At 46.8% G+C, this 287,718-nt stretch overlaps 2 protein-coding genes and 1 non-coding gene across 4 annotated transcripts; all 3 read left to right on the top strand.

Moving 5' to 3' along the window:
- Positions 1 to 20,544: 20,544 nt before the first annotated feature.
- EEF1A2 (eukaryotic translation elongation factor 1 alpha 2) lies at positions 20,545 to 78,766 on the top strand. Its single transcript, XM_060230667.1, has 7 exons — positions 20,545 to 20,753; positions 44,224 to 44,403; positions 55,839 to 56,135; positions 71,122 to 71,272; positions 73,592 to 73,848; positions 76,172 to 76,406; positions 78,408 to 78,766. The coding sequence occupies exons 1-7, from the start codon at positions 20,610 to 20,612 to the stop codon at positions 78,533 to 78,535; spliced, it is 1,392 nt and encodes a 463-aa protein (XP_060086650.1). The 5' UTR covers positions 20,545 to 20,609; the 3' UTR covers positions 78,536 to 78,766.
- A 29,083-nt stretch (positions 78,767 to 107,849) lies between these two features.
- KCNQ2 (potassium voltage-gated channel subfamily Q member 2) lies at positions 107,850 to 274,058 on the top strand. 2 transcript variants are annotated; one of them, XM_060230665.1, is made up of 17 exons: positions 107,850 to 108,143; positions 167,738 to 167,828; positions 177,804 to 177,930; positions 181,460 to 181,635; positions 184,109 to 184,234; positions 190,726 to 190,836; positions 192,045 to 192,140; positions 197,080 to 197,174; positions 205,511 to 205,540; positions 214,429 to 214,497; positions 215,478 to 215,507; positions 241,476 to 241,699; positions 245,063 to 245,171; positions 247,210 to 247,341; positions 251,812 to 251,913; positions 271,152 to 271,275; positions 272,922 to 274,058. In XM_060230665.1, exons 1-17 carry the CDS (start codon positions 107,851 to 107,853, stop codon positions 273,642 to 273,644), a joined length of 2,658 nt encoding a protein of 885 aa, XP_060086648.1. In that variant the 5' UTR covers position 107,850; the 3' UTR covers positions 273,645 to 274,058. The 2 variants fall into 2 exon arrangements, with proteins under 2 accessions (XP_060086648.1, XP_060086649.1); XM_060230666.1 differs by lacking the exons at positions 205,511 to 205,540; positions 251,812 to 251,913.
- Positions 109,519 to 109,585, top strand: TRNAT-UGU (transfer RNA threonine (anticodon UGU)). The gene has a single exon. It is a non-coding gene; the product is annotated as a tRNA-Thr (tRNA).
- Positions 274,059 to 287,718: the final 13,660 nt, after the last annotated feature.

Below are 287,718 nucleotides of genomic sequence, written 5' to 3'. Positions count from 1 at the left end.
GAGAAGGGAGCACTCACTGGAGAAGACCCTGATGCTCGGAAAGACAGAAGGCAAAAGAAGAAAGGGATGGCAAAAGATGAGATGGCTGGACAGCATTTCTGATGTAACTAACACGAAGAAGAAGAAGATATTGGATTTATATCCCGCCCTCCACTCCAAATCTCAGAGTCTCAGAGCGGCTCACAATCTCTCAGCCCCACCCTGTGAGGTGGGTAGGGCTGAGAGGGCTCTCACAGCAGCTGCCCTTTCAAGGACAACCTCTGCCAGAGCTATGGCTGACCCAAGGCCATTCCAGCAGCTGCAAGTGGAGGAGCGGGGAATCACACCTGGTTCTCCCAGATAAGAGTCCACACACTTAATAACCACTACACCCAACTGGCTCTCATGAGGTCGCAAAGAGTTGGACTCGACTGTGTGACTGAACAACAACAATTCTTATCATAAGGAGGGGATTGTGGAATGGCATAGTATATCCCAATCTTGTCAGATTTTGGAAGCTAAGCAGGGTCAGTACTTGGAGGGGAGACCACCAAGGAAGACTCTGCAGAGGAAGGCAATGGCCAGCCACCTCTACTTCTCACTTGCCTCGAAAGCCCCTTGCTGGGGTGAGTTAGCTGCAACATGACAACATTTTACATACGCACTCACCACAAGCTAGGGTTGTCAGCTATGAGCTGGAAAAATACTGGAGATTTTGGGGGGTGGAGCCTGAGGAGGGCAGGGCTTGGGGAGGGGAGGGACTTCAGTGGGTATAATACCATAGAACTCACCTTCTAAAGCAGCCATTTTCTCCAGGGGGAAGAGATATCTATCGCCTGGAGATCAGTTGTAATAGTGGGAGATCTCCAGCCATTACCTGGAGGTTGGGATTCCTAAGTAGCCTGTGTCCAGGCGGGGGGGATAGCGAGCTAGTCTGAAAGGGAATTATTTGGCTTTATAGAATTGAAATATAAATGGAAAGAATATAACATACAGGGCTTTTTTGTTGTTGTTGCAGGAGCTCCTTTGCATATTAGGCCACACACCCCTGATGTAGCCAAGCCAATCCTCCTGGAGCTTACAGGGCTTTAGTACAGGGTAGGGTTGTCAAGACCCCCGTGGCCTCCAGTGGGGGACTTTTTTCGTGCACAGTAGGCGTGTGCGGTGCAATAGCATTATTCGCAAGCAACGCCATCACACCAGCCTCTCTAGGAGCTTCTGGGAAAACTCTATGGTTTCCCCAGACACTTTAGCGGTTGGGGAGGGAAAGTCTATGGTATTGGTGAGGGAAACTCTTTGGTACCATAGAGTTTCCCTCCCCAATTGCTAGAGTGTCCGGGAAAACCATAGATTTTCCCCAGAAGCTCCTAGAGCGGCCGGCACACAACTTGCGAGTGACATCATCAAGCCAGCAACATCGTGAGGGGATCCCCCCACCAGCCCAATAAGAGCTGGCGGGTTGGGAGCCTCCCGAGCAGGAGAACCCCCGCCCAGCCAGTGAGATGGGCAGCCCCAGTACAGGGTCTACTGTAAGTTCCAGGAGGACTGGCTACATCAGGGATATGTGGCCTAATATGCAAAGGAGTTCCTCCTACAAAAAAACCCTGATAATACATAAACTGGATTTGTCTCAAATGATCTGTCTACATATCATGAAGGTCTTCTTCCTTAACAAGGATACACTTGGTCTGCTGGACGAATTCTGTTAGATCTCCCTTTTCACTCAGATCAACTGTTATTGGAGGGACCTTACTTCACAGAGGTTCATTTTGCCCTCCAAGAGACCACTGTCGGTCTGAGTAGAGAATACTAACCTTGATGGACCAGTGGTCTGTTTCAGTATAAGGCAGCTTCATGTGTTTACCCTACACAGCTGCAAGAAACAACTCAGAAGCTTCAGGGAATACTAACCTTGATGGACCAGTGGTCTGTTTCAGTGTAAGGCAGCTTCATGTGTTTACCCTACACAGCTGCAAGAAACAACTCAGAAGCTCCAGGGAGAGACAGTGGCTCAGAGCAGCTGCCTGTTACCATGGTGGCCCTGTGCTACCTCCCCTGTTTGCACAAGCCAACCAATGGCACTCTTGCAGTGACCAGCTGGGGAGCCAAAGATTGCATCATGTTAGGAAGCGGAATTTGAATTTCATCTGATTGCAAGAGAGTGCTCCGGAAGAGGAGAAAGGAGAGCAGTTAAAAGGATCTTGTTTCTCTGTTTGCCCTCTGCTCCTGTTGCTTGAAAGGTTTTAAAAAGAAAAAACATCAAAACAAACAACCTGGGTGGGGGGAAACACAGCAATTTGGTTCTCTCTCCACCCCAAGTCCTAGAACAGGTGTGGCCACACTTGCTTCATGTGAGAGCCGCATAGAATAAATGTCACCTTCCAAAGATGAGATGCTTGAGAGCCGCAGGACATTAACAGATATTACACACACATCTTTATTAAAACTCCTGGTGTAGTGGTTAAGTGTGCGGGCTCTTATCTGGGAGAACCGGGTTTGATCCCCCACTCCTCCACTTGCAGCTGCTGGAATGGCCTTGGGTCAGCCATAGCTCTCACAGCAGTTGTCCTCAAAAGGGCAGCTTCTGGGAGAGCTCTCTCAGTCCCACCTACTTCACAGGGTGTCTGTTGTGGGGGAAGATGATAAAGGAGATTGAGAGCTGCTCTGAGACTCTGAGTGGAGGGAGAAATATAAATCCAATTTCTTCTTTCTTTGCAAAGAAAAATAAAATATACTTTATATCCATGTACTTTAGAACCACAAGCATGCCAAAAGGAGACTTTAAAAAAAAACAAAACCAAAAGCTGGGAATAACAGTCCCTGTAAGACCAGCATGGGGAATTATTTATTTACGTTATATTTATATCCCGCCCATTCCATACAGACTCATGGCGGCTAACAGCATAAAATTGACAGTAAACAAATACAATATTAAAACATTCAGATAAATAACAAATGGTGCTACTTCAGGCAGATCATATAATATTTTCTTTCTCCCACGCACAGATCCTGGGCAGTTAGTAATAAAAGCGCTATGGATCCAGATGTGGTGGCAGCCCTCTCCCATTAGATGTTATATGCCATCCGAAACAGTTCAGTCTTGCAGGCCCTGCAGAACTGCAATAAATCCCACAGGGCCCTGATGGCTTCTGGAAGAGTGTTGCAAAGTATTGGGGCCGCAACCAAGAAGGCTCTTGCTCTGGTGGAGTTGAGCCTAGCCTCCTTTCGCCCAGGGACAGCCAAAATATTTTGAGAACTTGATCGCAGTGCTCTCTGGGGAACATTTGGGGCAAGACAGTCCCGCAGATAGGTAGGTCCTAGGCCATATAGGGCTTTGAAGGTTAATACCAGGACCTTGAAACGGATTCGGTACGCAACAGGCAGCCAGCGCAGCGCTCTCAGCACAGGCTGAATGTGCTCCTGATGAGGAAGCCCCATTAGTAGCCTGGCTGCTGCATTCTGCAGCAGCTGCAGCTTCCGAATCTGAGTCAAGGGCAGCCCCATGTAGAGAGAGAATTATCTTGGGGCACCAGTGGGAGAAGGAAACACACATGTACCGTATAAGTCACTGACCACCGTTTGCATCATTATGCATCTCTTTTTGCCTTGACACCAAGGTTAGTAAATGCAGCTCCTCCAAGAGCTATGAAACTAAGGGGGAACCCTGTGCCGTCTTGTTAATCCAGACCTTCCTTCCAGGGGCTTTCTTGTGCTCTCTTTCTCCACTCTAGGTCTTTGTGCAACCTCTGTGGTGGTGAAGAGCCTGCCAGCCTGCCTATTTCCCCCTCCTTCCCTGCTTCGCACACAGTGGGAATAGTCACCTATCTGTGGGTCAGCGCTCAGAGGCTGGCTGAGGTCCTGATGCGAAGCATGCTTACTTGAGAATAAGGGTCGCATTGTTCCTCCTGGCCAAGTTGGTTCCCCCTGCCCCTGACAAAATGGCCAAAAAGGGTCAGATAGCTAAAAATATTTGTACTCAGGTAGTGGGACTTGCAAGGGAGCCCTGTGGCACAGTGTGGTAAAGCTGCAGTACTGCAGTCTGAGCCCTCTGCTCACAACCTGAGTTCGATCCCGGCGGAAGCTGGGTTCAGGTAGCTGGCTCCAGGTTGATTTAGACTTCCATCCTTCCGAGGTCGGTAAAATGAGTACCCAACTTGCTGGGGGGGAAAGTGTAGAGGACTGGGGAAGGCGATGGCAAACCACCCCATAAAAAAAGTCTGCCATGAAAACGTTATGATGTGACGTCACCCCAGAGCTGGAAATGAATGGTGCTTGCACTGGGGACTACCTTTACCTTTTTAGTCGGACTTGCAGACAGGGAAGGCAGCATGGTCCATACTCCAATCTTGTCAAATCTTGGAAGCAAAACACGGCAGGTACTTGGAAGGGAGACCACCAAGGAAGGCTCTGCAGAGGAAGGCAACGGCCAACCACCTCTGCTTCTCACTTGCCTGAAAGCCCCCAGGAGGGGTCACCATAAGCCGGCCAACTCGACAGCACTTAACGTACGTATATGGCAGGTCCTGACAAGAATGTCTCAAAAAGAAGACCATTCAGCATAGAATCTGGCGTGGGATTGCACCACCTTCCCTTGGAGAAAAGGCTGAAGAGTCTGGGGCTTTTCGGGTGAGAAAAGAGATGACTATGTGTGTGTATGTGGGAGGCATGATAGGAATTTATAAAATTACACTTGGGGTGGAGGGAGCTGGCAAAGAGAACTTTTTCTCCCCCCAAGATATTAGAACTCGCGGGCATTCAATGAAACTGATGTATAGTAGCCTCAGAACAGACAAAAGGAAATACTGCTTTACTCAGTGACGCGAGTGACTGAAATGTGGAATTTGCTGCCAGAGGATGTAGTGATAGTCATAGCAATAAACAGCTTTAAAAGCCCTGGTGACTGAGGGGGACCTCCATGTTCAAAGGCACTAGTTCTCTGAATCCCAGAACCAGGAGGCAACATCAGGGGAAGACCTTGGCCTCTCTGCCCTGCTGTTGGCTTTCCAGAGGAACTGGTTGGCCATTGTGTGAGACAGGATGCTAGACTAGATGGATCCTTACTGGTCTGATCCAGCAGAGCTCTTCTGATGTTCTTGTGAAGGCCTCAACCTCTGTGCCCTGCTGTTGGCCCTTCAGAGGAACTGGTTGGCTCCTGTGTGAGACTGGATGCTGATGGACCCTCACTGGTCTGATCCAACAGGGCTCTTCTGATGTTCTTATGAAGGCCTCAGCCTCTCTGCATTGATGTTGGCCCTCCAAAGGAACTGGTTGGCCACTGTGTGAGACAGGATGGTGGACTAGATGGACCACTGGTCTGATCCAGCAGGGCTCTTCTGATGTTCTTGTGAGGGCCTCAGCCTCTCTGCCCTGTTGTTGACCCTCCAGAGGAACTGGTTGACCACTGTGTGAGACAGGATGGTGGACTAGATGGACCACTGGTCTGATCCAGCAGGGCTCTTCTGATGTTCTTGTGAGAGCCTCAGCCTCTCTGCCCTGTTGTTGACCCTCCAGAGGAACTGGTTGACCACTGTGTGAGACAGGATGGTGGACTAGATGGACCACTGGTCTGATCCAGCAGGGCTCTTCTGATGTTCTTGTGAGAGCCTCAGCCTCTCTGCCCTGTTGTTGACCCTCCAGAGGAACTGGTTGACCACTGTGTGAGACAGGATGGTGGACTAGATGGACCACTGGTCTGATCCAGCAGGGCTCTTCTGATGTTCTTGTGAGAGCCTCAGCCTCTCTGCCCTGTTGTTGACCCTCCAGAGGAACTGGTTGACCACTGTGTGAGACAGGATGGTGGACTAGATGGACCACTGGTCTGATCCAGCAGGGCTCTTCTGATGTTCTTGTGAGGGCCTCAGCCTCTATGCCCTGTCGTTAGCTCTCTAGAGGAACTGGTTGGCCACTGTGTGAGACAGGATGCTGGACTAGATGGAACCTCACTGGCCTGATTCAGCAGGGCTTGTCATATCCCACAGTCTTGGCAGTGTTGGGAGCAGAGAGGACAACATCCTGTGTTGAGGGCAAGCTCTGAATGAACGTGGCATGCAGTTTTAAAGGAAACGAAAGGTCCCCTGTGCAAGCACCAGTCGTTTCCGACTCTGGGGTGACGTCGCATCACAATCTTTTCACGGCAGACTTTTTACGGGGTGGTTTGCCATTGCCTTCCCCAGTCATCTACACTTTCCCCCCAGCAAGCTGGGTACTCATTTTACTGACCTCAGAAGGTTGGAAGGCTGAGTCAACCTCGAGCCGGCTAACTAAAAACCCAGCTTCCGCTGGGGATCGAACTCAGGTCATGAGAAGAGCTTAGGACTGCAGTACTGCAGTTTTAACACTCTGTGCCATGGGGCAGTCTTCAAAAAAAACGACCTGGTCAATTTGACATGTAGGAAAGACGGGTGCTAAATTTAGCACTCAGCTGGCTTGAGTTCTCTTCCCTGCCTGCTGCACGCTGAAGTTTATTTTTAACCCCCTGACTCTAGTTTGAGGGTGTCAGCAGACCACAGAGTTGCCAGCTACTCCAACTATTCCAGAGTTCCCTTCTCTGCTCCCCCCCCCCCCGTGCGTTTCACGCCCCTGCCTTGATTTCTGAAGGCCAACAAGTGGGCCTGAATGGAAACCCAAACTAGGGGCTGGGCTAATAATCTACAGCAGCGGTCTCCTTTTTGAGCCTGCGGGCACCTTTTAAAAAGACAGTGGAGGGCACCATGACTAGGGTTGCCAGGTCCAATTCAAGAAATATCCGGGGACCTTGGGGGTGGAGCCAGGAGACTTTGGGGGTGGAGCCAGGAGACATTAGGGGTGGAGCCAAGATCAAGGCTGTGACAAGCATAATTGAACTCCAAAGGGAGTTCTGGCCATCACATTTAAAGGGACGGCACACCTTTTCAATGCCTTCCTTCCATAGGAAATAATGAAGGATAGGGGCACCTTCTTTGGGGGCTCATAGAATTGGACCACCAGATCAAATCTTTTTGAAACTTGGGGGGGTATTTTGGCGAGAGGCACTAGATGCTATACTGAAAATTTGGTGCCTCTAACCCAAAAAACAGCCCCCCCCAGAGCCCCAGATACCCGCAGATCAATTCTCCATGATTTTCTATGAAAATAAATCTCCATCGAGAATAACAGAGTTCCCAGCAGACATTTCCCTTCCCTCCCCCCGCTTTCTGACGACCCTGAAGTGGGGGGAGGGCCTCCAAACCGGGGGATTTCCTGCCCCCACCTGGGGATTGGCAACCCTAGGGGTGGAGCCTGGAGCAGGGCTTTTTTTTGTAGCAGGACCTCCTTTGCATATTAGGCCACACACCCCTGATGTAGCCAATCCTCCAAGAGCTTACAATAGGCCCTGTACTAAGAGTAAAGGAGTTACTGCTACAAAAAATAGCCCTGTCCAGGAGACTTTGGGGGTGGAGCCAGGAGCAAGGTTGTGACAAGCACAACTGAACTCCAAAGGGAGTCCTGGCCATCGCATTTAAAGGGACTGCATACCTTTTAAATGCCTTCCCTCCGTTAGAAATAATGAAGGATAGGAGCACGTCCTTTTCGGGCTCATAGAACTGGACCCCCCTGGTCCAACCTTTTTGAAACTTGGAGGGTATGTTGAGGAGAGGCCTCAAATGCTATGCTGCAAATTTGGTGCCTCTGCCTCAAAAAAGAGCCCCCTCCTAGAGCCCCAGATAACCACAGATCAATTCTCCATTATATCCTGGGAGAATTGGTCTCCATAGGGAATAATGGAGTGCCCTGCAGACATTTCCCTCCCCGCTTTCTGATGACCCTGAAGTGGGGGGAGGGCCTCCAAACCAGGTGATCCCCTGCTCCCACATGAGGCTTGATAACCCTACCGTGACCCAATGGCCATTGCATGAGGCAGAGCAAAGCACATGCCCACACATATGGAAAGAGGATGAGGAATGATACTCGAAACATAACATTCCCCCAGAAGGCTACTCAGGAGAGAGGGGGAAGGCCCTCTTCGTATGAAGGCAGCCAGTCACATGTCCTGCATTCACATTGTCCCTACCTACTTCCATGAAACTCATGGGGGGGCGCTAGAGAATGCGCTGACAGGACATTGGGTCTGGATTAGGACTGGTCAGGCAGCCGTCTTTACCTTCTCTTAGCAAAGTGCTCTTTCTGAACTTCAGCGTAGCAGTGCGGCCTAGTCTAATGGTTACCGCACTATCTCACAAATTGCACAGAGTCTTTGCTTTAAGTTAAGGAACCAATATTGGTGGATTTCTTTAAAGAAACGTAACATATAAGTGTAGTGGAGAGAAGGCGTGTCTAAACTATTCTAGCTATCTGGATGGCTTTGGATGGTAGTAGGCCATATGCTTCGTTCAGATCAGGAGGAGAGACACCGTGCTGTTCCTCCTGGTGCATGCAGGGAAGAAGAAAGAAGAGGAGGAGAAAAAGGAGGAAGGAAGTTCCCTGAGATTACATTCTACTGGTTAGAGGCTGAGTGAAAGCAGAGCAGACCGGAAGGAGACTGATATTGTCCTAGCTATCTAGCTTGCTCTATGGTGTTTGTGGTCCTGGAGGACTGAGCAAGACATCGGCAGTCTGTTCTTCCAACCTCAGGTACCTCAGCAGGGTATAATGCCTACAAATCAGCCATTTTCTCCAGGGATACTGACCTCTGTAGCTGTAATAGCGGGAGATTTCCAAGTGTCCCCTGGAAGCTGGCAGCCCTGCAAATGTGGGATCCCATCTCGAAACCACTGAAATAGTGCCTAGAACTCATGAGGCTGCTCTGGAGTAACAGCTGCAGCTTCAATCTCCTACCAGCCCCATGGAATGCTATCCCCAGGGCTTTTTTTGAGCAAGAATACACAGGAACGCAGTCCTAGCTGGCTTGGCATCAGGGGGTGTGACCTAATATGCAAATGAATCCTTGCTGAGCTTTCTCCACAACAAAGCCCTAGGTGAAATAATGGCGACATCAGGGGGTATGGCCACATGCAAATGAGTTCCTGCTGGGCTTTTTTGCTGGCTATTCCCAAATGACAGCAATAATATTGATAGCAATAATATTGTCCAGAGAGCAGCTGTGATAGCAGGAGATCTCCAGGCCCCACATGGAGGTTGGCAACCCTATGGCTACAAGATATATTTTATTTGATTTTTTAAAATAGTTTATTGGATACATAAAGGATTTTACAGGAAAAAAACCCCAAAGAAATAAGAGGGGTTTAGGAGCACAATGAGAATTCAAAATCAATATAAGTGCTAACCCAGTACAAAGGGAGCATAGAAGATATATTTTAAATGAAGAAGAAGACTGCAGATTTATACCACGCCCTTCTCTCTGAATCAGAGATTCAGAGCTGCTACACTCTCTTATATCTTCCTCCCCCACAACAGACACCCTGTGAGGCGGGTGGCGCTGAGAGGGCTCTCCCAGCAGCTGCCCTTTCAAGGGCAACTCCTGCGAAAGCTATGGCTGACCCAAGGCCATTCCAGCAGGTGCAAGTGGAGGAGTGGGGACTCAAACCCAGTTCTCCCAGATAAGAGACCACACACTTAACCACTACACCAAACTGGCTACACCAAACTGGCTTCAGGTTGATGTGAGAAACCGGTGCTCCAAGTGGAAGTTCGTGCAGTCTCTATTTGTTTATGTTCTGTTCACTCATCCCATGCCATCTATGAGAGCCATATGCGTCTTTTTTCTTTGTCCTGTTTTCTTTGCCGTCCATCATTTATTTATGGATCTTGTATATAGTTGATCAGGGTTTGGTAGTGTATTATTCATCGTGCATCAGTCAGCTGCTTCATTCATTTCAGCTAACATTTGGGATTTTGTTGTCTCCTGACTAGCAAGCTGTCCTTAGCCACCGGTGTAAATTTGTACCATAATTAACTGTTGTTAGCTGAAATAAAGCGAGTGTAGCCAGCTCTGAATCAACCAAGAGCACTTTATTGCAAGAAGAAACAGTCACAGAGGAACACAGCCAAAACTGCAACGATATACAATCTGGCCATGGCTAGCCATGCCCCTCCCCTAGCAAGCAATAGTTACCCCTACTGACTCACTCCAAAATCCATTATTTGCATCTCTTTGTTACAAGTTGTTACATGCCTAGCATCCTGATTGACCAGTATGCCCAGGCTTCAGGATCCTGGTTTGCAAGGAGTGCCCACCTCAAGCTCAGGCAACAGAACCCCAGTGAGATGCAATACATAACAGTAGCAACTAGCAATGCCACTGCCCCATGCTTTGCCGGGAATGAAAGGAATCACACCACACACATTAAGCTGCCTTATATACTGAATCAGACTAACGGTCTATAAGGTCAGCATTGTCTACCCAGTCTGGCAGTAGTTTGCCAGGGTTGCCAGTGGAGGTCTTTCACATTGGCTTATGTCTGGTCTTTTTAAACTGAAGATTCCAAGGATTGGACCTAGGACCTGGGGGACTGAACATGGGACTTTCTGCATGCCAAGCAGGTGCTCTGTCACTGAGCCATGGCTCTCCTCACTGGCAGATCTATAACCTGGTCAACGAAGGAGACCTATGAGAGCCAGTTTGGTGTAGTGGTTAAGAGCAGCGAACTCTGATCTGGAGAACCGGGTATGATTCCCCTCTCCTCCATATGCAGACCTTGGGTGACTTTGGGGGAGGGTCGGTGGCTCAGTGGTAGAGCATCTGCTTGGTAAGCAGAAGGTCCCAGGTTCAATCTCCGGCATCTCCAACTGAAAAGTTTCCAGGCAAATAGGGGTGAAAAACCTCAGCTTGAGACCCTGGAGAGCCACTGCCAGTCTGACTAGACAATACTGACTTGATGGACCGAGGATCTGATTCAGTATAAGGCAGCTTCATATGTTCATATATTCCCAGTTCTCTCAGAGATGTTCTCTCAAGAATAGTTCTCTTGGAACTCTCTCAGCCCCACCTACCTCATAGGGTGTCTGTTGACAGAAGAGGAAGGGAAGGTGATTGTAAGCTGCTCTGAGACTCCTTCGGGTAGTGAAACGTCTGGCAGAAAACCAGCTTTCCTCCTCCTCCTCCTCTATCTCTCTGAGGATATGCTTTTGCTTTTGGGGCAGGGTTTTTTTTGTAGCAGGAACTCCTACCTGATGTAGGCCACACTCCCCTGATGTAGCCAGTCCCCAAGAGCTTACAGGGCTCTTCATACAGGGCCTACTGTTAGCTCCAGGAGGATTGGCTACATCAGAGGGGATGGCCTAATATGCAAAGGAGTTCCTGCTCCAAAAAAAGCCTTGTTTTGGGGCACACAGATACTGTTTTGCAGACACCTCTGTGGGCCAGTTGGCCTGTTACATGGGAGAACCTGGTGCAGCCTCCGAATTACAGAGGTAATCAGAGCAGCGGAGAGCTGGGCACAGGGTCGACCCTGCCACTAGGCAATTGCCTAGAGTGCCAGTCTTCTGGGGGCACGAGATTGGGTGCCCCCATGTTACTCAAGGACATTTTTTTGGGGGACAGAATAGTGTTGCCAATCCACAGGTGGGGACAGGAGATCCCCTGGTTTGGAGGCCCTCCCCCTGCTTTAGGGTCATCAGAAAGCAGGAGGGGTGGGGGGAGGGAAATGTCTCCTAGGCTCTCATTTTTCCCTATGGAAACCGATTCCCATAGGGAATAATGGAAAACTGATTTGCGGGTATTTGGGGCTCTGAGGGGACTGTTTTTTGAGGAAGAGGCACCAAATTTGCAGCATAACTCTCTTCAAAAGACCCTCCACGTTTTAAAAAGATTGGACTGAGGGGTCTGATTCTATGAGCCCCGAAAGAAGGAGCCCCTATCTTTCATTATTTCCAATGGAGGAAAAGCATTTAAAAGGTGTGCGGTTCCTTTAAATGCGGTGGCAAGAACTCCCTTTGGAGTTCAATTATGCTTGTCACAACCTTTCTCCTGGCTCCACCCCCAAAGTCTCCTGGCTCCACCTCCAAAGTCCTCAGATATTTCTTGAATTGGACTTGGCAACCCTAGAACAGAAGTTGGCCATGCCTAGGGTGCCAGACGGTCTAGGGCCAGCCCTGGCTGGGCATGCACAATCCCCACCCCTGTTGGTTTAGTGGGGCAGGCCTCTGGTGGAAAGGCATGACATGCAGCTGGAATGAGCCCCGGATTAAACCTGTCCAGGGGCTGTATCCTGACCACGTCCTCTAAACTATTTATAGCAGCATTTGAGCTATCAGGCTGCGTTTCATTGTTAAAATAAGAGGCATGACGCTGTGGCTCTGATTCAGCCCCTGCTTGCTCTTTGGGACCATACTAGAGTTGCCAAGCCTGTGTTGGAAAATACCTGGAGACTTTGGGGGTGGAACTGGGAGAGGGCGGGGTTTGGAGAGGGGAGGGGCCTCAGCAGGATACAATGCCCTAGAGTCCACCCTTCAAAGCTGCCATTTTCTCCAGGGGAGCTGATCTCTGCCAGCTGGAGATCAGTTGTAAAAGCAGGAGATCTCCAGGCCCCATCTGGAGGTTGGCAACACTAGACCATGCACATGTTGCAATGGTCGCTGTGTGTTCTGACCAGTTGCCTTTCGAGAGTGTCCATCGTGTTACCATGGTGTATGCGAGTTATTCAGCAAAAGATTATGTTCAGGATACACTGGACACCACAGTGACTAGCAAAAGACTGTTGGCATTGTAACTCAAAGGACATGTCCCTTGGACATATGCTTTGGGCGTGGCCAGTGGGAAAAAGTTATTCCTATCCATTTTGTATTACAATGTTAGTTGATTTTTAAGGATGCTGGTGTTCATTTAATCTATCAGCCTTGGAAGCTAACTGATGGTCAGTTGATTGTTTACATGTATGTAGTGTAGCCAGGAGAGCCTACGATTGTCTGGCAGTCAGAAGTTCCAACTTTGTACTGTTATCCTGGGTGTATCACCAGGAGGCGAGCTAGAATTATAACAGAGCTCTCTGTACTCTCCCTAGCAGTGACTGAGTGGACAGAAAATTTCGATATCAGCATTTAGGGCAGGGGTGGGGAGCCTCCGTCCCAAGGGCTGTATGAGGCCCTTGCGGTCACTGGGTGTGGCCCTCGGGGATTGCTGGGCCGAACCGAGCCATGTGGCAGCCTCTCTGGGGCCTGGCTGGCCAGCGAGGATCGTGGAGCCCGGCTGCGCTGTGCAGCAGCCTCCCCAGGGTCAGGCAGGGATCACAAGGCCCAGATGTACTGTGCGGCAGCTTCCCTGGGGCCTGGCCGGCCGGCCAGAATTGCTGCAGGGCCTGGAAAAGTTACTGTCACAGTTCAGTTTGCGCTTGATTATCCCAGATGGTGTGGCCTAATATGCTAATGAGTGTGTGACCTAATATGCTAATATAAGGGGATGTGGTCTAATATGCTACTGAGTTCCTGCTGGGCTTTTTCTACAAAAAAGCCCTGGACCTATGCATTTGTCTAGGGTGGTGGGCCGGGTGTGTGTGCATATGCCAGATTAGGCTCTCCCCACATGACTTCAAATAGAAAAACAATTATTTGCATTAATTTAGCTGGCCTGAAACATCCTCCCTCGGCAGAGCACTGTTTTTTTTAAGTTGGTAATTTTTTAAGGCCCACGAATGATGTTATAAATATCCATATGGCCCTTGGCATAAAAAAGGTTCCACAGTCTGGGGGTTGACCAGTCTGTCTGTGTAACTGTTGTATCCAGGGGTCATTTTCTAGAAAAAGAGGTGCCAGAGCTCATTAGCACAATTTATTTGCATAACTTGTTTGCATATGCCACATGCCCCTGACATCACTGGAAGGTGTACTACATTATAGCAGCTCAGCATCTACCTTAAAATGCTTCTTGAATTATAATTGTCATAATAATACCTTATTCGCATCATACTTTTAAAATTACTTTCTCCTATGTGGTCACAGTGGCATGAGGACGATTTCAATCTGTTCATTTTATATGTTTTGGTTATTTTCCCATTTTTTTGTGGGGAAAAGTACTAGAAAGTTTGTCAAATCTTAGAGTTCAGCAAAATCCTCATGGGGGGGTTTGAACAAGGGAGCCCAGAAGCAAGTATTAGGGGGCAGGGATAAGAAAGAGCACAATAAAATTTAGAGGTTCTGGAGCTCTGCTCCTGTGAGCTTGTGCCCAAAATGTGGTCTGGTTGTATCTATTTGGTTACATATTTTATATTATTATATGCTTCCTGTGTGTAACTATGTGTAATCCCCAACTGTGTTTTCCTGGTGTGAATGAGACCATGCCAGAGATTAACAAGATCTGTTGAGAAGTGTATGCATCTGTGGGCTCTTATCCCCAGAAGAAGATGATATTGGATTTATATCCTGCCCTATACTCTGAATCTCAGAGAAGTCACCATCTTCTTTATCCTCCCCCCACAACAGACACCCCGTGAGGTAGGTGGGGCTGAGAGAGCTCTCACAGCAGCTGCCCTTTTAAGGACAACTGCTAGAAGAGCTATGGCTGACCCAAGGCCATTCCAGCAGCTGAAAGTGGAGGAGTGGGGAATCAAATCTGGTTCTCCCAGATAAGAGTCTGCGCACATAACCACTACACCAAACTGCCTCTCTACAGTTTGTTGTTCCCAGTATGCGCTGCTGGTGGTCTTGCCCTCAATTACAGAAATTTTGGCAAAAAATCATCGAGAAAACAGAGATCATGCTCTCAATAAAGATTCCTAACGTTCCAGAGACTATATTATTAAACCATTGGAATACTAAAAATATTGACAGACACAAAAAAAGAAATGGTTGTTCTATTGTTCCCAATAGCAAAAACTTTAATTGCAAAAAAAATGGAAGGAAGAACGCATATCTACACTCAACAATTGGTATGACAAAATTTGGAAACATTTTATTTATAGTAAAATTGCTTTTTGTAGTTATAACACCTCTTTGTCATCTTATGAGAAAAAGATTGTAATTCCTTGGTTCCCAATAATTACCTTTTTAGCTCAACAGGAGACTATACCAAGTAATCTTATATACCAATCATTAATATACTTTTAGGAAATATATATCTTTGTAGTTACTTTACTATTTTCCAGGAAATAGAATTTAAGCTAAGCAATTCAAAATTATTTTCACCCTACTGTTTACACAAGAATACCGCAAATTTTAATGGTTAAATTCTATACGTTAGACATGCATACTTGTTACTATAACAAATCCTCTGTTCTGTAACTTTCAAGGTTTGAAGGACTGTTGTATCATGGTTAAAGAAAGTTCAATACAAATATTAATTGAAAAAAAATACTAAATTGTTCAGGGTGGTGAGAACCAGGGAGGACTGTGAAGAACTCCAAAGGGATCTGTCAAGAGGTAATCAGTGGAAACATGCATAATAACAAATCTATCGTACAAAATAAGTGTTCAAGAATTAATTTGGATTGCAGTGCAAAGTTAAAAGTATATGTACGAAACAGATAACAAATATTAAATCACTGAGCATATCGTGGACTGACAGGTAGCTCAAAAGAATGTCGTTGAAATGAAAATGGAAGTCGCCAAAGAATAATGATTAGCTAGCTGAATATTACCATCCCGCAACCACAGATGCATATAAATTAGGAATGATAGAGAAAGAGCTAAAGTTCCAGAATTTTACAATAAAGTAAGCTGGAAGGGAGAATCAAGTCTTTAAAGCAAGAGAGGTTCTGAGGTGGTTTGCCATGGTCTGGATTCTGTAGAGTGGATTTGCTTGGTGGTCTTCCATCCAAAACACTGACCAGAGTTGACCCTACTTAGCTTCTGAGATGCAACAAGATGGCTCTTTTTCTAGCAGGAGCTCCTCTGCATATTAGGCCACGCCCCCCTGATGTAGCCAATCCTCCTGGTGCTTACAGTAGACCCTATACCAAGAGCCCTTTAAGCTCTTGGAGGATTGGCTACATCAGGGGGCGTGGCCTAATATGCAGAGGAGCTCCTGCTAGAAAAAGAGCCGAACAAATGGATAGTTTGCTATTTGCATGCCTCCACATTGCATCCCTGGACTTCCTTGGTGGTCTCCCAATCCAAACGATCTGGGGCAAACTCTGCATAGCTGATCGGAGATCTGATAAATTCAGGTCAGCCTAGGCTTTAGTAATCCTAATAATTCTAGATGGGCCTCATTTTGGGCAGGAGCTCACAGGAGCACAGCTCTGGAGCCTCTAAATTTTATTGTATTCTTTTTGTCTCAACCCTACCCCCCCCAAAAAGACTTGGTTCTTGGCTCCATTGTTCAACTCCTCTGGGAGAATTTTGCTGAACTCTTAATATTTCCCCCTCACAAAAAAAATGGCAAAAATAACCCAAACATATAAAGCAGACAGATGGAAATTTTCCTCATGCCACTGTGGCCACGTAGGAGAAAGTCGTTTAAAAAGTATGATGCGAGGAAGATTTTAGGATGACAATTCTTATCCAAGAAGCATTTGAAGGGAGACGCTGAGCAGATAGAATTCAGTCCACCTGCCGGGGTCGGTGTGTGGCAGATGCAAAGGAGCTATGCAGATGAGTTGTGCTAATGAGCTCCGGCGCCTCTTTTCCCACTAAACGACTCCTGGACCTGAGAAGGATTCCGAATCGTCCTGCTTAGGGCCGCTCCCCCATTAGTGGTGCCAATTAAAAAGTATGACAAGGTTTTATTATGACCATTCTAATCCAAGAAGCATTTGAAGGGAGACGCTGAGCTGACGGAATTTAGTCCACCTTCCGGTGATGTCAGGGGTGTGTGGCAGATGCAAACGACCCCTGAATTTCCAGATTTTAGCACAGCAACCCAAACCAAGGAGGCCAAGCCCTTCCGGGCCCTCCTGCTCCCCGGCAGCCTCTCCCCCTACCTCCCTTTTCTCTCCCTTCTCCATCCCTCCTTCCACCTGCCAGCCCCCCACTGCCTCCCTCTTTCTCTCCCTCCTCTCTCCGGCTCTGTACCGCAATGCTGTAGTGCGCAGAGGAGGAGGGAGGGGAGGGTGACTGCATTGCGCCGTCACCGTCAATAGGTGGACCCCCATCCGGGGAAATAAAGGCGCCCGAGCCGAAGCTGGCAGTCTCTGCTGTCTGAGACCACAGCTGCCGGTAAGAGCTCTCTCTCTCTCTCGTCTTGCCGCACAACACCTCCCCGTTCCCGATTTTCTCTGGGAGGGGGGTGGTCTTGTTAGATGGGGTTGCAATAGATGTGCGTCGAAAGGGAGACTGTTCTTTTTAAACCATGTTTTGCACAGGACCGAATCTACATGTTTTTGGAGAGGGGGGGGGTGGCAAAATTAAAAAATGACACCCCCTTATGGGTCCATTCTATCTTATGGGCCCAGAGAATAGAATGGAGTCCATACTCAATTTGGCGCCCCCCCCCTCCGCCAGCGCCCAGGGCAAGCACCCCCCCTTCCCCCGCCCCAGACCCGGCCCTGATTTTGCAAAAAGGGCGTTCGTGCAAAAGATAGAAGGCGTCGCGGGCTCCGCTTTGCAACTGGAATATTGTGTTGTTGGGGGGGTGGGGGTGTTTGCAACGAGGAGGGCTCATTTGCCACGACGGGGGTTGCTGTTCCGAGCGATTCCCGGCCCTAGGCGGCCGCGTGTGTGTGTGGGGGGGGGGGGGTTGTGCAATTCAACCCCCCCTCCCCTTACCGGGCAAGCGACGCAGGTGATATTTTGGAAGCCGGGGAGCCAGAGGGGGAGAATTCAGCGCGCGATCCTGCAGGCGGTTAAGCCGAGAGTTGTCAATTCGTCCGAACCGGTTCCCGGTTGATCCGAGCGCTTCTCCTTAAGCCAGGCTGTGGAGGGGGGCTTGCGAAAAACGGTTTTCCTAGCGTGAATTGGGCTCTCTTGCTACTCCTGAGTAGGTTGCATATTGCAAAGTCATCCCCCCCCCCCCCCGGCCTCGCATATCTACGGCCTCTATGACATGGAGTCCTTCCTCGCAACCTGATCTTTCGACGGTGGAGAAAAGCAATCCACGAAATCTTCCATTTTCACTGGGAACCCAATTTGACCTTGTTGCAAATAAATCGATCCGTTATAGAGCATGAAATCGGCAAGATCTGCCAGATCACCTTTACAATTTTATGATGACGCGCTGTCTCTTTTATACATCTCTTTCTTTGCATATTTTGGAGAATTTCACCCGGGAAGTCTGTCAGGGGTTTATCTGGCGTTTAACGTGTCGGGATTCTGAAAATAGGCTCGCTTGGATCATTCAGGTTTTAAAAATAGCCCATGGTGGAAGGGGTGGAGAGCGGATCATCAGATCCCCACATGCCGGTGGCGAGTGAGAGTCTTCCACTCCCCCCACCTGTGAATTTATCAAAAATCCCCTCCCCCAGCGCCTTCGCCCAATTGCAAAAATGAGTTTTGCCCCCTTTGGAATTCTGGAGAAGGATGGAGATGAAGTCATTTGCATGCATAAGAGGCTTCTGAAAGCAGATATGGCAGCATATTTATCTGAGATGCGTTTGCAATGGCGGGGTGCATGATTTGCAAACAGCTCCATCCCCCCCCCCCCTCTTTGAGGAGCGCATCCAATTATAAATATTCTCAAATTATACTGGCTCACGTGCCCCTCCACCCCCTAAGCCAGTGGGGGTAGGTTTTGGTTCCAAGCGGGGGAAGGCTGGAGAAATGGCTAGGAATTGGTCAATGGCCTTGACATCTTTCTTATTTAAACCTTGAAGATGAATCCCTTTAATGGCAGAGTGACACAATTGGTTTTCCTTACATCGCTTTTTGGCTTGACGGAGTGCTGTCCTGCAAAAAAAAAAAAAGACGAGAAAGAGATTATTTTGGCAGCTGTCGACATGGCTGTCTTGCAATGTATATTTTTGCCTATATGCCCTCTTGGGGTGGGTGGGTGGGTGGGTGTGCGGAGAGAAGTGGGGGAGGGAGAAAGCTAAGCTCCCCCCCCCCACCTCCAAGTGACTGAGGCTTCTCCATACAGACAGTTCCAGCTCCAGGGAAGCACATGGGAAAGCTATTTCTGGCACCTTCCTTTTGCGGACACCATATTGCTGCTTTCCAAGGGTGAGCTTTATCACAGCCCTTCCTAAGGTGGAGCCAAATGTTTTATGGAAAGAACTCTATGCCTGTGAAAGTATGTGCTGGGAGAAACAGACTGTGGGATAGGCTTTGCATTATTTGTTATTTGGCATGGAGGGAAGCCATTTTGTTTAATGGCATAATGCATATCATAAAAACATGAAAAATACCGTGGCACTCCCCCCAAATCCCCCCTTTCTTGTAGTGGTTACCTAGGACTGGAGCTAGGGATGCCAGTCTCCAGGTGGGACCTGGGGACCCCCCAGAATTACAGCTCATCTCCAGACTACAGAGATCAGTTCCCCTGGAGAAAATGGCTGCTTTGGAGGGTGGACTCTGGGCCGGCCCTAGAATATCTGGCAACCCAGGAAAGGCTAACTTCTGGTGTCCCCCCCCCCCCCCCCACGCGTTGATAATGTCACTGAGTCACTTTGGGGGGGGGCAATTTTGTGCCTCCCAGAAGGCCAGCACCCTAGGCTGTTGTCTAGTTTGCCTCGTGGCAGGGCCAACCCTGGGTGAACTCTGTGGCATTGAACCCTACTGAGGTCCTTGCTGTCTCCAGGCTCCATCTCCAAATCTCCAGGAATTTTCCTGCCTGGATCTGGCAACCCTACTTCCCCCACTGGTAGTGAGGTGGAGGGGGGGGGGACTGGTAACTCTGGCTGGAGAATGGGGTTTGGGTAGTGGCGGACTGGGTCTAAAAATATTGGTTGCCAGGAGACATAGGGGGCCCACCCACAACTATAAGGCTATCGTTTCATTTTTGTAAGAAATAAATAACATTTTCAAAAAACCCCACATAAGCGGTTAAAAAGGTACAATTAAAACTTTTTGCGAAATAAATATATATATTTTAGTAATTACAGTGTAGATATATTGTACATATTACTGGCAGTATACAGTAGATAATGTAAATACAGATTGCATTTTCTCCGGGGGAGCTGATCTCTGCCAGCTGGAGATCATATATAAAACGGGAGGTCTCTAGGCCCCACCTGGAGGCTGGCAACCCTAAATACAATGTCAATTTTAGTTGCATTACAGTAATAATACTGGAACTTCTGTTATATTTTCAAGCTACTAAAAGGTCATTAACATTTTTAACATATTGTCTAATGTTTAAGGGGGCCCAATTGCCATTGGGCAAGCTGACACCCTGGCTGGTCCACCACTGGGTTTGGGGCACTGCTGAGTCATATGAGGTAACTTGTTCTAAAAATGCCATCTCTGGGTGAGAAGGAGGTGTCGCACGTCTCTCTCTCTCTCTCTCTGGTTGGCAGGGAGATGGTCCACACGGATGTCAGGAGACCAAGGATGGTGTAATGCTGACAACACAGGAGCAGAGAAACCGGGGTCCTTTCCTGGGTTAGAATTAGGGCTGGTTTCTCCCTTCAGACAGGGAAAAAAAAAAGAGAAATCCTCTTTCTGTCTGGCCTCTGCCGAGCCTGCTGCTACCCAGCAGAAGAGCTAATACCAGAAGCGCAGGCTTTAATACAGTTAAGCCCAGAGGCGACGTTATTGGTAAGCGCTGCAGCTCAGCTCGCCATCGCTGTGTTGTTTTCCCCGTTGCTCTGGGTGACCCTGCTGTTCTCCTTTCTCTCCGCCGCAGCAGCCTCTGATCGCCAAGGCCCTGCTCCTCCGGTCTTCGCCAGCGCCACCCCGAGAGTGGAACGATGGGGAAAGAGAAGACCCACATCAACATCGTGGTCATCGGGCATGTGGACTCGGGCAAGTCCACCACCACCGGCCACCTCATCTACAAGTGCGGTGGCATCGACAAGCGGACCATTGAGAAATTCGAGAAGGAAGCTGCTGAGGTGAGGCGCGTGGGGCCCTTGACCTCTAATGCTTGCCCTTCTCTTTCTCTCGGGGATGGGAAGGCTGGGGTGGAAAACTGTCCTGTGCACTCATGCGCTGGTTGGGAAAGCATCCTGCCTGGAATATTCTCAGCTGATTGTTCTCGCGTCTTGTTTTCCTGTGCCTTTCTTTGTTCTCTGCCTTCCCTCATCAGCTGCTTCTCTCTCTCTCTCTTTTTATTCTTTGGCATTAAAAAGAAAATCGTCAGATCCTAGGAAGTGGGGTGGGAAGGATTGCATCAGTGCTTAGTTTTCGAGGTCCTTTGTTTCACACCCAGGGAAATGCTGAGTGCTGCTTTGAGGTCAGGAAGCAATTTTTCTTCAGGCCAGTTTGACCAGGGATCCTGGAAGGTTTTGGGTTTGGTTTTTTTTTGCCATCTTTTGGGCATGGAGTATGGGGTTATTATGAGCAATGCTCCCTCTAAGCTGTGGAATCTTGTGAGCAAAAATTCTACTTCGTGAGCTACGGGCGTTCAGTTGTGAGCTACTGCATAAATTAGTTTGCTCTGGGGCCAAAAATGTGTGAGCTGGAGGCTAAAATACTATGAGCTAGCTCACACTAACTCAGTTTAGAGGGAACACTGGTCACGGGGGTGCGTGTGGGGGGAGGTATTGGTGAATTTCCTGCATTGCGCAGGGGGTTGGATTAGATGACCCTGAAGGTCCCTTCCAACTCTAGGATTCTATGAAAAAAGGAGCAGAGGCCATATTACAGGGCTTTTTCTGTAGCAGGAATTTCTTTGCATATTAGGCCCAACCCCCTGATTTAGCCAATCCGCCAAGAGCTTACAGGGCTCTTCTTACAGGGCCTACTGTAAGCTCTTAGAGGATTGGCTACATCAGGGATGCGTGGCCTAATATGCAAACGAGTTCCTGTTACAAAAACAAAAAATGTCCGCCAATATTCAAATGGGGTGGTGAGAGCGAAGGAAAGATACCTCACCTCAGTGGAGTCATTCCCTTCCTCCCCACCTTGTCTCTCTGCCATTGTTAACCATCACTGCTTTCGTGTGTGTATTTTAGCATTGGTGCAAGTGGTGGTGGTGGTGGTGGTGGTGGTGGTGGGGTCTGTTGTGTATTGTAAGTCATTTCAGTCTCTGGGTGGCAGGTGGGCCTGTGAGGATCCTAGTCTTTTCAGGACAAGTTGTTCCATTACTCACCCACCGCTGGAAACATCTGCAGTTCTTCTGTGGTCAATGCCCTGGGTTCAGATCCTCCCTCTGGAGAGCCACAGGTTCAGAATATTTCTGTAAGCCTTTATTCAGTGTTGAGTCAGGCGGGGGCCATGGGTTGGGGGATTTGTGGAATCTCTTCCAGAGCAGCGTAGTGGTTAAAGTGTCGGACAAGGATCTGGGTAAACCCAAGTTTGAATCCCCACTCTGCCAGGAATGCTTGCTGGGTGGTCTTGTGCCTACCTCAGAGGGTTGTTGTGAGGATAAAACAGGAGGAGAATGACATAAGCCATTTAAATTTAATTTTTAGATTTGTATCCCACCCTACCCCACAAGCGGGCTCAGGATGGCTTACAACAATAAAACAACAAAGTCAAAATAATATAAAAACAGGTATTACAAAACAGGAGCAGCACAGTAAACAATCTTACAGACATAGGCGGCTGATGGCTAACAGCATAGCATAACACCATAATAGTGAAATGCTGGGGGAAGTGATGACTTTCAAGGAAGCCTGCTGGATTAATTAAAAGCCTGGCGGAAGAGCTCCGTCTTACAGGCCCTGTGAAACCTTGGTAAGTCCTGCAGGGTCCAGATCTCCAGTGGGAGCTCATTCCACCAGGTAGGGGCCCGAACCAAAAAGGCCCTGGCCCTTGTTGAAGCCAGCCAGCCTCTGGGAGAAAGTTGGGATATAAGTAAAGTAAGTGAATAAATAATAGCTTGGAGGTGGTAACAGCTTAAAGTCCCTGGGGAGCTCTTACCACCCCGAACAGACAATGGTCAGATTGAAGGCCTGGCTGTCTGACAGTGTAACACACATTCTTAGACATTTTGGATCATGTGGGGTTGAAGCATTTGCAGTCCCCCCCTCCCCATAGCATAAATTTCTCCAAATAAATACGATTGACCATGAAATCACACAACCAGAGATGAGCGGAGGTGGTCTGCCAATGCCTTCTCTTTTCGTTGATTGGTGTAGTGACAGTGTAGGGGTTAAGAGCGGCGGACTCTAACCTGGAGAACCGTGTTGGATTCCCTCCGCATGCAGCTAGCTGGGTGACCTTGGGGCAGTCACAGTTCTCTCAGAGCTGTTCTCTCAAGAGCAGTCCTCTTGGAGCTCTCTCAGCCCCACCTACCTCACAGGGTGTCTGTTGTGGGGTGAGGACGGGAAGGAGACGGTAGCTGCTCTGAGATTCTGAGCGAAGGGCGGGGTATAAATCCAACTCTTCATTCTTTCTTCTTTCGTCGTCTTACTTCTTGGTCTCCCATTCTAGTATAACTGTGGTTGATGCTGCTTAGATTCCAAACTCTGATGAGATCACACCAGGCTCACAGACTGCTTGATTTGTCTGAAGCCTTCTTATGATTTAGAGAGAATTAACTAGATGGCTAAAAATGTTTTTGGAGTCTAATGATGAAAGAGTGCCAGGCTTTGGAGAACTCAGGGTAAAATGCCCAGTCAGTCATGAAGCCCATGGAGAGACCTTTAGCCAGGGATTTTTTTGTAGCAGGAACTGCTTTGCATATTAGGCCACACCCTCCTGATGTAGCCAATCCTCTTGGAGCTTACAGGGCGCTTCTTACAGGGCCTACTGTGAGCTCTTGGAGGATTGGCTACATCAGGGCTGTGTGGCCTAATATGCAAATAAGCTCCTGCTACAAAAAAAGTCCTGCCTTTAGCCCTGTCCCTTCCACTCTGCTTAAACTATCTCATAGGGATGTTGTGAAGATCAATGTGAGAACCGAGCGTCTCCCCGGTGGAGACCCAGACCAATCTCTTCCCTTCCATTTTATCCTCACAACCCTGTGACGTAGCTTAAGCCGAGAAGGTGTGAGTGAGGGCCCTGAGTCACCCAGTGAGCTTTTGTGGCAGAACAGTGATTTGAACCTAAGATCCTCGGGGGATCTTAGTCCAGTACCGTTAACTCCTACACCACACTGGCTCTTTGCCTTGTTGCTGTCATTTGGAGCAGAGCAGTAGATCTGGAGTAGGTCTGACTCAGGTGTTTTTTTTTTTGTAGCAGGAACTCATTTGCATATTAGACCACACACTCCTGATGTAGCCAATCCTCCTGGAGCTTACAGTAGCCCCTGTACAAAAAGCCCTGTAAACTCTGTGAGGATAGGCTACATCGTGGGGGTGTGGCCTAATATGCAAAGGAGCTCCTGCTACAAAAAAGCCCTGGGATATTGTATGTGGGTTTGGAATACAGGCCATGTGAGTCAGATAATCACAGGCAAAGGGGCTGCAGGTCAGTTGTGGGAGGAACCCTTAGCGGGTCTACTTGGAAGTACCGTACGTCCCATTGTATGAAGTGGTTGTTATTGCCAGCCAAGGCTTTTTCTGAGCAGGAACGCAGTTCTGGCTAGCTTGGTGGCAGGGGGTGTGGCCTAATATGCAAGTGAGCTCCTTTTTCTGCAGGAAAAAACTCTTGTGTGAATCAAAGGTGACATCAGGGGGTGTGGCCTAATATGCAAATGAGTTCCTGCTGGGCTTTTTCTACAAAAAGCTCCGCTGCTAGCAGTTTTCTCAGGACTAGAAGACATTAGCTGGCATCATCGGTGGCTTGAATAACAGGCTGATAACATTAGCCGTGAAATCAGAGTTGTGATGTGGAAAGGCGGGGAAGTTGGCACGTCATCCGAGACTTGTGTTCAAGTCTAGCGTTTGAGCTGCACCGAATGTATGGTCTTGGAGAACCAATGCGTAGTACAGGGATTAGAGTGTCGGTCTATGAGCTGAGAGAGCCAGGTTCGAATCCCTACTTCTGCCATGGAAGCTTGCTGGGCCAGTCACTTTCTCTCAGCCTAACCTACCTCACAGGGCTGTTCTATGAATGGAACTGGAGGAAGGGACAACTGTGTACTTGGGAGGAAGGATAAGGTAAAAGGGTGAGAGGTATCATAATAGAACTTTTTTGTAGCAGGAGCTCCTTTGCATATTAGGTCATACACCCCTGATGTAGTCAAACCTCCTGGAGCTTACAGTAGGCTGTGTAAGAAGAGCCCTGTAAGCTCTTGGAGGATTGGCTACATCAGGGGTGTGTGGCCTAATAGGCAAAGGAGTTCCTGCTACAAAAAAGCCATGTTATCATAGTAACCTTGGGAAGTTGGCTAGGTAGGAGGAGAATAGCTGGTCCTGGGTCACCCTGCGAGCTTCACGAGAGAGTGGAGATTTGAACCTGGGACTCTCAGCCCTAATTCCTCAGTGTGTGTTAAGTGCCATCGAGTCACGTCCGATTTAGTCACTCCCAAACGTCCTATGTTAAGAGTCATGTAAACTGAGGGTCCTTGTGGCTTCCTTGACAGAGTCCATCCATCTTGTGTTGGGTATTCCACTTTTCCTGCCACCTTCCACTTGTCCTAGCATGATTAGGCACGTTCACTCACACGAAATAACGCACTTTCAATCCACTTGGAATGCACTTTGCAAACGGATTTTACTGTGCGAGTGCATTGAAACTGCATTCTTTAGGCATGCGTGAAAGTGCCTGTTGATTTTTTCAGTGACTCGGTTTCTCATCTTCTGACCAAAGTATGACAACCTTAGTTTAGTCATTTCAGCTTCTAGAGATAATTCTAATTCCTTTAACCACTCCATATGCTAAAGTGGGGACACTGGGAAGGGGAAAAAAAACCCTGTTCTTCTTTGACCGCTTCTTCTCCTGTTTGGATCTTTTCTTCCCCTTCTCCTGAAGGAGTAGGGTAGGAGGAAGGAACCTTGATAGCTGGTTTTCACCCCCTTTCTTGGCCTCTTTCTGTCTCTTCCAATAAGCAAGAGCCCAAGAAGGAATAGTGAGTCTTTTAGTCTTCTGCCTTCTTTCTTATCACCTGTTGGGAAATATGAGCAGAGAGGTCTTAGGTTCGAGGGATGCATTTGGTTTGAAGGAGGGGGTTGGCCGAAGGGGGGGGGCGGGTTGGTTGGTTAGTTTGAAGGAAAGTGTTGTTCATAGAAGTCAAATGATCTATCATAAGCCAGTTTACTTAACGCAAAAGCCTCCCGCAGCCTGTTGTACCACTGTTCAATAGTGGGTGCTAATTTCTCAGTCTGTTTGGATGCTGTTGGAGAGCCAGTTTGGTGTAGCATTTAAGTGCTTGGACTCTTATCTGGGAGAACTAGGTTTGATTTCCCACTCCTCTACTTGCAGCTGCTGGAACGGCCTTGGATCAGCCATAGCTCTGGCAGAGGTTGTCCTTGAAAGGGCAGCTGCTGTAAAAGCTCTTTCAGCCCCACCTACCTCACAGGCAGGCCTCAGATTCAGTGGGAGCTCACAGGAGCTCAGCTCCTGAACCTTTCTGAGAGTTCCTCCTCCTCCTTCTGAGAGTTCCACCTCCTTGTCCATTGAATAGTAGGTGCAGCTGCATAGCAATCCCTGGATGAGCTCCACCACCTATTTTTCTACAAAACAACCCCTGCTCACAGGGTGTCTGTTGTGGGGGGGGGGCAGGTAAAAGGAGATTGTAAGCCGCTCTGAGATTTTGAGATTCAGAGTATAAGGCAGGATATAAATCCAATATCTTCTTCTTCTTCTTCTTCTATTGTCAATCTAGGCTATGAGAATACCAATGAGTTCTGCTGTAGCTTTATTGGTTTTGGGGTCTTTCCAGTTATGCAGTAAGTATAACAACAAACCTTGGTCTGATCCGCAAACCATTTCTTATGTTCTTCCATAAGAGCTTCTCCTGAGGTTTGCTGAGTACAGGTTCGTTTCCCTGGGTGACCTTGGGTCAGGCGTGCTGTCTCAGTCTGGGTTACCTCGCAGGGTGGTTGTCAGGATAATAGGGGGAGGATGCCGGAAGTCGCTTTGGGTCCCTTTAGGGGAGAGAAGTGGGGAATAAATGGAGAAAATTTAATAAACGGGTGAGAGATTGACAGAGTTCACTGCTGTTTCCTTAGACATTGCCAACTCTTTGGGTGTTTTACCCCCTTTCCACCCTCCCCATCCACTCATCCTTTTTCAGGGTTTTAAACAAGCAATGTTATCTGTCAATTTGGAATTGCAATGCACAAGCAAGGGGTTAGGTGATAGGTGCAAATCTTTCTTTCTTTCTTTCTTTCTTTCTTTCTTTCTTTCTTTCTTTCTTTCTTTCTTTCTTTCTTTCTTTCTTTCTTTCTTTCTTTCTTTCTTTCTTTCTTCCTTCCTTCCTTCCTTCCTTCCTTCCTTCCTTCCTTCCTTCCTTCCTTCCTTCCTTCCTTCCTTCCTTCCTTCCTTCCTTCCCCCCCTCTCTCTCCCTTTCTCCCTTCCTCCCTTCGCTACCCTACCCTACCCTACCCTACCCTTCCCTTCCCTTCCCTTCCCTTCCCTTCCCTTCCCTTCCCTTCCCTTCCCTTCCCTTCCCTTCCCTTCCCTTCCCTTCCCTTCCCTTCCCTTCCCTTCCCTTCCTTCTGCAAAAATCAGCCGAGGAGTGTAGAGCCAGTGCCTATAAACAGGCAGACATAGGGTTGCGAGCTCTGACTTGGGAAATTCCTGGAGATTTTGGGGACACTGTGTTTGGGTAGGGGAGGATACCTCAGTGGGGTATAATACCATAGAATCTAGCTTACAAAGCAGCTGTTTTCTCCAAGAGAACATAAGAGGAGAAGAAGACGACTTGCAGATTTATACCCTGCCCTTCTCTCTGAATCAGAGATTTAGAGCGGCTTACAATCTCCTAAATCTTCTCCCCCCGCAACAGACACCCTGTGAAATGGGTGGGACTGAGAGGGCTCTCACAGCAGCTGCCCTTTCAAGGACAACCTCTGCCAGAGCTGTGGCTAACCCAAGGCCATTCCAGCAGGTGCAAGTGGAGGAGTGGGGAATCAAACCCGGTTCTCTCAGATAAGAGTCCCCACACTTAACCACTACACCAAACTGGCTCTCAAAAGAAGCCATGTTGGATCAGGCCAGTGGCCCATGCAGTCCAACACTCTATGCCACACAGTGGCCAAAAAACCCAGGTGCCATCAGGGGGTCCATCAGTGGGGCCAGGACACTAGAAGCCCTCCCACTGTTGCCCCTCCCAAGCACCAAGAATACAGAGCATCACTGTCCCACATAGAGAGTTCCAACAATATGCTGTGGCTAATAGCCGCTGATGGACCTCTGCTCCATCAGGAGAACTGATCTTTGTAGCTTGGAGATCAGATGTAATTCCAGGAACTTTCCATCCACCACTGAGGGGTTGGCAGTCCTAGAACAGGCAGGATAAATTTGCAGGCCATTCATATTCAGGGGCTGGGGTCTCAGGGCCCTGCTTGTCCACCCCCAGAATACAGCAGAGGTATGTGAAATTGGGCCCTTCGCATAATGGCAATAGTTCATGGAATTCGCCAATTCTTGATTTCTGTCTTCTGTGCAGAATATTCCTTTTGCTGTGATATGCGTGAATAGTATAGACATGCATGACAGTAGAACGAATTTCATTGCTGTTGCCTGGTGGTTGCTAGCCATGCACAGAGGAGTCCAAACAGCCCTCCCAGGCATAGAGAGGGAATGACCATTTCATAACGACGTCTGTTCAAAACCGCAGCCCAAGATCCTGACTTCTTATGTAAGGACCATAAAAGGATCAGCCAGTGCTGCTTTCTTTTTTTAATGCTCCCCCCTCTTCTCCCCTCCCCCCAAAACAACTGACTTGCAAGGAAATTTGCAAGGAAAGATTCTTATATCTGAAAAGCCACATCAGATTTGCAGATTGCGTTTGATCAACAAAGCATCGGATCTCTGCCTTAGCTTTTTGTAATTGCAAAAATCGAGGAAGGAAACGAGGCTTTTCTCTCTCTCTCTCTTTTCTCATTATCTGGAATAGCATCTTCAGGTGTTATTCCATCTGTGTGACTTTTCTTTCCTCTCTGTCCTGCTTTGCACAGTAAATTCTGTCTTTTGTTTAGGCACTAAAAGGGTCTTCTCTATTTAGCGTGTCATCATCTTCTACTTCTATGCCTATTTAGTCTACTAATCTGTTTATCATATCTCTTTAATTTTAATAACAAAGTCTGAGTCCAGTGGCACCTTTAAGACCAACAAAGTTTTATTTCTAGGTATAAGCGTGCACACAAAAGTTACACCCTGAATAAAACTTTGTTGGTCTTAAAGGTGCGACTCGACTCAAACTTTGTTCTGTTGCTTCAAACCGACACGGCTGCCCACTTGAATCTACCTTTCATTTTTATGTAATGTAGTTGGTTTAATGCCCAGGATACCTACCCAGGGATTAAATGGTCTCTTGAATAGATCCAAGCAGTCAGCCGTGTTGGTCTGAAGTAGTAGAACAAAATAGGAGCCAAGTTGCAGCTTTAGGACCAACTTAGGTTTTTTTAGAACTTAAGCTTTCGTGTGCTCTCTAAGCACACTTCGTCAGACGAGGAATCCGGTACAGTTAGCAAAGCCACACATAGCTGGTAGTCAGTGGCTCAGAATGCAAACTGGTACAAATTTAAGATCCAATGACAGTATAGTAAAATTATCTGGTAGGGTTTAGAATGCAAAATGGTACGAATTTAAGATTCAATGACAGAATAGTAAAATTAACAAAATTGAGCAAACCTTTGACCTGAGTAGCATGAGCATGCAAAAGCAATAAAACAGTAATATGTCAAAATGTGAGAATGTCTGTTAATGACTATATATTGTATTAAGCCTGGGTCAAAAGGGAGGTATTTATATCTCAGAAGATTTCCTGTGCAACTAATTTGTACCAGTTTGCATTCAGAGCCACTGACTACCAGCTATGTGTGGCTTTGCTCACTACTGGATTCCTTGTCTGATGAAGTGTGCTTAGAGAGCACACAAAAGCTTACGTTCTAAACAAAACTAACGTGGTCTTAAAGGTGCAACTTGACTCCTATTTTGCTCTCTTGAATGGTTCTGTGCATGAGGCCTATCCAAATGGCATCCTGTTAATTCATGCCTTTTGACCCCACAGTTGTTCTCAGGCATGGTCCTCCCCTCCGTTTTCTCTGCACAACAGTCTTGTAAGGGAGGTTAGGCTGGGAAGTGAGAGAGATTGCCCATGGTCGTCCAGTGAACTTCCTGGTTGGCGGGGTGGAACCATGAACTCAAACATTTCCAGATCTAGCTTGGCTGCTATACCTGACTGCCTCTAGTTTTTCTTTTTTTTGGAGGCTTTTAAAAGTTAGAACAGGGGTGTCGAACTCATTTGTTATGAGGGCTGGATCTGACATAAATGAGACCTTGTTGGGCCAGGACATGTGTTTACCTATTTAAGATTAGGTAGTAGAGATATAAACTTTAAAAGGACGCAAACAAATACAATTAAAGATTTTTTAAAACTTAAAATAAAACATACTTAAAATATTAGCACTCATTGGTCTTAAAGGTGCTTTCTTTGTATCTCTCTCATGGAATCCAGGGAACTGGGCAAAGGAAACGCTGGCTCTTTCCTTCCTTCCCCAGGGGACCAGGAGGGGGAGGAGCCTTAGCCAATAGAAGGAGGAGAGGCTTGGCTCAGTAGCTCTGCCATGCGATTGAGAGAGCCTGGCAAAGCATGCTCTCCCCCCCTTCTTCCCCAAGGGAGGAGTCTCAGCCAATGAAGAAAATAGAGGCTTTGCTCTGTAGCTCCTGTGCAATTGAGCAAGCCTTGCAAAGCAAGCTGTTGTGCAGAAGGAAGCAGATGACAGCCAGTTGTTCAGGGGCCTGATAGGAGCCCTCCGGGAGCCTGATTTGACTCTGGGCCACATGTTTTATACTCCTGAGCACATTTTCTGCATTAAATACCACTTATTTGGGTTGGCTTTAGAGGCCCAAATTAAGCCACCTGAGATCCGAAGGCGTTAGTTTTTCACTGTTCAGGTGGGATAAGCTCATATAGATGATTCATTTATTGTATATGTATTTTTAAACCTGTACTGCCCCCACATTTTCCAGTATGGTTTCGTCTATGCAATTGAATGAATAATAGAAAGATTTGCATATTTTCATTGCGATGGGATGTACTCAGCTAGAGGCATTTAGCCAACTTTTTTTGTTAGTGTACTGGTTACAATGTCGGATTAGGGAGCTTGGGAGACCCAGGTTCAAATCTCTGCTTAGCCACGGAAGATTGCTGGGAGACAATCACACATGGTCAGCCTAGCCTACCTCACAAGGTGGTTGTGAGGAGAACCTGGAGGAGAGGAGACTGATGTCAGCTGCTTTGTGTCTCTGTTGGGAGAAAGGCAGGATATGAGTAAAGTAAATAAACGTTCTGGCTGCCTCTGCCACCATGAGGATTAGATGGTTAAAAATAAAAATCAGGATTTTGCAAATGTTTTATGTGATCCTGGGTCTGTCTGTCTGTCTCTCTCTGTGATTTCTATGTCTCTTTGTCTTTCTGAGGGTTGCCAAGTGCAATCCAAGAAATATCTGCGGATTTTGGGGGTGGAGCCAGGAGCAAGGCTGTGGCAAGCATAACTGAACTCCAAAGGGGAGTTTTGGCCATCGCATTTAAAGGACTGCACGCCTTTTAAATGCCTCCTCTCCCTTGGAAATAATGAAGGATAGGGGCACCTTCTTTTGGGGCTCATAGAATTGGAACCCCTAGTCCAATCTTTTTGAAACTTGGAGGGTATTTTGAGGAGAGGCATCAGATGCTATGCTGCAGATTTGGTGTCTCTACCTCAAAAAAAAACAGCCCACCCAGAGCCCCAGATACCCACAGACCAATTCTCCATTATCCTCTATGGGAATCAGTCTCCACAGGGAATAATGGAGCTCCCGGCAGACATTTCCCTTCAACCCACTTTCTGATGACCTTGAAGTGGGTGAAGGGCCTCCAAAACCGGGGGATCCTCTGCCCCCACCAAGGGATTGGCAACCCTAGTCTTTCTCCTTCTCTCGGTATCTTTCTGTCCAGGGGTTTCTTTGTAGAAAAAGCCCAGCAGGAACTCATTTGCATATTAGGCCACACCCCCTGACACCACCATTGTTTCATATCGGGCTTTTGTAGAAAAAGCTCATCATGACCTCATTTGCATATTAGGCCACACTCCCTGGCACCAAGCCAGCCGGAACTGCGTTCCTGCTTTAAAAAAAAAGCCCTGTTTCTGTCTATGCGTAGCTTTCTTCCTCTCTCTCTGTCTGCCTACTGGCTTTCTGTCATTATTTCTGTTTCCGTTTGCCTGGTTGGCCTGCATTAGGCCTGTCAAAGCAACATGGACCCAGAGGCCCCTGCTCTCTCCTTGGAGCGAACTGTCATTTCACTCGGTCACTCCAAACCCTTTTGCCACCTTCCCCAGCAACAGCAGCAGGACGTGAGCCTGCTATTAATAGCTGATTGACTGGGCTTCTTTCTCCCGACTCCATTTTCTCAGGCAGGGCTGTGGAAGGGGAGGTATCCCTTTTCACTCCGTGGCTGGTCTCGTTAGGAAATGGAGGCCAGTTGTAGGCAGATCGGAAAGGATGCCACCTCTCTGAGGGGATCGAAGGGTTGGCCCCCAAGGGAGTTGGTTGCTTGGCTCAGAGAACAGAAGCAGCAACTGTCCGGAAGGCTTTGTGTTTTTTAAAAAATCTGTCCTTTGCGATGTGTGTGTGTCGAGACAACTGCTCCTTCGGCCCGGCTGAATCTAGCCCTGTCGGGCACCGCAACAGAGCGGGTACTGTGCTAAGCCAGAAAATACTGGCTCCCCCCCCCCCCGCCCCCAATATAGCCTTTTAGCACTTCTGAGTAACTGAATATAGCCAATTGAAAAAGGGAACGGGGAGGGGGAACTGTTGGCTAAACAAAGCAGCCTGTCTTTCCGTGCAAAGCGATGGATGGGTGAGCCGGCCAAATTCATCCTGCTTCGTTAGAAGAGAGCATTTTTTGTTGGGTGGGGGTGACCAAAGAGTGGATTGGGGGAGATGCTTCGGTATGCTTTGCCTCTTTGTGTGTAACAGTGTAGTTGTCATGCCCCCCCCCCCCTTCCTGCTTGGCCACTTTGGCATATGCCTACATCATCTAGCATCTACTTGGTCAGATGCAACTCCTGCATTAGGGTTCTTGGGTTCCTCTTAGTTGCAGGCAGGCAGTGGGGGGGGGGAAGGGTTGCCAAATCATAGAATCTTAGAGTTGAAGGAATCTCGGGTCATCTAGTCCAACCCCCTTCACAATGCAGGAAACTCACAAATACCTCCCCCCGGGGCCGGATGTAGGAGGGGCAGAGGGGGCTGCTTGCCCCGGGCACCGATGGAGGGGGCGGCGCCAAGTTGGACATGGAGTCCATTGTATTCTATGGGACCATAAGACAAAATGGCCCAAAAGGGGGCGTCATTTTTTAATTTTGCCTTCCTCCCTCAAAAAACATGTAGATCCGGTCCTTCCTCCTCCTAAATTCACAGGATCCTCATTGCAGATGGCCATCTAGCCTCTGTTTAAAAACCTCCAAGGAAGGAGAGCCCACCACCTCCTGAAGAAGCTTGTTCCACTGAGGAATCACTCTAACAGTCAGGAAGTTCTTCCTCATGTTGAGCCGGAAACTCTTTTGATTTAATTTCAACCTGTTGGTTCTGGTCCTACTTTCTGGGGCCACAGAAAACAATTCCACACCATCCTCTATATGACAGCCCTTCAAGTACTTGAAGATGGTGATCATATCACCTCTCAGCCGCCTCCTCTCCAGGCTAAACATCCCCAGCTCCTTCAACCTTTCTTCATAGGACCTGGTCTGCAGACCCCTCACCATCTTCGTCGCCCTCCTCTGGACCCGTTCCAGCTTGTCTATATCCTTCTTAAAATGTGGTGCCCAAAACTGAACACAATACTCCAGGTGAGGTCTTACCAGAGCAGAGTAAAACGATACCAACACTTCATGTGATCTGGACACTATACTTCTGTTGATACAGCCCAAAATTGCATTTGCTTTTGCAAATCCAGGTTGGGAAACTCCTTGAGATTTGGGGGTGGAGCCTGGGGAAGACAGGGACCTCAGTGGGGTACAGTGCCAGAGAGTCCACTCTCCAAAGCATCCATTTTCTCCAGGGGAACTGATCTCCATAACCTGGAGATGAGCTGTAATTCTGGGGGATCCCCAGGTCCCACCTGGAGGCTGGCATCTCTAGGGTGCGGGGAAGGGGGAGTCAGCGTGTTTCTCTGGCATAAAAATCCTACTTGGTTCTGCATTCAGATCTAGGGTTTCATCACAGTTATCTCTCGAAGACCAAGACCAAAGACATTTTCTTCCATCCCAGTGGGAAATGAGATTCTAGATTGAGGTTACATCTGCAGTAGTCAAACCAGAATCCAGCGCAGAGAGATGTGTGCTTATAGTCCAGAAGCATTTGTTGCACTGGAGAAACCCCCCCATCCCGACAAACCAAAACCAAAGTCTCCTGAAAGACTATAACAAGGTTTTATTAAAGCAGAAATGTTTATGGACCATTTTGTCAAATGCAAGTGGTCAGGCGAGGCTGTGAACTCTAGGCTGGGAAACACTTCAAGATTGTGGGTAGAATCAGGAGAGGATGGAATTTGGGGAGACGAGGAGTATAAGTCCATCAAATTGACCCTCTAAAGCAGCCATTTTCTCCAGGAGAGCTGATCTCTGTTGTCTGGAGGTCAATTAAAAATCTGGGAGATTTCCAGGCCTCACCTGGAGGAGGTTGGCACACCCTAAAGTGTTGTGCATAAACTGGTTGATTTCAGCTGGTTTAGTTTGCTTCTGATCTAAACCCTTGTAAAGGTTGACTCATCCTCTTTGGTTCCTCATCCTCTTGGAGAGGAGTGACAAGTGGAGTGCCTCAAGGATCTGTCCTGGGACCTGTTTTGTTCAACATCTTTATCAATGATTTGGATGAAGGAATAGAGGGAATGCTTATTAAATTTGCCGATGATACTAAATTTGGAGGGGTTGCAAATACAGTAGAAGACAGAAACAGGATACAAGATGACCTTGACAGGTTGGAAAACTGGGCTAAAACCAATAAAATGAATTTTAACAGAGATAAATGTAAAGTTCTGCATTTCGGTAGGAAAAATCCCATGCATAGTTATAGGATGGGGGAGACTTGCCTTAGCAGTAGTATTTGCGAAAAGGATCTAGGGGTCTTAGTGGATCATACGTTGAACATGAGTCAATAGTGTGATGCGGTGCCTAAAAAGGCAAATGCAATTTTGGGCTGTATCAACAAATGTATAGTGTCCAGATCACGTGATGTGATAGTATCGCTTTACTCTGCTCTGGTAAGACCTCACCTGGAGTATTGTGTTCAGTTTTGGGCACCACATTTTAAGAAGGATGTAGACAAGCTGGAACGGGTCCAGAGGAGGGCGACGAAGATGGTGAGGGGGTCTGGAGACCAAGTCCTATGAGGAAAGGTTGAAGGAGCTGGGGATGTTTAGCCTGGAGAGGAGGTGGCTGAGAGGAGATATGATCATCATCTTCAAGTACTTGAAGGGCTGTCATATAGAGGATGGTGTGGAATTGTTTTCTGTGGCCCCCGGAAGGTAGGACCAGAACCAATGGGTTGAAATTGAATCAAAAGAGTTTCCGGCTCAACATTAGGAAAAACTTCCTGACCGTTAGAGTGATTCTTCAGTGGAACAGACTTCCTTGGGTGGTGGTGGGCTCTCCTTCCTTGGAGGTTTTTAAACAGAGGCTAGATGGCCATCTGACAGAGATAAAGATCCTGTGAATTTAGGGGGAGGTATTTGTGGGTTTCCTGCATTGTGCAGGGGGTTGGACTAGATGACCCTGGAGGTCCCTTCCAACTCTATGATTCTATGACTTGAACGTCTGATTCACCTCAGAAAACTTAAGCTTTTATTCATTCACATGATGCCTTGGGCTGTCTGATAACAGGATAAGTAATATTGTGCTGTTGCATGCGAGGCTTAATATTAGAATGATATGGGTGTATATATTCTCAGAAAAATAAACTAATTTAGCACTGGGTACAGAATTCACTTTCTGAAGAAGCTCCGTATTAATTTTTTCAAAAAGCCACCCCACATTTCTAGTCCTCAGATTGCAATAATATATGAGTGCATATGAGCCTTTGAAGCTGTATTCTACTGACAGACTATTGGTCCATCAAGGTCAGCATTGTCCACTGTGACAGAGAGTGATTGAAATGTGGAATTTAAATGTGCCAGAGGATGTAGTAATGGCCACAGGAATAAATAGCTTTAAAAGGAGATTAGATAGATTCACGGAAGATAAGTCTGTCAGTGGCTACCAGCCCTGGTGACTGAGGGGAATACTAAGCCTCTGTATACCAGAATCAGGAGGCAACATCAAGGGAAGGCATCGACTTCTTTGTCCAGTTGTTGGCCCTCCAGAGGAACTGGTTGGCCACTGTTTGAGACAGGATGCTGGACTAGATGGACCACTGGTCTGATCCAGCAGGGCTCTTCTGATGTTCTTATGAAGGCCTCAGCCTCTATGTCCTCTTGTTGGCTCTCCAGAGGAACTGGTTGGCTCCTGTGTGAGACAGGATGCTGGACTGGATGGACCCTCACTGGTCTGATCCAGCAGGGCTCTTTTGATGTTCTTATAAAGGCCTTGGCTTCTATGCCGTGTTGTTGGTCATCCAGAGGAACTGGTTGACCAACATGTGAGACAGGATGCTGGACTAGATAGACCACGGGTCTGATCTAGCAGGGCTCTTCTGATGTTCTTATGAAGGCCTCAGCCTCTATGCCCTGTCGTTAGCTCTCTAGAGGAACTGGTTGGCCACTGTGTGAGACAGGATGGTGGGCTAGATAGACCACTGGTCTGATCCAGCAAGGTTCTTCTGATGTTCTTATGACTGGCAGAGGCTCTCTAGGGTCTCATGTGGAGGTCTTTCACATCACCTACTGCCTGGTCCTTTTAACCGGAGATGCCAGGGATCGAACCTGGGACCTTCTGCATGCCAAAACAGCTCCTCTGCCATTGAGCCATGCCTCCCTTTGTGCCTGATTTTGCTGCTTTCATCAGAATACTTGCAGCAGCTGGAGCAGAACTGAGTACCCCACACAGCTTCTTGACCCAACAGAAGACAAACAAGAATATTTATTTATTTTAGTAAATTTCTATTCCGCCTATTCCCCGTAGGGCTCAAGGCGGAGTACAACATATAATAAAACAATAAAAACATTTTAAAACAGACAACTCAACAGCACTCCGGTTACCATGACATGATGTGAGCCTAGCCATCTCACATCATGATATTTCATAGGGATGGCAGTTTTTATTCCAATTCCTAGCACAGATGATAGTTGGGAAGCCAACCAGATGAAGAATAGACGCCCGCAGCCTCAGCTAAAAGCCTGGCGGAACAGCTTCGTTTTACAGGCTCTACGGAAGGCTAATAAGCCAGGTAGGGCCCTGATCTCAATAGGGAGCTGATTGCATCAGGTTGGGGCCAGAACTGAAAAAGCCCTGGCCCTAGTTGAGGTGAGACGGGCGTCTCTTGGGCCTGGGATGGCCAACAGATGTTGGAGGCCAAACGTAACGACCTCCTGGGCATATATGGAAAGAGATGGTCCCGCAGGTATGTTGGTCCCAGGCCATGTAAGGCTTTAAATGTTAGCACTAGAACCTTGAAGCGGATCCGGTACTCGACGGGCAGCCAGTGCAGAGCGCCGTCCGAATGCCCACCCGTAAAGATGGTGTAGTCAGCAAGTGAGCCGCTGCATTCTGCACCTGCTGCTGTTTCCGGATCAGTCTCAAGGGTAAGCCAGCGTAGAGCGAGTTGCAGTAATCTAGTCTGGAAGTGACCATTGCATGGATAACTGTAGCCAGGTCCTGGGGGGAAAGATACGGTGCTAGCTGAAGATAACAAAAGGCAGACCTGAAGATCTGCTGAAGATAACAAAGGGCAGACCTGGCAACCATCGTGATCTGGGTCTCCATGGAAAGGGAGGCATCCAAGGTCACTCCCTAGCTCCTCACCTTTTGGGTTGGCACCAATGCGGCACCGTCCAAAGCCAGGAGCTCGATGCCCATATCCACCCCACCCCAACTCAGGTGCAGGACCTCCGTCTTACCTGGATTCATCTTCAGCTGGCTTTGTTGTAACCACCCAGCCACGGCTCCCAATGCCTCGGACAACTGGTGAGGCGGTGATACAACTGGTGATACCATCAGGGGTGGTGACTGACCGGCCACTCATCAACAGATAGAGCTGGGTGTCATCAGCGTACTGGTGGCAACCCATCCCAAAACCTCGGGCAATCTGGGCAAGGGGGCGCATATAGATGTTAAATAATATTGGCGAGAGAATGACTCCCTGCGGCACTCCACATATAAGTGGATGCCACAAGGAAGTCTGCTTGCCAAGCACCACCCTTTGTCCCCATCCCCAGAGAAAGGAGGAAAACCATTGTAAGGCCACCCCCCCCCCGAACTCCGGCGACGGTGGCGGTGGGTCATAAGGTCGTAATCGACCGTGTCAAATGCTGCTGACAGATCAAGAAGTATCAACAGTGCTGACCCGCCTTGATCCAGATGCCGTCTTAAGTCATCTGTGAGAGCGACTAGGACAGTCTCCGTCCCATGGCCCGGGCGAAAGCCGGACTGGAATTGGGTGCAAGGCAGATGTCTCATCCAGGAAAACCTGTAACTGCTCCGCCACCGCTTTCTCAACTACCTAACCCAGAAACGGCAAATTCAAAACTGTGCTGTAGTTGGCCAAGACCCCAGGGTCTAATGATGGTTTTTTTTCAAAAGCAGAGGAACCACTGCCTCCTTCAATTTCTCAGGGAAGGTCCCTGTTGAAAGGGACAAGTTGACAATATCACCCAGAGAATCCCTGATACCATCCCGACTGGCTTTAAGTTTCCACCTGCTGGTGGAAGACTGCAACAGAGCTTTTTGGTCTCAGGATTCCTATCCCCTAGTTGGGCATGAAGTTTTTTAGATGGCTTTAGGTAGCAGCATTACTCATTCTCCTCCTTTCAGTCTGTGGTTTGGAGTCATTCCTAGGGCAGCAGCGTGAAATCTCTGTGCCATGAGCTGGCCCTACGACTTCTTGCAAGACAGAGGTCCCCAACCTAGTGTTCCTGAGCATCATGGCACCTGTTGCCATCTTTCTTGGAGCCCACCAAACGTTCTTAGAAAGTGGACAGGGCCAGGTGGGGCTTTTGCCCAGCGAGGCTTCTAATTAGCTGCTGGAGATTTGATTGGCGCTGCAGATTTTTCAATACATCACTTTGGCAGCAGCTGCCCTTGCAGCCCAAGCATCTTCAGTGTGTGACTGAAGAGAAGCTGTGGCGGCCATTTTGTGGCGGATCTCACCACACAGTGTCAAAGGTCCAAAGGTTTTCACAGGCTCAAAATGGTTGGGCACCCCTGTTGTAAGACTTCGGTGCATGCCTACATGTAGTAACTACTGCATATGGCATTTGGAAACAGAAGACAATAATCTGGCTCTGATGAGCTACATTTTAGGATGGATGATGGATGGATGGATGGATGGTAGGTAGGTAGGTAGGTAGTAAGTAGACAGATGGTATTGAGCCCTGTGACGCAAAGTGGTAAGCTGCAGTACTGCAGTCCAAGCACTGCTCATGATCTGAGTTCGATCCTGGCAGAAGTTGGGTTCAGGTAGCCGGCTCATGGTAGACTCAGTCTTCCATCGTTCCAAGGTCGGTGAAATGTGTATCCGGCTTGCTGGGGGTAAAGTGTAGATGACTGGGGAAGGCAATGACAAACCACCCCGTGAAAAACCTGCCAAGAAAATATCATGATGTGACATCACCCCATGGATCGGTAATGACTTGGTGTTTGCACAGGTGACTGCCTTTACCTTTACCTTTTAGGCAGATGGTAGATAGATACAGGGCTTTTTTTTTGTAGCAGGAACTCATTTGCATATTAGGCCACACACTCCTGATGTAGCCAGTCTTCCAAGAGCTTACAGTAAGCCCTGTAAGCTCTTGGAGGACTGGCTACATAAGAAGGTCGTGGCCTAATATGTAAAGAAGTTCCTGCTACTAAAAAAGCCCTAGATAGAAGAAGAAGAAGAAGCTATTGGATTTATATCCCGCCCTCCACTCCGAAGAGTCTCAGAGTGGCTCACAATCTCCTTTACCTTCCTCCCCCACAACAGACACCCTGTGAGGTGGGTGGGGCTGGAGAGGGCTCTCACAGCAGCTGCCCTTTCAAGGACAACCTCTGCCAGCACTATGACTGACCCAAGGCCATGCTAGCAGGTGCAAGTGGAGGAGTGGGGAATCAAACCCAGTTCTCCCAGATAAGAGTCCGCACATTTAATCACTACACCAAACTGGAGAGATCACAAAATTTATATCTCACAAGGGCCACCAAGGTAGATAACAAATTAAAACATAAACAATAAAATCAGATTTTAACTCTCCCCCCCCCCCCAAAAAAAATCACAATGAACAACAGAGCTAAAGTTTATACAGAGGCATAAAAATAATAATGAGAGGTTGCTTAGGGATTGCCAAACCAAAAAAAGTTTCCACCTGTTGGTGGTGGAAGACTGCAACAGAAGGGGACAGATGACTCTCCCTGCTAATAATACTCCCCAATAGTACTTTTGTATTATTGAATAGTTCATTCCTTTAAAATCACACAACTGTGATGGCGTAGATTTCCAGGAACCCCACAGGACCATTCTGTCTAAACTCCTCCACTCCCTCCTCCTCTCATTCCTCTATTACAAAAACAAAATTGTTCTTTGGTGTTTTATATGTAGCAAGTTCAGGTTTAAAGGTAGTCCCAGGGGAAATGGCTTAGGCCACTGTATGAAGACTAAGGTTGCCAACTTCCAGGTGATGGCTGGCAATTTCCTGGGATTACAACTAATCTCCAGGCAACAGTGATCAATTCATCTGGAGAAAATGGATGGTGTGGAAGGTGGACTCTCTGGAATTGTACCCCATTGAAGTCCCTCCCCTACTCAAACCCCGCCCTCAAGCTCCACCCCTAAAATCTCCAGGCGACCCTAATGAGGAACTTTCTTGCTTTGGCTTATTTCCTGGAGGTTGTCAAACTGTGTTTTATCTGTCCCTAAGGATCAGTTTTTTGGAGTTACATGTTGCCACACATAGAGCCCGGTGGCGCAGAGTAGTAAAGCTGCAGTACTGCAGTGGGAGCCCTCCTCTCACAACCTGAGTTCGATCCCAGTGGAAGCTGGTTCAGGTAGCCGGCTCCAGGTTGACTCCAGCCTTCCCTCCTTCTGAGGTCAGTTAAATGAGTACCCAGCTTGCTGGGAGGAAAGTGTAGATGACTGGGGAAGGCAATGGCAAACTACCCCGTAAAATAGTCTGCCGTGAAAATGTTGTGAAAGCAGCGTCACCCCAGAGTCGAAAATGACTGGTGCTTGCACAGGGGACTACCTTTACCTTTTTATTGCCACATCCAGGGTTGGCGCTGGGGGTTTTGCTGCCCCAGGCAAGGCCCCGCCCCCCCACCCTCCAGTGGGGGAGAACCCCCAGCACCAACCCAAATTGGAGGTTTCCTCTTGACCCTTCACTTCGCCAGATCACTTGGCCCTTCACTTTCTGAGGATGCTGGGGAAGTAGCCGGGGTAGGGACAGTGGCTCAGTGGTAGAGCATCTGCTCGGTAAGCAGAAGGTCCCAGGTTCAATCCCCGGCATCTCCAAAAAAGGGTCCAGGCAAAATGGTGTGAAAAACCTCAGCTTGAGACCCTGGAGAGCCGCTGCCAGTCTGAGAAGACAATACTGACTTTGATGGACCAAGGGTCTGATTCAGTAGAAGGCAGCTTCATATGTTCCTGTCATATATATGTATATAAACACCACTTGTTCTTGGTTCTGAGGGATTGTGGGAGCTCCTCCAATCCCTCAGAGTGGAGAAAAAAATGAGCTGGAGACTCAGGGACTGCATGAGCGGGGAGGGGGCACCCGTCCCTCACCCCTGCTGGGAGCTGGGGCCCTGGGCAGTTACCTAGTTTGCCAACTCCCATGCATCGGCCCTGGCCACATCCATCCTTCAAGGCGTTCAGGGTGGTATACAGATTTCTCCCTTGCCCACTTTTTAAATTCTTTAACAGCTCTATGAGGTAGGTAAGGCTGAAAGAGAGCGACTAGCCCAGGGGTGGCCAAACTTGCTTAACACAAGAGGCACACAGAATAAATGTCAGATGTTTGAGAGCTGCAAGGAAGGGAGAGAGGGAGGGAGGAAGGGAGGGAAATAGATTGAGACAGGTGGAAAGAAAGCAAATTTAATTTTAAATGTGTTCTGGAGAAGAATCTTGAGAGTCCCTTGGACTGCAAGAAGATCTAATCAGTCAGTCCTAAGGGAAATCAACCCAGACTGTTCCTTGGAAGGTCAGATGCTGAAGCTGAAGCTCAGATACTTTGGCCACCAAATGAGAAGGGAGCACTCACTGGCGAAGCCCCTGATGCTGGGAAAGACAGAAGGCAAAAGAAGGGGACGTCAAAAGATGAGATGGCTGGACAGCGCTACTGATATGACTAACACAAATTTGAGCAGATTTCGGAGGGTGGTGGAAGACAGGAGGGCCTGGCCTGACTTGGTCCACGGGGCCGCAAAGAGTTGGACTCGACTGTGTGACTGAACAACAAGTGTTCTCCAAGCTGCTGGCTGGCTTGGCTTGGAGAGGTGATTAAAAGAAATGCCTTCTCCAATCTGGCTGATGCGGTAGCAAGGGCTTCAAGCGCCACGCAATATGTGTGATAGAGCCACATGTGTCTCCCGAGCAGCCGTTTGGCCTCCCCCGGACTGGGCCACGTGCACCATAAAATGTTATGCTGGTAGGTCACATGTAATGCCAGGTATTGGAGAGATAAACTTTTTAAAGGATGCAGAGGCAAACCCCAGAACGATATTATTTTTGACACCAAAAACTAACTTGCTTTTTAACTATTATGACGTCTGAGTCCAGTGGCACCGTTTAAGATCACCAGAGTTTAATTCCGGGTATAAGCTTTTGTGCGCTTACACATTTCATCACGTGCACACAAAATTTTATACCCAGAATTAAACTTTTTTGGTCTTAGAGGTGCCACTGGACTCAAACTTCGTTCTGTTGCTTCAGAGCAACACAGCACCCCACCCCACCCCACTTGAATCTGCTTTAAATATTAACACTCTTACAATATTTCCCACGATGCCCACCCCGCCGCTTCCACAGCCTGTTACTCATTAGCCTTGGGACAGTATACAAGGACATAAAATTGCAGCCTCTGTCATCTGACAATAAATCTAATGACTAGTTGCTTGTGGGCCGGACAAAAGCCCTGGATGGGCCAGTCCCTGGTCATTACTCCTCACTGGCATATGCGTATTCTGGCATTTATTGAAAATATGGGTTAACATGTGAGGTTGTGTCGATCGTCATAATGTTTGAACTGGGGATTTCCTGGGTAAGGTCTTCAAACTATACCGCTTCATCTCAACCGACAACTAAAAGTTCCTGCATATAGAAAACTAATGTATCAGAGGAGAACTTTGAGGAGAACCTTTTCCTTCACCCCTAGATTTCTACGTGCAGGGTCAGCTTGGTGTAGAGGTTAAGTGTGTGGACTCTTGTCTGGGAAAACTGGGTTTGATCCCCCACTCCTTCACATGCACCTGCTGATGTGACCTTGAGTCAGTCACAAGTTCTCACAGAGTTGTTCCCTCCCAGAGCAGATTCTATCAGAGCTCTCTCAGCTCTACCTAACTCACAGGGTGTCTGTTGTGAGGTGGGGAAGGGAAAGGAGATTGTAAGCCACTCTGAGACTCCTCGGAGAGCCAGTTTGGTGTAGTGGTTAAGTGTGCGGACTCTTATCTGGGAGAACCGGGTTTGATTCCCCACTCCTCCATTTGCACCTGCTAGCATGGCCTTGGGTCAGCCATAGCTCTGGCAGAGGTTGTCCTTGAAAGGGCAGCTGCTGTGAGAGCCCTCTCCAGCCCCACCCACCTCACAGGGTGTCTGTTGTGGGGGGGGAAGGGAAAGGAGATTGTGAGCTGCTCTGAGACTCTTCGGAGTGAAGGGCGGGATATAAATCCAATATCATCATCATCATCATCATCATCATCATCATCATCATCATCATCATCATCATCATCATCATCATCATCATCATCATCATCATCTTCTTCTTCTTCCTCTTCCTTCTTCCTTCTTCCTTCTTCCTTCCTCCTTTCCCCTCCTCCCTCCTTTCTCCTTCTCCTCCTTCTTCTTCCTTCCTCCTTCTTCCTTTCTCCTCCTCCCTCCTTTCTCCTTTCTCCTTCCTCCTTCTTCTGCAGTGAATGATGAGAGCTCCCACCTGCACTCCGAATGGTACACAGACTGAACACCTTGGTGAGATCTAGGCTTTGGCCTCTGAGCCACATCTGATTCATGTTTCTCTTATCCTTTTCCTTCTCTCCTTCCTGCTAGATGGGGAAGGGATCCTTCAAGTACGCCTGGGTGCTGGACAAGCTCAAAGCCGAGCGGGAGCGAGGAATCACCATCGACATCTCTCTGTGGAAGTTCGAGACCACCAAGTACTACATCACCATCATCGATGCCCCCGGCCACAGGGACTTTATCAAGAACATGATCACGGGGACCTCACAGGTGAGAAAGGGAAGGTGGACCCCTCCAGGCCTCTGCAGGTTGTAGGCTGCACACCTGGGAGGTGTCCAGGTGTACAAAGGATAGTTGTAGGACTCCAGAAGTGTAAGTTGGCTGTAGAAAGGAGGAGGGAGGACGATCTGGCTCAGAACCAAGGGGTTTTTGAAAACTGTCTTCCTGCATGGTTTCCCCACCCCCAAAATACTTTCCTTCCATAGCTAGGCTTGCCATTCTCCAGGTGGGGCCTGGAGATCTCCCAGAATTACAACTGATCTCCATACTACAGAGATGAGATCCCATAGAGGAAATGGCTGCTTTGGTGGGTGGACTTAATGACATTATACTCTGCTGAGGTGCCCCTCCCCTTCCCAAACCTTGCCTTTCCCAGCTCCCCCCCCCCAATCTCCTGGACCTGGGGGGCTTTTGGCCACTGTGTGACACAAAGTGTTGGACTGGATGGGCCATTGGCCTGATCCAACATGGCTTCTCTTCTGTTCTGGGAGGAGGCCTGATCCAACATGGCTTCTCTTCTGTTATAGAGCTGTTTTTGTTGGCAGAAGAAAAGAGGACTCACTCACAAGAATGGATCTAAGTTAAGGGTGGGAAGGTACTGGCTGGATATTTGGAAAAACCTTTTGGCAGTAAGAGTTGTTTAAGAGTGGAATCAGCTACCAAGAGAGGTGGTGAGCTCCCCTTCACTAGCAGGCTTGAAGCAGCAGCTGGACAAACACTTGTCAGGGATGCTCTAGGCCAGGGGTTGCTTAACATAAGAGCAACATAGAATAAGCGTCTGATGTGTGAGAGCTGTCAGACATGAATGTCAGATGTTTGAGAACCACAGGAGAAGGAAGGAAGGAAGGAAGGAAGGAAGGAAGGAAGGAAGGAAGGAAGGAAGGAAGGAAGGAAGGAAGGAAGGAAGGAAGGAAAATAGATGGAAAATAGATGGAAAAGGGAGGAGAAAGAGAGGTGGGAAGAAAGCAACTTTAAATGAATTCTCCAAGCCACCCAACTTGGCGACATGATTTAAAGAGACAAATGCCTTCTCCAACCTGACCAACGGGGTGGTGGGGGCTTCAAATATTTGTGAAAGAGCCCCATGTGGCTCCCGAGCCACAGTTGAACATATGAAGCTGCCTTATGCTGAATCAGACCCTCAGCCATCAAAGTCAGTATTGTCTACTCAGACTGGCAGCGGCTCTCCAGGGTCTAAAGCTGAGGTTTTTCATGCCTATTTGCCTGGGCCCTTTTTAGTTGGAGATGCCGAGGATTGAACCTGGGACCTTCTGCTTACCAAGCAGATGCTCTACCACTGAGCCATCATCCCTCCTAAGTTTGGCTACCCCCTGCTCTAGGCTGATCCTGTCTTGAGCAGGGGGTTGGACTAGATGCCCTGCATGGCCCCTTCCAACTCTGTGATTCTATGAAGATAGATCAAGATGGGTAGCTGTGTTAGTCTAGTCTGTCTGTAGCAGTAGAAAAGAGCAAGAGTCCTGGAGCCACCTTCAAGACGAACAACATTTGTTGCAGGGGAAAAGCTTGGACAACGAAGCCAGAAAAGACAGGAAAGAGGTCTGCCTACTCCAGGCTGGGAAATTTCTGGAGATAAGAAAGTGGAACCTGGGGAGGGTTGGGTGTGGGGAGGAGAGGGACCTGAATAGGTTGTAGGGTTGCCAACTACCAGGTGGTGGCGGGAGATCTCCTGGAATGACAACTGATCTCCGGACTACAGAGATTGGGTCAATGGGAGAAAATAGCTGTTTGGGTAGATGGGCTTTATGGGACTATACCTTACTGAGGTCCTTCCCCTCCCCAAAGTAGGCCCCTCCCGCCAACTCTCTGGGAATTTCCCAACCTAGAGCTGCCAACACTATTATTAGCTTCTTTGGAGGATGTTAAGTACAGGGTTCAAAGCGTGAGGATGCTCAGGAGATAGTGAATCCAGCTCTTATTCAGTGATTACAGCATAGCAAGGTAGAAGAAGAAGACTGCAGATTTATACCCTGCCCTTCTCTCTGAACCAGAGACTCAGAATGGCTTACAATCCCCTATATCTTCCTCCCCCACAACAGACACCCTGTGAGGTGGGTGGGGTTGAGAAGGCTCTCACAGTAGCTGCCCTTTCAAGGACAACCTCTGCCAGAGCTATGGCTGACCCAAGGCTATTCTAGCAGGTGCAAGTGGAGGAGGGGGGAATCAAACCCGGTTCTCCTAGATAAGAGTCCGCACACTTTACCACTAAACCAGATTGGCTCACAGTTCAGGTAGGAACTGAACAGGGGTATAAATCTGCAGTCTTCCCAGAACCAATGGGTTGAAATTAAATCAAAAGAGATTCCGGCTCAACATTAGGAAGAACTTCCTGACCATTAGAGCGATTCCTCAGGAGGCTTCCTCAGGAGGTGGTGGACTCTCCTTCCTTGGAGGTTTTTAAACAGAGGCTAGATGGCCATCTGACAGCAATGAAGATCCTGTGAATTTGAGGTAGGTATTTGTGGGTTTCCTGCATTGTGCAGGGGGTTGGACTAGATGACCCTGGAGGTCCCTTCCAGCTCTATGATTCTGTGATGCTAGGCTTGCGGGGCCAAGGGCCCTGCTTATATGGGACTATATGCCTTCTCCAACCTTATATGCATGTAAATAACCCCACACCCAAACCCAACACACATAACTATAGATGCACGGCTGTCCTAAAGTCCCCTGATTGGCCTCCTCCCAGAATCCAATTGGCCATTGTTATGGAGCCTCAAGCTAGGGTTGCCAATTCCCAGGTGGGGGCAGGGGATCCTCCGTTTTGGAGACCCTCCTCCCACTTCAGGGTCGTCAGAAAGCGGGGGGAAGGAAGGAAATGTCTGCTGGGAACTCTGTTATTTCCTATGGAGATTTATTCCCATAGAAAATCATGGAGAATTGATCTGCGGGGCTCTGGGGGGGCTGTTTTTTGGGATAGAGGCACCAGATTTTCGGTATAGCATCTAGTGCCTCTCCCCAATATACCCCCCAAGTTTCAAAAAGATTGGACCAGGGGGTCCAAGTCTATGAGCCCCAAAAGAAGGTGCCCCTATCCTTCATTATTTCCTATGGAAGGAAGGCATTGAAAAGGTGTGCCGTCCCTTTAAATGTGATGGCCAGAACTCCCCTTGGAGTTCAATTATGCTTGTCACAGCCTTGATCTTGGCTCTACTCCTAATGTCTCCTGGCTCCATCCCCAAAGCCCCCAGATATTTCTTGAATTGGACTTGGCAACCCTACCTCAAGCTCAGCCAACTCCCTGATTGACCCTAAGGGCAAGTTCTAGTTTCAGTACATAACAGAGGATGAACTCTGTGAGTTTGGGGAGGGACCTCTCTGGAGAATGAACTGTATTGTTATACGTCCCTCCCCAAACCCATAGCGTTCATCTAGGTGGGGGCAGGGGATCCCCCAGTTTGGAGGCCCTTCCCCCGCTTCAGGGGAGTCAGAAAGCGGGGGGGAGGGGAGGGAAATGTCTGCTGGGAACTCATTCCCTATGGAGATTTATTCCCAAAGAAAATAATGGAGAATTGATCTGCAATTATCTGGGACTCTGGGGGGGGGGCTGTTTTTTGAGGTAGAAGCAGCAAATTTTCAGTAGAGCATCTAGTGCCTCTCCCCAAAATATCCCCCAATTTTCAAAACGATTGGACCAGGGGGTCCAATTCTATGAGCCCCAAAAGAAGGTGCCCCTATCCTTCATTATTTCCTATGGAAGGAAGGCATTGAAAAGGTGTGCTGTGCCTTTAAATGTGATGGCCAGAACTCCCTTATGAGTTCAATTATGCTTGTCACAGCCTTGATCTTGGCTCCACCCCTAACGTCTCCTGGCTCCACCCCCAAAGTCCCCAGATATTTCTTAAATTGGACTTGGCAACCCTACATTCATCTTCCAAAGCACCCATTTCCTCCAGGGGAACCAATCTCTACATGGAGATCAGCTGTAATTTTAAAAGATCTCCAGGCTGTACCTGGAAGTTGGAAAAACAAAGAAGGGAAAGAAACTTAACCCAAAAACTGGAGTAAGAAACTGAAAGGTTAATATGCAATTAAAGGGCCAAAGATTAAAAACAAAGTGTAAAATAAATCATAAACCAGCATGCGTGTGTTTATTGTAGAAAGCTAAAATCATTTAAGGGCCCATCATTATCCTATGTACAGTCATAAAACCACAATGGGAACCCACTCAACTTGACCTGACGTGTTTCGACCTAGACGGGTCTTCTTCAGAGGTCAGAAAGGTAAGTGCACATATTGGCTCATAATACAGAATAGAATAACTCTTGGCACATAGGCTCTGACCTTACACCTATCTTGATCAATTCTGGACCATGCGCCATACAATAAGACACTGGATGCAATATGTATGCCCTTGCCATGATCCTGGGCCTAGTGAGGCCAGCAGGCCCCAGGAAAGCCTGCTTAGGAGTTACTGGGAAAAGCCTACATCTCCCAGGATCCTCTCTGTCTCTCTGATTGGGTAGCAAGGGGTTTGGAGGGAAACAGGCCCAGAGAGGGGTGGGGCCTGGGAAGAGAAAATATAAAGTGGGTGTTCTTTCCCTGGAAGACTGAGATGGAGGCAGGCTATCGCCTGGAGAGCTGGAAGCAAGGGAGAGGCCCTTACCCAAGGGAGGGGGGGGTAAGTGTAGTATTAGAGTAGGGACATATGAACATATGAAGCTGCCTTTTACTGAATCAGACCTGTGGTCCATCAAAGTCAGTATTATCTTCTCAGACTGGCAGCGGCTCTCCAGGGTCTCAAGCTGAGGTTTTTCACACCTATTTGCCTGGACCCTTTTTTGGAGATGCCAGGGATTGAACCTGGGACCTTCTGCTTCCCAAGCAGATGCTCTACCACTGAGCCACCATCCCTCCCCTAAGAGATAGATGCATTATGTAGAGATTATAGATGCGGGACAGTGGGAAGACTGATAGATGCATTATGGCTTTTGTTTATTTTCCCTTCACCCTTTTACTGTTTTATGCACCTTGGTTGTTATATTACATTGACCTTTTAATAAACTCCCCCCCCCCCCTGTTGTTAACTCTGCCTGGTCCTCACTCCCATTATTTGGCCTAAGCTAAGGGAGGCCTGGAAGGGCTTGGGAGGGAACTCTGGGCCTTCTCAAGGGAGACCCTTAACCCAGCGTGGTGGCAGCAATCGGTAAGACCCCCCCTGAGTCGTGACATGGTGGCTGCAGCGGTGGAGTGGACTAGTTTTGGACCCTGGTGAGGCAGAGTGCCATTTGGCCTTGATAGATTTTTTTGCTGCTGGCTTAAGGAAGCCACATTTTCTGAAGGTGCTGGCAAGACCAAGTAAGGTCTGGTAAAGGTGGTGAAAGGGTGTTTTGTTTGTTTTCTAGCTCTTGGGTCAACTGGATAGTGAGGCTAGATAATTAGTGTATGCTCCTCCAGTCTGGGAAAGAGAAGCCAGAGGACACGCCTGTCCCTAGAACAAAGATCCAAATGGGCTGTTGGTCTGATGTCTGAGGAGAAAACGCCAGACAGAGAGATGGTATATCCAAGTGAGGAGGCCTTGCGTCTTCAACTGCAGATTAAGCAGTTGAGAGGGCCAGGCTCAAGGTAGAATTGAAGGAGAAAGAGACTTGCAGCCAAGATAGAATTAGAGAAAGGAAGGATGGAGCTGGAAAGAGAGAAAATGAGGCTGGCTCATGAGCTTGAACTGGCAAAAATTGAAAAGGGGCTGCTTCCTCCAGATGTTGCTGTGCAGGGAGATAGACGGAAACACCCCTTATACAAGGAAGGGGAGGACATTGAAGCATTCCTGCAAAACTTTGAACAAGTTTGCATGGACTACAAGCTTCACCCAGAAGTGTATATGGAGAAGTTGAGACCCCAGCTAAGTGGAGTTCTGGCTTCAGTGTCTGGGCAGATGGAAGGTGAAGAGAGGTCAGACTACAAGCTGTTCAAACAGCGAGTGTGTGAGAGGGTGGGGCTCTCCAAAGAAGGCGCCTGCAAGAGGTTCAAGGAAGTGAAACCTGAATGCAAGGAATCCTGCCTGCAGTTGATGTATAGGCTGGGGAAGGCCTACGACCTATGGCTTGAAGTAGCCCACGTGAAAACTCTAGATGATGTAAAGGCTTTAATGTGCATTGACCGGTTCTTGACTCTTATTCCTGAGCACATTAGACACCCGCTGATTGACAAGAGTCCTTCCACCGTCAAAGATGTGGGACAGTGGGAAGACCGCTTGGCTGAGGCATACGGAGGGTGGAGACCCAGCAACAGTTGTGATTGGCACCCAAAGCTCCCTCCTGACCCTGGTGCTGAGGAGCAGTCTGAAGTGAAGGAAGAACTGTCCCAGCAACAGCCTTCTAGTTCTACAGGTGCTGGTGAGAAGCTGCCAACTGGAGATCGGAAAGTGCCTTACTGTTATTCCTGGAATGAGTTGGGGCATATCTGGAGTCAGTGCCCAAAGTCTACCACTACTGTGGTATTCCACATGATGCCAGTGGGCCCAGGTGAAGGAAGGAAGGTGCCGCCCATCAATGAAGCAGAAGGAGTTACTCTTCCATTGGCCAGGATACCCATCCAGTATGAGGGTTGGACTGGAACATGGAAGGTCGCTGTGTATGAAAGCACGATTGTGTCCATGTTTATAGGGGAGGATTTGGCGGAACATGTATTTAGAAGGCAGAAGAAAGCAACTGAATCCAAAGTGGACTGAGAAGAGGAGAGAAAAGCTGCCGATTGCAACTGTTTACAGAGACAGAATAAGAGGCCTCAAGAATATCTCTAAGCCTTTGTCACTTCATTAAATTTCCTTGTGGTCCAGCATTGTTCTGTTGTTTTAAATGGTTTTAGCTTTCTACCATAAATACATGCATGCTGGTTTATGATTTATCTTACACTTTGTTTTTAATGTTTGGACCTTTAATTGCATATTGACCTTTCAGGTTTCTTACTCTTGTGCCTGGAAGTTGACATTCCTAGCAGGTCAGCTTGCAAGATCCTGGTAGGGGCAGGGGTTAGGGAGGTTTGGGTGCATTTCCATGCAGAAAGACCTCCTGCACCCAGTGGTGGAGTCACTTTCTGGGAGGGCTTTCTACTCAGTATCTGAAGTGGAAGTCGAGGTTGCTCCCCACCTTCACTGGGTCCCCTTAGGAATGGTTGACAGCAGGGTTTTTTTGTGTGTAGCAGGAACTCCTTTGCATATTAGACAACACACCCCTGATGTAACCAATCTTCCAAGAGCTTACAGGGCTCTTAGTACTGGGCCTACTGTAAGCACCAGGAGGATTGGCTGCATCAGGGGTGTGTGGCCTAATATGCAAAGGAGTTCCTGCTCCAAAAAAAGCCCTGGTTGGCAGCAGTCACTTACAGGGAAGTGAGGAAAGGGGCACATTTTGGAAGCACCATTGGGAGTTTTCCCTGTTCCCTGTCGCCAACCAAGACCCAGAAGAAAGCCTATCTGCATAGCTCCACCTCTTCATCTGCATAGCTCCACCCTTGGGCGTGCTAGAGGAGGGAGGGGACCTGGGAAACGTATTTGAAAAAGAGCTCTGGAAACAGTTCAGGTGGTATGGCGTTTGGTCTGACCTTTTTGTTTTTTTGTTCCTCGTGAGCAAGGAGGAAGAAATCCTCCTGGGCTTAGTGGCTATTTTTAGGCGCAGATGGCTCTGTCAGGTTTTGAGTGTCAAGGCAACGGTTCCGAGAACTTGCTCGGTTTACAATATCAAGAGAGCATTAGCTAATCAGAGCCTAGTATGAGGCTGTAACGTTTCGGGAATATTTCAGATGACGGGCGGTTAAAGAGATCCGTGTGCCCCTTTTTGACATTTTCATCCCAGAAGGGGAACTGCATTAATCCTCTGCAGGAAAATTAAATGTGTTTGTTTTCTTGCTGAAGAATCTCTCCTTCTTTGGAGGTTTTTAAACAGAGGCTAGAGGGCCATCTGACAGCAATGAAGATCCTGTGAATTAAAAAAAAGTAAAAGTAATCCCCTGTGCAAGCACCAGTCGTTTCCGACTCTGGGGTGGCGTTTTCTTCACAACATTTTCACGGCAGACTTTTTATGGGGTGGTTGACTCAGCCATCCATCCTTCCGAGGTTGATAAAATGAGTCACCAGCTTGCTGGGGGGGAAGTGTAGATGACTGGGGAAGGCAATGGCAAACCACCCCATAAAAAGTCTGCCGTGAAAACGTTGTGAAAGCGACATCACCCCAGAGTCGGAAATGACTGGTGTGCGCACAGGGGACCTTTCCTTTCCTTGCCATTGCCTTCCCCAGTCATCTACACTTTCCCCCCAGCAAGCTGAGTAATTTTACCAACCTCAGAAGGATGGAAGGCTGAGCCACCCTCAGCCAGCTACCTGAAACCAGCTTCCGCCAGGATCGAACTCAGGTCACGAGCAGAGGGCTCCGACTGCAGTACTGCAGCTTTATCACTCTGCGCCACGGGGCTCTTCCTTTGAATTTAGGGGGAGGTATTTGTGAGTTCCCTGCATTGTGCAGGGGGTTGGACTAGATGAGCCTGGAGGTTCCTTCCAACTCTTTGATTCTTTTTGTGGGCTCACTGAGTCAGACCCACGTAGTAGGATTTTGCTAGGTAGATATAGAAGAGAGCAGGATTCAGGCTCAGAAGCACCTTAAAAACCAACCAGGTTAAACCAACCTTAAAAACCAACCAGCACCTTAAAAACCAACCAGGTTTTTTCCAGGGTATGCACTTTCCAGAGTCAGGTCTGGACTTTTTTACTGCTGGTTGAGCTGCCAGCTCTGGGTTGCAAAATACCTGGAGATTTGGGGGATGGAGCTTTGACAGGGCAGGTTTTGGGAAAGGGAGGAGCCACAACAGGGTATAATGCCATAGAGCCCACCTTCCAAAGCAGCCGTTTCCTTCAGAGGAACTGACCTCTGTCGTCTAGAGATCAGTGATTCAAGGGGGAGATCTCCAGGCCCCACCTGGGGGTTGGCAATGCTAACTGAAGACTAACACAGCTACCCACTGGACATTATCTAAGTAAGAGATGATGAAGGGGACCCCCCCCCCCTTCTGCGCTTCAGGGTTAAAGAGCCTTATTGCTTGGTGAGATGCAGGGTTCTTTTTTGTAGCAGGAACTCTTTTGCTTATTAGGCCACACCCTCCTGATGTAGCCAATCCTCCTGGAGCTTACAGTAGGTCCTGTGCTAAGAGCCCTGTAAGCTGCTGGAGGATTGGCTACATCAGGGGCGTGTGGCCTAATATGCAAAGGAGTTCCTGTTACAAAAAAAGCCCTGGTGAGATGTCATTATGTAAAATTCAGAAGTGATCAAGAGAAGTACGGAGATGGTTTGCAGTCATTAGGGCTGGTACTTTCCCCAGGTTTTGCTAAGATAATTTTCACCACTAGTGACTGAGGAATTACAGGTCCGCATTTGATCTTTGTGGGGAGATCATGTCTGGATGGAATCGAAATCAGCCATGAGGGAACCCTCCCCCCCCCCCTTTAGAGTGTGTACTCTATACATATTTATAACAGCAGCCATCATGTTGTCACTTTTTTATTATTGATTTTTTTTAATTATAAATTGAAATAGGGGTACAGAAAGAAAGAAGGAAAAAGGGGGATTATAAGTATTATATTTAGTACTTGTGATAAGTACTATATCATAAGGGCGAATAGCATCAAAATAAGTATAGAACGTAAGCATTTAAGATACATAATGTTTGGTAGTTTCTATATACCAGGGGTGGCCAGTGGTAGCTCTCCAGATGTTTTTTTGCCTACAACTTCCATCAGCCCCAGCCATTGGCCATGCTGGCTGGGGCTGATGAGAGTTGTAGGCAAAAAATGTCTGGAGAGCTACCATTGGCCACCCCTGCTATATACTATGTTTATTATTTAAAAGCTAATATTTATTACCATTAGGTATTGTTATTAACATTGATTATTTCATTATATCTTCTAATGCATCTTAGTGTTAGCGTAGTTATCATAATCAAATTTAAATCCGAAGGTATTTTAAGAGCATTTATAAAAATGAAAAAGGATAACCGTACAGTAGGTTCATATATATATATGTCAAAGTTAACTTTTACAATCTCAAATATGCAATCATTTCAAAGAATGTAGCACTGTTTCAAAAAAATATATATTTATGCCATTATAATATTGTCCGTAGCAACCTTAATTATATTAATGCAGTTATATTAATGCCTATGCTTTTCTTTATACTGATAACTGAAATAATAAAGAGCATTTCGATAGCTAATACAAATAATTCATTTTTCATCTTTACTACTAGTACTACTACTACTATATTGGATTTATACCCCGCCCTACACTCCAAATCTCAGAGGCCCAGAGCGGTTTACAATTCCCTTTCTCTTCCCACAACAGACACCCTGTGAGGTAGGTAGAGCTGAGAGAGCTCTCTCGGAAGCTGCCCTTTCAAGGACAGCTCTGCGAGAGCTATGGCTGACCTGAGGCCATTCCAACAGCTGCAGGTGGAGGAGTGGGGAATCAAACCCGGTTCTCCCAGATAAGAGTCTGCACATTTCACCATTGCACCAAACTGGCATAGCAATTCCTGCCTCCTTCCCTTCTTTTTTCAAATGATTTGACTGGTCTTCTGTGTATATAATTGGTTAGTATGGCCATGATGCTGTATTCTGCCATTTTACCTCTCCAGTTTTCATTATTTGGGCACTCTTCAGCTTTCCATTTGGTTGCCCATATTATTCTGGCTGCAGTCAGCATGTATCTAAACTTTCAGTTTTATCTGGTAGAATTTCCAGTATATAGTCTGGTTTCATTTCAAAATTAATACTGCTGCTTTTGAACTTGAGTAGGTTTTGAAACTCGAGCGCCAGTTGTAACAGATTTCATTCCTCTTCAGCCTCAGGTGTTTCTGTATAGATAACCCTCCTGTAAAGATTTATTTATCCACTTCATTCATATCCCACTTTTCTCTCCAATGGGGGCCCAAGGGGGCTTGCATCCTTCTCCTCTCTTCCATTTTATCCTCACAACAACCCTCTGAGGTGGGCCAGGTTGAGAGTTTGCGATGGGCCCAAGGTCACCCAGCAAGCTTCCGCAACAGAGTAGGGATTCGAACTGGGGTCTCCCAGATCATAGTTTGACACACTAATCACTACACCACACTGGCTTTCAGAATGATGCAAGATCAGGGCTTTTTTTATAGCAGAAACTCCTTTGCATATTAGGCCACACACCCCTGATGTAGCCATTCCTCCAGGAGCTTGCAGGGCTCTTCGTACAGGGCCTAGTGTAAGCTCCAGGAGGATTGGCTACATCAGGGGGTGTGGCCTAATATGCAAAGGACCTCCTGCTACAAAAACAGCCCTGTGCAAAATGATGGATCAGAATCTCAGCGTTGGCATTTGGAGCTCTGACTGTCCATACCTGATGCAAGGTCTCGTCAACCACATCTTCTCCGTTTCTCTCCCTTCTTCATGTGTAGGCTGACTGTGCCGTCTTGATCGTGGCGGCTGGGGTAGGTGAATTCGAAGCTGGCATCTCCAAGAACGGTCAGACCCGCGAACATGCCCTCCTGGCCTACACCCTGGGTGTCAAACAGCTGATTGTGGGCATCAACAAGATGGACTCCACCGAGCCCCCTTACAGCGAGAAGCGCTACGACGAGATCGTCAAGGAAGTCAGCGCTTACATCAAGAAGATCGGCTACAACCCGTCCACCGTCCCCTTTGTGCCTATTTCCGGGTGGCACGGAGACAACATGCTGGAACCTTCTCCCAATGTAAGTGGATGTGGGCCCATTCTCTTGGGGGTTTGCGGTTCCCAGATCTGAATGGATAGGCCCAATAGTTCTGTTAGGCAAATTAGAAGCAGGAGATATTGACACATACACAAAAATATACATGTATGTATTACAAAGTTGATTTAAAAACAGATATTGGCCCTGGTGATGGCCTCAATTAAGAATCAAGGTGTACAGTGATTATTGGGTAAAGCATCTAGATAGGAAGGGCCCAGGGCTCCTTGCTGACCTCTCAGTCCCCCTCAACTGCATCACAAGTTGTGGATTCGGTACCAGATCACATTTTATCACCTGCCACGATGGCTTTTTTTGTAGCAGGAACTCCTTTGCATATTAGGCCACACCCCCTGATGTAGGCAATTCTCCAAGAGCTTCCAGTAGTATGACCCCTGTAAGCTCCAGGAGGATTGGCTACATCAAGGGTGTGTGTGGCTTAATATGCAAAGGAGTTCCTGCAATAAGAAACCCCCTCTGCTTCCACTAATTTGGCCCTTCTGACAGAACTTTCTTTCTAAATGGCCATGGTGCAGTTGTCCTTATTGGGATATTTGGTTAATGTAGCCGAATTTGCCCAGTCGTAGAAACATGATACTGAATGCAGTAAATAAATCTTCCAAGAGATATATTGCAAAAAAGGTTGATCACGTTCACCTTTAGCTCGCAGCCAAAAGAAGAGAAAGAAGCTTGATCTAAAGAATACTTTCCTTATCACAAATGGCCAGCTAGTCTACAGCATGTGTATGGGCAGGGGTGGAATTCTAGCAGGAGCTCCTTTGCATATTAGGCCACACACCCCTGATGTAGCCAATCCTCCTGGAGCGTACAAGGCTCTTATTTGTAAGCTCTTGGAGGATTGGCTACATCAGGAGGTGTGGCCTAATATGCAAAGGAGTTCCTGCTAGAATTCCACCCCTGTGTGTGGGTGTTATGAGGGCATTGTTTCTACAGGAGAGGCCTTCCAGAGATACGTGTCTTCATGGAAAGCCATGTGCAGTGAGTGAGAGGACAAAGCGGAAGAAAGAGAGGAGGGGCCAGAGGGCAGCTCCCATGTTAAAACAAATGGAGCTGTTCCATTCAAGGAGATACCATCTGTACACGCTTAAGAGTGATGTAGTGCCCCTCCCTCCGGCACTGTCCAGGCATGCTAAATTGCTCACCTCAACAGTTCCGGCCAGTAGCAAGCCCCCCCCCCCCCACCAGCCGAAAGCAACCTGATGCAAAAAAGCCCTGGGTGAGTGAAGCAGGCCTCACTCACCTGGGCCTCTCCTTGGCTGTCCCCGCCCCCCCAGTCAAAAGGCCAGCAAGCCAGCCACCACCCAAAATCACATAAGAAGTGGAGAAAGAGTGGCGTGGGCTTCTCCAGGGGTTAATGAGGCCTCTGGGGGTGTGGCAGAGCTCCTGGTGACTGGCTGGCTGCCTGCTCTCCTGATCCAGGGATTGTTATGCAGCTGCACCTACTATTCAATGGACAAAGTAGGTGGGGAGGAAGAGGGGGAGCTGTCAGAAAGGTTCAGGAGCAGTGTTCCTGTGAGCTGCTGCTGAATTCAAGGTCTGGTTGGTATTCCTATTTAATGAGGCTAGCCTTAGACCCAGACTGCTGCACTGGTTCTCTGTCACAAATCAACAGGGCTTTTTTTGTAGCTGGAACTCCTTTGCATCTTAGGCCACACACCCCTGAGGTAGCCAATCCTACTGGAGTTTACAGTAGGCCCTGTAGTAAGAGCCCTGTAAGCTCCAGGAGGATTGGCTACCTCAGGGGTGTGTGGCCTAATATGCAGAGGAGCTCCTGCTACAAAAAAAAAAAAGCCCTGAACACACATGAAGCTGCCTTGTACTGAATCAGACCCTTGGTCCATCAAGGTCAGATTGTCTCCTTAGACTGGCTCATGGCCAATATTCCCTCTAAGCTGTGGAGTCTTGTGAGCAAAAATTTTACCTCACAAGTTGCTGGCATTAAGGTTGTGAATGAGGGATTTGACTGTTACAGAAATGAGTTTGCTTTGGGGCCATCTTTCCTGAGTTAAGGCAGACACGTGTGAGCTGGAGGCTTAAAAAACTGTGAGCTAGCTCGCACTGACTCAGCTTGGAGGAAACACTGGCCGTGGCTCTTAACCAAGGTTCTTTCACATCACCTACTGCCACCCAAAATCATATAAGAGATGGAGAAAGGGTGGTGTGGGCTTCTCCAGGGGTTAATGAGGGCTGCTGGGGGTGTGGCAAAGCCCCTGGTGGCTAGCTGGCTTCCACTCTCCTAATCCAGAGATTTTGTTATGCAGCTGCACCTCCTATTCAGTGGACAAGGTAGGTAGGTGGGGAGGAGGAGGGGGGCCATCAGAAAGGTTCAGGAGCTGTGCTCCTGTGAACGCCTGGTGAACTCAAGGCCTGTATTTGCATATGCCACACACCTCTGACATCACCAGAAGGTGTACTAAATTATAGCTGCTCAGCATCTACCTTCAAATGCGTCTTGAATTATAATTATCATAAAACCTCCTTCCCATCATACTTTTTAAAATTACTTTCTCCTATGTGGCCCCAGTGGCATGAGGAAGATTTCCATCGGTCTGCTTGATATGTTTTGGTTATTTCCCCATTTTTTGTGGGGAAATTTTTTTAGAAAGTTTGTCAGATCTTTAGAGTGCAGCAAGATTCTCACGGGGGTTTGAATAATGGAGCCCAGAAGCAAGAATTTGGGGGAGGAGGGGAGAAAGAAAAAACGCAATAAAAGTTAGAAGTTCTGAAGCTCTGCTGCTGTGAGCTTCTGTCTAAAATGAGGCCTGGGCCAAACTATGTTAGATTCCAGGAAATTGAGTGGATCCCTAGGTGCAGAGAACACCTTCTGGAAGTGAGGGAGGGCGTGGATGAGAGCCGTGGAGAGGAGGTGGTTTCTTCCAGTGGAAGTCTCTCCCTCCTCCAGGCTCCTTTAAGCTAAGGGGAGAAAGCGTCCTTGTCTCTTCTTTCGGATTAAGGCTGTCTGAGGAAGCTTTTTCTGATTGGAGAAATGAGATTTCTGGTTGGAGAAGAATTAACACCCCCCCTTCCCCTCAGGATGATGGTCCCCATTCACAGCTGGCCTCCTTTTGGATGCTTTCTGCCACTCAAATACACATCTGGGGATCTGAATATAGATAAGAACATAAGAGAAGCCATGTTGGATCAGGCCAAAGGCCCATCCAGTCCAACGCTCTGTGGCACATAATTGCCAAAACTCAGTTGCTATCAGGAGGTCCACTAGCAGGGCCAGAACTTCAGAAGCCCTCCCACTTCCCCCCCCCCCCCAAGCACCAAGAATACAAAGCATCACTGCCCCAGGAGTAAGAACATAAGAGAAGCCATGGATCAGGCCAGTGGCCCATCCAGTCCAACACTCGGTGTCACACAGTGGCCCAAAAAACCCAAGTGCCATCAGGAAGTCCACCAGTGGTTCCAGGACACTAGAAGCCCTCCCGCTGTGCCCCCGCAAGCACCCAGAATACAGAAATTCCCAACATTACAAACATATTTTATTCCACCATTCCTCCATAGGTAGTTCTCTTCCCCTCATTTGTCTTCACAACAACAACGCTGTAAGGCGGGTTAGACTGAGATGGAAAGGATTTGACCAGGACTTTTTTTTAAGAAAAAGCCCAGAAGGAACTCATTTGCATATTAGGCCACACCCCTGACATTGTTTCACACAGGGCTATTTTGTAGAAAAGGCCCAGCAGAAACTCATTTGCATATTAGGCCACACCCCTGACATTGTTTCACACAGGGCTATTTTGTAGAAAAGGCCCAGCAGGAACTTATTTGCATATTAGGCCACACTTCTGACATCACCATTGTTTCGCACAGGGCTATTTTGTAGAAAAGGCCCAGCAGAAACTTATTTGCATATTAGGCCACACCTCTGACATCACCATTGTTTCACACAGGGCTATTTTGTAGAAAAGGCCCAGCAGAAACTCATTTGCATATTAGGCCACACCCCTGACACCAAACCAGCCAGAACTGCATTCCTGCTAAAAAAAAAGCTGTGGTTTTGACCTGGACTGACATTTCCCTGGGCACAAGTATTCAGTGAATAGAGCACTATTTTGCCATCTTTACTTAAACACTATTTTGCCTAAAACGCCCCCCATGTCCTCTTCCTGAGAAGTGACTGGTTCCAGATCAATCTGTCAGTTTCATGGCTGAGCATGGATTTGAACCCAAGGCTCCCAGGACCGAATTGCTGCACCTCTCTGGCTTTGACCAGTTTCGCTGCAGAGGAAGGGAAGCACCCGAGTGGTACTTCTGGAGGTCCGCGTGTTGATGCTGTGGCTTGTACAGTTACTTCTCCCCAAGGAACTGCAGAGGAGGGATTGTTAAATATATGAAATGGGAGCTTTGTTTGTGCAACAAAGCTCCCCTTGTGTGCAGGTTGCAGGCTGGGTTCTTCGTTCTACTCATGGCTATTCCTACTGCTTCTGTCTCCCTGATATTTTTTTCTCCAAACCTTCCTGGGGAGGCATCAGCTGGCCTTTCAGACTTCTGAGTTTGCATCATGCCTTGACCTGGTATGTGGGGTGGGGTGGACCTGTGGGCCTCTGTAGTGAAGAAGACCACAGATTTATACCCCACCCTTCTCTCTGAATCAGAGTGGCTTACAATCTCCTTTATCTCCTTCCCCCACAACAGGCACTCTGTGAGGCGGGTGGAGCTGAGAGAACTCTCACAGAAGCTGCCCTTTCAAGGGCAACTCCTAGGAGAGCTATGGCTGGCCCAAGGCCATTCCAGCAGCTGCAAGTGGAGAAGTAGGGAATCAAACCCGGTTCTCCTAGATAAGAGTCCGCACACTTAACCACTACACCAAACTGGCTCAGTGACCGGCAGGGCTTGATATCCATAGGCCAGTTTGATATCCAGTTCCACAGCTGTTGTTGTGTCACTTGAAATGTTGTGAGGCGTTAAATGATATTTCCAAGCACTTAAGCTGCATGAACATCAAAAGAGACCTGCTGGATCAGACCAGTGACCTGCTGGATCACACAGTGGCCAACCAGTTCTTCTGGAGGGCCAACCACAAGGCATAGAGGCCGAGGCCTTCATAAGAACATCAGAAGAGCTGTGCTGGATCAGACCAGTGCGTCCATCTAGCCCAGCCTCCTGTCTCACACAGTGGCCAACCAGTTTCTCTGGAGGACCCAACAGCAGGACAGAGGCCGAGGCCTTCAGAAGAGTATCAGAAGAGCCCTGATGGATTAGAGCAGTGATCCATCGACTCCAGCATCCTGTCTCGCACCAAATTTTCAGTATAGCATCTAGTGCCTCTCCCCAATATACCCCCCAAGTTTCAAAACGATTGGACCAGGGGGTCCAAGTCTATGAGCCCCAAAAGAAGGTGCCCCTATCCTTCATTATTTCCTATGGAAGGAAGTCATTGAAAAGGTGTGCCGTTCCTTTAAATGTGATGGCCAGAACTCCCTTTGGAGTTCAATTATGCTTGTCACAGCCTTGATCTTGGCTCTGCCCCTAATGTCTCCTGGCTCCACCCCCAAAGTCTCCTGGCTCCATCCCCAAAGTCCCCAGGTATTTCTTGAATTGGACTTGGCAACTCTAGGGTGGCAGGGGCTTCTCCAGGAGTTAATGAGGGCTGCTGGGGGTGTGGCAAAGCCCCTGGTGGCCGGCTGGCTGCCCGTTCTCCTAATCCAGGGATTGTTATGCAGCTGCACCTACTATTCAATGGACAAGGTAGGTAGGTGGGGAGGAGGAAGGGGAACCCTCTGAAAGGCTCAGGAGCTGCACTCCTGTGAGCTCCTGCTGAATCTGAGGCCTGCATTTGTTAGTCTTAAAGGTGCTACTGGACTCTTTACTATTTTTCTTTTGTGTAAACTTCAACCAAGCATCAGGATATGAGTCTATTCATCTCAGCCAGAGCTGGTCTGTTCGTTGAATGGCTTTTTGTTTCTTCAGAAATGAAGACAAGAGGGCGGCTCCCATTTTGACTTATTTTCTTTGCTTCCTCCCTGTCTCTTCCCTATCCTGCTCCCGTTCCCCCCCCCCAGTCAAGCCAGGAGCCAATCAGACCTCTTTTAGGCATGTCATGTGATTGCATTAAAAAAAATGGAACAGGTCAGCCTCGGCGTCTGGGCAGAGATTAAAACTGGCGAATCCTCTTGACAGGCTTGGGCAGCTGTCTCCCCCCCCCCCCCCCAGCTGTCCGGGCCAGTGTTGAGGGTGACCTCCTTTGGGGAAAATAGGACACAGAGTGAATACACAAGGGAGATTCCCCACAGCCAGGAAGACCAGGGGATTGGATGGACCCACAGCGGGTTCAGGAGGAAGCGATACTTAACGGCCTTAGGAAATATGCAGTTGCTCTGTCTTTCTCTCGGAAATGGAGAGACACATTCCTGGTGCATGCTGGGATTTCTTAGAAGAGTCACTGCCTTTTAGAGTCACGGTGTTCAGTCAGTCAAGCTATGGACTCAGAATCTTTGGATTGACCAAAGGTTGACTCAGAATCTTTGGATTTGCCCTGATTAATTGATTAGCTTTTAAACACACATTCTTTTTAATAGAAGTCAGGGCTTTTTTTGTAGCAGGAACTCCTTTGCATATTAGACCACACACCTCTGATGTAGCCAGTCCTCTTGGAGCTTACAGGGTTCTTAGTACAGAGCCTATTGTAAGCTCTTTGAGTATTGGCTACATCAGGGATGCGTGGCCTAATATGCAAAGGAGCTCCTGTTACAAAAAAAGCCCTGATGGAAGTACTTAAAAATTCTTCATGTCAAGAGGCATCTTCTTTAAAGAGAGATTTAGGTGGGTAGTAGCCTGTGCTCCCTCTAAGCTGATGAGCTGGCTCACAGATTTTTTAGCCTCCAGCTCACGCATTTTTGTCTTCACTCAGGAAGGATGACCCCAGAGCACAATAATTTATGGAGTTGCTCATGACTTTAATGCCAGTAGCTCACAGCTTTAATATCAGTAGCTCACAAAGTAGAATTTTTGCTCACAAGACTCTGCAACGTAGAGGGAACATTGGTAGTAGCAGGCAGAGCTTACAGGGCTCTTAGTACAGGGCCTACTGGAAGCTCCAGGAAGACTGGCTACATCAGAGGTGTGTGGCCTAATATTCAAAGGAGCTCCTACTACAAAAAACCCCCTGGGTAGTAGGCTTGCCAATCCTCAGGTCCCAGTGGGTGATCCCCCAGTTTTGCAGACTCCTTCCCACCCCTAGTCAGCTCATTGGCCCCGCCCCAACAGCCACCATGTGCCTTTCCACTTTGGAAGCCTAGAAGAAGCTTGGAAAGGCTTGCTGTTTGGACAGTGCGTCTGCGCCTTTAAATCTGTAGGAGCAGTGCTGACCCTAGGGCTCACACATTTTTGTCTTAGCTCAGGATGGATGACCCCAGAGCACAGTAATTAATGCAGTAGCTCACAACTTCAATGCCACCGGCTCACAGCTTTAATACCAGTAGTTCACAAAGTAGAATTTTTGTACACAAGGCTCTTCAGCTTAGAGGGAACATTGTTCTTCCAATCCGGTCCTTTTTTTTAGCACCATAATGGCTACAGTCGGACTATTAGGATTCTATTAACATTTGCTGTTCATTAGCTTTATCTCTGCCTTACCGGCACAGCCAAGCCAAAGTAGTTTTTTTCCTGTACTAACCCGAGGGATCCTCTCAGGCAGTAGACCATACAATTTCAAGAAAGTAGGTAAACCCAGAATAGCTCCTTAATTTCACGAAGGTGAGAGAAGCGTGATTTATAGTTCTTTTTAAAAAAAATTAAAAACACAAGTTTATTTTAATAAACAGATAAACATTCTGGATCATAGTCAAAATAATAATCAAAAGTATGATTCAACAAAGTCAGCTAGTCACCTGTAAACATCCAAATGAACCGCAAGTACATACAGTGCAAAATCAAATTAAAAACAAATTAATCCCAGACCAGTATATTATGTGCAGTTGAACCAAAATTCCCACAAGAAAAATAATCCAGAAAAGGGGACCACTTAGCTAAAATAGTTGACCTTCGATGTGAAGTATGCCCCCTTCTAAATTATGTGTAATTTTGTCCAAAACAAAATACTCCCAGCATTTGCTTAACCAGGCCACCAATGGAGGAATTGAATTCTGTCTCCAGTGTAATGCAATAGCATACTTAGCCGCTTTGAGCAGCAAAGAAATCAACTCCTTTAATTCAGAAAGTCTAAAATCATCCCAAATGTTTAGGAGACAAATTTTAGGGGATAATGGAATCCTTACTCCCATAGTATAAAAAAAAATTCATAATGACTTGTGACCAAAATGAAGAAAGCAGTGGACATGTCCACCACATATGAAAGTAAACTCCTTTTTCACTACATCCCTTCCAACACAGAGAACTGAAAATATTAGGAGATGCTCCAGCTGCCTCAAAAAGGAAACACTTGGAAAGTGGTCCCTTTTCACTGGGGCGGTTCTGAGTTGGTGCCCGGCTGTCTGCAGGGCCAGAGAGCGCCTTATGTGCACCCGGGCAGCTGTGATCAGGACGCATGAGCGTTCCAGACGCTCCCCGGCCGCCCAAGACCCACCCTTTGCTCCAGCGCCGTCTGGAAGCTCCAGGGCACTCTTCTTCTGGGCGGCTGCAAGCCACCCTGAACTGGCCATCTGTTATCAGTCAATAGGTGTGAAAGAGCCACATGTGGCTTCCATCCCACAGTTTGGTCACCTCTGGCTCAAGACCTCAGCCTGAGACCCAGGAGAACTGCTACCAATCTGAGCAGAGAATACTGACCTTGACGGACCGATGGTCTGATTCAGTAGAAGGCAGCTTCATGTGTTTTAGACAGAAACAGGGCTTTTTTTTTTGTAGCAGGAATTCCTTTGCATATTAGGCCACACCTCCTCTGATGTAGCCAATCCTCCAAGAGCTTACAGGGCTCTTAGTACAGGGCCTACTGTAAGCTCCAGGAGGATTGGCTACATCGGGGTGTGTAGCCAAAGGGATTCCTGCTACAAAAAAAGCCCTGGATGGAAATGAATGCAGATTTAATATTCTAAGCGCTTGGTTGTGTGTGTGTTTTTTTAAATCGGGAGCAATTCCTAATTGGATGATAAAGTTAGAATACGTGAGCATGAAATTAGATTATATTGGTTTTGTTTTATTTATATTTGTTTTATTTCTATCTTGATCCGGATGCCCCAGGCTAGCCTGATCTCATCAGATCTGGGCTCCTAAAAGCAGCATAAACTCTGATTAATATTTGGACGGGAGACCGTCGAGCAGGGCTTTTTTTGTAGCAGGAACTGCTTTGCATATTAAGCCACCCACCCCTGATGTCGCCAATCCTCCCGGAGCTTCCAGTAGGCCCTGTAAGAAGAGCCCTGAAAGCTCTTGGAGGATTGGCTACATCAGGGGGTTGTGGGACCTTCTGCATGCCAAGCAGATGCTCTGCCACTGAGCCATAGCCCTTCCTCTCTTGGAGGGGAGTTTAAGCTCCCCTCTTTCTGCTTTTCACATTTTCCTGGAAACCTAGGGTTTCCCCTGGGTCTGCAGAAGAATATCCCCTATCAGGGCTTTGTTTTTCTGCAGCAGGAACTCCTTTGTATATTAGGCCACAACCCTCTGATGTAGCCAATCATGATGGGCTCTTCTTACAGGGCCTGCCGTAAGCTCTTGGAGGATTGGCTTCATCATGGGTGTGTGGCCTAATATGCAAAGGAGTTCCTGCCCCCTATCAGAACCCAGCCTCATTTTCTAGGTTGCTTTTTTTTTTTAATTTGCACAGGAGGGCCAGATTCAGAATTAGTTATACACTAATATGTCAATTGCTGATGATTTTAAAAGCAATCCTCCATTGGCTGTATGTCTGTGTGTGTGTCAGGTGGCTGCAGCAGGGCCATTAGAATCACAGGGGCTGATTTCGCACTGACCTTTTACTGGCGCGACCACCCTCCTCACGCCGGCGGATCTGCAGGGATTTCGCACCAGAAGCGCCGGCGCAGCCAAAAGAGCCGGCAACTTCCGTCCCGAAACCAGCTCAAACGGAAACCGCCAAGAAGCAGGAAAACGTTTGAGCGGGTTTCGCGACGGAAGTAGCCGGCTCTTTTGGCTGCGCCGGCGCTTCTGGTGCGAAATCCCTGCAGATCCGCCGGCGTGAGGAGGGTGGTCGCGCCAGTAAAAGGTCAGTGCGAAAACGCCCAGGCAGTGAAAAGATCAGTTGCCTGCATTTTTTGGAGTGTATCCATGACTCAACCCAACAATACCGATGAGGCAGCTATGGAGGCAATTAGCCACAAGGTGGTGCTTTTGCTTAAGAAATCTAAAATGCGGAACTGCTCAAGGATCTGACTGATTCAATGTCAGTCAATATTGTGAGTTTTGTATCTGGGATGCCGATGGTTTTTTCCCTTTGTAAATTGCAGCTCTCTTGGGGTCCGGTTTGCGAGCAGGGATGAGAAGAAGAGATGAATCTCAGGAGACATAAAGGCAAAGAATGTGGGGAAAGCCTCAGCCTCTCTGCCCTGTTGGTCTTACAGGGGAACTGGTTGGCCACAGTGTGAGGCAGGATGCTGGATTAGATAGACCACTGGTTGATCCAGCAGGGCTCTTCTGATGTTCTTATGCAGGCCTTGGCTTCTTTGCCCTGGCCACTGTGTGAAGCAGGATTCAGTACTAGATGGACCGCTGGTCTGATCCAGCAAGGCTCTTCTGATGTCCTTATGAAGACTTCGGCCTATGTGTCCTGTTGTCCCTCCAGAGGAACTGGTTGGCCACTGTGTGAGTCAGGTTGTTGGACTAGATGGACCACTGGTTGATCTAGCAGGGCTCTTCTGATGTTCTTATGAAGGCCTCAGCCTCTATGCCCTGTTGCTAACCCTCCAGAGGAACTGGTTGGCCACTGTGTGAGGCAGGATGTTGGACTAGATGGACCACTGGTCTGATCCAGCAGGGCTCTTCTGATGTTCTTATGAAGGCCTCAGCCTTTATGCCCTGTTGCTAACCCTCCAGAGGAACTGGTTGGCCACTGTGTGAGGCAAGATGTTGGACTAGATGGACCACTGGTCTGATCCAGCAGGGCTCTTCTGATGTTCTTATGAAGGCCTCAGCCTTTATGCCCTGTTGCTAACCCTCCAGAGGAACTGGTTGGCCACTGTGTGAGGCAAGATGTTGGACTAGATGGACCACTGGTCTGATCCAGCAGGGCTCTTCTGATGTTCTTATGAAGGCCTCAGCCTTTATGCCCTGTTGCTAACCCTCCAGAGGAACTGGTTGGCCACTGTGTGAGGCAGGATGTTGGACTAGATGGACCACTGGTCTGATCCAGCAGGGCTCTTCTGATGTTCTTATGAAGGCCTCAGCCTCTATGCCCTGTTGCTAACCCTCCAGAGGAACTGGTTGGCCACTGTGTGAGGCAGGATGTTGGTCTAGATGGACCACTGGTTGATCCAGCAGGCTCTTGTGTTCTTAACAGGGCCAGCCCCGCCACTAGGCAGACTAGGCGATTGCCTAGGGCACTGGCCTTTGGGAGTGCTGAATTGGCTGCCCCACATGTGAATTGTGAGATTATCATTTGGGAGGGGGGGAAATGGTGCCAGAAATTAGCCTTGCCTAGGGTGCTATACAGTTTAGGCTGGCCCTGCTTCTTAATGTGGAGGTAAACAGTACCTGTTTGGGGCTGGGACGGCGCATGAAAAGGCCAGTTGCCTTAACAGACATACCTGCTGCATTTGTGATCTGATTTGGGATCTGTCACAGCTGCAAGATACAAAGTAAAGCTTTGGGGGAACTCTGAATGACTCTGAAATAGGAGGGTCGAGCTGTCAAGTTAGTTATAAAAATACAAATATTTATTATGGTGTACACATTGGCATAGGTTAAAAGAAGGGGTCCAAATATCAGACTCTTAAAACTTTTTAAATACAGAGATCCTAGTTACACATGGATGTGAGAGAGCCAGTTTGGTGTAGTGGTTAAGTGTGTGGACTCTTATCTGGGAGAACCGGGTTTGATTCCCCACTCCTCCACTTACAGCTGCTGGAATGGCCTTGGGTCAGCCATAGTTATCGCAAGAGCTGTCCTTGAAAGGGCATAAGAGAAGCTGTGTTGGATTAGGCCAGTGGCCCATTCAGTCCAACACTCTGTGTCACACAGTGGCCAATATATATATGTGTGTATACACACACACACGCACACATATATATTTATATTTATATATACACACTGTGGCTAATAGCCACTGATGGACCTCTGCTCCATATTTTTAACCAATCCCTTCTTAAAGCTGGCTATGCTTGTAGCTGCCACCACCTCCTGTGGCAGTGAATTCCACATGTTAATCACCCTTTGGGTGAAGAATTATCAGTAACTGTGAGATCCCTTTCAGCCCCATCTACCTCACAGGGTATCTGTTGTGAGGGGAGGGGGAAGGTAGAGGAGATTGTGACTGCTCTGAGATTCAGAGTATAGGGCGGGATATAAATCCAGTATCATCATCACCTTGTGACCAATAGACAATACACATGTTGGGCCCTTAGGCCCTTCCCTTGTAGTCGCTATTACTATTATAAAACAACACACATCTAGGTATAAATATATGAAAAAAGATTTTTTTTAAAGCCAGATGTTGCTTTCTGAATGACACCATGTGTGGTGTTTTGCCTTTAGTTGACCTTTGAACTGAATTGACCTTTCTGGTCCTCTGGGGGTTACTCCATTCGGTATCCGTTCTCCATGGCCTCTTGAGAGGCAGTCTGGTGTAGTGGCTAGAGTGGCTGACTGAGCTCTGAGAGATCAAGTCCAGCTCCCTGCTCTACCATGAAACTCCTTGGGTGACCTTGGGCCTCTCTCTTTTTGTCAGCTTAACTTACCTCCCAGGGTTGCGGTGTGGATAAAACGGGGATGGGAGAATGGTTTATGGTATCTTTGCCCTGGAAAGGGTAGGGTAGAAGAAATAAAAATTTCTTCAAATATATTAGAAGCAGGAAACCAGCCAGGGAGGCAGTGGGTCCCTTGGATGACCAAGGGGTAAAAGGATTACTGAAGGAGGATAGGGAAATGGCTGAGAAGCTGAATGCATTTTTTGCCTCCGTCTTCACTGTGGAAGACGAGAAGTGTTTGCCCGCTCCAGAACCACTAATTTTGGAAGGGGTGTTGAAAGACCTGAGTCAGATTGAGGTGACAAGAGAGGAGATGCTACAACTGATAGATGAATTAAAAACTAATAAGTCACCAGGTCTGGATGGCATACATCCAAGAGTTCTGAAAGAACTCAAAGTTGAACTTATGGATCTCCTGACAAAAATATGTAATCTTTCATTGAAATCTGCCTCCGTTCCTGAGGACTGGAAGGTAGCAAATGTCACCCCCTTCTTTAGAAAGGGTTCCAGAGGGGATCCCGGAAATTACAGGCCAGTCAGTCTGACTTCAATACTGGGAAAGTTGGTAGAAACCATTATCAAGGACAGAATGAGTAGGCACATTGATGAACACGGGTTATTGAGGAAGACTCAGCATGGGTTCTGCAAGGGAAGATCTTGCCTCACTAACCTGTTGCTTTTCTTTGAGGGGGTGAACAAACATGTGGACAAAGGAGACCCAATAGATGTTGTTTACCTTGACTTCCAGAAAGCTTTTGATAAAGTTCCTCATCAAAGGCTCCTTAGAAAGCTTGAGAGTCATGGAGTAAAAGGACAGGTCCTCTTGTGGATCAAAAACTAGCTAGTTCATAGGAAGCAGAGAGTGAGTATAAATGGGCAGTCTTCGCAGTGGAGGACGGTAAGCAGTGGGGTGCCGCAGGGCTCGGTACTGGGTCCCATGCCCTTTTAACTTGTTCATAAATGATTTGGAGTTGGGAGTGAGCAGTGAAGTGGCCAAGTTTGCAGATGATACTAAATTGTTCAGGGTGGTGAGAACCAGAGAGGATTGTGAGGCACTCCAAAGGGATCTGTTGAGGCTGGGTGAGTGGGCGTCAGCGTGGGAGATGAGGTTCAGTGTGGCCAAGTGCAAAGTAATGCACATTGGGGCCAAGAATCCCAGCTACAAATACAAGTTGATGGGGTGTGAACTGGCAGAGACTGACCAAGAGAGAGATCTTGGGGTTGTGGTAGATAACTCACTGAAAATGTCAAGACAGTGTGCGTTTGCAATAAAAAAGGCCAACGCCATGCTGGGAATTATTAGGAAGGGAATTGAAAACAAATCAGCCAGTATCATAATGCCCCTGTATAAATCGATGGTGCGGTCTCATTTGGAGTACTGTGTGCAGTTCTGGTCGCCGCACCTCAAAAAGGATATTATAGCATTGGAAAAAGTGCAGAAAAGGGCAACTAGAATGATTACAGGTTTGGAACACTTTCCCTATGAAGAAAGGTTAAAACACTTGGGGCTCTTTAGCTTGGAGAAACGTCGACTGCGGGGTGACATGATAGAGGTTTACAAGATAATGCATGGGATGTTCCCTATGAAGAAAGGTTAAAACACTTGGGGCTCTTTAACTTGGAGAAACGTCGACTGCGGGGTGACATGATAGAGGTTTACAAGATAATGCATGGGATGGAGAAAGTAGATAAAGAAGTACTCTTCTCCCTTTCTCACAATACAAGAACTTGTGGGCATTTGATGAAATTGCTGAGCAGTCAGGTTAAAACAGATAAAAGGAAGTACTTCTTCACCCAAAGGGTGATTAACATGTGGAATTCACTGCCACGGGAGGTGGTGGCGGCCACAAGCATGGCCATCTTCAAGAGGGGGTTAGATAAAAATATGGAGCAGAGGTCTATCAGTGGCTATTAGTCACAGTGTATATATGTGTGTGTGTGTGTATATATATATATATATATATATATATTGGCCACTGTGTGAGACAGAGTATTGGACTGGATAGACCATTGGCCTTATCCAACATGGCTTCTCTTATGTTCTTATGAGTAAAAAAATACTATAGGCATAAACCTTAATTCCTCAGTGATGCCTTTCATGTTCACACGTCCACCATTTTGTCTGACAGATGCCCTGGTTCAAAGGTTGGAAAGTGGAACGCAAGGAAGGGAACGCCAGTGGAGTGTCCCTGCTGGAAGCTCTGGATACCATCTTGCCCCCCACCCGCCCCACAGATAAGCCTCTGCGCCTGCCCCTTCAGGACGTTTACAAGATTGGAGGTGAGTTGAAAACCCTGGCCTACATTTCTGCAGTTTCTGGGTGAAAATCGTCTGCTCCCCACCTTGGGGTTTATTTCATCAGACAAACTTCGAAGGATGCGTCTGCTCCCTCAGACTTCATGAACAGGCAATGCGTGGAAGAGCGCCCAACCTTTTTGAGCCTGCAGGCCCTTCTGGGATCAGGGTTCTGAGTGCCACAACAAAATGGCTGCTGCAGGGGGTGGGGCAAACCACAGAATGGTCACTCAGGAGGCGGAGCCGACCACAGCTTCTTGGTGAACAAGTTTATTTCTAAGTCTTAATAGTAACGCTTCAGTATTTCAGGGATAAAGTCTGTTTGTTTGGGCACCAATCCAAAGACCTGCTGGGCCAAAGCTCCCCCTGATCTCACCCACTTTCTAAAAAAGACTTGACAGACACCAGAATAGGTGTCGACGAGCCCCACGTACTGAGTGTGGCAATGAGTTTAGGCTAGGAGTGGAATTCTGGCAGGAACTCTTTTGCCTATTAGGCCACAACCCCTGATGTAGCCAATCCTCCAAGAGCTTACAAAAAAGAGCCTTGTAAGCTCCAGGAGGATTGGCTACATCAGGGGTGTGTGGCCTAATATGCAAAGCAGCTCCTATTAGAATTCTGTCCCTGATTCAGATGCTTCACGTTGGAAGATGTGTTTTAAAGCAACAGCATCCTACAAATATCTGTCCCCAGGTGCAGAAGAGCTTCTGCAATGTTATGGAGCATTCATAAACATTCTAACTGCGGGGTTAGTCAGCCGGAGCTCTGCTACTGCACAATTTCTCGACTGTACTAGGCAAGGTCAGGATTGGACATTTGGTACCAAATTCCACATCTTCAGTGTCTCATTTTTACAGGCAGTGTCTTAGCTGTTAAAAAGCTGAGAAGGTAGACTTGAAAGGGTGGTTGCAGCGCCGAGTAAAAGGTCAGAAGCTAGACCAGTATTTCCAGTACTCAGCCCTGCCCTAAGTCCTTGCTTCTTTCTGAAACTAGCAGAAACAAAACTACTTCATGCAAGATAAAGAACTATGCAGAGTTTTGTGTCAGACAGGCTTAGGCATCTCTGTCACTTACAGCACCTGTTTACATGGAATAACTTTTCTAATTAATTGAAATCCAGTGACTCCAATTCCTAAATTCAGGATTTCAAGATGCAAGCTCTTGGCTTCCTTCCTTCCTCCCTTCCTCCCTCCCTTCTGCCACCTTTATCCTCAGTAGGGGCCCCAAGCAGCTTACATCGTTCTACTGTCCTGTTTTACCCTCACAACAACCTTGTGAGGTAGGTTAGGCTGAGCATTTGTAGCTGGCCCAAGGTCCGCCAGCAAGCAATTGTGGCAGAGTGAGGATTTGAACCTGGTTCTCCTGCATCCTAGTCTGACTTCCCAGCTACCATACCACATTGGAATCACCTGCAGCATATGTCAGGTTGTATTGGCCCCCAGTGAACTTCTTATTTGTGACATGACTGGCTAATACTAACGATTAGATTTGAGTCTAGAAGCACCTTAGAGGCGAACAAGAATGTCAGGATAGAAGCTTTCAAAAGTCAAGGTGCCCTTTGTCAGATACCGAAGAGATGTGGGGAGCTTTGTCTGTCAAAAGCTCAACCCCTGGGGACCTTGTCGGTCTCTAAGGCATTCTGCTGCAGACCAACATGTCTGTCCTCTGAAATGAATACTAGCAGTTGTCTGTCCACCACACACCTCGCTGTGGCGGGTGCTTTGTTTATTATAGCAGTAAGCCTAAGCTGATCACAGTACAGAAAGCAAAGAGAAGGGGAACCGGTTTGGTTTAGTGGTTCAGAATGGTGGACTCTAATCTGGGAGGACTGAGGTTGATTCCTCACTACTCCACGTGCAGCCAGCTGGGTGACCTTGGGTCAATCATAACTCCCTCAGAGCTGTTCTCTCAAGAGCTCCCTCAGCCCCGCCTACCTCAAAAGATGTCTGTCGTGGGGAGAGGAAGGGAAAGAGATTGGAAGCGGCTCTGAGTGAAGGGCAGAGTATGAATCCAGTCTCTTCTTCCTCTTCCTCCTCTTCTTCTATTTCTGACCTGCTTTTTAGAGCGTAATTGTGAGAATCTGATGAGGTCCTGGATACTGAACAGAAATCCTACTTTTGCCTCAAGTATCTGATGCGGGAACCTTTGACTCCCAAAAGCTTATCCCCTGAAAATCTTGTTGCTATCCAAGTGCTACTGGACTGTCCTACAGCAAGCCAACATGGCTTCCCTCAGAAACCATCTCAAGTCTCTGGGCGTTTCTTCTGTGGCTCTGATCTCCTCCCCTCTTGCCGTCCTCCACAGGTATTGGGACTGTCCCCGTGGGCCGTGTGGAGACGGGGATCCTAAGACCCGGCATGGTGGTGACCTTTGCCCCCGTCAACATCACCACAGAGGTCAAGTCGGTGGAGATGCACCACGAGGCCCTGAGCGAGGCCCTCCCCGGGGACAATGTCGGCTTCAACGTGAAGAACGTCTCTGTGAAGGACATTCGCCGTGGCAACGTCTGCGGGGACAGCAAGTCTGACCCGCCACAAGAGGCTGCCCAGTTCACTTCTCAGGTCAGTGGGGAGTCGACTGCAGCCATTTTGAAAGCATCTTGTCTAGGGTCACGTTGGTTGTTGGAGCTGCGTCTGGGCCCTTCAGAAGGGATGACAAGTCCCTTTTGTTTGATTTGGAGGCAGGCTCGTTTTACCAGATTTTTATGCCCTTACTGAACCCAGACCCTCAAGACCCTGAACAGTCACGTTAAAAACATTTCAGGGTCGCCAACCTCCAGGTGGCACCTGGAGATCTCCCTGAATTACAACGGATCTTAGAACTAGAGAGATCAGTTCCCCTGGAGGCAATGGCTGCTTGAGAGGGTGGAGTCTGCCGCACTGTACCTTACTGAGGTCCAGGGCTTTTTTTTGTAGCAGAAACTCCTTTGCATATTAGGCCACACACCCCTGATATAGCCAATCCTTCAAGAGTTTACAGAGTCCCAGGTGAGGAAGGCCTGCTTGTGCTGGCTAGAGATCCAGCCAGCCCAAGCAGGCCTCGCTCACCTGGGGCTCTCCTTGACCAGCCCCCCAGCAAGCCACCCGCTACCCAAAATCACATGAGAAGTGGAGAAAGGGTGGTGTGGGCTTCTCCAGGGGTTAATGAGGGCTGCTGGGGGTGTGGCAAAGCTCCTGGTGGCTGGCTGGCTGCCCGCTCTCCTAATCCAGGGATTGTTATGCAGCTGCACCTACTATTCAATGGACAAGGTAGGTGAGGAGAAGGAGGGGGAACCCTCAGGTTCAGGAGCTGTGCTCCTGTGAGCTCCTGCTGAATCTGAGGCCTGGGTGTATCTCGGTCATCTCTAGTGTTTATTGGATCTCGTCATTCATTGCAATGCTGAGATCAGAATTCAAGAGAAGTTGGTAGTTCAGTTATTGCAGTATTTGCTTAAATGCAAGACTAGTTTCCCCCCCCAGCTATGAAAGGGAGGGAGGGAGGGAAGTATCTTAAATTTGCTGTGGGAGAAAAAGGGGGGGGGGAATCCCTGCATTAAAGCAGAACTCCAAAAAAAGAAAACGCTGGGAAATACTGCTTACTACTTAGCCTGAAAATTTATCACAAAAGGTTATAAGGTGTCTAATAAATCAAAGAATCAGCAGTTCATTATAAACATCCACAGAAAAGACTCATAAATCAGAGCGTGCTCATGCAAGGGAGTCCACAAAGTGACTCTAACAAAACTGGCTCTCACTGGCATTTCTTAAAGGTGCCACAAAGAAATTTTCCAGAATCCTCAAAGCAAACAAATATTTCAAAAGAGCAAAGCAGTAGACAAGTTTCACCTTTAAGACCAACTAAGCTTTATTCGGAATGTAAGCTTCCGTATGAATGTTCATTCTGAATAAAACTTAGTTGGTCTTAAAGGTGAAGCTTGTCTATTGCTTTGTTCGGTTGCTTCAGACCAACTCGACTGCCCACTTGGAAATATTTCAAAAGTCAGTCCTCCAGTGTGGCATTGATGTGTCAGAAGAAAAGTCTATTCATACAGAGCTAGTCCACGTAAAACCGGTATGATAACGCTTTGTTACCTTCCTCAAGACTTGTGGCTTAAAGTGGAACCAGTCCTTCCTGTCAGTTCCGTACAAGGCACAAGCTCATTCTTTGTCTAGACAAAGTTACAGTTATGTCCAATAATGAGGTATCCGGCTCGAGGTTGACTCAGCCTTCCATCTTTCTGAGGTCGGTAAAATGAGTACCCAGCTTGCCGGGGGGGGGGGGGGGAAGTGTAGATGACTGGGCAAGGCAATGGCAAACCACCCCGTAAAAAGTCTGTCGTGAAAACGTGAAAGCAACGTCACCCAGAGTCGAAAATGACTGGTGCATTTTACTTTAAAAAAAAAGGTTTTGTGTGTAACCTTGGGGGCGGGGCCAGCCTTGCCACCTCCCTGCCCCCCTACCCTCTCTGCCTCCCCGTGCCCCACAGAGACTGCGTGCCAGCCAGATGCCCTCCCCGCTGGCTCTCTGATGATTGGAGTAATCAGAGAGTGGGTGGGGAAGTAGTCAGGCCAGCATGAGCGGCAAAATTTGGGCATTTGCCTATGGTGCCGGGCTGGGAGGGCCCAATTTGGTGCCCTCCCCAGCCTGGCCCTCTAGGCAAATGCCTAATTTGCCTAGTGGAAGGACTGGCCCTGACTGAGAGGGTTGTTTTCGAGTTAATCCAAGATACCAGCCAGCATCTTGTTTTTGTAAAAGACGTTAGAAGCATCTGCTTTTCAGTTGACTTCCACAAGAGGGCAGTGTTCCTTACCCATATATTGCGCTACCTGGGTCAGCGACGGGAAGAATTCACTGCAGCATCCTCCGGTCCGTCTAAAGATCTTCCCTTCTCCTTTTGCTCAACAGGTGATCATCTTGAACCACCCTGGTCAGATCAGCGCCGGCTATTCGCCCGTCATCGACTGCCACACCGCCCACATCGCTTGCAAGTTTGCCGAGCTAAAAGAGAAGATCGACCGGCGTTCTGGCAAGAAGCTGGAGGATAACCCCAAATCCTTGAAATCCGGGGATGCCGCGATCGTGGAGATGATCCCGGGCAAGCCCATGTGTGTGGAGAGCTTCTCCCAGTACCCACCCCTGGGTGAGAACGGCTGCTTTATATCATGTGCCTATCAAGGCAGTGCCTGGACTTGGTCCGGGCTAGTCTGATGTTGGAAGCTGAGCAGGCTTGTCCCTGGTTAGCAGGGCTTTTTTTGTAGCAGGATCTCCTTTGCATATTAGGCCACATACCCCTGAGGTAGCCACTCCCCCTGGATCTTACAGTAGACCCTGTATTAAGAGCCCTATCAGCTTCTGGAGGATTGGCACAGTGCTGGATTAACAATTAGGCCAAGTAGGCACTGGCCTATGGATCCCCACACCTTTAAGGCCCCGGGCCGGCTCCCCCACCCCCCCAGTTTCTCTGCGCTTGCAGCCCTCCCAGCCTGCACACACAGCCAGCAACTGAGCCACTCTTTCCGTAACTTGCCTGGTGCAGCTGATGCTGGCGTTGTTGACAAGTTTGCCTCTCTATGCCTCTCCCCTGCAACTTAGTAAAAGGGGCTTTTAAGAAGGTGCCTGCAGGCTACAGTGAGAGCGATGGGGCAGGTGCTCCAACTCTGAGATAATTTGCAAGGGGGACTCCAAGATTTTGACTGCCTAGGGGCCTCCACAGGGTTTAATCTGGCACTGGATTGGCAGCATCAGGGGGTGTGGCTTAATATGCAAAGGAGTTCCTGCTACAAAAATTTCCTACTGGTTAGTATTTGGATGGAAGACCACCAGGCTTGCTGTGCAGAGGCAGGTGATAGTAAACCACCTCTTTGTCACTTACCTTAAGAATATAAGAGAAGCCATTTTGGATCAGGCCAGTGGCCCTTCCAGGCCAACACTGTGTCACGCAGTGGCTAAAACCCAGATGCCATCAGGAGGTCCTCCAGCAGGACCAGAACTCCAGAAACCCTCCCACTGTTGCCTCCCCAAGCACCAAGAAGACAGAGCATCACTGCACCAGACATAAGAGAAGCCATGTTGGATCAGGCCAATGGGCCCTCCAGTCCAACACAGTGTCACGCAGTGGCCCAAACTAGGTGCCATCAGGAGGTCCATCAGTAGGGCCAGGACCGTAGAAACCCTCCCACTGTTGCCCCCCTAAGCACCAAGAATACAGAGCATCACTGCACCAGACATAAGAGAAGCCATGTTGGATCAGGCCAATGGGCCCTCCAATCCAACACTCTGTGTCACACAATGGCCAAATCCAGGTGCCATCAGGAGGTCCATCACCAAGGCCAGAATTCCAAATGTCCCCGTCCCCCCACTGCAACAAGAATACGGGTTGGCATTGCTTTTTTTGTAGCAAGAATGCCTTTGCAAATTAGGCCACACCCCTAATTTAGCCAATCCTCCCAAGAGCTTACAGGGTTTTTAGTACAGGGTCTTCTGTAAGCTCCAGGAGGATTGGCTACATCAGGGGTGTGTGGCCTAATATTCAAAGGAGTTCCTGCTATATAAAAAAAGCCCTACTTGTTGGCAACTGTATGAGAAAGGATGCTGAACTAGATGGACCACTGGTTTGATCTAGCAGGGCTCTTCTGAGGTTCTTATGAAGGCCTCAGCCTTTCTGCTCTGTTGTTGGCCCTCCAGGGGAACTGGTTGGCCACTGTGTGGGACAGGATGCTGGACCAGATGGACCACTGGTCTGATCCACCAGGGATCTTCTTATGTTCTTTTGAAGGCCTCAGCCTCTGTGCCCTGTTGTTGGCCCTTCAGGGGAACTGGTTGGCTCCTGTGTGAGACAGGATGCTGGACTAGATGGACCTCACTGGTCTGATCCACCAGGGATCTTCTTATGTTCTTTTGAAGGCCTCCGCCTCTGTGCCCTGTTGTTGGCCCTTCAGGGGAACTGGTTGGCCACTGTGTGAGACAGGATGCTGGACTAGATGGACCGCTGGTCTGATCCAGCATGGCTCTTCCGATGTTCTTAAGGCAGATTCATTCACCCTGCAAGGCTCTAGAATAGAAGGACAGGCCGCACCTCTGCCAGCGTCGTTCTGCTGAAACCTGCCCTTCAACTCTCTCCTCCGTTATGTTCCCCCTGCAGGGCGTTTTGCCGTGCGCGACATGCGGCAGACCGTGGCGGTGGGTGTCATCAAGAACGTGGAGAAGAAGAGCGGGGGCGCCGGCAAGGTCACCAAGTCGGCCCAGAAGGCGCAGAAAGCTGGGAAATGAATCGTAGGCGGCCCGTGCCTCGCCCAGAGAACATCCCCGCGGCCGGGATGCCGCCACCTTCTCCCCGAGGCACACGTGTGCACATCCGCTTGTAAGAGTTTGTACGTCAACGACTGGATGCTCACCATTAAGGTCCAGTGGAAATTCTTTAAAAGGAAAAGCATGTCCCAGCGTTTGTGAGGCTTTGTGTAAAATTTTACCAATAAAACCGGTACCACATCCACAGTGAAAGACGTTTGGGCATCTCCTTCTCTGTGTGGCCGAGCATCAATGCCTCTGCGACGCACCCTTTCTCACTCGCCCAGAGTGCCCACCGCCTGCCTCAACCCCTCGCCCACAGGCCCAGGCTTACAGGAAGGAGAGCCAGTTTGGTGTAGTGGTTAAGTGTGCGGACTCTTATCTGGGAGAACCGGGTTTGATTCCCCACTCCTCCACTTGCACCTGCTGGAATGGCCTTGGGTCAGCCACAGCTCTTGTAGGAGTTGTCCTTGAAAGGGCAGCTGCTGTGAGAGTCCTCTCAGCCCCACCCACCTTACAGCCCCACCCACCTCTCAGCCCCACCCACCGCCCCTGTTGTGGGGGAGGAAGGTAAAGGAGATTGTGAGCCGCTCTGAGACTCTTCGGAGTGGAGGGCGGGATATAAATCCAATATCTTCATCTTTAAGCTCCGACTCCCGAGAAAAATTACTGTAACAGTGCTAATATTTCAACCCATATATTAAAAAATTACAAAGAGTTCATACAGTAGAAGACTGCAGATTTATACCCTGCCCTTCTATCTGAATCAGAGGCGCAGAGCAGCTTATAATCTCCTATCTCCCCCCACCCCACAACAGACACCCTGTGAGGTGGGTGGGGCTGAGAGGGCTCACAGCAGCCACCCTTTACAAGGACAACTCCTGCGAGAGCTATGGCTGATCCGAGGCCATTCCAGCAGGTGCAAGTGGAGGAGTGGGGAATCAAACCCGGTTCTCCCAGATACGAGTCTTCACATTTAACCACTACACCAAACTGGCATACATGCAAAAGACATAGCTACTCAAAATCCAACTCTACGTGATGTGTACAAATGTAATGGCTATGCTACACGCTGCATTAATCCACAAGTCGAAGTGCATTCAATGAAAATTCACAATAGAGTGTCGCCTTCAAAATTTGCATAAGTCACAAAAATCAAGACAAGGATTCTGGAGGGTCAGTTCTCCTTAGATGTACAGTTCACATTCAGTTCACACGAGAAATCCCGGGTATAAGCACAGCTTTTTTTATAGCAGGAACACCTTTGTATATTAGGCCACAACCCCCCTGATATAGCCAATCCTGGAGCTTACAGTAGGCCCTGTACGAAAGGCCCTGTATGGTCTTGAAGGATTGGCTTACATCAGGGGCATGTGGCCTAATATGCAAAGGAGTTCCTGCTACAAAAAAAGCCCTGGATATGTCTCGTTCCAGCAACCTTCATCAGTGAACCCACCGGTTATACAAGGTGGCAAATGACCACCAAAACTATGCAGAGTTCTGTGTTGTCAACCCACAGGGAAAAAAATCTTTATTTTCTCTCAGGCACCATCACATCTTCAGAGCTTGACTAAAGCACTGTTCCCAGCGTGGCACACAACAATCACTATCCTTCTTGCCTTGTTTAAAATGAATACCGAGCCATGACCATTTCACGGATCAGGTCCTGTTCTTCACTCGCAGAGATATCAGCAGATAGGGTAGCCCTGCCCCCTTTAGCCAGTGGTTAAGTGTGTGGACTCTTACCTGGAAGAACCAAGTTTGATTCCCCACTCCTCCACTCCTCCACTTGCAGCTGCTGGAATGGCCTTGGGTCAGCCATAGCTCTTGTAAGAGTTTTCCTTGAAAGGGCATCTGCTGTAGGAGCTCTCTCAGCCCCAACTACCTCACAGGGTGTCTGTTGTGGGAGGAGGGGGAAGTTAAAGGAGATTGTGACCGCTCTGAGACTGATATTTAGAGTATAGTTCGGGATATAAATCCAATATACTCTTCTTTAATAATTGCCCCTTACTCAAACACTGCTATTGCACAGAGCTATTGGGGTTGGGGGCTCAAATTGCTGTTTATTTGCTCGCTGCCACCATTTGTTCCTGTTAGGGAAGCGTTGCTTGTTCTAGTACAGCCCCGCTCCCCTCCGAGTCTATCTGGGGGAGAAAGAGATTTGCTCAAGGCTTTTCGCTATCAAAGCAAGCAGTTTTATTAAGAACGATCATTCTGATGCGAGGAAGATCAGATCATGTTAGCGTACAGATAAAGATTCAAAGTGCTTCCTTCATAGGATAAAACAGACAGAAGGTCAGGGTCTGGTATCTGGAAAAAGAGTCCAACCATTCTGTTCTCAGATATAATATACACTCCCCCCACCTTTCAAATTACAGCCTGCATTCCTTTTAGGAAGACAAGGAAAACATACTCTCATGGGAAATATGGCTGGAACAGACCTTTGATTTAGCTAAGGTTGCTAAGAGATCAGCAGGTCAAAGAACAGATTTTGGGTAAGGGTGGGGGATAGAAACATCCTAAAACATAACAGATCAACCGCAGGCTCACTAATCAAAATCATTTCAAGAATCTTAAAACCATAAATACACACACACACATATACTGAGATCTTGACTGGTGTGGCTTAGTTTGAACATAGCACTGAAGGAAGACAGGTAGAAGTTACTTTTCAATAATGCATTTGCACTATTTCCTAGTTCCAGTGCTTGGGATCTTTTGTTACAATTTGACTTTTTCCCATGCAGCTTTAAGCAGCTCTTCTTCACCACAGCTTCACTCAGCCGGACACTCTCTCAACTGTCCTCAGTTCCCCTCGCTGTTGTTTTCTAACTGTGTCTCTCACTAACAAAGCCACCATGTGAACAACTGCAAGACATCAGCTCCCACTGGCTGCTCAGGGAGAGTGGAAACCTGACCTGTCCATCAAAGTGTCATTTGTCTTAGATTCTTGCAATTGTTCACATGGTGGGTTTGGGGGGAAAGCCTGTGGGTCCTATAGAACCGGGATCCCCAGTGTGGTGCTCATGGCCGCCGTGGTGCCATCAATATCTTTCTTGGTGCCTACCAATGGTTTTTAGAGAGAAGGTGGGGTGAGATGGACCTTTTGCCCAGCAAGGCTTCCGATTGGCTACTGAAGATTGGATTGGCCCTGCAGATCTATGAAACCATCGTTTTTCACTACGGGATGAGATCGTCACTGTGCAGCTGAAAGAAAGCGGCAGCCATTTTATAGCTGGTTCCTGTGGCCGCCATTTTGTGACTGCCCATCATGCCGTTTCAGAATTCCAAAGGTGCCCATAGGCTCAAAAAAAAAAAAAGAGTTGGGGATCCTTGCTCCAGAATATGGGATAAGAAGGCTTCCATTGGCCTTCCATTGGCCTTCTCCTGCAAGTGTCAAGCTGCAAGGGGAGTTCAGCTTGGGGAAGGGCTGTGGCTCAGTGGGAGAGCGTCTGTTTGGCATGCAGAAGTCCCCAAGTCCAATTCCTGTGGTCTCCAGTTAAAACAAATCAGGCAGCAGATGATGTAGACGACCTCGGTCTTAAACCTCGGAGAGCGACTGCCAGTCTGAGTAGACAATACTGATCCCAATGGACCAATGGTGTTTGATTCAGTATGAGGCAGCTTCATGTTTTCCTGCAGCATGTTATGGTGCGCACATTTTCTGCAGAACAGCAGGGCTTTTTTTTGTAGCAGGAACTCCTTTGCATATCAAGCCACACACCCCTGATGTAGCCAATCCTCCTGGAGCTTACAGGGCTCTTGGTACAGGGCCTACTGTAAGCTCTAGGAGGATTGGCTACATCAGGGGTGTGTGGCCTAATATGTAAAGGAGTTCATGCTACAAAAAAAGCCCTGTAGAACAGCATCAAAGTCCAGCAAACTGGCGAGATCCCTGCAAGGTGTGACTTTTGACTGTGCTTTGGTCTGATTCATGCATGTACAAATGGGGAGTTCTTAGCAGAGGGTCTTCAACACCGCCCCTGCCCCCCATCCTCTTGGCATGCAGAAGGTCCCAGGCCCATTTTATTACCTGAAATAATCTAAAAGATTTGTGTGTCAAGTACTGCACAGTCTTCATCAATGATGACCTCCAGGGATGGAATTCTAGCAGGAGTTCATTTGCATATTAGGCCACACCCCTCTGAGGTAGCCAATCCTCCAAGAGCTTACAAAAAAGAGCCTTGTAAGCTCTTGGAGGATTGGCTACATCCGGGGTGTGTGGCCTAATATGCCAAGGCGCTCCTGTTAGAATTCCACCTCTGATGAGCTCTATGATTGCAGAATCAGAGATAGTATATTCACTGTATGAAGAAGTTACAGGTTAAGACTATGTCTTGATAGGGCTGAGGTTACAGGTACAGACAGGCAATTATATTGGCCGATCCAGACCATTATATATTTGAGCAAGAAGCGCCTTTTTTCTACCAATGAAATATTTCCCTTTCCCTCCCCCTTAGTTCATTTCCAAGCCAGCTGCAGCCAAAAGCGATAGTCTTTGAGAGTAGTTGACCTTGATACCAAAGCGTACCACACACCTCAGGGTGAGAAAGACTACTTGTAAGTTTCACAGACGTGCGTGATTAGCTAGCAAGCTATTCTAGCAGTTACAAAAGTATTACAATAGTCCGGATTCAACATGGATGTGCTCATGTTTGTCTTAACCCGGAAGCTGCCCTCTGACCTCTCCTCTCATTTTCCCTCTGTCCTCCCACTCTATTTACATGGCCTTCCATGGAGACATTGGGTGGTCAGAGAACACTCGGCAGGGCACTGTGGTACAGAGAAATAACTCAACTGCAGAACATAAAGAGCAGCAGGGGTGGAATTCTAGCAGGAGCTCCTTTGCATATTAGGCCACACCTCCCTGATGTAGCCAGTCCTTAGGGTTGCCAATCCCCAGGTGGGGACGGGATCCCCCGGTTTGGAGGCCCTCCTCCTGCTATAGGGTCGTCAGAAAGTGGGGGGAGGGGAGGGAAATGTCTGCTGGTAACTCTATTATTCCCTATGGAGACTTATTCCCATAGGAAATAATGGAGGATTGATCTGTGGGTATTTGGGGCTCTGGGGGGGCTGTTTTTTGAGGTAGAGGCATCAGATTTTCAGTATAGCATCCAGTACCTCTCCCCAAAATACTCCCAACGTTTCAAAAAGATTGGACCAGGGAGTCCAAATCTATGAGCCCCCAAAGAAGGTGCCCCTATCCTTCATTATTTCCTATGGAAGGAAGGCACTTAAAAGGTGTGCAGTCCCTTTAAATGTGATGGCCAGAACCCCCTTTGGAGTTCAATTATGCTTGTCACACCCTTGCTCCTGGCTCCACCCCCAATGTCTCCTGGCTCCACCCCCAAAGTCCCCAGATATGTCTTGAATTGGACTTGGCAACCCTACCAATCCTTCAAGAGCTTACAAGGTTCTTTTTTGTAAACTCTTGGAGGATTGGTTACATCAGGGTTGTGTGGCCTAATATGCAAAGGAGCTCCTGCTAGAATTCCACCCCTGAAAAGCTGTGTAAAAATCCTCACATCCCTTCAGTTGCTGGCAGCTTCTTAGCAGCAGTCATTTCCAGCAGCCCCCATAATGCCCCACTGCTGCTGTTTCCTCTTCCTGTTTTCATGGCCTGCTTAGGTACCTTCCTAGCATAAGCACCAGCTGGCAGACAATGCTGAGTCAGGTTCCGGTACCGGGGGAAGGGAATTGCTTCTGTGGCTCCTTGGATACCTTAAGCTCAGATAAGGTCCTCTGGCAACACAAGTCCCTACACCTCCTTAAGGGTTTCTTCCATGATGGTGCTGCAAGCCCTGACATCTCCAATTAAAGGGACAAAGGTGGTAGGTGATGGGATAGACCTTAGCCTGAGACCTTGGGGAGCTGCTGCCAGTCTGAGAAGACATAAGAACATAAGAGAAGCCGTGTTATATCAGGCCAATGGCCCATCCAGTCCAACACACTGTCACACAGTGGCCAAACAAAGCCAGGGTCCATCAGGAGGTCCACCAGTGGGACTAGAAGCCCTCCCAAAGCCAGCATATGAACATATATGAACATGTGAAGCTGCCTTATACTAAATCAGACCCTCGATCCATCAAAGTCAGTATTGTCTACTCAGACTGGCAGTGGCTCTCCAGGGTCTCAAGCTGAGGTTTTTCATGCCTATTTGCCTGGACCCTTTTTAGTTGGAGATGCCAGGGATTGAACCTGGGACCTTCTGCTTACCAAGCAGATGCTCTGCTACTGAGCTACCGTCCCTCCGACCTTGGTGAATTGAGGGTCTGAGTCAATAAGGCAGCTTCATGGAAGTGCTGGAGTGATCAACTCAACATGCCTGGACACGGGGGGGGTGGGGGAGGAGTGCTACATCATTGAACGGGATGCCTTTCTTTGTCTTCACCTGGAAGCTGCCCTCTATAAGTCAGAAGCAGCTTCACAATATGTAGCACATGCACAGTTGCCAATTTGTGCATGTCTTTGTGCAAAAGCCAGAATTGGGGGTCTGGTTGCCAGGTTTCTTTTAAGAAAAGAAGAACTGGAATGCTTCCGGCAAAACTCAGTTGTGTTATTTTCAGAGAGGCTTGCGTGCTTCAGTCGTGCAGCACGAGGAACGCCATAGAACAGGGGTGGCCAACGGTAGCGCTCCAGATGTTTTTTGCTTACAACTCCCATCAGCCCCAGACAGCATGGCCAATGGCTGGGGCTAATGGGAGTTGTAGGCAAAAAACATCTGGAGAGCTACCGTTGGCCACCCCTGCAATAGAACAGATGCATGCATCTTCTAGTAGGAGTCCCATGGCTCAGAGTGGTAAAGCTGCAGTACTGGAGTCAGAGCTCTCTGCTCATGACCTGAGTTCGATCCTGGCTGAAGCTGGGTTCAGGTAGCCGGCTCAGGGTTGACTCAGCCTTCCCTCCTTTTGAGGTCTGTAAAATGAGTACCCAGCTTGCTGGGGGGAAAGTGTAGATGACTGGGGAAGGCAAGCCACCCTGTAAAAAGTCTGCTGTGAAAATGTCATGATGGGACGTCACCCAGAGTCGGAAATGACTGGTGCTTGCACAGGGGACTACCTTTACCTTTATGCATCCTCAATAACCATTCCCACAAACCCCATTGAAGCATGGGGGGGCGGGCAAGCAGTGTGGGTATTCCGCTGTGGTGGACTGTCGTGGCTCAGCAGCCTGCAGCAGCTAACGTCGATGCCCGGCCAGATGAGCCTGTGACCACCCCGTCAATGACCTTGAGGCAGAGGAAGCAGGTCCTCGGGCAAGTTGCTAAGGACCAGGGCTTTTTTTTGTAGCAAGAACTCCTTTGCATGTTAGGCCACACCCCCTTGATGTAGCCGACCCTCCTGGAGCTGACAGTAGGCCCTGTACGAAAAGCCTTGTAAGCTGTTGAAGGATTGGCTACATCAGGGTGCGTGTGGCCTAATATGCAAAGGAGTTCCTGCTACAAAAAAAAAAAAAAGCCTGCTAAGGACAGTGTGGACCCCAGCTCCATGGGCACTGAGACCACTGAGGAGGCAACCCCGAGTGGCAGTGAGCCAACGATCTAGGATTCAGGAAGCAGGGCCTGCCCTGCCACTAGGCAAACTAGGTGATTGCCTAGGGCACCAGCCTTCTGGGGTGCCAAATTGGGTGCCCCCATGTGACTTGGTGATGTAATTAATGAGGAGGGGGAGAACCAGAAGGTAGCCAGGCCTAGGATGCCAGACAGTCTAGAGCCGGCCCTGAGGAAAGGTGGGCGCACTTGGAGTTCCTTGAGAGGAGAGGGGGTGCACGCCTCGCAGCTCGGTGTAGGCCAAGTCAGGAGGAGCAACTGGGGCTAATGAGCCCAACGGACAGCTCTCCTGCAGGTTTGAGGAGACCCAGCTGTGAGCTCCCCATAAAACACAGGACTTCAGACAGCTCAGGGATGGGAACTGCTAGCCAACATTCCAGAGATACCAAGACCACAGCTTCTGACCCTGACACCTCTTTAGGGTTGCCAATCCCCAGATGCCTAGAGAATCACAGTGAAAGTCCGAAACCAAGCATAAACTGCGAAACAATTAAAGAAAGAAAATTTGGAACGGATGAATCGTCGTGAGTTTTTAAGAAGCTGGAAATGGACGTTATTAAAGGGACTTGAATAAATGAATTAATGTAATTTTGGTAGAATTGGTAATTGTTACTTTATTGTAATTAGATTGAATTTCTGATATTTCACTTCTTGTGTTGTATATCTTTAAACTATTGTTATTTAGTTTATAAGTTTTTGTCTTTAAAATTTTGTAATTAGATTATCAAGATGTATTCTGGAAATTTTTTCCCATTAATTATTTCACAGTTTATGCTTGGTATTGCAGCGCCCGCCTCACGGCCTCACTAGATCTCTTTATATCAGTCTCTTCGGGGTATTTTACTTCATTTTCTGATGAAAATATAATTCACTTCGTAGGGGACCACAGCAGCTTAGTTAGTTTTCCCCAAAAATATAGGCTCTCGAGAACTTTAACTCAAATCACAGATTTATTATAACACAAAGTCTTTAACTTGGGGATATGGGAGATATTTACATGGGCTAACACGTTGCTCAGTTGTTTCAGGCTTTACAATAACTTTTCCTTTCTTGAGTCTCTCAGCTTCACAGTTCACAGTTTCTATATAACACACTCTCCACCTCTAGCAAGGTCTGGCCTCTTGGGAATGATGTGCCAAGTCTCACCCCTCGACTGGAGCCACTACTCCTAGTCTCAGACCCACATCCGCTCCCTCAACCACCTCACTAGATCTCCAGAGTTGTATAGAGGTGTCTGTGACCGTTTCGGTCTTGACTGACTCACACTTGTTCCTCACACAGCCCTCGTGGCTATTTTTGTTGAGCTTGCAGTCAGCTTTTCTTCTCTTGAAGACTTTCCCGCCACTGTCTCAAGCTCCTTCAAAGAATCAGCTGCCCTCTCAGCCTCTGTCAGGCACGAACTGACCCTCTCAGTCTCTGTCAGGCTCCAACTCTGACAGACTTCTGACAGGCACCAACTCTGTCAGACACCAACTCACTGAACGACTGTCTCAGCAGTTTGCTGTCACTCCCAGACTTTCCCTCCCTGAGAGTTCCGAGCACTTTGCCCCCACCCTCAGGTCACCTTCAGTTTCTGGTTAACCCCTAGCTTTCCGTCACACTTGGTTTCAAATCTCCAAGTATGGGCAGGGGATTCCTTGGTTAGGTGGCCCTTCCCTTGCTTTAGGGTCATCAGAAAGTGTGGGGGGGGGGAATGTCTGTTGGGCACTCCATTATTCCCCATGGAGACCAATTCCCATAGGATATAATGGAAAATTGATTTGTGGGTATCTGGGGGGGCTGCTTTTTGAGGCAGAGGTACTGAATTTTCAGCATAGTATCCAGTGCCTCTCCTCAAAACACCCCCCAGGTTTCTAGGATTGGACCAGGGGATCCAATTCTGTGAGCCCCTAAAGAAGGTGCCCCTATCCTTCATGATTTCCAATGGAGGGAAGGCATTTAAAAGGTGTGCGGTCCCTTTAAATGTGATGGCCAGAACTCCCTTTGGAGTTCAATGATGCTTGTCACAACCTTGCTCCTGGCCCCACCCCAAATGTCTCCTAGCCCCACCCCCACAGTCTCCTGGCTCTACTGCCAAAGTCCCCAGATATTTCTTGAATTTGCCTTGGCAACCCTGTACCTCTTGTGCTTTCTGAACTCCTGGCTATGACCCACAGACCTGCCCGCCTGTGCCTCTTGGACCTGCTCGTACCTTGATCTTCTTCATGGTCTCTGTGCTTCACACTCATGGGATAGAGCACCTGTGCCTATCTAACAACTAACTAACTAACTACACTAAGAAAATAACAAACGGGCTATATACAACAAGAAAGGCAATCCTAAGATTACTCTACTGACCAGGGACACAAAAGGAGATCCTCTCAGCGCAGCGGTCAGAAAGGAACTGGTGGGATCCTCGCGCTGGTGCCGGCGAGCGTGTGCACTGGGACGCCTGCGCATGCCCGCTGGTGCCGAGCGCGAAAAAATCCCGGGCTTTTTAGGTACCGATTCAGGGATCGGCGCAGGCGTTCTATCCCATGAGTGTGAATGCACAGATGACCACTCGAAGATCTACAGTTACAGGTAAGCAACCTGTCTTTCCCTGGATTCTCAGCTAGCCTCCCTTGCGTATGAGTTTTGGATTTCTTGGCTACATGAATTTGGTTAGAGTCCCTGCTTTGTCGCTCTTGGTTGCTGCTGCCTGAGTTTGCCCTGCTCCAGGACACAGGCTCTGCAGGTTGCCTTTACCCAGGGCTTTCTTTTTGTAGCAGGAACTCCTTTGCATCTTAGGCCACACACCCCAGATGTAGCCAATCCTCCTGGAGCTTACAAGTAGAACTGTAAGAAGAGCCCTGTAAGCTTTTGGAGGATTGGTTACATCAGAGGAGTGTGGCCTAATACCAATACCAGTGCAGGACTCTTATGCGCTTCGTTTGATGCACTTTGGGCCTCGCTCCACAGAAAGCAGGAATTAAAAGCGGTTACAGCCTTTGTGGTCTATTTATGCACTTAACAAATGTACAAAGCGAACCCAGGAAATTATTTTTCTCAGCTGGCTCAGCTTGCCGACTACTTTTCAAACATTTTTTCATAAAGAGTGGACGGAGAAATAACCACCGTTTATACAAGTTTATTTGCAAGTTTTTACTGGTGGATACATAGTAGTAAGGGCTTTTTCTTTTTTCTTTTAGCAGGAACACACAGGAACGCAGTTCTGGCTGGCTTGGCATCAGGGGGTGTGGCCTAATATGCAAATGAGTTCCTGCTGGACCTTTTTAAACAACAACCAAAAAAGCCCTGATAGTCGTTAATAGTAATTAGCAATTACCTGGGTAGTTTTCAGTGTGTGTGTGGGGGGTGGAACTCCCCCTCCAATGATTTCTCTTTAAAAATGACCTTTCTACTAACTCTCATAAATTGATTTAATAGCCATGGGTTCCTCCCCAAGGAACTCTCGGGAGCTGTAGCTTGGTGACTGTGAATATACACTCATGACAATCCCTATAAATTTCAGTGCTCTGATCAGACTACAACTCCCATGATTCCATGGGGGATCATAACAGGCACGATGGGGAGATAACTGGAGCTTTTAAATGCCAAAGATGGTGTTGTTCTTCATGGAAAAGGGGCATAGAGTAGCACATGTTAGTTAACCCCAGGGCTTTTTTGTAGCAGGATGAAGATTTATACCCCGCCCTTCTCTTTGAATCAGTCTCAGAGCAGCTTACAATCTCCTTTATCTCCTTCCCCCACAACAGACACCCTGTGAAGCAGGTGGGGCTGAGAGAGCTCTCCCAAAGGTTGCCCTTTCAAGGACAACTTTGCGAGAGCTATTACTGACCCAAGGCCATTCCAGCAGATGCAAGCAAAGCAATGGGGTATCAAACCCAGTTCTCCCAGATAAGAGTCCGCACACTTAACCACTATACCAAACTGGCTCTCCTCTACACCAAACTGGAACTCCTAAACCTATTAGGCCACACAAATCTGATGTAGCCAGTCTTCCTGGAGCTTACAGTAGGGCCTGTACTAAGAGACCTGTAAGCTGTGGTTAACCCAGAAGGGGCCCCTTGATGCTGTGGAGAGTTGAGTCTTCAAATAAGCCAAAAGGCATAATTTCCCTCTTAGTGATTGTGTAGATGACAGAAGATGGGGAGGGGAGTGATTGCTGCTGTGTAATGACATTACTTCTGGTACAAGCTGGAAGTGCCAGCATCCCTACAGGGAGACACTCTAGCACTCATCCAAAACTCTATGGAAGAGATGTCATCACTTCCAGCACTGCCCACCGATGCTATGGAAACCATCGAGTTTTGGGGTTAGTGCTAGAGCATTGCCCTGGCACAATGTCAGTGCTTCCAGATGGTGCAAGAAGTGATGTCATCATGCACCAGTGATAATCAGTGTTCCTCCACTTGGCTGGCTTGCTGCTTCCACCAATCAACCAGTTGAGTGTGGGTGGGCAGGGCCGGAAGTCATGTCATGACCCAGTGGTGAAAATCTCTATCCCTCCACCCCTATGTGGCTAGATTGCCTCCCCCCGCCAACCAGATGAGCATCGGTAGGCAGCAACCCAAGTTGCTGGGAGTTTTCCTGCTATCAGCTGGCACCTGGCAAGCCTAGCGATTGTGTGTCTTTGGAAGTGAAAAGTAGCGGGCCAGATGCTATAGCGATTCCAGCATAGCTCTTTTATTAGCGAAAACCCAACTGAAAACACAGGGGGCTAGCCTCAACTATTTACACAGAAACTTCATCCGGAACACACCTCCAGCAATAAACAACCCAACAGAAAAACAGGTGCAAGGAGCCTCTCAAACAATGGGCTTCATTCAAAAGGCTATTACCTGATTGACTGGCTCAGCAAGGGCGGCCACTCCCAGTGTAGCTGCAAGGAGCCTCTCAAACAATGGGCTTCGTTCAAATGGCTATTACCTGATTGACTGGCTTAGCAAGGGCGGCCACTCCGAGTGTAGCTGCAAGGAGCCTCTCAAACAATGGGCTTCATTCAAATGGCTATTACCTGATTGACTGACTCAGCAAGGGCAGCCACTCTGACTGTAGCTGCAAGGAGCCTCTCAAACCATGGGCTTCATTCAAATGGATATTACCTGATTGGCCGGCTCAGCAAGGGCGGCCACTCCGAGTGTAGCTGCAAGGAGCCTCTCAAACAATGTGCTTCATTCAAGTGGCTACTACCTGATTGGCTCAGCAAGGGCAGCCACAATGGGCTTCATTCAAATGGCTACTACCTGATTGGCTCAGCAAGGGCAGCCACTCCGAGTGTAGCTACAAGGAGCCTCTCAAACAATGGGCTTCATTCAAATGGCTATTACCTGATTGGCTGGCTCAGCAAGGGCAACCACTCTGACTGTAGCTGCATGAAGCCTCTCAAACCATTGGCTTCACTCAAATGGCTATTACCTGATTGGCTGGCTCAGCAAGGGTAGCCAATCTGAATGCAGCTGCAAGGAGCCTCTGCAACAAAGGACCTTCGTTTGAAGCTCCCAGTACACTACAGGAAGCATAGAGAATCCAATTGTAGCTAGGTCCAGAAAGTCACCAGCCCAGGCTGCTCTCTTTCAGTCTCCACCATTCATATTTTTTCTAACAAAGAGGATGATTAATTGAGAGTTCTTTCCTTCCTCTTCTATTTAGCAATCACCTTTGACCGATAGAGGGAAGGCAATGGCAAACCGCCCCGCAAAAAGTCTGCCAAGAAAACGTCATGAGGTTACGTCACCCCATGGGTCAGTAATGACTCAGTGCTTGCATAGGGGTCTACCGTTACCTTTTTTTGACCTATAGGAACTCACAAAGCTGCCTTATATTGAACTGAACTATTTATTTGATTTCATTTCTATCTGCCTTTCTCACTGATGCCCAAAGTGGATCACAGGATATAAAACAGAATCACAGAATCATAAAGTTTGAAGGGATCTCCAGGGTCATCTAGTCTAACCCCCTGCATAATGCAGGAAACTCAGAAACACCTCTCCCTAAATTCACAGGATCCTCATTGCTGTCAGATGGCCATCTAGCCTCTGTTTAAAAACCTCCAAGGAAGGAGAGCCCACCACCTCCCGAGGAAGCCTGTTCCACTGAGGAACTGCTCTAACAGTCAGGAAGCTCTTCCTCATGTTGAGCTGAAAACTCTTTTGATTCAATTTCAACCCATTGGTTCTGGTCCTACCTTCTGGGGCCACAGAAAGCAATTCCACACCATCCTCTCTAGGACAGCCCTTCAAGTACTTGAAGATGGTGATCATATCACCTCTCAGCCGCCTGCTCTCCAGGCCAAACATGCCCAGCTCCTTCAACCTTTCTTCATAGGACTTGGTCTCCAGACCCCTCACCATCTTCGTCGCCCTCCTCTGGACCTGTTCCAGCTTGTCTATATCCTTCTTAAAATGTGGTGCCCAAAACTGAATACAATGCTCCAGGTGAGGTCTTACCAGAGCAAAGCGATACAATCACATCACGTGATCTGGACACTATACTTCTGCTGATACAGCCCAAAAAACTGCATACGATCAGAGAACATAACACAGCTAATGAACAATGTAATAGGACTACAATTGCAGAATTAGAGCAGGTGCAAGCAACAAACATCTCTCTGGGGCCATTTTTCCTGAGCTAAGACAACAACGACAAAAAATGAACCAGAGGCTAAAGAGCTGTGAGCTAGCTCATACTCACTCAGCTTAGAGGGAACGCTGGTTGCTGGCCTCCAGGTGGGCAGAGGAAAACACAGCAAAAGCTCCCGTGAAATCCAGCCTCTGATAAATCAAAAAATCCTTTTCACTGTGATAAATACAAATGAGTTCGACACCCTTGAAGAAGCTAATGCGAAACAGGGGCACGAGTACAAACCTGTTGCCTTATGGACTGCTGGCTGCATTTGTTTATGAATTGGACTGATTGAACATCTATTATTTCCATCGGAACTTTCCCCAAAAAGTCAGAGCATTGATTTGCTGAGAGAGGAGGGACTAGTGTTCTGATTGGTTTGTTCCTTGGGCTGTATAAATGGATTGGATTTATTTATTCTGGGGAACTTGAATATATTATACATTAGTATTTATCACAATGAAAAGAATGTTTTGGTTTATTGGAGGCTGGATTTCACGGGAGCTTTCGCTTTGTTTTCCTCTGCCTTTCTTTGCCGCGATTCTCTTTTTTGGTTAGACAGCCTCCAGGCTGGAGCTGGAGATATCCCGGGATTACATCTGAGCTCCAGGCTAGAGGGAACAGCTCCCCGGGAGGAAACGGCTGCTGTTAGTAAAAATACACGTATCTGCCAATGCAGCCAAAGACTGTCATTTACACAAAAGAGATCCGGCAAGCTCGCCAGCATACCAGTCAAACCAGGCTGTTTATTATCTCTTAATTGGGCATCTGCGGCTGGCGTGGCAGCTGCCGCCTGCATGTCCCTGGCTTTCCTTGCGTCGTGCATGCATCAACAGAGATATTTCGGAAACAGGAGCGTTTCACGACGTCAGGAGGTCATCTGTGCCTCGTTTGGCATCCCGTAACTGAGCAGTGCAGGTTGCCGTGGAGTAATTAACCTTCGTGTGACTGCATACCCTTGCAGGCATTTGCTCCCTCCTGGACCTCTGTTTACATGGCGCTGTCGGCTGGCCTAGGCTCGATGACAATGAGATGTTCTGTTTTGTCATCCGCACCCTCTGCAAACTGCTGATGCCAACTGCCGCCCTAACCGAGCCCTCCTTTTCCCCAGGGTTGGAAATGCTCCCGAACATTGGGACAATGGGCCCTGTAGTGATGCTCTAGATCCAGGGTTTTCTAAGGGCAGACTAGAATGATGTTTATAATGTATAGAAGAAGAAGATGAAAATGATATTGGATTTAATAATAATAATAAATTTATTTTTGTATCCCACCCTCCCCTGCCAAAGGCAGGCTGAGGGCGCCCGCCCTCCACTCCGAAGAGTCTCAGAGCGGCTCACAAGCTCCTTTACCTTCCTCCCCCACAACAGACACCCTGTGAGGTGGGTGGGGCTGGAGAGGGCTCTCACAGCAGCTGCCCTTTCAAGGACAACGTCTGCCAGAGCTATGGCTGACCCAAGGCCATTCCAGCAGATGCGAGTGGAGGAGTGGGGAATCAAACCCAGTTCTCCCAGTTAAGAGTCCGCACACTTAACTACTACACCAAACTAGCTCTCAGATTGATGCTGATAAGTAAATTAGGTAGCCTACAACTAGGAAATGCATGTCCTTCTGTGATTTGCAAAAACCCCAATTGGCAGGGAACTTTATACCTTTTATGGCTATCTAGACCAAATGGGCAAGCCACAGTTTATCATGTGACCACAGCCAGTTTGTACTCTTAAACAACAAACTGCATGTATTTCAGCCCACAATTCCTGATTCCCTCGTCTGATGAAGAGTGCTTAGAGAGCACACAAAAGCTTACGTTCTCAATAAAACATGGTTGGTCTTAAAGGTGAAACTTGACTCCTGCTTTGTTCAACTGCTTCAGGCCAACATGGCTGCCCACTTGGATCTAGGTCCAGGGGTGTCGAACTCATTTGTTATGAGGGCCAAATCTGACATAAATGAGACTTTGTCGGGCTGGGCCGCGTTCGACCGGTCATGTGTGTACCTATTTAAAATTAGGTAGCAGCGATATAAACTTTATACAGGACACAAACACAAAGATTTTTTTAAAAAACTTAAAACATGCTTAAAACATTAGCACTCCTTGGTGTTAAAGGTGCTTTCTTTGTATTTCTCCCATGGGATTCAGGGAATTCTGCAAAGGAAGTTCTGGCTCTTTCCTTCTTTCCCCAGGAATTGAGGAGGGGGAGGAGCCTCAGCCAATAGAAGAAAGAGAGGCTTGGCTCAGTAGCTCTACTATGCGATAGAGAGAGCCTGGGAGACCAAGGGAAGAGCCTCAGCCATGAAGAAAATAGAGGTTTTGCTCTGTAGCTCCTGTGCGATTGAGCATGCCTTGCAAAACAAGCTGTTATGCAGAAGGACGCAAGAGAGAGGGAGAAGGAAGCAGATGACAGCCAGTTGCTCAGGGGCCTGATAGGAGCCCTCCAGGAGCCTGATTAATTCCTGGGGCTGCGTGTTTGACACCCCTGCTCTAGGAATTTCCCTGCATCTCTGTGGTCATTGCCATAGGGGAAATTCTTAGCGTGCCACCCAGAAGTGATGTCACATTATCCCTGAACGACACCCTCTCCAAGGCAGAGCTGGCAACTCCACGGGAAGCTATCAGGAAGCATTATGTCTTTGGTTTCAGCTTCGAAGATTGGGTCCTAGTCAGCAACTGCTCACGCTGAAGGGTCACTCAAGATGCTGGGCTCTAGGTAGCCCGGAAAGCTGGCCGCGTGGAGAGCAGCAGGCCTGAATAAAAGAAACATAGAGCTAGAAGGGACCCCAATGGGTCATCTAGTGCAGCCCCCTGCTCAATGTAGGAAATTCACAGCTATTTCCTTTCCCAATTCCTCATCACTGGTATGGGGGCATGCAGGGAACCAAGCAAGTATGGAGGAGGAATGGTGACCAGGCAAGCCTTTAGAGCCATAGCCAGGGTTTTTTGCAGCAGGAACTCCTTTACCTATTAGGCCACACCCCCTGACGTAGCCAATCCTCCTGGAGTTTACAGTAGGCCCTGTAAGCTCTTGGAGGATTGGCTACATCAGGGAGTGTGGCCTAATATGCAAAAGAGTTCCTGCTACAAAAAAAGCCCTGGCCATAGCCAGTGATTTACCTACCAGCAGCAGGTAACCCCCCCCCCCGCTCCCTGCTGCCTTTTGCCCCCATTTTCCCACCTTCAAGAATCTGAAGAGCAGGATGTGGAAAACGACCAGAAAATGATCCCCATAGGGATGCTCTAAGAGATTCCATACATCTCTATGGACCAGGGGTGGCCAGACTGTGGCTCAGGAGCCACCTGTGGCTCTTTCACACATATTGTGTGGCTCTCGAAGCCCCCACTGCCCCATCTTGGAGAAAGCATTTCTCTTTTTAAATCAGCTGGCAGCTTGGAGAATGCATTTAAAGTCAAAGTTACTTTCTCTCTGCCTCTCCCTTGCTCCTCCCATCTATTTTTCTTCCTTCCTCCCTCCCTCCCTCCCTTCCCTCCAACATCTGACATTCATGTTTTTCATCTCTCAAACACCTGACCTTTATTCGATGTGACTCTTATGTTAAGCAAGTTTGGCTACCCCTCTTCTAAGCTGAGAAGTCTTGTGAGCAAAAATTCTACTTTGTGAGCTGCTGGCATTAAAGCTGTAAGTGAGCAATTTGGCAGCTGCAGAAATTAGTTTGCCCTGGGGCCATTTTTTCCTGAGCTGAGACAAAAACGTGTGAGCCGGAGGCTAAATAAATTGTGAGCCGGCTCTCACTAACTCAGCTTAGAGCGAACATTGGTCACGCAGCCCTTCTCACTAGACAAGACAAGTCAAATTTTTTGCATTAGCCATTGGCCATAACAAGATTCGAGAACTACAAAAAAACATTACAGTAAAATAGCATAAAACTAAAACTACCATCGCATGAATAAAATGATAAAATTTGACAATAAGACAGGAACAAGATAAACTAGTCTACAATTTAACCCTTATGAGACTGCCCTGGCTCTGATCTTCTTAGCAGCAAAAGCAAAAAGAGCAACTCTATAGGATACAAATTCATCTCTATTTGATAACATAAGAACATAGAGAAGCCATGTTGGATCAGGCCAATGGTCCATCCAGTCCAACACTCTGTGTCACACAGTGGCCAACCCCCCCTCCCCAAGTGCCATCAGAAGGTTCACAAGTGGGTCTAGAAGCCCTTCCACTTTGCCCCCCAAACACCCAGAATACAGAGCATCACTGCCTCAGACAGTTCCAATAATATACTGTGGCTAATAGCCACTGATGGACCTCTGCTCCATATTTTTATCCAATCCCCTCTTGAAGCTGGCTATGCTTGTAGCCGCCACCACCTCCTGTGGCAGTGAAATAAACAAGTACATAATCTTCTCATTTTCTGAATACACACTTATAGTAAATAGAATTCCAGCCCAAAATTTATCTCTGGGTGCGTGGTACAACCAGGGCCGGGGCGTGGAAGATGGCAAAGTAGGCGGCTGTCTTGGGCACCACTTGGCCTAGGGGCACCACGAGGCGTCCCCTCCCCCCACACTCCGCTGCTGTCCTGACTTTGTGAAGGCTTCCTGAGCCTCGGGCGGCCTCCGCAAAGTTGGGAAGGGCAGCGAATGTGCTCTAGCTGCACCCGCTGACTCAGGTGACTTCCACAAAGTTGGGAAGGGCAGCGAGCATGCTCTAGCTGCACCCGCTGACTCAGGTGACCTCCGCAAAGTTGGGAAGGGCAGCGAGTGTGCTCTGGGCACACCCGCTGCCTTTGGGACTTTGCGGAGGCTGCCCGGACCTTGGGCGCCCTCCACAAAGTCAAGGTGTATGTGACAGTGACGTCATTGTGACGTCATCAGTGCACGTGCACAAACTTAATCAGTGGCGGGGGGGAGGGGAGGAGCAGCAACTGGCCTTGGGCACTGGAAACTATAGCACCAGGCTTGTGTATAACAGGCAAGATAAAATACAGTGGGGAGGGTTCTCAATGGCTTGTGAGTCGCAAATGCAACCCTTCTCTATTTCTACTCTGCTCATACCCAAGAAAGGGAGCGTTGCCTCTCAAAAGCTTATGCCCTGAAACCTTAAGTGCTACCGGACTAGAATCTAACTGCGCAATAAGGGAGGTGACTACAGCCGCTCTCGGCTTGATGTCTCCTCTGGAATATCTCCCTCTTCTCTGGCCTGCCCAACTGGGGCAAGCCTGATGTCCCTGGCCATCTCTTCCTTGTACCATCCAGAGAGAGGGAGAGCAAGCTACCTCCTCTGTGTAGCTGCAGCTTGACCTCCCATCTGGCTGTGCTCACTTAATAATTGACGACGAGGCTCGTGGATCCGCTGCTCCTGATTGGCTGACTCGGCAAGGCACTCGGGGCTTTTGCTAAAAAATTCATAAGGCTTCTGAAAGGGGGATTCTATTTGTTGCCAGTGCTGAGTCGCGGCAATTTGATCCAGGCTCTGTCCTTCCATTGGGGGAAGCAGGCTGCATGGCCCATACCCGAAACCGAGAGAGAGAGAGCAGGTGCCAATGACTGCAGCAATTCCTCGGGAAGGCCCCCTCATGCATTACTCAGAAGGGTGGTTCCGTGGGAAATGAATACGGAGAAGATTGAATTGCCAGAAATGAAAGAAAACCCCAGTGTTGTGTCTGCAAGACGGGAACCCGGTCCTGTTCGCATCCAAAAGGACAGGATTTGTTATTTTGGAGCCAGTTTTAAATTTCAAACCAAAACTGTTGAGCTTCGGGGGGAAATACATTTTCCTGGGCCTGCACAATGTGACTTTCTTTGTGCTTAGAAGCTCCATGGGTCTCACCACACTTGATTGATGCTGGACACAGATGCTGATGCAACGGTCCAGAGATTTGCAAGGTCACCACCTTTTTCCAGCTTCCAGACTAGGAAATCCCTAATCTGGCTGTGATTTACTTGTCTGGAATAAATCCATAGACAAGTAAATCACAGCTTTGACTGTCAGTTACCTGCTAGACAGTGACTCAAACCTTCTTTTTTTAATGGACATAAAGTCTGACAACATTCAAAAACCTGTGGGGGAATATTTTAATCTTCCAAGACATTCAGTTGCTGACCTAACAGCAGCAGAGCAACAAAAGAATTTCAAAGGGAGGTTAAGAGAGACTGCTGAATTGCAACTGATCAAGAAGCTCAAAACAATGTATCCTCCTGGACTGAATCAAGACATAAGTTTTCTGTCTTCATTACCAATGTTGATTTCTCCATGCCTACTACCCCTCTGCATATCACACCTAATCCAATCATGCCTGCTATTATCATTCACTTGCCAGCTAATGTCAGTCAGCTCCTGAAATCCACTTTCCAACATATAGGACAGATGGAATTACATTTTAGCCATATCTGAAATGAGCAGCGACTCATGAAAGCTCCTAGCCTGCCACAGATTTTGTTAGCTTTTAAGGTGCTACTGGACTCATGCTGTTTTCTACTGCTACAGACAAACATGGCTACCTGTCTTGATCTTTCTTTTCCCTGTTCTTTTTTTAATGTTATCCTTTTGACTTTAGAAGGGAAGCAGGCCTGAGAAACCACATTGGCAGGCATCATGATGCCCCCGATTACCCTACTGGGGATAACAGTCTTGCAGGGAACCAGCCAGAGGTGTCAAACATGCAGCCCGAGGGCTGGATCAGGCCCCCAGAGGGCTCCTATCAGGCCTGTGAGCATCTCACTGTCATCTGCTTCCTTCTCTGACTCTTGCTTCCTTCTGCATCACAGCTTGCTTTGCCAGGCTAGCTCAATCGCACAGAAGCTATGGAGCAAAGACTATTTTTTCCATTGGCTGACCAATACATGAAGCAACATGTACGAAAGCTCATGATGCCCAGCCATTTCATGTTTTCCCCTGTGTCTTAGGCTCAAAGCATGGACCACGAGATTTCTCTAATCGAATGTAGGTTTGAAACTTACACACATACCTGAACAACACCTGAACAGCATGCTCAAGATTGCTACAGCAAAGACATTGTCTCCAGATTTAGATGCAATAATTCTGAGCAAGAAGTGAGTTGTCAGAAACGGCTAAATAAACAAAATACTTCAAGAGTGCTAATCTTTTAAGCATGTTTTATTTTTAAGTTTTTTTAAAAAATGTTTAATTATGTTTGTGTCATTTATAATGTTTATATTTGTTACCTGGAATTGCATTTTATGACACACATGGCCCAGCCAGACAAGGAGAACCAGTTTGGTGTAGTGGTTAAGTGTGCGGACTCTTATCTTGGAGAACCGGGTTTGATTCCCCACTCCTCCACTTGCACCTGCTAGCATGGCCTTGGGTCAGCCATAGCTCTGGCAGAGGTTGTCCTTGAAAGGGCAGCTGCTGTGAGAGCCCTCTCCAGCCCCACCCACCTCACAGGGTGTCTGTTGTGGGGGAGGAAGGTAAAGGAGATTGTGAGCCGCTCTGAGACTCTTCGGAGTGGAGGGCAGGATATAAATCCAATATCATCTTCTTCTTCATCATCTCATTTATGTCAGATCTGGCCCTTATAACACATGAGTTTGACACCCCTGCTCTATGCATTTATGTGCAAGATCAAATTCAAATCATGTGCTCAGGTAAGCTAAATTTGGCACCTTGACGGAGGGAGGCAAAGTAAACATATCCACGTAAGGATTTAATCCAAGGGTAATTTGGTTTTAAAGTCACCTTTCAGGCTGGGTCTGCACTTAGTGAAGTGGTAAAAATCTTACAGCAAAGACTGTTGTTACCATATATGGAATGAGAATATGCTCGATGTTCAAGCTGGAATTCAGAAACGGAAGGGGCACTAGAGATCATACTGCAAACTGATGTTGGTAACTGGAGCGTACAAGAGAATTCCTGAAGAAAATCAGCTTGCGTTCATAGATTACAGCCGAGCTTTTGACTGAGTGGATATACTACTTTGAACAGAGAGTGATTAAACTGTAGAATTCTCTCCCAGAGTGTGCAATGATGGCCGCAGGAATTCACCTGCTATTGTCACCTGCCTGCGAATCTCAGTCAGCACTTGAAATCTCTCTGCTTTCTAATATATAAGACAGGTGGAGTCACATTCTAGCTGTATCTGAAGAAGTGAGCAGCGATTCATGAAAGTTGGTTTTTATACATTTTGCCAAGTGTCTACCGCCCCAACAATATCCTGAGAAGTTAGCTGTGTTAGTCTGTTGCTGTTGTGGAGGAAGGTAAAGGAGATTGTGAGCTGCTCAGAGACCCCGAGATTCAGAGTGAAGGGTGGGACATAAATCCATCATCATCATCATTATCATCACCACCACCACCACCACCACCACCTCTTCTTCTTCTTCTTCCCACCCATGAAGATGCCAGCCACTGGCAAGGTGGGTATCTGATGCTAGCGAGCTGCAAAGGCTCACAGCAGACTGCTCCTCAGGGATTGAACTGTCACACAGTAATGCAAAAAGAAGCCGGAGAGCTTGAAGCAAGACCGTGATGAATGGGGTTTGGGCTAAACGACTTGGACAGTAAACACTAAACAGTATCTATTAGAGCCCTTTGCCAGTAGGCATGTCTGCGCCGTTCTGTATTCTGGGCAGTTTCTGTTCGCCTGCTATGAGAAATCTAGAGATACCAGTCAATGGGGAGATGAACAAATGTGTATATATTTTCCTGGGCAAAAAACCTGGGGGTAAACCAGCCTGCAAGTCCAATGAGATTATAAAATCTGCAGGAAGAAGGTGGAAGTGGCGCTGGCGATGAGAAAGGGAAGGAACAGGGGATAAGCTGTTGGAACGGTGATAGAACATGGCCTTTTGCATGCAGAAGATTCCAGGTTCAATCCCTGCCATCTCCAGTTAAAGGGCCAGGCAGCAAGTGATAGGACAGACCTTATAATCAGGAGTGGAATTCTAGCAGGTCCTCCTTTGTACATTAGGCCACACCCCCTTGATGTAGCCAATCCTCCAAGAGCTTTCAAGGCTCTTTTTGGTAAGTTCTTGGAAGACTGGCTACATCATGGGGTGTGGCCTAATATGCAAAGGAGCTCCTGCTAGAATTCCACCCCTGCTTATAATGAGGATAAGATCATGGCCAGTATGGCTGAAGCTTAGCAGGACTGGCCTTGGTTAGTATTTGGATGGGAGACCTCCAAGGAAGCCCAGGGTCACTATCCGGGGGCAAATGGCAAACTGAACATCTCTTGCCTTGAAAACCCTGTGGGAGCATCAGACCAGGATCTGGGGCAGTTCCCTACGCTCTCATGGGCCAGCCACTCTGTTTAACTTACCTTACAGGGTGGCTGTGAGGATCAAATAGGGAATGGCCCAGAACAAAAGACTCTGACCAGAAACGAAAGTCGGAACAGCCCAGTCAATGGACTTTATGTGGGAGTCTGGTGTTCTAATCCCAGTTTCGCCATGCTCAAAAGACACACTTGAATACGTGAAGCTGCCTTCTACTGAATCAGACCATCGGTCCATCAAGATCGGTATTGTCTACTCGGACTGGCAGCAGCTCTAGGCAAAAGCCTTTCACATCTCACGCTTTGTTGTTATTCAGTCGCACAGTTGAATCTGACTCTTTGCAACCCCATGGGCTAAGTCACGCCAGACCCTCCTGTATTCAATTATCCACCAAAGTCCACTCAAATTCATGTTAGTTACATCAGTAATGCTGTCCAGCCATCTCATCTTTTGCTGCCCCCTTCTCCTTTTGCCTTTCCCAGCATCAGGGTCTTCTCCAGTGAGTGGTCCCTTCTCATTTGGTGGCCAAAGTATTTGAGCTTCAGCTTCAGCATCTGACCTTCCAGGGAACAGTCAGGGTTGATTTCCCTTAGGACTGACTGATTGGATCTTCTTGCAGTCCAAGGGACTCTCAAGATTCTTCTCCAGCACCACAATTTGAAAGCATCTATTCTACGTTCGGCCTCACGCAATCTGTTCTTTTAACTGGAGAGGCCAGGGATTGAACCTAAGACCATCTGAAAGCAAAAGAAATGCTTTCCCCCTGAGCCATGGTCCCTTCTTCCACAACTTGGCCTTTTGTGAAGGTGACTGCTATGGAAACTGTAGGGTAACCACAGTGCTTCATAGAAGGGACCACTCCCTTAGTCAATGGAACAGAGAAGACAGATGTCATCCGAAGGTCAGCTGATATGTTTGTCTGTCAAATGACTCAAGGAGCTAATTTTATATGGAGCCTGGAGAAGGGAAACCACAGGGGTGAACATGGTCACACTAAAAATACCATCAAGGTAACAATATAAATGAAAGAGGGAAGTTCGTTCAGGGTCCCACAGGAAGGGAAGGAAAGAAGCGGCTATTAGAAGCAAAAGAAGAAGTTTACATGTGGAATTTAAAGGGGACAAAGTCTTTAAGTGCAAAGCCCAAGAGATTCCCCCCCAGAGCTGATTCATGTTGCATAGAGGTGGATACTATAGAAGTGGATATTACAGATGTGATGTGTCTTAAGATTTAGTCTGGGAAAGATAGTTGTCCTAGGCATATGCAATTAAAAAAAAAATAAGTAAGTTTTGCACCCCAAATCTGTCTCGAGAAAATTTGTATGCTTCTGAAGAACGCATGCTACCTAAGGCTAAAGAATCCTATCTTATTAATTGACATTCACTAGGCCAAATTTGAGCAGGTACACCCCCAATATTTTGACACACACGAAGCTGCCTTATAGTGAATCAGACTATTGGTCCATCAGGGTCAATATAGAAGAAGAAGACTGCAGATTTATACCCCACCCTTCTCTCTGAATCAGAGACTCAGAGCGGCTTACAATTTCCTATATCTTCTCCCCCCATAACAGACACCCTGTGAGGTGGGAGGGGCTGAGAGGGCTCTCACAGCAGCTGCCCTTTCAAGGACAACTCCTACGAGAGCTATGGCTGACCCAAGGCCATTCCAGCAGCTGCAAGTGGAGGAGCGGGGAATCGAACCTGGTTCTCCCAGATAAGAGTCCACACACTTAACCATTACACCAAACTGGCTCTCAGACTGGCAGTGGGTCTCCAGGATCTTGGGCAGAGGCCTTTCACATCACCCGCTACTTGGCCCCTTTAGCTGGAGATGCCGGGGATTGAACCTGGGACCTTCTGTATGCCAAGCAGATGTTCTGCCACTGAGCCACAGGCAAGACTTACACGTAGGTATCCCAGTGGTGGGATTCAACCTGAGTTGGACGGCCCAGGCTAGCCTGATTTTGTCAGATCTCAGAAGCTAAGCAGGGTCAGCCCTGGTTTAGTACTTGGATGGGAGACCACCAAGGAAGTCCACTGTCAACTCTGTACATGCAATAGCAGCCACTTCTGAATGCCTCTTGCCTTGAGAACCCTACAGGGATTGTGACCCGGTGGGATTTTCTACCAGCTGGGTCATATTCAGAGGTGCCACTGAAAGCTCTTCCGTGCCCTTCTTGCAGCGTTGCTGTGCACTTTTGAAAAATGGAAAGTTGTTGCCAAACGAGCGACTTTCAGGTTTCCAGCCTGTGGAAAAAAAGCAGTTATAACCAAGGGTGGAATTCTAGCAGGAGCTCCTTTGCATATTAGGCCACACCCACCTGATACAGCCAATCCTCCAAGAAATAGCAGCTCTCCAGCAGCCCTGGCCCCACTCAATGCACAGCAGCCAAGAAGGTCAGAGCGCCTGCTCTGGCTGTAACGCCACTGAGGATGTTCTCCGCAGCTGAGAACGAAACGTCTGGAAGGAAAACTTTCTCCAGTAGAACACGGCACTTGTGCCCGAAAGATTCTACAAACCCTAATCCTCCAAGAGCTTACAAGGCTCTTCTTTTATAAGCTTTTGTAGGATTGGCTACATCAGGGGGGTGGGGTTTAATATGCAAAGGAGCTCCTGCTAGATTTCCACCCCTGGTTATAACCCTTTGTCTCTCAGATTTCTGTGCATGAAAAAACAGAAAGGCAGGCCTAAATGCCTTGCAGGAAGGTTGATTTTTAATCGCTCCCAACCTGCTTCTGCTTTACAACCAACACGAGGCTTCAAGATCATTTTCTCTGTACTGCATTTCAATGGTCAGATGGACAATGCTATGCCAACTGTTGTTAGCATATGATGGAGAGTTACTGTGGCTAATGTTGACTTGTCTTTTGTTTTTGTTTTTTAAAAAAGAGTGTGAATTAGGAACAATCTCATTTCAACTCAACTGTATACCTTCAGCCAAAAAACATAAAATAGAAAGCGTAACCGCACATTTTGCCCTCACACAATCTGCTTGAGGGTTCAGCAATTAAGTTGGAAGCTTATTCCGGTAATTGAGGAACGTTCTCATTTCCTGATGAATGCAGACTTATAACACTTCGATGTTTTACAAAAAATTAGGATGGGTGCTGATGGATGGATGTGCGGCCACTGATATTGACGATGGTCAAATCTGACAAAAGGAGGATTGTATGAAGATATTCTGAGAGCCATGGAATTTCAAATGTTAACTCTTCCATCGGCTGTGAATGCACTACGTGGGTGACATGATAGAGGTTTACAAGCTTATGCATGGGATAGAGCAGGTAGAGAAAGAAGTACTTTTCTCCCTTTCTCACAAGACAAGAACTCGTGGGCTCTCAATGAAATTGCTGAGCAGTCAGGTTAGATGGGACAAAAGGAAGTACTTCTTCACCTCTCTATCTGGGGCAGTGATGCTCTGTATTCTTGGTGCTTGTGGGGGGGGGGGACAAAAGTGGGAGGGCTTCTAGTGCCCTGGCCCCACTGATGGACCTCCTGATGGCACCTGGTTTTTTGGCCACTGTGTGACATAAGAGTGTTGGACTGGATGGGCCATTGGCCTGATCCAACATGGCTTCTCTTATGTTCTTCTGTGACACAGAGTGTTGGACTGGATGGGCCATTGGCCTGATCCAACATGGCTTCTCTTATGTTCTTATGTGACACAGAGTGTTGGACTGGATGGGCCATTGGCCTGATCCAACATGGCTTCTCTTATGTTCTTATGACTAGGTTTGCCACCTCTAGGTTGGGAGATACCTGGAGATTCTGGGAGTGGAGCCTGAAACTTTGCTTTGGAGGGAGTATCTTGAAGGACTATCTGAGATACTTTCAGGTGGGTATGATAGACATGAGAGAGGTTTACAAAATTATGCATGGGATAGAGAAGGCAGAATCATAGAATCATAGAGTTGGAAGGGATCTCCAGGGTCATCTAGTCCAACCCCCTGCATAATGCAGGAAACTCACAAATACCTCCCCCTAAATTCACAGGATCTTCATTGCTGTCAGATGGCCATCTAGCCTCTGTTTAAAAATCTCCAAGGAAAGAGAAGAACTACTTTTCTCCCTTTCTTGCATGGAGCATGGTCTGCCGCTGCATATAGAAGGAACGCTCTGTCTGGGGCACTGATACTCTGTATTCTTGGTGTTTGCAGGGGGCAACAATGGGAGGGCTTCTAGTGTCCTGGCCCCACTTATGGGCCTCCTAGCACCTGGTTTTTTGGCCACTGTGTGACACAGTGCTAAACCAGATGGGCCACTGGCCTGATCCAACTATGTTCTTATGGGTAGCCATGCTGGTCTACAGTAGAACAGGATTCAAGTTCAGATTTCACGCCCTGAAGTTGAATGTGATTCCCAGGATATAAAGTTCCAGGAGACAGAGCTCTGATTCTGAGCCAGAGCTCATAATCTGGAATACTTGTTGATCTTTTAAGTGCACCCGGACTTGAACCTGTATCAAACAAAGATGCCACAACCAGCGTTCCCTCTAAGCTGAGTTAGGGTGAGCTAGCTCACAGTTTTTTAGCCTCCAGCTCACACATTTTTATCTTGGCTCAAGAAATATGCCCCCAGAGCAAACTAATTGATGCAGTAGCTCACAACTCTAATGCCAGTAGCTCACTTGACCTTGTAGTGTACTTGACCTTTAATCTTGGTTTAGCCCTGTCCCCAAGCTGACATTCTACACTAAAATCATAGAATCATAGAGTTGGTTTCTTTGATTCTAGTGTAGAGCGTCAGCTTGGGGACAGGCCTAAACCAGGATTAAAGGCCTAGTACAGGGGTGGCCAAACTGCGGCTTGGGAGCCACACGTGGCTCTTTCACACATATTGTGTGGCTCTCGTAGCCCCCGCTGCCCCATCAGCAGGCTTGGAGAAGGCATTTGTCTCTTGAAATCACTTATCCAAGCCAAGCCAGCTAGTGGCTTGGAGAATGCATTTAAAGTTAAAGTTACTTTCTTTCCACCTCTCCCTCTCCTCCATCCATCCATTCTCTATCTATCTGCCATTTTGTAGAAAAATAACTGGTGGAGCTCATCCAGGGATTGTTATGCAGCTGCACATACTATTCAATGGACAAGGAGGTGGAACTCTCTGAAAGAGGAGCTCCCACTGAATCTGAAGCATCTATCTATCTATCTATCTATCTATCTATCTATCTATCTATCTATCTATCTATCTATCTATCTATCTATCTATCTATCTATCTATCTATCTATCTATCTATCTATCTATCTATCTATCTATCTATCTACGATGATCATTTCTTGCCGCTCTTAAAAGATCTGAACCAATTCCGCACGAGACCTTTAATCTGACATTCTACACTAGAATCAAAGGATCAGAGAAACCAACTCTAGGATTCTATGATCTTAGCGTAGAATGTCAGCTTGGAGACAGACTGACGTTTATTCGACGTGGCTCTTACGCTAAGCAAATCTGGCCCCCCGGGCTAGTGCGAAATCGGTGCAGGTCTCCTTCCAGGTCTTTCGCGGCGGGGCTTCCTGACTCCTGGGAAAGCCCGGCCGGTTAAGGCCTGCAGTTTGTCGCAGGTGCTGCAAAGCGCTTGGAGGGGAAGCGGCGCGCCACAACCCCTGAGGGGGCGGAGCTCCGGCGGCCCCGCCTCCGTCCCCCTCCCCAGGAGCGGCGAGGGAAGGGTTAAGGGGAGGAGCTGCGCCAGGAGCGGGCGGGGGCTGCCCAGATTCGCCCGGGCGCCTTTGCTTTTTTTGCACCGAGGCGGCAGCTGCAGCAGCAGCACCACCACCAGCAGCAGCACCACCCGAGGCGGCGCCTTCCCCTCTTCCTCCTCCTGCCATGCGGATCGCCCCCTCCGGGCCCGGGCAGCCCCCTCGCCCGCCTCCGCCGCCCTCGCGGCCCCTCTGATTCCCCGCGTCAGGACCTGGGGGGCCCGGGAAGAGGCGGCTGGGCGGCAGCATGGTGCAGAAGTCGCGCAACGGCGGCGTCTACCCGGGCGGGGCGGGCGAGAAGAAGCTCAAGGTGGGCTTCGTGGGGCTGGACCCCGGCGCGCCGGACTCGAGCCGCGACGGGGCGCTGCTGATCGCCGGCCCGGAGGGGGGCAGCAAGCGGGGCTCCATCCTCAGCAAGCCCCGCTCGGCCGTCTCCGGCAAGCCGCCCAAGAGGAACGCCTTCTACCGCAAGCTCCAGAATTTCCTCTACAACGTGCTCGAGAGGCCCCGCGGCTGGGCGTTCATCTACCACGCTTACGTGTGAGTCGAGGGAGGGGGATCCGGGGCCTGGGCGGGGGGCTGCTGCTCGGAAGGGGGGGCGCCTGCCCCTCTTTGCCCCCACCTCTAGGTACACCCCTAAATCCCGGGGGGGGGGGCGCCTCTGATTTCCCCTGGCCACCTCCCTCCCAATAAGATCATTGCTTTCAACCATTGCAGCACACTGTTGTTCTGCGCCTGCCCCTCTTTGCCCCTCTTTCTAGGTGCACGCCCTAAATCCCTGGGGGAGGGGTGCCTCTGATTTCCCCTGTCCACAAATCACCCCCTCCCCATAAAACCATTGCTTTCGACCATTGCAGAACATTGGTGTTCTGCTCCATCCAAATGTCTCCTGTTAGAATGCATCAGTCATCCCTGTTTCCCTTCCTCCCCTCTGTGCATCTCCTCTGTCCGCTGATCCGTTCTTCCTTGCACCTCTGCCTGTCTCCGCATCCATCCCTATAAAAAGCTGTCTTCATTGTCTCCTTCTCTTTCTCTCCCTTCCACCTTCTCCTGCATCGGGACCCATTTCCTTTCCAGCCCCTTTTCTGGCTTCCTTTGCCTTTCCCCTCTTGCCTTCCCCTTCTGGGCATTCAGCCCACTTGTGCCTGTCCGCTCCGGAGACCTCCCATTGTAAACAGGTACACCTTTCGCCAAAATCTCCCTTTTCCCAACCCCCTTTCTAGCCATCTCTCCATTGCATACGGTTCGAGATGCGGCTTTGGCAGGTATCCTAGCTGTGAGATCGAAGCCTTCAAACAGACTGTCGTTTTTTTTTCTTTTTAAAACCTCTTCCTCTCTGTAGGGTAATTCACAAAGGAGGGATATTGGCCAATTCAGTGGCTTTCTAAAAATGTGACCAGGTATTTCTCAGGGGTTTTCTGGAGTCTGCAATTGAGCTCTGTTTTCACACAATCCCATTGGTCCGTAGTTGGGTGGAAAAGGTGAGAACGGATGGGTAAGGCCAGTTGGGGCAGAATAGGAAGTGGAATTCCCAATCTAGAATACAGAAAATGGTTTACCCTTCCACAAACACAAAACTTCTTGAAAACAGTCCCTGAAAAATGATAGGCGGCTGATTGAACCAATAGGATATCAGTTAGGAGGCTACCATGTTTTTCGACTCATGCAAGATGGAGGGGAGAATTCTTTTGACTCTCTACCCCGAAGGCAGTGCCAGGAATTATGGTACCCTTGTGGGCAGCAATGGGAATGGTCCGGGTCTCTCTTGCATCAATGGAAATCCTGGAAGGATCTGACACATCGTATTTCATACAATGCATGATTCACCTGTAGAACTCATTGCCCCAGGCTATTGGGACAGCCCTTATCATAAACTGGTCACTATGATAGATCAAGATCAATCGAGGGGAGGGACGGTGGCTCAGTGGTAGAGCATCTGCTTTGTAAGCAGAAGGTCCCAGATTCAATCCCTGGCATCTCCAACTAAAAAAGGTTCAGGCAAATAAGTGTGAAAAACCTCAACTTGACCTCCTGGGGAGCTGCTGCCAGTCTGAGTAGACAATACTGACTTTGATGGACTGACGGTCTGATTCAGTATAAGGCAGCTTCATATGTTCATAAGATGGGTAGCCTTGTTAGTCTGTCTCTAGCAGCAGAAAAGACCAAGTAGTCCAGGAGCTCCCTAAAGACTAACACAATTTGTGGTAGGGGAGGAATTTTTGTGAGATAGATAGGTATCTGAGGAAGTGAGCTGTGACTCTTGAAAGCTCACTGCCTGCCACAAATGTTGTTAGTCTTGGAGGTGCTGCTGGTCTCTTGCTTCTCTCCCCCCCCCCCCGCACCCGATATTAGTGAAATGCTGAAGTCTGCAAGACTTGTGCACTTTGTGTGTGTAGGTCTATGTCCGATTACCTAGAAACAAAATCCGCTGAAATAAGCGAGAAAGTAATGAATTAATAACGAATGAAATGTATTGTAAAACGTTTGTGTCCCCCTGCTAAGTTTGTTCTAACCTCAGAACAGGAAGAAAGAAAGTTCATTAAAAATTAAGCAGTGTTTACTGCTAAAGAGCATGATGCAAAAAGAAATGCAAAGCCACGACTCATGCGTGCTGCTGTTCAGACATTGACTGAGCGCTGGAACAGCCTGGGCAGAACTTGGAGTATGGTGTCACTGTGGGGTATTATGCTTGACTATGTTGGGTATAAGCTCTGTTTCTGGATGTGAAATCCAGAAAGTGGATCAGGCTATACTGATGGATGGCTTTCCCAGCGGAAATTGGAGTTGGGTTGGCCATTGGCGAGCATGGACATTGTTATCTTATCTGTGAGCATGTTGGCCTTGCTTTCCCTCTCCATTCTGTCGCCTCTTCATTCTGTCTTCTTCCCCCTCTGGGCTCATGCACCATAAAGCTTTCTTTGCAAACACTTTGGCAGATTCCTCATGGGGCTGGGGATAGCGCTATTGTTGAATTTGGAGCAGCCTTCCAGAACTGAATTGTCTTCTGCAAACCGTCATAATCCAGTTGTGAAGGATTGTTGTAGGGTTGTGTCCAGTGTGTTGTGTATATGGCCTCTGAGGAATACACTGGCAACCCTAAACCGCCCCCCAAATCTCCGGGAATTTCTGTGACCAAGGTTGTCTGTGCTACTCCCACCTCCCTGAGGAAATAATCTCTGGAGAGCTATCTTGAATCCATATGCTATAGGGCTTCCTGAGCTATCTGTTTGCTTCCTTTTCTGAGAGTTTGGCCGCCATATTGGTTTCCCTAAAATACAAAAATACAAAATATTGTGCACAAATACTCTTAACTGGTGTAAATAAAGTTCTATTATAATGAAATGAACAGCCTACAACAGTGGGCATACATTCATACAGTATAAATAGAAATAGAAAACAACAGTCTCAAAACAATATTCCAAGGAGGACCCCACACAGTCACAGAGTTTTCAAAATGAGTACAATGACTCAAAAATAAAGTTCCACAGGAGTCCCTCCGTTGTTTGTTGACTTCTGAAGGACAAATTCTAGCCTTCACGCAAACCCCGGATTTGATTGCGTTCCGCTGCTCCTGCAGCTTCCTCGTAAGTCAACTGAAAAATCCAGCCAAGTTCTTTCTCAAACGCCCATTTTGATATCTTAATTTGCAGCAAATTAAGATATCAAAATGGGCGTTTGAGAAAGAACTTGGCTGGATTTTTCAGTTGACTTACGAGGAAGCTGCAGGAGCAGCGGAACGCAATCAAATCCGGGGTTTGCGTGAAGGCTAGAATTTGTCCTTCAGAAGTCAACAAACAACGGAGGGACTCCTGTGGAACTTTATTTTTGAGTCATTGTACTCATTTTGAAAACTCTGTGACTGTGTGGGGTCCTCCTTGGAATATTGTTTTGAGACTGTTGTTTTCTATTTCTATTTATACTGTATGAATGTATGCCCACTGTTGTAGGCTGTTCATTTCATTATAATAGAACTTTATTTACACCAGTTAAGAGTATTTGTGCACAATATTTTGTATTTTTGTATTTTTGTATTTCATATATTGTGCTGCCACTGTTCTTTTGCATTATATTGGTTTCCCTGGCAACAGGTAGCCAGGAAACCTGATGGGCTCCCATCTTCCCTGTGACTCAAAACGAGTCTTCCTGGAGCAGTTTTGATGCTCATGGTGTTGTGTTTGCACCTTTCTCATCTCACCCCAGTGGTGATCCTTTCCAGAGCCTTCGTTTCTGCCTCCCACTACACCCCTGCTTTAGGATTCCCAATCTTTTGGAATTATAACTGACCTTCAGACTACAGAGACCAATCCTCCTGAAGGATGACCCCAGAGCACACTAATTTATGCAGTGGCTCACAACTTTAATGCCCGTAGAGAGCAAGTTTGGTGTCGTGGTTAAGTGTGCGGACTCTTATCCGGGAGAACAGGGTTTGAATCCCCACTCCTCCACTTGCAGCTGCTGGAATGGCCTTGGGACAGACATAGCTCTTGCAGAGTTGTCCTTGAAAGGGCAGCTGCTTGGAGAGCCCTCTCAGCCCCACCCACCTCACAGGGTGTCTGTTGTGGGGGAGGAAGGGAAAGGAGATTGTGAGCCGCTCTGAGACTCTTTGGAGTGGAGGGCAGCATATAAATCCAATATCTTCATCTACCTCACAGGGTGTCTGTTGTGGGGGAGGAAGGGAAAGGAGATTGTGAGCCGCTCTGAGACTCTTTGGAGTGGAGGGCGGCATATAAATCCAATATCTTCATCTACCTCACAGGGTGTCTGTTGTGGGGGAGGAAGGGAAAGGAGATTGTGAGCCGCTCTGAGACTCTTTGGAGTGGAGGGCGGCATATAAATCCAATATCTTCATCTACCTCACAGGGTGTCTGTTGTGGGGGAGGAAGGGAAAGGAGATTGTGAGCCGCTCTGAGACTCTTTGGAGTGGAGGGCGGCATATAAATCCAATATCATCTTCTTCTTCTTCTAGCTCACAAAGTAGAATTCTTGCTCACAAGACTCTGCAGCTTAGAGGGAACATTGATTGTGTGCAGGCCTCAGCTGTGTGTTGAAGCTGAGATTGTCTTGATTTTTTTTTTTTTAATCCAAGGGCATCTCTGTCAAGCCCTAGTGCTTTTCTGTAACATGCAGGAAACGCTTTTTGGTCCCTTTTCCTTTGACACATCTTCCTCCCTAGGCCTGTTGGCACAGGAGGTGCTATTCTGTACCGGCTCTGCCAAAATATACGGGAGAGCCATGCTTTGCATGTCCCTGCCAGGCGTCACCATAGCAATACTGCAAACTGCGTGGCACGCAGGCCTCCCCTCCGGCTCCAAACCCATGGCTTTCTCTCCACCTCTTCTTTCCCATCTTTTCAATAGCACGCTTTCCTACATTGCCTGCTTTGATGGAGCAGGTTGGAAGGGCAGGGGAGATTCAAGAATCGGTGTTGCTTCCTCCCCCCCCCCCCCCTTCTCCTCTGCAGATGCTTCAGAGATGACTTGAGAAAGAAATGCACCCGAGAGCTTTGGTAGCCAGTGCATAGAAGTGCATGCAGGGAGAAAAGAAAGATGTTGACATTCCAGGGGTTTCTTTGTAGGAGGGACAATGGTGTTGCCTTTGTGTAGTGGGATAAGCATGTCTGTGTTGAGGTGTAAACATGGCTGACCGTTTGCCTGGGAAATCGGAAGCGTGGTCCGAAATCTTCCTCTGCTTCCCCCTGGAATTCCTCCGTTTTCTTCAGGCCGTTTCTCGTATTGTTAGGAACACCCGGGAGAGCCACCAGAGATGAATTTTGTTTAATGCGTCGTCCCTTCTGACTGATTTTTTCCAACGGCATCCGAGATCTGCTGACTCTGGCCCTTAGTCCTTTTTCTTGTGGTGAAGGCATTCGAAACAAGCCCGGGACTCTGCGTTTTGGAGCGCTGCCATTTTGCAAATGGGAACATTCCCGAGAGATGTTTTATTAAGTAATCCTAGGGAGGTTGTTATTCCGAACTGTACCGAGAATGCACGAGAAGAAGCCGAGTCCGGCTGAGAACTGCTTGTTTCTTACTAGCTGAATCTTTTGCAGGGGTTCCTTTCCCCTTTGATTTTAAGGCACCCGGTGATTCTGGAGGATAGTTTTGGGGGGTTTTGGGTTTTTTTTTTAAAATGGGGCACTGTTTCACTGGAAGTGGAGATGTTTTCCCCTGTTCATAGAGGAAGACTTGCAAAAGGGACCAAGTTTCCTCTAGGATATATTCAAATTTTGAATTGCTTGCATGAGAACTTAGTGGATTTTAAAGACTTGCTCTTGTGTGTGTAGCGGCCCCGTGGTGCAGAGTGGTTAAGCAGCAGTACTGCAGTACTGAGGTCTGAACTCTCTGCTCATGACCTGAGTTTGATTCCGGCAGAAGCTGGATTCAGGTAGCCGGACCAAGGTTGACTCAGCCTTTCATCCTTCCGAGGTTGGTAAAATGAGTACCCAGTTTGCTGGGGGGAAAGTGTAAAAGACTGGGGAAGGCAATGGCAAACCACTCCAGAGTTGAAAACGACTGGTGCTTGCACAGGGGGCCTTTCCTTTTCCTTTCCTTATGTGTGTGGTTTTTAAATTTTTAAGTATCTAAGTAGGCAGAAAGGAGAATGCTTTTGAGGAGCGGGTGTGTATGGTCTGAAATGTAAGATTGGGGGAATCCCTGCCTTCCCTTAAAGGCACCTACGTCTGCTTTCATTGGGTGTGTCTGAAAAAGGACATTGTGGAGCTGAAAAAAGTTCAGAGAAGGGCAATCAAGATGATTAGGGGGTTGGAGCACCTTTCCTGTAAGGAAAGGCTGGAGAGTCTGGGATTTCTCAGTGTAGACAACTAAGGAGGGACATGCTTTTTGTTGTTCAGTCGCACAGTCGAGTCTGACTCTTTGCGACCCTATGGACCAAGTCACGCCAGGCCCTCCTGTCTTCCACCATCCTTCTAAGTCTGCTCAAATTCATGTTTGTTACATCGGTAATGCTGCCCAGCCATCTCATCTTTTGCCGTCCCCTTCTTCTTTTGCCTTGTCTTTCTCAGCATCAGGGAAAGAGACAACTAAGGAGGGACATGATAGATAGATAGATTGATTTTATTTACAGCAAAAGCCAACATCTTAAACAAAAGGGATAACTATACATATCCATACGAACTATCTGTAAAAACATGATAAAAGTATTATAACATTATTAAAATTGAAAAAATATACAGAAATGACCATTAAAACTAATGTATTCTGGCATTTTAAGCTACTAGTAATTTTCTCGTCCTAAAGGCGAAGTAGCCAAATTTAGGTATTTTAAGAGTAACTGCAGGATATTTGCCCTCCAGGAGTTTTTTAAGTTGGCATATTTTTTGACTGCTAGTAGGGGGAGTAATCATGGAAGGCAGGAGGGATTCCCTAGGCTTACTGTACACCAGAGGTTCCCAAACTTATTTGGCCTTACGCCCCCTTTTCAGAAAAAAAATTACTCAGCGCCCCCCCTGGAAATCTACCTTCAAGGTGGACTAAAAGATGCAGTGACATATTTGCACACAGGGTAAACAAAGATGTTGTAAAGAAGACACTTTAAAGCTTGACATTCTACAATTATTTTATAAAATCAACCATAGTAACATTTGCATACACAGAGAGTTTTTGAAATTTCTTTATAATTATTATCCCACCCTCACTGCAAGCGGGCTCAAAGCAGGTAACAGCAATTGAAATATAGTATACAATGCAACACTTCCATCATACAGAACAATGCAACAAAACCAATGAAGATAAAATATGCATGTAGCAGTAAACAGGAAAAGCTACAGGCAGTCTGAGTTCAATTCACCAATTAGTTCTGGCTTGCAAAATGTTGTGGTCAGTTAAGTCCTACTTCTCAGTCTTGCTCATCCACTTCTCTTTCAAATAGATTCAGTTCCAACAAACTGGCAGCCCTGCAGTCTCCAACTTTAAAATTTATACACACAGAAAATTAAGATAACAAATGATAATATTAAAATAAAAATAGGGTATAATGGGGAATTGATCCATGGGTATCTGGGGCTCTGGGAGGGCTGTTTTCTGAGGTAGAGGCACCAAATGTTCAGCATAGCATCCAGTGCCACTACTCAAAACACCAAGTTTCAAAACAGTCGGACCAGGGGGTCCATTTCAATGAGGCCCCAAAGAAGGAGCCCCTATCTTTCATTGTTTCAAATGGAAGGAAGGCATTAAAATAACGTGCAGTCACTTTAAATGTGATTGCCAGAACTTCTTTCTGGCACCTTTGCAATTTCTTTATTTTTGAAATCATTACTTACAATCAGCAGTGCAGACATTAGAGTAGTATTTGAAGCAGCAGCTGTTTATATCTATTTATCTCAGTCAGCTCCGTGGGAAGTAAGGTCAGAGCGTGGGAAACATGAAGTAATGAATGAAGCAGGCAGCCAGCAGTGGACTCCTGGTTTCAGGCGATTCAGAAAACACTTAACTGCTTCCGGAATGACATGAAAGAATAAGGAAATTTCTTTGAAGAGGCTTTACTACTATGGAGATAGAGAGGCTTCTTTGATGTAATGCCAGTTGGTCATTGCTTAGCTTTTTATCACTGTGTCATAGCTACAGGATTGGGTTGGGAGGGCAGACTAGACTGCCATAATGCCCCATCCACAAGTTGCAGAAGCCTCCTGTCAAGAAATTGAGCCTTTCATCAACCATGTGTGTAAGTGTTTGTCTGCATCATCACCTGGAAAATGACAATACCCAAGTTCTAAGTGTTTGTGTGGGTTGCTATCAGCTTAAGTAAGCCTAGAGACCATGTTCTTAATGGCAAACACTTGTAAAATAGTAAACATCTGTGAACTGTCAATTCCAACTGACAGGCCATCTAGTTTGATAGGTATTTGACAGGAGAAGATCTAAATGGATCCAGCTAAATTAGTTGTTTTGTACCAATGATTGGTTGCACAATTCTAGCAATTTGCCAGTCAGGGATATAAGTGGATTAGTAAAATATCCAAACTCAAGAAGAGGAGCAGAAGATCAGTGCTGGCGCTAGGGGTTTCGTCGCCCTAGGCATGCCCCCCGTGTGCTCCTAACAGGGGGATATTCACACACCGGTGATGACATCATTGCGCCAGCCAGCAGTTAAGCTGAGAGCCCCGGGCGATGCACACAAGTGCTGCCGCATTGCCACTTTTCTTTACAGGGCAAATGTCTGTGCTTGTCAGAGGCTTCAAAGGAAACCTCCGAAGAGTGCCCCATTTTACTGCTGCCCGCTGCTTTCGGGTTGAAGGTGGCTGGGCAGGCAGAACCTTCCTATTGCACTCATCAGCTCTGACTAATGCAATGGGAGGGTGCTGCCACCCAGCCGCTTTCAACCTGAAAGCAGCAGGCAGCGGTAAAATGGGGCTCTCTTTGGAGGCTTCCTTGGAAGCCTCCAACAAGCACAAGCAACAGTTGCCCTGCAAAGAAAAGCAGCAGCACAGTCGCACCGCCTGGGGCTCTCAGCTTGCCTGCTGGCTGGCGAGTTCGTGCCACATGGGAAGAGGGAGTGAGGGGGCACCCTAAATGGTCGCCTACCCTGCCTATTCCCACGCACTGCCCCTGCAGAAGACACTCTTGTGTCTGGGGCATTGCAGTTGGCTAAAAAACAGAAGCAACCACCTGGTAACCAGAGGACTGTAAGAAGCTTGATGCTCTGCAGAAAACCTTGTGAGGAGAAATCTGCAGGTTGGAACTCTTCAGAGAAGCTTGTGCAATTGCCTCAGTGCTTCCACTGTCCTGACTTGAGCTGTATTGCTGAGAGAGAAACTGCAAGCAACCTTGAGAAGTTGCTAGCTGTAGCAAGTATTGACGAGGATAGCTAGTAAGGTTTTTTTGTTTATGTGTTCCTTTGTTGTCTGTACACCTCTATTTTTTTATTCAATCTTGTAAATAAAGTGCATCATTCTTATATTTTAAGTGGAAGGAGTTCTGGTCCTCATTATTAGTCTAATTGGGTGAATTTGCACTAAGTAGCAGACAAAAAGGAACCCTCTATTTTTGTTAATGGGATTTTTTTTTTTAAATTAGAAATTCTGGATACCTCCCAGAAATGTGATGTTTTGACACCTCCTCTCCTCTCCTCTCCTCTCCTCTCCTCTCCTCTCCTCTCCTCTCCTCTCCTCTCCTCTTCTTCCTTTATGCTTCCACCGCCCCCTTATTTTTATTCACCACCCCCCAATTGTACCCAAGGCTACTACCGCCCCGCAGGGGGCAATATCGCCCAATTTGGGAAACACTGCTGTACACCTTGCATTCATAAAAGAAATGAACTAATGTCTCTTTGCCATCATTACAGCAAGGGCATATACGAGCTTCATAGGGGATTTTTCTGCATCTACCCTCTGTAACTGCAGAAGGGAGGGCATCTAAGGAGGGACATAATTTTTGTTGTTCAGTCGCACAGTCGAGTCCAACTCTTTGCGACCCCATGGACCAAGTCACACCAGGCCCCCTCCGGTCTTCCACCATCTTCTGAAGTCTGCTCAAATTCCTATTCAGTCACATCGGTAATGCTGTCCAGCCATCTTCTCTTTTGCCGTCCCCTTCTTCTTTTGCTTTCTGTCTTTCCCAGCATCAGGGTCTTCTCCAGTGAGTGCTCCCTTCTCATTTGGTGGCCAAAGTATTTGAGCTGCAGCTTCAGCATCTGACCTTCCAGGGAACTGTCTGGGTTGATTTCCCTTCCCTTGGGACTGACTGATTTGATCCTCTTGGACATGATAGAGGTTTATAAAATTATGCATGGGATGGAGAGAGTTGATAAGACGAACTTTTTCTCCCTCTCCCAAAATACTAGAACTCGAGGGCATCCAAAGAAGGTGATGGGCAGATGGTTCAGGATGGACAAAAGAAAATGTGACTTTATACAGAGAGTGATTAAAATGTGGAATTTGCTGCCTGAGGATATAGTGATGGCCACAGGAATACGCAGTTCTAAAAGGGGATAATGGAGGATAAGTATAAATGGCTACTAGCCATGATAACTGAAGGGAACCTCCACATTCAGAGAAACTAAGTCTCTGAATCCCAGAGCCAGGAGGCAACATCAGGGGAAGGCCTTGGCCTCTGTGCCCTGTTTTTGGCTGTCCAGAGGAATTGGTTGGCCAGTGTGTGAGACAAGATGCTGGACTAGATAAACTACCGGTCTGATCCAGCAGGGTTCTTCTTATGTTCTTAAGTTATATGAGAGAACTCCCTTTTCAGGAGCTGAAAAGGCATTTTGCTACATGTGAAGAGCAAGGAACTTTGGGAATACTGGCCAGTAGACTTAAGAGGCGGACCCATATTTGTGGGCGAGGCCTGCAAAGTGTTGTGAAAGTTGCTGGGTCGCAGTAGATCATCAGGAGAACTTTCTCCTTTATGATTCTTGCCTCAGCAATTTCAAACTAGTACTGTTGCTGCATGGCCCAGGTTAGCCCAGTCTCATTGGATCTTAGAAACTATGCATGGTCAGCCCTGGTTAGTACTTGGATGGGAGCCCACTAAGGAAGATCCAAGTTCCTTTGCAGAGGCAACCAATGGCGAACTACCTGTGAACATCTCTTGCCTTGAAAACCCAGCGGATTCACTGAAAGTAGGCTGCAAATTGACAGCACTTTCCACAACTAATATTTTATGGCTCAGGCTAGCCCGATCTCACCAGGCCTTGGAAGCTCAGCAGGATCGGGCCTGTGGTTAGTACTTAGATGGGAAACCACCAGGGAAGTCCAGAGTTGCTATGCAGAGGCAGAATCTAATTGCCATTTCTCCTTGCTGCCTCAGTTTTGTGTAGTGGTTAAGTGCCTGGACTCTTATCTGGGAGAACTGGGTTTTGATTCTGCACTCCTCCACTTGCAGCTGCTGGAATGGGTCAGCTTCTGGGAGAGCTCTCTCAGCCCCACCTACCTCACAGGGTGTCTGTTGTGGGGAAGGAAGATAAAGGAGATTGTGAACTGCTCTGTCTCTGAGATTCAGAGTGGAGGGCGGGATTTAAATCCAATATCCTCCTCCTGCATTGATTCCAAAGTTGATATTGTTTATTGGCCTCCCAGAGACTTCTCCAGTGGGCGGTATCTGCTGGCATTGTATGAAAACTGTGGATGTCCTTCTAAGAAGCTCTTAGCGCTGATTAAGTATTTGGGACATAACGTATTGAACTGAGGGAGATAACATCACGTATCGAAACCATGAGGGAGATAACAAATGTCAACCCTGGAGAGGAGGGGGCAAAGAGTCTGATCGCTGCTCATGGATGACCGTGGGTGTAAATTAAGAAAGATGATGTTAACAGGGCTTGAATTTGGGCTAATAATCAACAGCCTGTCAACTGGGTTCTATAACATCTACAATTTTGCCATGTGTTCTGTGAGCAGGGGTAACGGATCTATGATGTAGCCCAGGACTGGCCAAACTTGCTAATTTAAGAGCCACACAGAATAAGAACATAAGAGGAGCCATGTTGGATCAGACCAATGGCTCATCCAGTCCAACACTCTGTGTCACACAGTGACCAAAAAATCAGGTGCCATCAGGAGGTCCATCAGTGGGGCCAGGACACTAGAAGCTCTCCCACTGCCCCAAACAGAGAGTTCCAACAATACGCTGTGGCTAATAGCCACTGATGGACCTCTGCTCCATCTGTTTATCCAATCCCCTCTTGAAGCTGTCTATGCTGGCAGCCGTCACCACCTCCTGTGGCAGTGCATTCCATGTGTTAATCACCCTTTGGGTGAAGAAGGGCTTCCTTTTATCAGCTCTAACAGTCCTAATAAATGTCAGATGTTTGAAATCCACAAGATATGAACATCAGGGGTTTGAGAGCCACAAGACAGGAAGGAAGGAGGAGCCCGTTCAGGAAGGAAAGGAAAGGTCCCCTGTGCAAGCACCAGTCGTTTCCGACTCTGGGGCGACATTGCTTTCACAACGTTTTCATGGCAAACTTTTTACGTGGTAGTTTGCCATTGCCTTCCCCAGTCATCTACGCTTTCTCTGCAGCAAGCTGGGTACTCATTTGACCGACCTCGGAAGGATGGAAGGCTGAGTCAACCTTGAGCCGGCTACCTGAAAACCCAGCTTCCGCCGGGGATCAAACTCAAGTCGTGAGCAGAGCTTAGGACTGCAGTTCTGCAGCTTTAACACTCTGCACCACGGAAAGGGTGGGTTATAAATCGAATATAATAAGTAAGTAAACAATAAAAGGTGGGGGGGAAAGCAGATAGATGGGGGAGGGAGAGGTGGAAAGAAAGCAATTTTAACTTTGAATGCATTCTCCAAGCCACCAGCTGGCATGACTTGGAGTAGTGATTTAAAGTGGCAAATGCCTTCTCCAAGCTAACCAATGGGGCAGCAGGGGCTTCGAGAGCCACATGTGGCTTCTTAAGCCACAGTTCGGCCACCCCTGATCTGGTCTGGCTTATGATGGATTTATTTTGAATATTGGTATGCCGCCTCTCCAAAGACCTGCTCGAGGCATTAAAACGCAGCTATTAAAAGCAATACCATTAAACCAACCACAGAAATAAGCCAACACTATTCCAGCAAGGCGGGGCCTAGCAACAGCATAAAATATAGATCAGGTAGCCTAAAGCCATGAAGATAAAATGATCTTCTGGCTGAAAGCAAATGGACCTTAAAAACATTTAAGAGATAAAGTTCCTTAGTAAAGCTTGGGTGGAAAGGACTGTTTTAGTGAGGCACCTCAAAGCTGGGCTCGTTCTATAAAGGATAAGAAGATGACACGTGCTGTTGAGTCGTCACCAACTATGGTGGCCCCAATCCCAAGGCATTGTGGGCAAGATAGACACAGAGGTTGTTTGCCATCGCTGGCCTCTGGGTAACCTCTGTCTCCCGTGCAGGGCTTTTTTTGTAGCAGGAACTGCTTTCCATATTAGGCCATACCTGCCTGATGTAGCCAGTCCTCCAAGAGCTTACAGTAGGCCCTGTAAGAAGAGCCCTGTAAGCTCTTGGAGGATTGGCTACACCAGGGGTATGTGGCCTGATATGGAAGAGGAGTTCCTGCTACAAAGAAAGCCCTGATTAATATTATGCAGTTTAAAGGCCAAGCAGCTAACACCACTAGCCTAATGAAGTAAAACAAAAGATGCTAAAATAAGAGCTTCAAGACTCCTCATTCCTCCTCCTCCTCCTCTCCCCCCCCCCCCCGTCCCAGCATCTCCAGGTAGAAGGATCGGATAGGAGGTAATGTGACAGACCTTTATCTTAGATCTTGGTTAGCCACCGCCGTTCTGAGTAGACAATAGCCCTTGATGGGCTGATGGTCTGATTCAGTAGAAGGCAGCTTCATGTTTTGAAGACCCCTCCAGCATGTCTCTCTTGAGAAAGGTGGCGCTGGATGCTTACTCTGCTACTCAGTGGCTCTTCAGAATTTATAACTTCGCCCAGGATAGAAAAGTTGACAAAATCGTACTCTAGGACAGCTGAGGCAGGATAGAAAAGTTGACAAAATCATACTCTAGGACAGCTGAGGCAGCTCCGCTGTATACTGCATTGGCAATAAAGAACAAACGCGAGAAGCCAGGCCAGACGGTTTCTGCTGATAAACTGTCAATCTCCATAAAGTTTCTCTCCCCGGTTTCCCCCTCTTTGCAATAAATCAATGTCATAAGTATTCTGGCATATAAGGTGACTTGCCTTTTAAAGTTCCCTATCTTGTCTTTCAAGGAAGAGTGCGCAGTGGCTTGCAGTTCTGTGGGCTCATGGGAAAAGTTGCTTAGGTCATTTGTAGAACTCTTGTAGAGCAGGGGTGTTGAATTTATTTGTTATGAGGGCCGGATCCAACATAAATGTGACCTTGTCAGGCCGGACCGTGAGTGTCGTAAAATGTAATGCCAAGTAGCGGAGATACAAACTTTACAAACACAATTAAAGATTTTTAAAAACTTAAAAACATGCTTAAAACACTAGCACTCTTTGGTCTTAAAGGTGCTTTCTTTCTATCTCTCCCATGGGATCCAGGGAACTGAGCAAAGGGAGTTCTGTTTCTTTCCCCAGGGACCAGTAGTTTGGAGGCCTCAGCCAAAAGAAGGAAGAGAGGCTTGGCTTAGTAGCTCTGCTGTGATGTTGAGGGAGCCTGGCAAAACAAGCTCTTCCCCCCCCCCCTTTCCTCTCCATGGGAGGAGCCTCAGCCAATGGAGAAAATAGAGACTTTGCTTTGCAGCTCCTGTGTGATTGAGCAAGCCTGGCAAAGCAAGCTGTGATGCAGAAGGAAGCTGACAACAGCCAGTTGCTTGGAAGCCTGATAGCCTTCTGGGGGCCTAATTCGGCCCCCAGACTGCATGTTTGACACCCGGCTTTTGGGTTTGCCCTGGGGAGCCCTTAGGGTATTCGGGGGCTTTTTAGGGTTGCATGGAGAAGAGATTTAAGCAATAGAGAAGTCAGCAGGTAATATTTAGCAGTTGTACTTTCATCCTTTGATCCTTTCAAGGAACACATTTTAGAGTGTGTATTTGTCCTTTTAGTATTTTCCAATAAAAACACAGTTAGTTGCACATCATCCAGATTTATTTAAGAGTTGTCTAAGGGAGAATCCTGGAATACACACTTGAAAAGAGCTCTGGTTACCACCTCTTGTTTAGCTAAATCCCTCAATCAAACTAGATTGCTAGACCATTTTGGGTAGCACACTGGGTGACATGTGGTTCCTTCCCCCCTTTTTAATTCTCACAACAACCTTGTAAGGTAGGTCAGGCTGGGAAAGTTTGTGCAGTGAGGCATTAATTAAGGTGGGATTTGAATCCAGCTCTTTAATTCTGGCTCGCTTTCCACTGCTGTGCACTGCAACTCAGAATATGACCACTCAGTTCATTGGCTAATGTGGTATAATGGTTGGAGTACCGGACTGGGATCTGGGAGACTCAGGTTCAAATCTTTGCTCTTGCCGTGGAAGCTCGCTGGGTGACCTTAGGCCAGTTACACACTCTCAGCCTAACCCACCTCACAGGGTTGTTGTGAGGAGAAAATAGAGGAAAATGATGTGAGCCACTTTGGGTTCCTGTTTGTAAGAATGGTGGCGTAATAAAAGGAATAAATCTTATTACTAATACAGGTGAATGAGCCTCTTGCTGACCAAAAGTATGTAATATTACTGGATTGTTAATAATTTAGCTCCCCTCCCTCCCCCAGCTCTGTGCCAAGAGAGCTCATACTCTATAAATTGCTGAGCAGTCAGGTTAAAACTGATAAAAGGAAGTCCTTCTTCACCCAAAGGGTGAGTAACACATGGAATTTACTGCCACAGGAGATGGTGGCAGCTACAAGCATAGACAGCTTCAAGAGGGGATTGGATAAACAGATGGAGCAGAGGTCCATCGGTGGCTATTAGCCCCAGGGTATAGATGGAACTCTTTGTCTGGGGCAGTGATGCTCTGTATTCTTGCTGTTTGGGGAGGGGCACAGTGGGAGGGCTTCTAGTGTCCTGGCCCCACTGGTGGACCTCCTGATGGCCACTGTGTGACACTGAGTGTTGGACTGGTTGGGCCATTGGCCTGGTCCAGCATGGCTTCTCTTATGTTCTTAAGACCCAGCAGAGGTGCTGTGTTTAACTTGTCAGCGCTGTATGGAAGGAGAACATGGGTGGACAGATTGCATTCACTTATCTAAAGTTTCTCAGTCACATTTCTGCAAAAGGGATTGATGCTGTCTTTTTTTTAAGCTGTCAAATGACAGCCGACGAATGGCAACCTGCAGGGCTTTCAAGGCAAGAGACGTTTCAGAGATGGTTGGCTGTTGCCTGCCTCCGTGTCACGACCACAGTGGTCCTTGGGGGTTTCCTATCCAAGTGCTGACCAAGGCTGACCCTGCTTAGCTTCTAAGATCTGATGAGATCTGGGCTATCTATATCAGTGATGGGGATACCACAAACTATTCCTTAAGACAGGGATGCTGAACTCATTTGTTATGAGGGCAGGATCTGACATAAATGTGATCTTATCGGGCTGGGCCATGAGTGTTATAAAATGTAATGCCAGTGCAACTGAAAGAGCCTGGCAAAGCAAGCTCTCCTTCCCCTCTTCCTTTCCATAGGAGGAGCCTCAGCCAATGGAAAAAAATAGAGACTTTGCTCTGTAGCTCCAGTGCGATTGAGCAAGCCTGGCAAAGCAAGCTGTGATGCGGGAGGAATCAAGAGAGAGGGAGAAGGAAGCAGATGACAGCCAGTTGTTTGGGGGCCTGATAGGAGCCTACCGGGGGCCTGATTCGGCCTCCAGGCTGCATGTTTGACACCCCTGCCTTAAGAGGTTGTAGCATCCCTTGAGTTTTGAGGCCTGGAGATCCGATCACCTCTTGGATACATGAAGGCTGTTGGATCAATTTCCGTCTGGAAAATGCCCTTTTGATTCTTGGTGGCACATCGGTGGGTGGAAGGTGGTGCGTGGGGTTGGCAGATGTTCAGCTGCAAAAGGCAAGGAACAAAAGTCATAAATCCCGAATGCTGTCAAATGTGTAGAATGTGTGCAGGTTTTCAGATTCTCCATATCTCTCTGGCCAGCAACCTGGTCCTCATTCTGCCCAGACTGGAGTTCAGTAGTACCTTAGAGAACCATGAGAACAGAAGAGAAGCCAAACTGGATCAGGCTATTGGCCCATCCAGTCCAACACTCTTTGTCACACAGTGGCCAAAACCCTGGTGCTATAAAGAGGTCCACCAGCAGGGCCAAAATTCCCTTCCACCATTGCCACCCCCCCTCCAAGCACCAAGAATACAGAGCATCATTGCCAAAAATATGAGAATGCAAGAGAAGCCTTGCTGGGTCAAGTCTAAGGCCTCTCCAACACTGTGTTACACAGTGGCCAGAACCCAGGGGCCATCAGGAGATCCACCAGCAGGGTCAGAACTCCAGAAGCCCTCCCACTGTTGCCCCCCAAGCACCAAGAAGACAGAACATCACTGCCCCAGACAAGAGTGTTCCATCTAGAGCTTTGCTCTATAGAAGAGCATAAATGAGAAACCATGTTGGATCAGGCCAATGGCCTATCCAGTCCAGCACTCTGTGTCAAATGATGGCCAAACCCCTGGGTCCATCAAGAGGCCCACCAGCGGGTCCAGAAGCTCCCATTGAGATTTTGGGGGTATAAGTTTCTGAGAGTGGAAGCTCCCTTTGCCATTGAAAGGTGGTTAAATCTTTGAGTCTGGAGAACGTATTACCCCCCCTCCCCAATCTCATCTGTCTCTAAGGTGCTATGGATTTGAATCTAGCTCTTCTGCTACAGACCAACATGGCTGCCCTTCTGAAACTAACTCTATCCAGGATTACACTAACTGCTCCAGTCTGTCTAGGACAGAGGCCCCCAACATGGAACCCTTGACACCCACCATAGGTTCTGAGAAAGTGGGTGGAGCCAGGTGGGACTTTTGGTCCACAAGCTTTCTAATTGGCCCCTGGAAATTAGATTTTAAAAAATTGCTTTGGTAGCAGCTGCCACCACAGTGCAAGGCTCTTCACTGGGTGACAGAATGCCAGTTGTAGCAGCCATTGTATGGCTGGCTCCGCCTCCTGCCGCCACCATTTTGTGCCTGTGCCCACCTCTCTATGTCAGAATTCCAAAGATGCTCACAGGCGCAAAAAGATTGGGGACCCCTTCTTTTTCCTCTGTCCCCCTCCCCCAGAAAGCGGGCATGCTAAATATAGGACCACCTCCCTAGTGCCGCAGTTACACTGCGATAAAAGGGCTTGCTGTACTTAAATGGGGTGGGGGGAATCTATTCTGACTGCATCTGCTTTCCTTGGTCTCCCCACCCTGTCCTCCTTCCAAGGTGCTTGGAGTATTTTCAGGAATCTTGGCCGACAAACCTCTGTGCAGCTTTCCTTGGAAATGTGAGCTGATCAGCAAAACAGTGACGCTGATCAGATTTCCTTTCTCTTATGCCAAATCCCCCCCCCCCCCCATATTTGCTTCTGGGCTGCATTGTTAAACCCCCTGTAAGAATTTTGCTGAACTCTGAAGATTTGACAAACTTTCTAATATCCCCCCCCCCCCCAAAAAAAATAGGAACATGACCAAAACATATAAAGCAGATAAATGGAAATCTTCCTCATGCCACTGTGGCCACATAGGAGAAAGGAAATTAAAAAGTATGATGGGAGTAAGGTTTTATGATGACCATTCTAATTCAAGAAGCATTTTAAGGTAGATGCTGAGCTGATATAATTGAGTACACCTTCCGGTGATGTCAGGGGGCGTGTGGCATATGCAAAAGAGCGATGCAAATGAGTTGTGCTAATGAGCTCCGGCACCTCTTTTTCTACAAAATGACCCCGGAAAATCAGATTGAAGGTGACTCATTTTAAGCTTGAAAACAGCAGGGGAGGAAAGGGTTGAAATTCCTTCTCCCCTCCCCCATGGTTTTAAAAAGAAACAGGCTAGAATTTGTAATGTGTAGTTAAAATACAGAGATCCCCAACCTTTTTGAGGTGGCAGGCACCTGTGGAATTCTGACATGGGCATGGCGGGCACAACGGCTGCTGCAAGAGATGGATTCCGTTTTCTCTTGATGGCAAGGGCTTATTTAGAAGAAGAAGATGATATTGGATTTATATCCCGCCCTATACTCTGAATTTCAGAGCGGTCACAATCTCCTTTACCTTTGTCCCGCAAAACAGACACCCTGTGAGGTAGGTGGGGCTGAGACAGCAGCTGCCCTTTCAGGGACAACTCCTTCAAAGGCTATGGCTGACCCAAGGTCATCCCAGCAGCTGCAAGTGGAGGAGTGGGGAATCGAACCTGGTTCTCCCAGATAAGAGTCCACACACTTAACCATTACACCAAACTGGCTCTCAGACTGGCAGTGGGTCTCCAGGATCTTGGGCAGAGGCCTTTCACATCACCCGCTACTTGGCCCCTTTAGCTGGAGATGCCAAGGATTGAACCTGGGACCTTCTGTATGGCAAGCAGATGTTCTGCCATTGAGCCACAGGCAAGAGTTACACGTAGGTATCCCAGTGGTGAAATTCAACCTGAGTTGGATGGCCCAGTCTAGCCTGATTTTGTCAGATCTCAGAAGCTAAGCAGGGTCAGCCCTGGTTTAGTACTTGGATGGGAGACCACTCACTTAACCACTACACCAAACTGGCTTTCTCTTTACTGGCTGAGAATCATCCTTCTTTTCTTTTTTTTGAGGGGGGGGGGAGTAAGGAGTGGGGGAAAAATTAGCTCTAAGAGAAAGCAAGAGGAAAGCTCACCTCAGCCAGCAAAGGAGTCCTAGGGTAGAATGCTGGACTAAGTTCCAGGTTCAAATCCCTGTTCTTCCACAGAAGCTCCCTGGGTGGATAAACCTATGGAGCCGAGGTCCATGAGTGGCTGTAAGCCACAAGGAATAGATGGAAAACTCTTTCTGGGGCAGTGATGCTCTGTATTTTTGGTGCTGGGAGGGGCAACAGCGGGAGGGCTTCTGGAGCTCTGGCCCCTTTGGTGGACCTCCTGATGCACCTGGGTTTTGCCACTGTGTGATACAAGAGTGTTGGACTGGATGGGCCATTGGTCTGATGTAGCATGGCTTCTCTTATATGGAACAGAAGTCCATGAGTGGCTATTAGCCTCAAGGTATAGAGGAAACACTGTTTGGGGCAGTGATTCTTTGTATTCTTGTTGCTTGGGGGGACAACAGTGGGAGAGCTTCTAGAGTTCTGGCCTCTGGTGGACCTCCAAATGGCACCTGGGTTTTGGCCATTGGCCTGATCCAGCACAGCTTCTCTTATGTTTTTATGTCTGCGGCAGCGATGCTGTGCATTCTTGGTGCTTGGGGGAGGGGGGAAGAGTGGGAGGACTTAAGAACATAAGAGAAGCCATGTTGGATCAGTCCAACACTTTGTGTCACACAGTTGCCAAAAAACCAGGTGCCATCAGGAGGTCCACCAGTGGAGCCAGGACACTAGAAGTCCTCCCACTGTGCCCTCCCCCCAGTACCAACAATACAGAGCATCACTGCCCCAGATGGAGAGTTCCATCAATATGCTGTGGCTAATAGTCACTTATGGACCTCTGCTCCAGCTGTTTATCCAGTCCCCTCTTGAAGCTGTCAATCCTTGTAGCCGCCACCATCTCCTGTGGCAGTGAATTCTATGTGTTAATTACCCTTTGGGACTTGTGGAGTTCTAGCTCCATTGGTAGACCTCCTAGTGGCACCTGGGTTTTGCCACTGTGTGACACAGCGTGTGGGACTGGATGGGCCGTTGTCCTCATCCAACATGGCTTCTCTTCTGTTCTTATGTGACCTGGGGCCAGTCACACACTCATGGCCTGATCTACCTCACAGGGTTGCTGTGAGTGTAAAATGGAGGAGTGGGGACTATTACGTAAGCTGCTTTGGGTCCTCATTTGGGGAGAAAGAAAGAGTAAAAATAAAAGTAGATAAATAAAGCTTTGCTTTGTCAAGGTCAAATCCCTGACTGTTTTCTTCCTTCCTAAGACTGTAAATGCTGTGTCAGCACATCAAGCCGTTTGTTGCCTGGAGGCATCCAATTGTATACATTGTTGTGTACGAGCAGAAAAGCTGGGCTTCCTGCCGCATGAGTAGCATCATGTATATAGGCTTAATCTCTGTGCCCTGTGGCTGAGAATGAATGCGCTAAAGAAGCATTCTGGGCCCGCCGAAGCTGCACCTTGCTAAGCATCCTGACAACCCATAAGGGGGATATAAAAGAACAATCCTGTGGCTTGTTTCCATGTGCTCACAATCTTCGGTTTCAGATAGGGAATTGGAGAGCAAGTGGTTTTTTTCCCCCTTTTCTGTACAGTGTGCACATTATTGGCCTGGCAACTCACACGAGATGTGGATGTCTGTCCTCTTGCGGTTTTGTTCCTGGGAAATTGCAAACTCAACATGGTATCTGTTGCGGATTTAGGGCTGGACTGAGCCTCAGTCATCTGCCTACGCTAAGCCTATGCTATTTCAATTCCTGTATTAATTAGACTCGTCTAGTTGAAGCTTTGGTTTTGTTTCCCAGAAGGCTTTAGGACACTTCAGGTGATGTGACCTTCCTGGTACAGATAATGCTGTACATGACTTTTGCCTCACATAACATGGACATTTGGAATGTTTATATACTATCAAATTCTAAATAAAGTATCAGAACCTGACTTCCTGGGACAATCTTAGGTAACCTTGACTCTCTGAGTCAACCCAGCTTAACTCAGCTTTCCTGAACTGCTGTGACACAAATTGTGGTCAGTGATTTATGTGGTATGAGTGTGTTTCCTTACCTAACCTTTCTTCCCTAACCATTTCTTATGCTGGTCTTATGGGGACTGTTATTCCCAGCTTTTGTTTTAAGGCTTTCTAGCTCGGTTGTGTATTTAAGCATGGGTATTTTATCTTTCTGTGCAAAGAAAGTATTACGAGTTTTAATACAAATGCATGTGTAATATATGTTTGCGTCCTGCAGCTCTCAAACACATGTTTATTCTATGTGGCTCTTACAGTAAGTGAGTTTGGCCATTCCTGTAATAGAAGAAGATCTCCAGGTCCCGCCTGGAAGTTGGCAACTGTGGGCTGGATCTAGAGGTTTCCTCTGAGCCCTTGTCATGCCACCGAGTCCCAATCCTAACATTGTACGAAAGTAAAGCTTTTTATACAACTATCTCCCTGAGTCCCTAGAGTAGGGGTGTCAAACATGCAGTTTGGGGGCCAAATCAGGCCCCCTGAGGGCTCCTATCAGACCCCCAAGCAGCTGGCTGTCATCTGCTTCCTTCTCCCTATATCTTGCTTCCTTCTACATAACAGCTTGCTTTGCAGGGCTTGCTGAATTGCACAGGAGCAAAGCTTTTTTCTCTGTTGGCTGAGGCTCCTGCCTTGAGGAGGGAGGGGGAAAGAATAGCTTGCTTTGCCAGGCTCTCTCAATCACACAGCAGAGCTACAGAGCCAAGCCTCTCTTCCTTCTATTGGCTGAGGCTTCTCCTTCTCCCCCAGTTCTCTGGGGAAGGAAGGAAAGAGCCAGAGCTTCCTTTGCCCAGTTCCCTGGATCCCTTGGGAGAAATACAAAGAAAGCATATTTAAGACCAAAGAGTGCTAACGTTTTAAGCATGTTTTAAGTTTTAAAATATATATATATATATATATATATATATTTGTGTTTGTGTTCTTTATAACATTATATCTCTGCTACCTAATCTTAAATAGGTACACACACACACACACACACACATATATATATATATATATATATATATATATATATATATATATATATATATATATATATATATATATATATATATATATATTTGTGTTTGTGTTCTTTATAACATTATATCTCTGCTACCTAATCTTAAATAGGTACACACATGGCCCGGCCCGATGTGGCCCGGCCCAACAAGGTCTCATTTATGTCAGATCCGGCCCTCATAACGAACGAGTTCTACACCCCTGCCCTAGAGTGACCTCGTCCTATGGGATTTGGTTCCCCACCCACTCAGGCCTGATCGCTACTGCCTTGCTGTTTGAACTGGGTGGTTTTATTTTTGTTCTTCCTGCAGCAGCCATATTGTGTGTGCCGGCCAAGAGGCTGGTCGGATGCCTGCCTGTCTCCGTGCCAAGATGCACATTGGACTGACCAGTCCTGGTGTTTCCTTTTGGGAGGGGGAAGCTCTGGAAAACCTCTTAGCACGTCGTCGCTTCGAGATGGACTGATGCATTATGGGACATCTCTACCTGCAGTTTGCTCCTGAGAGTTCTTCCAGGGAAAATCTGACCTCCTAGCTGTACCGATGTTTTCTCACTCTGCCTGTGGGTTTTTGAGGTCTTTCCGAATTGCACCTGATAGTTTGCCGAGCGTGCTTTTATTATTTGTTTATTTCTGAAGATTTATATTCCGCCCTTTCCCAAAATGGGCTCCGGGCGGATTCCAACATACCAAACAGTTAAAACCAATAGTTACACTACTGCAATCAATAGATAATCAATAAGACAATAAAATAATTAAACAAGAGCATTATTAAAAAGTTAAAACAGTTAGACCAGTAACAGTGTGGATAGTGTGGACACTTAAATTCAGTTTCAGGAGAGCCAGTTTGGTGTAGTGGTTAAGTGTGCGGACTCTTATCTGGGAGAAGTGGGTTTGATTCCCCACTCCTCCACTTGCACCTGCTGGAATGGCCTTGGGTCAGCCATAGCTCTGGCAGAGGTTGTCCTTGAAAGGGCAGCTGCTGTGAGAGCCCTCTCAGCCTCACCCACCTCACAGGGTGTCTGTTGTGGGGGAGGAAGGTAAAGGAGGTTGTGAGCCGCTCTGATACTCTTTGGAGTGGAGGGCGGGATATAAATCCAATATCTTCATCTTCCTCACAGGGTGTCTGTTGTGGGGGAGGAAGGTAAAGGAGATTGTGAGCCGCTCTGAGACTCTTCGGAGTGGAGGGCGGGATATAAATCCAATATCTTCATCTACCTCACAGGGTGTCTGTTGTGGGGGAGGGAGGTAAAGGAGATTGTGAGCCCCTCTGAGACTCTTCGGAGTGGAGGGCGGGATATAAATCCAATATCTTCATCTACCTCACAGGGTGTCTGTTGTGGGGGAGGGAGGTAAAGGAGATTGTGAGCCACTCTGAGACTCTTCGGAGTGGAGGGCGGGATATAAATCCAATATCATCTTCTTCTTCTTCACAGCCTGGTGTCCAAAGATGCCAACTCTATTGGCCCGATTTCCCCAGTCTAGATGGTAGTCGATATTCAGTGTTGGGAGGCTAGTTAGATGGCATAGCAAGATAAGTACACCTGCCTGCCTCAGCCAAAGGCCTGGCGGAACAGCTCCGTCTTACAGGCCCTCTGGAAAGGTAGCAGATCTGAGAGGGCCTGAACCTCTATAGGGAGCTGATTCCACCAGTTCGGGGCCAGGGCTGAAAAACCCCTGTTCCTGGTCGAGGCAAGGCGGATGTCCCTTGAACCAGGGACGGTCAAAAGGTGTTGAGTCGCCGATTGTAATGGCCTCTGGGAAAGTGTGGGCTAAGTTTCAGAATGTTGCAAGATGCTGTTTTGGAGATCGCTGTGAAGTGCGCAAAGCAATAAAAGCAGTCTGGTTGGACTTTTGGGAGGTGAGGCAGGAGGACACACATTCATTCTTTGACCTTGGCATGTGCCCAGTCCTCATGGAGGTAGCCTAGTTTGATTCCATCCTAGGAATCCCACGCTTTAGTTAATAGTGGGATAGGAACCCTTTTTCCTTGATCAGATGGAAGGGTTTACCATGGGCTTTTCTAGGCAAAGTTCTGCCCACAAGACAGGCGTCCCCAGCATGTGTGATTAACACATGGAATTCACTGCCACAGGTGGTGGTGGCAGCTACATGCATAGACAGCTTCAAGAGCGGATTGGATAAACATCTGGAGCAGTGGTCCATCAGTGGCTATTGTTGTTGTTCAGTTGCACAGTTGAGTCCAACTCTTTGCGACCCCATGGACCAAGTCACGCCAGGCCCTCCTCTGTCTTCCACCATCCTTCGAAGTCTGCTCAAATTCATGTTAGTTACATCAGTAATGCTGTCCAACCAGCTCATCTTTTGCTGTCCCCTTCTTCTTTTGCCTTCTATCTTCCCCAGCATCAGGGTCTTCTCCAGTGAGTGCTCCTTTCTCATTTGGTGGCCAAAGTACTGGAGCTTCAGCTTCAGCGTCAGACCTTCCAGGGAACAATCCGGGTTGATTTCCCCATAGGACTGACTGATTAGATCTTGCAGTCCAAGGGACTCTCAAGAGTCTTCTCCAGCACCGCAGCTCAAAAACATCTGTTCTTCTGCACTTGGCCTTTTTTATGGTCCAGCTCTCACAGCCATACATTACTTCTGGGAATACCATCACTTTGACTATGCAGACTTTTGTTGGCAGGGTGATGTCTCTACTTTTTATTATTCCGCCTAGGTTCGCCATAGCTGCCCTCACAAGGAGCAAACGTCTTTTAATTTCATGGTTACAGTCTCCATTTGCAGTGATCTTGGATCCCAGAAATGTGAAGTCTGTCACTACTTCCATGTCTTCCCCTTCTGTTTGCCAAGGAGTGATGGGGCCGGATGCCATGCTCTTAGTTTTTTTGATGTTGAGTTTCAAGCCTACTTTTGCGCTCTCCTCTTTCACCCTCAACAAGATCTATCAAATACCCCTCTAAAGCTGTTTCTTCCTGTGGCCACCTCTGCATCCACTGGCAGTGAATTCCACATTTTAATCACTGTGTAAGAAGAACTTCTTCCTGTCTGTCCTGAATCAACTGCCCATTGGCTTACTGGAGACCCACCAGTAAATGTGGAGTAAGACTTTTCCCTGCAGCCACTGTGGCTGGATCTGCCTGTCCCGCATTGGTCTTGTCAGCCACCAGCGAGCCTGCAGCAGACGTGGACTACTGTACCCTTCTTAAATCTTCGTTCGCGAAGTCAAGCTGAGAGAGAGAGCATGATATTAAAAGCAAGAGTAATGTTTGCAGTGCCCCCCCCCTGCCCGGGGGTCTACAAACTATCCACCTCCACATAGAAGCTGTGCCCTCTCTAACAGACAGTTTAATGCCAATGGACAAGCATCGTGAAGCTGCATTCACAGCCAATTAGGCATTTGATTCTGTGCCCACAGCGAAGCCGTTCCAGTACATCCTGAGACGGTATTGTTACGGCGCTGTCAGATCGTTCGAGCGAGAGCCTCTGGGAATGGGAAGCTTGTCCCACATTTGCCAGGAAACCACCTTATTTTGCAGGACCTAACGTCGGCGTGTTCCAAAGGCGGCGAATTACATTTGGGCTTCCATCAACCTGGAAACAGAAATACAGATGTTTTCTAGCGGGCAGCCTTGTGACTTAATCCAGTTTCCTTGGCGTGATTCTTCCACTTCCCTTGCAGACGGGAGCTGCAGTTAACTAGAGAGCAATTGGGGCGATTTCCGTGTGCATTTTGAATCGGGTGGTTATCAGCAAAGCAGTTGAGCGAGCTGCAATTTTAAAGTCTAATGTGGGTAAACTGCGCTTGCACGCCCTCATGCTGAGCTCCTGAAAGTAGTTGAGTGGAGGAAGCCTAATTTGTGGGATTTTCTGGCCCAGCGCACCAGTACAGTTCTCTTAAGATGGCAAAGGGATGAGGTAGAGCCATCTTTGGGCTGGAGTTTAGGGTGCTTTGAAAGCAACTGTCTTTGTGCAAGAGCGGAGAAGGGAGGCAAATGGTGATTGCGCATAGTTCTTGATTTTTCTTTTCTCCAAGTGAGGTGGTCAGAAGGAGTTGCCTGTGATGGTTGCACTGGGTGTGAGTTGATGATCCAGTCACATAATCATTTCTGCTTAAACAGATTTTGCAGGTTTCTTGTCGAAAACCTGCTGGACCAGAGTCCTAAGGGGAATAAAATAAATATGTACAACATGTTGTGTGTCGTCTGCTGTGGTGTGAGTTCCAGATGAGTGCAATTCTCTGGCTAACTATGGTCCGTGGTTCCCTTCACTTCCCGCCCTGCTGGAAACCAAAATTGTGTGTAGTATTTTTGTCTCTATTCTTATTTTACAGTCTCCCTTTTGGCTGATGATGGAGCCAGCAGTAGAATCATAGAGCTGGAAGGGGCTTCCAGGGTCATCTAACCCTCTGCACAATACAGGAGCTTCACAAATACCTTCCCCACTCACTTACATCCCCAGTGACCCCTGCTCCATGCTCAGAAGATGGCAAAAGCCTCCAGGATCCCTGGCCAAAAATTGCTGATTGACCCTGAAGCGTCAATCAGCATTTCCCTGGGAGTGCAAGAAGGGGCCACAAGAACTAAGCACTGATGCAACCCTTCCTGCCCCCGCGTAATTCACAAAATCAGCATTGCTGTCAGATGGCCATCCAGCCTCTGCTTAAAAACTTCCAAGGAAGGAGAGCCCACCACCTCCCGAGGAAGCCTATTCTACGGAGGAACCATTCTGTCAGGAAGTTTTTCCTAATGTTAAGACGGAAACTCTTTTGATTTAATTTCAACCCCTTGGTTCTGGTCTGATATTCTGGGGCCACAAAAAGCAATTCTGCACCATCCTCTACATGACAGCCCTTCAAGGACTTGAAGATGGTGATCATATTTTGAACAATTTCAGTTTTTTCACTGCCAACATTAACGTGCGATTTCCCCAGTGGCTAATACATGCCCACGAAAGAAATTCAAAAGGGGCTTGCTTGGCTTTTCAGACTTCAAGGGCGAGGAGAACTGGGGCAGCACCTAGCCAATGTTTGCCCCCTGGATCTGCCACTTGATTGGAATTTCTGAATTAAGTGAGCAAAGCTGAGCACGGTTGGGGCTGTTTAGTCATTTCCCCCGTTCTCAGACAGCCTTGCGGCAAATTAAATAGGGTTTAATTGAAGCTGCGGTTTTGCTTTCTCTCTGCTCGTTCTTGGGGGCGAGGATTAAATTAAGTTGGTGTTTGAGGAAATGAGACTCTGAAGTCTTGCACTTAGCGCTCAAGAAGTGGAATTTGCAACCCCTGGGAACACGGGAGAGCCCCGAGAGCCCAGTTGTAAATGGCAGAGTGGCCGTGGATGGCTGGTTGACGCTGAGCGTGTTGTAAAGGGCATGGTGGAGGGTTGGTGGGTTGGAATTTGGGGGAAAGGGAAAAATGCTACAGCTATTCTGGCAAATAATATCTTTCTTTGGTTGTGGTGGAAAGTGGGCACATGAAGCTGCCATATACTGAATCAGGCCCTTGGTCCATCGAGGTCAGTATTGTCTACTCAGACTGGCAGCTGCTCCTCAGGGTCTTTGACATCACCTCCTGCCCAGGTCTTTTAGCCAGTTTGGTGTAGTGGTTAAGTGTATGGACTCCTATCTGGGAGAACTGGGTTTGATTCCCCGCTCCTCCACTTGCAGCTGCCGGAATGAACTTGGGTTAGCCATAGCTTTCACGGGAGTTGTCCTTGAAGGGGCAGCTGCTGTGAGAGCCCTCTCAACCTTACCCACCTCATAGGGTGTTTGATGTGGAGGGAGAAGATATAGGAGAATGTAAAGCCGCTCTGAGTCTAATTCAGAGAGAAAGGTGGGGTATAAATCTGCATTCTTCTTCTTCTCCTCCTCCTCCTCTTCCGGAGATGACAGGGATAGAACCTGGGACCTTCTGCATGCCAAGCGGATGTGCTACCAGTTAGCCACAGCCCCCCAAGGCCCAACCAACGTGACAACCTTGTAGGGTTTTCAAGGCGAGAGACATTCAGAGGGAGTTTGCCATTGCCTGGCTCTGTGTAGCACCCCTAGACTTCCTTGGTGGTCTCCCATCGTTGCTTAATTCCCAAGATTTGACAAGATCTCTTCAGGGTCTTTAAAACCATGCATGGTGTGGAGACAGTGGACAGTGAGAAGCTCTTTGTCCTCTCCTGTAGTTCTAGAACCCAGGGCCAACCACTGAAGGCGAATGCTGGGAGATTCAGGACAGATCCAAGGAAGTACGTACTTCTTCATGTGGTGTCTGGTTAAGTTGTAGAACTCGCTGCCGCAGGATGTGGTGACGGCCGCTGTCATGACTTCCTTCTTAGTGCATGCAATGCTGCCACTAGGAGCTTAATTCGAAACGGTTTTGTTTAACGTTCTCAGCTGAATTGTGCCCCAGCTCTAAGGCTGCTTCGTGGGACTATTTGGCCCTGAGGATGCGACTCTTATAATTTAATAATCTTGGACTCCAGGTTAATATAAAACAAAATGTACTCAGAGTTCCACACTGCTTAAGCATTACCTGGTTCTCTGGGAACTGAGGCACTGTCAGGTTTTGCAAAGATCTCCTAATGAAGAGCCTTCAACTGGAGATGCCATGGCTTGAACCTGGGTCCCTTAAGCTTTACAAAGAGTGAGCTCTGCCATTGAGCCATGGCCCCCTTACTCTACTGAAGTAGGGAGAAGATGGTTCATTTCTTTCTAAAGACCAGGCCTTCAATTCAGCAGGAGCTCACAGGAACGCAGCTCCTGTACCTTTCTGATGGCTCCCCTTCCTCCTCCCCATCTACCTTGTCCATTGAATAGTAGGTGCAGCTGCATTACCCTGGATTAGGAGAGTGGGCAGGCAGCCAGTCACCAGGAACTTTGCCACACCCCCAGCAGTCCTCAGTCCCTGGAGAAGCCCATGCCACCCTTTCTCCACTTCTTATGTGATTTTGGGCAGCAGGTGGCTTGCTGGTCTTTTGACTGTGGGGGGTAGGGCGGCGGCCCAGGAGAGCCCCAGGTGAGCGAGGCCTGCTTGGGCTGGCTGGATCTCTAGCTAGCCCAAGCAGGCCTCGCTCACCCAGGGCTCTTCTTTCTTGCGTCAGGTTGCTTTTTGCTGGTGGGGGGGGCAACATATGCTAATGAGCTCCACCACCTATTTTTCTACAGAGCCATCCCTGCTAACAACACAATATATTTTTCCTGAGTACATCTCTGGGTTGAGTCAGCTGGGGATCATGCCTTCTGGATGTACATGGGATTGATTCAGTTTGGGGCTGGGGGTACAGAGAGAGGTGACTTAAGCCACGCCCTGTGCTATTTTGCCACGACCAGGATGGCCCAGGCTAGCCTGATCTTGTGAGGTCTTGGAAGCTAAGCAGACCCCGGTTAGTACTTGGATGGGAGGCCACCAAGGAAGTCCAGGGTTGCTGCACAGAGGCAGGCAATGGCAGATCATCTCTGTTTGCCTCTTGCTTTGAAAGCCCTAAGACAGGGGTGTCGAACTCATTTGTTATGAGGGCCAGATCTGACACAAATGTGACCTTGCCGAGCCCAGCCATGTGTGTCATAAAATGTAATGCCAGGTAGCAGAGATATAAACTTTATAAAGGACACAGACAAACACACACGCTCCGCCTAATCCACCTCACTGGCTTGTTGAGTCTCAGCCAACAGACGGAAGAGAGGTTCGGCTCAGTAGCTCTGCTGCGCAATTGAGAGAGCCTGGCGAAGCTAGCTCTCCTTCCCCCACTTCCTCCCCAAGGGAGGAGCTTTGCTCTGTAGCTCTGCTGTGCAGTTGAGCAAGCCTGGCAAAGCAAGCTGTGATGCAGAAAGAAGCAAGAGAGAGAGAAGGAAGCAAATAACAGTGAGTTGCTCTTGGGCCTGATTTGGCCCCCAGGTTGCAGGTTTGACACCCTCGCTCTAAGAGGTTGCCATAAGAGGGCTGAAACTTGACAATACTTTCCCACCACCACTGTGCTGCTTTCCTGACGTGAAACAGTCGATGTGTTTGTGTGTGTGTGTGTGCTGTTTGCTCCACTGTTGTGAGAATAAAAAGGAGGAGGGGTGGGGGGAGAACAATTTTGAAAGGTACTTTGGGTCCTCCTTGGGGAAGGTGCAGGGTGGAAGTATCAGAATAAATGAACGACTCCCCCCGTCCCCTGTGTGGGGCCAAAGCACCTGCGTTCTCTCTGTACACTTTCCTTTTTTAGTTTGGAGGCACATTCAAACAGACTTCAACCCCCTAGAGAGGAGGTAGGAAATATTTGTCCTTGCAGATCTGTTGGGATTATGCAAAACTGAGAAGGGGGGGGAAAAAAAGCCACCGCTTTGCTTGTCAGTTTGGAATAAGAAATCGTGTGTGAGCTCATCCGTCATCGCTCCCTGTCTTTCCCCCGCCCCCCAGTAATTTTGGCCAATTAGCCCCCCCACCCCCTCCCCTCCTATTTTCAGAAAGTAGCTGTGAGTTCCTTCTTTGCAACACCACCTCCCACCTTCTGATTGGGATATAAGGCCCCAGGGTTCTCCACTCCTACCTGTATCCGGTTAGGGCTGCCAAGTCCAATTCAAGTAATATCTGGGGACTTTGGGGGCGGAGCCAGGAGACATTGGGATGGAGGCAAGAGCAAGGTTGTGACAAGTATAATTGAACTCCAAAGGAAGTTCTGGCCATCACATTTAAAGCGACCACACACCTTTTAAATGCCTTCCCTCCATTGGAAATGATGAAGGATAGGGGCACTTTTTTTGATGGCTCATAGAATTGGATCCCCTGGGCAATCCTTTTTGAAAAACTGGGGGGTGTTTTGAAGGAGAGGCACCAAATGCTGTGCTGCAAATCTCGTGCCTCTACCTCAAAAAACAGCCCCGGCAGAGCCCAGATACCTACGGATCAATTCTCCATTATACCCTATGTGAATCGGTCTCCATAGGGAATAATGGACTGCCCAGCAGACATTTCCCTCGCTTCCCCCCACTTTCTAATGACCCTGAAGTGGGGGGAGGACCTCCGAACTGGGGGATCCCTTGCCCCCAAACTGGGGATTGGCAACCCTATTACTGGTGAAGGGAGCCTGGACTCTGAAAAGCTCACACCTCCAACATTTTGTTGGTCTCCAAGGTGCTCCTGGATTTGAACTTAACTATTAATGACTCCAAATATGGAAGAATATCCGTAGATCAAATAGAACAAAGTTTGAGTCCAGTGGCACCTTTAAGACCAACAAAGTTTTTTTTCAATGCATGAGCTTTTGCACGCATGCACACTTTCTCGGATGCAATGGAACGAAATGTACATATTTATTTGCTTCTCTGTGTTTCCCCCAGAATTGACTCCAAACAGATGTTGACCAAATAGACTTAGCTTGTTATTCCTGTTTGGTCTTTGCATTTGTTAAAACATCTTCATTACGTCAAATGGTAACCCTACAAACTAAGCTTTTATTCCTGAATCTGATAAGTACTTTCATTATGTTGCATTCTGATTTACTGCCCCCACTCTGCCTATACGTATGGACTGGTTGCATGTAGGCGGTTCAGGGTATTGGTCGCCTGATGCTGACCCGGAGACGAAAGCATTTTTCGGCAGCACCCTGAATGACCAAGCAGCCCTATTTAGGGACAGCACTGCTTGCTCCGTATGGAGAGGGGCCTAGAAAAGGTGGCCTAAACAAAGCTCGTCTCCTCCCCCCCAGTTGGCTAGCTGCGGTCAACGGGCATCCTTACTTGCGGTCAAAAAATAAGAATCGTACTGCTACAGCACCAACCCCAAATCAGACTTTTCCCTGCAGCCACTGTGGCCGGACCTGCCTGTCCCGCATTGGTCTTGTCAGCCACCAGCGAGCCTGCAGCAGACGTGGACTACGGCACCTTTCTTAAATCTTCGTTCGCGAAGTCAAGCCGAGAGGGTAGATTCCATTTTGTTGTATCTGAGAGGAAGTATGTGTGCACACAGAAGCTCATACCTTGAATAAAACTTTGCTGCTCTTCAGGGTGTCACTGGACACAAACTTTGTTCTGCTGCTTCAGACCAATACGGCTACCGACTTGGGGGTCCGTAGATCAGATCGTTTCAGAGGGCAGCTGTGTCAGTCTGCAATAGAAGAGAAGAAGAAGACCACAGATTTATATCCCACCCTTCACTCTGAATCTCAGATTGACTCACGATCTCCTTTGCCTTCCTCCCCCACAAGAAACACCCTGTGAGGTAGGTGGGTCTGAGAGAGCTCTCACAGAAACTCCCCTTTCGAGGAAAGCTCTGCGAGAGCTATGGCTGACCCAAGGCCATTCCAGCAGCTGCAAGTGGAGGAGTGGGGAGTCAAACCCGGTTCTCCCAGATAAGAGTCCACGTATTTAACTACTACACCAAGCTGGCTGGATTTGAGTCCAGTCAAAGTGTCCTTTGTCAGATTTTATTTTATTTCTATTCGTATCCCACCCTGCCTGCGAACAGGCTCGGATACTGACTCAGGGAGCGCTGGCTCTCAAAAGCTCATACCCCCAAAATCTAGTTGGTCTCTGAGGCGCTACTGCCCTCAAATCTAGCCGTAGATCAGAGTAACCAGTGACCTCAGAGTTTTTTAACTGGACCACGAGAAAGGCACCAACTTCCTTTAATCCTCCAGAGCGGAAGATTCCGCCAGAGTTTCTGTATGCTGCCCGGTCCTTTCGTTTTCATTGTCATAAGAGAGACCTGTGAGCCTGAGAAAGGAAAAGTCTCCTTGGCAACCGGGGCTTTGTGAAGCATTCCGGACTGGAATTCGTTATCATAATGAGGCCGTGGGAGTATTTGATGTTGCAAAACCTTCCGATGGTGGTTTTACTGAGCTCAGCCTGGCACCAGCGGGCATGCAGGAGAGCTTTGAGGCAGCCGCATGGAAGCTTTATTCATAGGGGAGTGGAATTCATCTTAGAGTGACAAGAAGAGACTTCGGTCAGGGGTGGCCGGATGAGAGGACACATTTGGACAACAGATAGGCAGTGGCGGGTCGTTTTGTTGAAAAATAGGTGGTGGAGCTCATTAGCATAACTCATTAACATATGCCACCCCCCCCCCCCCCCCGCAGCCAAAAGCAACCTGACACAATAATGGAGAGCCCTGGGCAAGCGAGGCTTGCTTGGGCTGGCGAGACATCCAGCTAGCCAAAGCAGGCCTCTCTCGCCTGGGGCTCTCCTGGGTCGCCCCTTCCACAGTCAAAAGGCCAGCAAGCTACTCACTGCCCAAAATCACATAAGAAGTGGAGAAAGGGTGACGTGGGCGTTTCCAGTGGTTAATGAGGGCTACTGGGGGCATGACAAAGCCCCTAGTGGCTGGATTTTGCTCGCTCTCCTAATCCAGGGATTGTTATGCAGCTGCACCGACTATTCAATGGAAAAGGTAGGTGGGGAGGAGCAGGGAGAACCCTCGGAAAGGGTCAGGGGTTGCGCTCCTGTGAGCTCCTGCTGAATCTGAGACCTGAGCAGTGATTTTTTTTCTATTAACCAAGCAGGATAGGAGGTACTACTTGGATTATCACAGAATGTGGTTTCTAATCTATCCTGGTTTTGGGTTGCGGGGGGGTGGGGGCTGGCTGTGCAACCCTAAACTGAGTTAAAGGTAAAGGTAGTCCCCCGTGCAACGAGCCCTGTGGCGCAGAGTGGTAAGCTGCAGTACTGCAGTCCAAGCTCTGCTCACGACCTGAGTTCGATCCTGGTGGAAGCTGGGTTCAGGTAGCTGGCTCAAGGTTGACTCAGCCTTTCATCCTTCTGAGGTTGGTAAAACGAGCACCCAACTTGCTGGGGGGGGGGGAAGTGTAAATGTCTGGGGAAGGCAATGGCAAACCACCCCATAAAAAGTCTGCCATGAAAATGTTGTGAAAGTGATGTCACCCCAGAGTTGCAAACGACTACTGTGTGTGCAAACGACTGGTGCTTGCACCTTTACTTTTTTTAGTCCCCTGTGCAAGCACTGAGTCATTACCGACCCATGGGGTGACGTCGCATCGTGAGATTTTCTTGGCAGACTTTTTGTTATGGGATGGTTTGCCATTGCCAGAGGAGTCTTTCTTAGCTCAATATGTATACCTGTGTGTATGCGAGAAAACATTTTACCCTGTTAAACAGAGCTTCTGCTAGAAACTCTGAACAGTTACAACCAGACTTATGCGTAACCTCACTCCCTGACATTTTGTGATTAGCTCTGCCTCCTACGACAGCCATATTTTTTCCTTTTTCCAATTCTTAGTTTTTGTTGAATTATAACAAGATATAAAGCATTTGCAGAATTATGTTCACGAGAAACTAAACCCATAACCCCCCTCTTCCCCCTAAGATTCTTCTGTCTAAGAATCTTAGACATAATACCCCTTTACAATCCACCTAGATTCAGAATCACGCAGGCACGGTTCATAAAGAAGGTTCAGTATAAAGGGAATATCATCTGTTGTGGTTCTGCCAACCACCCTGTATCATATTTCCAAAGGCTTACAGGCTTGGAAAAGTTAGGGGCTCTGCAATAGGTTGCACTCAGGCTTCAGATTCAGCAGGAGCTCACAGGAGCACAGCTCCTGAACCTTTCTGATGCCCCCCCTCCCTACCATGTTCATTGAATAGTAGGTGCAGCTGCATAACAATCTCTGGATTAGGAGAGTGGGCAGCCAGCCAACCACTAGGAGCTTTGCCACGCCCCCAGCAGCCCTCATTAACCCATGTCACCCTTTATCCACTTCTTATGGGATTTTGGGTGGCGGGTAGCTTGCTGGCCTTTTGACTGAGGGGAGGGGGCGGCCCAGGAGAGCCCCAGGTGAGCGAGGCCTGCTTGGGCTTGCTGGATCTCTAGCCAGCCCAAGCAGACCTCGCTCGCCTGGGGCTCTCCTTTCTTGCATTGGGTTGCTTTTGGCTGGTGTATGTGTGCGTGTGGGTGGCCCAAGAGAGCGCCTCGCTCTCCTTTCTTGTGTCGGGTTGCTTTTGGATGGTTGGCGGTGGTGGCATATGCTAATGAGCTCCACCACCTATTTTTCTACAAAATGACCCCTGGTTGCACCAATGGTAACCTGCTCAGGACCATTCCAGGAGCCACCATAGTTTGGGGATTTGAATCCAGGACTCTGAGATCAAGTGCAGTCCTTTCAGTCTGGGCTGCATCTCCCTGGCACGATTTGATGTCTGTCCTCTCAAGGCGGTGACAGCTTTTACAAGCCTGACTCAGAAACATCAGTTTTGTGCTGGCAGAGAGGGCTGAGCGACGAGAATGGAGGGGAAGAAGAGCCAACACGGTTGCTCAGGCATGACTCACGGAGAAGGAATCTGTGGCAGGCACAGATGTCTGGGGTTCAAATCTGTGGCCCGTCATCTCTGAACTTGGGGGTGGGGTAGGGCTTCCAATCCCCAGTTGGGGGGCAGGGGATCCCTCGGTTTGGAGGCCCTGCCCCCACTTCAGGGTCATCCGAAAGCAGGGGGGGGGGAGGGAAATGTCTGCTGGATACTCATCTCTCTGGCACGATTTGGCACTCTCTGGTACTCATTATACCCTATGGAGACCGATCCCCATAGGTTATAATGGAGAATTGATCTGTGGATATCTGGGGCTCTGGAGGGCTTGTTTTTTGAGGTAGAGGTACCACATTTGCAGCATAGCATCCGGTGCCTCTCCTCAAAACACCTCCTGAGTTTCAAAAAGATTGGACCAGGGGATCCGGTTCTATGAGCCCCCAAAGAAGGTGCCCCTATCCTTCATTATTCCAAATGGAGGGAAGGCATTTCAAAGGTGTACGGTCCCTTTAAATGTCATGGCCAAAACTCCCTTTGGAGTTCAATTGCACTTATCACACCCTTGCTCCTGGCTCCACCCCCAAAGTCACCAGATATTTCTTGTGTTAGACCTGACAACCTGGGAAGGACAGAATTAAGCAAAAAATATTGTAACACCTATCTGCAAAGATGTTAATACCAAAAGGTGTAGAGCAGGGGTTTCAAACATGCAGCCCAGGCACCGAAATCAGGCCCCCAGAGGGCTTCTATCAGGTTCCTGAGCAACTGGCTCTTGTCTGCTTTCTTCTCCCTCTCTTTTGCTACTTTCTGCATCTCAGCTTGCTTTGCAAGGCTTGCTCAATCTCACAGGAGCTTCAGACTAAAACCTCAATTTCCTCCTTTGGCTAAGGCTTCTCCCCCTCCTGGTCCCCTGAGGAAGGAAGGAAAGAGCCAGAGCTTCCTTTGCCCAGTTCCCTGGATCCCATGGGAGAAATACAAAGAAAGCAACTTTAAGACCCACAAGTGTTAATGTTTTAAGTCTGTTTGATTTTAAAGTTTTTGGGTTTTTAAAAAAATCTTCAGTTGTGTTTGTCCTTTAAAAAGTTTATATCTCTCCTACGTATTCTTAAATAGGTACACACATGGCCTGGCCCAACATAGCCCGGCAAGGTCCCATTTATGACAGATCCGGCCCTCATAACAAATGAGTTCTACACTGTTGTTGTGTGTATTAGTATGGGAGTAAAGGACTCAAAGAAGGCTGCTTTAGAAATGTCAGCATGGAATCGGTAGTTTTGTTCTGAGCCATGCGCTGAAGAGTGGGATTTCAGGGGATGAAAATATGGGGAATTAAAGGCTAGTAGGAGGTCACATGCCTCTTGAGTGTTTCTCTCCTGCTTCAAGAAGAAGAAGATATTGGATTTACCGTATATCCCGCCCTCCACTCCGAAGAGTCTCAGAGCGGCTCACAATCTCCTTTCCCTTCCTCCCCCACAACAGACACCCTGTGAGGTGGGTGGGGCTGGAGAGGGCTCTCACAGCAGCTGCCCTTTCAAGGACAACCTCTGCCAGAGCTATGGCTGACCCAAGGCCATGCTAGCAGGTGCAAGTGGAGGAGTGGGGAATCAAACCCGGTTCTCCCAGATAAGAGTCCGCACACTTAACCACTACACCAAACTGGCTCTTCAGTCAGGCAGATTACGTCTGTTTGCATTGTGACCCTGCGCCCTGACTCCCTTCTTGCAGCCCCCCTCCCACCTTCAGACTGGGGTAGTAGAAGGGCTCAGGTGTCTCCATTCTGACCAGCCAGCATGGGAAAGCCATTGTGGTGTTGTGGTTAAAGTGTTGGACTGGGCCAGGGGCGTCGAACTCATTTAGATCATGATCTAAATCAGGGTTGTCAAGTTCATTTGTTATGAGGGTTGAATCTGACATAAATGAAGCCATGTTGGGCCGGGCCATGTGTGCACCTATTTATGATTAGGTAGCACAGATATAAACTTTATAAAGGATACAGACAAATACAAAGTTTTTTTTTAACACCCCCCCCCTTTAAAACACCCTTAAAACGTGGGGTATAAATCTACAGGTGAGGTATAACTCTACAGTTGTCTTATTCTTGTGCCTTTCTCTTCTACTGGAAACCAACATGGCTGCCCACCTGACACTCTTCTCATACAGGAGTCACACAGAAAACCATTCCTGTTTCTGTGAAGATGTTTGATCAAGAAACCGGACTGAGTCAGTCTTCTCTGATGCGTGCTGGGGTTTCCTCCCCCCTCTGTTTTTGCAGTGTTTAAATTATGCCAGGAAAGGAGTTTGAGATAATATAAGTGATTAATCTCCCACTGACTCCAGGGATTAATTTACGATGCTCAGCAGCTGAGATGGGGTTGTGCATCTGACTCTGTTCTTTGGACACCCGTGCAGCTGAGGCTGGAAGGGTGACTTTTTGGCTGGTTAGGAGCAGCACAATGAATGAAGCCTTGACAAATGCAGGCCTCAGATTCAGCAGGAGCTCACAGGAGCACAGCTCCCAAACCTTTCTGAGGGTTCCCCCTCCTCCCCCCCCCTACCTTGTCCATTGAATAGTAGGTGCAGCTGCACAACAATCCCTGGTTTAGGAGAGTAGGCAGCAAGCCAGCCACCTGGAGCTTTGCCCCATCCCCAGCAGCCCTCATTAACCCCTGGAGAAGCCCATATTACCCTTTCTCCATTTCTTATGTGATTTTGGGCAGTGAGTGGCTCGCTGGCCTTTTGATTGTGGGGGGGGGGGGCAGGAGAGCCCCAGGCAAGCAAGGCCTGCTTGGGCTGGCTGGATCTTTAGCCTTGCTCGCCCAGGGCTCTCCTTTCTTGCATCATATGCTAATGAGTTATGCTAATGAGCTCCACCACCTATTTTTCTACAAAACAACCCCTGGATAAATGTATGTGTGTGTCAAGTGCAGTAAAGTCACAACTGACCCAGCTAAGGGGCTTTGAAGGCACGTGAGAAGCAGAGGTGGTTGGCCGTTGTCTTCATCTGCAGAACCTTCCTTGGTGGTCTCCCTTCCAAACACCGATCCTGGCTTAGCTTCTGAGATCTGACAAGATCAAGCTATACATGCTGCCTTCCATTCCCAGTAGCAGGAATATGTATGCAAGTGACATCAAGTTGCAGTTGACTCAAACCAGCCTCAGCAGGGGGCTCTCCGGGCAAGTGAGAAACAGAGGTGGTTGGCCATTGGCTTCCTCTGCAGAGTCTTTCTTGGTGGTTTCCCATCCAAGTATTGACCTTGCTTAGCTTATGAGGTTTGATGAGATCAGGCTATACCATGGTGCCTTCCCTCTCCCTTGTTAAGTAGGACCTGGTTGTTTCGTGATTACTCATAGAGGGTAAGGGAGGGAGCTCAGTGGTCTAGGATGCAATAAAGTCCACCCTTCAAAGCAGCCATTTTCTCCAGGGGAGCTGATATGTGGAATCCGGAGATCAGTTGCGATCCAAGACCCATCTGGGTGTTGGCAGCCCTATCTAGGAAGCCTTTTGTTCCTTGTTGTCTGCTAAGTTGTTTCTCAAAGCTGTCATTAAAGCATGCCACTCCTGAAAAAAAAAATTCAGTTTTTACCCTTGATAGAATTTGGCTGGAGGGCCGAGTTCTCCTCTAGGCGTAAGTTCAAGAAGGAAGTAGAGGAGCTGATGAAACAATATTGAGGAGATCCATGAGGGCAAGTCAAATTGCGGACGTTTTTTGGTTTTAGTTTTCCTCATGGACTTCCAAAGTGCATCAGCATTTCTTTTTTAAAAAGAAAAACCCACTCTGAGTTTTAACAGAAAGCAATTTATTTGGGTTACTTTTTTCTGTCTGTTCCCAAGGGTGGGCGATGACTCAGCTTTGAGTAAAATAGGCATCCCTTCATAGTCAAAAATATTTAGAGAAGGACGGTCCAACCTGGAGAGCATCAACAAACTTAGAATCTGAGGTAATGACTGCACAAGGAGGGGGGGAAATCAAACTCACTGGCCGCGTGCCTTCGGGAATTCATTTATTTTAGTATATTTTCATTTCAGTTCTCTGAGTAGTTCAGGGTCCTGTAGGTTGTTTCTCCTTCCCCAATTTTATACTTACAACAACCCTGTTAGGTAGATGTTGCCTATGGTTTCCAGGCCCCCTTTGTCCACTAGTGGGGGGTGGTGGGGAGTAGGGTTGCCAGCTCCAGGTTGGAAAACTCCTGGAGATTCGGGGTGGAAGTCTGGACCAAACTATGCCACAGAATTGGAATCTGGTAGTGGTTACAGTTTTGTTGTGGTGTTGACCCAGATTCAAATCCCCACACAGTCGTCAAGGTTGCTGGGTGCTGAGAGGTTCCTACTGCTGTGGTAAACTTGGTTTGCCTCTATCCTCAAAGCTTTTCTCCCCTGATCCCACCAAGACGATATGTGCCATCCAGTTCAGTTTCTCTCCGTTCCATTCCAGTGTATCTCCTGTATGAATCTGTTTCTATAGCTTCTCCCTTCCATCCCCCACCAGAGCCCCCTTCTGTGGGAAAAGCTGCAGTGTTATGGATAGGTGCCCTGGCTTCTGGGCATCGCGGTGGCTTTAATGATAGACTTAAAAAGATGGGAGAAAATACAATTAAATCAATGCAGAAGTTACTGAACCTGTGGTGCGTTATGGGGCCAGGGGAGGGGGACATACTGTATTTTCTCCTGAGCTCAGTGAATTAAAGAAATTGGCTGATGAGCAAATGTGATTAATTGTGGCTTTCAACTCCCTCCCCTTCCCTCCAGCGCTGCCGGTGAAGCTGGTGGCTTTGCAGTTCATTAGCGTTTGTTTAATCAGTGGCGCCGTTTTATTAGTTTCTGGCTTTATTTGGGCAAAAGGAGGCAAAGATGAGTCAAGGAGCAAGAAACTTTTCCACACTTGAGTACCCAAATGATAATAGGCAGCAACCAGCAGGCTTTTGGGAGCTTTTGTATAGGACAGGGGTCTCCAAAATGGTGTCCTTGGGCACCTTGGTGCCTGCCATCACGTTTCTTGGTGTTTGGTGTTTTTAGAAAGAGGGTGAGGACAGACAGGGCTTCTGATGGGCTGCTATGGATACAGTTGGCTAGGCAATTTAAAATAATGTTACTTCAGTTGCAGCTCCCACCACAGCATTGGTTTTATTTTCTTTGACTCATTTTTCACAGTGTATTCTTTAAAATTTTCTCTATTCTCTTCTGCGATTTCCTTTGAGTGTGTGGCGCTGCTGCTTGAGGCTGCCATTTTATGGTTGTGCCTACCACCCCGGTTTGGAGGCCCTCCCCTCACTTAGGGGGTCGTCAGAAAGTGGAGTGGGTGGGAAAGGAAATGTCTGATGTTATTATTGTTCAGTTGCACAGTCGATTCCGGCTCTTTGCGACCCCATTGATAAAGCCCCACCAGGCCCTCCTGTCTTCCACCATCCTCTGAAGTCTGCTCAAATTGGTGTTAGTTACATCAGTAACACTGTCCAGCCATCACATCTTTTGTGGTCCCCTTCTTCTTTTGCCGTCTGTATTTCCCAGCATCAGGATCTTCTCCAGGGAGTGCTCCCTTCTCATTTGGTGGCCAAAGTATTTGAGTTTCAGCTTCAACATCTGAACTTCCAGGGAACAGTCAGGGTTGATTTCCCTTAGGACTGACTGATTTGATCATCTTGCAGTCCGAGGGACTCTCAAGAGTCTTCCCTAGCACCACAGCTCGAAAGCATCTGTTCTTCTGCGGATGGCACTCCATTATTCCCTATGGAAACTGATTCCCATAGGGTATAATGGAGAATGGATCTGTGGTTATCCGGGACTCTGAGGGGGCTGGTTTTTGAGGTAGAGGCACCAAATTTTCAGCATAGCATCCAGTGTCTCTCCTCAAAAGACTCTCCAAATTTCAAAAAGATTGGACCAGGAGGTGCAATTCTGTGAGCCACAAAAGAAGGTGCCCCTATCCATTATTTCCAAAGGAGGGAAAGCATTTAAAAGGTGTGCGGTCCCTTTAAATGTGATGGCCAGAACTCCCTTTGGAGTTTGGTTATGCTTGTCACAACCTTACTCCTCCTGGCCCCACCCCATTGTCTCCTGGCTGCACCCCCAAAGTCCCCAGATATTTCTTGAATTGACCTGGAAACCCTGGTTGAACCTGTAAATCGTTGGCACCTGTATAATTGGTGGGGGTGTGTGGCTGTGGCTCAGCGGCATATATCTCCAACAGTAATGAGGTACTCAAATCCTATGTCTCCAACAGTAACAAAGTACCGTACTTGTTTATTTTCTCAATCCGCATCTCATTGGACAAATCCATTCTGTAAACAATAGTCTTTCAAACAGAGTAACCTTGAAATCATTTAACAAGACAAAAAACTCTGGAAGACAATGAAACTCTTAGAAAAATTCAGAGGTCTCTTGCTCTTGTGGTCCTTTGCCTTCTACCGGAAGTAAGGTGGATTGAGAAACTTACCAGTACTGTTGGAGACATATGATTTGAGTACTTTGTTATTGTTGGGGATATATGAATACAGCATTTCAAGTAGTTTTGTATTAACTATTGCATATAATATATAAATCTTACCAGTGATATAAGACATTTGCTTGATTGAGGAGTATATTTTCCTGTGTTCTGTATAGCTGTGTATTGTTGCTTTAATGCAGGAGCCCATTTTTGTTATTGAATGTAAGCGATGGCAGCCATTTTGTGACTGGTCCTGCCTCTTGTGGCAGCCATTTTGTGGCTGTGCCCACCCTGCTATGTCAGAATTCCCAAAGTTACCCAAAGGCTCAAAATGGCTGGGCAGACCCTCTCTATGTGAACAAAAGATTTCCTGTATTTTTGAACTTTTTGTGTATCTCAAAAGAGATGAGGAGGAGGTATAAAGAAGAATTGCTGTGTATGAAAACAAGACACGATATTTAAGGCATGGCCAATTTCTGTTTTTTAGGATGCAGAAGCTTTTAGAGGTTTAAAAATGAAAAAAAAATCTTATTCAATCTAGTGAGCTACTCCTTCTTTTTTCTGCCGTCAAGTTGGAACTGGTTTTCAAGGTGAGAGAGGAGCAGAGGTGGTTTGAAATTGCTGGCTACTGAGTAGCAACCCTGGACTGCCTTGGTGGTCACCTCTCCAAGTACTAGCAGAGGCCAAGCTTAGCTTCCAAGCTCTGATGAGAACAGGCTAGGCTGGGCTATTAGGCTGCCAGGGCTACTCATTAGCAAAGCCTATAAATGGAACATTTCTTGTCAACCTTGAAGTGTCTTGAAGGGATTATTGATGAGGCTGTCTCTTTAATTGTTGGTTTTTCCATCAGCCAGATGGATTTCTGGTCAGCTGCGAGTTTTACTAGAAGTCCCTTCGTTTTTTCCGTTCGGCTATGTAACGGGCCAAAACAGAATGGAGCCAGGTTGATTCTGCTGTGCTTTTTATTTGGGACGTTGTCAGTCTCTCCTCAGAGAAAAAGAGAAGAGATTGGATTTATGCCCCGCCCTTCACTCGGAGTCTCGGGGCAGTTTACAATCGCCTTCCCTTCCTCTCCCCACAACAGACACCCTATGAGGGAAATGGAGCTGACAGAGCTCTCAGAGAACTGCTCTCGAGAGAATAGCTCTGTGATAATTTGTGACTGACCCAAGGTCATACCAGCAGCTGCCATGGAGAGGAGTGGGGACTCAAACCCGGTTCTCCCAGAACAGAGTGTATGCTCTTAACAGCTACACCAAACTGGCTCTGTGAGGCAACTGTGTGAGGCGACCGTTGACTGTAAAGCCAGTGTGGGCCAGGATCCAAGCAAGCAAGCTTCAAAGCCAGACGCAGCCATGAAGCTCAGTGGCTTCAGGCAAGTCTTGCTCTCTCAGCCTCTCTTCCCCTGCTGGGTTCCTGTGAGGATACAATGGAAAAAGTGGAAGGGGTCCTTTTGTAGAAAAAGAAGTGCTGGAGCTCATTAGCACAATTCATTTGCATATGCCACACACCCCTGACATAGAAGGAAGGAAATAGATGGGGAGGGAGAGAGAGGAGTGGAAAGAAAGCAACTTTAACTTTAAATGCATTCTTCAAGCCGCCAGCTGGCTTGGGTTGGAGGAGTGATTTAGAGAGAAATGCCTTCTCGAAGCAGGCCAATGAGGCGGTGGGGACTTCGAGAGACACATACTATGTGTGAAAAAGCTACATGTGTCTCCCAAGCTACACCCCTGGTATAGCCAAATCTTGCTAGATCTCAGAAGCTATTCAGGTTTCGTACTTGAATGGAAGACCCCCAAGGAAGTCTCTGTGGAAGAAGGCTATGACAAACCCCCTCTACTCCTCACTTGCCTTCAAAAACCTCTTGCTGTGGTTGCCGCACATCAGTCACAACTTAACAGCACATACATATGTAGCTTGGAATTCACTGCCTTGGGAAGTGGTGGCAGCTACAAGCATAGATGGCTTCAAGAGGGGGCTGGATAAACATCTGGAGCAGAGGTCCATCAGTGGCTGTTAGCCGCAGGGTACAGATGGAACTCTCTGTTTGGGGTAGTGATGCTCTGTATGCTTGGTACTTGGGGGGGTAACAGTGAGAGGGCTTCTAGTGTCCTGGCCCCCACTGATGGACCTCCTGATGGCACCCACTTTTTTTTTTTGCCATTGTGTGACACAGAATGTTGGACTGGATGGGCCATTGGCCTGATCCAACATGGCTTCTCTTATGTTTTTATGTCTTTTGATAATCATCCTGTTATCAAGAATATTCTACTGTACATTTTCTTAAGATGTGTGATAGAATTATTGTCTGGATTCTGCCTAGAGCCAGAAGTTAATTATACAATCCTCTGTTTCTCCTCAGCTTTAGTATCCATATATCTTCGGAGATCCTGACACGAGTTTTAGTTAATATGTAGCAGGAACTCGGATTTGTGTCTGACTGTCAACTTCTCTCATTAACACTCCAAGAACTGTGTGTGGAGACCGTCTTCTTCTGTGTAGGATTAAGGCTTGGGGCTGGGGCGGGGGATGAATCTGAAACCAGATGCTGTCACTTTCTGCAGGTTTCTCCTTCACAACCTCTTTGTGCTGCTTCTGTTCCTAATACATTTGGTGCCATCTCTATAGGAAGGATAATCTTTTATCATTTTTGGGAGCCTTTGGATTTCATCTGACAGGATATTAAAGATGATAGCAAGAAGGAATTTTTTGATTTTTTTAATACGACCTGAGCTTGGGTTTCATTATTACATATGAAGATTATAATCTGCTAAAATGTTCTCAGGTGGTTGAGTCTGTTTCATGGTGTCGTGAACTTTGGTGACTCCATTAGGGTTGCCTAGTCCCCCGTGGCTGTCGGCGGGGGACTTTTTCTGTGGTTTTCCATGGACACTTTAGCAACTTGGGAGGAAAGCACTATGGTACCATAGAGTTTTCCTCCCAAATTGCTAGAACGTCTGGGGAAAACCATAAGAGTTTTCCCGGAAGTGCCCAGAGTGGCTGGCACACACCATTGCTGGCACAGTGTCACTTCTGAGTGACATTATCATGCAGGCGACATTGGGCAGGGATCCTGCCACCATCCCACTGTGGGCCGGCAGGTTGGGGACCCCCAATGCAGGAGAACCCTGACCGACCCGGGAGCTTGGCAACCCTAGGCTCCATGGTATGCATGTGAACGTTTCACTTGGATGTAAATACTGTGGTACTGTGGTTTTCCACTTTTTTCTGGAAATCTTGCATAAATGTTTGTGTCATTTTGGTTGGCCCTAATAGAAAGGTGTTGAGGGGATATTTGTTTTGGATTTTGTATGCTCATTGCTAGGGTTACAAGACCCAGCCTAGCAACAAGTGGGGGGTGGAGGCATTGGGGTATGTGACCTCACCACCATGGCACACAGTCATCATGTTGAGAGGTCCTGCTCTATAGTGGCTGTTCCAGGCACCATTTTGGAGTCCTAGAACTAGGGTTGCCAGCCTCCAGGTGGGACCTGGAGATCTCCTGCTTTTACAGCTGATCTCCAGCTGGCAGAGATCAGCTCCCCTGGAGAAAATGGCTGCTTTGAAGGGTGGACTCTATGGCATTGGACCATGCTGAGGCCCACCCGCTCCTGAATCTACCCTCAGAGTTTCCAGGCATTTTCCAACACGGACCTGGCAACCCTATAGGATACCAATTGTGGACTCCAGTATGGTTTCTGGAAATGCTTCTGGAAGTTTGGTGGCAATCCAGATGGAAAGTTGTATTCACCAAGCTTTTTCCAGAGCAGAACGCTCAAGACAATCCAAAGTTCTTACCAACCCGAGAAAGTTGGTGAGTGTTTGCATAGTTAAGATGTCTGAAGCTGTGTAGCTGCCTGTGAGGGATGCTGAACTCAAGCCATCTGGAAGTTGGAGAAGATCACTTTCAAGTCCTTTTTGGTCCCTCCCGTTTTATGGTTCTGTGAAATTCAGGGCAGGGAGCCCGTTTGGCGACTCAATGCAGGGGGGAAATACATCCAATCTTGGGAGTTTTCAATCAAGCAAAACAATTTTTAATAAGTTATTGATTATTCCGGCTTACCTATAAAAGCCTCAGAGGGCTGGTAATGAGGCTTTGGGTGGATTAGGCAGGGCTTTTCAAGATGGCTATAAACGTCAGACCCACCGGTTTTATTGTCTGAAACTGCTTTCTTGGAGCCAAAGATTTATGCTGAACTTTTGAATCGTAGGAATTGTTGGGTAGCCTGGTTGGTTTAATGTGATAGCTTTCATTTTGGCGTTGGCCAGGTTGCTTTGGGAGAAGAGGATAGCGTAGCTTCAGAGACGGCCTCTCATATTGATATATCTAATTCCTTTTTTCTTTTTTCTGGTTCCAAAGAATTTTATATCTAATTCTTAATGTGGTCAGGTCTGTGGCTACTTAAATCTGGAGACTGGAACCAAGAACCAATAAGCCAGATCTTTCTACAAACTTGAAAAATGCCTATGTTCGCAGAAAAATATGAAATCTTAAACCCCCCCCAAAAAACTTGGGGGGGGGGGAGAGGTTTAACTCCTTCCAGTTTATAGAAGCAGATGAGTACAAATTAAGTAGTCAATAATGCCCTGTGGCGCAGAGTGGTAAAGATGCAGTACTGCAGTCCGAACTCTCTGCTCACGTCTTGAGTTCGATCCCGGCGGAAGCTGGGTTCAGGTAGCCGACTCCAGGTTGACTCAGCCTTCCATCCTTCCGAGGTTGGTAAAATGAGTCCCCAGCTTGCTGGGGGGAAAGTGTAGATGACTGGGGAAGGCAATGGCAAACCACCCTGTAAAAAGTCTGCTGTGAAAATGTTGTGAAAGCAATGTCACTCCAGAGTTGGAAACGACTGGTGTTTGCACAGGGAATACCTTTACCTTTTTAATGTCTTAAAAGCATTCTCAGCCTTCACAAGCTGCTATAGCATTGTGTATGCAAATGTATACTTATAGATTCAGGTGGGCAGCTGTGTTAGTCTGAGACAACAGAGTACAGCGGCACCTTTAAGACCAGCGAAGTTTAATTCTGGGTAAAAACTTTTGTTTGTGTGCACCAGTGTTCCCTCTTAAGCTGTGGAATCTTGTGAGCAAAAGTTCTACTTCGTGAGTTGCTGGCATTAAAGTTGTGAGCGAGCAATTTGCCTACTGCATAAATTGGTTTGCTCTGGAGCCATCCTTCCTGAGCTAAAACAAAAGTGTGTGAGCCGGAGGCTAAAAAAACTGTGAGCTAGCTCACACTAACTCAGCTTAGAAGGAACACTGGTGTGCGCCCTTCTTCTCTCTACCTAGATGTAATTGTTAGTGAAGTCTTGCTTCAGTGTTCCCTGAAGAAATGTGCATGCACATGAAAGCTAGGGTTGCCAAATCCAATTCAAGAAACATCTGGGGACTTTGAGGGTGGAGCCAGGAGACATTTGGGGCAGAGCCAGACGCAAGGGTGTGATAAGCAGAATTGAACTCCAAGGAAGTTCTGGCCATCACATTTAAAGGGACAGCACACCTTTTAAAATGCCTTCCTTCCATAGAAAATAATGAAAGATAGGGGCACCTTCTTTTCGGGCTCGTAGAATTGGACCCCCTGGTCCAATCCTTTTGAAACTTGGGGGGTATTTTGGGGAGAGGCACTAGATGCTATACTGAAAATTTGGTGCCTCTACCTCAAAAAACAGCCCCCCCCAGAGCCCCCGATACCCGCAGATCAATTCCCCATCATTTCCTATGGGAATTGTTCATGGAGGTGCATAATGGCTGTGGGGGAGGGGGGAAGCCTGTAAAACCGGGGGATCCCCCGCTGGGACCTGGGGATTGGGAAGCCTAATGAAAGCTGATACCAGGAATAAAACTTGGTTGATCCTAAAGGTGCCACTGGACTTGAGTTTTGTTTTATACTTATGTTAAGGGATTTTTTTTTGTAGGAAAAGCCCAGCAGGAACTCGTTTGCATATTAGGCCACACCCCCTGGTGCCAAGCCAGCCGGAACTGTGTTCCTGTGCGTTCAAGAAAAGCCTGACTTATGTTTAATAAAAATAAAAACGAGATTGAAAATGTATTTATTTTACATTTATTTATTATTTTCAATATATTGTAGCCTGCCCCTTTCCCAAATGGGCCCTGAGCGGGTAAAAACAGTCAGTTATACAAGGTTAAAATCAGATACACATAATAAAACGATATATAATCTGAAAACAATATAACATTCTAAAAACAAACTCCGATTCTGCAGTTGGTGGTATTAGTTGCCTCCACCCCTTCCATACATCCCCCAGCTGGTATAAGATAAATGGGTCAGCAGATTTATAGCATCAGGGTTTCGGCAGCAGGGAGGCCACAGAATAACAAAATGTCCACCGCCTCAGTTGAATGCCTGGTGGAACAGCTCTGCCTTGCAGGCCCTGCGGAACTGCAACGGTCCCTGCAGGGCCCTAATCTCCAATGGGAGTTTGTTCTACCAGGTAGGGGCCAGGACAAAGAATGCCCTGGCCCGGATTGAGGCTAAGTGGTCTTCTTTTTGGAAGAAGTGGAAATCTTAAGAGCAGCACAAAACTGTTCCTTGTAGGGTTGCCAAGTCCCTCCGCTGCTGCGGCAGGGGACTCTACGGAAGTGATGTCATCGCACTGGGGACGTCGCGCCAGGGACGTTCTCGTATTTGTGGTAAAGCTCTATGGTATTGCTGCGATTCCTAGTGCTTCCCTGGTGCAATGACATCACCTGGAAGTGATGTCATCGTGCTGGGGACATCATGTGGCGATGGGGCTGTTTGTGGGTGGGGATCCCCTTGGCAGTCTGCTCCCTGCTAGCGGGTTGGGGCCCTCCAGACTGGCGGATCCCCTGCCCCTGGTGCGAGCTCGACAGCCTTAGTTCCTTGCAACAGAGGAATCTTTGTTTTGTTATCTTTTGAGTAACGATGGTGGCTACGAGAAGACAAGAGTAATTAGAAAAGACAATCATGGTAGGAAAAGTTGAAGGCAGCAGGAAAGGAGGAAGATCCAATATGAGATGGGTTGACTCCATCAAGGAAGCCAGGGCCCTCAGTTAGCAAGACATGGGCAAGCCAGTTTAGTGCAGTGGTTAAGTGTGTGGATTCTTATCTGGGAGAGCCGGGTTTGATTCCCCATTCCTCCACTTGCACTGCTGGAATGGCCTTGGGTCAGCCATAACTCTTGTACAAGTTGTCCTTGAGTTGTCTCGGAGAGCTCTCTCAGCCCCACCCATCTCACAGGGTGTCTGTTGTGGGAGAAGAGGATAAACGAGATTGTAAGCCGCTCTGAGGTTCTGATTTGGAGAGAAGGGCGAGGTATAAATCTGCAGTCTTCTTCTGGAAAAGGTCCAGAGGAGGGCAACGAAGATGGTGAAGGGTCTGGAGACCAAGTCCTATGAGGAAAGGTTGAAGGAGCTGGGGATGTTTAGCCTGGAGAGGAGGCGGCTGAGAGGTGATAGGATCACCATCTTCAAGTACTTGAAGGGCTGTCCTATAGAGGATGGTATGGAATTGTTTTCTGTGGCCCCGGAAGGTAGGACCAGAACCAATGGGTTGAAATTAAATTCAAAGTTTCCGGCTCAACATTAGGAAGAACTTCCTGACCGTTATAGTGGTTTCTCAGTGGAACAGGCTTCCTCGGGAGGTGGTGGGCTCTCCTTCCTTGGAGGTTTTTTAACAGAGGCTAGATGGCCATCTGACAGCAATGAAGATCCTGTGAATTTAGGGGGAGATATTTGTGAGTTTTCTGCATTGTGCAGGGGGTTGGACTAGATGACCCTGGAGGTCCCTTTCAACTCCTTGATTCTATGATTCTATTAATGATGGGACGTTTTGGAGAACTACTTTATCATAACTTACAACTGGTTTTTTTTGAACCCCTGGAAATGATACTCCCTCGCTGTCAACGTCTAGTTATTTAGAAGCTTGTTCTAGGATAACATGTAGTCTGAAAATAATGATCCCTTAGTAAAACTCATTTTCCTCGAGGAGAAAGCTGCAAAACATTAAGATCTGTGTGCGTGTTAACTTTGCTTGCGTTTTTGGGAAATAATAGGGGGCCGTAAATGGAATTAGCGCCCTTAATGATGCGTCATTCAATGAAAATCATACATCAGAGCGAGTTACTGTCTATTAACGAAGGCCAGAGTGCATTACGCTAATGAAAGCCATTGTTTACATAGGCTGTTATTCAAATTAAATTTTCTTTGTTTCAGCCTTTGTGCCCTTTGTTGCTTAAATTCTGTGAGCGACCTTTCTCCCTTTAGGATGGTTTAAATCAGGTTCCGGTGTCTGCATCTGAAGAGAGACTTTTCTCGTGTTGATATGATTGGAATTATGTGATTTGATTTGTGTTTTGAAGTAACAGGCCAATTCTAATTGGGATGGTTGATAAAGTACAGGCTATTTAAATAATACACAAAGTTTGACAGCGGCTTCTTCCAGATCCTGGATGGAATGACCCCACGGGGAATGCCTTTGAGAGCTGGTACCTCTCCTCTCCTCTCCTCTCCTTTCATCTCCTCCCCTCCCCTCCTTTCCCTTTTAGTAGATTTATATTCCGCCCTTTTCCATAGGTGGGCTCAGGGCAGATTGCAGGCATAAATAAATGGCAATTAAAACCCAACAATAAAATAATAATAAAACAATATGAAAAACAGAAGGTGGTGCAGGCACATTTTACAGATTAAACATATATATCGGCCCGAGATCAGATGTAATAGTCAAATGGGGAGATGGTAAGTCACTATAGGGGAGGCCAAACAGATGGAAGAAGAAAGGACACCAGTTTGCCTCAACCAAAAACTTGGGCGGAACAGCTCTGTCTTACAGGCCCTATGGAATGGTAGTAAATCCAGTAGGGCCCAGATTTCTATGAGGAGGTGATTCCACCAGATCGGGGCCAGGGCCAAGAAAGCCGTGGCCCTAGTTGAGGCAAGCCAGATGTCCTTTGGGCCAGGGATGGTCAAAAGATGTTGGTTCTTTGAGCTGGTTTTCATGGTGTAGTTCTTCCATGTGCTCATGGATGAATGGACTTGAAAAAGGCTAGCATGAGCCACACCACAAGCAAAAGGCATCTGTGGGTAGTGGGATTTAATATGCATGCCCGTCTCAGTGCTCTGGCCACAACCTCCATCCATGCACTTGCTCCTTTTCTTGAGCACTATTCTGTGTTGCCTGAGGTGGTGGGCTGGGTTCCTTATTGGCCACTGTCCTAATCTTTTTACAAAGTGACAGCAAGTTATGGCAATTTGGTGTAGTGGTTAAGTGTGCGGACTCTTATCTGGGAGAACCAGGTTTGACTCCCCACTCCTCCACTTGCAGCTCTGGAATGGCCTTGGGTCAGAGCTGTCCTTGAAAGGGCAACTTCTGTGAGAGCTCTCTCAGCCCCACTCACCTCTTAGGGTGTCTGTTGCTGGGGAGGAAGATAAAGGAGATTGTGAGCCGCTCTGAGATTCTGAGATTTGGAGTGGAGGGTGAGATATAAATCCAATATCACCTTCTTCTGAGCATGCGACAAAGCGTGTTTTAATCTAATTTAATTAATTAAATTACATTTTCCGGTTTATACCCCGCCCTATCCCACAAGTGGGCTCAGGGTGGCTTGCAACATTAAAACCTTACAGCCACATTAAATAAACCACATCGAAATTAAGTAATATCATAAATCCAGAAATAACATGTTAAATCAAAAGGATCGTAATCCATATTATCGGCAACAGACCATAAAATCCATAAAAACAGAGAGATTCTCTGGAATAGCAGGCTTCCGCTTGGGCATGGTGTTACCTGATTGACTCAGTTTTTGTATGTTGTCAGAAGGAATGAAAGGTTCATGAGATGGTGAACAAATATGTGGACAAAGGGGACCCAATAGATGTTGTTTATCTTGACTTCCAGAAAGCTTTTTGTAAAGTTCCTCATCAAAGGCTCCTTAGTAAGCTCGAGAGTCATGGAGTAAAAGGACAGGTCCTCTTGTGGATCAAAAACTGGCTAATTAATTAATTAATATTGTAATTTGTAATTCTTATATGTTGTGAGCTGCCCTGAGCCTGCTTCGGTGGGGAGGGTGGGATATAAATGAAATATATTATTATTATTATTATTATTATTATTATTATTATTATTATTATTAATAGGAAGCAGAGAGTGAATATAAATGAACATATGAAGCTGCCTTCTACTGAATCAGACCTTTGGTCCATCAAAGTCAGTATTGTCTTCTCAGACTGGCAGCGGCTCTCCAGGGTCTCAAGCTGAGGTTTTTCACACCTATTTGCCTGGACCCTTTTTTGGAGATGCCGGGGATTGAACCTGGGACCTTCTGCTTCCCAAGCAGATGCTCTGCCACTGAGCCACCGTCCCTCCCCATGGGCAGTCTTCACAGTGGAGGACAGTAAGCAGTGGGGTGCCGCAGGGCTCAATACTGGGTCCCATGTTCTTTAACTTGTTCATTAATGATCTGGAGTTGGGAGTAAGCAGTGAAGTGGCCAGGTTTGCAGATGACACTAAATTGTTCAGGGTGGTGAGAACCAGAGAGGATTGTGAGGCACTCCAAAGGGATCTCTTGAGGCTGGGTGAGTGGGCGTCAACGTGGCAGATGAGGTTCAATGTGGCCAAGTGCAAAGTAATGCACATTGGGGCCAAGAATCCCAGCTACAAATACAAGTTGATGGGGTGTGAACTGGCAGAGACTGACCAAGAGAGAGATCTTGGGGTCATGGTAGATAACTCACTGAAAATGTCAAGTGCGATTGCAATAAAAAAGGCCAACGCCATGCTGGGAATTATTAGGAAGGGAATTGAAAACAAATCATCCAGTATCATAATGCCCCTGTATAAATCGATGGTGCGATCTCATTTAGAATACTGTGTACAATTCTGGTCACCGCATCTCAAAAAGGATATTATAGCACTGGAAAAAGTGCAGAAAAGGGCAACTAGAATGATTAAAAGTTTGAAACACTTTCCCTATGAAGAAAGGTTAAAACGCTTGGGGCTCTTTAGCTTGGAGAAATGTCAACTGCGGGGTGACATGATAGAGGTTTACAAGATTATGCATGGGATGGAGAAAGTAGAGAAAGAAGTACTTTTCCCCCTTTCTCACAATACAAGAACTCGTGGGCATTCAATGAAATTGCTGAGCAGTCAGGTTAAAACGGATAAAAGGAAGTACTTCACCCAAAGGGTGATTAACGTATATATACACACACACATATATTGGCCACTGTGTGACAGAGAGTGTTGGACTGGATGGGCCATTGGCCTGATCCAACATGGCTTCTCTTATGTTCTTATGAGATAGTTCTTGGGTAATACTAAGCAGGGCTAACCGTTTTGAGAGTCCTCTGTGACACTGTCTGGAAGATACAGATAAACTGCGCAAGCGTCTTGGGTTGGGTTTGTTTATTTGTGGGTGTGTTTGGGTCTAATTGTGTTATCTTTAACCGAGTTATGCCCTCCAGAGCCTGTTTTCTTCAACTGACGAAGATGATCGTGAGGAAAGGCTGAGAGACTTGGGAATGTTCAGTCAGGAGAAGGGGAGGCGAGGGGAGGAGGGATCAGGATTCCTCTCTTGAAGTCTTTGAAGGGCTGCCAGAAGAGGGCAGGGAGTTCTTCCAGTTAGCAGCAGAGGAGAGGATTTACAAGTTGGGTTTAAGTTATGGGCAAAAAGGTACGCTTGTCAGGGATGCTTTGGGCTGATCCTACACTGAGCAGGGGGTTGGGCTGGATGGCCTCTATGACCCCCTTCCAACTTAGCTCTTCAGCTCTTTCAGGCCCAGAGCTCATAGCCCCAGTTTGTTTCATATGATGTGAGCTGACTGGGTTCGTGGGGTTCGTGGTTGGACTTCATAGTTGTGGTTCATGCTCCTTCTGGGAGTGCAGTTTGGTGTAGTGGTTAAGTGCGTGGCCTCTTATCTGGGAGAACCGGGTTTGATTCCCCACTCCTCCACTTGCTGCTGCTGGAATGGCCTCGAGTCAGCTGTCCTTGAAAGGGTAGCTTTTGGGAGGGCTCGCTCGGCCCCACCCATCTCACAGGGCATTTGTGTGGGGGACGAAGGTAAAGGAGATTGTAGGCCGCTGTGAGACTCTTGAGATTCAGAGAGAAGGGCGGGGTATAAATCCAAAATTATCATCATCTTCTAGTCAAGTTACTGGTCTGCAATCCTTTTTTCTGTTTCCCTCCCCTGCTCCTCTCCCCCACCTTATATCTATATATCTGTGTCTGTTTATATAGAAGGTCTGTTCTCCCCCAGCTTTACTACTGTCACCTCACTCTCTTGCCCTCTCTCCCTCCCAGAACTGGCAACTCTAGTTTATAGGGATGGGATGGGTGCCTTGGTGATCATGTGATGTCAATTCCGGGGGAAACCTGGAAGCCCTGTCAGTCCTCTCTAGGTATTGCTGGAAACTGTATGATCAAATCATAGAGTTTCTAGCAATTCCTACAGAGGACTGACATCGCTTACAGGTTTTCTCCAAAAGTGTGTCATGCTGTTGGCCAGAGAGTGATTTTTTTTTTAAAAAAATTCTCCTGCTGCTGCTCAGAGTGGTGAAAGACCTGGAGATAACTGTGCACAACTCTACTTCCATATCACGCATTTGTTTCATTCCCTCCTGTGTGCTTTAGCTGGGGTTTAATTGACTCCAGTGCTAATTTAATAAAGCCTTAAAATGCACAGGCGATTGTTAGAAGAGAACAGATGGAATAGCTCTGACCTGGGTAGCCCAGGCAAACCGGACCTTGTCAGATCTCGGAAGCGAAACAGGGTCAACCCTGGCAAATGCTTGGATGGGAGACCTCCAAGGAATACCAGGACCGGGATGCAGAGGCAGGAAAGCAAGCCACGACTCTGAAACATCCAAACCCCAGTAAGGGTCACTAGAAGTCAGCCATGACTTCCAGGTGTACACACAAACACCCCCCTCCCCCCCCACCAAAAAGAACACATGAAATGGCACCGATTGGGAAGGGGCAGTTTAACATATTTGTATTGGCAGCCCTTAGAGATAGGTGGAATGGCATCGCACTGCACCGTGATGTCATTTCCACATGTAAAACTGGAAATGTGTCGGGTGATGCTCTAAGAATTCTTTAAGTCATGATGGTTTTTACCATACAGAGCGAGAGGATTCCTAGTACAGCACAGTGATATCACTTCTGGTTTTTGGCCAGAAAAAATGCCATTCCTTTTTTGCACCCTCTCATCACTAGAGCAGCAGTGGGAGCCGTGGGATGAAGGCTGGGAGGTTGATCCCCCACAGCAGCAACCTTGCAGCCCTAATTTGTATCCTTCTTTGGGGTGAACTTTGACCCCCAAATCACTGGAGGACTGAAGGAGTCTGAAGGTGTTTGGCCTGTGGCTCACAGAAAAGAGCATTAGTTGAGTTCCTGATACCCCCATGCTTCTGAAAGGATTGCAGTTTCGTCCCAATCGTAGCTTTCGTGTTTCCTGTTGTTTGAAGGTAGTCCCTTTGTGGTGAAAGGTTGGTGTCATTGGCTATTTTAGTTTTTACAGACAAAACAGCAGTATCTTTGTTAAAAATGCCAAGGCGAGTGCCAGACACGCAGAGCCTTATAAATATTCCATGCTAAATTTTCAGCAGTGTATGAGCAAAGCCAGAGGAATGAATTATTTAATGCCTTCCTTCCTTCCTTCCTTCCTTCCTTCCTTCCTTCCTTCCTTCCTTCCTTCCTTCCTTCCTTCCTTCCTTCCTTCCTTCCTTCCTTCCTTCCTTCCTTCCTTCCTTCCTTCCTTCCTTCCTTCCTTCCTTCCTTCCTTCCTCAAAAGTTTTAATTTCTGGGCTGGCTTGCTTCTTGCAGCTGCACTGCCATAATAAGTAAATTCAATTCATTTCGACTTTCTTGCTCACTTGACCCCCTGTCCTTGCTGACTGCTGATTTCACCTTCTTGCCAAGTTGTTTCTGGCAAACCAAGTGGATCACCTCTCAGCAGAGTAGGCAGATCTCTGGATGTTTCGGGGCATCACAAGAGAGTAGTCATGATATCTTCTCTAAGCCCCATCTTTTAAAATATTGTGTTATACAATATGATATGATATGATCACCATCAACTACTTGAAGGGCTACCATATAGAGGATGGTGCAGGTCTGGACTTGGAGGGAGCACCTTATTTTCCCTTTCCCCACTGCTCCTTCCCCCCAAAGCCCCATAGCCTCTCTCCCTTGCATACTTCTTTCTGTCCTCCCTGCCATCCACCCTACCTTTGTCACCCCAGAAGGTAAGACCAGAACCAGCGGGTTGAAATTGAATCAAAAGAGTTTCCGGCTTAACATTAGGAAGAACTTCCTGAGCGTTAGAGCGGTTCCTCAGTAGGACAGGCTTCCTCGGGAGGTGGTGGGCTCTCCTTCCTTGGAGGTTTTTCAACAGAGGCTAGATGGCCATCTGACAGCGATGTGGATCCTGTGAATTTAGGGGGAGGTATTTGTGAATTTCCTGCATTGTTCAGGGGGTTGGACTAGATGACCCTGGAGGTCCCTTCCAACTCTATGATTCTAAGTGGGGGACCTATCAGGACTTGGAGGGAGCACCTTATTTTCCCTTTCCCCACTGTTTCCTCTGCTTCTTCCCCCCAAAGCCCCATGGCCTCTCTCCCTTGCATGCTTCTTTCTGTCCTTCCTGCCAGCCACCCTACCTTTATCGGCCTGTCTTCCGCTTTCTCTCCGTCGCTCCCCCTGACAGCTTCGCACCATGGAAACTTTGGCCCAGTTCTGCTGTGGTAGCTGCCAGGCCAAGTTTCATGTTGGGGAACCCAGAAGGACTTGCGGGGGCGCCTCACTTTTCTCTGTATCCCTTTCCTTACATTATATCCTCCTTCCCTGCTCCTAGGAGCCCCCATACCTTTGCCGTTTCTTGCTTCCTTCTCTCTTCTCTACCTTTTATCTGTCTCTCATGTTCAGCTGTATTTATTATTCATTTATACCCTGCTTTTCTCTACATTGGGGATCCAAAGAGGCTCACATCAATCTCTCTCTCCCCTCCTTCATTTTATCCTCACAACAACTAGGGGAAGTAGATTAGGCTGAGAGTGTGTGACTTCCCCAAGATTACCAAGCAAATTTCCATGGCAGAATAGGATTTGAACTTGAGTCTCCTAGTCTGACACGCTAACTACCATACACACTGGCTTTCATGGAGTGGCTGCTATTAAACTGTAGCAAGCTTGAAGGCTGGCATTACTGTTGTGGTTGCCTAGCAATGGCCACTGAGGGCATTCATTTCTTAAAGCTGCAGGCACGTCTATCCACCCCCTCCTCCCCCGAGTTCAGATTTTTCTGCAAAGCTGGGGCTTCTTTCAGGTTCATAGAAAGATCCATCCTGTCTGTTCATGGCTGCTGTCTCCAAATTTAACTATCCACACATGGGGCCATGTTGAAATATATAGCTTTATTTTTTGTGCATAACACACTATAAATACAGTCATGTGCGTAATTTATTCTAAATACAGTACATCGTTACATAGTCATCAGGCTTGACTTTATTAGAATAGACTAAAAATGGATGCAATTTCTTAGCAAAATTGTCCTGGGCAGATTGCTTGCTATCCCAAAATGTGCTGTTATTTCCCACCCATGTACATAATAAAGCAATATTTTACACAGCCATTCCTCCATATTTGATAATTCCTCTGGTTCCCAGTATTGTGCTACTAGAATTTTTGCTCCAGGTCCCATCTTGACAGAGTTTTGTAATTGCCCTGCAGAAGATCTGAAGGGAAGATTTCCAGACCGCTACCATGTTGATTTCCTAACACAACTCTTGCTGTCCAGTCGGCACCAATAGGAAAGGGTCAGGTCAACATGAGCACACCATGTAATAGTGCAGGGGTGGCCGAACTTGCTTAATGAAAGAGCCACACAGAATAAATGTCCGATGTTGAGAGCAGGAAGGAAGGAAGGAGCAAATAGATGGGGAGGGAGGGAAAAGGGAGTGGTGGAAAGAAAGCAGCTTTAAATTTAAATGCATTCTCCAAGCCACCAGCTGTTTGGAGAAGTGATTTAAAGAGACAAATGTCTTCTCTGAGCTGGCCAACAGGGCAGTGAGGGCTTCGAGAGGCACACAATATGTGTGAAAGAGCCACATGTGGCTCACGAGCCACAGTTTGGCCACCCCTGTAATAGGGGATATCTGATAGCAGCTGTTGGAAAGAACTTTATATGGGCCACAGAAAGCTGGTGGCAGTTGGTGTGGATAATAAATGGACCACTGATCTGTCTTAGTGGGTTTTTTCCGCTGTGATACTCTTTGGCTAGCAAAAAAAGCCATGATGTGAGCAGAAGCAATTTTTGAAAGTTTCCGTCTTCTAGGCAAAGAGCTTTTTTCGTTTGCACAAGGTGTAGCGCTCAGAAAGCGCACGTAAACTTTAAACAGCTGCCAGAACATTAAAGAAAGGCTTTTTGAAGTAGAAAATAGGGTTCACAAATGGGCAGGAACCAGGGCTGCTTTTGTAGCAGGAACTCCTTTGCATATTAGGCCACACTCCTTTGATGTAGCCTATCCTCCAAGAACTTACAGGGCTCTTAGTACAGGACCTGCTGAAAGCTCCAGGAGGATTGGCTGCGTCAGGGGTTTGTGGCCTAATATGCAAAGGAGTTCCTGCTACAAAAAAGCCCTGGTAAGAACCATGCCATATCTAGTGCTGATACCCCTACAGTGATTTGTTGGGCCAGTTTTGTATGTTTGAATCCATTCCCTCACTCTGATGCCTAAGTTAAGTGAAGTGGGACACTGCCACGGCCCAGGACTGCTGGTGTGGCTCACTGCCCCCCCTCCCATATACCTCCCCTTGCCTCTTGTTTGGGCTCCCAACTGCTGAGAGTCACTGAGGAAGGTGATGCGGAGGGTATACATTGGAGGCACTCCTAGTGGCACGGGCAGCTGCACGCACGTGCCAGTTGTGTTGGGGAAAGGTGTGCAGATGGTACAGCTGAGCATGGGCTGCAGGAGGCCTTGCAAGAAGGTGAAGGACACATGGGGAGCATGCAAATATGCAGGTGGAAAGGAGGGCTCCGGTTATAGACAGATTGGGGCCCCGGAACCAGTGTTCCCTCTAAGCTGAGTAAGTGTGAGCTAGCTCACAGTTTGTTTTGCCTCTGGCTCACACATTTTTTGTCCTAGCTCAGGGAAAATGCAAACTAACCCATGCAGCAGCTCACAACTTTAATGCCAATAAGTCACAAAGTAGAATTTTTGCTCACAAAAGGCTCCATAGCTTAGAGGAAACATTGCCTGGAACCGTCCCAGCAAGCTAGGCAACCCTGTCTGCTGGCTGGAAATATCTGTTGTCAGCTGCAGCATTAATGCTGTTTTTCTTTTTCTTCTTTTTCTTCTTCTTCTTCTTCTTTTTTTTTTTTTTAAAACACCTTCCAGTTTTCTACTAGTTTTCTCCTGCCTGGTGCTGTCTGTCTTTTCAACTATTGCGGAGTATGAGAAGAGTTCCGAAGGTGCCCTCTACATTCTGGTAAGTTACAGATGCTGTTTTTAAAAATTAAAATAATTTAATCCCCCCTTCTAATCTTAGATGATTAAGAAAAAGTTACCAAATGATAAGACGAAATAACACTGAACAGAAAACCACAAAGAAGTTAGAAGCCAGAAGCCTGACAGAAAACAAATGTAAAAATGATAGTCTTGAGCACATATCTATCCAGGCCTCAGATTCAGTGGGAGCTCACAGGAGCACAGCTCCTGAACCTTTCGGAGAGTTCCACCTCCTCCTCCTGAGAGTTCCACCTCCTTGTCCATTGAATAGTATGTGCAGCTGCATAACAATCCCTGGATGAGCTCCACCACCTATTTTTCTATAAAATGACCCCTCTATCTATCTATCTGTCTGTCCGTCCATTTGTCCGTCTGTCTGTCTGTCCGTCCGTCCGTCTCTCTCTCATCTATCTAATCAACGACACATGTTGATGGTGAAATAAATCAGAAAATTCAGACCAAATGCCGAGATATTTCACATTTCCTTCTTGTCTAATTCTTTTTTAATGTAATGTTTTAATGCAATTCCCTGGAATGGTTTCAATAATTTATTTTATTACATTTAAAGCTTGCTTTTATTGCTGAGGCTCGAGACAAATTAGAATATGGGTGTATGGGGGTGTGGGGGTGTGTGTAATGTATGTATGTATAAAATAATTCAGTCAAAGACCAGTAAACAGCGTGATAGGGCTAGGATTAAAGGAGTCAGAAGCCATGCAGATAAACCACATAAGCTGAAAGAACAACCTGTCTTAAGGTATAACATATCATAATGCAGAAAATAGGTTACGGAAGTAGAAGGCAAGGCAGTAAAGCAAAGTGATGCATTCAATAAGCTAGCAGTTTCCAGCCTTTTCAGTGCTGTGACCTACAAGTCCGAATTTACTTTGCATGGTGACCCACCCAAGGCTGGCCCAAAGGGTTTTGGCATCCTAGGCAAACTATGACCTTGGCATCCGTTCAGATCAGCATCCCATTCTCTACAGTGGCTAACCAGAAGGTTTTTCTTTGAGAACTAACAGCCATCACCAGTGATTTTTTTGGCAGAAAAAGCCCAGCAAGAGTTTATTTGCCTATTAGGCCACACTGCCTGGCCTGGGAGCACGTGGCTGCCACACAGTGGTTCGGGCCGGCCGGACCCCTGGCCAGCCCAGGTGAAGGTCTGCTCCTGTGGGCTCCGGTAGAAAAAAAGCCCTGACCATCATGTGGAGGGTACAGCTGCCCCCACTCTGAATCTGTAAGAGGTGTGAAGAAGAAGAGATTGGATTTATATAATGCCCGTCATTACCAGAAGAAGAAGACATTGGATTTATATTCCGCCCTCCACTCAGAGTCTCAGAGCAGCTCACAATCTCCTTTATCTCCCTCCCCCACAGACACCCTGTGAGGTGGGTGGGGCTGAGAGGGCTCTCACAGCAGCTGCCCTTTCAAGGACAACCTCTGCCAAAGCCATGGCTGACCCAAGGCCATTCCAGCAGCTGCAGGTGGAGGAGTGGGGAATCAAACCCGGTTCTCCCAGATAAGAGTCCGCACACTTAACCACTACACCAAACTGGAGTCTCAGAGCAGCTTACAATCTCCTTTCCCTTCCCCTCCCCACAAGAGACACCCTGTGAGGTAGGTGGGGCTGAGAGAGCTCTTCTAGAACTGCTCTTGAGCAGAACGGCCTTGAGAAAACTTGTGGCTGACCCAAAGTCGTATCAGCAGGTGCATGTGGAGGAGGAACGGGGAATCAACCCCAGTTCTCCCAGATAAGAGTTGGCACACTTAACCACTACACCAAACTGGCTCTCAGTGATGACAGGCGATCTCAGGGAGTATGGCCCGATATGCAAATGAGTTCCTGCTGGGCTTTTTCTACCAAAAAAAGGCCCTGCATGCCTCCATTCCCACTTGCTGTCTTGCATGTCCCCTTTTCTCATACATCCTCCATCCCATCCATTTGCAAGCTCTCTCACATGGCATGCTCATACCTCCCTGCATGCCCTTCCTTTAGCTGCAGTGAAAAGTGTGTGGCTGGCAGAGTGTCCAGAAGTTAGCATTTTGGTGGGGAGGTCACTGGCAACAGGCCCCACATAAAGCCCTGAGCTCTGGCAAGAGCACCATCCAGGTAATACTTGTACTGCATAGACCAGTGCAAAAAGAATGCCTTTCCATGTGCTGGATAGTAATCAGGCTTTTGTTTTTCATATTCCCCCCCCCTTTGTTGTGTTTTGCTGTGCAATCTGCCAAACTGCCATCTTGTACAACAGTTGTTAGGTTGGGCGTTGGGTAGAAATAAACCTATTAATTATGCCTGGCTTTTAACTGTCTCCGCTCTCGCTGAGTGACTTGCAGCCGCAGAGGAGCAGAGGCAGTGGGTTCTCTTCCTCCATCCTGGCTGCCGTCTCGGCGCTCGCTTTTGATCTGATGCACAGCTGTGCGGCACTGCTGCTCATGACAGCTCCGTGCTCCTTCCTAGCGCCGGCTTGGCCTCTGATACCCAGCTGAGTGACAGCTCGGAGAATGCTTGCCGACAAGCAGATTCCTAGGAAGTCTTGCACCTCTTCTAAGGCGAAGAGCGAGTGAAACCTTCATTCCCCTCCTCAGCAGAGAGGGGATAGGAGAGGCTGTGGCTCAGGGGAAGAAACTCCTGCTTTGAATGCACAAGGTCCCCAGTTCAATCCCTGGCATCTTCAGTTAAAGCGGGGGTCCCCAACCCCCGGGCCGTGGACTGGTACTGGTCCGTGGCCTGTAAGCAACCGGGTCATGAGTTGTATAATTATTTCATAATATATTACAATGTGGTAGTAGTAGTGAAGAGCCCCGTGGTGCAGAGTGGTAAAGCTGCAGTACTGCATTCTGAGCTCCCTGCTCACGACCTGAGTTCGATCCCGGCGGAAGCTGGGTTCAGGTAGCCGGCTCCAGGTTGACTCAGACTTCCATGAGTACCCAGCTTGCTGGGGGGAAAGTGTAGATGACTGAGGAAGGCAATGGCAAACCACACCGTAAAAAGTCTGCCATGAAAACGCAGTGAAAGCAACGTCACCCCAGAGTCAGAAACGACTGGTGCTTGCACAGGGGACTACCTTTACCTTTTGTAGTAGTAGTAGTAGTAGTAGTAGTAGTAGTAGTAGTAGTACCGGTACTGGTCTGCGTCCTGTTAGCAACCAGGCCATGAGTTGTATAATTGTTTCATTATATATTACAATGTTGTCGTAGTAGTAATAATAATAATAATAAATTGGATTTATATCCTGACCTCCACTCCGAATCTCAGAGTGGCTCACAATCTCCTTTATCTTCCTCCCCCACAACAGACACCCTGTGAGGTGGGTGGGGCTGGAGAGGGCTCTCACAGCAGCTGCCCTTTCAAGGACAGCTCTGCCAGAGCTATGGCTGACCCAAGGCCGTTCCAGCAGCTGCAAGTGGAGGAGTGGGGAATCAAACCCGGTTCTCCCAGATAACAATCCGCACGCTTCACCACCACACCAAACTAATAGAAATAAAGTGCACAATTGTATCATCCAGAAACCATCGTCTTCCACAAAACTGGTCCCTGGTGTCAAAAAAGTTGGGGAGCACTGAGTTAAAGGATCAGGCAGTAGGTTTTGTGAAAAACCATGAGATCCTGGAGAGCCGCTGCCGGTCTGAGTAGACAGTACCGATCTTGATGGGCCAAATGATCTGGTTCGGTATAAGACTGAGTCATGGGGATACATGTGTGTGAAAGAAAGCACTGCATTCCTGCTGAGCTCACAGCCGCAAAGCAAGAGAAAGAAGGAGTCAGGCAGATTCCTCAGAAGCAGTACTCAGTAGGGTTGCCAATCCCCAGGTGGGGGCAGGGGATCCCCTGGTTTGGAGCCCTCCCCCCCACTTCAGGGTCATCAGAAAGCCGGGTGGAGGGGAGAGGGAAATGCCAGCTGCACACTCCATTATTCACTTAGGAGACCGATTCCCATAGGGTATAGTAAAGAATTGATCTGTTTTTATCTGGAGCTCTGAGGGGGCCGTGTTTTGAGGTAGAGGCACCAAATTTTCAGCATAGCATCCAGTGCCTCTCCTCAAAACACCCTCCAAGTTTCAAAATGATTGGACCAGGGGGTCCAATTCTGTGTGCCCCCAAAGAAGGTGCCCCCATCCTTCATGGTTTCCAGTGGAGGGAAGGCATTTAAAAGGTGTCCAGTCCCTTTAAATATGATGGCAGAACTCCCTTTGGAGTTCAGTCATGCTTGTCACAACCTTGCTCCCAGCTCCACCCCCAATGTCTCCTGACTCTACACCCAAAGTCTCCTGGTTCCAACCCCAAAGTCCCCAGATATTTCTTGAATTGGACCTGGCAACCCTGCCTTGGCACTGTAACTCCCTCCCTCACCACCAAGAGTTAACTGTGCATGTTATTGAGCTCCTGGACTCTTGTCACACCACCTGGACTCTTGTCACATGATCAGCGCTGGGTGCGGGTTCTGATTGTGAGTGCACCGGAGGGGCATAGGAGCCCGGCGGCCAGATTTCTGCCCGGGTTTTCCCATTGATCAGCTGACTGGCGGGGGCGGGGGGAGTGTCGCCTTTTAAAAAGCCCGGAGCAGTGTTTGGCCATCCCTTCCCTGGGATGGAAGTGTGAAGGAGGGAGGAGGAGGCGCTGCGGAGGGGTGGGGCAGGGCGCAGAGCAGAAGGGGAGGGGGGGCAGCATCCGCTGCAGTGGCGTTTTATGGCTCCCCCACCTAAAACTTTTTCCGCTGGGCCCATCAACATTTTTCTGGCTACGGGCCTGCCCTCAAGCACCAAAGATACAGAACATCACTGTCTCATTCTGCATCCAAATCCAGCTATGATCTTAAGCATTGTCTCTTGCTGATGACTGGTACCTCCTCCTAAGGAACTGCATGCTACATTTGTTTTCGCTCATTTTGGAACCCTCATGCAGCAGAAAGCTTTCTGGTACACTGCTAGATTAAGGAGTCGGGGAATGAGACGGGTGCCGAATTAAGGAGTCGAGGACGAGACTGGGACAAAGGCTAATGCGGAACTGGTCCAATTTGGGGGTATGAGTTTTTGAGAGTCAAAGCTCTCTTCCCCAGATCCCCCTTGTCAGAGGCAGTAGGAGACAACATCGTAAGAACATAAGAACATGTGAGAAGCCATGCTGGATCAGGCCAGTGGCATATCCTGTCCAACACTCTGTGCCAAAAGAGGTGCCACCTTGGCTCCTCTGCCCTGTTTGTTGGCCCATCAGAGTAATCAGTTAGCTGCTGTATGAAAGGGGATGCTGGATGAGATGTACCTCTGGTCTGATTTAGCAGGGCTCGTGTGTTCTCGCGGTACCTTTTCCAACACTGTGTTCTAAAACACGCCCCCTTCTCGGATTCTGGATGTAGATTCTAGCAGTGCTTGCTGTGGATTGGTCAGCTCCCTGTGATGTTACCAGGGGATCTCCCCGGTGCTCCCAATGAAGCCTCCTTATTCAGAAGAATAAACAAATTTGTAAATGTTCATGTGGCTGTGTCAAAAAATATTTGAAGCCATGACAGACAGCCCATCAGGGTGACGGCTCTGCCATTTCTGCCTTTGGGGCGTGCAGCTGTCATTCTGACGAATGTGTCATGGACTCTTTTTATTTCAAGTCTGTCTTTGTTCTGAAATATGCTGTTAATAAAAGTAATAAATAAACATGACTGAGTAAGCAACATTGGGAAGATTCAGCAAAGAAAACAAATAATTGGATCACGAGCAAGGCTTTTTTGTAGCAGGAACTCCTTTGCATATTAGGCCACACACCCCTGATGTAGCCAATCCTCCAAGAGCTTACAGGGCTTTTCTTACAGGGCCTGCTGTAAGCACCAGGAGGATTGGCTACATCAGGGTGGCCTAATATGCAAAGGAGTTCCTGCTACAAAAAAAAGCCCTGATCACAAGAGTGATTTGTTTGAAATATTTATATCTGGCCTTTATTAAACCATATTACTGAAGGTGGCTTCCAGTGCTACCTCTAAGCTGTGGAGTCTTGTGAGCAAAAATTCTACTTCGTGAGCTACTGACATTAAAGCCACGAACGAGCGATTCGGCTACTGCATAAATTAGTTTGCCCTGGGCCATTTTTCCTGAGCGAAGACAAAATGTGAGAGCCGGAGACTAAAAAACTGTGAGCTAGCTCATACTAACTCAGCTGAGAAGGAACACCGGCGGGCTTCTACCAGGCTGCGATTCAGACAATAAAAGTTGATACTTGAAAAAACTTTGGAGTGCCTTCTAGCAGGTTGTGTGGTGAGCGTGTGTGTGATGTCAGTTGGCTTCCATCTTAGGGCAACCCTATGGATGAATGGCCTCCAAAACATCTTATTGTGAACAGCCTTGCTCAGGTCTTGCAAACTGAGGGCCGTGGCTTCCTTGAATGGAGTCCATCCATCTCATCTTGGAGACTAGCAACATTTGTGGCAGGGGATGAGCTTTCGGGAGCCACTGAGAGCTTCTTCAAAAAGAAGAGGAAGATTGCAGATTTATACCCCGCCCTTCTCTCCGAATCAGAGACTCAGGGCGCCTTACAATCTCCTATATCTTCTCCTCCCACAACAGACACCCTGTGAGGTGGGTGGGGCTGAGAGGGCTATCACGGCAGCTGCCTTTTCAAGAACAACTCCTGCCAGAGCTATGGCTGACCCAAGGCCATTCCAGCAGCTGCAAGTGGAGGAGTGGAGAATCAAACCCAGTTCTCCCAGATAAGAGTCCGCACACTTAACCACTACACCAAACTGGCTCTCCAAGCACTGATATCTGAAGAAGAAGAAGATATTGGATTTATATCCCACCCCATACTCTGAATCTCAGTCTGAGAGTGGTCATAATCTCCTCTACCTTCCCCCCCTGCAACAGACACCCTGTGAGGTGGCTGCAGCTGAGAGAGTTCTCCCAGAAGCTGTCCTTTCAAGGACACCCTGTGAGGTGGATGGGGCTGAGAGGGCTATCACGGCAGCTACCTTTTCAAGAACAACTCCTGCCAGAGCTATGGCTGACCCAAGGCCATTCCAGCAGCTGCAAGTGGAGGAGTGGAGAATCAAACCCAGTTCTCCCAGATAAGAGTCTGCACACTTAACCACTACACCAAACTGGACACTACACCTTTCAAGGACAGCTCTGTGAAAGCTAGGGCTGACCCAAGGCCATTCCAGCAGCTGCAAGTGGAGGAGTGGGGAATCAAACCCGGTTCTCCTGGATAAGAGTCCGCACACTTAACCACTACACCAAACTGGCTCTCCAAGCACTGATTCACAAAGCGAGCACTGATTCATGAAAGCTTAACCCCTGCCACAAGTGCTGTTAAGTCTTCAAGCTGCTACTGAATTCTTGTTTTTTTCTACTACTATGGACAGACTAACACAGCTACCCATCCTTATCTCATCTTGGGTCTTCCTCTTTTCCTGCTGTCTTCAACGTTTCCTAGCATGCACACACACACACACACATGCATGTGTGCGTGTATAAAATAATAATTACAAATCCAGAATTTTGAAATGGGATCCTGTACTGCTCAAATGCTGAGGGTAAAATAACATTTTTTTTTTTTGCCGTTTAGTCACAGCTGACTTATGGCAGCCCCCATGGGTGGAATTCTAGCAGGAACTCCTTTGCATCTTAGGCCTCACACCCCTGATGTAGCCAATCCTCCAGGAGCTTACAAAAAAGAGCCTTGTAAGCTCTTGGAGGATTGGCTACATCAGGGGTGTGTGGCCTAAGATGCAAAGGAGCTCCTGCTAGAATTCCACCCCTGGCAACCCCATAGGGTTTTGAAGGCAAGAGATGTTCAGAGGTGGTTTGCCACGGCCTGCCTCTGAGTCATGACCCTGGTATTCCTTGGTGATCTCCCTTCCAAGTACTAACCAGGGCTGACCCTGCTTTGCTTTGGAGGCTTCTCTTATGTTCTTATTGGCTATTAGCCACAGCCTATTGTTGGAACTCTCAGTCCGGGGCAGTGATGCTCTGTATTCTTGGTGCTTGGGAGGGGCACAGTGGGAGGGCTTCTAGCCCCACTGGTGGACCTCCTGATGGCATTTGGGGTTTTTTGACACAGAGTGTTGGACTGGATGGGCCATTGGCCTGATCCAGCATGGCTTCTCTTATGTTTTTATGAGGTCAAGCCCACCAAGGCCGTGTATGTCAGGGCAGATGAACAGGGGTGGTTTGCCATTGCTTGGCTTTATGTAGAAACCCTAGACTTCCCTGGTGGTTTCTCATCCACATACTGACTGAGGATGGCCCTGCTTAGCTTCTGAGATCTGATGAGATTGGGCCAGCCTGGGCTACACAAGTCAGGGCAAAATAACATTAGGTGCAGGGAGTTCTGCATTCAGGGTGCTTTGTGGTTTTCTTTAAAGGTTATAGCAGGGGGTGGCCAAACTTGCTTAAGTTAAGAGCCACAGAGAATAAATGTCAGATGTTTAAGAGCCACAAGACATGAGCATTAGATGTTTGAGAGAAGGGAGGGAGGGAGAAAAGAAAGCAACTTTAAATGCATCCTCCAAGCTGTGGCTGGCTTGTCTTGGAGAATTGATTTAAAGAGAGGAATGTCTTCTCCAATGGCTGACAGGGCAATGGGGGCTTCGAGAGCCACACAATATGTGGGAAAGAGCGTCATGTGGCTCCCGAGTCTGAGTTTGGCCACCCCTGGGTTATAGCAACAGAAAATGGTATCATTCAGAACAGGTTGTGGGGTTAAGGGGAATGTTCTTCTTTTTTTTTTTTTTAAAAACCCCTTCCTTTTTAGCTTGTACCATTTTTCTGAGATAAAGGTGCTCACAGAGGGAAGACTTAAAGCTTAAAACGCCGTCCGCTGAGTCATGGCCTTGGTGTAAGTAGCTGCTAGCTTTAAAGAAAACGGTGTGATATCACAGATCTCTTCTTGTCATTTGTAGCCGAGCATCAGATCAGAAAAAGAAATGCAGGTAGGCATTTTCACACCTGGTGAATAACACACTTTCAGTCTACTTCCAGTGCACTTTAACAATCCTTTGCAAGGGGATTTTGCCCTTTCACATAGTCCAGTTCAGTTGCAAAGTGCATTGAAAGGAGATTTGAAAGTGCACGATTCACCATTTGTAAAAGTGCCCTAAGTTTCAAGACTTGCCAGGTTAAGAGTCCAAATCTGCAAGTTTGTCTGCATGCGTACACCCCAGAATCTAGAGTTGCCGATACCAGGTTGGGAAATTCCTGGAGATTTGGGGGGTTGAGTGTAGGGCCTCTCTTGGGGAATAATGTCATACAGTCTGCCCTCCAATGCTGCCGTTTTCTTTATGGGAACTCATTTCTGCAATCCACAGATCAGTTGTAATTCTGTGAGAGCCCCAGGCCCCACCTGGAAGTTAGAGTAACATAAAGAGGAATGTGGAAAAGTGAAACAGGAACAAAGCTCGAAGGCATCCACGAAAAACCAGCCTCAATATTGAAAAACTTTATAAAAAATTACTTCCTACAAAAGCAACAATAATGCTAATAAATACAATTACAAAATACCCCGAAACCAAAGTCCTTCCGTTCAATGCCAAAGTTCATTTTTCTGTGTAGTGGAAGTCCGGGGAAATCCTTGACAAGCCATGAAGTAGGAGGCCAACGCTTCGACAGTCCTTTCAACAAGGAAGGTGTGCAGACGAAAAGCAGCACAACGCTATTTCGCATAGGCAGCACAGCGCAATTTCGCAACAGGGAACTGCATATAGCCCTGTTTCACCTGAGGCTTTAACAAGCTTCACTGATCTTGAATAATTCATACATAGCAATAGCTGAACCTTTTTTTCCTGCAGATTAGAACTTTTCCCCTGCAGATTAGAACAATATCGAGGCTGGTTTTTCATGGATGCCTTCGGGCTTTGTTCCTGCTCCACCTGGAAGTTGGCAACTGTATCAGAATCTGTCTTCAGAATAACTTACTAATTAGCACTGACTTCTCTAGTGTTGGCCCCATCTTATTTCCTTGTCTTTCTTGCAGGAAATCGTCACCATTGTGGTCTTCGGAGTGGAGTACTTTGTGAGAATCTGGGCTGCCGGCTGCTGCTGTCGATATCGGGGTTGGAGAGGAAGGTTAAAATTTGCCCGCAAACCGTTTTGCGTAATTGGTAAGCTCTGTCCTCCTGCCCAATTGGTATGAATCTCAAATACTCATTCAGGAGACTTCTGAAAACATGAAAAGAACAGGACTGGTGTCCCTCCTTCCTGCATGCATCTTTAGCATGACTTCTACTGATTTTTTTTTTTAAACATCAGAAGAGCCCTGTTGGATCAGACCAGTGAAGGTCCATGTAGTCCAGCCTCCTGTCTCACATGGTGGCCAACTAGCTCCTCTGGAGGGCCAACAGCAGGGCATAGAGGCCGAAGCTATGATAGCTCCTCACCCTTCCCTCTTCAGAGGTAGATTTTCTCTCCAAAATTTTGTTCCCTTCTTTGACTGAGCTGCCACAAGCGTGGTTTTCTTCTTTAAAAGACCGTCTGCCCCACCCTGTCACAGAGATATATTTTGGCTTTCAGCCCAGCCCTGGGAGCTGAGGGAAGAGTAAGGAGCCCTCTTGGGTTGAACCCCTTCAAACAGCACTGGAGGTGATGTAAACAGCAAACAGAACAAAATATTTTATTTAAAAGAAAAGAGGAAGGTCAGGTATAACCAGGAGCTGTTAACTTTGGGGCAAAACCCAGTGGTTGTATAGTTTGTAATTCTTTATACAGGCGAATGAGAATTACTGAAGATTATTTTCTTAATTATGGAGATCTTAATATCGAGAGGAATTTTCCCTGTGTTTTCCAAGCACTGCAGTGCTTCTTAATAGAGTTTCCTATATCTCCTCTTCTTTCTTTGAGGCGGGTACCTTCAATCAGGACCTTATTCCCTTCCTTTCAACCCCAAATTCCTATCGAGCTTTTGAGGTGTCTCAAATAATTTCCTTTCACAACAGACCAGGGGTCTTTTCCTCCCCTCAGAGATCACTCTCTCCCTGTTTAACTGGGCAGAGGTTCTCAGGAGTGAAATTCTAGCAGGAGCTTTTTTGCATATTAGGCCACCCCCCCCCCCCCGATGTAGCCAATCCTCCAAGAGCTCACAAAAAAGAGCCTTGGAAGCTCTTGGAGGATTGGCTACATCAGGGGGTGTGGCCTCATATGCAAAGGAGCTCCTGCTAGAATTCCACCCCTGGGGAGTCTTCTTATTATTTGATCCCCCACTCCTCCACTTGCACCTGCTGAAGTGACCTTGGGTCAGTCATAACTCTCAGAGCTGTTCTGCTCAAGAGCAGTTCTGAGAGAGCTCTTTCAGCCCCACTTACCTCACAGGCAATGTTCCCTCTAAGCTACAGAGTTTTGCGAGCAAAAATTCTATTTTGTTAGCTACTAGCATTAAAGTTGTGATCTGCTGCATGAATTAGTGTGCTCTGGGGTCATCCTTCCTGAGCGAAGACAAAAATGATAAGCTGTGGCTAATAGCCACAGATGGACCTCTGCTCCATATGCTTATCCAATCCCCTCTTGAAGCTGGCTATGCTTGTAGCCGCCGTCACCTCCTGTGGCAGTGAATTCCATGTGTTAATCACCCTTTGGGTGAAGAAGTACTTCCTTTTATCCGTTTTAACCTCACTGTCCAGCAATTTCATGGAATGCCCATGAGTTCTTGTATTGTGAGAAAGGGAGAAAAGTACTTCTTTCTCTACCTTCTCTATCCATGCATAATCTTGTAAACCTCTGTCATATCACCCCTCAGTCGACGTTTCTCCAAGGTAAAGAGCCCCAAGTGCTTTAACCTTTCTTCGTAGGGAAAGTGATCCAACCCTTTAATCCTTCTAGTTGCCCTTTTCTGCATTTTTCCCAATGCTATAATACCATTTTTTGAGGTGCGGTGATCTCCTTTCCTCCTCCTGATTGAGAGCAATAGGGCCAGATATGCCCCCCTGGGGAGGTTATTCTATAATCATGCAGCTTTCCCATACCATCAAATAACCACCAGCCCCACATATCCAGGATGAAGGACAGGAGATCTCAGTAGAGGGTGTCTAGTTTGTAGGCTGGCCTGTTCCCTGTTTGTCACGAAGCACGCAGGCCGAGATGAGTTTGTTTAGATCCATCAGCATTGCTGTCTTGTGGCCTGCAAACTGTTAGCAGGTGGCTGGGGAGGAGAATATTTTTAGAACAATCATGGACAGGGGAGCACAGCGAGGAAGTCTTGTAATTTCTTTAATTGCCTTCCAAGTCTCAAGAGCCGCCCACCACACAGCTTGCTTCATGGATTAATTCAGTCTCCTGTGCTGTCCTTGGGAAGTTGTTAATGGTGGCTGGGGTGGTTGGGGTAGAATTCTAGCAGGAGCCCCTTTGCATATTAGGCCACACAACCGTGATGTAGCCAATCCTCCAAGAGTTTACAAAAAAGACCCTGTCAGCTCTTGGAGGATTGGCTACATCACGGGTATGTGGCCTAATATGTAAAGGAGCTCCTTCTAGAATTCCACCCCGGGAGAGTCCATCTCTTGATGAGCTGCTTGGGCACAATTAATGAAGAAAAACGGGCTGTCTGGTGTTGGAGGAGAGTTTTATGGATACTGCATCCCAAATCAGTGGGATGTAGATCAAATCAAGCCCGAACAATCCTTAGAGGCAAAAATGACTGAACCGAGGCTATCGTACTTTGGTCGTGTCATGAGAAGCCAAGAGTCACTGGAGAAGACTATAATTCCAGAAAAAGCCAATGGCAGCAGGCAAAGAGGAAGACCCAAACATGATGAATTGACTCAATCAAGGAAGTTTGCAAGACTCGAGCAAGGCTGTTAAATGAGAGGATGTTTTGGAGAGCACTAATTATTGGGTTGCCGTAAGTCAGAAGCGACTTGACGGCACTTAACGGACGCTCAGGTTTTGCGACGGATGCGCGTTGCAGTCAAAGGATGTACAACAATCAAAAAGACCTGTGCATCTATCAATATGCATAAAATATCAGTATCTATGCATAAAATTAATTTCCACTGTAGTTTTGCATGCTTACGAGGAGTGTACCATGCAGATAAATATATAAGAAATCTTCTTCAGAGGACAAAAAGAAGTAGCTCCAGGTTACATTAAGAGGAACAACTCTTTAAGTGTTCAAATTAGTTTGCAAAAAAAAAAAGGTATAGTAATGATGCACAGGTCTTTTTGATCGTTGTTCATGTTACACCTTTTGTGTTGTACAGCTGAAAGTTCAGTATGAGCCCCATTTTAAAGGTAAGGTAGCCTCCTGCACAAGCACCTGAACCCAGCTTCCACCAGGATTGAACTCAGGTCATGAGCAGAGCTTGGACTGCAGAACTGCAGCTTTACCACTCTGCACCACGGGGCTCCTCTTTTTATCCAGGTGCTTTCCCCTGGTTTCATTTCTAAAGTGCACATGCCCTGGCCCTTTCTTACAAACAGATCTATGTTAATACATTCAAGATACACATGTGTTCATTGTAACATGAGAATGGGGCTAGTATTAACATAACCTCTTGTGTTTATAAAATGCCTCTTGGGAGCAGAAGAGAAGGCGGGTGGGTAGTTTCCAAAGTGGGCACAAGGGCAAATTGGAAGGGGTAGACTCTGGAGGGTGGGGAGTGGACTCCTCTTAACAACCTGTCTTCTCTTCCGTCTATGCAGACATCATGGTGTTGATTGCCTCTATAGCCGTGTTGGCGGCGGGATCCCAGGGAAATGTCTTCGCCACCTCTGCCCTCAGAAGCTTGCGGTTTCTGCAGATCCTGCGCATGATACGGATGGACCGCAGAGGGGGTACCTGGAAGCTTTTGGGATCAGTGGTGTACGCTCATAGCAAGGTGAGTGCTCTAGCCGGGTGTAGTAGATGGAGAAACGAGCGAAAATTTGGGGGACCCGGTTTCAAATCCCCAGGGTTTTTTTCTGTAACAGGAACTCCTTTGCATATTAGGCCACACCCCCCTGATGTAGCCAATCCTCCAAGAGCTTACAGGGCTCTTAGTGTAGGGCCTACTGGAAGCTCCAGGAGGATTGGCTACATCAGGGATGTGTGGCCTAATATGCAAAGGAGTTCCTGCTACAAAAACCCCCCTGCAAATCCCTACTCAGTTGTGGAACTTGCTGGATGACCTTAGGCTGGTCGCTTGCTCTCAGCATAACCTACCTTGAAGGTTTGTTGTGTGGATAAACTCGAGGAAGAAAATTGGAAAATTGGTTAAAGTAATATTGAATGTTTGCAGGAAGAACATCCAGCACAAGGGGTCCACGTCAGGAACCATTTGCTCCAAATTTTCCAGCACTGTGCAAATTACTCCACTCAGGAGGGGGCACAAGGGAGAAGATAGACGAGGGCATACAGTTGGCTCTATCCGTGTGCAGCATAGCACAATAATACTATGTCAGAAAGGAACAATTGCGACAACAATTTCTGTATCCAACCTCTGGTATATTATAATAAAGAAAAGATCCCTAAAAACAGCTAGTCATAGACGTGCTTTCACTCTTGCTAGGCTTAATTCTTTTCCCACTGCTGAGTTGTCGTTTTTCTAGAGTCCCGTACTCAGATCGCTTATGTGATTGCGGGTCCGGAACTGTAGAAACACTTGGCCATCTTCTATTACATTGTCATCAGTGGTCGATTCCTAGATCAATTTGGATAACTCCTGTTCTTTTTAAACACCAACGGAACTTTGGGTGGTCCCTTATTTGCTGGCAGGTACTAATCCTGAAACCACCTATTTTGTTACAAAATTATTAACGATAATAACTGCACAACGACAGAAATCAGGATTGATCTGATGGTAATGGAATCTGGCATATACGTGGTGAACATGACAATTTTAGGTTTACTTAACTGTACGATAGGTTTTATTAGACATTCCTGTTTTGGCATTTTATTCACTTTTAGATTGAATATTTTGACTGTAACGTTTGAATTCTGTGAATATGGTTAGTTCTGTTGTATACCAATGCATGTTTTGACGATTGTTACATTCTGATTGCGCTTAAGACCTTTGGTCATAGAAGCTAATAAGTGAAATGGAATCAAGAAAATAAATGTAGCTGACAAATAGGCACTGTCCAGAAGATTAAACAAATAACGTCCATAACCAATATCAGTGCACAGTCCAAGTACTGTTCTAAAATTGTCCTGGAGTGGATCACAAATTTGAAGAATAACAAAGGAAAGGACGCTGCAGCCAAATCAAGAAGCTCAGGACCGGTTTCGGTGAAGAGACCTTCTTCAACTTTTAGGCTCCACCTGCAGCCATTGCAGTCATGAATATCTGTTGGCTATGGAAGCTCCAATCTATATTCATTCAGTAGACACAGTGCAAACACTTTGTAGCTGGAATTGCTTCTCCCTGTCTACTGTAATGGCTGCAGGTGGAGCTTAACTATTCTTTCATGAAAGTGACCATGTAACAAATACAATTAACAAACAGAAAAAAAAAATCTTGAAACACTGAGAAAAGGTTTGTTTTTTTTTTTTTTTAAAAGTTTAAAACAAAAAAACCTTTCCCTTCAAAATAGGAGTGAAGGCATAGGGAGTGCAGTTTTGAATAGCAAAACTTCTGTCTCTGCATGTGGGGGTCGGAGTGTTGATTATCTTGTCCCTTTCTTGTATGGCTCTGATTCGAATTGCGACTGCACGCACCATTTCACAGAGATCTGTAATCTGTCATTTGAGTTTGGGCCCTAATACAGTTTCTTTCTTTCTTTCTTTTTTTAAGATGTGATAAGGAAGGTATAAATTAATGAAAGTCAGCGGCAATTCATCACCATTTATTATGTCTGGTAGCTTTTCTTTTACATTGTTTCTCATTTTAGCAACCTTAGTCCTGTTTCACGGTTTACAAAATGTCCCATGCTATTTGATTGCGTTGCTTTACACAGTATAATCCACCCTGAGTCTCAGAAAGGGGGTCTCAGTTGGTAAATAAGGTTTTTTAAAAATGATAGGTCAGTGTGGAAGTTCAAGAACTGCACTTGGGCATGGTTTCCTCTAGTCTAGTTTCACTTCACTTCTGCTTCGCCTTCAAGCCAGTGAGCTGGATCTAGCCGAAAATTTCTCCTTGTAGAAGGGAGCAGGGGATGGGGATTTTGGTCTGTTTTTTCCTCCTGGCTGCTAACCTGTGATTTCTTCCCACCCACTGGGGCTGAAGCGGGAGGGGAGAGGTAGGGAAGTCGAGTTCTACCAATGGGAATCCTTTCCGTTAGCAGAGATTTGCTGTGTGATTCAAGCCATAACCTTGAGAAAGGGGAGTTAACAGCATGTTCCGTTCTTCTCTTTCCTCTTCTGCTGTGTTACAGGAACTGATCACTGCCTGGTACATTGGTTTCCTTTGCCTCATTTTAGCCTCCTTCCTGGTGTATTTGGCTGAAAAGGAAGAAAACACGGACTTCGACACATATGCAGATGCTCTTTGGTGGGGCTTGGTAGGTACCGATAGTAGGTCAATTCCTTGCCACCATTGTGAGCTGGAGCCTCGGCTCAGATTAACCTCTGGTTAGAAACTGGGTGGGAGTTTTGTTCTGTATTGAGATCGAATTCAAATAGGCCTCTGGGCCGACTTCTCTCACTGCGCTCGAACCCCTGAAGCTTGAAAACCGGTCCCGTGACTGCCCTTGAGATCTCAGATCTGTTTCCAGGCCCAATTCAAAGTGCTTTCTAGGGCTTCTCAGGTTCTGACAAGACTGTCTTCTTTAATGTGAAACTGCCTACACTTTGAACATCTGGCCAAGGCTGCTGTGTGTGCCACCACTATCAAAGGTTTCATGGATGGCTACATGTGACAGGGCCTTTTTGGTGGTGGCACTGAAGTCCTGGAATGATTCCTGTAGGGCTGCTTCCACAACCAGGGTGGTTTTCTGCAGTGGTCAAGGTCGCTGATGGATGGTATTTGAGTTGCCCTTGCAACAGAGATTTGAAATGGCTGAGGGTAATCCGTTTTATCTCCACCAATTGCTGTGGCTTCCCTTTCACACCTGATGTTCATTGAAGCCCTCACCTTGCTGTGTTTTCATGTGGTTCTCAGGATTCTTCACCCTCCATATTTTTAGTATTTTTCTTTACATTTTAGGAATGATCCCCTCTCCTGCCATCCAAATGGCAGTTTAGGGTGTGGGGGATTCCTTTTTGTTCTTTAGAGAGCCAGTTTGGTGTAGTGGTTAAGTCTGCTGACTCTTATCTATGGCCTTGGGTCAGCCATAGCTCTCGCAGAGCTTTCCTTGAGAGGGCAGTTGCTGGGAGAGCCCTCTCAGCCCACCCACCTCACAGGGTGTCTGTTGTGGGGGGGAGAAGATAAAGGAGATTATAAGTCACTCTGAATCTCTGATTCAGAGGGAAGGGTGGGGTATAAATCTGCAGTCTTCTTCAGTGCTTAAGTGTGTGGACTCTTATCTGGGAGAACCGGGTTTGATTCCCCACTCCTCCACTTGCACTTACTGGAATGGCCTTGGGTTAGCCATAGTTATCACAGAGCTTGTCCTTGAAAAGGCAGCTTCTGGGAGAGCTCTCTCATCCCCACCCATATCACAGGGTTTTTGTTGTGAGGGAGGAAGATAAAGGAGATTGTGAGCTGCTCTGAGACTCTTGAGTGGAGAGTGGAATATAAATCTAATGTCGTCGTCTTCTTCTTCTTGAAAAAAAAATATTCCTGAGTATACCTAACACTGCATTAGGAATAATGCGATACCTTTGAAAACTTCCAAAAACTTATTTACTTACTTACTGAATCATCCCCACCCTGCTGTTTAAAAGGCAGGAAATTAGTCTGATGGATGAAAAGAGTAATTGCCCAGCTCTTAACGGAAGTCCTGCAATTAGGCAAACGTGAAACTACTCCATCTCCTGCTGATAGTGTCCTGCTCAGGAAACAGTGTTTTTTTAGCGGGTTAAAATAAAGCAGATATTGGTCGTTATTGCTGAAGGATCAAGCTGTTAATGGTCTGTGCATAAGCAAAAAATGCCATCACTTGGGGAGAAGGAAATAAAAAAAAACTCTGCTTGGGTTGTTGAAATGTGGGAAATAATGGCTTCACCTCAAATTAATGTCCATTTATTTCCTAAAGTTACTATCCGGGAAACGGAAAATTTGATAAATAAAATGAAACCAGGGAAGGGCCCTGGATCTGACTTTCTGTCCTCGGATTTTTTCCATAACAGGGTCAGTCGGTGGGCCCCCATATTAGCAGAAGTTTTTACTTTAATAAATGAGTCAGGCAAAATTCCAGCAGGTTGGAAGCAGGCCCTTATAGTTCTGATCTACAAAAAAGGGGATGGGACTGAATCCGGGCAACCATCGTTCAGTTAGCCTTCTCTCAGCAGTGGGGAAGCTGTATGCATCCTATTTGTTAAACTAGTTGACCACCTGGATGACAGACAACTCTGTATTGGTTCCTGAGCAAGCAGGCTTCCGGTCGGGTTATTCTAGATATTGGATTTATATCCCGCCCTCCACTCCAAAGAGTCTCAGAGCGGCTCACAATCTCCTATATCTCCCCCCCCACAACAGACACCCTGTGAGGTAGATGAAGATATTGGATTTATATCCCGCCCTCCACTCCGAAGAGTATCAGAGCGGCTCACAATCTCCTTTACCTTCCTCCCCCACAACAAACACCCTGTGAGGTGGGTGGGGCTGGGGAGGGCTCTCACAGCAGCTGCCCTTTCAAGGACAACTCCTGTGATAAGCTATGGCTGACCCAAGGCCATTCCAGCAGGTGCAAGTGGAGGAGTGGGGAATCAAACCCGGTTCTCCCAGATAAGAGTCCACACACTTAACCACTACACCAAACTGGCTCTCTCTCTCTCTTCTACCCTGGACCATTGTTTTGTCTTGTCTCATCTTATAAAAAAGTACACTTCCTTTCCCAGTGTACATTTATGTAGCCTTTATGGACTTAAAGATGGCATTTGATACTGTTCCAAAAAATAGATTGTGGCAAAAACATGCTAACTATGGTATAGACACTTGCCTACTTTGGTTGATTCCATCACTATATGATACATCTGAAGCGCGAGTCCAAGCTAATAATCAAGGACTCTTGTCGGGATTCCTTTAAATTACATAGCGGGGTCAGTCAGGGTAGTGTCTCGGCACCCTCCCTGTTCAATCTTTTTATAAACGATCTCCCAGGAAAATTTAGGCTAACTCGCATGCACCTATGTTGGCAAATCTTCCAGTCTCTACGCTTAGAGAGCCAGTTTGGTGTAGTGGTTAAGTGTGTGGGCCTTTATCTGGAAGAACTGGGTTTGATTCCCCACTCCTCCACTTGCACCTGCTGGAATGGTCTTGAGTCACTCATAGCTCTTGTAGGAGTTGTCCTTGAAAGGGCAGCTTCTGGGAGAGCTCTCTCAGCTCCACCTACCTCACAGGGTGTCTGTTGTGCGGGGGGGGGGTGGGAGGTAAGGAGATTGTGACCACTTTGAGACTCTGAGATTCAGAGTATAGGGCGGGATATAAATCCAGTATCATCGTCATCATCATCATCACCACCACCACCATCACCTCCTCCTTCTTCTTGTTCTGTATTCTTAGTTATGTGTGTACATTTCATATGTATATGTGTAACATAATTTTAAATTTTAAAAATGCTTACATTTAGCTTTTATCGCCCTGTGGTACTTTTAAGTCAGAAAGCTGGACTGAATAGGAGTAAATAATACATGTGTCTTGGCCCTTTTGAACCTAGATTGAGGTCACATCTCTTAACAGATTGGCTTCTTGGTTGTGCCTTCATAAACTGGAATTCTTTAGTGTGAAGGTTGGTCAAGGCCTTTTAAGCTGCAAAGAGGTGACGCGGGCAAATGGAGGGTTCTCACATGCTTCTTCCAGCTTTCTTGGGAGTTCCGTACAGAGCTGACAGTGGTGATACTTTCGGGGTGGCAGACCTTTTAACCATGCTTGTTTTAGGTAATTGATTCTTGTTTTAGGTAATAGATCAAGATGGGTTGCTATGTTAAACCTGTCCATAGCAGCAGGAAAAAGCAAGAGTCCAATAGCACAGGGGTGGCCAGCGGTAGCTCTCCAGATGTTTTTTGCCCACAACTCCCATCAGCCCCAGCCAGCATGGCCAATGGCTGGGGCTGATGGGAGTTGTAGGCAAAAAACATCTGGAGAGCTACCGTTGGCCACCCCTGCAATAGCACCTTAAAGACTAATAAAATCTTTGGCAGGGTTAAGAGCTTATGCGAGTCACTGCTCACTTCTTCGGATACCTGAATCTGAAAGCTGAAGGACCAGCTTGTACCCCACAACAAACTTGTTAGTCTTTAACAGACTAATTTGCTCTTGCTCTTTTCCGCTGTTTTATTTCTGGACGCCTGCTCTTTTCTGCTATTTTAGGAAAGTAGCTGTGGGAAGGAAGCAAACAAGTCCAGTCTTCCCGTCACTATGTGCGAAATAGTCGTTCGTTCATTCCTTTTGGTTAAGAAGTTTTTCAGAACGGGAAGGGAAGCTGGAAGGGCAGGGAGCTCTAGGACAGGGGTGGCCAAACTTGTTTAATATAAGACAGGGATGGCCAAACTGTGACTCACGAGCCACATGTGGCTCTTTTACATATATTGTGTGGCTCTCAAAGCCTCCACAGTCCTGTTAGCCGGCTTGTCTTTTTAAATCACTTCTCCAAGCCAAGCCAGCTAGAAGCTTAGAGAATTCATTTAAAGTTGTGTTCTTTCCACTTCCCCCTCCCCCATCTACTTCCTTCCTTCCTTCCTTCCTTCCTTCCTTCCTTCCTTCCTTCCTTCCTTCCTTCCTTCCTTCCTTCCTTCCTTCCTTCCTTCCTTCCTTCCTTCCTTCCTTCCTTCCTCTTAGAGAATTCCTTTAAAGTTGTGTTCTTTCCACTTCCCCCTCCCCCATCTCCTTCCTTCCTTCCTTCCTTCCTTCCTTCCTTCCTTCCTTCCTTCCTTCCTTCCTTCCTTCCTTCCTTCCTTCCTTCCTTCCTTCCTTCCTTCCTTCCTTCCTTCCTTCCTTCCTTCCTTCCTTCCTTCCTTCCTTCCTTCCTTCCTCCCTCCCTCCCTCCCTCCCTCCCTCCCTCCCTCCCTCCCTCCCTCCCTCCCTTCCTTCCTTCCTTCCTTCCTTCCTAATTGTGGCTCTCAAACATTTGATGTTCATGACTTGCAGCTCTCAAACATCTGACATTTATTCTATGCAGCTCTTACATTAAGCAAGTTTGGCCACCCAGATATAAGAGCCACATTGAACACATGTCAGATGTTTGAGAGCTGCAAGATATGAACATCAGATGTTTGAGAGCCGCAAGAAGGAAGGAAGGAAGGCAAGCAGGCAAGTGGGGGGGGGGGGAAGGAAGAAGGGATAGAGAGGTGGAAAGAAAGCAACTTTAACTTTAAATGTATTCTCCAAGCTGCTGGCTGGCTTGGCTTAAACAGACAAATGCCTTTTCCAAGCCTGCTGACAGGGCAGTGGGGGGCTTTGAGAGCCACACAATATGTGTGAAAGAGCCACATGTGGCTTCTGAGCCACAGTTTGGCCACCCCTGCTCTGGGAAGAGTTAGCAGGAAGGCTGCTGTAAACAGCTGCATTGGCTAAAAACACGTGCTTGAGTGAAAGAGCCTCTGGTGATTCTTTTGGGCAGAAATCGGCCTCAGACTCGTTTAGTTTTGAGGCAGCTCTCTGTCTTCCTCATCGACGCCATCTCCTCCCTCTGAAACATGGTACTTGCTTCAGTTTAATGAGGGGGGGGGGAAACGCACTCCGTCCACTTGGAATCGCTAGAACAAAATCTTGGCAGTGCTTCGTTCTCGCAGCAGCAGAGGACGGAGGGTTCAGCAGAAAAAGACGGGCGCTGGGAGGGCCCCCACGCATCTGCCGTTCTGCAGAAGGCTCAAAACAGAAATGTCCGGGAGTGCGGTTGTTTTGATGAAGGGATTACAGTTGGCATGTAACGGAGAAGCCCAGGAAGGTGCTTTTATAAAGGAATCAGAGCCGTGTCTCTTGCAGTGCTTCTGGGATACCTCGTCTTGCTTTTACTGCACTGTCGTTTGCCTTTGAAATCCGCTCTCTGCATTCCGTCGCGGCCTGCCTTAGACCGTCCTCGGCAGTGCTGTCCGGTTCTGTGGTCCTAGCCCTGTGGCGTGGCTTCTTGGGTAATCTAGGCTTTCTTTTGGGGTTTAAAAAAAGCTTTATCGTAATTACGAATATAATCGGGGGTAAAAACAATGAGGGAAGGGGGAGAGGGAAAAAGAGGGGGGTGGAGGAAGGAGGGATGAGAAGATGTAATATACTTCTTGATCCAATAAAAGTCTTCACTCTCTTTCAACCCTTAGGCCATAGATTTCTAAGCTAGGTATAAGAATAACATTTCAGCACCTTCTAACTCTATGAAAAAGTCCCATTTTGATTGCTTCTTTATCCATTCGTAGAAGGGAGTTCATCTCTCCAAGACTTCTTGCTTAGGTTTATCATTTAGGATGTCTATCAACATGTCCATTCCGGCTGTTTCTAGTATTTTCTTCGTCAATTCTTCTATAGTTGGCACTTCTCTCTTTTCCCAGTGTTCGGCGAAAATCGTTCTAGCTGCAGTTACAATATGTGTTACCGAATGTTCGCAATTCTTAAGTGGTTATTTGTGGCATCGTATTTAACAAAAACGATTCAGGTTTAAAAGGTACAAGTCATCTTGGGTAAATCTAGGCTTTCTGATCGAATTGTTTTCTGTATTTCGTAATCTGCCTGGAATCTTGGCAGGGCAGGCAGGCTACGAAATCAAGCAAAGAAATTAATAAATAGGAGAGGAGAGGAGAGGTGGGAAGAGGAAATAAAAAACAGGAGGGAGGAGCACACAGCTGGTGAACTGATAGCCGAACTCCAGATGAGCATGCAGCTGATGTATGTTGTCCGGGCGCTGGATTCTGCTTCCTGCTCTTCTGAGGGATCCTTGACAACTGCTTGCCTCTCTGTCCTCAGATTACTTTGACCACAATCGGCTATGGAGATAAGTGTCCAAAGACCTGGAATGGCCGTCTTCTCGCCGCGACGTTCACCCTGATTGGTGTATCCTTTTTTGCCCTGCCTGCTGTGAGTAGGCACTTGCAAGCCACGTTTTTAATCGATCTGTGTAGTGAAAGCAGCATCTGTGCTTCTGTCTTTATTTTTTTTCAGTGTGCACGTGCGTGTAATTGTGTGTGTGTGTCTGTACCTGGAAGTCACGGCAATCTCTGGTGACTGACCCCTATTGGGGGCCTGGAGGATTGTCAGAGAAGTGCCTGAATAAAGCCTGCCCCTGCCTTCCAGCTCTGGTATTCCAAGGGGGTCTCCATTTCAGGTATTTGCCAGAGTTGACTTTGCTTAGCTTCCAAGATCTGATGAGTTCAGGCTTGCCTGGGGTATCCATGTCAGGGCTACTTCTTTATATATGTGTGTGTGTATATATACACGCCCCCCTGATGTAGCCAAGCCTCCTGGAGCTTACAGTAAGCCCTACATACATACATACATATACCCTGGAGGTCCCTACCAACTCTGTGATTCCATGAAAGGTTGAAGGAGCTGGGTATGTTATGTTATTTATTTATTTACTTTTAACTTATATCCCATCCTCTCTGTGAACGTTTAGCCTGGAGGGGTTATCTGATCAACTTCTTCAAGTATTTAAAGGGCTGTCCTATAGAGGATGGTGCGGAGTTGTTTTCCGTTGCCCCAGAAGGACAGCAGCAGAACCAACGGGTTGAAATTAAACGAGAAGAGTTTTCAGCTAAACATTAGGAAGAACTTCCTGACCGTTGGAGCTGTTCCTCAGTGGAACAGGGTTCCTCCTTGGGAGGTGGTGGGCTCTCCTTCTTTGGAGGTTTTTAAACAGAGGCTAGAGGGCCGTCTGACAGCAAAACTGATTCTGTGAACTTAGGCAGATCATGGGGAGGAGGGCTGGAAGGGCCCTTTCTTACATGTCCAGGAAAATGTAAGTCAAGGAAACGCAGGTCAGGCAGCAATTATTCTCCAGGCCAATTTGGCTAGGGATCCTGGAGGTTTTTTGCTATCTTTTGGGCATGGAACGGGTTACTGTGTGTGTGTTTGTGTGGGAGACACTTGTGAATTTCCTGCATTGTGCAGGGGGTTGGGCTAGGTGACCCTGGACATCCCTTCCAACTCTATGCTTCTGTAACAACAATCAGAATAAATGACAGCAACCCAGTTCCCATTACAAAAACAAGGCAACTCCATACGCCCTAGCTATTTAGGGACCATTTGCGCTCTTTATCAGAATACAGCCTTTTTCTTTCTCACAGGGTATCCTTGGATCCGGCTTTGCTTTGAAGGTTCAAGAGCAGCACCGTCAAAAGCACTTCGAGAAGCGGAGGAACCCTGCGGCGAGCCTGATTCAGGTGAGGAGCTCGAGGACTGGAATGGACCACATCTGGCTTAAGGCTGCGTTGCCTCTTGCTGTGAGCCCTGTGTCTATTGTGGGGAGAGGAAGGGAAAGAAGAAGAAGATGACTGCAGAGTTATACCCTGCCCTTCTCTCTGAATCAGAGACTCAGAGCGGCTTACAATCTCCTATATCTTTTCCCCCCACAGCAGACACCCTGTGAGGTGGGTGGGGCTGCGAGGGCTCTCAGAGCAGCGGCCCTTTCAAGGACGACCACTGCGAGAACTGTGGCTGACCCAAGGCCATTCCAGCAGGTGCATGTGGAGGAGTGGGGAATCAAACCAAGTTCTCCCAGATAACCACTACACCAAACTGACTCTCGAAAGGAGATTGTAAGTTGCTCTGAGACTCCAAGTGAAGGGCAGGGTATAAACCCGACTCTTTTTCTTCTTTTACAGTAATGGGAATTCCATCAAGGAAGCCACAGTGGCCCTCAGTTTGCAAGACCCGAGCAAGCTGTTAATTCTGGAGGCCATTAATTCATGTTGTTTGTTCAGTCGCACAGTCAAATTTATAGGGCCATCATAAATCGGAAGTGACTTGAAGACACTTGACATGCACACCGTTTGCTTCAATAGGCTTAGCTGTCTCCTCCGAAGCAGAGATTAAAAATTGTGTTGGGTGTTTGTGTTTTATTTCAGTAGCACAAGTAGACTCCAGGGAATCAGCAGAGGCCATTAGAGACTTCTCCCTGGCAGGCCCATTCCTACCAGACTATGAGCTGGATCCAGTTCCATCTGTTCTGGTCCGCTGTATGCAGGATTTGATTTTCTTTTTTAAAAAATATCTAAATTCTATTTATATTCTGCATCAAACATAACCCCCCCCCCAACACTCTGTGCCAGAAAAAAAAAACCTGAACCTGCAGCTGCATTGATTTAATCATTTTTATCCTGCCCTTCCTCAAAATTTCTTTCTGCCATCTTTACAGCAATCAGGGGTAGAATTCTGGCGGGAGCTCCTTTGCATATTAGGCCACACACCCCTGATGTAGCCAATCCTCCAAGAGCTTACAAAAAAGAGCCTTGTAAGCTCTTGGAGGATTGGCTACATGGGGTCTGTGTGGCCTAATATGCAAAGGAGCTCCCGCTAGAATTCCACCCCTGATGACAATCCTGTGTGGTAGGCTAGGATGAGAGATGAAGACTGGCTCAGTGTTATCCCACATTCTTCATGATGGAGCAGAATTTGAATTCAGGTCTTCCCAATCTGAGTCCAACACACCTGCCTGTCTCTGGACCTTTCTTCCTCCACTGGCTCACAAAAGCAGTAATGCCATTCAGTATTTTAAGAAGAAGAAGAAGAAGAAGACATTGGATTTATATTCTGCCCTCCACTCAGAGTCTCAGAGTGGCTCACAATCTCCTTTATCTTCCTCCCTCACAGCAAACACCCTGTGAGGTGGGTGGGGCTGAGAGAGCTCTGGCAGAAGTTGCCCTTTCAAAGACAACTCTGTGAGAGCTATGGCTGTCCCAAGGCCATTCCAGCAGCTACAAGTGGAGGAGTGGGGAATCAAACCTGGTTCTCCCAGATAAGAGTCGGCGCACTTAACCACTACACCAAACTGGATCTCAACTAATTTAACTAATCAGTCCATGTCCTCTATCTGTTACCTTTTGTATGAAGTTTTCCCCTAAGTTTTTATGACTTGCTTTGATTATTATTATTTTAATTTGCACTGGCTTCATTGGCTGGCGATTCTGTGACTGCTGAACTCAGATGGTTTTATTCCTGGTGGGGCCAGTGTAATTATCCCATTTTACTGAATTTTGAATTCCTTTTACTTTTTTTTGTCATTAACTACCTTGCGTCAGTCTCCAAAGAGGCATTTCATTCTCACAACAGCCCTGTGAGGTGGGCAGCCCAAGGGTGGATAGTGCAAGGCCATCGCAATGTACTGTTGGAGGTGGGGATTTGAAAAAGGGATTCACATGTGGACAAGCACATGAAGCTGCCTTATCCTGAATCAGAAGAAGAAGACATGGGATTTATATTCTGCCCTCCACTCTGAATCTCAGAGTGGCTCACAATCTCCTTTACCTTCCTCCTCCACAACACATACCCCATGAGGTAGGTGGGGCTGAGACAGCTCTCCCAGAAGCTGCCCTTTCAAGGACAACTCTGTGAAGCTATAGCTGACCCAAGGCCATTCCAGCAGCTGTAAGTGAAGGAGTGGGGAATCAAACCCGGTTCTCCCAGATAAGAGTCCGTGCACTTAACCACTACACCAAACTGACAATCAGACCCTTGGTCTATCATAATCAGCATTCTCTACTGAGTCTGGGGCAGCTCTCCAGGGTCTCAGGCTGAAGACTTTCCCATCCCCTCCTGCCTAGTCCTTTTTAACTGGAGATGCTGGGGATGGAACCTGGAACCTTATGCATGCCGAGCAAATGTCCTACCGCAACCCCTCCCCATTGAAGCTGCCTTAGATTAAACCATAGGTCCATCAAAATCAGTCCCACCTTCTCAGACCGACAGTAGCTTTTCAGGCTGATGTCTTTCACATTACCTCCTTCCTGTTTCTTTCAACTGGAGATGCTGAAGTTTGAATTTGGGACCTTCTGCCTGCTGAGCTGATGATCTTCCACTGAGCCATAGATAGACTAAGGGTCAGGACTAAGCCATAGATAGACTAAGGGTCAGGGTCAGGACTGGACCATACTGACTTAGGCGGGCCAAGGGTCTGATTCAGTATAAGGCAGCTTCATGCGCTCATGATAAGGGGAAAGATGGCAGCCGAAAGATGCTATCCAGGTTCGGGAAACAAATGAGTAGAAATCTGGAAAGGCAGGGCAGTCCTTTCACAGTGCCTGAGCCAGCTTTGCCAGCCAGCCATGAACTGCGGGTGGGGAGGGAAGGAAGCAGAGGCTGCAATTAATGACACAGACAGACTCGACCAGTGGGTGTTGATATTAAGGTCAGCCTGAATGTTCTCACGCTCCTGTTGAAACGAGGGCAGGGGTGGTGGTACAGTTCTTCGCGGGGACAGATGTGGGAGCATTTTCCATCTTTAAAAGCAGGGGAGGAGAATCAAATGCAACACTTCCCTTTCTTTAGCGTCCAAACCCTGGCACGGAAAGAGCGAAGGGGGTCCCCACTGGTGGACCTCCCGATGGCACCTGGGTTTTTTTTTTTGTGGCCACTGTGTGACATGGAATGTTGGACTGGATAGACCACTGGCCTGATCCAACAGGGCTTCTCTTATGTTCTTATTGCCCCACTGATGGACCTCCTGATGACACTTTGGGTTTTTTTTGGCCATTGTGTGACACAGAGTGTTGGACTGGATGGGCCATTGGCCTGATCCAACAGGGCTTCTCTTATGTTCTTATTGCCCCACTGATGGACTTCCTGATGACACTTGGGTTTTTTTGGCCACTGTGTGACACAGAGTGTTGGACTGGATGGGCCATTGGCCTGATCCAACAGGGCTTCTCTTATGTTCTTATTGCCCCACTGATGGACTTCCTGATGACACTTGGGGTTTTTTGGCCGCTGTGTGACACAGAGTGTTGGACTGGATGGGCCATTGGCCTGATCCAACAGGGCTTCTCTTATGTTCTAATTGTTCCACTGATGGACCTCCCGATGGCACCTGGAGTTTTTTTTGTCCACTGTGTGACACAGAGTGTTGGACTGGATGGGCCTTTGGCCTGATCCAGCAGGGCTTTTATGACCCACTACCAGGACCACTAGCAGGCCTGGCACATGGGGTTCTGGCGCCTGAGGCAGAACCCACACGCCCCCCCCCACCTTGGGAGCAAACTATTCACATGCACGGCAGTATGACGTCATCGCACTGGGCACTTGGCTCCTTCCCCTGCCCAGCGTGCTCCGAGTTTGGAGTGCGCTGGGCAGGGGAATCCACATTCTTCCTGGACTTTGAGGGATTGGCGGAGCTCCCCTGATCCCTTAAAGCCCAGAAAGAACACTGGGCGCCTTCACCTGCCCAGTGTGCTCCGAGTTCAGACCATGCTGGGCGGGGGAAGCCACATTCTTCCTGAGCTTTGAGGGATCGGGGGAGCTCCTATGACCCCTCAAAGCCGAGAAAGGCTCAGGGACAGCACGAGCGGGGATGGGGAGGGGCTGATTTTCCCTTCCTCTGGGCATAGACCAGGGGTCACCGGGGGAGTGTGTGTGTGTGACTTTCCTGTGTTGTACAGGGGTCGGACTAATTGACCTTTGAGGCCCCTTCCAGCTCTACATTTCTATGTCCCTGCTCACCCCCATCCCCCACCACATAGGAGGGGATTGAAAATAATCAGTTAGCCCAAGACCTTTGTGATATATGGTTCTTGTATATAGATGCATGTTTGATTCGTATTTGTTTGTAATTTGATTCTATTTATTATTATGGTTGTGCATTGGTTATGGCTGTGCATTGATTAATTTTATGAAGATTGTCCTTCTTAATCACTTACTTTTTTTTTCTTTTTGGGAGCACCTACTTTGTGTGCCCCAATAGGTGCAATTGCCATTTTGCATGAACGGGCAACATGAGTATATTTAAGTTTCCATATATGCGAAAGCAACAAAACTACACACTAAAGCTGAAAAAATAGGATGGTAATTATGGGAAAATGTATCTTGATAAATGTAAATAACTGTAGCACAGTTTTGTGTTTGTTGTCCGTGGACCCAGATTTGAGGGCCGATTATTAATGTTTGTTTAAAATCATAAAGACTTATTTTTTATAATAATAATAAATAAATAATCAATTAGTAAAAAACGGTGTGCCCTGGAAACAGGGCAGCATTTTCCTGTTTCTTTCATTATTAGCTACATTAGAACGTGTGAATTAAGAGATTGCAGCGGTAAAGGTTTCCTCCCCGCAGTATTGGGTCATACCTTTTTATTGACCCAGTTCCACCTCTTCTGTCTTGCCATTGCAGGCTGCCTGGAGGTTCTATGCCACCAACCTCTCTCGAACCGATTTGCACTCCACCTGGAATTACTACGAGCGAACGGTCACCGTCCCCATGTACAGGTAGCTGTTTCTCGGGGCACTTCCTTCCCCTCCGTGCTGTCCATTTCCAATTCCATCCAAAGTGTTTTGCCTTTTTTTTAAAAAAAAACTTTAAACCAAGCATTCCCATCTTTATTGTTTCTAAAAGCTTCTTTTATGGGCAGCTCTTTTTTTTTTTTAATAAATGTAATTTTTTCAGTTGCGGCGAGTTTGTTTTGTGGCCATCGTTTTCATCTCTGTGATATTAATTTCTTTTTCTTTTTCTTGTGTGTGTACGTCTTCCATCATTATTTTTTTTTTCCTCCGCCCGTTGTCAGTGATATTGTGCTGTGACGCTTAAGCACGGCAGCATCTGAAGACCTCCCGAAGGGATATCCTTGGAAAATAGGTAACAAATAAAAGACCCTTCTTTCCGTACCCCTCCCCAAGCAACATTGAGCATTTGGAACTGTTCGCTTTGGACAGCAGAACGGGATTCTGATTGGTGTGCTTCCTTGTCGGTAAACTGGTAGCTTCAGTATCTCCTCGTGTTTCTTTTGACAGCAGCAGTGTTGCCTTTGAGAGTCCAGTTTGGTGTAGTGGTTAAGTGTGCGGACTCTCTCTTATCTGGGAGAACCGGGTTTGATCCCCCACTCCTCCACTTGCAGCTGCTGGAATGGCCTTGGGTCAGCCATAGCTCTCGCAGTTGTCGTTGAAAGGGCAGCTGCTGTGAGAGCCCTCTCAGCCCCAACCGCCTCAAAGGGTGTCTGTTGTGGAGGGGAGAAGATATAGGAGATTGTAAGCCACTGAGTCTCTGATTCAGAGAAGGGCGGGGTATAAATCTGCAGTCATCTTCTTCTTTTTTTCCTCCAGCTTTCAATTTAATTTTCTAGCCTGCAGGAGATGGAAAGGGCTGTGGCGGAGTGGTAGAGCATCTGCCTTGCACGCAGAAGGCTCCAAGTCCAATCCCCGACATCTCTAGTGAAAGCCCTCTGCCCGAGACCCCAGAAAGCTGCTGCCTGAGTGACAGCGCTGACCCGGATGGGCTAAAGGTCTAACTCTGTATAAGGCGTGTGTTTTGGGAAAGGGGCTGCAGCTCAGTGGAAGAGCTTCGGTTAGGTGTGCAGAAGGTCCCAGGTTCAATCCCTGGCATCTCCAGGTAAAAAGACCAGGTAGTAGGTGATGTGAAAGACCTTAGCTTGAGACCCTGGAGAGCCCCTGCCAGTCTGAGTAGACAACAATACACCCTCTACGTCAGGGGTGGCCAAACTGTGGCTCAGGAGCCACATGTGGCTCTTTCACACATATTGTGTGGCTCTTGAAGCCCCCGCCTCTCGATCAGCCAGTTTGGAGAAGGCACTTCTCTCTTTAAATTGCTTCTCTGAGCCCAGGCTACCAGAGGCTCGAAGAATGCATTTAAAGTTAAAGTTGCTTTCTTTCCGTCTCCCCTTTTCATCATCTTCCTTCCTTCCTGTCTTGTGGCTCTCAAACATCAGACATTTGTTCTATGTGGCTGTTATGTCAAGCGAGTTTGGCCACCCCTGCTCTAAGCTGTGGAGCCTTGTGAGTAAAAATTCTACTTCATGAACTGCTGGCATTGAAGTTGTGAGCTACTGCATAAATTAGTTTGCTCTGGGACCACCATTTGTCATGAGCAAAGACAAATATATGTGAGCTGGAAGCTAAAAAACTGAGCTCGCTCATGCTAACTCAGCTTACAGGGAACATTGGTAGACAATACTGGCTTCGATGGGTTAAGGGTCTGATTCAGCATAAGGCAGTTTCATGTGTGTTTGTGTGGAAAGACGACAACTCTGAACTCTCAGGTTCCAGCCAGAAGGGTCTGTAGCTCAGTGGAATTTTGGGAAGGGGCTGCAGCTGAGTTGAAGAGCTTCTGTGTGCAGAAGGTCCCAGGTTCAATCCTCAGCATCTCCAGGTACAAAAGCACAGCCCTGCTTAGGAGATGCGCAGAGTTGTGCGATCACAGAAGTGAGCACACTGCTGTGGTAGGGAGCATAGGTGTTTGTTACAAACTATGCTGCTAGGGAAAATATCTGATTTACTTTGCCTATCCATGGAACAAGTCTTTGGAGCAAGTAGGACACACAACCCATTAAGGCAAGTTTTGTTTTAGACCTGGCTCAATAGAAGAGCCTCTGCTTGGCATGCAGAAGGTCCCAAGTTAAGAACATAAGAGAAGCCGTGTTGGATCAGACCAATGGCCCATCCATTCCAACACTCTGTGTCACACAGTGGCCAAAAACCCAAGTGCCATCAGGAGGTCCATCAGTGGGGTCGATACTAGAAGCCCTCCCACTGTTCCTGCTCCCCTGCAAGCACCAAGAGTACAGAGCATCACTGCCCCAGACAGAGAGTTCCAACAATACACTGTGGCTAATAGCCACTGATGGACCTCTGCTCCATATGTTTATCCAATCCCTTCTTGAAGCTGTTCAATGCTCCTTGTAGAGGTGAAGCTTTAAATCTGTTGCCTTCGCAGCACTGAAAGAGAAATAAAATGGATCCCAGGACAAAGACTGCAAAAAGTGAGAGTTAAATGCTGTTGCTTCTATTTTTAGATCCTGCTTGAGTCAGGAAAAGCCCTTTCTCTGTAGAGGTGAACCTTGCAAGGGTTTGCAAAACCTGGGTCAGTTTCACCTGTGCCTCTGCAGAGGAAGGGAGAAAGTTACACTGACCTTCTCCACCCTTTTGGTACAAGGACTCCATGTTGGATCAGGCCAGTGGCCCATCCTGTTCAACACTCTGTGTCACATTGTGGCAACCCCCCCCCCCCCCAAACCAGGTGCCTTCAGAAGGTCCATCAGTGGGATCAAGACACTAGAAGCCCTCCCACTGTGCCCCCCCCAAGCACCAAGAATACAGAGCATCACTTGTCCCAGACAGAGAGTTCCAACAATATGCTGTGGCTAATAGCCACTGATGGACCTCTGCTCCATATGTTTCTCCAATCCACTCCGGAAGCTGTTTATGTTTGTAGCCACCGTTACCTCCTGTGGCAGTGAATTCTATGTTTTAATCACCCTTTGGGTGAAGAACTACTGCCTTTTATCTGTTCTAATCCTGCTACTCAGCAGTTTCAATGAATGTCCATGATATTGTGAGACAGGATACGGAACTAGATGGACCACTGGTCTGATCCATAGACCTCCTAGTTGTAGCATTCCAAGGATTAGTGCCTCTGAACATGGAGGTTCCCCTCACTCACTATGGCTAGTAGCCACTGATAGACTTGTCCCCCATGAATCTACCTAACTAGAGGTCTATGTCTTGACTTTTAAGTTCTTGAAAAGACAAGACTCGTAGCTGTCAGAAAGTGTTAGGCAACAGTCTGATATTGTTCAGGATTAAATGTTGTTGGGTCTTTTAGGTGCTAAAAAGGTAAACTGTGCAAGCACCAGTTGTTTCTGACTCTGGGGTGATGTTGTTTTCACAACGTTTCCACGGCAGACTTTTTACGGGGTGGTTTGCCATTGCTTTCCCCAGTCATCTGCACTTTCCCTCCCAGCAAGGTCAGAAGGATGGAAGGCTGAGTCAGCCTCGAGCCAGCTACCTGAACCCAGCTTCCACTGGGATTGAACTCAGGTTGTGAGCAGAGCTTAGGACTGCAGTACTGCAGCTTTACCGCTCCGTGCCACGGGGCTGCATTAGGTGCTACCGAACTCGAATTTAGCTCTTCGTTGCGCTGTGGCGATCTATGGTCTTTTGCCTTTTCAGCACCACGGAGAGCTCCCAGCAATAGGTGGAATATAGGATGATGCAGCTTAGCTGCATGGAACTATGAACAGTATCATTTGAGCCATGGGAATAGTCGCATCGGTGATAATAACTGGCGTCAAATGGTTAGAACTTTCTGCGTACAATGGCATAACACAGCGAATAAAAATAGGCCACACTGTTCTTTTGAGGAATGGATGGAATGCATCGGCATTTGAATGTTGGTTGACTCAAGCAAGTGCTGGTGAAGTTGAAGTAGATGAGATAAAAATGCGTATCCATAAAGGTCTGCATTTTTATCACAGCTGTTATTGTACAGAACATTTTCACTGTGTAATTCGTGTGATACACACAATTACTTTTGTTCCTGAATTTGTAGACATTGACTTTTCCATATGCATAATGGCGGGTGGGGAGGGGGTTACCTGCAGTTAATTTGGACCCCTTCACTCTGCATTCTGGCTGAACTTGTAGCATTTGCATGGATGTAGCATTTCTTTTGCCACCTTCTTCTGGGCCATTCCTGCATCATCTTTGTCTTCTTCAGCCGTGAAGCTATGCACTTGAACAGTTAAAAGGTGCAAACAATTTATAAAGCAAGGGTGAATTTGTGTTGGTAGATGTACACTCACTGTCCTTTGCAAGCCAAGATTGGGCGTGGTTGTCTGTTCAGTGAGTTTTTTAGAGGCGAATGTGGGTTTGCCAATTGTACAATGTGTGAATATGACCTTACAAATTCAGAATGTCTAAATGAAAAAAGGCCTCCTGTGGATGGCTGAAAATGTAACAAACAGGGCTTTTTCTTTTGAGGCTGAATGCACAGGAACGCAGCTCCGGCTAGCTTGGTGCCAGGGGTGTGTGGCCTGATATGCAAATGAGTTCCTGCTGGGCTTTTTCTTCCCCCCCCCCCCGTAACAAACGTTTCATCAGAAGGCTAGAACTTCATGTTAAAACTTACTGTAGTTTTCAAATCTTGGGGTGTGAGTCGAAGGGGGCACACTGTTAATGACATACTTGTGGGACAAGTAGTGGGGAGCTATAGTAAGTGCTACTTGGCCTTTAGAATCATAGAATCATAGAGTTGGAAGGGACCTCCAGGGTCATCTAATCCAACCCCCTGCACAATGCAGGAAACCCACAAATCCCTACCCCAAATTCACAGGATCTTCAGCGCTGTGAGATGGCCATCTATTTAAAAACCTCCAAGGAAGGAGAGCCCACCACCTCCTGAGGAAGCCTCTTCCACTGAGGAACTGCTCTAACGGTCAGGAAGTTCTTCCTGATGTTGAGTTGGAAACTCTTCGGATTTAATTTCAACCCATTGGTTCTGGTCCCACCTTCTGAGGCCACAGAAAACAATTCCACACCATCCTCTATAGGACAGCCCTTTAAGTACTTTACAGTGTGCGTCAACGAATCAGCGGCACAGCATGTGCATTTCATGCACCAAGTCCTAGGTTCAGTTGCTGGCACCTGTGCTTAAATGGATTTTAGGTGGTAGAGCTGGGGAAAGCCAATGAGATCCTGGGCAAGATATTGCCAGCATGGCATCATGGTTAGAATGCCGGACTAGGATCTTGGAGATCCAGGCTCAAATCCCCACTCTGCCATGGATGCTTGCTAGGCGACCTTGGGCCACTCACACAATGTCAGCCTAACCTACTTCCCGGGTTTGTTATTGGGAGGCGGGAGAAATGGGGAGGAAGAGAAGGATGTCAGCTGCTTTGGGTTCCCGCTGGGGAGAGTGGGTTAGAGAGAGTGGAGTGGAGAGAGAGAGTGGGTTATAGATACAGAAATGTACTTTTTTATCATCTGCCTTTTTACTGAGGCTCAAAGCAAATCACACCATTTGAAATAACACAAAATGAACAGGTATAAAACGCACAATGGAAAACTGGCCCATGAAATTAGAGAAAGAGATGCTAAAACCAATATAATACATAAGATGGGATAGTGCATGCCATATGTACAAGCAGGGCTGGATTGCAAAGCTGAAGAACAATGCCATAAAACAAGGTAGGCTGATAAAAGGCAGCGTCTCGTTCCTTGTGATTTGCATCCCCCCAAGCACACACAAACACACACACACACATGCACACGCTTTGTCACAGATAGATTCAGATGGGTAGCCAGGTTGGTCTGAAGCAAATAGAACAAAGTTTGACTCCAGTGGCCCCTTTAAGACCGACAAAGTTTCATTCAGCACATGAAAGCTTATACCCAGAATTAAACTTTGTCGGTCTTAAAGGGGCCCCTGGATCAGGGGTGGCCAAACCGTGGCTCGGGAGTCATATGTGGCTCTTCCGCACATATTGTGGGGCTCTCGAAGCCCCCACTGCCCCGCTGGCCAGCTTGGAGAAGACATTTGTCTCTTTATATCACTTCTGAAAGCCATGCCAGCCGGTGGCTTGGAGAATGTATTTAAAGTTAAAGTTGCTTTCTTTCTACGCCCTCCCCCATCTATTTTCCTTCCTTCCTTCCTTCTGCTCTCAAACATCTGACTTTATTCTAAGTGGCTCTTATGTTAAGCAAGTTTGGCCATCCCTACACTGGACTCAGGCTTTGCCACACTGCGTCATCTTCCTGGTGTGTTTTTCTGTTTTGGGGGTGTTTTTCCTCCAGGGAGTTTCCAGTGTCCTTCCACACCCCTTGGGAAGGAAGATAGGGTATCAATGAAGTAAGTAAATAAATCCCCAGTGAGAATTGATAGTGGTGGCTTAACTGCTCCAATTTAGATGTCCCCAACGCTGCTGTGGATCCTCTCAGTGTCTGTTTCCTGGCGCTGGGGATCAGAATTCTCTTCCAGGATCCAAATGACTTGAAAGACAGAGGCAGGAGCTGGGGTTAGCATGGGTGTTGGCATGCTTCTGCTTCTTTCTCTCAGTCAGACATGCTGTAGTTGAAATCCCCCCCTGGACTTTATCAGGATCCAGCATAATGCAGGTTAGGTGATGCTGATGTTACAGCCTTCAGAAATGAAATGCCTCGGGCAGGTTGGAGGTTTACGGTATGCAACCTGAACCAGCACTCAGGTGCCATGCAGGTGAAGGGAGGAACAGCAGGACGGTGACTTGCACACATGTGTTTGACTCAGCTACCCAAATACTTGGCTCTAGGTCAGACGTGCTATAGCTGCTGTAGTGTGCTTCTCGTGCGGTGTAATTTCTTTCCCACCTACAGAGTTTCTGTAAGCGTACCATCAACCTTTGCAATGTAGGAATGTGTTTGCAATTTTCTAAACTGCTCCAGTGTTACAAATCTGTGTATGTAGTCTTGCTTATGGACATGAGATGTACTTTTCTGGAGACCAGAGTTTACCCAGATTATCGCATTTTTTTTTTTTTTTTGCGAGAACCTCTTCAGGCTGTCAGTGGCCTGCCAAAGTAATTTTTATGCATCCAAATTCTCCCTAGATTTTGAGATCCTAAATCCTGCACCTGTTTTCCAGAAAAGGTACTGATGCATTAGTCGCTTCCTGTTCTCCTGGTTTATTTTTATGTCCAGGTATTGGTTAGGAATAGTCGCCCATGTGCAGGCTGCTACAGTTTTGAGTTTGTTCCAGGCTCATTGATGGAATCGCAAAGCCGAGAGGAACACAGAGAAGAACCACATCTGGCTTTTTTGTGGGGCTGTGACTGACTGGGTCCATACACGCCTTGATTCAGTCGTAGCACATTTTTGAAATGTTTTTTTGAATAATCTGGCTTACTTTGCGCTATCAATGGGACTATGTGCTGGTGAACATCGGTAATGGGTAAGGAAGAAGAGACCGCAAACAGAAATCTATGGCAATCTGCAGGGGTCAATTCTAGCAGAAGCTCCTTTGCATATTAGGCCACACCCCCCTGATGTAGCCAATCCTTAAGAGTTTACAAAAAAGAGCCTTGCAAACTCATGGAGGATTGGCTACATCAGGGGTGTGTGTCCTAATATGCAAAGGAGCTCCTGCTAGAATTCCACCCCTGGAAATCTGCATATGCTCTAATTGATAAATTAATATTAGACATGATCTAAATGAACCTGGAATGTGGGAAAAGAACCTAAAAGGAGAATCGGACTGGACCTGTGGAAGAAAAAAAAATCAGAACTGAGGGAATTTGCTTTTCTCTACTTGAAATTGGCTAGTGGATTGTAACTTCCGCCAATCTCTGTTTTATTTGGTCTCAAATCATACCGTCAGTTTGATTTGTCCAGCAGTACCTTTGAGACCAATGATATTTTCATGGTATAAGCTCTCTCTGTCAGAGAGTTTTGACACACGATAAACCAATCTCATGAAAATCTGGTTCGTCTCAAAAGTTCTACTGGACTCGAATCTAGCTGTTCTTTGGCAGCTCGACATGGCTATTGTCCCGAAACTATGCCATGAGTTTGATGTTGTGAATCGATCCAGAAATACAATTGTTCATAGTCCCAAGGATCAATGTTTGGAGCCCCTGTGCTGGTTGTTGCTGGTAAAATGGACAGACATCTGTCCTGTGCAGTCCACTTAACTCGTATGCTAATTTTCTTTGTTCTGTTTCTTTTCTCCCCCTTCCTTCCAAAACAACTGTTTCTTTTTTCCCTCCTTGTTATATTTCTCCATCCCCCTTCTCTCCCTCCCCCCATGTTTTCTTTTTTAAAAAAATTCTCGAATCAAAAAGTTCGCAAGCGCAAACCTATGGTCCTTCCAGGTATGAAGTGCATGTGAATTCAGTTGGTGTGTTGTGTTGCCCCCATGTTCATTATTTAGTGAAGGGAACCTGCTAAGCTTTATTTTACTTCCCCCCCCAACCCCCTCCCCCCAACAACAACAGAAAAGAAGCCCTCTACAAAAGCCAAACTCTTAAAATCAAAGGCCGTGGACAATCAAATGCAATTTGCTGCAGCTCTTGCTATCTGTGTAGGAACAGAATGGCAAGAGAGTGGTGGAATGGTTCTAAAGGGACGTGTGTTGATGAACGCTGGAGAATATAGATGGCTGAAGGGTTTGGGTTTCTCTAGCAACCATTCTCAGGAGCTTGCATTCGTCCTGTTACCAGTGGTGTGATTTCATTAAAATCTGGAAGGGGTGGGGGTGGGGGGTTATGAGTTTTCATAGTCATCCTGGCCTATAACTACATGCAATTAAACAGGTACAGTGACCCTGTCACTTTGCAAGTGGACGCGATGCTTTTGTATTAGTCCTTTGTAACCCACTTTACATGTTCGTCATTTGCGAAATTTCATTCCCCACCCCTACTGTTTACGTCCCCCTCCCGTTACGTTTTTCTCTACTAACTTTTCTCCCCTCCTCCATCACCGTTGCTTCGCTTCTGTTTTTCTATACCAGCGCGAACTTTAGGACCTAGAAAATGCCTTGGAGATCTGGGGTCCAATCTTTTGTTTCGTTGAGTTTCTATTAATAGCAGCTGTATCGGCAGCGGTGGGGGGGGGGGAGCTGGGTCAATGCACTGCTTTTGTGGATTGGCGAGGGGTTTAACGCTGCCCCCTCCTCATTCCTCAGTGTAAAACAGCTACACATTTCAAACAGCCCTTGGAAATTTGCTCTCGAATATGATGGTGATGCTCCAGGTACTAACCAATATTCCCTGGGCTCCTCTGCTATTAATAGAAATGGCAAGAGATAGGAAATGCAGTTCTCGACTCTCCAACATCTTCTCCCTGCTGCACCATTAATCTATGCTAAATTTTTTAATTGAAACTGAAATAATTATATTTCTGTGGCCTCGTAAGAGTTTCCTGAGGCAGTCTGGTAGCCATCAAAAAGCTAATTCCACATAGATCAAGATGGGTAGCCGTGTTTGTCTGCCTGTACCAGTAGAAAAAAAGCAAGAGTCCAGCAGCACCTTAAAGACTGGCAAAATTTGCGGCAGGGTAGGCGCTTCCATGATTCTTTGCTCACTTCTGAAGAGGTATCTAAAGAAGTGAGCAGTGAATCTCCAAAGCTCATACCCTGCCACAAATTTTGTTAGTTGTTGGGTCCCCCGGTTCTGACTTGGTGCTGTATGAAGCTCTGACGGCGTCTAGGCCACGCTTGTTACTTGGTTTCTTCCCCCACAAGCGTCATCCCTTTCCATCCACTTAGAGCGGCAAAGAAAAGGATGAGGTAATCAGCATGGCCTGATGCGATTGGAGCTTCAGTTGCCTGAAGACAAGAGAGGAAGCGATTGATTGGTGACTACCAGCCTTGGCCAATGTCTGAACTGGCTCCATGCCACAGCTTTTGAAGAAATTAGTTTCAAGCTGTTTGAAGGTAGGATGAGTGGTACTGGTCACTGGAGGCTTTAATGCAGGGGTGTCAAACTCATTTGTTGGGGCCGGATCTGATATAAGTAAGACCTTGTTGGGCCAGGCCATGTGTGTACCTATTTAAGATTAGGTAGCAGAGATATAAACTTTATAAAGAGCACAAGCACAATTAATTTTTTTTTAAAAAAATGCTTAAAAACATTAGCACGTTGATCTTAAAAGCTGCTTTCTTTGTATTTCTCCCATGGGATTCAGGGAACTGGGCAAAGGAAGCTCTGGCTCTTTCCTTCCTTCCCCAAAGGACTGGTGGGGGAGGAGCCTCAGCCAATAGAAGACAGAGAGGCTTGGCTCAGTAGCTCTGTTGTGTGATCGTGAGAGACTGAAAAAAACAAGCTCTGCCTTCCCTCCTTCCTCCCCAAGGGAGGAGCCTCAGCCAATGGAGAAAATAGAGGCTTTGCTCTGTAGTTCCTGTGCGATTGAGGAAGTCTGGCAAAGCAAGCTGTGATCCAGAAGGAAGCAAGAGATAGGGAGAAGGCAGCAGATGACAGCCAGTTGCACGGGGGCCTGATAGGAGCCCTCTGGGGGCCTGATTCGTCCCCTAGGCCGCATGTTTGACACCCCTGCTTTACCGCTTTCTGAGCCAACAGCCAGCATGTGAGCAGCCAAAAGGAACAGTTTAAAGAAAGCCCTGATCTTGAGTTACTTGCGTTGTATGCAGTATGGGTTAAAAATCCTTGCATATTTCATAATGGCTTTTTCAAGCAGCAAGTGAATTTTTATGCATCAGGGAAGAAAGCAAAACTAGGAAAGACCCCAGCCGCCCTCCCGCTTCCTTGCCAAATCCTACTGTGTGTTCATCTATCCTCTTCTTCCGCCTCCTGTGCTTCCCAGGTGATCTTGGACGACTGTCTCCTGGCCCTTTGAAGGTGGAAGAATTGGTTGTTGTTGTCCCCCTCCCAGCAATCCACTGCTTCTTCCACTTGGGGCAAAAGCACACTCCAGCAGCAATTGCATTGCAAACGCAATCATAATGCGCCCACCTTCTTTTGGGGTGAAGACAGGTGTAAGACTTCCTGATTGGTCAGCGGAGTTCAATACCTTGCTTTCCTACAAGTTGAATTATTAGCCTTACATGCATCAGGCTGTATCGCACACCCCGTCCTTAAAAGCAGAACTTGGAAGTGGGGTGCCACGAAGGCGCAGCAAGCGTGCGGTTTTCAAGGCAAGAGACCTTCAGAGGTGGTTTGCTATTCCCTGCCTCTGCCTAGAGATCCTGGACTTCCTCAGTGGTCTCCCATCCAAGTCCTGACTAGGGTCAACCCTGCTTAGCTTTTGAGGTTTGACAACATCAGGCTATCCTGGGCTATCCAGGTCAGGGTAAAAGCAGCAAAACCCATCCATTTATATGTCTGTACTTCAACCTCACACCATCCTGCCCCAACCACATATATTTTAAATTGCAAAACTGTTATGGAACTGGGGCAAGGAAGCATATTGGCGATGCAAAACTGTTACGGAACCGGGGCAAGGAAGCATATTGGCGAGGCTTCAGGCGCTAGCCGATAGGTGCCTTCCAAAGCTGGCTTTCCCCTCTGCCCAGTTCAGAAGGTTACGTTCTGTCTTCACTCCTTCTCCATCACTCAACAAAAGATGTTAGTGGCACAGTGGGTGCAATCCAATGTGGGTAAGGTACCAGTTCCTTTAAGGATTGCCACCTGCCAGTCCAAGACCAATGCGCCACGTTTAGCAACTTTGCGTCAGCAACCAGCAGGTCCTGATCGTATTCTTGTGTTGCTTTCTCTACAGTAAAGCAGGGTAAGTAACTGTGTACCACAAAACATACAGCAAAGAGCAAGTGAGGCAGTTTCCTTTGACTTTGGACCAGATACCCTTCCAGATCCTTGCATCCCACTTTTGTGTGTTACTTTCCTGCCCCCCCCCCCCCCCGGTTACTCTGCTCCCCCCCCATCCCCTTCACTTACTGTCTTATAACTGCTTTTACTTAACCACAACAATTAACCCTTGTGTGGTGTGTGCGCTCGCATGCCTTTGTGGGAGTGTGTATTTGTGTCGTATGACCCATATTGTGTTTTCTGTGTGTGACATCTTAGCCGGACGCTTAAAGGCATGAAGCCAGCCTTAACTTCACTCCCTGCCTTAATAATGTCTGTGCTTCCCGATGGTGAATCCTCTCTCTTTCCTTTGCTGTGGACGGTGAACGGTTGGATGTGGTTATCGTATCTTCAGCGCTGCATCAACAAGAGCAGAACTTTCTGTTCAGTGAAAAATGTCGCCCTTGGTGGCTTGGCCCAGATATCATGTGAAACCATGGGTTTTATTTAAAAACTAAAAAACTAACCATGGTTACTGTGATTGCCCAAATATGGGCCAGTCCACTTACTATGGTTAGTTCAGGGTCTATCGTTCCAGGATCTGAAACCATATTTTTGACATTGGTTTCTTACTGTCCTAACTATGGTTTTGTGCAGGGCTCTGTTTGTAGCAAGAACTCCTTTGCATATTAGGCCACACCTCCTTGATGTAGCTAATCCTTCAAGAGCTTACAGTAGGCCCTGTAAGAAGAGCCCTGTAAGCTCTTGGAGGATTGGCTACATCAAGGAGGTGTGGCCTAATATGCAAAGGAGCTCCTGCTACAAAAAGAGTCCTGGTTTTGTGTAGTGTGTGGAGGTGAGGGAGGGGCTGCTGCTCAGTGGCAGAGGATCTGCTTGGTGTACAGAAGGTCTCGGGTTCAAACCCTGGCATCTCCAGTTTTAAAAAAAAAAATATGTGAAAGACCTCTGCCTGAGACCCCGGAGAAGCCACTGACTCTCTGTGTAGACAATACCGACCTCGATAGATTAAGGGTCTGATTCAGTATAAGGCAGCTTTGTATGTTCATGTGGTAGGGACATCTGGGGTTTTATGCCAGCTGTTCCCTAGTATGGCTCTCACTCAGTGCAGACTGGGATAACAGCTGGATCTCTGTATCGGAGGCAGGGGGAAGATTGAATGAAACCAGCATTCGGCAGGGCAGACCACTGTTTGAATGATCTGTGAGCTGACTCCTGGTTTCGTAAGCCAAATGAAGTTAAAATAAACCCTGGTTTCTCATTATGTCTGAACAGAGGCTCATGAGTGATATGCATAATCCACCTACAAATCCCAGGTCCTCAGAGGTCGCATGCCGTGTGGGTTTTTCCCCTTGTGATCGTGTGAATCCTTGTGCCTACCTAGGCCAATGAGTGCAGCATGATTCTTGCAAATAAGATAACATCTTCTTTGGGAAGAAAGAACCTTCAAAGAACCTTCTGGGTTCAAACATCTGTATTTCCCAAAGTATTTGCTGTTAGTTAAGTATGTTTTGTTAGGTTCATAGCTCACAGAAATTATTTTTTTGCCACTGTCTCTGACAATGCCCCTGTTACGAAATGAATTATCTCTCTTTCTTTTGTGATAAAAGCGTAACAAACCGTGATGAATGGACCACACAGAATTTCTGAATAACTTGTCTATATCACATTTCCCTTACCTCTTTTTTGAGAGAGGCCTCGCACATTGATTGTTGATAATTTTCAAGGTAGACATGTTTCATATCAACAATGCCAGAATCACCTTTTGCCTAAAGTAATATTGAGAAAAAAGGAGACGTCAAAGATTGCAGCAACTATTGGTCCATTGCATTCATTTCACACACGAGTAACGTGATTCTTGAAATCTTGTCTAAAATGCATATCCCAAAATAGGATTGGCTGTAGACTATTGTTTATCTTTATGTTAAATAATGTTGAAAAATATTCGCATAAGGAGAAAAAGTAATGTGAATTTTTACAAGCAAATATACAGTGCAGTCCTCAGCACAATTATGCCCTTCTCCCTCTGATTTCAGTGGACTTGGAATGCTATAACTCTTCTTAGGATTGTTTTAGAAAGCTAGGATTTTTCTTTTTTAAAAAAAGACTCTCCCTTCTTTCATCTTCCCCCCAAGGTGTTATTCTAATTAATTCAATTAATTGTAGTTCAAAAGTGTGTGTATTCTTGTAAAACAAGCCTTGTGATTGTGCACATCTTTTGCATGCCAATGACAGAGGTAGTCATCAAATTTAAATATTGAGTGGTTTGTTTCTTGATGCAATACAAATCCAGTGTTGGCTCCCTCAGGACTTGACACCAAAACTTTCTCTCTCCTCTTCTATAAATCCAGCCAGGTGGTCTGTTCAGAAAGTAAATACTTCAGCCGTCCTTTTCAAACTTCTAGGCAGTTTATAAAAACCTTAGCTGCCTCATCCTTTTAAAACATACCCAGCTCTGGCACTGGACTTCTGGCGATTGTGTGAACTCTTGTGCCTAGCAAAGCACGATGGAACTGCATTGTTGCAGATCCGATTTTCACCACCCGTTTTGCCCCAATCATTAGTAGTCTTTCAGGGGCCAGGCAACCCACACAGAAGCTGTCCTTGTACATGTGATGTAATTGTGCACAAGGGATGTGCCTAACAGTGGAACTGTGTCTGCTAGCTTATTTAGCTAAATGTTTGCGCAAGATGTATGCGTGTGCAACCTGTATCTAAGTAGATCTCTCCACATGCTCATGAACCCTTGGAAAGCATTCTTGGTCATGTAGAGAGCCAGTCTGGTGTAGTGGGCAAGTGCGTGGACTCCTGTCTGGGATAACTGGGTTTGATTCCCCATTCCTCCACATGCACCTGCTGGAGTGACCTTGGGTCAGTCATAACTCGGTCAGAGCTCTCCCTTCAAGAGCGGTTTCTGTCATAGCTCTCTCAGCCCCATCTACCTCACGAGGGTGTCTGTTGTGGGGAGGGGAAGGGAAAGGAGATTGCAAGCCGCTTTGAGACTCCAAATGAAGGACAGGGTATAAATCCAATCTCTTATCTTCTTTTTCTAGATGGAGAGTATGTGCACACAGGTTGCATGTTCATAAGTTGTGTGCTGATGTTAGTGGCCAAGAGTTAGGAGAGCCCTTTCCCATCTGCTCCACTTCCCTGTACAAGGTAAAAGAGAGCCTGTTGGCTGTCCCCAGTTGGGATGGCGAGCACAGGACATTTATTTTAGGCTGAATGGGCATAAAAAGAGGGCAGGTAGTTTGCCTTGAAGGGTGGTGCCTGGGAAGAATGGTGTTTGGGGAGGAAGTGATGTCACTTCTGGGTAACATGACAGGGATTTCCTCTAATGGTCAAGACCATGAAGACGTGGGGGGAAGTTCCTAGAGCATCACTATGGAGGCTATTTCCCCCCTCCATTTCTTGAGAGCCGGGGATGAGGACCAAGGGCAGGGGTTTACCTGCTGCAGGTGGGCAAATGGGGAGATCTCAAGGCAGGGCTTGCAGGCACAGTCCCACTCTTCCCTTTCAGTTCATGTTGCCTGCGCAGTTATATTGCATACAGAGCGTTTTTTGTGTGGCCACACCATCCAAGCGAGAGGCCGATTTTAAACACCGTGCAGGACAGCAAAAAAATGACACTGTGCACACCCAGCGTGCAGTGCTGTTGCGTTTCAAGCCAGACTGTGGATCCCTGGTTGGCTAACACTGTAAGGGTAGCGGCTGAAGGCCCAGTTTGATTGAGACGCTGTGCCATCCCGCACAGGTAAGTTCTTGCCGGCCAGCCTCCTTTTAAAACTGGACTTCAGGTGGAAAGACTGTGGTTCTGGCATTGCTTGGCTGCAGCCACATGACAAAGCCTGCAGATGATCATCTCCTTCCCGTCTGAGCTTTATGTTGTTTTCCGCCAGAGCCCCAGAGAAGGCGGAAGTCCCTCTTGGTGCACCATATTTATTTGATTTATTTGCTTGAAACAGTTTCATTCCCCGATCAGGGTCCACAAGGCAGCGGGCTTTAAAAAAAAGAAAAGAAAGGAAAACGTTTGTGCTATTAAAATATATTTAAAATGATAACGAATGATTGGTGTAGTGGTTAAGCGTGCGGACTCTTATCTGGGAGAACCGGGTTTGATTCCCCACTCCTCCACTTGCAGCTGCTGGAATGGCCTTGGGTCAGCCATAGCGATCGCAGGAGTTCTTGAAAGGGCAGCTGCTGTGCAAGTCCTCTCAGCCCCACCTACCCCACAGGGTGTCTGTTGTGGGGGGAGAAGATGTAGGAGATTGTAAGCCGCTCTGAGTCTCTGATTCAGAGAGAAGGACGGGGTATAAATCGGCAGTCTTCTTCAATTCAAAGACCTTTATTGACATATCTACAGTCGGAAACAAATAAAGCATTATAACATAGCAATAAGGTCTAGGGAAAATTAAGTGCATTTAAAAGCAGTGCCGTTGGAAATTTGAAAATTTAAAAATTCCTAAAAGAATTGGCAGCATATAAATCATTGAGCCAAAGGAATCATATCTAAGATTCCATACAGATAAGTAAAGTAAAAGACATCTAAAAATGTTGAACTTTTAAGAACTTCTATAAGAAATTTGGCAACAGCATTCTTGATCTCAGGGACCAGATCAGTGAAAAGGAATTGACATTTCGACTTAGTATTCAGATACCTTTTGGGATAGAGCCAAGTTAAGAGCAGCTTATCGTTGGGTAACTCATACAGAGGGCATTCTGCAATTATGTGCTCTATTGTGTCCAGACAGTTAAAATGATTCAATTAAAAATATATAAGCAGTGCCAGAATGAGAGTCAGGACCCAGGAGCTGTTACTGGGGGTATGCCAGGTATACATTTTCATGATGGAAGGAAATTGTGGCTGACTCTAAGCACATAAAAGGACTGAACCCCTGTTTTTTTTTCAAGACATGGGCTCGTATTAATACAAGGTATGAGGAGTCTATTTTCCAGGTTCTCATTGCGAAAGTTCAGCGTTGCTGCTTCAGCCCAGTTTCTAGTTTCCTCCCTTCCCAAGCAATCCTGCCCTGTCTTGAAGTTTTACAGCATTCTTTTTATATCCCCCTACATTTGAGGGAACTGCCTTTGAGAGAAGGCTTCTCACCAGTTTGTATTTATTGATTAGAGTTCAAACACTAATTGTGTTAAAACAGGTTATTAACCCATGGACACCACAAGACTCAAGAGATACCACAAGCAAATTCTTTCAGTGTAAAAAGTGGGGACCCCACCCATCCAAGAGTTTAGAGCTTAAAATCCAGAAACACTGTCTTCCCCCTCTCATCTTTATTTTGCTTTCCTGCTTTTGGAGTACTTCTAGACATAGCTTAAGCTATTAAAAACCAGTTCTCTGTTCCTGTGTTTGCAAACAGCCAGAATTTCAGGGCCAGGGAAACGTTTGCCACTCCCTCCCCGGTGTGTCAGTCTCTGAATATGACTTTATTTCCCTCTCATTTTTTTTCTTTCCTCCATTTTAGACTCATTCCTCCTTTGAACCAACTGGAGCTCCTGAGGAACCTGAAGAGCAAATCTGGATTGACTTTCAGGTCAGTAGACTTGTTTGGAGGCTGAGGGGAGGTAAAAACAGAAATGAGGGCACGCAGAAGTGATAAAGGATAGAAAGGGTCACAGACCTCCTATGGGTCTTGAACTTGTGGGAAAGCAGGCATGAGGAGAATTCACAGAACTCTGATGGTGTTGATTCAATTCAACGCACAACGTAACTCAATACAGATAGGTTAACCCAGCAGTACTCAATTTAGTGGTTCAGGAGTCACCTGTGACTCTCTGACATGCTACCTGTGACTTTTGTGAGTGGTGTTCCTCAAGATGGCACTTACCCTGTATTTCAGAAACATGGGCAAAAGTCTTGGACTGGTGGAGGCTGTGGGCGGGGTCAAGGTGAGGTTTTTGCCTACAAGTATTCTGATTGGCCATTGGAAATTTGATTGGCCATGCAGGTTTTTGAAAAATGTTGTTTCGGTGGCGGGTGCCCCCACTGAAAGGAAGCTGCGTCAACCGTTTTGTATCTGATTCTGCCTCCTGCGGCAGCCATTTTGTGGTGGCCATTTTGTGGCTGTCCCGACTTTACTGCATTAAAATTTCAAAGGTGCCTGCAGGATCAAAAAGGTTGGGGACCCCTGGAGCAGACAATTGTGACTGTGATGGACTGGTTCAGTAGAAGGCTACTTCATGTGTTTCTACCTTTAAGTGGTGGCCAGATTTGGCACGAATGCCTTTTCAAAGGTTGACGAATAGCTCCGAGGACTGACGCACCCAGCTTGGCGGGCTCTTCCCTTGAAGCATTCTGCAAATTAACATTTTTTGAAGGGTTAACAGATAATAAAATGATGAATTATAAATGATAAAAACAATAGTTATGAGAGTACGGAAGGGATAATATAGATTCACACATCATAACAACATCCAACGGCAAAATGTAACATACGATGCGTGACCCTTGTAGTGTTTGAGAAAGCATCCTCTCTTTCTACTCGCTTAACGCCATTTCTGCTTCTGTTTAAAGGAAAGAGCAGCAGCCCGAGCCGTCTCCAAGGTCTGTATGTTTCCAGACTGTCCGTTCTCATGCTTTCTCACTTTCTTTGCTCTCTCGTTCTCTCTCTCTTTTTCTACCTTTGTGTTCCCTTGTGTCATGTGCCTGTGTGATGCCCGTGGCGACAAGGGGCGGAGAGCCATTCAAATAAAGCATCGTAAACCTTCCACATGCTCATCCCTGCCTCGTGAGATCTCTGTCCGCATGTCTCATGCCTCACCCATCAATGGCGGCCCTTCAGTCCTCTTTTCCTCCTCTCTGCTGGCAAATTTGGCATTTGAGCTGGGTGGACCAGTGGAGTCTTGGGCAGGGAGGGAGAAACGGGCCTTGCAGCCGCATCCAAGCAAGAGGTGGAGATGCAGCATAGGAGCGCTCAGAAATGGATTGAAAGGAGAATCCCAAGATGTAAAAACCCTGCAGAAGGTCTGGTGATGCAGCCGACTGCTGTTGCCCACTTACGTTCCCTGAACATCACTTGACAGAGAGGTGGCCGTAATTCTTCCATTACGTTCTTCCCTCGCCCGTGTTTCTTCCTTTCTTTTGGTCCCAGCAGCAATGAGCAAAAGGATCGTCACCCATCAACATTGGTCTCATCTCATTGCTTTATGGTATAAAAGGTAAAGGTAGTCCCCTGTGCAAGCACCAGTCGTTGCTTTCACAACGTTTCCACAGCAGGCTTTTTTTTTTTACAGGGTGGTAAAGTCATCTACACTTTCCCCCCAGCAAGCTGGGTACTCATTTTACCGACCTCGGAAGGATGGAAGGCTGAGTCAACCTTGAGCCGGCGGCCTGGACTGCCGCCCAGTTGTTATTGGGGCTCCCAAGATGGGAGCACATTCGGCCGGGGCTTCGGGTTCTGCACTGGCTGCCAATAATATACCGAGTTCGGTACAGGGTGCTGGTTATTACCTTTAAAGCCCTACATGGCCTAGGACCTGCCTACCTGAGGGACCGTCTCTCCCCACATGTTCCCCACAGCGTACTGAGATTGGGAACCCAAAATCTTCTCGTTGTCCCCGGGCCAAAGGAAGCCCGCTTGAAATCTACCAGGGACAGGGCCTTCTCTGTAATGGCCCATTCTTGGTGGAACCAGCTGCCGGAAGAGGTGAGGGCCCTGTGTGACCTTGCCCAGTTCTGCAGGGCCTGCAAGACAGCCCTCTTTCGGCTGGCTTATAACTAACCGGCACTGGAAACGGAGTGTAGTTTTATGAGACTGCTGTATGTTTTTTTAATGTTTTTAACTGTTTAAAATGTTTAAATTTAAAAATTTTATGTTAGATTTTATATGCTGTAAGCCGCCCTGAGCCACTTGGTGGGAAGGGCGGGATATAAATCATAAATAAACTAAACTAAACTAAAACCAGCTTTCTCTGGGATCGAACTCAGGTCGTGAGCAAAGGGCTCCGACTGCAGTACTGCAGCTTTACCACTCTGCGCCACGGGGCTCTTCATGGTATACAGATTGAGAAAGGCTGTGGCTCAGTGGCAGAGCATGTGCTTTGAGTGCAGGAGGTCCCAGGTTCAATCCCTGGCATCAGCTGTATGAAATCCTGGCATTTGAAAGAGGGGGGGAAACTAATTTTGCACCCTGAGGTGGTGGAGGGGGGCGGAAGGGCCACATGTCAGAAGCAGGACATCTGCTTAGCATGTGGAAGGTTCTGGGTTCAATCCCTGGTTAAAAAGATCAGGTGGAAAATAGAGGAAAAATACTCAGCTTGGAGACCTGCTGCCAGCTAGAGTAGGTAGTCCTCATCTTGATAGACCAATGGTCGGTTTCTGTTTAAGGCAGCTAAACATATATGTGTGCTTGTCATGACTGAGCAGAGAGAAGGAGTCTTCTAAATCAGTTTGGTGTAGTAGTTAGGCGTGCAGACTCTTATCTGGGTGAACTGGGTTTGATTCCCCACTCCTCTAGAATTACAGAGTGGAGACTAAAAATGGCAAATTCTGCCTCACAAACATGGCCTACTGTCCCGGTCCAGCAGGTCCTACAACACTGGGATGGAATGAAAGGGGAGAGACTAATAACAAGTGACGTCCGCCGCCTCAGCTGAAAGCCTGGCGAAAGAGCTCTGTTTTACAGGCCCTGCGGAATTGAAGCAGATCCCGCAGGGCCTAGATCTTCAGGGGAAGCTCATTCTACCAGGCAGGGGCCAGGGACAAAAAGGCCCTGGCCCTTGTTGAGGCTAGACGGACGTCTCTGGGGCCGGGTATCACCAAAAGGTGTTGGGTTGCTGATCATAGAGACCTATGGGGCTCATACCGGGAGAAGCGGTCCTGAAGGTATGCTGGCCTTGGCCGTAAAGCAGGGGTGGCCAACAGTAGTTCTCCAGATGTTTTTTGCCTACAACTCCCTTCAGCCCCAGCCAGCATGGCCAATGGCTTTTAACCATGCTTGTTTTAGGTAATTGATTCTTGTTTTAGGTAATAGCTCAAGATGGGTTGCTATGTTAAACCTGTCCATAGCAGCAGGAAAAAGCAAGAGTCCAATAGCACAGGGGTGGCCAGCGGTAGCTCTCCAGATGTTTTTTTGCCCCCAACTCCCATCACTCCCAGCCAGCATGGCCAATGGCTGGGGCTGAAGGGAGTTGTAGGCAAAAAACATCTGGAGAGCTACCGTTGGCCACCCCTGCCGTATAGGACTTAAGGGTTTTTGGGCTAAGAGACAGTGGAGACCTGACTGGAGAAGGGAGGCAGTTTTCTGCTGGCTGGGCTTAGAACGTCGCTCCATCAGAGAGGCATAAGGTATTAACATTAGCCGGCATGGTATAGCTATTGAGAGCAGGGGTCTGAAACGTGCCAGTACCTTTCCTTGCACCCCACCCCCAACTGTTTTTAGAAAGTGGGCAGGGCCAGATGGGGATTTTGCCCAGCAACTGTTTTGATTGCCCCATTAATTGTGTTGTGGTGTTCCTTGGGAAGTGGCGATTCTGAGTTTCCAGCCCTCCACTGCTGTTCATTGGCTGCTGGAAGAAGATGTGGCAGTGTCAAAGATGATGTTACGTGCATTTGGCTTTGCAGATTTTTTTTTTAAAAAGCACTGCTAACACAGCGGCCGCCACCCCAGCACGAGGGCCTTTGTTGTGTCACTGAATGCAAGCTGCAGCAAACGTTTTGTGGCTGGATCCGCCTCCTGTGGCTGCCTTTGTGTGGCGGCTGTTTTGTGGCCACACCCACCTTGCTGCGTCAGAATTCCTGAGGTGGCCACAGGCTCAAAAATGGTCAGGGACCCCTGGGATAGAGTGGATTAGGATCTGGGGGAGCCAGGTTGGAATCCCTGCTCTGCTGCAGAAACCTTGTCTGTCAGCGTAACCCACCTCGCAGACTTGTTGTGAGGCTAAACTGGAGGGGAGGAGAATGACATCAGTTGCGTTGACTCCCCACCCCATAGTATGTAGGAGAAGAGGTGCAAGGTGAAAAAAATGTGGATTAAGTTCTTGTGGATCCCAAAGCTTCATCAGGAGATTGTAAGCTTCCTAACTGCTCAAGGTGGAAACTGGATCACTTTCAAAACGATCCCCTGATGAAGTGAATTGCTGAGTGTGTCAGGAGAACCGGATGACTGCGATCACACACACTAAATAGCGCACTTTCAATCCACTTTTAATGCACTTTCCAACTGGGCTTTGCCAGTTGACACGGTAAAATCCAGTTGGAAAGTGCATTGAAAGTGGATTTAAAGTGCATTATTCGTGTGTATGATCACAGCCAATAAGTATATTTTCCACCTTGCACCTGTTCTTCTACATTCTTTCGGCCTGCTGGTGTGGCCATTCTTGTTTTCTCCCCCACCCCCATAGACGTTTGCGAAGATTTCAGATCTGATTCTGCTTCAGAAGTGCTGGTATCATGCCATCCTGAGAAGGCTTCCTGGCTATTAGGGCCACATTTGCCCCATCAGCAAGCATGATTTGAAGGAGAGTAAGGCCTAGTAGGTGTAGAGGAGGTAGTGCGTGTTGTTGTGCAAGGAGAGCCAGTTTGGTGTAGTGGTTAAGTGTGCGGACTCTTATCTGGGAGAACCGGGTTTGATTCCCCACTCCTCCACTTGCACCTGCTGGCATGGCCTTGGGTCAGCCATAGCTCTGGCAGAGGTTGTCCTTGAAAGGGCAGCTGCTGTGAGAGCCCTCTCCAGCCCCACCCACCTCACAGGATGTCTGTTGTGGGGGAGGAAGGTAAAGGAGATTGTGAGCCACTCTGAGACTCTTCGGAGTGGAGGGCGGGATATAAATCCAATATCTTCTTCTTCTAATTCCTCAGCAACACTGATTGTGAAAAAGTCTTAAAATGGTGCCTTCAAGGCATTTGATCTTGTACTCTGTTCATCTTGTAAAGAGAGTTTTCAGTAGCTCTTCGCAGAGTCATTAACTTATGGAATTCAGTGTCACAGGATGTATTGATGGCTGCTAGTCATTTGGCTTGAAGACGGGGTGAGATGAATTCATGGATCACAGGTCCACCTATGGCTATTTGCCATCACAACAAAGCGCCATGTTTCGAAGCAGCGCACCGCTGAATAACAGCACTAAAGGGCAACAACAATGGGAGGCTTTGGCCTATGCACCTTGCTTGAGGGCCTCGTAGGGACATCTGTGAAACAGGAAGCTAGCCTGACCAGTCTGCGAAACAGGATGCTAGTCGGGATGGACGGCTATTTTTATGTTATATCAAAAGGTCAGTATTGCGAGAAGTGTGTTTCAGAATGATCAGGCACTGCACATCATAATCTCAAAGCTATTAGTTTTGGTTTGAAGCTTGTCTTGAATTTAGGAAAGGTGTCATGGATTGGGGACTACCAGAAACCTTGACTGATGGCTGAAAGTAGGGTAGAGATTTATCTGTGTATGCAGCTTCTGGATTAATTTGAGTCCAGTGGCGACAAGATTTTTAGGGTATACATTTTTGAGACTCGAAACTACATTCGTCAGAGATCAAATGACCCGGAGCTTGACTCTCAAAAGTTATACTCTGAACATCTTGTTAGTCTCTAAGGTGTGATTGGACTCCAATCTAGCTCTTCTAATGCAGGCTGATGCTGCTACCCTCTGAAACTGCTGAACTGGTTGTAATAGTGCTGTGGGGTTTCTTGGGAAGAGGGGATTCTGAGTTTCCAGTCCTCCACGGCTGTTCATTGGCTGCCGGAAGATGACTTGGCAGTGTTGAAGATGATGTCATGTGCATTTCTTATGGTGTAAATAGATGAACGTCAGTCGGCAGGGCAGATGACGCATAACACAGGCATTCTACATCAGCCTATCGCACACCAAAGGATTGTCAGACCCCCTGGTCGAGGGGAGGGGTCCCTCTCTGCCAGGCCCTACCTCCCTGCCACCAGTCAGCTGGCCAGCTGGAGTGGGGTGGGGTGGAACTTACCTTTAAAAAGAGGGAGAACCATCCAACGTGCAGTGATGTGTCTACATCACTACCCACGTGATCTGGAAGTGATGTCATCATGTTCAGGCTGTCAGGGCGGTACTCTGGTATTTGGGCAAAAACTCTATGGTAGAAACTAAATTTATCATAGAGTTTTTCCCCAAATACTAGAGCATCATCCCAGTGACCCGGGCACAATGATGTTATTTCCGTGACATGTGGGCAGTAATGTAGACACATTGCCGTTTGTCGACTGAGCCTCTCTGCTGGTCCCCCTATCTCCCACCAGTTGCCAGGAGGGACCTAGCAACCCTATGCACACCTGTTAGGTGTTTGCAGGCCATCAAATGATTTGAAGCAAGAACTTGCAAGAGCTCTGGCAGCAAGAAAAGAAGCAATTGCCGCTTTGAATAAAACCACCAGCTCTTCATACTGGGGTCATGCTTGTGAGAAGAGGAAAGACCTTCTCCTTCAGGCTTTTCTATAGTTAGAAGAAGCATTTTCTCCACTCCCCGTTGGACTGCTTCTGATGAGAAAGTTCCCTGCTTTGGAAGGAAGCAGAATCAAAGCAGAATGTTTGTGTGGTCAGGTTTCTCCCACCAAAGAAGCAAGTAGTCTGACCCAGGCGGGAGAGCATAATTGTGATCGTTCAGGCTTTGGAGGGGCTGTGGCTCAGTGGCAGAGCCTCTGTTTGGCATGCAGAAGGTCCCAGGTTGAATCTCCAGTTAAGGATCAGGTGGCAGGTGAAGTAAAAAATCTTGACCTGTGACTATGAAGAGTATTTACCAGTCTTGTATAGACAGTACTGACCCGGAAGGACCAATGGTTGACTGATTCAATGTAAGTCAGCTTCATGTGTTCATGTAATGATTGAGGCGTGAAGGAGGCTTGAAACTCCCTCTAGTAGACTAACCATGTAGGTTAGACTACTAGTGTTAAGTACCATCAAGTCACTTTCGACTGAAGACAACCCTATGAATTAATGACTTCCCAAATAACCTGTTGTTCAATAGCCTTGTTCAGGTCTGGCAAGCTGAAGACGGTGGCTTCCTTGATGGCATCATTCCATCTCCTGTTGGGTCTTCCTTGTTTCCTGCTGCCTGCAGCTTTCCCTAGCAGTATTGTTTTTTTTCCAGTGACTCTTGTCTTTTCATAATGTGCCCAAAGTACGATAGCCTCAGTTGAATTATTTTAGCTTCCAGGAAGAGTTCAAACTTGATTTGATCTAGACCTCCTTTATTGGCCTTCTGGGTAACCCACAGTATCCGTAAAACTCTCCTTCGACGCCACATTTCAAATGAAATCAATTTTCCATGAGAACATAAGAGAAGCCCTGTTGGATAAAGCCAGTGGTTTATCCAGTCCGACATTCTGTGTCACATAGGGGCCATCAGGAAGTCGGCCTCTGAGTCCTGCCAGCTTTCTTTATTGTCCAGCTTCCACACCCATAAATAGTGATGGGGAATGCCATGGCATGAATTAACTTGCCCTGGGATGCCAATGACACATCTTCATGCTTAAGAATCTTTTCTAGCTCCTCCATGGCTGCACTTCCTGGTCTCGGATCTCATTCTGAGTTCTTGGTTGCAGACTAACCGTATCTAAAATAGACCATGGTTATATATGAGCCAGTTTGGTGTAGTGGTTAAGTGTGCGGATTCTTATCTGGGAGAACCGGGTTTGATTCCCCACTCCTCCACTTGCACCTGCTAGAATGGCCTTGGGTCAGCCATAGCTCTGGCAGAGGTTGTCCTTGAAAGGGCAGCTGCTGTGAGAGCCCTCTCCAGCCTCACCCACCTCACAGGGTGTTTGTTGTGGGGGAGGAAGGTAAAGGAGATTGTGAACCGCTCTGAGACTCTGAGATTCGGAGTGGAGGGCGGGATATAAATCCAATATCTTCTTCTTCTTCTTCTTCTTATATTATACTGGAACCAAGCTGATTGTCCCTGTCTCTTTGGCCTTAACTGCCGCCAAGCAAACAATAGCCATTTCTCTTCCTTTCATGTTCCAATTGGAATCAAGCAGGTGACTGCGTGCTTTCCTTCTCACCCCATCGATCGATCATAAAATGTATGGGGAGTGCCTCATTCTAGGGCTATTCAAAAGGCCTTCCAGTGTGGTTTCTCTTTACAGTCTGCTTGTAAATGAGTCCCTAAAAGATTTAATGCATAGATTTTGGCAGTGCCAATAATTAATATTTGGGAGAGAAAGAAACACCAGCATTCAAAATTGAGTGTCAGTGCTGAATATATTATGATTAGATTAAACTGGAATTGTTCCCGTTGCCCCCAGAACCATAATTTGGGAGGACAAAATATAGAGATTTTGGAAATGCAAGAAAAAGCCTCTTTGAGAGGCTTGTATTATCTGTGTCTTGTAAAGCACGGATGGATGGTTTTGAACCTTTTGTGTGTAAAAGTCCGCAGTAATGTCGTGTTTGTGCATTTAGTATCTTCATTCCTTTTGTCTGATCAGCCGGGCGAAGGGCTGGTGCCCCAAGCTGTGTTATTTAGTGTTGCTCTGTTCTTGCATGAAGAGCCCTGCAGTGTTCATGTATAAACAATTTTATTAGTAACATATGGTAGTAGAACTATTTCTACAGCTTATAAAAAAAGCCTTAAGATGAAAGCATCATTCTACCCCACATCTTACTTTCCTCCCACCCCACCCCCCAATAATTGACCCCCGCCAGTGTTATTTTTTAGAAAACAGATATTAAAGGTACCTTTAACTATCAAGAAAAAACAAAAATTGATTAAGAAAGAAAAAAAAGAAAAACCCTTCAAAAGTTATATTCTTGTCTTAAAGGTCTTAATCTTCAAAAATTGTCCAGTGTCCTTTTATTTTCCACTCTTTTTCTACATATCTTCTGAATTTCTTCCACTCCCGATTAAAGAGTTCTAAATCGCAGTCTCTTAATTTTCTTGTTAGCTTATCCATTTCACTCCATGACATAACTTTTAAAGTCCAGTCCCATTTTTCTGGTATTTTTTCTTGCTTCCACAACTGCGCATACAATGTCCTAGCAGCTGAGAGCAAGTACCATATTAAAGTTCTATCTTCTTTTGGAAAATTCTCCATTTGTAATCCCAGCAAAGATGTTTTTTAAATTCATATCCTAGGATCTTAGATATCTCTTGTTGAATCATCTGCCAAAACATTTTAGCTCTTTCACAAGTCCACCACATATGGTAGAAAGAGCCTTCATGCTTTTTACATTTCCAACACCTATCTGGCATCTTATTGTTCATCTTTGCTAATTTTTTTGGAGTCATGTACCATCTATACATCATCTTAAAACAGTTCTCTTTAATACTGTGACATGTTGCAAGTTTCATAGAGTTTTTCCACAAATGTTCCCAAGATTCCATTTTTATTTCTTTATTTACATTAATTGCCCATTTTATCATTTGAGATTTCACTACTTCATCTTCTGTAGTCCATTGTAAAAGTAATTTGTACACTTTTGAAATTAATTTCTCATTATCTCCAAGCAGAACTCTTTCCATTTCTGTTTGCTCTTTCCTTATTCCTTCAGCTTTGATATCATTCTCCATCAAGCTTTTTATTTGTTGCATTTGAAACCAATCATATTTATAATTCAATTCTTCTGCAGTTTTCATTTCTATTTTCCCACTTTGTATTTTTAGTAGTTGGTTATATGATAGTTGTTTTTCCTTAACTGTTTTGGCCGTTAACTTTATCACTTCAGCCGGCACTATCCACAGAGGTCTTCTCTCATCGCCATATTTCTTGTACTTTATCCACACATTTAGTAAGTTGCTCCTTATATAATGGTGAGAGAAAAGACCGTCCATCTTCTTTTTCCCATAATACAAGTAGGCATGTCAGCCGAATTTTTTCCCATGGCCTTCTAACTCTAGAAGTTTTTTATTTAATAACGTTATCCATTCTTTCAACCATACTAAACAAATTGCTTCATGATACAGTTTCAAATCTGGTAATTGAAACCCACCTCTCTCTTTTGCATCTATCAGGACTTTCATTTTAATTCTAGGTTTCCTCCCGGCCCACACAAATTCCGAGATTTTTCTTCTCCATTTATCAAATTGCTTAGCATCTTTCACAATGGGGATAGTTTGAAACAAATACATAATCCTTGGTAAGATATTCATTTTTACTGCAGCTATTCTGCCCAACAATGACAAATTGAGCTTGTTCCACTTTAGCATATCTTCTTCTATTTTGCGCCAGAGCTTTTCATAGTTGTTCCTAAACAGATCAATATTTTTCATTGTTATCTCTACCCCTAGGTATTTTACCTTAGAGGTAACTTCACAACCCGTTAGTCTTTGTAGTTCTTGTTGTCTATTTTTCTGCATATTCTTACATAAAATTTTTGATTTTTCTTTGTTTATGTAAAGTCCCGCCAACTCCCCAAACTCTTGTATTCTCGTTAACAACAACGGTGTAGCTTGTAAGGGATTTTCATTTATAAACATTATATCATCCGCAAATGCTCTATATTTATAGGTATACCCTTTTATTTGTAGTCCTTCTAAATCTTTTTCATCTTGGATCTGCATCAGTAAAATTTCAAGAGTCATTATGAACAACAATGGCGAAAGCGGGCAGCCTTGTCTAGTACCTTTACTAATTTTCATTTCGTCTGTAAGATCTGCATTGATGCACAACCTTGCCCTTTGTTCAAAATATATTGCCTTTATCATTCTTATAAAACTTTCTCCAAGCTCCATTTTTTCCATCACTGCAAACATGAAGTCCCAATTTAAATTGTCAAATGCTTTTTCTGCATCCGCAAAGAATAGTGCTACTTCCTTTTCTGGATGTCTTTCATAGTATTCTACAATATTTACAACAGTTCTAATATTGTCTCTTATTTGTCTTTTGGGGAGAAAACCAGCTTGGTCCTCCTTTATAAAATTTATCAGATATTGCTTAAGTCGTTCCGCCAGAATTCTTGTAAATATTTTATAATCATTGTTCAAAAGTGAAATTGGTCTATAATTTTTCACATTTGTGACGTCTCTTTCTTCTTTAGGTATCAAAGAAATAACAGCTTCCTTCCATGTATTTGGTACCTTCCCTTTAGCTCTTATTACATTCATCAGCTTCTGTAATTTTGGTATTAATTCATCTTTAAAAATTTTAAAATATTTAGCTGTATAACCGTCTGGCCCGGGAGCTTTATCATTCTTCATCACATTAATTGCTGCTTCAATTTCTATTTTTTCGATTGGGTCATTCAAAATTTTTCTCATATTTTCAGTTAAAGGCTCAATTTTTATTTTCTTTAAGTATTCATCTATCTTTTTTCTCTTTACTTCAGCACCTTTAAACAGCTTGGCATAGTACTTAAAAAATTCTCTTTTTATTCCCTCTTGAGTAACTACATCTCTTCCATCTATTACAATTCTACTAATTGTTTTGTTTTCTCTCTTTTTTTTCAGCTGCCACGCCAAGTATTTCCCCGTCTTATTTGCTCCTTCAAACGATTTCTGCTGAAGCCTTTTCAAGTTCCATTCCACTTCTTTGTTTAGTAAATGTCTTAGTTGAGTTTGTAATATTGATATTTCCCTTAGAATCTTCTTTTTCCCTGGTCTTTTCCTCAACACACCTTCTTTTTTCTTTATTTCATTTTGAATGTCCAATAATTGTTTTTCTTTTTCCCTTTTATCTTTGTTGTTCAATGTAATCAACAACCCTCTCATTACTGCTTTATAAGTATCCCAGACCGTCTGGAAGTCAATATCTTCTTTATCATTCATTTGGAAAAATTCCTTAGTCTCTTTTCCTAGGAAAGTCACTGTTTCTTTGTTCTGTAGCAAATCTTCATTCAGTCTCCATCTTCTCAGTCTTTTGGACAATTTTGTAATCCACATTATTGGGTTATGGTCGGCACCGATTTTAGGCAAAATATCTATCTTCTTTGTTATAAGGCCTAAGTCTCTAGTTCCCCACAGCATGTCAATTCTAGAAAAGGTCTTATGTCTTGCAGAAAAAAAAGTATAGTCCCGCACTTCAGGATTAAACTTTCTCCATATATCTTCCAAGTTTTCCTGTTTAACTAACTCAAAGAAAGACTTTGGCAATTTCCCTTCTTTCACACTATTTTTTTTCCCTCCGGATCTATCCAATGAGTTCTCAACTGTTCCATTAAAATCTCCCATTAAGAGTATTTGATCGTAGGTCAACTCATCTAGTTGTTGTATAATGTCTTTAAAGAAAACATCTTTTGCACCATTAGGTGCATATAGTCCCACTAACAGCATTTTTTTCCCATTTGATGTTATTTCCACTGCTACAAATCTTCCATCTTTATCTTTAAACATCAGTTTTGGCTCCAAGTCCTGTTTAACATAAATGACTACTCCCCTTTTTTTCTGTTTGGCTAATGAAAAAAATTCCCTTCCCAATTGTTTATTCCATAAAAATTTATAATCCTTTTGTTTGATGTGGACTTCTTGCAGACAAATTATGTTACAATTTTGCTTCTTAATCCAATGAAAAGTTGCCCTTCTTTTTTGTGGTGAATTTAGTCCATTAACATTCCAAGACAGTAATTTGTAATCCATCATGGTGCAAATTCTTTATTTTCTTCAAAAAATCTCCTCAACTCTCTAGCATTTGTAATTGTTACTCTCTTCCCCTGAAGTTCAAAGCTCAAGCCCTCAGGGATTAACCATCTGTACCTTGTGCCATTGTCTTTCAGTTTTTCTGTCAACTTTTTATATGTTCTCCTGTCGTTTATCACTTCTTTGGGTAGCTCCTTCATTATTCTCACTCTGCTACCTCTTATTATCAATGACTGTTCAAAGTTTTTCTTAATGATCCTTCCCACCATTTCCTTTGTCATAAATCTTACAACAACATCTCTTGGTAAGTTGTTTTTTTTGGCGTGTAACGAATTGACTCTATACATATGATCATACATATTCTTAGTCTTGTCGGGGTCTTCTTCTAAGAATTCTGCAATTATGTTTATTATATATCCTCTCAGATCATCATTCTCTTCCTCAGGTACTCCTCTCAAGTGTATCTGATTTTCCATTAATTTGCATTCGTGGATCGTCACTTTTTCTTGGACTTTCAGCAAGGTGGTATCATGTACTTTAACTTTCTCCTCCACTTCCTGTACTTTCTTGTCTATTTTCCCAATTTGGCCTTTAAGGTCATCCACTTCTTTTTTAATTACTGTAATAAGTTCTTCCTTCATTTCTTGCATCATTTTATTAACTCCTTTCATAATCCTGGCTTCCATAGCCTCCATTTGGTCCTGCATTTTTTCTAATGAGAGGGCTCTTGTTCGGGGCTGCCTGGGCTCTGACATTTAGGCAAGAAGCAGGGAAATAAAATAAAAATACCAAAAATTTCCGTCTCACAATTTACAAATTTGGCTACCAAGTTCAAAAGGTCTAAATTTTCTCTCTTATTTAGTCTTTGTTCTGTTCTTTTCTGAGCTTCCCAAGCCCAGATATATATTTTTAAAGAAATTTTTCCCCTTTAAAAAATGACGAAATTTTTAGTTTCACCAATTTGAAATTTGACAGTCAGGTTCAATAGAGCAGAGCTTGCCCTTTCCAGCAAGCCTATTTTCGCTGGTTTCTGAGCCTCCAAAGCCAAGATATTTATCAAAAAAGCCTTCAAAAATTCCAAGATGGCGGCCGCAATTTTTCCCCTTTAAAAAAAGTTTTTTCCCCTTTTAAAGTCCTCCCAGGAGCCCACCAGTAATGTAGTCAATAGATCTTGTCCTCTTACCCTCTTTCCCGTCGATTCTGTCAATTTTTAAAGTCCCAGTTCTTTTTAAAACAATATTTTAAATCGGACCTCCCAGCAATGGCTGCCGATGTTTCTCTATGATGTAGAGTAGGCTTTTTTCTTTACTGCTTCCTGTCTCTATCAGCTTCAACTCTCATGGAAATCTCACGATACTTGACGCACTTCCTGTCTTGCTCAGAAGGGTTGAAGAGCTATTCCAGTAATATTCCAATGCAACGTGGCTATTTACATTTCAGGAAACCGCAAACCGCAAGTAGACACAACTAAATTTCCTTTTCGAATTTTAGCAGTTTTTAACACTGTCTTTTGTATTAAAACAGTCCCAACTTCTCAACTTCTTTCTTCTAATTGCAAGTTTTATATTTTCCCTTTCTTCCCACCTTTAATATATCCCTTTAGTCTGTAAATAACTCCGGAGTGAAAAGAGAGCTTCTGTACCTTTTTTTCTTCACTTATCCACTGGTCTTCCAAAACTTTAGTTGTTTAGAATTGTCCCAGAAGGTTAGGATCTTGACGGGCTTATGCCAAATCGATGACTCTGAAAGATCTTGCAGACGATAACTATGCAAACTTCTGAGACCCCTCAAAGCCTCAAAGGAACCCCCTTCAGGGTTCCTTTTCAGCCAAGGTAAATCTCTTCCAAAGTTTTAAGTGCATGTCTTGGTCCTTTCTCTCACTGAGAAAGGTAGGCAGTGGGCTTAAATTGCCCTCCACTACCCCGAACAAGATCTTCAGCTTGCTCCCGATGTGAGAGACAACTCAGCCCGCCATTTTCCTCCCCGGAAGTCCTCCAAGAGTCAAGAGCCCTGCAGTGTTGATCAGGAAAAAGGAATCAGTCATCCTCCGAGAAAGAGGGATGGACTTCATTTCTGGAGGCCGTAGAGCAGAAAGCATTCCATCCTTCCCTGCCACCATGAAAATGAAGGCTTTGAGCTGTTCTCTTCATAGTGTGGATCTCACTGGGTGGGCTTCGTGGCTTTCTTCTCTTCATGCAGCCTGCTTAGCCCTTCCAAATTTTGTTGGGGAAGTGGACACTTGGGAATAGCATGGGGGGGTGGGGGTGGGCGGGCTGCAGTGTGCATGGGAACTGGTGGAAATTGCAGTCTTCTCTTCTGAAGGCAGAAGTGCCCTTACAGCTTTGGAAGGGTGTGGGTGGATGCAAACCAGAGGTCTTCTGTCTGCTCCAGTTCCTTATGCTCCTGTTCTGAGAGCATGATACCAATTGATAGCAGTTCAGTGTCCCTTGGATATCTAGTTTGGTCCAGCGGTGCATGAAATTTCTGCTCCAGTGCGAAATTTCTGCTTCTTCTAGAGCTGTTGGCACAAGCGGAAATGCAAGAAAAAGGCTGCAGTAACCATTTATGCTAAGCCAGAGCGTATCCTCACTTGCACAAGACTTTGTACAACCAATTTGTGTGTACTATATAGGGAGGAAAGCACTCGGCAGTGCACAAGATCTTGCACAAGTGGAGCTGAGCTAAATTGATTTTCCAGTTGTGCATTCCTGGATCCAAGGCTGCCATAATTTAGCCTTTCTGACTGACGGTGAAACTTGGAAGATTTGGTCCCCCTCCCCCCTGGTCTTCTGAACTTTGGGAGAGCTTTCTTTTTTTGTGGGGGAGGGGGGAAATCTTTCATTTTAAAGCCCTGCACTTTTAAAAAAATGTATGATGCTGGAGAAAACATGCCAATATTTTCAAATCCGACAAATGCCAGTAATTTATATTTGGAATAGGGAAGAATAATAACAAAAATATAAACATAACTCTGCTCCAAAATGAAAAAAGGGGAATATATGATTAAATTGAATTCAGTCAAAAATTATCCACAAGCCTTCTGGACGGTCCCTAAAAGATTTAATGCATAGGTTTTGGCAGTGCCAATAATTAATATTTGGGAGAGAAAGAAACACCAGCATTCAAAATTGAGAGTCAGTGCTGAATATATTATGATTAGATTAAACTGGAATTGTTCCCGTTGCCCCCAGAACCATAATTTGGGAGGACAAAATATAGAGATTTCGGCTAGCTCTGGAAATGTCAGTAGTTTAGCACGAGGGGAAGGGGAAAACTGCAAAGAAAACATTTAAATTATCTAGATGATGTAAACATGAAATGTTTGGAGACACTCAAGATGCAGGCAAATAAGTCATGTTCTCATTTCTAATGCAACAGGGGCTGTTCATGCCACTCGTTTTGACTGCAAATCCGTTCGCCATCTGTAGGTTCACTGTGTTTTGCCTAAACTGAAAAACAGAAGCCGACCGGGCTGCTCCTTAATGAACATGGCCTTCCAAATGGCTTTTTCTGGTTGGTCAAAGTTTCCTGTTTGGCGTGAGCCGTCTGGTCTAATTTTTTTTACTCTCCCCTCGTTTCCAGTAAAAGCAACGCGTCTCTTTGTGGATGCTGCTCGGGAAACTCTAGGTACCACGGGAATTATTTCACACTGAACTGCGCTGCTCCTCCTCTGTTTCTGTCTCTCTTTCTCTTGCTTTGTTCTGTTGTGGCCACTCATCTGCTTATTAGAAGTGCTTAAGGAGCGAACGCCCTTCTCAGGGCCAGTTGGTGCCAATGGACGTTGCTAGTTCTCTTCCTCTTCGTCCCAAATTCGACCCACAAAAGTAGCAATTGTCAAAGGAAGGGATTTTGGAAAAGCAGTGATCTTGATCAACCAGAATCTTCCCCAACAGCGAAAGATCAACAGCACTGAAAGAGATCAAGTAGCGAAGGGGGAAAAATATCTAAGAAATATAATTGTCGGTCTGATTTGGAATTCTCTGGTTCAAGATCGTTTTGGAAGGCTGTACGTTGCAAGTCTGCTAGAGGTAACTGCAAAATGGACTTCTGGATCAGGCCATGTTCCTCTAGCACTTCTACTAACCAGCTCACTGTTAACCTGTTTGAGCAGTTGCTTTCCCCTTCAGTAGATGTGTGCATAACTACCATTCAAAAGGGAATTCACAGAGATGGAGGTGCCTGGGTTGCAAGTTCCTGTTCGTACGGTGTCTTTTATCCGGTGGCCCTTGCGACATTTAATCAGCGTCACGCAATGTTTGTTTCCTGATGCCGTCCTCTGATGTTCTTAAGCAAACAGCATCCTCTTCGAACGTCAACTGTCTAAAAATATCTGTTTTGCTCACGATGGAAATTCTCTCGAAGACTAGGTGGCTTATGCACACCTTTATGGTGATAAAATGATGCATGCTTTTCTCTGCATGCTTCAAAGGATAGATGCTTTCCCCTCCCTTTTTACAGTGCTGTATGGGCAAGGTCAGGTTAAAAGGTTATGGGACGGTTGTGAAATACAGATGATGCATCTTGGTTTCTGGGATCCATCAGAGCTCCTAAGGTTATTAGACCTGCTGTTAAGGTAAAGGTAGTCCCCTGTGTAAACACTGAGTTGTTACTGAACTATGGGGTGATGTCACATCATGACGTTTTCTTGGCAAACTTTTACCGGGGTGTTTTGCCATTGCCTTCCCCAGTCATCTACACTTTACCCCCAGCAAGCTGGATACTCATTTTACCAACCCTCTCCAGAAATACTAGAACTTTAGGGCATTCAATGAAACTGGGGTACTTTTCTCCCTTTCTCACAATACAAGAACTCGTGGGCATTCGATGAAATTGCTGAGCAGACAGGTTGAAACAGATAAAAGGAAGTACTTCTTCACCCAAAGGGTGATTAACATGTGGAATTCACTGCCACAGGAGGTGGTGGCGGCCACAAGCATAGCCACCTTCAAGAGGGGGTTAGATAAAAATATGGAGCAGAGGTCCATCAGTGGCTATTAGCCACAGTGTGTGTGTATGTGTGTGTATATATATATATATATAAAAATTTTTTTGGCCACTGTGTGACACAGAATGTTGGACTGGATGGGCCATTGGCCTGATCCAACATGGCTTCTCTTAAGTTCTTATATGGAGCAGAGGTCCATCAGTGTCTATTAGCCACAGCGAATAGATAGAACTCTGTCTGGGGCAGTGATGCTCTGTATTCTTGGTGCTTGGGGGGGCACAGTGGGAGGTCTTCTAGTGTCCTGGCCCCACTGATGGACCTCCTGATGGCACCTAGTTTTTGGCCACTGTGTGACACAGAGTGTTGGACTGGATGGGCCATTGGCCTGATCCAACATGGCTTCTCTTATGTTCTTATGGGGGGGGGGCAGTAGGTTCAGGATGAACAAAAGGAAATACTACTTTGCACAGAGAGTGATTAAAATATGAAATTCGTTGCTAGAGGATGTAGCGATGGCCACAGAGGTAGGCAGTTTTAAAAGGGGATTGGGAGGCCTTTTTTTGTAGCAAGAACTCCTCTGCATATTAGGCCACGCACCTCTATGTAGCCAGTCCTCCTGCAGCTTACAGTAGGTCCTGTACTAAGAGCCCTGTATGCTCTTGGAGGATCGGCCACAACAGGGATGTGTGCGTCCACATTCAGAGGCACTAACCCTCTGGATCCCAGAGCCAGGAGGCAACATCAGGGGAAGGCCTCAGCCTCTATGCCCTGTTGTTGGCTTTCCGGAGGAACTGGTTGCCCACTGTGTGAGACAGGATGCTGGACCAGATGGACCATTGGTCTGATCCGGCAGAGCTCTCCTTGTGTTCTTACGTTTAAAGACAAGGCTAGGTTCTTAATTGGTTGTCAGTCCCTTCTCTGGATAGAGAGATCCATATTTTAAGAGACCAGTGTGTCTGAGAGAGACTGGAGCCCCAGAATCCACATTTTTGTTATGTTTTGACTTGTTCAGAATCACTGGCACATCTGACTGTTCTTCACCTTGTTCTTTTGCTCAGGTCTCTTGGAGAAGCTGGGCTGACAAAGCCAAGTGGAGTCCCAGGAGTCATTTCCATCTATGTCTTTGCTGTTCTGAAGTGTGGATGGCATTGCCCTTGAGCATAATTTTTTTTAAAAAACCAAGGAAATTTCCCTCCCCGCCATCTCACACCCTTCTCCAATCTCTCAGAGGCAATGAGAGAGAAATCTTTTTTCCTTGTTAGGGTGTAAGGGCACTAAGTTACCATTTCCCCAGTTCTGTCTGATCTTCAGAGGCCTGCCTACAACTAGGCACTGTTAGTAGCTTGTCATCGTTTTATCTCCTGATTTTGAGATCCAGCTCCACCCTCAACAGGATGTGGCGTTCCCCTGGAACATAGTGCAGTCTTGTTTCGGATACCGAGACAGGAACCCTCTTTTGTTCTTTCCTAGAAGCTGGAGCCGCAAACTTCAGTTGACTTGTTCATTCTGTTAAAAAAGCAATCCTCAAACTTGCAACCGAGTACGACTTGCTCATTCGTTCCTACTGGTTTGCTTCTGCCTTGCAAAAGTGTCCCTTTGTGACCAGTGATCTGAGCCGTAGTGGCCATGAATTGCAATGATGGCTGGGGTTTGTCTAGCTGTTGTAGTCAATATGGTGCTTTTGGTGATTATTCTAATTATTCTGATTATTCTGCAGTCCCTTTAAATGTTGACCAAGTGGCAGTGTTTGGTCAGACAATTTATTTACTCTCATTATAGTCTGCCTTTCCTTCTGGGACATCTAGATGCATTTACATGGTGATTTTGGTGATCATTATAATTCCTTTGCAGTCCCTTTGAATGATGACCTAGTGGTGGCGTTCAGTCAAACAATTCATTTATTCTCATTATAGTCCACCTTTATTACTGGGACATCTAGCTGTCTTAGTTACATGGTGCTTATTATAATTCCTCTGCAGTCCCTTTGAATGCTGACCAAGTGGTCAACCAGTTTATTTATTTTCATTGCAGTCTGCAATGCAGAGTCCCATTGCAGGGGACTCAAGATGCATTACAGGTGCAATAGGACTATTTGGTGAATGAATAAGCCAGTCAGTAAGCCAGTTGCAGAGCGAGCCTGCACTGACTGTAAATTGTAGTTTACAGGTAACCCCCATGCAATACTTCTTCTAAGCTGTGGAGTCTTGTGAGGAAGAATTCTACTTAGAATCATAGAATCATAGAGTTGGAAGGGACCTCTAGGGTCATCTAGTCCAACCCCCTCACAATGCAGGAAACTCACAAACACCTCCCCCTAAATTCACAGGATCTTCATCGCTGTCAGATGGCCATCTAGCCTCTGTTTAAAAACCCCCAAGGAAGAAGAGCCCACCACCTCTAACGGTCAGGAAGTTCTTCCTAATGTTGAGCCAGAAACTCTTTTGATTTAATTTCAACCCATTGGTTCTGGTCCTACCTTCCGGGGTCACAGAAAACAATTCCACACCATCCTCTATTTAACAGCCCCTCAAGTACTTGAAGATGGTGATCATATCACCTCTCAGCTGCCTCCTCTCCAGGCTAAACATCCCCAACTCCTTCAACCTTTCTTCATAGACTTGGTCTCCAGACCCCTCATCATCTTCGTCGCCGTCCTCTGGACCCGTTCCAGCTTGTCTATATCCTTCTTAAAATGTGGTGCCCAAAACTGAACACAGTACTCCAGGTGAGATCTTACCAGAGCAGAGTAAAGTGATACTATCACATCACATAATCTGGATACTATACTTCTGTTGATACAGCACAAAATTGCATTTGCCTTTTTAGCCACCTCATCTCACTGTTGACTCATGTTCAGCATATTATCCACTAAGACCCCTAGATCCTTCTTGCACATACTACTGCTAAGACAAGTCTCCCTCATCTTATAACCATGCATTGGATTTTTCCTACCTAAATGCAGAACTTTACATTTATCCCTGTTAAAATTCATTTTATTGATTTTAGCCCGGTTTTCCAGCCTGTCAAGGTCATCCTGTATCCTGTTTCTGTCTTCTTTTGTGTTTGCAACCCCTCCCAATTTAGTATATTACTTCATGAGCTACTGGCATTAAAGTTGTGAGCTCCTGCATAAATTAGTGTGCTCTGGGGCCATTTTTCCTGAGCTAAGACAAATGTGAGCCAGTGGCTGAAAAACTGTCAGCTAGCTCACACTAACTCAACTTAGAGGGAACACTGCCCCCATGTTTGCATAAAAATCTGATTTTTTTAAAAAAAAACTTCCTGTCCCCAGATTAAAGAGCTTTGTCTGCACATGTGTGGGGAGGAAGGATGGGATTCCCCACTGTGAGTTTCATAGGCCCTCATTTTTCAAAATATCTAATTCTCAACCCGACCAAATAGAAGGGTATTTAATTTTGGAGCTGAAAAGGGCACAAGACCGATCCTTCTACAAACCTGAAAAATGCTTCCAGGTTTGCAGAAAAATCTGAAATCTTTTTCAAAAAATGGGGGAGAGTACTCAGAGTACTATCCAAGCAGGAGACAAGTTTAGAACGAGAAGCAGTTTAAAATATTGTATACAAATGTATGGTAATGAAGCAGCAGCAGAAGGAGAACCAGTTTTAATTGTAACTTCCTGAATATTAATGTGTGTAAGAAAGCGGACTCTGGGGAGAATATCTTGTTTAATTTTCTTATTATGAAATAAATAATAGATCCCCCTTCTGTATTTTTGTTGTATTATTTATCTGTTAAAAGTAATAGCGAGTGTGCAGAAGAGGCAAAAATATGAAACTTGAGTATGTAGCAATAATGAGACTAATAATATAGCTGCAAAACAGACTAGGAAAATCTGAAATATATTATTACTTTTATTACTTTGAATTTCTTTAAATTGATGAATATAAATACAAACGTACCCGTCTGAAGTAAATATCATTGTATGCTGCAGACAAAGTCCCCAAACCCATTCCGTGTAACAAAGCGGGGGGGGGGGGGGGGAAGAAATATTCTGTTTTTTTAATTTGGTTACGTATAATCATCTACGATATGTTTAATTATGTCGGGCAATCCTTTTCTTCTTTCTGTATTTTCTTTATATTATTTTTCTGTTCTTTCAAAAATAAAAAAAGTATGTATGAAAGATCCCCCCCCGATACAAATAATGCCGATAGATTTACATCCTCCGTGCCTGCTGCTAAACAAGCGCAACAGTTTTGCCAGCTCTCCAAGTTTGGTTTCCGTCAGGAAAATCTTAGAAAGACAAAATAATTTACTTTGTCTTGGGCTGTAGAACAGGGAGGGGGAAAAAAAAGAGAAATGTGCGCAAACATATTTGTTTAAGGTCACAAGACAATTGGTATAGGCAAAACTTTATCTCCAATAGAAGTCACCTTTTGAGCTGATCCATTACACCACAGTTTTGCTCCTTCTACAAGAATGCCCCGCTCAACAAGTCTGTTTCCCAAAACAGAGGTGTGGGTGCTTCCAAATAGCCTCAGAAAAAACATTCCATAATGTTGGTGTCACCACAGAGAGTGCCTGTGAATACGGTCTTCAGAAAGAGGGGTGGAAGACCAGTTCCAATAGGGTATAATGGAGAATTGATCTGGGGGGACTGTTTTTTGAGGTAGAGGCACCAACTTTGCAGCATAGCAAAGCATCTACTGGTTTCTCTACTCAAAACATCCTCCAAGTTTAAAAAAGTTTGGACCGGGAGGGTCCAATTCTATGAGCCCCCAAAGAAGGTGCCCCTATCCTTCATTATGTCCAACGGAGGGAAGGCATTTAAAAGGTGTGTGGTCCCTTTAAATGTGATGGCCAGAACTCTCCTTGGAGTTCAGTCCTGCTTGTCAAACCCTTGCCCCTGGCTGCACCCCCAAAAGTCTTCTGGCTCCACCCCCAAAGTCCCCAGATGTTTCTTGAACTGGACCTGGCAACCCTGCCTGTGAATGAGCAGATACTGATTTTACTGTTTCCAGGAGTTCAGAAGGTTCTGCTCCAATGAGCAAAACTGTTCCAGCAGAACATAGCAGGAGAGGGGGCCCTGCAGGTGTGTCCTGACTCAACCTTGAATTGAGCCCAGTATCTGTTCAATTGAAAGTCTGCAGATTGGGGCAATGGTGTAGTCTGATGTTACCAGGCCCGTTGCTAGGGGTGCCTGCCGAACCCCGATCCTCTGCCCCCCCATTGATATCTCTGTGCATGCAAAGTGTGCCCTCCGATGACATCATAATGACATCACTGCCACACCCCCTGGACTTTGCCAAGGCCCCTGAGCCTCAGCAGAGTCCGGAAGGCCATGCCCTCCCCACCTTGCGATGGCAGCGGGTACGGGGAGATGGACGGCAGTGCACACAGGGAGAGGGGGCGCCTCATGGTGCCCCTAAGCCAAGTGTGCCCTAAGTGGTGCCTACTCCCACATGCCGGCCCAGGGTGTTACTTGCAGTTGCATTAACTAAACTTTGCATTAACTAGTCCTTCTGGGAGAGCCAAATAAGTGGATATGATCCTACAAACTGTGGATGGAAGGTATTTAAAGAGCAGTTCTCTGCCCCTTTGCCATGTTGTCTCCTTTGCCCCGATAATTGGGGGCAGGGCTTTTATTGAGCAGGAATGCTCACGAACACAGTTCCGGCTGGCTTGGCAAGGGGGTGTGGCCTAGTGCACAAATGAATTCATGCTGGTCCCTTTTTTTTTTTTTTAAACAAGCCCTGATTGTGGGAACCTTGGGAATGGATTGGGAGGCAAAATGGCGGTCGCCTGCCATTTGAGGGGAAATAGAGAGAAACCATCCCTTCCGCTGTTGCATGAGCTCTTTGATATTGGACATCTCTTATTCATAGTGTCTCTTTCTAGTTTTTGGTTTCTGCCACTGTGATTTTTTTTTGTCTGTTATGGGTTTGTAAAACAAGCTCCCTTAAAGCAGGAAGCGGACTCTAAAAGAATATGCAGGCTGTGCATTCTCTTACATGAATTGGTCTCTGAAATTACTGAGGAAGAAATGGGCGAGGGGGGGAAACCCACAGAGTCTTCCTGCATTATAGCAGTGGGGCAGGTGATGCTGGTGGAGCGGATTATTCCTCAGTGTGCAGCCAGCTGTTGTATCATGTCTGTGAAAGAGACAACCCAATGGTGGCAGTCCAGGGACTGCATTGAGCTGGCAACTGTGCAACCAGAATTTTACACTCATTTTACCATTGCTAGCATTGAAGGATGCAAAGCCGAAAGGCATTTTCCCAGAGCTATTTTTGCTGTTAAGTGACAATGCAAACACACATCCATGTACCACAAGGGAAGTGATGGATCCATTTATGGCACAGCACACACACACACGTGTGCTGTGTATGCATGCCTAGTGGGCTGCCTGAATGAAGCTGAAACAGGACACCACATCCCAGTGTCTAGGATGTACCTAGCTGCTGGAATGGCCTTGGGTCAGCTATAACTCTTGCAAGAGTTGTCCTTAAAAGGGCAGCTTCTGTAAGAGTTCTCTCAGCCCCACCCACCTCACAGGGTGCCTGTTGTGTGGGGGGGCGTGGAGGTAAAGGAGATTGTGACCACTCTGAGATTCAGAGTATAGTGCAGGATATAAACCCAATATCATCTTCTTCTACTACCCAGATACTTGCAGCCTCATTTGCTTCAGGGACTGTGTGCTCTTCAGACCTTTCTTAATAATAATAAAAAGAAAACCTTAGCTCATCTTGGGGGTAAAGGATCTGCATGTGTTCAAAGGTACATAACACAAGATGCTGAAACTTTTGACAACTATTAACGGAAACCCTAGCGCTGAACACAACACCAGCAAGATCATCTGCTTGAAGCATGTACCTAGCCAAGCCCTATATTAAGAGAATTAAGAGTCAGAATAAATGTTGTGGCAGATACTGAGGTGCTCCTGTAAAGATCAGCCCCGTGTTGTCCTCCCCAGACACTCAGTGAAAATACTGGACTGTGAATACCGGACACTTGGCAGTCCTATTTTCTTTAGGCCTAGATAAGTGTGCAGACTCTTATCAGGGAGAACCAGGTTTGATTCCCCACTCCTCCGCTTACAGCTGCTGGAATGGCCTTGGGTTAGCCACAGCTTTCTCAGGAGTTGTCCTTGAAAGGGCAGCTGCTGTGAGAGCCCTCTCAGCCCCACCTACCTCACAGGGTGTCTGTTGTGGGGGGAGAAGATATAGGAGATTGTAAGTCACTCAGTCTCTGATTCAGAGAGAAAGCAAGGTATAAATATGTGGTCTTCTTCAAAACAAATGCATCCTCCTGGACTGAATAGAGACTAGGTTTCCTGTCTGATTACCATTTCTACATGTCTACTACCCTTCTACATATCACACCTAATCCAATCACGCCTGCTATTGTCATTCACCTGCTATTGCCATATGCCTAGAACAGGCAGTGGCCTTAACTGACTGCTACCACTAGGGGTTTACTCGAGTGGGCACAGGGTACCCTCCCTGCCCCCCCTCCTGACAACCCCCTTTTTAGTTGGGAGAGGGTGCCCTGCTCCGTGGACGAATAAAAGGCATGAAGATCCCAGGCAGAGTGAACACGAAAAGGTTTATTCAGCAAATAGTTTATATATTGGGGCAAGTGCTTGGTGGGGTCCGGAAGACAGAGCCACTGACTGAAAAGAAGATTATGAACTGAGTCTCCGTGGTGGTACTCAGGGTGTAAATGACCAGCATTTTAGCTTACTAAAGATACATTTAGAGCTTTAAAGGCACCCCAAAGACTTACAAGAACCAGCATGGTGTAGTGTTTAAGAGTGGTGGACTCTAGAGAGCTAGGTTTGATTCCCCACTCCTCCCCATGAAGCCTGCTGAGTGACTATGGGCCAGTCACAGTTCTCTCAGAACTCTCTCAGCCCCATCTATCTCACAAGGTACCCGTTGTGGGGAGAGGAATGCAATTCTAAGCCACTTGGAGACTCCTTAAGGTAGAAAGAAGCAGGGCATAAAAACGTTATCTCCTCCTGGTACCATTGGACTTCTGTTTTATTTTGTTGCAATGGATGGCTATTCTTGGGTAAATAGGTTTGAATCTCTGACAGGGAAGGACATACTGGAAGGAAACTAAATTTCACCACTTGGTTTCTTTTAGTCTTTTATTGTTCTGTAATTTTAATGTTTTTGTCACACTGTATGCCGAGACAGTAGGCCTGCAATAGCAAAAGTTTGGGCGATTCATAAATTGAATAAAATAAATAGTGCTGATGAAAGACTCTCCAAGAAGTGGATGCCTCCATCTTAATGACAACACTGAGCTTTGCCTTTTGGGTAGCATGATGGGCCTGTAGCGTTTTCTTCTTAGATTATGAACAAGAGGGAACTGAAATAGATTCAGGGCTTTTTTTGTAACAGGAACTCCTTTGCATATTAAGCCAAACACCCCTTGATGTAGCCAATCTGCACCAATCTGATGTAGCCAATCTGCACTAAGAGCCCTGCCATCTTTTGGAGGATTGGCTACATCAGGGGGTGTGGCCTAATATGCAAAGGAGTTCATGCTACAAAAAAAGCCCTGATTGTAGTGCTATTTCCACACCGTATTGGAGACGCTGCATATCTGGGCTCTCTGTCCTAGTTTGCAGGCAGAATTTTTTTTTTTAAAATTATTATTATGGCAGGAGATTATTTGTCCCAGAAATAATATCTGGGAGATTATTTCCTCTGTCTGTCCCTATATAAGGAATGGGACCAAGACTCTAATTTTATTCCTATTTATGTTCCCTGTTTACCTGCTGCTTCGCATCCCTTTTCATTGGCCTTTCTGTTGTGCCCCGTAATGGTCCTCCCTCTGTGATTGCATATTCATCCTTTGTTGGTTTTTCCCCACTCCTGAATTGACAGACCCTTCTCAAACGTCATTTTCCTTCATGATCATGGAAACCTTTCCCGAGTCGGTTTGAACCCATCTAGCCCCCAAAGCCCCGCCTCCCTGCCGCCGCTTCTAGCGCTGCCGCTTTAAAAAGCAAATGATCTTTGAATGGCTGAAGGGGAGCCGCCCGTGGTGTTTTTTGGAGTGACTTCCCCTGCTTGTTTCCCCCCTCCCCTATTTTTGTCTCTTGTTCCAATTTGTCACGGCGTGCAGTCAAAAGGTCAGCTTGAAAGATCGTGTTTTCTCCAGCCCCCGGGGTGCCACCATGAAAGCTAAAGGTTCTCCTCAGGCTACGGTTGTCCGAAGGTCCCCCAGCGCTGACCAGAGTATTGAGGACAGCCCGAGCAAAGTGCCCAAGAGCTGGAGTTTTGGGGACCGAAGCCGAGCCCGGCAAGCTTTTCGCATCAAGGGAGCTGCATCTCGTCAGAATTCAGAAGGTACATCAGTTTATTTATTTTGTTAAATTTCCTCAGGGATCTTCAGCTCTTTTGAGCCTGTGGGCACCAGAGCAATTTTTACAAAATGGCTGCCCCAAAATGGCTGCCACAGGGGGTGAAGCCAGTCACAAAATGGCTGCCACGGCTTACCTTCTGTCATACAGTGAAGATTCTGGTGCTGCAGTGGAAGCTGGAGCATCCCTTTGTCTTGAACAGGAGTGGGCAAATTTGCTTGATGTAAGAGCCACATAGAATAAAAATCAGATGTTTGAGAACCGCAAATTGTTAATGTCAGATGTCTGAGAGTAGGAAGGGAGAGGTAGAAAGAAAGCAACTTGAAATGTATTCTCCAAGCTGCCAGCTGGCTTGGCTTGGAGAAGCGAGTTAAAGAGACAAATGTCTTCTCCAAGCTGGCCAATGGGGCAGTGGGGGCTTTGAGAGCCACACAATATGTGTGAAAGAGCCACATGTTGCTCCTGAGCCACAGTTTGGCCACTTCTGGCCTAGGGAAACAAAATTTAGGAAATAATGTGTCCCCTCAAAGTTTTCTTGGGGACTTTTCTAGTTTTTTCAATGAAGAAAAAAAAAATGGAAAATTTGGGGGACCACTGAAGAAACAAGTACTGTGAAGTAGTTTCTGTTTCAGAATGAGTTCAGTACTTCTTCAGGCCAGGATTTTTGTATTCAAAACGTGTAGTATCAAAAAGTCCTTTCAGATTTCCCAGCAGGAAAGGAAAGGTCCCCTGTGCAAGCACCAGTTGTTTCCGACTCTGGGGTGATGTTGCTTTCACAACCTTTTCACGGCAGACCTTTTTAATGGGTGGTTTGCCATTGCCTTCCCCAGTCATCTACACTTTCCCCCCCAGCAAGCTGGGTACTCATTTTACCAACTTTGGAAAGCTGAGTCAACCTGGAGCTGGCTACCTGAAAACCCAGGGATTGAACTCAGGTCGTGAGTTTAGGACTGCAGTACTGCCGCTTTAACACTCTACACCACGGGGCTCTCTTTCCAGCAGATACATTAGGAAATCTGAGGATGTACTGAAAAAGCCCTTTTACAAAATATTTTCTCCCTCTGAATGAGAAAAGCCTTATATTACAAAACATTCCAAACATACAACATGAAAATGTTCATAAATGGTGAGTGGTAAGTAGTAAGATGACCAAGCTTGTAGTGGACACCAAATTATTTAGCGTTGTTAAGACAAAGATGTGAAGAGATTGTGAAGAGATCCAACAGGTTGCCTTCAAACTGGGGGAATGCATATTATTAAAATGGCAAATGTGATTCAGTGTGAGCAGCTTCATGTATACACAAATGGGACCTGAGCTGTCCATGGCTGACCAAGAAAGGGACCTTGGGGTGGTAATGGATAGCTTGGTGAAAATGGTGACCCATTGTGCGGCTGCTGTAAAAGCAAATTTTGTGTTGGTTATAGTAAGAATAGGAATAGAGAATAAAACTGCTGCTATGGTATTGCCCTTAAATCTTTGTTGAGATTCTGCTTTGAGTATTGTGTACAGTTCTGGCCACTGCACCTGAAAAAGGGTGTTGTAGAGCTTGAAAAGGTGCAGAATAGAGCAGGGGTGGAATTCTAGCAGGAGCTCCTTTGCATATTAGGCCACACACCCCTGATGTAGCCAATCCTCCAAGAGCTTACAAGATTCTTTTTTTGTAAGCTCCTGGAAGATTGGCTACATCAGGAGTGTGTGGCATAATATGCAAAGGAGCTCCTGCTAGAATTCCACCCCTGGAATAGAGCAACCACAATGAAAAGAGAGTTAGAGCAAATGAAGACTGGTGAAGTGCTTAAGGCTGTTTAGCTTAGAAAAAAGATGAGTAAGGAGAGATATAATAGAGATCTATAAAAGTTACTGATGGACTGGAGAGAGTGGACAGTAAGTAGCTTTCATAAGAACATAAGAGAAGCCAAGTTGGATCAAGCCAGTGGTCCATCCAGTCCAACACTCTGTCACACAGTGGCCAAAATACTAGGTGCCATCAGGAGGTCCAACAGTGGGGGCAGGATGCTAGAAGCCCTCCCACTGTTTCCCCTCCTCTCCTGCAATGTAAATAATTTTGGCAGCAAATAATATGCTATAATGTGTTTAATGATAATACCTCATTGAAGAGTTCAGCATTTTCATGGTTTGTAAACTTCAACTTAATATGCAAATTCTAGTAGTCATAGCAATTGCGACTCTATAGGAAAGGTTCTGTCTGACTAATACACTTTCTTTGAATGGCTACCAAATCCACTTTGTACCTTCAACTCCCCCTCCCCCATGTCTCAGATGGTAAAAATAAAACATACACGCACTGTGGTAGCCTCGGTTTGTCACTCTTTATCAAGTATTGAGTATATTTGCAGTTTTTCTTATAGAAAGCAGTGACATTTTACACTCTAAATTCCATAAAAATGCTACAATATATATATGCTGCCTAAGTTATGAATGGTATGTTTTATAAGAAGTTCAGGTTTGACAGGAAATTAAGCATTGCATATAGTTCAGTTTCTCCCTGAATCTCACCCGGAAGGGGGACCCTTTTTTCCCAGTGGCTTCAAAATTTCTGTAGATTATAGATCTCTAATGTAGTGAGGTCTTCACCTCCATGGCCCAGGCTAGCCCAGTCTTGCCAGATTTTGGAAACTAAGTAGGGATGGCCCTGGTTAGTCCTTGGAGATGGGAGACCACCAAGGAAATTCATGGTTGCTGTGCAGAGGCGGGCAATGGCAAACCACCTCAGATTGTCTCTGCCCTGAGTTGAATGGCCCAGGCTAGCCCAGTCTCATCAGTTCTTGGAAGCAAAGCAGAGTCGGCCCTGGAGATGGGAGACCGCCAAGGAAATCCAGAATTGCTGTGAAGAGGCAGGCAATGGCAAAACCACCTTTGACTGTTTCTGCCCTGATTTGAATGGCCCAGGCTAGCCCAGTCTCATCAGTTCTTGGAAGCTAAGCAGGGTCAGCCTTGGTTAGTCCCTGGAGATGGGAGACCACCAAGGAATTCCAGGGTTGCTGTGCAGAGGCAGGCAATGGCAAACCACCTCTGATTGTCTCTGCCCTGAGCTGGATTAGCCCAGTCTCATCAGTTCTTGGAAGCTAAGCAGGCCCTTGTTAGTACTTGGATGGGAGACCACCAAGGAAGTCCAGGGTTGCTGTGCAGAGGCAGGCGATGGCAATCCACCTCTGTTCCTCTCTTGCCTTGAAAACTCCACAGGGGTTAACATAAGTCAGCTGCCACTTGATGGCATTTTCCACCGGCGCCGTGAGGGGAAAGATTTGTTGTAAATAGCAAACATAGACGCTCTACTAGCAATCTCACTCTCCTTTCCGTTTGTTCCTTTCATTCTTTTCCTCCTAGAAGTCAGTCTCCCTGGAGAAGACATTCCAGATGACAACAAGAGCTGCAACTGTGAATTTGTGACAGAAGATCTGACACCCGGCCTCAAAGTCAGCATCAGGGCTGTTTGGTAAGACAGGGATCAAACGGTGACCCTTATTCTGAAAAGGAACACCCTGGGAAGTCTTCTCTACTGACTGAGCTGTGTCAGGTCTGGGCTGTGGCTGAGTGGCAGAGCATCTGCTTGGCATGCAGAAGGTCTCAAACACAAAACCTGCCATGGCCTGCTAAATCAGGGAGGACGTGATGGGAAAGACCTTCCCCCTGAGACCCTAAAGAGCCACTGCCAGCCAGAGTAGACAGTACTGACCTTGGTGGACCAATGATCAGCAGAAAGGCAGCTTTATCTGTCCACTGTTGGAGGAGGGTCCCATGGCTTTGTGGAATGTGGTAGTAAAACGTTTAGTTCACAGTGAATATAGAAAACAATAAAAGTTGGTGTAAAGAAATAAAACCCCTGAGGCGACTAACTAAACATTCCCTTACTAGAATGCCAATGGACTCACCATCCCTGGGTGAGGGAATCTCTTCCTCCAGCTACAGCCTTCTCCAGAGATAACATTCCTCTGTCTGCAGCCTCTCCCGAGAGAACACACCCTGTCTGCAGTTTGGCCTGTTTATGCTTTTCTCCCAGGTGCCATCCTCTGAGCAAATTTTCCCTCCAAAACTGCTTCGCCCAATCAGAGAGACAGAAGGGATCCTGGGAGATGTAGACCTACTAGCAACTCCTAGGCAGGCTTCTCTCTGCCCTCTAGGCCACACTAGGCCTAAGGCCATCACTGTATATTGTATCATCTTTTCTGTATACTATATCGTCTTTTCTGAGAGCTGACCTTGGCTTGAAGTAAAGTGGGGGAACACACTGCCACATTTGTTCAGCTTCGACAGTCCTCAGAAGCCATGTAGGGCTATACATGTTTTGTAATGAAATGGAGCATTTGGGATGGTGTTGGCTCAGTCCAAAGGTATAGAATCTCCTGACCGTGACAAGAAATAAGTTTTTGTAAGTGTTTTCAAGCATTAAGAGCCCTTTATGTCCTGAGGGCATTTCAGGGCATTTCAGATAAGAACATCAGAGAAGTCATGTTAGATCAGGCCAATGGCCTACTCAGTCCAGTGCTCTGTGGTCCAAATACAGCTCCCATCAGGAGGTCCACCAGTGGGTCCAGTACTCCAGAAGCCCTCCCACTGTTGCCCCCCAAGCACCAAAAATATAGAGCATCATTGCCCCAGACAGAGTGTCCCATCTATACCTTGTGGCTAATAGTCACTGATGGACCTCTGCTCCAGATGTTTATCCAATCTCCTCTTGAAGCTGTCTATGCTTGTAGCCTGCCATCACTTCCCCCATTTTTGTTATGGGGCATTACTACGAAAGAAATCCTTGACATTTTGCCCTGAAGTGTAGTTGGTTGGTAGGCCACACCCAAATCAGAAACTGACAAAGCTCCCCCCCCCACCGAAAAAAAACACTTGTCAGTTTCATTTTCCATTTAAACCACAAGATATGTAGCTGAAATCAGTGCCATTTTCTGATTTTTTTGCTTTATCACCTCAGCCCCCCCCCCCCCAAAAAAAAAAAAAAGGTCTGAAAATTTGGAGTGTAGTCCTGCTTCCCTGCAATAGGAAGAGTCTTTGTTTGGCATGTAGAAGGGTCCCAGGTTCAGTCCCTGGCATCTCCATCTGAAAGGACCAGGTAGCAGGTGATGTGAATGATCTCCACCTGAGACCCCGGAGAGCCGTGGCCTAGTCTGATGCACCGACACTGATTCAGCAGAAGACGCCTTTATGTGTCCATGCGTATGCACAGGGACAACAGAGAAAGTATTACGAAAGGAGAGATGGTTCACAGGCAGGGCTTTTTTGCAGCAGGAACTCCTTTGCATGTTAGGCCACACCCCCTGATGTAGCCAATCTTCCTAGAACTTGCAGTAGGCCCTGTACTAAGAGCCCTGTAAGCTCTTGGAGGATTGGCTACATCAGGAGGGTGTGGCCTAATATGCAAAGGAGTTCCTGCTACAAAAAAAGCCCTGCTTACAGGGAAACACACTTGCACTCATGCCCAGACTGAGGGGTTTTTTTTTTACCTTTCTCCCTTTCTGCTTCAGCATCATGCGGTTTCTGGTTTCCAAACGGAAGTTCAAGGAGAGCCTGCGGCCCTATGATGTGATGGATGTCATCGAGCAGTACTCCGCAGGACATTTGGATATGCTCTCCCGGATCAAAAATCTCCAGTCCAGGCAAGAGCTTCCCCTCTTTCTGTATCTGGTCTTGGAGCAATTGTAATCAAGGATCGTGGGCAGTTGTATTGACCACTGTTGCCTGTCCTCCCCATTTTTTGTGCCTCCGGGCAAAAGCCTCTGGATTTAGTGGGCAAGGGCTATTTCTGTGTGCGTTGCAAGTACAGAGTTTGTATTCCTGAGCGTGAGCTCTTTTGAGTTAGTCTTCAGCAGGGCTTTTTCTGTAGCAGGAACTCCTTTGCTTATTAGGCCACACACCCCTGATGTAGCCAATCCTCCAAGAGCTTACAGGGCTCTTCTTACAGGGCTCCAGGAGGATTGGCTACATCAGGGGTGTGTGGCCTAATATGCAAAGGAGTTCCTGCTACAAAACAAGCCCTGGTCTTCAGGAGGTTTGACAACTATGACGTACCCCATTGAAATGCAGGCACAAGTGGTTCCAAGGAGGCTGCTGTGTTGTCTCATGCAGGAGGAAAATCAACCTCTCTTTGGGTGATGATATATTATTCTAAGATGGACACATTCTCTTTGATTCCTTCATCAGACACAGTATTCAAGGGTCTTTTCTGCTGCCAGTTTTCTCAAGTGTTCTTCCTCTGGCCTTTTCTGTCCATCCATGAATAACAACAGCAACAACAAACCAGACAAGATAGAGAGAATGATGAAATGAAGATTCTTTGGGACTTCTGATCGCAAACAGATAAACAGCTGGCGCATAATACCGCTGATACCATACTTATAGGGGGAGGGGGAATGAGAAATAGGGTATGGATTGGGGTGGCCAAACTTGTTTAACGTAAGAGCCACATAGAATAAACATCAGATGTCTGAGAGCCACGAGACTTGAATGTCAAATGTCTGAGAGCCATAAGACAAGGAAGGCAAACAGATTGGGGGGAGGGAGAGATGGAAATAAAGCAACTTTAACTAAATGAATTCTCCAAGCCACTGGCTGGCATAGCTGGCAGAATGCATTTAAAGAAAGAAATGCCTATTTGAAGCCAGCCAGTGAGGTTGTGAGGGTTTCGAGAACTACACAATATATGTGAAAGAGCCACAGTTTGGCCATCTGTGTTATGGATCATTGATATTGCAATCCCAGGAGACAGCAGAATAGAAAAGAAAGAACAGGAGAAGATCACAAAATACTAAGACGTATTAATAGAGTTAGAGTGCCTCTGGGAGAAGAAGGTGACCATGGTGCCAGTTGTCATTGGAGCCTTTGGAGCAATGCCTAGAACTTTCAAGAAACACCTGGACATTCTGATGTCTGTTTGCACCTGTGCAAGTTTCTTCACAAGGTAGATAGATTTCCATTCTGTATGGTTAAATGTGGTGCCTCTCATGGAGATAGATCAAGATGGGTAGCCATGGTAGTCTGTCTGTGGCAGTAGAAAAGAGCAGAACACCTTAAAGACTAAAAAATACTAGCTGTACTTGAAGAAATGAATTTTGTTAGTCTTTAAGGGCTACTGGACTCTTGCTCTTTTCTTCTGCTACAGACAGACTAACACAGGTATCCATCTTGATCTGGATATTTTGGACACTGAAGAAATAACACGAGTTCAGCTCCAGGAGACAGTGTTGCTTGGAACAGCAAGAATCCAGTGAAGATACCTCTGCAGTTTCCAAGAACTTGGCTAGATCTTGATCTGCAGAGCACCATTTAACTGTCAAATATTTGACTGTGACAATTCATAATAATTAATAAAACAGGACAGTCAGAAACAGGACAGACTGGAGATGACTGGCATCTGAAAAAGGCCCTTGACGTCTGTGTCTTGCAAAGGAATCAAAGAAAAAAACATTGTCTTCCTTTTGAGTTGGGCCGTAGCTCAATGGAAGAGCCTCTGCTTTGTATGCAGAAGGTCCCTGGTTCAATCCCCAACATGTCCAGTTAAAAGGCTCAGGTAATAGGGGGTGTGAAAGACTTCCACGAGACCTTGGAGGGATATTGCCAGGGTGGACAATAGTGACCTTGATAGACCAGTGAGCTGACACAGGGTAGGGCAGCTTCATGTGTCTAATGGCAAACTCCATTTTTTTACTTGAAAACTGATTGAATCCAGTTTAGCAAAATGGACAGGAGATGTTGACATTCAGTATTTTCCCCCTTTTGCTGCCCCCCCTCAATCCGATGAAGGAATTCCATGAGCACTAGATACATCTCAGTCTTGGAGCGGACTTCATCTTCCAACAAAACCGTCCATGCAAGGTGAATGATATATCCTTGGGCCCTTGTGGGAGTGGAAGTCCGAGAAGAAGAAGTGTGCTTCCATGGCAGTGAGTATCTAGTGTTCATGGGAATTTATTCATAAAATTCAAGCCGATATTGTCCTTGATGGGGCTCAACATCAGAGGTTTCTTTGATAGACAAGTCTTGTTCATTTGCAAGATGAGTTTAAAGGCCTTTGCGTTTGCACTAAGCATGCCTGTACATAATCGTGCCTTTACCCTTTCCTTGTTTGCAGGGGGGAAAGAAAGATGAGTCCAATAAACCGCTCGTGGATAGATTTTTAACTGCAGCCATTTGTTTTAGGGAAAAGATTAGGGAAAACAGATGAGCGTTGTATCCGTCTTTTCACTAAATGTCAGAACTATTTGTCAGGACGGTAGCGATGGATAACACGCTCCACCTTGTAAATGATCTGTTCTTTGCCTGAACTGAGCTTGATTAGCTCTGGCTATGCCAAAGTAGGACAGAAGGTGAGGAGGCACAGTAGTTTTTCAACATCCTCCTTCAGAGTGGGTTTGGCAGGGCTTTTGTTTTTTTCTTGTTCTGGGATTATTTAAGGCAAAGAGGTAAAAACGAATCCATTGCAATCCTGGCTGCTTTGTGGATTGCTAGAGGGAGAGAGAATAAGACTCTGCTGTTTTGAAAGGTTTATTCCTTACTGTTGCATACTCGAGTTTATGGTAGTGTTGCCAACTCCAGGTTGGGATATTCCTGGAAATTTGGGGGTGGAGCTTGGGGAGGGTGGAGCTTGGAGTGGGAGCTCAAGAGAGTAGAATCTCATAGACATTAGACATTTTCTCCAGGGGAACTGATCTACATAGTCTGGAGATCAATTTGTAATTCCAGGAGATCCTGGAGATTGGCAGCTTTAGCATACAGAGAAAATGCTGCAATCTTTGTCTAAGAGGCCTCCCCTTTCCTATCTTGGTGGGCTGGCTACTCTCTGGCACGGCTTATAAGCCCTCGTGCTTCCTGGAGTTGTCTTCACCAACTTGTTCATCAGCAGAGGTGAACCTGAAAGGTCTCACGGAATGCTTGACATGCCAGCCGAGTAGCAGCAACCCTCTAGCAAGCTGTTCTGTGCAACAAACTGAGTCAGCCATTATTTGTTTCCTCCTGACTAAGCAGGGAAGAGGACTCTTTCCTGCTTCTGTGACTGATGGCTGAAGATACAAAAGACTAGCAAAACCAGGGTAACAGGAACTCCTTTGCATATTAGGCCAAACCCTCCAGATGTAGCCAATCCTCCTGGAGCTTACAGTAGGCCCTGTAAGAAGAGCCCTGTAAGCTCTTGGAGGATTGGCTACATCAGGGGTGTGTGGCCTAATATGCAAAGGAATTCCTGCTGCAAAAAAAGCCCTGAGCAAAACCCTCTTCCTCACTTGTCGGGACGATTCGGACGACTGACATGATGGTGCGAGGATATCCACTTGGGAAACAGGCATTGGTTTCTGGGCAAAAGGACAACTGGTCATTTTGAGGCAGAAAATTTTTGAAGAGGAAGTTTATTTAGCATGCCTTCCCGCTCTACCAACTGCCCGGGGCAGGTTATGAAACATGGCAGAAGAAGGAATCACAAAACCCGAGGCCTGCATTGGCTTTTGGGAGACTCAGAATTAAGATTTCAACTGCCAGGGTGCGATGTTGTCAATGCTGGGGATACTTCCATGCATTTAGCCATTTCCACCGGTCATGTCCCTTGCTGCTTTTGTGAAATGTCAACATAACATTAGTATCTTTAATACGTTTTGTTACTTTCTCTCTCGTCCCATTCCATCCATGGGTGTGTTTGCCTCCTTCCGAGCTTGTGTTCCCCCCCCCCACCAAATGATGAGAGAATGCATCCCATGTGTTGTAAAAGCAAGGAGTCTGCCTTTCCAATGGAATATTGTCAGAAATGTACCAGGTTTCTATAGCATGTGTTGGCTGTTCATTGGAGAAAAGCTGCCTTGTTTAGCAGAAGAGCGGTTTGTTCTATTGTGGCTCAAACTTTGGAACACTTTCAATTATTTGATCCCAGCTGATCAAGTGATACGATTTTACTGCCTTCTGTTTTGAGCGGAATATAATATTCAACTTTTTTCCTTCCCGCCTTTTTTTCTTTGTGTGTGTCTGTATGTGTGTGTGTGTTTGAGTTCTTCTCCGCAGCCTAAGACCGAATGTTCTCTCGTTTCCGTGTGGCTTCATTATGCGTTTTGTTGGTGTCTTTTTTTCTTCTCATTTATTTTCGCCAGGATAGATATGATTGTGGGCCCCCCGCCCCCTTCAACTCCCCGGCATAAGAAGTATCCAACCAAAGGAATTCCTCCTAAAGAATCGCCCCAGTACTCGCCTAGGTTAGGATTTGCCAAAATGCCTCTTCGTTCAGAATCTTTCATTTGCTTCTTCCTTCCCAACCCCGCCCCCCCCTTTCATGCCACGTTAAATGACGGCATCTGTCACGGACGGCTGACTTGGCATTTTGCACTGAATGGCTTGCTATTCCTGGATGTGCTTGATTTTTTTTCATCTGAGAGACACGAAAGGTGGGCCTTCGCAGCAACGCGGATGTGGAAACGGCAAAGAAGGACCCTGGTCCGAATATTTGTTACCTTTTGGTGGAACCATTCCAGAGCCCCACCTCACTCCTAGCCTTCATTCTCGGAAGGGTTTAAAATAAACATCATGCTGTTCCATCGCTGATTGTTCACACTCTTTGAAAGAGCCTTTCTAAGAATATTGCCCATCTTCTTCACCCATCCCATTGAAAATACATTGGCGATGATGTTAAAATCCTTGCAATAGGCAAAGGGTGTGAGGCTTGGGCACAGGGAAGAGGTGAGATCCAGCAGTTCCAGGGTGCTGATAGAATTCCACGTGCAGGGTCATGGAACTTGTGCTCTTCTCAGTCCAATGAAAAATTCAACGTGTATGCTATAAACAATTTCTAGGTACCAAAACAATGTGGGCTTTTTTGGTAGAAGAAGACAACTGAAGATTTATACCCCGCCCTTCTCTCTGAATCAGTCTCAGAGTGGCTTACGATCTCCTTTATCTCCTTCCCCCACAACAGACACCCTGTGAGGTGAGTGCGGCTGAGAGAGCTCTCCCAGAAGCTGCCCTTTCAAGGACAGCTCTGCGAGAGCTATGGCTAACCCAAGGCCATTCCAGCAGCTGCAAGTGGAGGAGTGGGGAATCAAACCCGGTTCTCCCAGATAAGAGTCCGTACACTTAACCACCACACCAAACTGGCTCTTTGAGAAAAGATATCCTGTCGAGCATGGGCCCATGGATCATCTACAGGTTGGGGTTTTTTTTGCAGTATTTCATGATGGTATGGTTCCTGAGGATCACCACCAGGGTCCCTAGGGAGGGCAACAGTGGGAGGGCTTGTAGTGCCCTGGCCCCACTGATGAAAACTTCCTGATAGTACCTGGGTTTTGTGGCCACTGTGTGTTGGACTGGATGGGCTATTGGCCTGATCCAACATGGCTTCTCTTATGTTCTTATCTTCTTATGTCCTCAAAAGCTTATTAGAGGTTCTTCAGTGAGAAGACTACTAATAGCAAATAGGTTTTCTATTACCAGTTGTCCCACTCAAAAGAGAATCGCAAGGGTATATCAAATGGACTACTATTGTATGCACTTTTTGTCCAAGAAAACTGAGAATCTACTTCAGAGCAGAGCCTGGCAGATCCAGAGGGGCTCCTTAGCAGCCATGTCAGTGTAGGGCAGGGGTGGTCAAGCTTGCTCAACGTAAGAGCCACATAGAATAAATGTCGAATGCCTGAGAGCCGCAAGACGTGAGCGCCAGAGATCTGAGAGCCACAAGACATGAACGTCAGATGTTTGAGAACCACAAGGCAGGATGGGAGGGATGAAGGAAGGAAAGCAAATAGACTGGGGGGAAGGAGAAGTGGAAAGAAAGCAACTTTGACTTTAAATACATTCTCCAAGCTGACGGAGAATTGTCCCCATTCACAAAAAAGGGACTCAATCTCTTCCTCAAAATTACACACCAGTTCGTTCGCTCGACATAGCCGCTGAGCTATATAGTAAATACCTGCTGTCCAAACTTGAGGCCTGGGTGGCTGAGAATCGTTGTATTCACCCTGTTCAAGCAGGTTTTAGGAAAGGATTTAGTGCCATCGACCTCCGCCAAGCACTCCCATCGACAGGCCTTTTCAGGCGTTCAAGGCCCTTTGAAGACTTTATATGTAGCTTTTATCGATCCGGCTGCCGCCTTCGACTCAATCGATAGGAGCCGATTGCGGTCTAAACTTGCAGATATGACTATTGATAACCGCATACTATTTTTGCTTCAAGAACTACATAAGGATACGTATGCTCAAGTCAGAGTTGGAACCTTTGGCTCCCTCACTGGCAGAATTCCGATTTGGAAGGGGGTAAAGCAGGGTTGTGTGCTGGCCCCCTTATTATTCAACCTCTATATTAATAATATAGTTGAGAGCCTCTAAGGACCACATCAAACCCCGCCCCCCACCTTGGGCCATCAAAAGATTTCTGTTTTACTTTATGCTAATGATATGGTCCTAATTTTGCTTAAGAAAATTGGTCCGAAGAGGTTGTTGCAAAGAAGACGCTCTCTCTATCAGTTATGACAAGACCAAAGTAATGGTTTTCCAGTTTTGGGCAATCCTATTAAACAGTGTAAAGCAGCCCCGTGGCGCAGAGTGGCAAAGCTGCAGTACTGCGGTCCTAAGCTCTGCGCACAGCCTGAGTTTGATCCCGGTGGAAGCTGGGTTCAGGTAGGTGGCTCGAGGTTGACTCAGCCTTCCATCCTTCTGAGGTCGGTAAAATGAGTCCCCAGCTTGCTGGGGGGAAAGTGTAGATGACTGGGGAAGGCAATGGCAAACCACCCTGCAAAAAAGTGATGCGACGTCACCCCAGAGTTGGAAATGACAGGTGCTTGCACAGGGGACTACCTTTACCCTTTTATTGAACAGTGTAACTCATTTAAATATATTGGCATCACATTTAGGGGGACTCTTAACTGGTCCTCCCATGTTCTATCAATTAAATTGTCTGCACTTAGATTGGTTGGGTCCATTTTGAGTTTTTACTTTTCAAGGGGTGGTCGCCTTATAGATCCTGTTCTGAAATTATACAAGAGTAAGGTTATACCCCACCTTCTGTATGGAGTCGAAGTGTGGGGATAGAATAATGCCAACTTAGCTAGCCTTGAAGTAGTCCAGAATCAATTTTTATGGCGTGTCTTAGCACTTCCCAAGGGGTCTTCCGCTGCTCTGATGAGAGCTGAAACAGGTATCCCTTCTCTTATGGCTGAATAATCATTGGATACTGGAAAAGGGTTGAAAACTCAATATCTAATTCCCTTAGTCATCAGTCTTTCAATCTACTGTTAGCTAAAGACCCTCAGCACCTTGAGTTTCTCAATAGTTATTCAATATGCCCTGTTGAGATAAACATACAACAACAAATTTTATTTGTATCCCGCCCTCCCCGCCGGAGCAGGCTCAGGGCGGCTAACAACATATGTGTCCTGAACATTTCAAGTTGAAAAGGTGTACAGGAGAAGGCCTAAACTCCTTCCAGTGTCAGGACCTTGATTCAAACCATGGCTGTGTGTGTGTGCATGCTCTTAAAACACACACACACACAAATCGGGACTCATTCATGACAATCCTAGCATCAAATGTAGTTTAACAAAAAAAGGTTTGTATTGGCAAAATTGTGTCCATTGTACAGATATATTTCAGGCATGCAAGTTAGGAATGTACAACGTCCATTTATGTACACTGAGCTGTAGAGAGTCTTGCCTTTTAGGTGTTTCAGTGGCCAGTCTATTTACCATAATTAGGTAAGGTGATTTGTTTAAAAATGGCCCCACCATAATATGTTTTGAGTACATTCCGTTATTGTGCTGCGTCTGCAAGGTATTCTTTTATCCCTACAGCTCAACCGGGGTGGCATCTAATGATAAATGTAGTACTGTTTACATTTAGTGAAATCCAGTACAGATTACTGCCAAAGAGGCAATTGCCCCCATAGGCGGAAGAAAGAGACAAACAGAAAGGGTTGGGTAAACTAAGGGCCACTTTGTTTATTTAATTAGTTAAAACAGCAAAGACAATGACATAACAAGCAGCTCGGCAGGGCCAGGGGTCGAAACATCCCCTCCCCTGCCGTATGATGGGCGAGGCACCCTTGCCCTTAGGTAGAGCCAACAAAATAGCTCATACCCAACCAGCACAGCAAACAGGCATGCCCTGGAGTTCAGCACAGCACAGCACAGCAAACAGGCATGCCCTGGCTGAAGGGAAGGATCAATCCAGGCTAAGCCAAGGCAGTCAGCTTCCTCACTCAGTTTGGCCGCACGGTCCAGGAATGATTCATCCAGACCCCCATGCCCCTCATGGGTGCTCATGGTGCTCACTAAGCTGCATAACAGTAACTAGAAACAAACCTGTCCACCTATAAAGTGACCAACCTATTTAACAGCCACACCTGAGCCAATTCCACAATCCCTTCCGGAAGCAGTGCAGGGTAGGCGAAAACACCTCATCCCCAGGCCAGTCCGTAAAAAAGTGAAACAATTCCTACCCAGTCCCTATAAGCCAAGCTACCAGCTGTTGCTTGCACTGCCTAAAAGGGGGGAGGAGGGGCACGAGGCGAAGACTAAGAACGGCGGGAGCAGAGTCGGCTGTTATCGAATGCTGGCCCCGCCCCCACAGCTCCCAGTGTGCCCTGCGCCCTGTAGCCCTTCCTCCTTTCACAGAGGCAAACACAGTCCCCTGTCGGCATGGCTATTCAGCCTGCCATTGGGCAGGAGACGCATTGCTCTGGATGTCCATTCAAGATCACATTCATTTCTGCCAGGGTCCAAAGAACTATATGATCCCCACCACCACAACAGTGCTTAAACATAGGGGTGTACATCCCAAAACTGTAAACATACATGGAAATTGACTGTTTTGGGTCATTACCATGATTTCTAGAATGGTAAACACAAACCTGGATTTCTTAGGCATTCCAAAAAACAACCCACCCCATGAAAACATTTTTTTGTGTTTAATTTAATTTTTAGATTTATACCCTGCCCTATCCTGCAAGTGGGCTAAGGGCAGTTCACAGCAATAAAACAACAGAGTTAAAACAGTGCCATAAAAACAGACATTACAGAACAGGAGCAGCACAGTAAACAATCTTGCAGACATAGGCAGTAAACAGCATGCGGCTGATGGCTAGTAGCATAAACATAACACCATAGTGGTGAAATGCTGGGGGAAGCGATGATTTTAAGAGGAAGCCTGCTGGATTAATTAAAAGCCTGGCAGCAGAGCTCTATCTTACAGGCCAAAACCTTGATAAGTCCCGCAGGGCCCGGATCTCCAGCGGGAGCTCTTTCCGCCAGCTAGGGGCGTGGACCAAAAAGGCCCTGGCCCTCGTTGAAGCCAGCTGGATGTCCTTAGGACCAGGGACTATGAGAAGATGTTGAGCAGCAGACCTCAGAGCCCAGGTGGGGGTGGTTTCATATGGGGAGAGGCGGTCCCCATATGCTTACTGTCCTTATTGTAAGTGTCTTGTTTTTCTTTGATACTCCTGATTTCTTGGTCAGCAGCATTTCTCCCTTCTGATAGAATCCTTGCAAAGGATCAGGAGCGGGGAAAAGATCCAGAGAAGGGTTTCTTGAGGCTCACCAGAGCTGCAGCTCTGAGCTGGACAACGTTTTCAGAGAGATGAGAAGTTCCAACCACCAGGAATTTCTTCAATAGTAATAGCAATGAGGGTTCCCCTGCAGAGGACAACCAGCATGACGACGTGTCTCCTAGCAACTGGATGATTGAGTTGTGACATGGAATCCTGGACACATGTGCTCTATTTTTTTTTATTGGGGGGGGGGGAATCAAACTGTTTCAAAGATCGCAGTGAAGGAGAGGGGGTGGTTCACTGTAAGAGTCCCAGAGTTTTCAGTGACAAGGCAATTTTTTTTATTTGTCCATCAGTCGCTGTAAAACTATGTAAAGCAGGGCTTTTTTTGAGCAGGAACACATTTCTGGCTGGCTGGCTTGGCATCAGCACGTGTGGCCTTATATGCAAATGAGTTCCTGCTGGGCTTTTTTTAACCAAAAAACCCCTGTATGAAAGGTGATGTCAGGGGGTGTGGTCTAATGCAAATGAATCCCTGCTGGGCTTTTTCAACAAAAAAACGCTGATGTAAAGAAACCAGATGCAGCCAGGATTTTTCAAAAAAACAGTGACTAGTAATCTTCAGCCAGCCCCCCCCCCACAAAAAAAAGAAAAAAAGAAAACAGTACAAAAAAGAACACTGAGAGTCTGTATTTTGAGAGTCTGTAAATTGGAATCCTTTATCCATTCTGCTTGAAACATAGAGGGTTTTTTTTATTCTTAAGGCAAACAGATAATATAAAGAAAATAACAGGAAATAAAAAATAGAAAATGTTTTCTCCCCAATATCCCTTTTATTACATAAAATAATTTAAAGCATTGTCTATAAAATACTGTGAAAATAACTTTTGTTGGGATACATTCATACTTAACATTTAAAACTATTTCTAATTCTACTTCATTGCAGTACATGTGTATACAACATTTTAAACTATTCATTCTAGATTTGTCTCCTGCTTCCATACAAATATTACATACTCCATCTCTTTTCAGATTTCATAACTGATCTGTTTCTCAAAGAAGATGCTAGTTTCACCATCACTGCATACTTAGCAAGCTTGTTTTCCCACTCTTCCAATTGTGGGCAAATGTTTGTTTTCCGTTTTGCTGCCTAAATAATTTTAGCTGCTGTCACCATATCTCTTCCAATTTTTTGGCAAATTGTTAGGCAGTAAACCTAACAACATACTCTTAGCTTCCATGGGAAATTTAATCTTTTAAATATTCTGCATTTCTCTGTGTGTTTCTTTCCAAGAACTTTTTGCTTTTTTATATGTCCACCACATATGAAACATAGAGGGTCTTTAGACTGGAAGGGGGGGACACCTATGTTGTGTGCAAATTTGAGGGCATTTAATTGGTTCTCTTACTGAAAATACCAAAATTCTGGAACTGGGAAAAGGCAAAGATCTGAATCTCAAACTAGTGTCGTCCTACCAAAAATCAGAAATAAATGGTAAAGAGTGCCCTTCTGAATTCTGGATCCTAAATGATAATGAATCTTTTTCTCTCAGCGCACCCCTTCTCAAAGGCACTTCTGAGTTGAATTTCCCTAATAACACCTTTCACCTTGATTGTCTCATCGCAAAGGGGTTCTTTTTGGCAGGGGGAAGCAGGTTTTGATACTTATTCTAGCGATCAGGAAGATACTAGGGAACGAATCCAGCCTAGATTTTCCATTCAAAGCAAACAATGAAGAGAATAATGGACAAAGCACTGAAACACCTGAAAGATCCCTGATAAATTACTAATACAGTTCCAATACTACTTGTAACACTTTTATAATCAGTTATAAACTTTGGGTAAACATACAAAAATCCAAGTTACAAAAGCAGCAGAATGGAACTTACCTGACTTTCCATTGCATCCCAGAGATTTCCATGAAATGCTGCAACAGGAGAGGGGTGGCCGTAGCATGATGGAGGTATTGGTAGAAATCCTAGATGTGCCTTCAAGGAAGACAAGTAAAAAATCTCTTTAGGCTCACAGAATCCTTTGGGTACTCTTTGAAGTAGCCCTTTGGGGAGACGAGAACGCAAATGACATAGTCAGAATTTTAATCTGGCGGTAACATTTGCTGCAATTCAGTCAGCACTGGTACTTGATGATGATGATATTGGATTTATATCCCACCCTCCACTCCGAGTCCCAGAGTGGCTCACAATCTCCTTTGTCTTCCTCCCCCATGACAGACACCCTGTGAGGTTGGTGGAACTGAGAGAGCTCTCCCAGAAGCTGCCCTTTCAAGGACAACTCCTGCAATAGCTATGGCTGACCCAAGGCCATTCCAGAAGCTGGAAGTGGAGGAGTGGGGAATCAAACCCGGTTCTCCCAGATAAGAGTCTGTGCACTTAACCACTACACCAAACTGGCTGTCATTCTCTTGAGCATTCTGTTGTCAATAACATTACACTAGAGTAAGGAAATCATTGCATGTGGGACTGGTGGATGTTGTTGTCAAGTCACAACTGACTTATGGCGACCTGGTAGGGTTTTCAAGGCAAGAGACGTTCAGAGGTGGTTTGCCTTAGACTGCTTCTGTGTGGCTGCTCTGGACATCTTTGATGGTCTCCCATCCAGATACTGACCCTGTGGGACTAGAATGGCAGAATTGCAGTAAAACCCTTGTTTAGAAATACATATATATGAACAAAAAGTGGGAAAGGCTTACAGGAATCTTTTAAGATACGAAATGGTTCTGATATAGAAAAAGAAGATGATATTGGATTTATATCCCACCCTTCACTCTGGCTCTCAGAACGGCTCGCAATCTCCTTTACCTTCCTCCCCCACAAAAGACATCCTGTGAGGTAGGTGGGGTTGAGAGAGTTCTCACAGAAGTTGCCCTTTCAAGGACAACTCTGCGAGAGCTATGGCTGACCCAAGGCCATTCCAGCAGCTGCAAGTGGAGGAGTGGGGAATCAAACCCGGTTCTCCCAGATGAGAGTCTACACACTTAACCACTACACCAACTGGCTTCTCTCTCTCTATTTCTTTTTCTGCCGCATTTGAGCTGTCTTGATCTTTGCTATCTGCTTCTGGCTGGCGGGTGAAACTACAGACACACCTCTTTGCATGCTTCTGAAAGCACGGAGTATAATCAAGCATGAGAGAAATCAGCACTTTTGCCAAGCTGAGAATTTATTTTCCTTTCCATTTCAGAGAAGGAAAGTCAACTTAACAAATAATTATTACTCCTGCCCAAATTAAAATATTATAGAGCAGGGGTGGCCAACGGTAGCTCTCCAGATTTTTTTTGTCTACAGCTCCCATCAGCCCTAGCCATTGCCCATGCTGGCTGGGGCTGATGGGAGTTGTAAGCAAAAAACATCTGGAGAGCTACCGTTGGCCACCCGTGTTATAGAGGCAGATCCTGTGGATTCAGTCAATCAGTAAATGGCAGTTTCCTCCGTCACATAGTGCTTGGGGACTGGATCTCCGCTATTGGACCAGTTCTGGAATATTCAATCCAAAAGATCGTGGCAAGATGAGCTTTCTCCGCTCTCTAGACTTTATTGTCAATAATTAGTACCTGTTAGAATGACCACAAATTGTGTTACCTGCAGTCACACCATTTGGGTAGGGAGCTGATAGGTGTTGCTGAAGTCAACCCAAACTTGCACAAACATGCCTCAGTTTTATTTGATTTCACACTTCGATCTATCGTGTCGGCTTCTTTTCAGACCTCATACAAAGAAACGAGTTGTAGCATCTGGGACGTGCTGACCAAGCTATAATACCTGTTCAGAAGGTCTGGTCTACATTCACCCGCTTAGGGAGAACAGAGATGTGTTCTGGAATTGTCAAGGTTTAGGACGACACTCTTGTTGGCTTTAACGGGGCTGAATCTAGATCCGGAATTGCAACATTCATCCAGTTTTAAAGCAAAAGTGTTATCTAAACACCTACAAGAGGCGTATTGTTCCATCAGTCCCCCCCCCACCCACCCCCACAACAGCTCTTTCCTCTGCTTTCTCCGCACCAAAGGGACTGATCAATTTTCTGGCTGGTTTCGATGCATGCCCTGTGGCTTACTGCTTTGGCTAGGAAAGAGCACCGGACAGAGGTTTTCCCACAAAGGAACATAACCTGTGAAACACGCCCCCTCCCCCCCAACAAGCATGTAAAACAAAACTTGCATATGTTATAGTGAATGTCCAAAATGTGGAGACCGTTGACAGTTACAAGATGTATTACTGGTGAGTGTTGTAATTCACTAGTGTGACTGTGGACATCCTCTGAAAATGTATGGAATTGTGAGTGTCCCGGCTCATGCCTCTTACCAGATCTTTCTGTCATGGAGGACTGATGTCTCCACCCACCCACCATGCAGAAATAGCCCTGTTCAAGAATGACATTGAATGCACGTACATTCTGCAAGTATATGTGTACAAGTGTGTGTCAGAATGAGCCAGTGTGCAATTGTCTTGACGAATGAAACCAGGGGCTGCTACCTGGATCCGTGCGGGGTTGCAGCCACCCATTCAGCTGTATGTTCGTTGAATGTAACATTTTGCCCATGTAAAAAGAAAAAAGTGCACACTGTACTTGGACTGTACATGTGTTCACTGTGACCTCGTGTATGGGTCTGAAATACCATGCAATCTGAGTTTTCCATGCTGAGGTCCAATTACATGGAGACTCTGCTCGTAAGATATTTCTCTCATACAAAATCAAGATGTGTGTGTGTGTGTGTGGGGGGGGGGTGCATGTGTGAGAGAGAGCAATTTACGGATGGAGCCATCAGGCATATGCGTGTGGTATGGCTGACCCAAAATCTGGTAAGTTGTGTGAACGGAAGCATCATCTCCTTTTGACTGTCGACAGCCTCTCTGTTTTGACACTCACCGTATCACAGATTCAGAGAGAAACTCAACCCTTCCCATTGCCAAAGTTAAGGCAACTCTGGTTAGCTGTATTGTTGGAAATGCCCTTGTGTCTCAACCCCTTTCCGTGGCTTATGGTTTTCGTTCCGAATGGTTAATCTGGTAACAGCACTTTTTAATTTTTGCAAAGTGCTTTGTGACGACCTTGTGTCTTGTTAATCCTTCCTCTCCCTCCTCCCTTTGTCTGCATCTGGACTCATGACTTCTCTCATCCATCTCCTTGTGCATGGACCTCTTGCCAACACCGCAGAACTGCATAAGAAGCATTGTGTTTGTTCCGCTCCAGACGACTAACTTGGTTTTTGACAGATTGACAGACTTGACGTTCTTTTTTGGGGTGGTTGCCATTGTTGTCATTGTGGCTGTTCCTCTTGGCATCACTTGGGCGCTTCTGGCACACTACGCAAGAGTACAACTGGCCAGGGGTGGCAATGGGAGGGCTTTTGGAGTTCTGGCCCCACTGGTGGGCAGATGACTAGCTCTCAATGTAGATTTCAGGGAGGGGTCCACGCCTCAGCAGTAAAGCATCTCCTCAGCATGGCGAAGGTTCAAGGTTCAATCCCTGGCATCTCCAGTTAAAAGGAGACAATAGAAGGTGATGTGAAAGACCTCTGCCTGAGACCATGGAGAGTCAACTGCCAGTCGTGAGTAGATAGCTCTGACCTTGATGGACCAACAATCTGATTCAGTATAATGTAGTTTCATATATAGGTTGAAGACCATAGCTTGTGTTACATCATGACCCTCGCTCTGATCTAAAGTATTTTAAAAGATGGTAGTAAACAGGACTAGCTGGTAAACAGTTCCCAAAAGTTATCAAAGCCACAAAGATGCAGTGTGCGTTGGTCATTCTTTACTTAATTATTTACTTAAAATACTTCTATCCCATCTCTCTCTTGTTCCACCGGTGGACCTCCTGATTGACCTAGGTTTTGGCCACCATGTAACACAGAGTGTCAGACTGAATGGGCCATTGGCCTGATCTAGCATGGCTTCTCTTACGTTTTTATGTCTGGAGCTGTGATGCTCTGTCTTCTTGATACGGGGGCGGGGGGAAGAATGTAACAGTGGGAGGGCTTCTGGAGTTTTGGCCCCACTGGTGGACATCCTGATGACACAGTGTCGGACTGGATGGGCCATTAGCCTGATCCAACCTGGCTTCCCTTATGTTCCTATGTCTGGGGCAGTGATGCTCTGTCTTCTTGGTGCTTGAGGGGCACCAGTGGGAGGGCTCCTGAAATTCTGGCCCCACTGGTGAAATTCCTGATGGCACCTGGTTTCTTTGGCCACTGTGTGACACGGAGTGTTGGACTTAATAGGCCATTGACGTGATCCAACATGGCTTCTCTTATAATCTAAAGGAGCACACTACATATTTCCTATTTCTTTTTCAAAAGCACAAATTTCAGACCAGCAACATTGTACAGTAATAAAGCCAGCCTCCTTAATATTTAACTTCCTGCAAATGCCTTCTTGAACAATTAGGTTCTGCACTCCCTTTTGAAAGCCAAGAGGGCAGGTGCCTTCTAAACAACCTCTAGAAGGTCATTCCGTTCTGCAGAGGCCCGAGAAGGTCACCAGTGATTTTGATAGACTCCTGCATGGAATTGTGGCAGCTCTAGCAAAGACTCTCATGACATTCCAGAATTTACAGCTGTTAAAGGTACAGGAGGCCTGTCCTCTTTTGCGTCATGTTGCCCTAAAGCAGGGGAGTCAAACTCAATTGTTATGAGGGCCAGATCTGACCTAAATGAGACCTTGTTGGGCCAGGCCAGGCCATGTTGGGCCGGGCCACGTGTGTACCTGTTTAAGATTAGGTAGCAGAGGTATAAATGTTTTAAAAGACACAAACACGACTATAGATTTAAAAAAAAAAAACCCTTAAAATAAAACATGCTTAAAATATTAGCATTTGTTGGTCTTAAAGGTGCTTCCATTGTATTTCTCCCATGGGATTCAGGGAACTGGGCAAAGGAAGCTCTAGCTCTTTCCTTCCTTCCTCAGGGGACCAGGAGGGGAAGGAGCCTCAACTAATGGAGAAAATTGAGGTTTTGCTCTGTAGCTCCATTGTGATTGAGCAAGCTTTGCAAAACAAGCTGAGAGGCAGAAGGGAAGCAAGAGAGAGAGAAGGAAGCAGACAAGAGCTAGTTGCTCGGGGGCCTGATTCGGCCCCCAGGCCATATGTTTGACACCTCTGCCCTGGAGCAAGGTAAACTATGAAAATTGACAGCAAATAGATAAAGTACTTCCTGCGTTGTGTGAGCCCCCAGGTCTCTGTAAACAACAAAAGTCACAATTCTAAGATGGTGGCTCAGTAGCACTTGCTTTGAACACAGGAGGTCGTGAACTCCCGAAAGCTGCCTTATACTGAATCAGACTCTTGGTCCATCAAAGTCAGTATTGTCTACCCAGACTAGCAATAGATCTCCAGCTTCTCAGGCAGAGGCCTTTCTCATCACCTATTGCCTTTTCCTTTTTTAACTGGAGACGCTGGGGATTGAACTTCGGACCTACTGCGTGCAAAGCAGATGCTCCACCACTGAGCCGCAGCCCCTCCCAGATTTAATTCCTGGCATATCTTCTTCGTGGTCTCTGTGCTTCACACTCATGGGATAGAGTGCCTGCGCCGATCGCCGAATCGGTACCTAAAAAGCCCGGGATTTTTTCACGCTTGGCACCAGCGGGCATGCGCAGACATCCCAGTACGCATGCTCGCCGGCGCCAGCACGAGGATCCCGCCAGTTCCTTTCTGACCGCTGTGCTGAGAGGATCTCCTTTCGTGTCCCTGGTCAGTAAAGTAATCTTAGGATTGCCTTTCTTGTTGTATATAGCCCGTTTGTTATTTTCTTAGTGTAGTTAATTAGTTGTTAGATAGTTAGTGTTGTAAAAAAAAAAATTTGTTGGGACTTGCCCTTTGGGGCCCAGTTTTCCCCTGTTTTTCCCCTCAGAGACTTTCCTGGGTGGGTTTTTTCCTTGGCGTCTATGGAAAGACATTGGAGTTTTTTTAAGAGGTGCCGCTCCTGTGGGAAGAAGATTGCCCCCCCCCCCCCGACAGCCATTCCCTCTGTCTCCTTTGTTTGGGTGAGAGACATCGTGTGGATTCTTGCTCGCATTTGAGCTTTTCCAAACAAACTCACAAGAATCGAGCGGCGAGGCTTTCGGCTGCATTGGTTGAGTTGGCACTTCGTCCTCAAAATATGGCATCGGGCCCGTTGGTACCGATGGGAGAGGCCACGGCCCCAACGGTCACATCGGCCGATACATTGCCGATCAGGACCAAGATGCCAGTCGAGCGCGGGCATTCCACTAAGCGACCCTCTGAAGGGTCAGTGGACACCCCAGCTAAGAAGGGTCAGGATGACTCGGGGACCTGATCATCCGCACCGAAGAAGGTGAAATCTAAAGAGAAGCGGAAGAAGAGATCATCCCATACTCCTTCCCCTTCTCATGACGCTTCAACATCGATGTCGACCGTTCCACCAAGGAAGATCTTGGCGTCCCCACATCACAGCCCTTTGGTGTCCAGAGGCAGTGCTTTGCAGCAGTTGTGTCTATCAGCATTGGAGCAAGAGATTGACCTTACTCAGCGCTCCCATTCTTCAGGGTCGAGGCGTCACAGTGAGAGCGACTCTATCTCGGAGGTGGAGGGGTTGGCACCGATGGAGCCATTGGCACCACTGGATCAGGCAAGAGGTCGGAGAGAGCTGGAACCAACTACCGTAGCTCGCCGCTTCCCACCGCTTCCACCGTGGGAGCAGCGCCAGGGGCCTCCCTACGCCTATCCATACCTGCTGTACCAATGGCACCCCCCTCGTGAGTTTGCAGACTGGGACCAGCAATCCGAGGCATCCCATATGTTGAGGCTTTCCCATCACTCTCGGCGGTGTCCCTCGGCATCGATGTCCGTCCCGCCCGAAAGATGCGGCATGGTGGTGGAGGAAGTCCAGCATAGGTCGTTGATGTCGATCCGGTCACCCGTCAGAGAGCCAACGCCGGTGCTCTCGGAACATTCTTTGAGGAGAGAGTCTTGGTGCATAAACAATTTTATTAGCAACATATGGTAGTAGAACTATATCTACAACTTATAAAAGGCTTAAGATAAAAAAAAAAAACATCATTCTACCCCACATCTTACTTTTCTCCCACCCCTCCCCCCAATACTTGACCCCCGCCAGTGTTATTTTTTTTGAAAAAAACAGATATTAAAGGTACCTTTAACTATCAAGAAAAAACAAAAATTGATAAAGAAAAAGATCCCCCCTTCAAAAGTTATATTCTTGTCTTAAATGTCTTAATCATCAAAAATTGTCCAATGTCCTTTTATTTTCCACTCTTTTTCTACATATCTTCTGAATTTCTTCCACTCCCGATTAAAAAGTTCTAAATCGCAGTCTCTTAGTTTTCTTGTTAATTTGTCCATTTCACTCCATGACATAACTTTTATAGTCCAATCCCATTTTTTTGGTATTTTTTCTTGCTTCCACAACTGCGCATACAATGTCCTAGCAGCTGAGAGCAAGTACCATATTAAAGTTCTATCTTCTTTTGGAAATTTTTCCATTTGTAATCCCAGCAGAAAAGTCTCTGCTTCTTTGTTAAATTCATATCCCAGGATCTTAGATATCTCTTGTTGAATCATCTGCCAAAACATTTTAGCTCTTTCACAAGTCCACCACATATGGTAGAAAGAACCTTCATGCTTTTTACATTTCCAGCACCTATCTGGCATCTTATTGTTCATCTTTGCTAATTTTTTTGGAGTCATATACCATCTATACATCATCTTAAAACAGTTCTCTTTAATACTATGACATGTTGCGAGTTTCATAGAGTTTTTCCACAGATATTCCCAAGATTTCATCTTTATTTCTTTATTTACATTAATTGCCCATTTTATCATTTGAGATTTCACTACTTCATCTTCTGTAGTCCATTGTAAAAGTAATTTGTACACTTTTGAAATTAATTTCTCATGATCTCCAAGCAGAACTCTTTCCATTTCTGTTTGCTCTTTCCTTATTCCTTCAGCTTTAATATCATTCTCCATCAAGCTTTTTATTTGTTGCATTTGAAACCAATCATATTTATAATTCAATTCTTCTGCAGTTTTCAGTTCTATTTTCCCACTTTGTATTTTTAGTAGTTGGTTGTATGATAGTTGTTTTTCCTTAACTGTTTTGGCCGTTAACTTTATCACTTCAGCCGGCACTATCTTTGAGGAGAGAGTCTTCATCGTCAGACTCTGAGGTCGGTACCGACGATCCGGACAGGGCTTTGGAACCTTCGCCAGTGTCTCATACCGCTGAGGATCTTCTCATTTCACCATCGGAGGATCTAAAGTCGTATGGGGACCTGGTGAAGAGGATGGCACTTTCCCTCTCTCTCCCGGTGACACAACCGCAACCCATTGTAGACGACACTGTATTCAACATCATGCAGCGGGATACGTCTATAGCGGTTGCCCTGCCTGTTATGAAGGTCATCTTACGGGCAGTGAAGGAGCCCTGGGCGAAGCCTGCTTCTACACCTGTGTCATCAAGAAGGTTGAACCACATGTACTGTGTCCAAGAGACCGGTGCTGAATTTTTCTTCACGCATCCAAAGCCCAATTCGGTGGTCGTATCCTCCTCATCAAAGGCCTGCAAGACGCACTCCTCTCCACCAGACAAGGAGGGAAAGAAGCTGGACAACGTTGGGAGGAAGTTTTACTCTGCTGGGGCGCTGGGAGTAAAGGTATCTAACTATGCTGCATGCATGGCTAGATACCAATACTCATGTGGGAACAATTTACCCCCCTCTTGTCTTCCCTGAGTGAGGAGAAGAGGTCTGCTGCAAAGAAGTTGCAGAAGGAAGGCTTTGCTGTAGCCAAACAACAACTGGCTGCAGCAAAGCATATGGTGGACATCTCAGTAAGAACCATCATGTCTGCTGTCTGCCTCTGCCGCCACTCCTGGCTCAGGTCAACAGCCCTCCAGCAAGACACCAGGGCCTTTGAGGGCGAAGGCCTCTTCAGCTCGACCACTGACAATGCTCTCCAGGAAATGGATAAAAGCCTAAAAACTTCCAGGAACCTGGGTGTCCCAGCGTCTTCTAAAGGGCCTTTGACTTTCTGGTAGCACACGTCACCGTCCCCACTTCTTTGTCTATCCGCCTCCGCCAATTCCTGTCGGCCTGGGAGTCCATCTCTATGGACAGTTGGGCACTTTCCATCGTCGCGGAAGGCTACAAAATAGACTTTGCTCAGATTCCGAACCAATCTGTGGTAATCACCACACCCCCTTCCCCACCTCTGCTGGCGGAGGTGAGCAACCTCCTACAGAAACACGCCATAGAACGGGTCCCCGTGGAGGCCAGGACGGGAGGCTTCTACTCTCGTTACTTCCTGGTTCCCAAGCGGGACGGGGTTCTGAGGCCAATCATGGACCTTTGGAATCTGAATAAGTTTATTCTGTACCAGAAGTTCAGAATGTCCACTCTGCAAACAATTCTGCCCCTCATCAACCAAGGGGACTGGATGGCAACGCTGGACCTCAAGGATGCCTACTTCCACGTCAGCATCCATCCTGCATTCAGACGTTTCCTTCGGTTTGCAGTAGGTTCTCAACACTTCCAGTTCAAGGCCCTTCCGTTCGGTCTGTCTGCTGCACCTTGGGTGTTCACGAAGATGATGAGCGTTGTAGCTGCCCATCTCCGGCTTCAAGGGATAGTCGTCTTTCCATACATCGATGATTGGCTCCTTGTGGCGGAGTCAAAGGAGAGTTTGTCAAACCATATTGCCACCACTCTTCGTCTTCTTCACACCTTGGGAGAAATCACACCTTACTCCATCACGGACAGTTCAGTTCATTGGGGCTTTGCTGGATACGAACCTTCATCGGGCTTTTCTGCCTCAGCAGAGAGCGATGGACATTATCAACCTTGTTGAACTTCTGCAGAGTTGAAAGTGGGGCACAGCGCAGCAGCTGCAGCGGATGCTGGGGCTGATGGCAGCGACTACAAGCGTGCTGCTCTTTGCAAAGCTGAGAATGAGAGGCCTACAACTTTGGTTTCTTCGTTGGTTTCTTCGTCAGTTGCTGGATGTGCATGCTCAGCAGAGGACTCGTCTGGGAGCTGCGGTGCTGCAAGCTGTTTCTTCTGGTTGACCGTCTTCCCGCCTCCAGGTATGTCTTGCTTGCTAATCTTCCATGAGTGTGAAGCACAGAGACCACGAAGAAGATAGACAGGTTGCTTACTTGTAACTGTAGATCTTCGAGTGGTCATCTGTGCATTCACACTACCCGCCCTCCTTCCCCACTGCTGACGGTCTCCCTCCAGTAGGGGCTTCCAGCGGTCAGGAAGGAACTGGCGGGATCCTCGCACTGGTGCTGGCGAGCATGTGCAGTGGGACGCCTGCACATGCCCATTGGTGCCGAGCGCGAAAAAATCCCAGGCTTTCTAGGTACCAATTCGGGGATTGGCGCAGGCGCTCTATCCCATGAATGTGAATGCACAGGTGACCACTCGAAGATCTACAGTTACAGGTGAGCAACCTGTCTTTCTAGTTAAAAGAATCTCAGGCAGCAGGTGATGGGAGAGACCATTCTCTGCTTGAATAGCTACTGGTCAGAGTAGATACAACCAAGTGCTGCGGACTGATGGTTTGATGTGGCAACTGCATCTGTTCATCCATAACCATCACTTAAATAAATTCGGCACAGGAACAATACAGATTTGTATTCAGGCGGATTCCCTTCTTTTTGGCCTCCATTTTGTGGGGAGCGGTGAAAATGTTATAATTAGTTAGTCAGATAAGGGAATTTGGACAACAGGCCAGTTTTTGTGAATTCCTGGATTCAGAGATCTTGAAACTCAACTTTTCTTCCCCTGGAATCCAGAAGCTAGTTTTAGTGGAGTGGAAAGTTCGGAACTGGTAAAATGGAAACCTTTGATTTGCCTGTAGGTGGTGGGAAGTGCTGTCAAGTCACAGTAGATTGATGGTGATCCTGTAAGGCAGGGGTCTCCAACTCCCGGTCCTTGGACCGGTACTAGTCCATGGCCTGTTAGCAACGGGGCCGTGAGTTGTATAATTATTTCATTATATATTAATGTAGTAATAATAATAATAATATGACATTGGATTTATATCCCGCCCTCCACTCCGAATCTCAGGGTGGCTCACAATCTCCTTTACCTTCCTTCCCCACAACAGACACCCTGTGAGGTGGGTAGGGCTGAGAGAGATCTCCCAGAAGCTGTTCTTTCAAGGACCACTCCTACGAGGGCTATGGCTGACCCAAGGCTATTCCAGGAGCTGGAAGTGGAGGAGTAGGGAATCAAACCCGGTTCTCCCAGATAAGAGTCCGCACACTTAACCACCACACCAAACACTTTAGAAATAAAGTGCACAGTTGTATCATCCAGAAGCCATCACACACACACCCCAGTCCATAGAAAAATTGTCTTCTACAAAACTGGTCCCTGGTGCCAAAAAGATTGGGGACTGCTGCTGTAGCGGTTTTAAGGCAAGAGATTAAGAGAGGTGGTTTGCTATTGCCTGCCTCTGCATTTCAACCCATCCAAGTACTAACTAGGATCTGATACTGCTTAGCTGCCAAGATCCCATGAGATCCATCTAGCCTGGGTCATGCAACTAGGGCATTTGATAGGGTTGGAAGATCAGAAATACCATCTCTGTGAAATATATACAGAAATCGATTCAGAAGCCATGGTCTAATTTGGGGAGTAGAACAAACTTGACGTCAAAATTCTTCCCAAGGGACAAGTTTTACCTTGCGTAATGTTGCCAGAGGATATCGATAGAAACCAAAGTGGTGCCTTTCGAACCAAGATCACTTGCAGATACGGAGTGATGTCTTTGCATCCAAGTTTATATTTATCCATCTCACGTTGATTGATGTGAATAACTCTGATACTTATCAGCTGGCAGGCAGAGAGTTGCTTTGTCTACCGAGGAGTAAGCATAGAGCTGCATTCTACCCCCTTGATGTAGCTAACTAACTTCATGGCTTTTTCTGGGGTGGGGTTTGCACTTCCGGTAGAGTTGACCAGATTGTCGGTCGAGGGCCATCTATGACCGATAAGGACCGGACCAAAGGGCCAGCGGAAGGAGAGCTTCCTGAAGATCCAAGCATGATGGGCAGACTCGGGAAGGTTGAAAAGCAGGTATGTGCCCAGTTCCTAAGCCATAATGTCCAGCCTCCGTCAATGTGCCATATCTGGTGTAATCCTTAGGCTCCATAAATCAGCTTGTGGAATTATTCCTTCCTATGTTCATTCTATAGCATGCTGCTGTTGAAGATGCAATCAAGGTGCATGCAGATATTTTGTCTGTACTTTTTTATCCTGCCTTTTTTCCAAGTGATGAACAGGGGCGGAATTCTTAGCAGGAGCTCCTTTGCCTATTAGGCCACACACCCCTGATGTAGCCAATCCCCCAAGAGCTTACAAAAAAGAGCCTTGTAAGCTCTTGGAGGATTGGCTACAACAGGGATGTGTGGCCTAATATGCAAAAGAGCTCCTGCTAGAATTCCACCCCTGCTTCCACCATTAGGAGGACATTTGGTTTGGACATCAGAACATAAGAGCAGTTGTGCTGGATCAGACCACTGGGTGGCCAACCCTGGAGGACCATCAGGCAGGACGCAGGGGCCAGGACTTCTGCTACTGTTGCAAGCTAGTGCTAGAATTCAGAGGGTTATTGCCTAAATGTAGAAGTTCCCTTGAATCATCATACCTAGTAACCATTGATGAACCTTTCCTCACCTCCAAGAATCTGCTTAATCCCCCTTTAAAGTCAACTATGCTTGCGGCCATCACTTCGTCCACTAGCAGTGAATTCTACCATTTAGTCCCTTGTTGAAGGCTGGCCACTGTGTGAGACAGGATGCTGGACTAGATAGACCACTGCTCTGGTCCAGCAGGGCTCTTCTGATGTTCTAATGAAGACCTCAGCCTCCATGCCTGAGTGAGACAGGATGCTGGGCAAAAAAAGAGCCTTGTAAGCTCTTGGAGGATTGGCTACATCAAGGGTGTGTGGCCTAATATGCAAAGGCGCTCCTGCTAAAATCTCACCCCTGGTGATGAACATGGTATCCCGTTTTGCTTCATACTGTCCTAGAGCAAGGTAAAATACGAAAATTGACAGCAAATAGATAAAGTAAAGTACATCCTGCTATGTGTGAGTCCCAGTTTCTGTAAACAACAAAACAAGTCACAATTCTTAAGATTGTGTTTGTTAGAGGCCAAAAAGAATAGGCAGGATTTCATAGGGCTGTAATACCTCTGTCATCACTCTGTCATCTAGCTTTTCCCAATATCAGTTTCATTCCATTTCTATCCAGCCCTTGCTAAAAAGAACAGAAAGCCAAATTCTTTCAACACGATTGTCTTGAAAGTACCATTTTGATTTGTGTGGTATTTTCAGGGCAGCCAACACTTTGCAGAGTTAACCGAGCAAAAGGTCTTAGGTGGTTATCATTAAATTTTATCTCTAATGGGAGGTGGGTGACAATGGGGAGACTGCGAGAGGCCTGAGTAACAAGACTGTAAATCAAAAAAGTTGCATGTGGTTATGTTTCATTTTCTTTGAGGATAAAGCCTGAATTAAACCAGAAAATATACAGAAGTTTGTGGGGTTTATGGCATTTTGATTGTAGAATTCCCCTTTCCCTGTGACACATTATGGCTTAGGTTTCATGCAAGATGCACAGTTGGGGTTTTGTTTTTGTACTTTTAATTGGGGTGCAGAACCGTCTAAAGTGGGGATTTTGTGTGCAATGATGCATTGGGACCTCTATGGCCTTTTCCAGGTTCAGTCCATGGAGAAGAAGTTGGACTTCTTGGTCAACATCTATATGCAACGGATGGGGATCCCGCCGACAGAAACGGAAGCCTACTTTGGATCCAAAGAACCTGATCCGGCACCGCCGTACCACAGTCCAGACGACAGCCGGGAGCACATTGACAAAAACGGATGCATTATCAAGATAATTCGCTCCACCAGTTCCATGGGCCAGAAGAACTTCTCTGCGCCCCCGGCCACGACAGTGCCAAACAATTCGTGCCCCCCTTCCACTTCGTGGCAGTCGTACCAGCGGCGAAGCCACAGCACTTCTCCAGTCGGTGATCCTGGTTCTTTGGTGAGGATCCCACCTCCCCCTTCGCACGAGCGTTCCATGTCAGGCTACAGTGGTGGGAACAGGGCCAGTGCTGAATACGCAAGGAATGAAGACATTACTGCGAAACACCCCGAGAGCGCCCTGAGAGACAGCGACACCTCCATTTCTATCCCATCTGTTGATCATGAGGAACTGGAGCGTTCCTTCAGTGGCTTCAGCATTTCCCAGTCCAAAGAAAATTTGGACGTCCTCAACAATGGCTGCTACACAGCTGTGGCCAAAATCAGACCCTACATTGCCGAAGGAGAGTCAGATACGGATTCTGACCTCTGTACCCCCTGTGGGCCTCCACCAAGGTCGGCAACAGGTGAGGGGCCTTTCAGCGACATGGGTTGGTCAACTCCTAGACAGTGAAGCCATCGGGAAGCCATCTGAATCCAACGTCAAGAGGGTGGAGCCGGTTGTGCTGTCCACATACTGTACACCTTCAAAAGATTGAGAACTTAATGTTCTGGGATGCAGAAGTCACGGCTGTTTTGTCCCAGCTGACTCTGGGGGGGGTGGAGGAGCAGATGCTATGCCTGTTCTCTACAATGAGAGGGCACCATAGCGAATAATTCAAAGCCTTGAAATCTCTGGATTTCTTTCGTACTATGTTTCTAAAAATCGATAGGTTGAAACTGTTATCACACACCAGGGTAGGAAACTGTGACGCTTGGTAACTTTTTACGTTAGCAAGGCACGGTCTTCACTAGAGAGTTGGTTGAGTTATTGGCAAGTTAACTGTTTTTTTTACTAAAAATAGGTAGAGGCACGGAGTTATTGATCACATGCAAAAAAAAAAGTTGCGCTACCGAGGAAACTTGTCCTAATGGTCACATTGGGGGAAGGGAAAAACCGATCTTAGGTGCGTGGTGGTTGAGTGGTTACACAGAAATCCCACAGTAGGATCTTCTGAGTGCAGAACACAATCTAGCAAGGGACACGTAAAGGGTGTGCGGTGTCCAAACGGCACAAATTTTGAGGAGCAGCGAAAGAACGAAAACGAGTTTTGTGGGGTTGGATTGGGGATGGGGCTGCGACTTTGACAGGAGTACTCAAGTGCAACAGCTAAGAAACTTTCTGGAATGCGAGGCTGGTTTGACCTAATTATATGTGTGTGTGTGTTTTTTTATTTAAAAACATCTGCAGGATGGCATTTGACAGTTCTTGATATGCATGCCCAGATGTTTAAATCTCTTCTGCGCTCTTTGGAAATACTGTTAAATTTGGGAGACGACCACGCTCCCTTGGAGAAAAGTTCCCCGCCCATGTTGTGTAAGAGAGGGGATTTTGGAAACCGAGATTTACTCAACTTTAAGACCACCTCTGTGCAAGATGGCAGAACAATACGTACCCACTCCGTTACCCAGATGTTTCTTACCGGTGTTTTGAGAGTCTGCTTTTTGAAAGGTACTTTTCCCGCATTATGGGCTGCAATAACAGCTGGTTCGAGATGCGGCAAGAGTTGTTGTTAGCATCACTCACAGAAGTGGTTTTGGAGCAATTTCCCATGGTCTTCGTGCCCTGCAGCCCCTCCAAAACAGAGCATGGGGTGAGCTTCCAATTCCATAATGAAGCATGCAGCGAGTCACAGATCAGAAGCCCCACATTAGGTGTCCAGAGCAAGAGATGTCAAGGGAAGTGAAGGGGACCTTGCCTGGGGAAACAGGAAGTCACTGAGTCAATCTGAGCTAACAGCTGGTAGACCCAGTTGCCAATCCAAAGAGGTTATGTCCTCTCTTTCCATTGTGTATGGCTGGTTGGCACACCCCATACTTCCTGCCAGGGCTCTTTTTCTAGCAGGAGCGCCTCTGCATGTAAGGCCACGCCCCCCTGATGTAGCCAATCCTCCAAGAGCTTAGAGGGCTCTTAGTACAGGGCCTTCTGTAAACTCCAGGAGGATTGGCTGCATCAGGGAGGTGTGGCCTAATATGCAGAGGAGCTCCTGCTAGAGAAAGAGCCCTGCTTCCTGCCAAGAAAAGTCCCTGGTCTTCTTTCCAGCCCATCCCCAACGCATGCTGACGGCCTTCCGTTTCCCCCCAACACGTCTGTTTTCTCGTACTAGATCAGGGCCTCCTTTCCTCTGATCAATACTGATTTACCAATGCTGCCACTTGGGAGTTTGCTGCCTTTATTTATTTTATTATTTTAGCAGCCTGATGGTGTTCACGCATGGAGTGGCAGGAGAGATGAAACGGAGGCATGAAGCTAGCGAGAGTTACTACTGTCCCCTTTTAACGCTTCAGGGCAAAAGGCCTCCGGCTTCATGCACTGACTGCTGTTAAACGCACAGGATAGACAAAGCTGTTTTAGCCGTAAAACGCTGCTGCGGTGGCTGCCGCCCCCTCCCCTTCTGCTCCATGCCCTGCCACACCCCGTGGTGCCTCCTCCTCCACACTTTTAAGGCCCAGGGAAGGGGCGGTGAAGCACTGCTGTGGGGTCTTTAAAAGGTGACCTCCCCGCCGATCAGCTGATCAGTGGGAAAACCCACACAGAAGTCTGGCTGCTCAGCTCCTATGCCCCTCTGGCATGCTCATGATCAGCACTGGGGGCGGGTCAGCTGATCAGTGGGGGGGCAGCTTCTGCCTGGGGTCTCGTCCCTATGGAGGGACCACAGAGCTTTAAGGGGGGGGTTGAATGGGGTGGCTGTGCCCCCCCAGGCCTCTCTGTAGCTGCGGGCCTGGTTGTTACAGGATGGGATTAGGCAAAGGGGATTAGACAGATTTTTAGAGGTACTGGTCCATCAGTGACCCTTAACCAACGTGCCTAAATGGAAATTCCATGTTCAGCGGTAGTAATGCTCTGACTGTCAATGCTCAGAGAGGGGACAACACCACGGAGGAGACTTTGGCACCCCTGCCTTGCTTGTAGGCCTCCTTGGGGACACGTGGTCGGCCACTGTGAGAGACGAGATGCTAGCTTAGATGGACCATTTGCAGGGCTTTTTTTTTTGTAGCAGGAACTCCTTTGCATATTAGGCTACACCTGATGTAGCCAATCCTCCAAGAGCTTTCAGTAGGCCCTATAAGAAGAGCCCTGTAAGCTCTTCGAGGATTGGCTATATCAGGGGGTGTGTGGCCTAATATGCAAAGGAGTTCATGCTGGAAAAAAAAAAGCCCTGGCCATTTGTCTGATCCTCTATGGTGGCTCTGTTTTCTCCCCCCATAAAGGTGCATCCGCAATGCCATCAAAAGGAATGCTCTGTAGATGAGTCTCGTGGTGGTTTTGTAGATGAACAAAGTTGATCGTTGCACGAGGTTCCATAGGTGGCTTTTATGAAGCTGGGCAGTGGAGATGCGTAGTTTATGCACACGGGGATACATATACATGTATATATATGTTTGTGTGTACGTTTACATACTTGAGAACCAGGCTGGAAGGGAGATACCTTTGCGAAGCAAAACTTGAAGAAGAAAAAACCCAGAATGAGACTGATGTCCCACTAGCCGTATGCCTCTCACGCTTCTCTTCTCCACGGGGCTTCCGTCGAATTTCACACTTACCTGCAACTAGCTTCGCCTTTTTTGCACTGCGAACAGAAACTGGTTTTTAGAGGATCTCGTTTGCTGCACGAAAGAGGCGGAGCGAGTTGCAGCCTCGGGGCAGCTTGTGTGAAATCCAACGGAAGCCCCGCTGAGAAGAGAGTGAGAGCGAGATAAGGCTAGTGGGGAAATCGGTCTGAATTGTGAACAAAAGCATACGCGAGACCATCAGTTGTCAGTTTCATAGATGCAGCTGCCTAGACCATCTCTTGGCCAGGGCAGGGCTCACATTAGATGACAGTGTACAAGGTTTCTCTTTTTGTAGCAAGTTACCCCGTTTAGTTGTAAAGGAGACCCACTTATTCCCTCTCTGTTCAACGTTTTGTGCTTACGGTATCCTCCACGGTTCGGAGAGAAACACAGAGTTCTGTTGAAAGATTTTCCACTGCCAAGGGTTAATCATCTCTGGTTCTTGCCAACTGAATCCAGAACCAACCCCAGTCTTGCTGGTTCAGATCCCTCCTGGGGCTTCCGTCTAAGCCTTTTATTTTCTGGGTCAGTATTATTTATTTCATTACCCTGTAAGAAAAGCGTAATGGGCAGTTTATACCGGTGACGTTTCCAAGATATTTACTGAAAGATAACCTTGGCGGAGTCCCGGTTGACATCCGAGCAATAGCCGTATCTTTTGAAAGAACGTCGACACGGGCGAATCCAGCAAGGAGCTGTTGGTCTTATTTTCTTGAGTAGATCCCTCAATTCCCCGCACAACCAGTTGTGGGAACAGAACGGGCAGAGGGGAAGTTTACGTGGGTCACGCCACACACTCGTGTTAGTGCATTACGGACATCGGCACAATATTGCTTGCCTTACAGTGCGTCTAAAGAGAGACGAACACAATCTTTTGATAGCTATTTAACAAAGCTTGTCTTTTTAGAGCGACGATTAGCTTGTTTGTAAGCCTCTTTGATGAAATAGCCCTAGCGTGGTATGGGCATGGTACTCATTTTACAATATACGGATGTCCGCTTTTCAGGCTAGCTTGCCAAACGCACTCTCAGCTTTTGCCTGTAAAATGCATGCTGGCCGAGATGAGTAGAAACCGAATACCCTATGCATATGTATCGGCTCTCCCAGTAGGCTGCTAAGAGAGCACCGCAGAACATATATTGACGTGTGAACACTGGCGATCAAAATCCATCATGCTGGGGTGAAGCTGCATTGCCAGATATAAACCTGATATATTCAACTGTCTTATGATATCACCGCACATACCTTTTTTCTTGCACCAACATGGGGGAACTGTTACCTTCTGTTACATGTGAGCTTAGGAGAACAGACAGGGTGATGTCGTGGTTCAAGGGGCTGGGCAAGGACCGGAGATCCGAACCCAGATCTCTGCTCTGCCCGGAAACTCTCTGGGAACTTGGATCAGCCCATTTTAACAGTAGGCCGACGGTACCTTAAAGACTATGGAACTTGATCTCGGTATAAGCTTTTGTGAGTCAGAGCTCACTTCATCAGATGCACGGAGAGTACGTTCATAGAATATTTATATGTGCAGTTACAAAGGTGGTGGGGAGATGATATGGGGAGTGGCTATTAACATTAATTAAAGTATGGTGTTGTGGGAATCCTGGAAGGGACTGTTTGGCTGATGAAGCTTTTGCTCTTTTTTGGCTCCACTAGGTGGCGAGCTATGCTTATTTATAGACTGAGAGTGCTGTGACTTGCCGAAGGTAACTCAGCTAGCTTCAAGGGGGGAAGTGGGGAATCAAGCTTGGTTCTCCGGATTAAAGTCCATCACTCTTAAACACTACACCAAACTGGCTCTCTAGTGGCCACTTATATACAGTAATCAGGGCGTTTTTGTAGCAGGAACTCCTTTGCAAATTAGGCCACATACTCCTGATGTAGCCAATCCTCCAAGAGCTGACAGGGCTCTTCTAATAGGGCCTACTGTAAGCTCCAGGAGGATCGGCTACATCAGGGGTGTGTGGCCTAATATGCAAAGGAGTTCCTGCTACAAAAAAAAAAAAAAAATCCCTGACAGTAACCAGCTGAAAACAATTAAATCTGTTCAAAGTGAAATAAGAATACAATGGGTGGAAAATTCAGAAGGAATTCTCTTTGGTGGGTTACTGTTTCTAATTGGCCTCTCCTGAGTTTCTGTTGCATGTAACTTCGAGTATAAACGTATGTGCTCTAACCTTTGGCTCGAGACATGGCTTCTCTTTCACAAATATTTTCCAGAAAATGAGAAAAGATTTTGGGTAAAAATTGGAGAAGGCCGCACACGGGGCTCTCTAGTTGCACTGGAGGTCAGAAAAACACCAGTAGGAGGGAGTGTAAAGCCTCTCTCCCCGCATGCCACTTCTGATCAGAAGTGGGTCCCTGTGAATTAAGGTCTGAGCATGAATCTCCCAGAACTTGTCTGCCAATAGAATGCATCAGGGACGTGAGCAGATTGTAACACAAGACTCAGCTCTCAGTATGCTCTTAACTGCAACTAGGTTCAGACCTGTAAGTAACTCCTCCGTGTTAGGAAGGTTAAAAAAAAAAAAAAAAAGGATTTCCCCCTGTCATTTTCCATGCATGCTTCTGGGTGGAGATTCTAATCCAGGTGGTATTCCAGATGTAGAATGTTGTATGCTGATGTTTTGCAAAAGGCCACATGGAGCTAGTGATTGCATCACTATAAATCCATCAATGGAGTTGTGCATCTAAATGTTCGGTGAACCACACAGCCTACACAGAGCCAGGGGTTGATTGCAATGACTGCTGTAATCCATGTTATGAACAGGTGTGATCAGAGGTATGGTACCACTCCCTGCGAAGTCCACAGCTTCAAGGGCAACATTTGTGGATCCAATGAACTGCACCACTAATTCTTCATGCTAACAGCTTTTGAAATTTTGTAATTTGAAATGTTGAAAATGCTTTTGCAATAGTTTGCTCTCAGAGGAGGCAGGCGCCTGCACTTTTAAAAAGGTTTTACTTTTTAAAGTCAAATTTCTAAAATAATATGTAGTGAGGTGAGGTCATATTCATTTTTTATTTCAAAAGTTCCATCCATTTTCATTGTAGCAGTCACTGTTTCCATTTGTTTTCATTAGACTGACAAATTGGTTTTGGGGAGGTTTATTTCCCCCCGTTAGTTTGGGAAGAAACTTACAACTCTATTTTCTTCTACTTCAAGAGCTGCTTGACTTTGATGATTGGAAAACTTTAGTGTCAATTTCCTATCTTCAGAACTTGCCTAATTCTCTGTTCCAAATAAGTGAGAGGGTCCTGAGAAATGAATAATATTAATGCCATTTTTTCATTAGATAAACAAATTATTCCCATTTTTGTTACCCTACTGAATGTAGCCAATCAGAATCCCCCCTCCCATTAGTTTGGAAACAAATGCACATTTACTCACTCTTCTTTTAAATCAGTGGTTCCATATGGGCTTGAAATGTCATGTATATGCTGCATGCCTCTTTCATGCATGCTCCAACTAAGGAAATCTGCATACATTTTCAGGTTCCCTTATTTAAGGGCTATGGGTGTAAAGGGACATACAGAACAAAAATGCAGGCTATTGTGTGAAATAGTATCTGATCATCTGAACACACATCTTCATTTGCCCAGGATTGGCTGCATGTTAGCATCTTACTTATGTACAGTGATAATTGAATCAGGGCTTCTGTCGAAATCTAATACATAACTTCTACATTTTTGTAACCGCTCAGTTGGTTTTGGTCAAATCTGACAATCTAACTGCTTTCCTAAGCAAAGTTACACCCTTGTAATCTATAGGAGGTCGACACTGTAGAAGAGCTATAATAAGAGAAGCCATGTTGGATGATGCCAATGGCCCATCCAGTCCAACCACTCTCTGTCACACAGTGGCCAAAAACTAGGTGCCATCAAGAGGTCCACTAGCAGGGCCAGAACTCCAGAATCCCTCCCATTGTTGCCGCCCAAGCACAAAAAAGACAGAGCATCACTGCCCCAGACAGAGTGTTCCATCTTTACCTTGTGACTAAGAGAACATAAGAGAAGCCATGTTGGATCAGGTCAATGATCCATCCAGTCCAACCACTCTTTATCACACAGTGGCCAAAAACTAGGTGCCATCAGGAGGTCCACCTGCAGGGCCGGAACTCCAGAAGCCACCTCCCATGGTTGTCCTCCAACCACTAGGAAGACAGAGCATCACTGCCCCAGACATAAGAACATAAGAGAAGCCATGCTGGATCAGGCCAATGGCCCCTCCAGTCCAACACTCTGTGTCACACAGTGACCAAAAACTAGGTGCCATCAGAAGGTCCACCAGCAGGGCCAGAACTCCAGAAGCCCCCTCCTATGGTTGTCCTCCAAGCACTAGGAAGACAGAGCATCACTGCCCCAGACATTAGAACATAAGAGAAGCCATGCATGGATAGAACTCCAGAAGCCCTCCCACTGTGGCTCCCCAGGCACCAAGAAGACAGAGCATCACTGCCCCTGATGTGGTGTTCCATCTATAAGAACATAAGCCATGTTGGAACAGGCCAATGTCCCATGCAGTCCGATGCTCTTTGTCACAGTGGCCAAAGGTGGCCCAGGTGCCATCAGGAGGTCCACCAACAGGGCCAAATTCAAATCCAGTAGCTCCTTAGGAACCAACAAGGCTTTTGGGGTATAAGCTCCCATAGAGCTGACTTTTTAAAGCTTATCCCGGGAAAATCTGGTTGGCCTGTAAGGCGCAACAAGACTCAAATCTAACTACTCTTCTTGGCTCCTTGATTACAGTGGATTTAGAAGGGTGTAATTCTCCTTAGGAGAGCACTGCTTCCCTAGCAAACTCTGCCTGGTTTATTTAATCCACTCTAGCATTCTGGCCATTGACTGCACAAACTGTGACACCAAGGGTGGGCAGAGGGGAGTGAAATAATTTAAATAAGTAGAGGAACAAAACGGAACCAGTTTACCTCTAAGAGATGCAAAAAATATATATATTGCATTTTACTTCCCTTCTGTGTGCATTGTTAAAAGTTATAGCATTGACATTGTCCAATAATATATGCAGTGTTAAATGTTACTTACCAGCTGTGTCTCCACTGTAGCACCATGCAAGGTGGAGAAATCCAACTTTTTTTTTATTAAGATGAATGCTGCACCAGAATGCTTTGAAAGAATATTTTGGCAGAGGGCAGGAACATATAATGTTTTAGCAGAAATATGTAAGTTTTACCCTGATTCAAAATAATAATAATAAAAAGGAAAGAACAGAGCGAGACGGGGAAGATGATGATGATGATATTGGATTTATATCCCACCCTTCAGTCTGAATCTCAGAGTTTCAGAGCAGCTCACGATCTCCTTTATCTTCCTCCCCCACAACAAACACCCTGTGAGGTCTCTCTCTCGGCTTGGCTTCGCGAACGAAGATTTAAGAAGGTACCCTGTGAGGTAGGTGGGGCTGAAAGAGCTCTCCCAGAAGCTGCCCTTTCAAGGACAACTCTGTGAGAGCTATGGCTGACCCAAGGCTGTTTCAGCAGCTGCAAGTGGAGGAGTAGGGAGTCAAACCCGGTTCTCTCAGATAAGAGTTTGTGCACTTAACCACTACACCGAACGGTGATTTGCTAATCATGTATTTCTGGGGGTTTTTTTGGGGAGAAGGGGTTTCTACTTGATAACTCTAGTGGTGGATCTGATATTACAGGTTTATACCTGGCATATCTCCCTGCAGATTTGAACTGCAGGTTTTTATGCCGGACATAAACTGTTGTAATATTGAATCAACCACTGGAGGAAGTAAATTTATGTCCGGTGTAAAAACCTGCAGTTCAAATCTGCAGGGAGACAGATAGAGGTGGGTTGTCGTTGCTTGCCTGTGAATACCTGTTTTCTTTGGGAACTAGAGGCCTGTGTTCACTTTGGACATACTTTGATATACCACCTTTGTCCATAGAGTTGATGGCCCACAGGAGAAAACTGATCTGTTTCTTCCGTAGAGACTTAACATGTGCAAATGGGCAGCAGAAGATTTTTATGGCATGGAGGTAAATAGCATGAGTCAACAGCGTGATGCAGTGGCTAAAAAGGCAAATGCAATTTTGGGCTGTATCAACAGAAGTATAGTGTCCAGATCACGTGATGTGATGGTATCACTTTACTCTGGTCTGGTAAGACCTCACCTGGAGTATTGTGTTCAGTTTGGGGCACCACATTTTAAGAAGGACATAGACAAGCTGGAACGGGTCCAGAGGATGGCGACGAAGATAGTGAGGGGTCTGGAGACCAAGTCCTATGAGGAAAGGTTGAAGGAGCTGGGGATGTTTAGCCTGGAGAGGAGGCGGCTGAGAGGTGATATGATCTCCATCTTCAAGTCCTTGAAGGGCAGTCATATAGAGGATGGTGTGGAATTGTTTTCTGTGGCCGCAGAAGGTAGGACCAGAACCAATGGATTGAAATTAAATCAAAAGAGTTTCTGGCTCAACATTAGGAAGAACTTCCTGACTGTTAGAGCGATTCCTCAGTGGAACAGGCTTCCGCAGGAGGTGGTGGGTTCTCCTTCCTTGGAGGTTTTTAAACAGAGGCTGGATGGCCATCTGACAGCAATGAAGATCCTGTGGATTTAGGGGAAGGTGTTTGCGAGTTTCCTGCATTGTGCAAGGGGTTGGACTAGATGACCCTGGAGGTCGCTTCTAACTCTATGATTCTATTATTCTATAACATCCCTTTTGGCTTCTGTGAAAAGGACAGGATGTGGACTTTTCCTCCAGGGAGTTTGGAATCATAGATACGATGACCCCGTAGGGTTTTCAAGCCAAGAGACATTCAGAGGTGGTTTGCCTTTGCCTGCCTCCGCATCACACCCCTGATATTCCTTGGATGTGTCCCACGCAAAGACTGGCTTAAGGCTGACCCTGAGTAGCTCCCAAACTCTTATGAGATCAGGCTTGTTGAAAAAGTTGTTTTGGAAAATAGCTCTTGGCAACATGGTGGGCGGTCCTGAGGCTATAACGTTTGGCTGTTAGGGTAGCCTTAATCTTAGAATCTTTACACAATTAGAAAGGAAATCGCTATCATGCAGGGAGTGAGACCTGGGGAACTTTGGCGTGCGTTACTAGCAGTGTTCCTTCGAAGCTGAGTTAGTGTCAGGGCTGGTCCTGCCGCTAGGCAAACTAGGTGATTGCCTAGGGCGCTGGCCTTCTGGGAGTACCAAATTGGGTGCCCCCATGTGACTCGGTGACACTACCAGTGCGGGGAGGGGATGCACCAGAAGTTAGCCTCGCCTAGGGCGCCAGTCAATCTAGGGCTAGCCCTGGTTAATGTAAGCTAGCTCATAGTTTTTTAGCCTCTGGCTCACAGGTTTTTTTGTCTTAGCTCAGGAAAAATGGCCCGAGAGCGATTCGATTTCTGCAGTAGCTCGCAACTAATTTAATGCTAGTAGCTCTCAAAGTAGAATTTTTGCTCGTAAGACTTCGCAACTTAGAGGGAGCACTGGTTGCTGGTGCTGAGATGAGTGCGTATCTAGAGGCACATCCCTTCCTGCCTTGTGGGGATTATCCATGCCCCGTTGAGCTGACTGGATGCAATGTAAGCAGAGATAGCCATCTGCCTCTGGCCAGCATTGCTATACCTCATGAAATGAGCTGATTTGGGGGTCCTTGTCTCCCAACATAGATGAAGGGCATGCGCTTAAGTCAATGGCGTGCCATAAATGGTTCCACTGTATTTAGGGTTGCCAAGTCCCCTGTGTCCTCCGGTGGGGGGTTTTTGCGCGTGCACAATGGAATGATGTCACCTGGAAGTGACATCATTGTGCGTGGCCGCTCTAGGTGTTTCCTGGAAAACTCTGTGGTTTTCCCGGATGCTGTAGCAGTTTGGGAGGGAAAACTCTTTGGTACAATAGGTACCATAGAGTTTTGCCCTCCCAAATTGCTAGAGCATCTGGGGAAACCATAAGAGTTTTCCAGGAAACGCCTAGACCGGCCACGCATGACATTGCCAGCCCGATGACATCACCCGCAAGTGACGTCATCACACCAGCAATATCAGGGGAAGTCCCCCCCGCTGGCCCACATTGGGAACCTCCAGGGCAGGAGAAATCCCGCCCGGTCCAGGGGCTTAGCAGCTCTAACTATATTGGGGCTCAAAACACACACACAGAAAAATGGAGGTGTCTTTTTGTAGGACTATAGTCAGCGCTGCTACCACTGCGAGACAACTTCAAGGTCTGTTGCTGGGTTTGGATGTAGAAAGTTGCATAGAAACAGAAACACCGGAAGAACCCTTTGGTTTCCAGTGGTTTTTGGGAAATCTCTTTATTCTTGCCTGCTGGGAAGGTCAACCCTGATCCTAGGAACAAAAAAGAGAGACAACACGGTGACTGGGCCCAGCTGTGATTGTGGGCCATTGCACTGCCATGCATCGCTTGTGTGACTCCCTTCTCTTCCTTCAGAGAAGGTTATCTGTGTGTGCAATCTCAGTTTCAACTTCTCCAGCTGACTTTCCTAAGCTGGCCTGAACAACAGAGTGTGGCTCATACCCTAAGCCTTTTTGTCTCTTACAGGGGTTTAATGGTGGTGTCCTTTACTGGGCCATGTATGAAATGAGATAGCTCAGAGGTTAGGGCACGAATAGGACAGCGACATAGCTTTGTTTGCAGTGGATTTCCAGGCAGGAGAAGGTGACCGTTCTGTACCACCAAGGGGGTTTCTTCACACCCCCCTATTTCCTGCACGCTGCTCACCGCGCACACACACACACTCAACTGAGCATCGGATTGCGGGCCGTCCTTTTTTTTTTTAACAACAGCGACGGCCTCTCTGCTTCCTTTGATTTGCTCCGTTGCCTTGGCTTTCTTGCACATTTGTTCCTGCTCCAAAGAATATTTCATAATGCCTTTGGTACCGATGTACGATTTTCAGACATTTTTGTAATGTATCGAATGGGACACCCTTTAACCTTGTATTATAGCAACTGAATCTTTATTGTTTTTTTTTCTTCTGCCTTTGTTCGAATGTGTAACTTCTGTAAATTTCAAAAGAAAAAAAGAAAAGGGAAAAAAAATATCCTGAGTATTTATTTTGGTGTTTGGGATGTTGCTTCGATGCTTAAAGGGGGGGGGGGGTTAAAGAAGTATAATAAAACAGGAGAACCGATTACAAATGATTCCACACTGGATTTAGCCTGATCATAAATACCAAATAAATATAGAACACTCCATGAGGGCTGTTACTAATGCATATATCAAAACAATTTTTATACTAAACAATATTCAGTGGTATTCCAAAAATTCCTTTCTACAAAAAATTGTACAATGTTCTCTCTTTGTTTGCTGAGCTACACAAAGTCCAAGAAATTCCAAAACGGATATATGACTGCTTCCCAAAACAGGTGTGGCTGCAAACGGACTGCGTTTCTGTCTTCTTTTTTGAGTTTCCTTCTTCAGACAGCTTACCAAGGGGGTAAATTGCTACGCCAGTTTGGTGTAGTGGTTAAGTGTGCGGACTCTTATCTGGGAGAACCGGGTTTGATTCCCCACTCCTCCACTTGCACCTGCTGGCATGGCCTTGGGTCAGCCATAGCTCTGGCAGAGGTTGTCCTTGAAAGGGCAGCTGCTGTGAGAGCCCTCTCAGCCCCACCCACCTCACAGGGTGTTTGTTGTGGGGGAGGAAGGTAAAGGAGATTGTGAGCCGCTCTGAGACTCTTTGGAGTGGAGGGCGGGATATAAATCCAATATCTTCTTCTTCTTCTTCTTAATTGGCTGTGCTCTTGCCTCCAATGGATCTGGCTCAACACTTCTGGGTTTCTCTTGAAAGGGCCATTGGAGAAAAGAGCATGGCTAATTGAAATAATTTAGCCCTTTGGTGAGCTGCCTGAAGCAGGAAACTCTGAAAAGAGGACAGAAGCGCAGTCCGTTTGCAGCCACACGTGTTTTGGGAAGCAGTCATATCCATTTTGGAATTTCTTGAACTTTGTGTAGCTCTGCAAACAAAGAGAGAACATTGTACAATTTTTTGTATACCACTGAATATTGTTTAGTCTAAAAATTCTTTTGATATATCCATTAGTAACAACCCTCACAGAGTGTCCTATATTTATTTTGCCTGATCATAAAAGCCAGCTGAAGCAAAACTGTAAAACCCCTGATCTCCTCAGCTGAGACACCCCAGTTTGAGCCCTGTTTTCCTCTTAGTTGTTTTGAAGGACATCGCTTGAAAGCCTAAAGAAGAAGAAGAAGATATTGGATTTATATCCCGCCCTCCACTCCGAAGAGTCTCAGAGCGGCTCACAATCTCCTTTACCTTCCTCCCCCACAACAGACACCCTGTGAGGTGGGTGGGGCTGGAGAGGGCTCTCACAGCAGCTGCCCTTTCAAGGACAACCTCTGCCAGAGCTATGGCTGACTCAAGGCCATGCTAGCAGGTGAAAGTGGAGGAGTGGGGAATCAAACCCGGTTCTCCCAGATAAGAGTCCGCACACTTAACCACTACACCAAACTGGCTCTCCATGTGCAATGGGGTCCCTGGGACAAGTATCAGAGAGTGCTTTGAGGCTGCCAGAGCACATTCCAGCGTGGATGCAGAATGCCTGAAGTGGGGCGGGGGGACAAAATTTGTTTAATGTAAGAGCCACACAGAATAAATGTCAGATGTTTGAGAGCCGCAAGACATAAACTTCAGATGTTTGAAAGCCACAATGATGGAAGGAAAGAAAGAAAATAGTTGGGGGCAGGGGGGAGGGAGGGGGAAAGAAAGCCACTTTATCATTAAAGGCATTCTCCAAGGGCATCACCTGGCTTGGTTTGGAGAAGTTATTTAAAGAGAGAAATGCCTTCTCCAAGCCAGTCAAGAGAGATCCACACAATATGTGTGAAAGAGCCACATGTAGCTCCTGAGCCACAGTTTAGCTACCTCTGGCCTAAAGCATTCACAAAGAACCCCCACCCCCCCTCCAAGGCCTGCATGATACCATCTCTG

This window comes from Heteronotia binoei, chromosome 2 (assembly GCF_032191835.1).
Source record: "Heteronotia binoei isolate CCM8104 ecotype False Entrance Well chromosome 2, APGP_CSIRO_Hbin_v1, whole genome shotgun sequence".
NCBI lineage: Eukaryota > Metazoa > Chordata > Lepidosauria > Squamata > Gekkonidae > Heteronotia > Heteronotia binoei.
The sequence above is the reverse complement of the archived record's forward strand: the minus strand, read 5'-3'. Positions and strand labels throughout refer to the sequence as shown.

Coding starts and splice junctions, on each gene's coding strand:
- EEF1A2 (XM_060230667.1), top strand. CDS start 20,610: ATGGGGAAAGAGAAGACCCACATCAACATCGTGGTCATCGGGCATGTG. Junction 56,136..71,121: donor TGCTGGAACCTTCTCCCAAT/GTAAGTGGATGT, acceptor TTTGTCTGACAG/ATGCCCTGGTTCAAAGGTTG. Junction 73,849..76,171: donor CTGCCCAGTTCACTTCTCAG/GTCAGTGGGGAG, acceptor TTTGCTCAACAG/GTGATCATCTTGAACCACCC.
- KCNQ2 (XM_060230665.1), top strand. CDS start 107,851: ATGGTGCAGAAGTCGCGCAACGGCGGCGTCTACCCGGGCGGGGCGGGC. Junction 192,141..197,079: donor CTGCGGCGAGCCTGATTCAG/GTGAGGAGCTCG, acceptor TTGCCATTGCAG/GCTGCCTGGAGGTTCTATGC. Junction 241,700..245,062: donor ATCTCGTCAGAATTCAGAAG/GTACATCAGTTT, acceptor TTTTCCTCCTAG/AAGTCAGTCTCCCTGGAGAA.